This window comes from Labrus bergylta, chromosome 3, assembly GCF_963930695.1.
Source record: "Labrus bergylta chromosome 3, fLabBer1.1, whole genome shotgun sequence".
Taxonomy (NCBI): domain Eukaryota; kingdom Metazoa; phylum Chordata; class Actinopteri; order Labriformes; family Labridae; genus Labrus; species Labrus bergylta.
This window is the reverse complement of record NC_089197.1, coordinates 8,162,829-8,449,499: the sequence shown is the minus strand read 5'-3', so window position 1 is coordinate 8,449,499 and position 286,671 is coordinate 8,162,829. Positions and strand designations below refer to the sequence as shown.

The 286,671-nt window shown below is 42.8% G+C and overlaps 12 protein-coding genes, 1 long non-coding RNA gene and 1 other non-coding gene across 17 annotated transcripts in view; 8 read left to right on the top strand and 6 right to left on the bottom strand.

Moving 5' to 3' along the window:
- Positions 1 to 48,038, top strand: part of plekhg4 (pleckstrin homology domain containing, family G (with RhoGef domain) member 4) — a 49,549-nt gene extending 1,511 nt beyond the window's left edge. Inside the window, exons 2-24 of one of the 2 annotated variants that reach the window (XM_065952603.1) lie at positions 19,303 to 19,500; positions 20,383 to 21,529; positions 24,770 to 24,985; positions 25,507 to 25,630; positions 25,735 to 25,828; positions 26,626 to 26,712; positions 26,816 to 26,932; positions 27,550 to 27,648; positions 27,767 to 28,054; positions 28,137 to 28,259; positions 28,490 to 28,681; positions 42,028 to 42,947; positions 43,032 to 43,281; positions 43,892 to 43,981; positions 44,614 to 44,838; positions 44,935 to 45,105; positions 45,602 to 45,782; positions 45,960 to 46,076; positions 46,274 to 46,421; positions 46,511 to 46,611; positions 47,034 to 47,212; positions 47,303 to 47,366; positions 47,654 to 48,038. In XM_065952603.1, the coding sequence (XP_065808675.1) occupies positions 19,303 to 19,500; positions 20,383 to 21,529; positions 24,770 to 24,985; positions 25,507 to 25,630; positions 25,735 to 25,828; positions 26,626 to 26,712; positions 26,816 to 26,932; positions 27,550 to 27,648; positions 27,767 to 28,054; positions 28,137 to 28,259; positions 28,490 to 28,681; positions 42,028 to 42,947; positions 43,032 to 43,281; positions 43,892 to 43,981; positions 44,614 to 44,838; positions 44,935 to 45,105; positions 45,602 to 45,782; positions 45,960 to 46,076; positions 46,274 to 46,421; positions 46,511 to 46,611; positions 47,034 to 47,212; positions 47,303 to 47,341 (5,106 nt within the window). In that variant the 3' untranslated portion in view covers positions 47,342 to 47,366; positions 47,654 to 48,038. Of the gene's footprint in view, positions 1 to 19,302; positions 19,501 to 20,382; positions 22,778 to 24,769; positions 24,986 to 25,506; positions 25,631 to 25,734; positions 25,829 to 26,625; positions 26,713 to 26,815; positions 26,933 to 27,549; positions 27,649 to 27,766; positions 28,055 to 28,136; positions 28,260 to 28,489; positions 28,682 to 42,027; positions 42,948 to 43,031; positions 43,282 to 43,891; positions 43,982 to 44,613; positions 44,839 to 44,934; positions 45,106 to 45,601; positions 45,783 to 45,959; positions 46,077 to 46,273; positions 46,422 to 46,510; positions 46,612 to 47,033; positions 47,213 to 47,302; positions 47,367 to 47,653 lie in introns of both variants that reach the window. The other variant, XM_020654511.3, reaches the window with a different exon arrangement.
- A 2,073-nt stretch (positions 48,039 to 50,111) lies between these two features.
- LOC109999456 (ras-related protein Rab-8B) lies at positions 50,112 to 64,082 on the bottom strand. Its single transcript, XM_020654512.3, has 8 exons — positions 63,782 to 64,082; positions 57,051 to 57,111; positions 56,762 to 56,822; positions 56,442 to 56,519; positions 55,615 to 55,704; positions 55,252 to 55,317; positions 55,128 to 55,178; positions 50,112 to 54,951 (listed from the first exon to the last, which is right to left on the bottom strand). Exons 1-8 carry the CDS (start codon positions 63,903 to 63,905, stop codon positions 54,862 to 54,864), a joined length of 621 nt encoding a protein of 206 aa, XP_020510168.1. The 5' UTR covers positions 63,906 to 64,082; the 3' UTR covers positions 50,112 to 54,861.
- A 2,614-nt stretch (positions 64,083 to 66,696) lies between these two features.
- On the bottom strand, positions 66,697 to 76,463 carry LOC109999463 (isocitrate dehydrogenase [NAD] subunit alpha, mitochondrial). The gene is made up of 11 exons (XM_020654518.3): positions 76,369 to 76,463; positions 75,381 to 75,446; positions 74,629 to 74,712; positions 74,431 to 74,545; positions 74,169 to 74,356; positions 71,656 to 71,789; positions 70,143 to 70,245; positions 68,605 to 68,669; positions 68,427 to 68,511; positions 68,166 to 68,318; positions 66,697 to 67,341 (listed from the first exon to the last, which is right to left on the bottom strand). The coding sequence occupies exons 1-11, from the start codon at positions 76,393 to 76,395 to the stop codon at positions 67,258 to 67,260; spliced, it is 1,104 nt and encodes a 367-aa protein (XP_020510174.1). The 5' UTR covers positions 76,396 to 76,463; the 3' UTR covers positions 66,697 to 67,257.
- Positions 76,464 to 78,194: 1,731 nt separating this feature from the next.
- On the top strand, positions 78,195 to 85,276 carry LOC109999459 (calcium and integrin-binding family member 2). Its single transcript, XM_020654515.3, has 6 exons — positions 78,195 to 78,482; positions 78,806 to 78,840; positions 80,457 to 80,568; positions 81,669 to 81,816; positions 82,093 to 82,288; positions 84,457 to 85,276. The coding sequence occupies exons 1-6, from the start codon at positions 78,432 to 78,434 to the stop codon at positions 84,476 to 84,478; spliced, it is 564 nt and encodes a 187-aa protein (XP_020510171.1). The 5' UTR covers positions 78,195 to 78,431; the 3' UTR covers positions 84,479 to 85,276.
- A 4,687-nt stretch (positions 85,277 to 89,963) lies between these two features.
- trnaq-cug (transfer RNA glutamine (anticodon CUG)) lies at positions 89,964 to 90,035 on the top strand. The gene has a single exon. It is a non-coding gene; the product is annotated as a tRNA-Gln (tRNA).
- A 50,091-nt stretch (positions 90,036 to 140,126) lies between these two features.
- hsd11b2 (hydroxysteroid (11-beta) dehydrogenase 2) lies at positions 140,127 to 165,181 on the top strand. The gene is made up of 5 exons (XM_020654516.3): positions 140,127 to 140,705; positions 153,809 to 154,021; positions 157,573 to 157,758; positions 159,449 to 159,586; positions 162,665 to 165,181. The coding sequence occupies exons 1-5, from the start codon at positions 140,423 to 140,425 to the stop codon at positions 163,066 to 163,068; spliced, it is 1,224 nt and encodes a 407-aa protein (XP_020510172.2). The 5' UTR covers positions 140,127 to 140,422; the 3' UTR covers positions 163,069 to 165,181.
- Positions 141,564 to 142,622, top strand: LOC136178573 (uncharacterized). The gene is made up of 2 exons (XR_010665949.1): positions 141,564 to 141,879; positions 141,991 to 142,622. It is a non-coding gene; the product is annotated as an uncharacterized lncRNA (long non-coding RNA).
- Positions 165,182 to 166,005: 824 nt separating the features above from the next.
- On the top strand, positions 166,006 to 169,805 carry LOC136178572 (uncharacterized). Its single transcript, XM_065952602.1, has 6 exons — positions 166,006 to 166,563; positions 167,354 to 167,482; positions 167,569 to 167,762; positions 168,611 to 168,758; positions 169,153 to 169,357; positions 169,480 to 169,805. Exons 1-6 carry the CDS (start codon positions 166,348 to 166,350, stop codon positions 169,785 to 169,787), a joined length of 1,200 nt encoding a protein of 399 aa, XP_065808674.1. The 5' UTR covers positions 166,006 to 166,347; the 3' UTR covers positions 169,788 to 169,805.
- Positions 169,806 to 184,595: 14,790 nt separating this feature from the next.
- On the top strand, positions 184,596 to 197,683 carry zdhhc1 (zinc finger DHHC-type containing 1). 2 transcript variants are annotated; one of them, XM_020656480.3, is made up of 11 exons: positions 184,596 to 185,261; positions 186,709 to 186,928; positions 188,587 to 188,762; positions 191,778 to 191,879; positions 192,578 to 192,702; positions 192,853 to 193,008; positions 193,145 to 193,266; positions 193,948 to 194,036; positions 195,223 to 195,337; positions 196,381 to 196,456; positions 196,962 to 197,683. In XM_020656480.3, exons 2-11 carry the CDS (start codon positions 186,710 to 186,712, stop codon positions 197,465 to 197,467), a joined length of 1,686 nt encoding a protein of 561 aa, XP_020512136.1. In that variant the 5' UTR covers positions 184,596 to 185,261; position 186,709; the 3' UTR covers positions 197,468 to 197,683. The 2 variants fall into 2 exon arrangements, with proteins under 2 accessions (XP_020512136.1, XP_020512135.1); XM_020656479.3 differs by having other exon boundaries at positions 184,597 to 185,261; positions 196,959 to 197,683.
- A 5,969-nt stretch (positions 197,684 to 203,652) lies between these two features.
- tppp3 (tubulin polymerization-promoting protein family member 3) lies at positions 203,653 to 213,849 on the top strand. Of its 2 annotated transcripts, XM_020656478.3 has the most exons (5): positions 203,715 to 203,805; positions 204,021 to 204,089; positions 208,342 to 208,542; positions 208,705 to 208,858; positions 212,078 to 213,849. In XM_020656478.3, the coding sequence occupies exons 3-5, from the start codon at positions 208,355 to 208,357 to the stop codon at positions 212,270 to 212,272; spliced, it is 537 nt and encodes a 178-aa protein (XP_020512134.1). In that variant the 5' UTR covers positions 203,715 to 203,805; positions 204,021 to 204,089; positions 208,342 to 208,354; the 3' UTR covers positions 212,273 to 213,849. The 2 variants fall into 2 exon arrangements, with proteins under 2 accessions (XP_020512133.1, XP_020512134.1); XM_020656477.3 differs by lacking the exon at positions 204,021 to 204,089 and having other exon boundaries at positions 203,653 to 203,805.
- Positions 213,850 to 216,705: 2,856 nt separating this feature from the next.
- LOC110001060 (transient receptor potential cation channel subfamily M member 1) lies at positions 216,706 to 231,290 on the bottom strand. The gene is made up of 20 exons (XM_065953253.1): positions 231,279 to 231,290; positions 231,132 to 231,204; positions 230,606 to 230,706; positions 228,585 to 228,719; positions 227,556 to 227,606; positions 226,623 to 226,763; positions 225,673 to 225,702; positions 225,278 to 225,570; positions 224,810 to 225,038; positions 224,425 to 224,556; positions 224,198 to 224,338; positions 223,962 to 224,090; positions 223,150 to 223,401; positions 222,822 to 222,996; positions 220,083 to 220,103; positions 219,572 to 219,716; positions 219,057 to 219,259; positions 218,804 to 218,936; positions 217,636 to 218,012; positions 216,706 to 217,451 (listed from the first exon to the last, which is right to left on the bottom strand). Exons 1-20 carry the CDS (start codon positions 231,288 to 231,290, stop codon positions 216,706 to 216,708), a joined length of 3,519 nt encoding a protein of 1,172 aa, XP_065809325.1.
- A 2,901-nt stretch (positions 231,291 to 234,191) lies between these two features.
- On the bottom strand, positions 234,192 to 246,715 carry LOC136178571 (transient receptor potential cation channel subfamily M member 1-like). The gene is made up of 8 exons (XM_065952601.1): positions 245,782 to 246,715; positions 237,858 to 237,934; positions 237,457 to 237,649; positions 237,148 to 237,361; positions 236,856 to 236,980; positions 236,036 to 236,207; positions 234,835 to 235,009; positions 234,192 to 234,434 (listed from the first exon to the last, which is right to left on the bottom strand). Exons 1-8 carry the CDS (start codon positions 245,863 to 245,865, stop codon positions 234,305 to 234,307), a joined length of 1,170 nt encoding a protein of 389 aa, XP_065808673.1. The 5' UTR covers positions 245,866 to 246,715; the 3' UTR covers positions 234,192 to 234,304.
- A 1,534-nt stretch (positions 246,716 to 248,249) lies between these two features.
- On the bottom strand, positions 248,250 to 265,935 carry LOC110001059 (ATP-binding cassette sub-family C member 12-like). Its single transcript, XM_065952600.1, has 24 exons — positions 265,213 to 265,935; positions 263,979 to 264,127; positions 263,405 to 263,512; positions 263,054 to 263,260; positions 262,558 to 262,629; positions 261,947 to 262,071; positions 261,805 to 261,877; positions 260,743 to 260,946; positions 260,412 to 260,540; positions 259,710 to 259,782; positions 259,230 to 259,280; positions 258,330 to 258,416; positions 257,554 to 257,657; positions 257,011 to 257,193; positions 255,984 to 256,210; positions 254,661 to 254,798; positions 253,958 to 254,147; positions 253,612 to 253,701; positions 252,560 to 252,749; positions 251,845 to 252,004; positions 251,480 to 251,558; positions 251,229 to 251,342; positions 250,803 to 250,967; positions 248,250 to 250,157 (listed from the first exon to the last, which is right to left on the bottom strand). Exons 1-24 carry the CDS (start codon positions 265,313 to 265,315, stop codon positions 250,065 to 250,067), a joined length of 3,114 nt encoding a protein of 1,037 aa, XP_065808672.1. The 5' UTR covers positions 265,316 to 265,935; the 3' UTR covers positions 248,250 to 250,064.
- A 6,444-nt stretch (positions 265,936 to 272,379) lies between these two features.
- On the bottom strand, positions 272,380 to 281,048 carry galr1b (galanin receptor 1b). Its single transcript, XM_020656484.3, is given in 4 exon segments — positions 272,380 to 274,355; positions 274,357 to 274,386; positions 279,540 to 279,605; positions 280,193 to 281,048. Coding segments are annotated over 4 exon segments (1,098 nt in total). The 5' UTR covers positions 280,895 to 281,048; the 3' UTR covers positions 272,380 to 274,055.
- Positions 281,049 to 286,671: the final 5,623 nt, after the last annotated feature.

The following is a 286,671-nucleotide window of genomic DNA, read 5'->3' as shown; positions in this document are numbered from 1 at the left end:
CCTAATAGAGACACAAATGGAGAAATGTTGTTTTAGACCTGCTGTGGATGATCAGCATGTGAAGGACTCCTGTAGAGTCACTGAGAACTGAAGTGTCCCTGTTTTGTCCCTGTGCTCTTCCCGTAGTCGGTCTGTTAGATTCTGGATTCATGTTTTATTCTTCACTCCTCGTGATAACAGCTCAGGATGTTTTGTTGCTATAATCACCTCGCTGAGAGCAGGAGGACTCACTTCTGCAGTCTACACAAATCATTCCTAAAACATAAATGTTTAGGAGCTTATGGTGTCATTTCAAGTTGACTTACTCATTTAGTGAAAGAAGCAGAACTCAAGATGTTTGATGTGTGCAAACTTTGTCTGCAGGGCGACATGTTTGGAGAGAATTTCCTCTTTAGACAAACAGTCAGTCACGAGCAGACAGACGGGTTTCAACCTTGTCTGTCTCAAGTTTATCGAGTTCGTCCCAAACATTTCAGGCATTCTCTTAAATGCCACAGTTCTTGAAAAATGTTTCCTTCAAGGACAGAAACTGACAATTTAGACCAAAGAGCAACAACTGAGTCTTTGTTTTGAATGTTTCATTACGATTACTGATGAAATCATATGTTCTTTATTCAAGGCTAGATTTTGAAGTAAAATGGGATCAGCAACATAAAAACAGTGTTTTAAAGATTTCCTTGCTGCTTACTTGAACATTGAAGCCCTATATCTGAACACTATCGTAAAGAGTCAGTTTTTTTCAGAGTCAATTTTTTTGTTTACCAACCAGGTTTACAGAAACTAGGAATTTGTCTGGGTAAATATTGATAGTCAAATATTCATCAAACTCTACCTGCTCTTGATAACATTTACTTTAAACTTTTGTCTTTCTGTCAACGGTTTCTTCTTCAGAGTTCATCCTGAGAAACACCTGCAGCTAAAATCTATAACAATCCTCCTCAGTCTAAAACACTTCAATAATTATAATATAGTTTAATTTCCAGCCTCTGTTCCTGCATCTGATCTTTATATTTCAATCTGCATTCTTTAAAGGGTTTGAAGAGTTTCAGCTTCAAACTTCTTTTTGTATCAGAAGACTTTGACAGAAGGAATAAAGAGACCCGAGGCGGCTGTTTCTCTTATGTCACTTATTCTCTGTGTGTCATCACACACCTTAGCAGGGATGTTGTGTTTCCATGGAGACATTGAGTGTGATTGTACACACTCCCGGGGTGTGTTTTCAGGGCTTGCGTCATTTCACTTAAAGGTGGAATATCAGTAAAAAAAATATAATGTCAGACATGTTCAAGCACTAGATCGCAGCGGTGCTTTCAGTCAGATGCAAACCAGTTAACAGCTATCAAACACCCTGATGATTTATTTAGACTTTTATAGTGCCAAGAATAATTGATAAATTGATTTGTCGGTTGTGTAAATCAGTCTTTGGTCCGCTTTGTGAGGATTTAAAAGCTTCTTTTTCAGACCATGATATGTTAAACATCTGCGTGTATTAGGAACAAAGGTTGGATAACCCCAAAAAAACTTTTTCAATTTCAATATTTTCAATTCTTCGCTGATATATTCATCTATTATTTCTTTGATAAACTGTTTAATGTTTCTTTTCTAGATATAGAAAACTGTCTATGAACAATTCTAGACCTAGTCCAAAGAAGTTCATGATTCATAAAACTAGCTCTTCCGCTGGAGAAGGCAGGTACATGCACATTTATGGACTTTTTTAAAAGTGATTCTTATCATTGATTCACAAAAAAGTTGACCTATTTGGTCATGAGATTTAAGGAAGGTGCTTGTTTGAGGTTGCCGCTCTGTCGTAAGCTGCCGTCTTTGTTGTCTGAGGATAAAATGTGCACAATTGACCATAAACAAAGTGAAAGTGTCTGCATAGTTTAACTCTGGGTAAATACCTTAATCGTTACAAATGTGTTGACTAACCACGATGCTGCTGAAGTCAACAGAACAGAAATGAGTTGTTGTTTTATTTGAAGACATCTCTCTTGGTTTTGGTCGGAGGTGACCTGTGACTCAGACTTTGCCATGTTATGCCATCATGTTAATGATGTCGGACCCTGATGTCACTGAGGTTTGACCGCGTTTATTGCCTTTTAACCCTTCAGTGACTTCTAACCGCTGTCACTGATTAAACAATTGATCCCTGCAGGGTATGACTAAATCAATGTTAAGACCCATGTCTGGAAAATGTAAGATCCCATCATCAGAGAAGAAGCTTAGAACTTAGAAGTGGTTCCTAACAATAATTAAACCGTGTTGCCACGGTGGACACATCTGTGATTTGTAGACAGTCCTGCAAAAATGGCCGTCCCAAAAAGAAGGGATTGTTGTGGAAACATTAAAATGATTAAGCAATTGAATTGATTGATTCTTTTTAACTAGATGGACACTTTTGTGTGATGTCGTGTTCTGGAGGCCTTTCAGCGTAAAGATGAACTCCATACAAAAGTGTGTTTGATTGTCTCACCTGATGGATGTTCCAAACAAAAGAGTGGATTCAGTGCGTTTTCAAATCTGCTTCATGATGTAGTTCCTTTTAACATATTTTTTACTTATTTAATGGAATTTGACAACAGCAACATCTGTTTATTTGTGGTTCTTTCAGCTCCAGTAAGACAGATTTCAGTTTATGTGTCACCTGCTTGATACAGGGCTGGTGCAGTGGTTAGCGCTGTTGCCTCACAGCGAGAAGGTTCCTGGTTCGAATCTCTAACGGCCACGGCCTTTCTGCATGATCTCCATGTGCATGCTTGGACTCTCTCCTGCTTCCTCCCATAGTCCGAAGACATGATCGTTCGGTTAATTGGTGACTCTAAATTGCCCGTAGGTGTGAATGTGAGTGTGGCTGCTTGTCTGTCTCTATATGTTTGACCCCGAACAGCAAAAATGATATTGATAATGGATGGATGAATGCTTGATACAGACAGAAGCTCCAGAGAAAAAAGCATGCATGGTATCCACCTGAGAAAAATAAATACAGAATACTGCAAAGAGGTCACCTAACTGGGAAATTGGTAAACTTCAAGTACCTGGAAGCAGCACTAATGAAAATTCATTGCTGGATTCATTTTACTGCCGGTTTTTGGAAGAGGGAGATGATCAGCCTTTGTGCACCTCTGGATGTTTTGAACTCAGACTTGTTGGCATTTAGTTTTGCAGCGCCGTTTTCGGAGGTTTAATGTTGCTAAACCAGCAGGACGATAATGAATCATAAACACAAAACAAAAATACACTTCCTACTTCGTCTGAACACAGCTTCATGGTTTCATAACCAACAAAGGCATCATTGTAGATATAAGATGAACAGAATGGGATGTAACATTTACTGATAGTGAGTCAAATCACCTGGATGTTCACAGTGAAATAGTTGGACCTGGTTAGGCCTTGCTGCAACATAATCCCTCAGCACACGTGTTGTGTTGGCCAATCAAATGGTTACAGGTGCACATTCCTAATGGATGAGTTTTTCATGGGATGGTGTATTCATAGTGTTTATTTAGTGATAAAACTATCGTTGCTACATATATAAAGACTAACAGATCTTTTACTCATGCAAATCTTTCTGAATCTCTATGAATCTTCCCACCTCATCTGTACCTGTAGGGATAGGACCTTAGCATTTCGTCAACCTGGCACTGGTAGAATAACTGATTGCATACAGATTGTAAACAAGTTCGTCAATGACGCAAATACAAACAAATCAGGCCCGTACTACCTGCCCATCAGAGTCCACGTGCTTGTAAGAGGAAGTGGCAGTTTTTTAGATATTTTTTACCAAAATGCTGCAGCTGATGGAGGAGAAAGTGCCTCTTTCTGTTAAAAACAGCCAGAAGGATTGTCTCAATAAAGACTTCATCAGTCTTTGTATAATCTGATGTAGAGTCAGGATGCTGATGCCTGGCAGCGCAGCACTCTGCTCTGGTTGAAACAGACAGACAAAGATAAGAAAAGTGCAGAGGAGAGAAAAGGAGACATGTTCAGGCTCTTCTTTACAGACTCTAAATCAGAGATGTTAGGACTTGTCTAGGGACTGCTGGGTAAAAAGATGGAGGGGAGGGTTGGGGGGGGGGGAGTCATGAGAAGCTACAGGAATGTTTGGAGCATTTGGATAATGGACTCGTACTGATGGATGGAGGTTGTTGGGGTTTGCACAGGAAACAACATGCTGTTATCACCGGGGTGTGTTATAGTGTATTCATGATCTGTCACCACTTCAGCTGCATCTTAAATCAAGTACATTTGATTTTTTACTGATCAATAATGTTAAATAACTAGCTAGTATGATTTATTCTAGAGCCCGGCAGAATTTTAAAAGCTGCAGTTCATTGAGAAAATTCACTTCAATATGAATTTTCCTGATAAATTCTAAACGAAAAGCTAATTCTATTTCTAAAAAAAAAATACAACTGAAAATTAAAGTCACAAGTCTTAAAAAACACAACTTCTTCTTGGGTCTTTTCTTTATAGAGGGGGAAGTGAGGCTCTTTAGTCTGAGTTTAAATCAACTTTCAAAATGCACCAAACATTCAACGGCAATGATACAAAACCAATTTCCCCCCTCACCTTGGGGACGAACCATTCCTAACTTCTCGTTCCAAGAACTCTGCACACTTCACAACAAACTGTTAATGGAAATTCAAAAGGAGTCATATCTATGTGAGTCTATAAAATATCCTATTCATTTTTTATCTTGGTCTGCTCAATGTAAAATGATGATCGTTCGCTTTAAAGGCTCTCTTCTCTTGGCGCCTTGTGTAAACAGAGCTGTAGCTCTTTTTAAAGGAATCTATTCACTGTCAAATGTATCCCTTCCTTATTGAAAATCTTCACTGTGGAAAATGTAAAAAAAAAAAAATATCAGTTCACCTGACACCTACCTGGTGGCAGCAGTTCCAGGCATAAACAAGAACTTAATAGAAATGGACAATTTTTATGCGGATGTTTTAGCTTATAGAAAGGCATCAATATTCATTTCAGTCTGATTCATAACCAGCCAAAGAATTTGAGTCAATTTGAAAAGCTTCAATAATTAGGTACGTGTGGAGCGATGGGAAGTGTGACCTTAGTTTAAAAAATACATGAATCTAATGCAAATTTTATTTACATCACGCTTTCCACATCACTTATCGTTCCTGTCCCTTTGCAGATAAGTTGTTAATAACTCATAGTTAATCAGTTTAACTAGGAGGTCAGAGCCTTAAATCAAAGTGCTACAATGCTAGTAGTGCTACAGACATTGTAATTGTAATTGCGCTCCAGTTATGATGCTGTTCTTGCCTGACATCCAAAATACTACAACCAATCCATCTGTTGTGTGTGTATCTGTTGTATAAAAATATCCAACAGAGTTTGGAAAATAGAGTTTGAAATATCAGATAAACGTAGGAGGTGCCAGAGGAGCCATCAGGATACATTACAAACATAAGGAGAAATGCAATTGACCGGGCTTCTTGGCCTGCTTTGGTACTCCCTGTATGCCTCTCTGTTTTGATCAAATCCATCTCCCTATGCAGATATTTAAAATTCTAGACAGTTGTCAGAAGATATTGGTCTTTAGGGTGAGAAGGTAAAACCAAAGCTAAGATTGATGAAGATTCAGAATAAACAAAACACAAAGATGAGACTATTACACTGAATTTATTGTGTTAATTCATGCTAAAGAACCATATAATGTTTATTGCTAGAAAGGCCAATTGGAAATGGATAAAAAATTATGGAAAAGATACCAAGTGCAGAGTCTCCCTTCTTAGCAAAATAGTTGCCTATTACGGTACTTGAGACCAGACGAAGACTTGTCAGGACTTAGATGAGTTAAGACCAGGGTTTAAGATAGAGACAAGATCTCTAAACCAAGTAAAAGTCAGGAGAAGGATCAGAGTGTATCGAGGCTGAGACAAGACCAAGACATGTCAAGACTGAGAAGAGTTAAGACCAGGGTTTGTCGGGTGTGACAAGAGACCAAGACTTTAAGGGATTGAGACAAGTCAAGACCAAGTCATGGAGAAAAAAAAGGTCAAGAACCAAAGCTTAAGTAATTTAAGATAAAACCAAGACTTTCAACATAGAAACCAAGAAAAGACAAAGACTTAGAGGGATTTAGGCCCAATCAAGACTAAACCAGAAGGTATTGACATGACAAAAGACCCAGGATTATGGCACAGAAAGACAACGTTAAGACCAAGACCAGAGAGTATCAAGACTTTGAAGGATTGACACCAAGACAGGGCGAAGACTTTAAGGGTTTTAGACCCAAGACTCAAGACCAGAGTTTTCCCATTTCACAATAAAGACAGGTTAGGATTTGTCTTTATGGCAATTTTGTTTTTCATACCCCTGCACTCATGTCTCAGATTTGTATTTTTGCAGCATTTAACTGAATTCATTTTGATGCAGTTGAACAACACAATGACATGTAAACTTTAGACCAATGCAATCAGCTGATTTGAGCATGAAACACTTTGAAAATGTCAGATCTGAAGGAGTGAACGTTTCTGGGCTGGAGATGATTAGGCTCAGTCTGTGGATACAAAGAGGTTTCCATGTGTGGGGCCACTTTAGGTCTCTGGATCACGTTTAACACTGACCCACTGGGCACCACTTCAGGTCCTGATGGAAGCTGTTTTCACGCTTCCTCTCCGAGGGTCAAATGTCAGGGAAAGGAGTTGAACTTTTGGAGCTGCAGGCTACAACTCAACCGGAAAGGCTTTTATATCTCAGGACTTGTCAGTGACAGGAAGTGTCCATTGTCCTCTGTGGGAAAGGACCGTCCCGGGGCGGTGGACTACAAAGTCCCCATCTCGGACTCTAGAATACATTGCACAATGAGGCAGTGTTCTTGCAGATCCAGAAGATTCATCTTCAGGGCTCTTGTCGTCTTCCTGCTCAAACCTGCCTGAAACCCGAAGCCCCCCCACCCCACATCTTCTGGGAAAACAGCCCGCCACCGAAAGACACACCGCTCCCACCACCTGAACCCGACACCCATCAAAAGAAGATTCCCATTGGACCATTAAATTCTGACCTACTTCAGAGAGACAGGTGAAAGCTGCCTGACATGCACAGGCAGTTTAATGATCCATAGATATTTACAGAAACCATTATTGATTATTTTAGATTTACATTTATGGCCTTTAATTAATTTATGAATATCAGTGTACATTTCATTTTTTCTAAACATTGATGTCCACCTTTTACCTTCAAATACAAAATAACAATAAAAAAAGTGAGATTAAGGGCGCACTAACCAGGCCTGAGCACGGTTACCTTTTGTAAAGTCACAATACAACACATGCATGGCTTTGTTATTATGAAGCGTGCTTAGTTCACAAGACAGACACGATTGAATTTTTTTTAAAAACACTCAAACGAACTGGACATTAAGGGTCAAGGGTGCTTAGGCACGGTACAGATTGCCTAGTGTGAGTGCGCCCTAACAAGAGATGTGCTTTTGCTAACACACCTCAAGATTGAAACCTGCTCGGATGAACAAAATTGCTTCGCTAACTTCTCTCACAGACCCCTCAAGAACAAGAGAAAGCAGCTTTAACTGGACACCAGAAACCAGGTGATGTGGTGGGAATTGAACACTTTTTAGTCTTTTTGGAGTGTTTATCAGATTATCACTGGTCTCTCCCTGGACATCAGCTGAAACATTTTGCCCTCAACGCTGGCAGGTAAACTGGCTGACATCTCACTCTTTATCCCGGAGATTATGATTTCTACCTTTGCAGTAAAGAATTGTAGATTTCTCCCCTTGTATTTTTGGAGTGTTCCTGCAGCTCCTTTGAGTCTGTCTGTGGTTGGAGATTAGCTCAGTGCTTAAATCACAACAGGTCCCAGAGGGGCCGAAGCATTACCTCTTTATTTCTACAAAGGAGCTCAGTGGAGTGGCCTTGAAGTCTGCACAGCTGGGCTCCGCTTATTGGGCAGCGTTGAGAATCGTTCAGTGTTTGAGAAACGCTCAAATCTAATCTCCTGTTTGAGGAACTCGCTGTGTGTCAAGGTCATCACTCCGCACTATCAGTCTCAGCTCTGTGGCGCCTGCTTTAAAACAGCCGGAGAGGTATGGACGTCTTTGTCCTGCTCTCATGGTGAGAGGTTTGTGTTTGTGTGGGATGGATGGACCTCCCCCCTCCTCCCACCAGCAGCCTCAGCTGCTCCCCGCTCTCATGAAGGTGTGAACTCCTGTGAAAACAGAGGAGGCAGACACAAAGACAACAGACAGTGAGGGCTGGTTGTGAAGGGTGTTTGGTTTGGAGAGCCATGCTGAGTCGATACCAGCAGCCAAAGTGAATATTGAATTGGTTAAGGCATCTTTTTCTCTCTGTTTCAAACTAAAACTCTTGTCCTCCAAATTGGAGCTATACCAAAAATGGCTTCAGACCACATAAATCATAGTGCTTGGGATTTGTATTTCATTGTATGTGGAGAAACTGAAACTATGTGAAATGATTAATTATATTGCTCAGTTAAGGTCCAAGCTGAGGGGCTCTAAAGTCTATAAACATATTCTTAACAAATCGCTGCGCTCAGTTGAAAACAGATACAGCGGATGGAAAACCCAGAATAAAAAGTGAACACACAACAAAGCAACAGCAGATCTTGTATCATTTTTGTTTTGCCCACAGTGGGTGTTGATTGTCAAAAGTTTTGTTTCTAACTTACACAAGCTAATGTTACCTCGGGACCTTTACTAAATAAGTACTTACACACAATGTGGGACATTTAGAGAACATTTAAGAGAGGAAATGTAAAGCTAAGGATGCATGAAGACACTGACATCTCATCTGTATCACCAGATAAAGCCTAAAAATTAAATCTGAGTAATCCCCAAAATATTTTCTGCCCACATGATAGGCTGATAAGACAAAGCTTAAATTACTCAGACAGTGGGAGCCATTTTTCAATGATGAAGATGCTTTGGCATGTTTTGCATGAAACAAACGTTTAAATTGTTTTTTTTTGTTCCACACAGTAAATGTGCATATTTTAAAAAGCATGTACTTTTGTGTCTGCATCAAGCTGCAACCTCCGGTGTTGAAAAGTGAAGCCAATGCATCAGTGCAAAAACTTGCAGTTCACAGAGTGTCCACCTGAGGCAGGCTGCAGAATCCCAGAAATCAATTAAAAAATCCCAGTTTTTGCAGCATAAATTAAAATGTTTAAAGACTGGTCCAAAAAAACAAAAAATTGGTCTGATTAGCTTATGTCTTTGGCGCACACTGTATGGAGGGTGAATCTTTTTTATAACTCGTCCTTTTTTATTTTATGCAGGATAAGAACTGATCATAATAAGGGCTTACATGACTGACTGCCGGGGTGCGATGTAGCTGTTGGTCAGGAGGCTTAAGACCTGCCTTGGCTCCTGCTCTTAGCCTGGTGTTAGGTTGGCGATGGCCAACGGTGGGCTTCCAAAGTCCCTTCAGTAACCAATGGGTGAAATCACTCAGACTTCTTACACTATTATTTACATTCTATTGTCTGCTTATGCCAATTTGTAATTCCCCTTCCTGAGGAGCTTGATGCTTTCTGCAGCAAGAGGACAAAATCTGTGCATACATTGCCATCAGTTGGGTAAGGGTTGTATAACAGGTTGCACGATAGATAGATAGATCTTTCGAAGTAAAAGCCAAAACATCAGATCATTTTTTCACTTTTGGACAAAATTCAAATAACATAGCTTAATGCATCTGAGGAGAGAAGAAAAAGAAGCTGCATACCTGTGTTCATTTTTTCTCTGGACACACATCTCTACTGAAACATCTGCAGATTTAGCGCTAACTTTGATGCTGTAGCAATGCTGTGGTTTTGTTTACATGCTGCTCTATCTTCAGTTGACTTGCAGTATGGATGACTGTGGATGTGTTCTGACACATTTTCTGTTATCAGTTGAAAAATGGCAGCCCGGTCTCATCTCACACCTCATGTTTTTAGCCCGGAGCTCCAACTGTTGCTGCACACTGTGATCACTTTACTACTTTCACAGTAATCTCATTCTGTATCTGTTCAGCATTCATTCCAGCCCGTCATTCAAGGAGCCAGATACAATCTGACAGATGAAACTTGGATGCAGTTCGTCTTTAAGCAAGCTGCAGCACGTTCCAGCAGACAGAAACAGACGGGAAAGCAAGAATGAGAACAAAGGAAAGTCATTATAAGAGGAAATGTAGGAATGAAGAAAGAATTACAGCAAGTCAAATAGATGTAAAACTACACCAGAGGAACTTGATGAGAAGAAAGTCCTTCTCACACGGGACTCACATTACCTGTGGGCCGCCTTACTTTTATAATAATTAAGAAAACAGAGGTCGTCTGTGTTGCTATCCCTGTGTGTAATCTATAAAGTGAAATTCCTCCGATAATTAAAGCTAATTCGCCCAAGGTCATCTGATAATATTAGTCCCATGTGAAGCAGTTTCTTACAGAGGCTGCAGAGGAAACATGACGAGTGAAAGATTATACCAATGTCAAATCCAGCAAAATGAGAACATCAGTCCAGTGTATGGCTGGGAATCTTCGGGTGTCTCAGAACTTGATTCGATTTAGATTCTTGGGGGTCACGATTCGATTCTGATCCATGGATTCATGGATTCAAAGTCTATTTTTGAATTACAGTAGTATACTTCAGGATCTACTCCAGTCTTCTGCGAGCCTGGCTGAATTTCTTGCTGCTCCATTTGACATTCTACTGAGTTAAAGAGTTAGCCTTAGCACTCAGCAGGGAGTGACTGATTAGCCCCCTAAAAATCTATTTTTTAAAGTTATGAATCCATTTAAAATCTCAGAAGATAAGAATCTAGATTTTTACATAAAACTATTTTTTCCCCACCTCTAATCCTGTTTGTCCGTTAACTATAGATTGTATCAGCCAGCGAAGAGTTTTCTTAGTTTTATAATTTGAGTTGAAGGTTGTGATTAAATGGTTTAGGATTTTAGAGATGATCACCTGCTCAGAAAGGTGGGAGTTTTTTTTTAAATATATTTTCTTCTTGAAACCGATTTCAAACCTAGATTTGTTTTAACCAATACTGAGCTCCCTTCCAAACTATTGGATAAAATATCAATACAATTATTGAAGGAAACCCCCTATTTTTGACATTTGTGACTGATATAACACTCTGTTAGTATTGCACTATAACTTTTGTAATGATAACTTTATACCTGAAACTCGATGATTTTTGTGGGTTTTCAGACCAATGCATTAATTGGCATACTCGCTGATACCATATATAAAATGTTTGACCCTATAGGAGGTCAGAACTGATACTAGTTTGCAGCAGTCCTGCACAACAGGTAGTACTTTACAAACGTCCATATCTGCAGACCTGTGGACTTGAACGGTCCGTCTGTAAATACTTTGCTGACACTGCACTATTATGCATCCACTGACAATGCACTGATTGTACTTGCAGCGAACTCTCTTGAAATCAAGTCCAGTCATGTTGTGCATATTTTCATTTTTAAAGTTTGACAGTTGGACACAAAATATCTTCTACTTCACTGTAAAGTGTTTGTGACCTGCAGGCTTCAGGTTTCCTTATCAAACGTGTGTAAAGTGCATTTAAAAAAAACAAGCGTCAGCGCTTCAGACAGACTTGAATGAAGCTGCTCTGACACTCTCAGACTACATAGTGGTTAGTTGTTTTGAGGTTTTGGGTCATTAAGAGACTTTATAAGGTTTACAGCCTGTCATGATGCTGCCCCTGCATCGTCCACCGGTAGTTATTGCTTAACTCTATATGTATCCGTTTGCATTTCAAACAAACAAATCTAATTGATGGCGAACAGCATCATGTTGACATTTATTAAACAATTGTGTTGGAGTTAAAGTTAGAAAAGGTCACAAGTTTTATGAAGTCATATTGTTGTAGTCTTGCATCACGGGTAGGTTTGTCACAATAACTATATTTTATTACTAGTAAAAATCTAACAATACCTAAGTCTAAAAAATTAGACTCGAACACCCAATAGTGGGTAAATTCCTGATTTTTATTACCAAACACTGCAGTCAAACTCCTGCCAACATTGTTTAAATTACAAAAACACATTGTCAACATTTCGGTGCCAAAATATTGTTAATGTTTTAAAGTAATCTAAACAGTGCCACTCCCTTTTTTCTGTCTATTTTTAAGTGACATCTATATAGCTTTGCCATCTTTATAAGACACCTAAAGGACTTGTCAGTAAGGAAATGTCAGTATTGTAAATTTCAACAGATATCTTGCTCTCTCTATCTCTCTCTGCTCTGGGTAAAATATGACTGAAGATTTTAATTTTTTATATTCTAGGCTTTGGTACTTAAAAATCCAAGATTGTGTAATTTTAAAACACGTGGTATCGAACATTTTGACAACCTTAGCTGTATGTGCTCCTGACAACCTCCACCACAACACGACAGCTGGCCTGGTCTGTCACTGTGTTCACTTGTAAGGGGTCAGAGATCATGTCTCCTGGGGGTCCCTTGCATTGAGAGCTCCTCCCTCCCCGTGCCGTGTCACCATGATTGGATACTAAAAAAAGGTCATGACTTTTGCTTTTTGGATCTCCTGACCCCTCTTATGGGTCTGGTTGTTTAAACACATGAGCGGCAGAGACAGGGTTAAAGACGTTTATTAGATATCAGCCATATGTCACAATAAATCTTCCGAAGGATGCTGAAAATGGCCATGATATATTTGTAGCTTGAGTTCAGCACAATCAGCCTGCAGGATCCCGGACTCTTGACAGTGACCCTGTTATTTGCTGCACCCTCATCCTCCACACCCAACAGGAACTGGTTTTTCCATCAGCAGTCAGCTGTGCAGTTGTGTGGCAGATGAATCATGACCCTCCAGGGAGAGAGAGGCTGCCACTGACTATTCATTAAAACAAGAATAACCTGAGAGATTGGATTAGTTTATCCTAAAGGCTCCATCTGGATGATTAAACAACAGCCTGTTGTCTGTGATCAAAATCCTGGAATTCAAAAACATGTGATGGATTTTTTTAGGTCCTGATGGAGTTGTTCCCTGAAATGTTGTCTCTGGACTCTCCTGGACTGTGTCACCAGAATGCAGATTCCTGACACTAGATTGACCACCTTTGGTCTGTTGTTAAAACTACAATATCCATGAGCCTTAGCTGCTCGTGCGATAATGAAGAAGTTTTGCAAACATAACCAACTCGATCCAAAACGGAATCAAATCTCACAGTGAACTGATTCAAACCATTCAGTCCTCCATGTTCAAAAAAGTGATCCTTTGTAATCTTAAATTTGTCAGTAAAATGCACCATGGGACTTGTAGTTTTTTTTTGCTGCTTTGAGTTCTGTCAACAGGCTTCTTGAAAATAGCAAATCAATCAGATATCACTTGCAAAACCAGGAGGGAAACCGAGATGGGTGCTTCCATTTTGGTGCCAATCTAACCATGGCAACAGATGTTTAAAGCACCATCCTGACACAATAAACGTGTTTCTTGTGTTGCTGAGCACGCCTCGCTTTATTTAGCTGTCTTGTTACATGGCTTTTTTTACATCATCTGCCGATGACACATGAGGATCAGGTCCGTCTGGTCTCTCCTGTCCTTTTTACTAAAGTAATGAACACTGAATGAGACCATAATCAATATTTCTGTACCTGTTGGTGCCTTGGCATTTTACTGTGGCCTGACAACAAGCTGGATGTTCAGACCAAGAATGAAGCTGATTTAACTCCAAGACCTGTAAGTATTTTCCTTTTCCAAATGTGTCGGAAAAAACAAAATAGTTGTTTTTGTGTTCGATTATTTATTTGAATGTCTTTTGGATCTTTGTCTGGATTATTTTTACCGGCAGTTAAGGCAGCTTGACATTGACCAAGGCCCAGTTTGATGACCTGTTAGCTTGTTTTGGTACCAGGGTTTCTCCAAATACAGCCTCTCTGTTTACACTGTGTAGTACCTGTCCATCTGTCTCTTGTGAGTCACATGTCCGCTGAATCTGGTTTACTACAGTGGTATGATCCCGAAAAACACAGATTTTTCCATGATAAGAAATAATTCACTGGTTCAAAAATAAGTAAATATTAAAGAGATTAGTTAAAGGTCAGAGTTATTTGGGTCAGTCAGCTATGAATTCAAGAAGAAACAACCAACCAGCTTTGAAAAACTGAATTTGGACACCATTCCTGAATGACTGACAGGAGAATCCAGACACTGATAGACTTTGCAGGATCATGTTAATATGCCCCACAGCAGGGGTTCGTGTCCTCATATAGCCTCCAGGAAACTCGCATCTATTCATTTAGACTTGCATCTTTTCATTGACCTAATTTGTAATCCTGCTGCATGAATAACTAAACATGATCTTTACACACCTTAAGTTAAAGGCAATGTCTCAGTTATTGTTTTATTATTATTTAGCTAAAAGCATATCTAATATTTCAATATAACTTCATCATTCTGGTAGCAAATGGAATACATTTCAGTCTGCTGTGACAAAATAGTTTGAGATAGCTCAAATGCAACCAGTCAAACAAGTTCAGTATCACCCATGGATTCCATATTTGAGAGAATCTGGGTTTTCCTCTTCCTGACCTCCCCCTATAAAACTAAAGTCACAGCTCTTCTGAGGGCTCTGCACAGGAAGGACCCTTATATCCACTGCTTTGACCTCTGATCTTTGCCCTCCTGCTAATTGTCTGTTTGTTTTGTCAATGATCTCTGAAGTGAAGCCTCTTCTGCTTTTTTGTATGATTCAGTAAGAGCTCGAGATGAATGAAAGGTTCAAAAAAAGAATACAAACTTATCAAAGAAGTCTGCTCAGTGGAGGATAATGAAGTTATTATTCAGCAGGCTCTGTGAGTGGGTGGCCTGTTTCAGTCTCATGGGAACCTCACTTAGCTTGCTTTGATGTCCCGCCTCCTCACCCCTCCTCACCCTCCTTCACAAGGCAAAGCTGCAGTCCTAATACCATAATCCTCACATTTATATACTCTGTATTCCTACAGTTGGATTAACATTTTGTGTGTGCTGTAGTTAACCCTCATTTCCCCTTTTTTCTGCACCATAGATCTGGTGCTTATTGTTGTTTAAATCACATAGTTTAACACTGAGTTTGTGCTAACGTGCTTTACAAGCCTCTAAATCACACACATGCACACACAGTTTGTTCAAGGACACTCCAACATGTGCTGAGAGGTTGAGCCTCCATTTCTGGGATTGGTGGAGGACTGTGCGTCCCATGCTCGGTTAAACAGAAGTTGTACTTTTAATTAAACATAATTCTAAAGAAAAGGGCGCTCTGATTCTGATGGCAAGGTAAACCCCATTAGATAGTGTCCAATTCAATTGTTATTGATTTATTTTAGTCAAGCAGTTTTAGGTGACTGGGGCAGATTTTGGTGCAGACCATGTCTACAACAATACATAGCTTAGTGTTTATGTCCGAACTCCATCTTGCTTTCTAAACACTGGCCGGGCTACCTGCAATCTGCTTAGCTGAAATACAGACTTTGGATAAGTACCTAACAGGGTTGAACATTTACTTTTGGAGTCAAAAATCTGACAGTCACAAGTTTTTTTACCGTCCACTTTATTTTAATCGACAGCAAAATGTAATATATTATAATTAAGGCTTACAGTATTCAAGTGAAAGGCTATTAAAGAAAATACTGACATTAGGAGTAAGTGCGGACGGTGCAGCTTGATTTGCGTTGTTTCTTGTCACAAATCACTCTGTTACATTACTTTTATTTACCAGCCACGGTGGCAGGTAGGTTGAGCAAATTCACCCATCACTGCAAAAAAAAACAAAAAAACACTTGTATTTGGCTGGTGCCTAATACAACCCGCCAATAAAAATGTAAATGATCCCTTTCATACACTGACTTTACTTGTGCTAAAGAAGCTTTCATTTATATGTGCAGGAGCCCCAGTTTAGCCTAGTGGTTGCAGCGGTTGTAGTCCTAACAGTTGTTCTCGGTTCTCCCGACATTACACTGTCCTTTCAAAATAAAGGCAAAAAGTGGCCTAAAAATATCTTTAAAATTCAAAACATGGTTTACAAAGAAAATGAAGTGCTCCGTACATCCAAGAATAATTTACAACCTTTTCCCTCATAGAGAAGGCATCTTACTTAAAAAAAAAAAAAAAAAATCAAGTCCAATATCATTATTCATAAAAGTAAATTAAGTTTTTACAACATTTTACAAAATACTGAAAATAAAGAGGAACAAGGTAACCATGAGAGCTGATAAATGAACCCACCTCTTCAGGAGTATATATGAAACTCTTTAGCTCAGGGTTGTAGTTAGAGTGTGCCGCAGGCCAAAACACACCTACAGAAACCTTTTAACTGCTGAGTGACGAGTCGTAAACTCATGAAGTTATTATCTTTAAAGGCTAACAATGATTTAGCTGCTGCAGACGAGCTGACAATTTATTTTCTGTGAAAAGTTTGTGTCTGTTTTTTTTTTAATCCTTTTAGAATTTTTGGACGAAGCGTGTTTATGGCGCTGTGTGAAATTGTGTTGACTTTAGTTCCCGCTCTGATCCAAAAGAGTTTCTGTCTTTGCTTGCGTCAACGGTTTGCAACTCATGATCTGTAATCGGTCATCGTGCCTTTCAGCAGGACAAAAATCCCCCCCACTCTCACACACACACGCACACCCCCTTCAGCCCCGTGCCACCCTCCACCCAGTGTCATCTGATATCCTGCTGCTAATATTGGCCTCAGAACTGCATTTGGCTGCCAGTTGTTGTGTATGAATCTCGGCCAGCTGAGTCACATCCAGAATATTCAATGCAGCAGAGACTGACGGAGAACGTTACATGTGTTGCTGGGTGAAAACAATGATTGATAACTGGAAGCAGTGGGAATCTACCTTCTGCTTTACATGTTGTACGTTATTAGCTCACCAGGTACTCATCAGACCCCTCTGTTATAAGCTTGTTAATGGTACGTTCCATTTACCTCGTAGTTGGGAATGAGGTCACACCCGAGTTAACCGCGTTCCTGATGCGTTGTCAACAAGTCGAACAAGCAACATGTCCGCCTCCTGGATTACCTTTATTTTTTTTTAGCTAATACCAGGTGATACAACACACGATGTGATAGTTAGTGCGCGAAAAAATAACATGACAACATGTCCACAGATAGAACTTGCACGATACTATCAGTGTGATTGACACAGGTAGGATGTGTCAAAAGGAAGGAGTGTGGCTCTCTTTGTTAATCGCTCTTGTACAGGTGCAGCCGAGGGCGAGGCATGACTCGTCATATTTCCTTGTCTTTGTTTCAGGAGTTGTAGTTTCTGTGACGTCTGGTGTAGATTCATTGTCAACCTTACATTGACCTGGATGTCCCCTCACTAAGTTTGCCATGCTTTGCTGTCTGCAGAATGGTGTGCATTGTTTTCATTAAGCCTTGCTGTGCCCCCCCCATCCGTCGTAACCCTGGACCCCCCTGGAGGCCCCACTTTGGGGATCACTAGTTTAGTTAGAGAAGTAGTCTGAAAGTCAGTAAGCAGAAACGGTATAACGGTATGCAGAGGTCACAGTATAGTACAAGTTTGGTACAACAGGAAGAAAAGCAACCGGAAGTCCTGATGCAGAGCTTTCTTTCATTTCTTTAATTTATTGAGAACCGATAGTAGTACAAGTTACAGATTACAGGTTTTGACTGAGGAAGACGCAGTGTGTTGAAACCTTAGTCCTCTGCACCTAAATGAATTTTCCTTTAGCATTTTGTGTGCTCCAGTACTCTCTTTGGATCATTTCTGAGAGGAGTCCAAAATAAAGAAATATAAGATGTAAGACTAAATTAGAGATATTCATTAGCATGTTGACGTGTTTAAAAGGACATGACATGAGCCTGAAATCTCAGCATACAAAAAGGTCTTCTAGCTCTTCCATGTAGTTTTGCTTTATTACCCTTCTTCTCCCTCCTGACTTTTGCTTTTGCCTGTTTAATTGACGGACAAGATATAACTTAAGGTCCATAATAACAGCTGAGAAATTGTGCATGTAGTCAGAAGTTATGTAGTTTATCACCTTAAAATGATGCTGCAGAATAATAGCAGGACCAATAGTACTTTATTCAGTAGATGTTGCCAGGTGCACAACTCCAGGGTCACACACTGGAGCATGCTCTGTTGTAAGATGCAGACTAAGTAAGGGAATCAATAATCAACATAGTTTGACTCCCTATAATGGTGCACTGAACAGAGTAGTTTATAAAAGCTGTGGGAAGCTCCCAGTGTGAATGATAGAATTCTATATGTATGTGCGTCGTCCACCTTCAAGTGTGGGGTTTTGGAGTGATATATCTGTGAGAGACACGCTGGAGGATGAAATTAAAATTAGGACGAAGAGGGAACCTGGAGTCATATTCTCTCATGCAAACAGAAGGAGCGAGTGAAGATTAAACAGAAATAAACTTCTGCACATGAACTGTGAGAGCCACTGAAGTCAGCATTTAAATGTATGTCGGTCACAGAAAGCTGGAGCCAGACGTCGTGTGCCGGCTGATATTTTTACCTGCAGCTTCCAGACCAGTGGATCCAGTTACTGCCCTGTTCCTGTTCTCCCCACGGCAGACGGGGCCTCCCAGCCAGGCCTTCAGGGCCCGCTGGGCACTCCCAGGGCGTTTAACCCGAAATGTTGAACTTGTTTTTGTCTGTGAGCTCAAAGATTGAACACGTGCTAATATAAGGCGTGTTGGCAGTGGGAGAGCAGCTACAGAGCTGGGTATAGAGGAAAAACAGCTCACTAAACACTTATGTACAGCACAGAGGCATACATGTATAGAAGAAGCTGTGGTTGGTGTAAATGGCCAGTGGTCTGGTCTGGTAAATTCACCTGAAGAGCAGAGTAAACAAAGGATCAGATTATGTCCAGGTCTGACTGTTTCTCTGCGGGCAGGTCGCTGTGTCTCAGTGGTCAAAGAAAAACAGAAGACATGTTTGAAATGTGGAAGGCGTTCAATGACTCTCTGTTCTCTGTGTGACAGGAATGTGATGCAGAGGTGTGGTGTTTTTAAAGACAGCAGCTGTATCTCTTGTAAACACAAGCACATGCTCACAACTGTTGGTTTAGCTTTTATGATTTAACCTTGGAGCAACACTCGAGAAACATAATCCAGAGCTGAATGACTTAAATGTTCTTATCTTCAACTGTTTCATTCTATCCTCTGTAAAATATGGTTTGGAATATATTCTAGTGCTGAGATCATGCCAGGCGCTAAGTGTAGCGTACAAACAATTGTAAACTAAATTAAGAGCGCAGTGAAGTTAAAAGCGGTTAAAGTCTGACCTTCAGCTTAATTGTTCTTTTTCAGGACTCTGAATCTCTGGACCGCTGCATCCAGAGTGCTCTCTCAGCCCTCTACCCGCCTTTCCAGGCCACATCTCCGACCGTCCTCTGTCAGGTCCTCAACGTGGTCGAGAGCTGCTACAGAGGAGACGGTCTTCGCTACCTGATCCACTTCCTGCTGCCTGCAAAGCAATTCTTAGCAAACCTCCAGCAAGATGCCTGTGTGAGTATCACACGATGTGTCTGTCGTACATTCTGTGGGTGCTGTCTCCCTGAAGCCCCAGGAGGCTTGGCCACTTTTCAGTCAGTTGAAACCATTGATAAGTCGCAACCATTAGGCCTGAAGAGACTATTATTACATCTATGGGGGCTACCTGTCAGTGTGTTGTTTCTTCTGTTCAGGCTGTAGTGGATACTGATGATCTCAATGGGCTACCAGTCTGTTAGTTGTGCATAGCTCTGTAAGTGTTATCACAATTAGTGGAGGACCTAAGTGATTCACTGCTACAAAATGCTGCAATGTTTGTGTGGTATGTTGTATCGTATTCCATATCTTCAAATAACTTTTTGTCTCTGGACAATAAGTCACAGTGTATCATATCCTCAGTTGACTAAATGAACTGTGAACATCACAGTGAGTCAGGACTAAACTCTGTGAGGAACTTACTCTCACTCACTGATGACTCAATCCGACCGCTTTCTCTCCGATCCTGTCTGTTCTTGCCTGTTTTTAGCTGCTCGCGTGATTGGCTTATGTGTCATGTTTGGTTAAGGTGACTCTGCAGGTTTGTCACTCACCTTGCGGCTGCTGGGTGGTGCCCCACTTAATCACAGAGGGCAGGAAGTCACTAAGTGTTTGTGGGAGAGTTATGAAGACGTTTTACAGCTCAGGTTCAGACACAGCTTTATAATGTATGAATCTGACTTTAAAACACTCTCTGAGTGATTTATTCTTTATTTAAACTTTTCAGAACAAGACAAAAATACTCACATCAAAGTCGATGTTAAAGAAGCCTTTTAAGGTTTTAAGGGAGAAAAAATTAACCTCTCCTCTCCTCTCCTCTCCTCTCCTCTCCTCTCCTCTCCTCTCCTCTCCTCTCCTTAGGTGAAGTACTGTGGTCTGTTGTTCCGCCATGAAGGCTGGCCTCTGTGCGTCCATGAGAAGGTAGTCGTTCAGCTCTGTCCTCTGGACCCGTGCCTTCTCCTTCCAGGAGACTTCTACCTGCTGGTTTCTCCTCCTGCTGCTGTCCCCCCACCACCTCGAGCACGAGGCGCCTCCTGCAGGAGCACTGTCGCCGCCTCCCCTCGTCTGCTCCTGTGCAGCTTGTCAGCCAGCAGCCATCATGTGGAGCAGCGCGAGGTGTCGGAGATAGCCCTGAGATCTCTCTTCAGCATGGCCTGGCTGGACTCGGTCAACAGAGAGAGGGAGCACCAAGGAGCGTCCAGGTTGGAGCGCTGCCTCCTCTCTGCCAATGGAGATGTCTTCAGGGTCCCCTGGGAGGACCTTGTTTACCCACAATTCATCAGCCAGCCCCGGACCTCACTGAAGGAAGATCAGGAATCATCAGTTAAGGATGGAGATTTGCTAATAAATACATCAACCAATCAGTGCAGAGATACTGATACCTCAAGACAGGATGTTAAGCTCCTCCCATCTTCAACTAAAACTGAGAAATCACAAGCAAGCAGCGACGACTCGGACTCAGAGGGCGAATATGTGGAGCTGTCGGAGCTCCCACTGCCTCGCTTCTCCCCTCAGAAAGGCTCCTTAACGCAGTCCATCAGCCTGCAGCACAGAGCCCGCACCAGCACACTCACCGCTGCACACACACCTCAAAACACTCCCACAACCACTGACACACCAGCTGCTATGAGCACAAACACGTCCCAAAACACTCCCACAACCACTAACACACACTCCTCTGTCAACACACAACCGCAAAACACTCACAAATGCATCAATACACACACTGTGAGCACAAACACACCTCAAAACATTCAACCACTGACTGCTGCTATAACACACACTCCCAGAACTGCTCACACAAACACCACACACTCGTCCTGGGCCTACGAGAAGGTCAGTTCTGCCACTGTCCTGTGCTCCAGGCTCATCGAGGAGATCCCCAACCAGGACTTCAATGAACCGGTCATCCTCACCCCAATCTCCAGCACCTCCCCCCCCTCCTCCTCTGCTGCTCCTCCTGAAGTTGTGAAAACCTCCAGCTGGATGCCACTGGAGCAAATAGAAGGTACTGATCCAGAGGGGAGTCTGAAGACACACACTAAATCTGCAAACTGCACAGAACAGACAGAGAAGCATGATTTGAAAGAGATCAAGGAGGAGTTTGAAGAGGAGAAGCAAGGGAAAGAGGAGACAGAGGGGGAGGGGGAGCTGATGGGACAGGAAGAGAGGCATGAAATGTTAGAGAATGAGGGTGAAGAGAAGGAAGAAGAACAGGTGGAGGACAGAGAGAGTAGAAGGCACACATACAAAGCTGAAGAGAGAGGAGAAATTAAGGAGTATGAAAGTGAGACAGAGGAAGAGTTTGATGAGGAGGAAGAGGATGAGTCAGAGGAGGATGGAGCAGAGGAGGTGGAGGTAGAAGAGGAGGTTCAAGTTACAATTGTGCAGCAAAGTCAAGAAAGACGAGAGGAGGAGCAGCAGGTGATGAAAGAAGAAGAGGAGAGAGAAGGAGGAGAAGAGAGAGGAGGTGAACAAAAACACAAAGATCAGGAAGTTTACACACAAGCTGAGAGCTCTTGTTCTGCAAACGATGCACAACACACACATTCTGAAGACTCTTACTGTGAAAATAATACACAACACACAAACTCCTGTTCTGAAAATAACGCAAGTCACACACACTCTGAGGTCTCTTATTGTGAAAACAGAAGGCAATTTAAGGAGTCCATCACACCTCACGAACTCTCTGAGGGCTCTTTTTCTGAAAGTACCATAACACACACAGACTATAAAGACTCTTATTCTAAAAAGGATGAACAACACACACACTCCGAGGACTCTTTTTGTCAGAAAAACACACGTGTAGAAAAGTCTCAAACGCACCACGAACAGCCTGAGGATTCTTATTATGAAACGAACACTCTCCAAACTCACTCAGAAGACTCTAAATGTGAAAAGAGCACACAAGAAACCCAATCTGAGGGCTCTGATTCTGTAGGGAACATAACACAGATCAAGGCTGAAGACATGCACACTGACAATAACACACTTCAAAATCAGTCTGAAGACTCGTATACAGAAGTAAACACACTCAAAGCCCTTGCCGAAGACTCTTGTTCTGAAAAGAACACATTTCAAACACACCCTGAGGAGTCTAACACACCAGCGCTGCATCCGGACTCAACTGGGAGTCTATGTGAGGAGTCTGAAAATGCACAGGAGAAGCTGACGGAGGAGAAGGAGGAAGAGGAGGAGGCAGCGTGCTGCTGTGAGGAGGTTGGTGGAGGAAGAGCTGCCGAGCTTCCAACTGAAGGTACAGAAACCTGTTTCTCCTCATCGCTCCTTATTTCCTTTTCCTGCTTTCCATCCCACAAACTGTCCTCATGTATCACCACCTCCTCCTTCTCCTCCCATTCCTCCTCTGATTGGCTGTAACAGTCCTCCTCCTCCTCCTCCTCCTCCCTTTTACCTTCCTCTTAATCCATCTCTTTAGGAAGAACTTTGTAATTTCTTTTAAGGTTTATTTTTGGGCCCCTTATGCCTCCATATAGAGACAGGGCAGGGGTTGAAGTCAGAAATTGGGGTGCAAAAGTCGGGGATGACATGAGGGAAGGGAGCCTCAGGTCGAACTGTCAACCCGGGCCGCCCAGAGCAGCACCACAGCCTCTGTACATGCAGCATGCACACGAACCACTAGGCCACCGGCACACCAAGAGAGAACTTAGTTAAGAAGATACTCACTATGAAATAATAAAGGCCTGATTCTCCCCTTTCAGATTTTCTTGTGGTGAGAAGTTTGTAGAGAGTGATTAAACACAATTAATATATCTGATATTCTGTATTGTGGGGGGAACCCCATGGACAGCACGCACGCACTCTGTGGATTGTCATGTGTACGAAGCGACGGCCAAAGGGGAAGTGAGCTGACTGAATTAGGAAGAACAACAACTGCAGCAAATCAATTTTTGCTCACCTCCAGCTCACACTGTATCATGTACAGACCATGCTCATGCTGTCTTCTTTACTTTGTGATTTTTGATTGAAACTGCGTCCATCGTCAGACATGTCCATGGCTCTAAAGTCCTGTTTGACCGTTAGAGATTTAGTGAGATTTCCAGTTGTTAGAGTCAGCACTCTCTCTCATGAATGAATCTGTTGGTGTGCTGTTTTGGTCACGTCACTGCTCTCCACGCTGTATAGGAACAAAACTGCTGAATTTGTCGTCGTGTGTGGGGTCTCTCACATTTTCAACATCTGTTTTTTATTTTATTTTTTATTGTGGGCAGGACTTTAGTGGAGCACTGGTCAGCTGGTTAGTGGACTAGTTAATTCCCCTGGTTTTATAACTGAAGGTTTGATTATATAAAGATAAAGACTCATTCTTTCTCTGTAGTCGAACAAACACAGTGAACAGAGCACTGACTCCAGGCTTCAACACAACGTCTGCAGATTGCCCCGGCTGTTAAATGAAAAGAACTGAACGTCTCCTCCCCGAGGCTGTTTGATCAAAAACATTTGACAACTTCAAATACCCCAAAAAAGTCTGCGTATGTGGACTAATCGCTGCCGTGTGTGTTGTTGGCCACAGACGTTTCTTCACTTTTGTTCACAAACAGTATTTTAGAAACCTTTTTAAATCAATAAGTGTTTGTCCCCTTCAGATCTGACGGAGATGTGATTGATTAATTTGATGGATTAAACTCGACATTGAGCAGCCTTTCATGTGTATGATATTGATGATGGGTTACTCTCCAAAGCTGTACCTTTTTAACTTTCTAATTCATTAAAAGGAAACAGACTAGTGTGGTGACATAAGAAATCATAGTTATGGTTATAAAATATGAAGAGTTCTAGCACAGACATTATATTTCTTTTGGCAGGTTAGGACAACAGAGAAGTATTTTCCATGTGAAGTGGAGTGTAGAAATATGAACTTGCACAAAATCACACAAGTTAACATTTTTCAAAGTTGCTGCAAAGACAAGAATAGATACTAAATTAAACCAGTTTACGCTGGTCCGGCTTGTACTCATTTTCCTCCTCAATCCTCCCGTCAGCTGTTGGAGGGTAAACAGGTGGTCTAATTGAGGTATTAGACATAGTGTAATGTTACAATCACTGTATATGTGTGACAAAGATACTTAATAATCCTTTGCGGAAAATGACACTGTTACAGCAGCTGCAGTCACAGTTGAGACCTCCACAATGAATACGATTTAAAATAAGACTTTTAAAAAACATATCCAGTTTGCAGAATGTTGGTAATATACAGGTAAGTTAAGTGTTTGTGTGTGTTCTTCCACAGGCTCCGTCAGTGAGTTGCCTCCTGCACAGCCACATCTCATTCAGTCTGCTGGTCCCAGCACAACAAAACCAGCACCACCTCCACCTGCTCCACATCAGGAGCAGTCAGCTGTGCCCACAGTCCCAGTGCGCTTTACCCAGTCCTCCAAGTCCTCCCAGTCCAAGTGGTCCAGCTTCTACAACGTGCTGCTCAGCTCTGCAGCTCTCTGTCTGCCTGGTGAGAAAAAAAACGGAAGACTAAAGAGCTCATGTGAGGAGTGATTAGAGAAAACAGACTGAGATGGATACTGATGACTTTACATTAGAGGTGACACAATACCAGAGTTTTACATTTCAGTACGATTCTAGTAAATCAAACAATATCCATACCTGTTCCTGTACCACGGCAAAAAAAAAAAAAATAGAAGTCCTAGTAGGCATCCTCTAATTGGTAATATCTTGTTTTAAAAGGCTGAACAATGCAGGAAAACTTCTGCACACTCTTTAATGTAAACATATCTGGGAAATTAAGTCGGTGCCCTAAAAGTAGAAGTAGTAGTTGACAACCTTACTATATACAGTATGACCTGAGAAACTCTACCTACACGTGCAGGACAAAATCAGGAAGAAATAGATGCAACACGTTGTCAACAGGGGTTTCCAAGATAGAGAAAATATGAAAGTTCCTCACAGGAGTTTTAAGTTTGGTAAAGACAAAAGAGTTAATGTCCTGAGTGTCTCTTCTGCATCTCTCTGCAGGAACCAGAGATCGTAGCGGTCGGGCTCTGCTGACCGTCTGCCCTAGCAACACAGTGTGGTCAAATCCCGACTGTGACAGCGCAGAGCTGCTCCGCCTCCTGCTCTACTACACATCCACCCTCAGGTAAGAACATCCCCCCTCCCCCCTTTTCTGGCACACAGCTGACACTACAGAGTCGCTTCACTATGTTGTGACATCACTGTGACATCACTAACTGTGGCAAACAGGAAGGATGTGGCAGCGTTGGGAATGACTGTGCTGGTGGACGCCCGTAGAGCTGCTCCTGCTCCCGCCCTGTTCTCCTCCCTCAGGTCCTTACAGGTGAGTCTTACAGGAGGCAGGTGGAGTGATTACAGGAGGAGTCACATGATTTACTTTATAACCTTATTTGATTTAATGTGGGTCAAATAGTAAAGCAAGTTGTCCTTAATAAAGGTAACTGCTGTGGTACTAAACACGGCTCCAGGCCTCATGGACATTTATCATCTGTATATGTTTATATGCATGTTTTAGGGTTGAGATTTAGGAATCTGAAAATGTTGTGAACATATTTGTGCAGCTTAGGTTTGGTCCTGGGTCTTTCACACTGCGTTCTGATTGGTCACTAACCAGCAGAGGGCGACAGTCGCACAATGCCAAAGGCCTCCTCAACCATTTGGCCAGAGTTCATCCATAAACAATCTGCCTCCTCTTTCTAATAAATCAAATGAAACCATCCACACTTACACTCTTATTCTGAAGGGAAACTCAAAGTGCAACTTGTCTGACTGGCAGACAAAATCCACCTCGAGGCAGTGATTCTAGTTTAGTAATAAAGCGTGCACAAAGTCAGACAGGTTGTGATGTTTGGCACACAGACCGACACACCACGCTGACACAGTGAGAGCCATTATTATCTCACAGAAAGAAGCCAATAATGTGTCAGCCCAAACTTCACATTCAAAAAAATAAATAATAATAATAATTATATCTGATTCTCGTTGAAGAAGATCTTCCTCTGCAGCTGATGTCTGAAATTGACCCTAGCTTCTCTTCAGTCAGAGTTAGATAACGACAGATTACCTGCTGTCACCTTTACTAAAGTACTTCTGTATTGTTGTGTGTGTGTCTGTGTTTAGGAGAACATACCAGGCTCAATCCACTCCGTGCTGCTGCTGGTCAACAAGGACTCGTCTCTGCGTCCGGACAAGCCTGCAGCACTACAGGTAACAGCTGACACCTGATCACACCCCGTTCATTCACCTGACCTTGTTGCTTTTCTTATTGACGTGAAGTTTTTTTCTGAACCTGTGTGTGTCTGTGTTGCAGGTGGAGGTGTTGAGCTCTCTCAAGTCTGTTCAGAAACACGTGGAGCTCCGTCAGCTTCCTGCTGAGTTTGGAGGATCGTTCAGCTTCAGTCAGAGCAGCTGGCTCTGCTACAGATCGGTCAGTGCCCTGCACATAGCACACAAACAATAGAGGATGTATTGTTTTATGAACAGTTGTTATTCACTATTATGACCCCTGTTATGGATGGAGTGATGTAATTTTCCGCTGATTGGTCCCAACACATGAGCTAATCCAACATTGGAAACAAAATGATGAAAAGGGTGTTTTCAATGTTTAAAAAACATATTTTAAATATTTAACAATGTGAGAAAGATCCGCTATGCGTGATAGCAATACTCAATATTGCAATGACAATATGATACACATTTAAAACCACCACCATCGGACTGTGACAAACCTGGAGGTAGTTGTTTTTCAAATGATCTTTTTCAGCCACTTTTTCTTCAATTCTCTCCTCAGCTTTTATCTCACCATCACACTAAAATAGATCATTGTGAGTGTGGCTGCAATTAGCTGGGACTTCTTCTCATTTGCCAAATGGTGTGAAAGCATAGCCTGTGTTTTTTATTCATTATTTCTATCCATGCAGTGACAGTCCAGGATCAGATTTTTAACCCTGAACCATATCTCTTTTTTGTACATCTTTTTGATCTGAATGTCTAACAAGACAAGGTAGTCTTCATACATACCTGTGTGTGTGTGTTGCCCATCAGAGAGTGGAGCAGCTGACCAATCAGTGTGAAGATGTCATCAACCTGCTGCAGAAAACTATCAACATCCTGCAGTCCACTCCTCTACCTGCTGCCGCTCAGGTAACACACATACAATCACACCCACTGAAATACAGTGGCAAACATCATCATAGCTTTGCTGGTTAATTCTTACCATCCTCTCTCTCTCTCTCTCTCTCTCTCTCTCTCTCTTTCCCAGGATGCCGAGCTGCTGCTGTCCAGGTACAAGGCTGTGATGCGCAGCATTCTCGAAGACAGCCGATTGGTGCAGCTGCAGCAGGAGGGCGGAGCCTTGCTGTCGCGACTCCGCAGAGAGGAGAGCAGCCTCAGCGAGACTGAAGATTATCGGGCGGCGGTGGAGACGGTGTCGACTCTGTACGACGAGGTGGACGAGCTGCTCCACCGCCTGGTGACGCTCTCCAACTCCAGGACTCAGGAGCTCAATTTCATCCTGGAGTTCAGCCGACTGGAGCAAGGTTTCACAGAGGTCCGTATCAAGACAACACGTGTCTGTAAAGTGTGTTTGCATTTTTATTCATAAGTCAAATATGTGTTTTTGTGTGTATCAGGTGAGGTCGTGGCTGGAGCAGGTCGGGGAGGTTAATCTGAAGAGTCTGAATGAACCGGACGAATCTTTGGAGCTTCTGAACAAAAAACAACAAGACTTCAAAGCTTTCCACATCACAGCATACGTACGACACACACACACACACACACACACACACACACACACACACACACACACACACACACACACACACACACACACACACACACACACACACACACACACACACACACACACACACACACACACACACACACACACTGCTCAGATGAATCATTTTTTGTTTTGTGTTGACCAGTTTCCTCTCTCTCTCTCTCTCTCTCTCTCTCTCTCTCTCTCTCTCTCTCTCTGCAGGAGCGATGCAGTCGAGGCGAGGCATTATTGAGTCATGTCGAGCGTTGGGGCGACATGTCATCAGCTGACCTCCACGTCTACGAGGATAAAATTCATTCTTTCTTTGCTCAGCTTCAGGATTTCTCTCAGCGGGTCAAAACCACAGGCAGGAACATCGAGCAGGCCGTCTGCCTCTATCGCTTCTTAGACCAGGTATTGTTACTGTTTGGGAACCAGCTGATGGTGTTACAGTATTGCATACAAAAAGCCACACATTCCTGGGGAGCCTTTGTCGGACCCTCTACATTTCAATAAATGTCTGTGAAGCACTGCTAAGACAGATTTTGCAGCCTTGAGACAAACCATAAACCCTCTATACTCAACTTTAACTCTTGAAATATAATTTAAACTTCATCAGAGCTCGCTATTTCTGGAGTGATCCACTTAATAATGCTCAATCTTTGACACTTTAAAACTCACTTTAAACTCTTGGGCACGTAGTACCAAAGTTTTGGAAATAAGCAATTTCACTGTTTCTATGGGCCTGCAGCTATACTGACTTTCTGCTTTCATCTATCCTCCAGTGTCTCTTGTTAACCTGCTTTGAATCAGACTTCATATTTAAAGTTAGCTTCTCCTCTTTCCTACTAGTTTTGGCTTTCCAACCTCGCCACTGTGGTTGAATTTTAGGAACACTAATGTAATGTATAATGTATTTCAGATATGAAAAAACAGTCGACCGTTGATTTGGATGTTTCAGCAGCTCTGTGATTTATTTTTTCTCCTTCTGTGCCTGCGTCATACTTTGATCCCAGTGCTTGTCAGTGAGCTGGAGACAAAGAACCACATTATTTCACGGCCTTTTCACTATTTCAAGTAAATGTATTTGGGTTTTTTTTTTCCCCAAAGATTTCTACTTCATTAATTTCATATTCATATCTTCTGCCCACCATCTAGTTAGCATTTTTTTTTTCTTCCAGATTTTGAAATCAGCTCTGAAAGTTAAATAATCTGACACAATAACACTTTCATATAAACCTTCAAAAACAAGTAAATGCGGCTGTGGCTCAGTTGGTAGAGTCGGTCGTCTCTCAACCGAAAGGTCGGGGGTTCAACCCAAATCGCTCCCGCTGTTTCGTCGGCAGAGTCTGAATGCGTATGAACGGATTAGTTACTTCTGATGGTCACTTTACACAGCAGCATCTACCATCAGTGTTTGAATGTGAAGGTGTGACATGCAGTGTAAAAGAACTTTGAGTAGTCCAAAGACTAGAAAATCGCTTTACAAACGCAAATCCATTTACCATTTACTATTTAGAATCTATCATAGACCTTTGTAGTCCTGGAGTCAAGTACAGATCATTTGTTCTCTTAACCTTCACTGACTCATGAACACAATGAGAACAGACTTTTTAGGTTTTTCATTCTCAAGATCTTGAGTTAGGAACCGTTAAGTCGTCCTGATAGCCTCCCCCTCCTTTCTCTGTGTTTCATGTCTGCCTGATGTAGCTTTGACACATCACCTCCTCCTCCTTCTCCTCACATCGTCCTCCTGCAGGGAAACTGACAGCTTGTATTGAGGCCAGGGGGGAGGTTTGGGTGAGGAGGGGGGAGAGAGTGTCAATATTGTTTTGTATACTGGACCCTGCCTTTTGTAAAGGGGTGTGTAGGGGGTGGTGGTCTTTGTCCACATGACCCTGTACTGTAGGAGGGATGATGTGTGTGTGTGTGTGTGTGTGTGTGTGTGTGTGTGTCTGTGTGTGTCTTTGAGTCTTGTGTATTAATATCAGGATTTGTACATTTTCAGAAGTGATATGATTGTTTTCTAAATTAAATATTTAAGTTGATTTCAAAGCTTCATCGACATCTTGGTGAATTTGACTGCCTTCTCCAAGATGTGTGTATTTATCTTCTAACATTTCTCATGCTCTGTTTATCCCGTACCGGCGAGCGTTTTAATACCAATAAACGGTTCAAACGGATGCACTGGATACCAAAGTCATTTAAAATTAATTTGACAAGTTTATTCAAAACTTAAGAAGCTTTAAATGTCCTGCCATCGGAATATGTGAGTGAGCTTTTACTGCCCAAAAAGGCCTCATTGATGTGCGAGCTAACGGTGCCTGAGTCAGCGTTGGGGTCAAACGGGGCTTTGATGGCAGCTCAGCTCTTGACACGTCTTTCAGTTAGTATTCGGTGTGCGGACCTTGTATCAGCTTTTAATATTTTTGTCTTAAGACACATTTTTACAGACTTGACTTTATATCTGACAGCTGATTTTATTAGAGCTTTGATGTCCACTATTTAACTTTTTTTGTTCTTATTTTGGGGCCATTTTTGCCTTTTATTGGAAAAGACAGCTGGGGAGGGAAAGGAAATGTTCGGAGGAGAGAGTGGGGGACGATATGTAGCAATTGGCGAGATGGGATCCAAACCCCCAAGGCTTCTGCGACGAGGACCGTAGCCTCTGTACATGGGGTACGTGATGTAACAGCTAGGCTTTGCGGCGCCTGCGTTTTAACTTTTACAATCTTTTTATCGTTTAAATCTATAATCCTGACTGTCTCTTTAAATTAGTTTCTAGAAAGCACTTTGTGATCCTGGTTTTAAAAGTGCTCTACAAATAATTATTATTATTATGCAGAAACAACAATCAGTAACATAATTCATGCAGACATCTTTTGGCGTCTCAAGAAAAATATTAAAATGATTTCCTGCTTGAGCCGAAAAAAAATTCAACTCACTTAAAGATGCAAATTCATAATATATGTGTAACCATGACACCCAGAAAAAGAGAAAGGACTTTCTGTTGGTCGTTACTCATCTTTAGTCTTTTGAATTCTCTGCAGCAGTCTTCAATATGTGTCCTCATATGAACTTTATTTACTGCTTTATTAATGTGTGTGTGTGTGTTTGTGTGTGTGTGTGTGTGTGTGCAGTGAAGTGACTGTAGTTTATTGTGAAGTTTCCACTCTGATACGCTGACGGGCTGATGTATTGACCTGACACACACACACACACACACACACACTCTTACAGTCACAGCAGGAAAGTCTTCTCTCAGCTGGAGACCTCGTATCTCCACATCGTGGATTTGTCAAGTCAGAAAGCTTCAGTTCAAACATTCGTGTGTGTTTTAGTGTGTGCGTGTGTTTGTGTGCGTCTGTGAAGTCCAGGTATCACTCCAGTGCCAAGTTTTCCCTCCTTCCTCCTTTCACTCCTTTCACAAAGTCTTTGTTGCCGTGGTGACCCACCCTCCCCCTGCCCAGTCCTCCTCCTGGGACCGCCCATCTGCCATTCAGCCCGTGAATGAGATGGTGGGGGGGTGGTCTGTGTGTGTGAGTGTGTAAGTGTGTGTGTGTGGTCAGGCTGCCGCTCTCTGCTCCCTTCAGTCAGGCTGCAGCGCTCCAACAGAACACAACAAGGTAGGAAACACACATTTATCCACACGTTGACACCCACATTCCTCCTTAAATTGTGTTGGGAAGTAGTACAGAGTTATTAATGTGTAGTTGTGTAGTTAGTGTGTGGGTGTGTTTGTGTGTGTGTTGCAGTGATTCACTTGGATATTAAGTTGGCGTCAGGTTGACTCCAGATTCTTTGATTCGAAAGCCACTCTACTCCTCTCGCTCTCTTTTTCTCTCTTTCTCCCTCAACCTCTCTACCTCCTTCACTATGTTAGTGTGTGTGTGGTTGTGTGTGTGTGTTTTTCTTTAGGTTAACTTTGCTACAACAAAATGTTCAGTGGACCTGAGCATGCTAACAGATGCTAGCATCTTGTGTTTTTGTGTCACTTGTTGTTTGAACCCTGTGTTCAGGTTAGATTCCTGTTTGAGTTTCAACTTGTCCAGTTTGTGACCCCTCTAATCAGTGAAGTGTCGACTTGTTTTCCATCACATGTTTAAATTCTGACAGGTTAGATTTCAGCCAATCAATTGAAAGTAAAAACTAACTACAAGAACACCCGGCATCTGAAAAAGAATTGATTGACATTTGAACCCTTCTGTGAACCCTCACACAAGCTGCATTTCCACTGCAGGAACTTTCCCCTGGGGGGAACCAGGAACCTTTGTGGAATCTCAAAGCTTTTACCACAGGGACCAGAATCTAGATTAAAACCTGGGGAAGTTATTTAACCCTCAAAAAGTTTCACTGCAAAGGGTTAGCTCTTCAAAACTACAGAGACTTTAGAGAAGAGGCTTCTAATAAGCCAAGGCTGCAGCATTTTAAGTCAGCCATTACGCCTCGAGTCAGCGTGTTTGTTTTTTTGTTCGTCATGCATTGATAATCTGATGAAGTGACACAATGGATGACCGACAACAAAGTCTTGACCCTTTTGAGTGTTCATGCTGAGAAGGAAATCCATCATCTGAGGCAATCAGAAGACTTCATTGCTGGCTGTTTTGATAAGTGTGAAAAACACAGACAACAATAGGCTAAAATAACCATTAAAGCTCATTAAAAACTAGTTCCTGGTTCTTAAAGTTAAAGTAACTCAATGTGACTTTTGATCTTGTCTCTTTCATGGGGTCGCAGCTCTCACGCTTGGAATCCGGGGTCGTCTGTGCATTCATCTTTTCTGTTATTACAAAGAGCTGAGTTTGACAAACAATAACCTCTGAGTTTTTTTTTTTTACTTCAAATCTGACAGTGACAGAAAAGAAGATATGTAAGCAAACTGTTCAGCCTGCGTCACTCTGACTCACAGTTTAATCTACTACCTTATATCTCATTAAAGGAATTCCTTGTACTCACAGGTTCTGCAGATACTCAACAGTGCAGAGGCAGACTGAAAATCAGTAAATCACAAAGCAAGCTGCTCGGGAGTCATCTTGGAAAAATGTGTGAAAACTTTAAGCAACAAGGTTTTCCCGTTAGTGACATAGAAAGTAGCATTACCGTAAGAGGTCCTCATAAGAATAGAAGAACAAACATTTTCTTTGTGTGTGTGTTAAACCTCGTTCCCCTCCGTATGGCTCCCAGCTGACGGCACCACCTAACTGTGCATCATGTCTTCCTGCTCTCTGATTGGTCCATTATATTCTTCATTTAAGATGATTGGTGATGTTTCCAGATATTTTTCATGACTAATAACATCAATGAAAAGACAGTGAGCACGTTCACACGCACACTTAAGTGGAGCTGCTGTAGAGCTCCATTAGGACATTTAATTGGAATCCTGTTGTTGTCCCAGAAAACAAGAATATTTGTATAAACAGAAGTATGTCTGACTCCGCTACAGTAGGTGGTGATGTGGTCCTTCAGCAAGCGGCACACTGGTTATATGTCCAACAGTGTAAACACAAAGACACCTTTATAGCTCTGTACATTTTATACATCAGAATCAGAATCGGGTTTTATTACCAAGTACATTTACACATACAAGGAATTTGACTTGGTGTATTGGTGCTAAACAATTAACAAGGAAATCATGCAGAACTAGCAACAACTAACTAGTAAACAACTTACACATGCTCTACGCTTTGCTTTTGGAAAGCAAACCGATGCACGTTATCCCTGTAGCTCATGGTGATATTTGAAGGGGGACGACAACACAAATTCTGTTGTGCTATGCATTTATGCAGCTCCACGTCTTGGTCAAAGCCCGGAGCCAAAACTGTGGAGCATTTGCAGAACGCCTCGGCCAGTTTGGGTCTGATTGAGGCGTATACATGCAAGAGTTACCGCAACCGCATGCTGTAGATGTGTCCAGTCTGACTTTGAGAAATTAAACGATTTCAGTCGGACTCAAACATCCTGACTGTCACACTGTGTACTGAGTCATGTTCTCTGAGTGACAGTGTGTCCTCGGTGTGTGTAGGAGTGATAATTTTTTGAGGCTCAGCTGATCTACGAGCTGCTCTCACAGGAGTTCTCTCCGTCCCGCTGCGTATCGTTCTGTTTGTAATGACTGCTGACCGGAGATGTTTCTCAGAGAAGTTCAGTTGTTTATGTTCTAGGAGAACACCGAGTCAGTTTCTCTCTTGTGAGCTCAGATAGTGGAGAACAGTTTGTGTGGTGATGAAGTCACTGAAGCTGTGACTCAACTTCCTGTGTGATATTCGTGAACAGTGCTTTATCACATCATTAGAGTCTTTTATTAGAGGGGGAGTTTGAGCCTTAAAGTCTGAGTCCCTCTTTTTACCCTGTTTTGTGGTCTAAATGACAAATAGGTACCAACAGTTTTGGATGTGCTCCAGGAGATTTATTTGGTTAGCAGAGGTGGAACATGATGTGACGGCTGCAGAGTAAAACTTCAGCCAAGCAAAGTACATCGACTAAATGTTCTTGTTTTCCATCACTGACAGGCACAGATTGTTAACCTCAGATTCTTACAACATTACAGAGATAGATCTTTATTTTAAGAGGAAGATGCTTTTTTTCAAAACAAAAAATGGTCTAGAAAAGCAGTTACAGTTGTCTTTTTAAAGCCTCTAGAAGAAGAAGAAGAAGATATACTTTATTAATCTCACGAGGGGAAATTCCCTTTTACACTCTGTTGATGAACATGCTACACACATACACAGGCTGAAACACACACACATGATGGAGAGATGTCAGAGTGAGGGGGCTGCACACAGCGAGCGCTCCTCAGCTGTTTGGTGTGGTTCAGTGCCTTGCTCAAGGGCACCTTGGCAGTGCTGAGGAAGAGATCTGGCACCTCTCCAGCTACCAAACCAATTTCCAGACTTGGTCCGCGCCGGAACTTGAACCGGCGACCCTCCAGTTCCCAACCCAGGTCCCTCAGGACTGAGCTACTGCCGCCCCCATTTAGAACCCATTAATAAAAAAAAACTAATTATTACATAGACATCAGAGTTGCTTTTCTCCTGCTGCTGTATTCAATTTCTTTTTTTTGGTTAATGTGTGATCTTAAGTGTTTTAAATGCATAATATTCTTTAAACTACAACCCAAAAAAAACAAGCAGTAATAGAAAATACATTCTGATGTTCTGCAAGGTCAAGTTACTGTTTATATGAATGGAGTCTGGTGGTTTTAGTGTGAGCAACTTGAAAGCCTAAAAGGTCCTTTCTGTGATGTTTTCAGACTGTTTTTAAAAACTCACTGAGCCTGTCAAGAGCCAGAACTTTTTTTGGTCGTATTTTAATCAGACCCATTTGCATCAAAGCGTGTCATAACCGCAGTTCCATCCCCTTTTAGATCGGCAGGCTGAAGAAATGGACCGAAGCTTTTCCATAGCTTTGAACCCTCTAGTCAATTAAGATCCTAAATATTAAATTGAGGGCCCAGGGGCCATTAAATACAAGGTTTCACCTTTTCTTTCCCCACTGAAAATCTTTGTAAAGTTCTCTTAGGGTTTTAGAGCGGATCACCTCCAGACCTTCAGTACAAATCTGAACTCACCTGTATCTTTTCTCTGCAGTTCATATCTGTTCTGACGAGCTGCTGTGATCAGATCACTGCAGACCCGTTTTCAGTGTGAACAGAGAAAAGAGCAGAAACAAGAGCAGTGAATGCAGTTTATCTGCTACAAACTGAGTGTTGAAAGGAGTTTCAACCTTTAAAGAACTGACAGACTCAGTAAATATGTCGCTGTGTAAACTGTTTGAAGTCGGTCCACCCCCCCTCCCATGAAGGTGGAGGGAAGAGGCCCTTCCTCCTTTCATCTGGTTTTTGGAGGGTTGCGGCCTCCTCCCTCCCTCCTCCTCCTCGACGTCCTCCTCCTCCACTTTGGTTCTTTGGTTGACTGCGTCCTGGCCTGGAGTCCTGCAGGGCCACTGTCCCCAAAAACCATAGCCCGTCTAGTCGTGGTCCATACTCCCTCCTCCTCCTCCTCTCCCTCCTCTCCCTCTGTCTCTGCAGCACAATAACTACCACATGTTATTTTAATTAGTGTGTAGCAGTCGGTTCTTCTCCCCCCTTTTGTTTTGGTGCCTCTTCCTTTTTTTGATGGCTGTTCTTCTTCTCCTCTCCTCTCATCAGTCTCGCTTCCAGACATCCAGACATCCAGATAGAGCTGAATGTTTGGTCAATCGACAGAAATGTCATCACCCGTTATCCGCAATTTCTATAATCAATGAGTCATTAGAGAGGGCCGCTGTGTCAAATGAGTATCATCATGTAATAACAGAAGTCCATATCTGAGCTGCTAACTTTACAACACACTAAATCCTTATTTCTCTTTAAACTTCTATGCCTAGAGGTTTTTTATTTGAGCCTGGTAAACATCCACATCTTGGAGCTGTGGTTAAATATCACACAACTTATTTTAGATGCAGTTCTTGTCTTATTGGTGGAAATCTTTTCACATCCCATTAGCAATCAAAATAATAAACGGTATCAGAGTAAGAGGGGAAAATCCTTTATCTTTGGCGTGTTATATTTCAAAGCAAACCCACATCAGCTATAATCATTATATTCAAAGCTGCACATAAAGGTAGTCTGACAGGTTTACACAAGAACGATCCTCCAAAAACTGAAAAGTTTTTTGTTTTAAAAAAAGAAGTTTTGCGCTGTGCACACAGATCTGCAAAATTGTGCTCTAGTTTACCTCCCGACTAGTAGTTGGCGGTGTGACTTTCTAATGAAATAACACACACATGCGAACATATTCTTTCTTCCCTCAGAGAGGTGAGGTGTAAACATTCAGAAATGGATGACACACAAACGTTTGTGTGGACGGACGATGAGGTCGGGTTCACTACTCCAAATTACCCTAAACTAACAAGCCAGTAAAGTTCAAGAAAATGTCAAATGGGAGTCATGCCAGTAGACTTTTTCTCAATCAGAATATGAGATACAACTTTTAATAGTAATAACCTTAATAGATTTTATTTAAATCGCCTGTGAGGACACTCAAGGTCACCTTACAGGTACAACCACAATACAAACCTTTGTCTCTGAATGCAGACCTGAGATTTTAGGGACGATTTAACAGAACAGGAGAGTTGATGGAGCATCTTTGGGTATATCATACAGCTTTCAGACACTTAATAACGGGCTTGATAATGACATTAAATGGTTAGCTTTTTTGAGGGGGATGTCGTGGTGTTGTTGATTTTGACTGAAAAAGCTTCATTGTGTTCATGTAATTGTTGAGTTTCAAGAGGAATACAGCCATCTGGGTTATCTGGGTTCGGATGAGTATCTACTTATTGATTTATTTTCTTGTCATTGTTTCTTTGAAGCCGGTCGTATGTGTGCATAATTTGATTCTGAGACAGATTTCCCCACACACAAAAGAATATAAATCCTTTTGGAACATTGCATAACTGATACTTCCTCAGCCGTATTTTTAACACACATATAAAAGTTTACCCTGGTTACCAGATCTAAAAGGATAATGGACACGTGTACCCGTGCGGACAGACGCCCTCTTCTGCCCTGTTCACACACGCACTACACTCCTGAAAATGTTCAGATTTTCCAGAAAGGGGAATGCTCAAATCCGTTAACCCTGACTTTGATAACCTGATGAGATAGCCAGAGTCCGCGCCCCCCCCCCCCCCTCCCCCCTTCAACTATTTCAAATTTGAGTCTTTCAAGTTTTGAGAGCTGTTGAGGTCATGTGTCAAAGGGCTATTCCGGGAAATTTCGTCTCAACACCTAAATGTTCTGATTTGTCTGGAAAATGTCGGGAGTTTTTGTGTGAAAGGAGCTTAAGATTCTTTTGGAGAGGCTAAGCCTTATCAGTTCTGCAAGCACAGAGGTCGTATCCAAACAAAACAACAGTAATAGTTTATGGTATGTTTGTCATGGTTCAAATGTTTGCGTGTAAGTCTGACTTACATTTCACCTCCTGGTACGAGTGTGGGAGTTCAGAGACGTTGTGTAGATAAATGTTTGAGGAATGTCGAGGATTTAACTGAAAGTCAGAGACTGGTGCAGCATAGCAAAGCCAAACACTGGGAGACTCCGGGGGGAAACTACTGGCCAAAGTCCTCCTTCTGAAGTGGTCCAATTTCAGTGTTTTAGATTTTTTTTGGTGTCTTTTTTAAAAATAGTGTTTAGTCTCTTTTCTCCACCAACCCCGCTCATGTTCCTGAGGGCGGAGGATCAGACTACATGAATGTGTGCGTGTGTGTTTGTGTGGGAACCGAGCGGCTGCTGTGATCAGGACACATCAGCCAGCTAATCAGTTTTGAGAGCACTCAGCCGACACACACACACACACACACACACACACACAGCTGACCCAGTGTCCTACTGTAGGAGGGTGTGATGGTCCGTATGGTTTCATTGTTAGACAGCTGACCTCCTGTTATGACAAACAAGCACTGAGAAGACACAGAGCGGAAGTCACAACAATAGTATCCTCCTTAAATGGTTTAGATGATAATTAACTGCGTTTAGTTTTTTGTTGCTTTTTATTTTTTTTTGTGCGTCATCCCATGAATGTCCAAAACATTCTCCACTCAAGGTCCTCCAATACAAACACTTTGATATCCCTAATTCCCCTTTCCCATCTCACAAACACATCCACACACACACACAAGTAAGTGTCTGATTTAAGGTACTCTGCTTTTTCCATTAAGGTGCCCTTTAACAGCTGTTTCAAGGCACCATTCAGGGTCTGGTTTAAGGTACTGTGTACATGTTGGGGGACCATTTAGGGTTTGTTCAGGCACAAAATCTACTTGGTGAGGTCTTCAGTGAGAGTCATTGTTTGACTCCTCCTTTGCCCTCCTCTGCAAACCCAAACAGACCACATCGTGCTGCTGCAGCTGCTGCCTGCCCTCATAATGGACAGATAGAGCAGGTGCACTAAGCATGTGATGTTACTGCAGAGGGTAAATAGATTCTGTGAACATCTTCATACTTTCTTCATCTTAACATCAAGCGGCAGTGTTGCTTCTGTCAGGTCAGGATTAAACAGATCCTCTCAAGGCCTGGGAAATGTTTCTGTTAGTGCAGCTGATCTGGGATAAGTTGTGTCCAAAATTGGGAGAAATCTAGTGTTGTGGGTTGGATGCGTCTCCAGGAAGTGAATGGAAGTCTGTGTAAATATCCCAAAGTGACCTGAGTAAACATGAGTGTGTGTGTGTGTGTGTGTGTGTGTGTGTGCGCGTGTGTGTGTGTGTGTGTGTGTGTGTGTGTGTGTGTGTGTGTGTGTGTGTGTGTGTGTGTTGTGCTGTTTTAGTGGTGAGGTAATGTGTTGGTTGTCTGTGAGGAGGGTAAAGACTCTTTCAGTCCATCAGTGCAGAAAAGGAGGAGGAGGCCTCTCCTCTTTCATTTAAACCCCCACCACACACATTCCTCCCCCTCCAACCGCGACAAAAAAGAGGTCGGTGGTCGGCTCCTTTGTGGCGCTCAAACGCACACGCACACACATCAAAGGTTTCTCCACACCAACGTGGAGGGTGATGTCATTACTCTCTCTCTCTCTCTCTCTCTCTCTCTCTCTCTCTCTCTCTCTCTCTCTCTCTCTCTCTCTCTCTCTCTCTCACTGGTTGTTTGTAACACAGACAGAACCACAGACACCTCCGGCCATCATCCCCCCCTGTGCCTAAAACTTAGAGCTGAGTATCTCTGAGTTGTTCTGAGTTTCGTGCCTGAACAGGATCTTTGTCTAAACAACACAAGCAGTATAAATGAGGCGTGTCAGGAAAAGTTCCTCACAGGTATTGGAGCGGATGTTTGTCGTGATCAAAGAGTCTTTTGAGGAAACTAAAACCTGCGTTTTGACCTGAACAAAAACTAGTCCAAAGGCAAGCTTACTGATGGTTTAAGCTCGATTTGCAAAATCTGTGATTGGCCGCAGCGCTGGCACTGAAACCGTGTGGGCGCTGTGCTTGATGCTAGCCTTTGGCCGGCTGCTACAACCTGAAGGAGAAGGACACAGATGTCTGTATTGTCATAGCACATTACACTGCATGACATTTCGAAAACAAAAACATTCACAACATACACACATGTAGTCACACAAATACACATCCCTAACAGTTTCAAAAAAATATACATAAATACTACATGAGAACGTATAAAAGGAGGACCTTTGGATATTGTAGCATCTTTTAAAGATATTAATGGACCTTAAATGTCTTTGCACCATTGACCTCTTCATGAAGCTGAAATGGTGATACTCATTGACACTGAAGAGAATCAGGGACAGAAATTAGTAAAGTAAATTAGTAAAGTGATGACTGGAGCGTTTTTAATTTTATTTTTGCACCTCAAGATTTTCAGATTAAAGGCTTTATATGCGATTTTTTTAATCCATCAGATGTCGCCCTTGATCACCAGCATGAAACCAAAACAACTCGCGGTGCATTGTGGGTTAGCATGCTAATGCTAGCGATCTTTATTTTGCTCGTATCTTCACACTGCATGTAAATTTACCTGAAATGAGCGTGATCTAGAAACACAGTTAAGCAGTGAGTACAGTATGTTATTCTTCTTTTCTCTAGTCCCTCAATTAAACAACTTTTATACACGAGGGGAGGAGTCAGCCGTCGTCCCGGCGATGTAAACAAACTGAAGATAGGACTCTGAAAACATCACAGACAGTGGGACTCGGGTGTTACACCCATTGTAGACAGTCATGACTCACAGAGTTATTTAAGTGTGAAAAATCACATATAAAGCCTTTAAACCTTATTTTAACAAAATTTCAACATTTGTTTTTAACCATGCTGACTCAATATCTCCCCTTGGGTTTACAACATTTCCAATCATGTTCAGCATCAGTTTGACTTCTCAACATTGTTAGTTTACTTTAAACATTTTGCCTGCACAAGGGACATTAGCACTTTTATATGTTCAACATTTTTATTGATTTTACAAACCGAGGACAACAATTACCCCAATTACTATGACCGAAATCTTATTAATGTTATCTCTACATACGAGTGCAAGGCGGGGCGCCGGTAGCCTGCTGGTTAGTGCTTGCGCCCCATGTACAAAGGCTTTTGTCCCAGGGGACGGCCCGGGTTAGAATCCGGCCTGGGGCTCCTCTCCCGCATGTCAATCCCCACTCTCCTTCTCTCCCTGATTTCCGACTCTATCCACTGTCCTATCTCTCCAATAAAAGCAAAAAAGAATATCAGGAGATCTTCAAACCAACAACGTTTCTATGTTAAAAAAAATTGACCTCTAAGTTAGAGTCGCAGATAGCCAGGCAGCATAAAGTCCCTACTGAGCATGCACTGATCCAGCTTATCCAACAGAGAGTATGTCACTCTCTCACAGGCTGCTAGTTGAGCCATAGTTGTAGCTCATTCTTCATAATGAGGTGAGTCTTTTCTCCTCCAATGAAATATCCGTTTAGCAGTTGTGAAAGCCAAAATAATCCAACGATTTCAAAGGAGGACAAGTCACAGTCTTAACTTCTGTGGTTGAGCTCAGAAAAACCAGCTTAGCAGATATTTGGAATTTCTTTTTCATGACTTCATAAATAAGCTGTTTGGTGTTGTTCCAGCAGTCTACGTGCAGAACATGTCCAGACTCCAGAGAATATAAAGATGGAGGCACCAGACCTCTCTGTTGGTTATATTTTCCACTTATTCTTGAGAGGTTCAATGCTGTGTTACCAGAGGCCACACCCCCTTATTATGAGGTCATGATCTGAGCCTGGCTCTCTCTCTCTCTGTGTCTGCAGGCCTATGGCTGGGCTTTGGAGGGTATGCGTCACCTAGCTGGAGTCAGTATGGAGGAGTGCACGCTGCCAGACAAACGGCAGGCGGTGATCGACTGCCTGGAGGACTACCAGCGCCAGCACCCACCTATCCCAGACGGCCGTTTTCAGGAGATGAAGGCGTTGGCAGAGGAGCTGCGGGGCGAGCGAGGCCTCCGTCAGTGGAGCTTCGCCTGGTCAAAATGTCAGGAGACCAAGAAGATGTTTGACAGGAAGATGGAGGCAGCGCTCAGGACACGAGACTCCGCCCACAGACAGAGATCTGACTCTGCCGTCAGCAGGAGCTCCATCTCCTCCAGGAAATCACTGTCAGGACTTTTGGGGGTCTTTGATAAGTCCTTAACTTTCTCATCTTGCCCCCCTGAGGAGAGCAACTCCTCGCCTCCTCGCAGCACTTCCTACTCCCATCTCTCCAACACTCCTCAACACACCCCACTCCTCCAGCGTCTGTTCCGCAGCCCCTCCTCCTCCTCCGAGTCGTCAGATCTGGTGGATATCTGTTCCTCCAGTCCCAGTCTACCCCGCCTCGGCTCCTGTCACAGCTTCACACCCTCCTTCGCCTCGTCCCCCTCCTCAACCTCCTCATCCTTCTCCTCCAGCAGGCGGCAGCAGTTAAGAAAGACTCAGAGCTTCGACTGTCCCTCCACCCCCGAGTCGTCACGGTACGGGCCCAACCCCCGCACCCTCAGCGAGCCGGTGCGCAGAGGAAACACGGGCGTGTTCATCCGCGGCCTGGAGGTCAGCAGCTCTGAGGCAGCTGACCACACGCTCTGCCCCAGGACACCTGCTCACAGCTGGGCAGTGCAGGGACTGAGCAACCCTGGGACACCCGGAACCCCAAGAACCAATGGCAGCCCGGCAACAGAGTCCAGGCCCAGGGGGAGGTAGGTATCAAGAACTCCATGGAGGTCTGAAATAGAGTTTATCGTCCTTTGTACTGAGTGAGTGTACATGTTTTGTATCTGCAGTAAGCTCCGGCACGTCGTCGAGGAGATGGTGACCACGGAGAGGGAGTACGTCCGCTCTCTGAGTTACATCATCCGTCACTACTTCCCCATGATGGACCGGGCCGACCTTCCTCAGGACCTGCGGGGGAAACGCTCAGTCGTGTTCGGAAACCTGGAGAAACTTCTGGACTTCCACAGTCAGTTCTTCCTGAACGAGCTGGAGGCGTGCTGGAAACACCCGCTCAGAGTGCCACACTGCTTCCTCAGACATGTACGACACGCAAACACAAAAACACTGATGATGAACTTTACTCTGGTGCCACAGAGAATCACAGCATGCTGATATTTAATATCACTACTTTGAGTGTGATTTATATAAAAATATATTCAAGGGGAAAATAGTAGTAAAATTCAACAACAGTTTATTATTGGCTGCACCAACTCAGTAAGTGTGTATCCGTGGTTACCCCAAAAACAGCAGATTTAAGTGAATTGAAATTTTGGAATATAAGTCGCACTGGTATGTAAGACGGTTTTGGGGGGGTCTCTCAGGGGTAACAAGGTTTAAACTGTCTTCCTGCTTCATGTAGTCCACATTGTGCAGTTTCTGTTCCTCTGTGTAACTCCGCTGGTCCCTCATTGACTTAAATCGAGACGTCTATCTAAAGAAACCAGCACTCCTCAAGCTTTATGAACTGAACAGTAAACTACTGTTTTCTTTAAATGCATGTCAGATCGCTTGCTATTGGTTATTTAATTAAAACGAGGCATTTAAATCTAGTAATTTTGCTCAGTTGCTCTAAAATGTTTTAGAAAATGTAAATTATTTTTTTTTTTAAGGAGATGCACATTTTGATGTAATGTGTTTTTGTGTATTGCAGCAGGAGCAGTTCAGTCTGTACGCTCTCTACAGCAAAAACAAACCAAAATCTGACACTCTGCTCGCTCTGCACGGACACTCCTTCTTCAGGGTGAGAACTCCTCATCATCACATTATTATTCACATTTTAGATCTCACACTCAGCTGGTACCCTCATTGTGTACATTTCTGATGAGAGTACAATGAACTGACTCTGATCCTCCTCCTTTTTCTCCTTACTTCTTCCCTCTGTCTCTCATTCCGCCTCCTCCGCCTCTCCTTCCCCCTCCTGTATGCTCCTCCTCCTTCTCTATGTCCTTACAACCTCTTCATCTTTCTCTGCTTACACTTCCTCTTCCTTCTGTCTTTTTTTTTGCCTCCTCCTTCACTCTCTCTCCTCTTCTCTTGTTCTTTCCTTATCTCAAACTCCTCCCTGTCTCTCCCTTGACTTTCCTCCTTCTACCCCTACCTTTTCTCTTCTTTGATTCCCCTCCTATTCTGCTTCTTCCACCTCCTTTCTCATCTGCCATATCTCCCTCTTTCTTCTCTCTCACCTCCCATTCCTCCTGCTCTCTACCTCCTCATTTTCTCTCCTACTTGTCTCTACTTCTCCACTTTCTCCTTTCTTCCTTGTATCTCCTCCTTCTCTCTCTCTCTCTCCTGCACATCTATCCTTCATCCTTCTCTTCTTACTCTCTTTCCTCTCTTCTTTCCACCCTCCTTGATTCCTCCCCCCTCGTGCAGAGGAAGCAGGTGGAGTTGGGGGATAAGATGGACCTCTCCTCCTACCTGTTGAAGCCTGTCCAGAGGATGAGTAAATATGCTCTGCTCCTCACTGACCTCATGAAGGAGGTGGGCGCGGCTCAGGAGGCGGAGCATGTCGCCCTGCAAGCCGCCACCAACATGGTCAAGTTCCAGCTTCGTCATGGCAACGACTTGTTGGCAATGGACGCCATCCGAGACTGTGATGTAAGTTTGACTATCTCAGTGTGGTCCTCCTCGTCCTCCTCTTCCTCTTGTCCTTCAGAGACACATGACTCTACCTCTCTCGCTCCCTCCCTCCAGGTAAATCTGAAGGAGCAGGGTCAGCTGATCCGTCAGGACGAGTTCACTGTCTGGACGGGGAGGAGGAAATGTCAGCGCCACGTCTTCCTGTTTGAGGAGCTCGTTCTCTTCAGTAAACCCAAGAAGATGGAGGGAGGGCTGGACGTCTTCATCTACAAACACTCCTTCAAGGTAAAACCATTTAATTAGTAAAAGGATGGACGACTCGACAACTCCCTAAACTTGAAGCCAAAACGTTGAGAGCTCCCCCTGCTGACTGGCAGTAGTACTGTTTATAAGCTCCACCTCACCCATGTTAACAGATTAGACATGGATCAAACTTTGAAATCAAAATACAGGACATGGTATCGGTCATTATAGGTAATTCTTATCATGCTGATTCATGTCCAAGTGTTCCTTTGTCTGTGAAGGTCAGTTTTCATTTGTAATGTGATGCTAAAAAAAAGGGCTATAACAACATGATTGACAGCTGTGTTGACAAATGAGGCTCCTGTAGCGCTGTGTGCACCAGGTTATCAGAGTAGAAGAGCCGTTGAACTTTCCATAACCATGAGTGTCTGCTTCAAACCGACACAAGAATCTGTTCTGCTGTGGAGAAGTGTGATGCGAGAACTCTTCGACGCTCGATTGAGGTCAGACTCAGACTGAGCTCCTCTGTCTCTTTCAGACAGCAGATGTGGGTCTGACCGAGTCGGCAGGAGACAACGGGCTCCGCTTTGAGATCTGGTTCAGAAGGAGGACGTCTAAGAACCAGACCTTCATTCTGCAGCCCGCCACAGCTGAGGTCAAACACGCCTGGACGACCGGCATCGCCCGAATCCTGTGGACGCAGGCCACCAAGAACAAAGGTATAGGCACACAATAATTTGGACCTCTCCAACCGCCTTCTGAACCCCCTCCTCGGCTCTCTTGCACTCTGCATGGAGGGTCTGCAGTTTGAAGTGCTGGGGCCTCTCTGTCTGCTGACACCGCTCCCTCTCCTCTCTTCACCCGGACATCATTTCCTTTCCTATTCTGTGTTTCAGAGAGTCGTCTGAAGGAGATGGTGTCGATGGGAGTGGGGAGTAAACCTTTTCTGGACATCCAGCCGAGTGATGCGGCCATCAGTGACCGAGCCGTTCACTACATCATGAAGAGCAGAGGTCAAACACTTTAAAATAAACGTCTCATTTTAGAATGCAGTACTCTGTATCTACTCACTTAGATGAGGACTAAGAGAAGATGTATTGTTCGACTTTTATTAATGATAATAAATGAATATGTTTTAAGTTTGATTCATTAGCTTGCTATTAACTAGATCTTATCGGCTCATGACTGAAATGTCCATGTGTTTGTTTAGGTGCCAGAACGCGAGCGTCCATCGCCGTCTCTGTCTTCGATCACTCGAACCCTTTCAAACGAGGATCGGGGACCTCTGAAGCTGCGGCCTCAGGACCCTCTTCATCCGGCCTGCTCGGACCGCTCAACCTGCACATGCACATGTACAGGTACAACACACACCTGTCCCACCTGTTCTAGGTTCACTCTGTTTATCCAGCATCATGTTTAAACCGTTCTTGTCCTCCTCCTCCTCCAGTCAAACCCTCTCCTCGTCTCCTGCTGCAGAGAGCTCCTTCATCACTTCCTGTATCGAGGAAGACGAGCAGGAGCACGAGACCAGCAGCCAGCCCTCCATGAGTACGTAAACACGCACGCAATAAATCCTGCAGCCAATGCAGGAGCCATAATGTGTGTTTTTTTATGGGCTTGAGATCATTTTTGGGAGGTTGCACTGTGGTGCTGTTCATCTTATTTCACCTGTTCAGTTGTGTGGCGGGCGGGAGGGAGACCGAGAGGCTGAGTGGGTTATAAACCTTCAATTCTTATTTCAACAAGGATGTGATTTGTTTAAAGTTAGTTACAAGACTATTTACACTCTCTGATGCTTTTTACAACCTTTTAGTCGTTACAGTTATAACTATTAAAATGAAATACAAACTGGAAACAGAAATGGGGAGATAATTGATCTTTGTTCCTTCAAAACCCTATCCTACATTTCCCATAATGCACCAGGACAGTCTGCAAAATCCTCTGAAATCTTTCTCTTCTCCTCTCCTCAGCCACAGAGAGTTCAGGCTCGTCGTCTCGCTGTCTCTCGGGCTCCACCGGCTCAGACAGCGGTTGCGTCTCCTCCAACCTCCAGGAGGCGCTGCAGGAGGAGCCGAGCCCCCCCAGCCAACCCTCCTCCTACTGCTCCTCCTCAAACAAACAGCATCTCAACAGCCCGTACATTTCACCTGTGAGTGCAGAGATGTCTTAAAGATCGTCGTCCTTGTTTCTGATGTGTCCACATGTTAACTGTTCTGTCCGTCTGTCTGTCTGCGTGCAGAAAACGGCTCCGGTCATCAGCCCGGCCACCATCGTGTGAGTCTGCTGACCTGACGGACTCGTAGGTAAGGAAGCAATATTGATCGGTAACATCACCCCCAGCCAGAAAAGCACAGGAACCAATTTTTCAGATATCAGATTCTGTCACATAGCGGACTCTTCCTTCTCTCCTCGTCCTTCAGAGTCGTTCTTATTATGTCATGTCTTGCCTCAGGAGACAGGGGCCGTCTCCCGCTGTAAGATGCATTCATGAACAACCAGATCAGGGAGTGCATATGTGAAAAACGGCTAATGTTAGCTTAAAATATGTCATGTAATACACCTGTCTCTATGTCTCTCTCCCTCTCTTCAGGTCCGTCTGCTTCGTGCTGAAGTTTGGAGTTTCCTCACAGATTTGAATCAGCGATGTTTGATTGTCAGATGTTTGTTTCATTGTGTTCATGTTGTTGAGCTCCGGTAGAGTTTGTTTTTGTAAATAATGACTGTTAGAGTTTAATAAATCTCCTCTCTGTAGTTCGACTCCTCACAGCTGCAGTGTGATGTCTCTTGATTGTGCTGATGAGGCGACTGGTCTGTCAGGAGCACGCGCGTCCCAGCTGTGAGGAGTTCAGGTTTGTGTCTGAGCTGGTCCAGGATCAGCTGGACTTAACTGTACATGTGTGTAAATAAAACCACAGCTGAGTGTCTGCTGTCACTTTTCTTACTTGAATAATAAACATGAGTTTGTTTCAAACTGATGGAGTCTGAAGTTTGTTTGTCAAGCGTTAGCTACGATGCTAAAACTACACTATCTTTATGTGTCTGCTTCTACGCTGACATACAACCGGTAAATCAAATCAGGAGTTGTTTACTCCTTTTATGGAGCGACGGTAGCCGTTCCCTCCTCATTCCAGTCTTTATGCTTGGCTAAACCTCTAAAATGAAACCATCTGAGATGTGATAAGCTTTTTGTGCTTTACGTCCTTAACCATATGACCTGTGTGTTTTACTGGTCTGTGCTCAGCAGGAGCTTCAAAGGAGACTTTGTTTATTTCAGTCGGTACTTTTCCTTCAGCTTTCATACCAGCTGCCACTTCAGTGCTACAGACTGCAAGTCACTGCCATGATTCAGTTCCAGGTACGAGGAGCTGTTGTTTATAAATACATCAACCATCTATTCATGTTTTTAAAAAAATAGACTGAGGCATTTTGGCTTTTGGCCTCTTTGTTCTAAAAGTGTTGCTGGAGCTTTTTGACCTCTTCAAGCTGTTCCCGCTCCTTGCACCTTTTGTAATTAATTAAATTGTACCAGGTAACCCTACCCTGCTTCTCTGGTGTCTTATCAATGGGCCAGAACTGGGAGAGAGGATCTAACGGGTCTAGTTTCTGTTTTCACAAACATACCGTCCGTATTTTTGTCTTGGGGTAGCGGTGAGGACTAGGGCCAAGACTGAGCCACAACAGAATCATGACAAAGTTCAGATTTAGACCAGAGCGGAGACAGAGAAGTTAGGAATGGACCGAGGTAACAGGTCCAGGTTGTGTGTGAGTTCCTCTGGAGAAAAAATGATTTCATAGTGGACTACAAAATTCATGCAAATCCAAAAGGGTCCAAAATCTCAGGTCAGAAAGAATACTTAATTAAAGGTCATGTTGGTGTTGTCTTAAGGTGAGTAGAAAAATGCAGGTGTGACGAGAGCAGGACATCTCTGCTCTTTGTTTAATAGAGGACATAGCAGGGACTCGGGTCCAGGTGTCTGACCAGGTGTGGCCCTAAGATGATGGACAGCAGAAACACACCCACTCCATGAAGAGGAAGAGAGGGGAGTTTACTTCAACAATGCTGCCACCTGCTGGTGAGTCTGTTTACAACCTTGAGGTCAGGTCACAGAAAACAGAAAGATTGAGACATTAACAAACATCCACACAATGCTGCCCTAAATGAAACCCCAAAATTAAATCTTCAGATCATCAGATCAGTGTTCTGCAGCTGTCTGACAGGAGTGATGTCTATTAAGGGGACAGGAGCTTTTTGTTTTTCTCACTGGGCAATGGGTTTACACAGAAAAAACAACTGTGTGAAGAGCAACAAAAGTGTATAGAATAAATGCTAGATAAGGAAAGGAAAGAGTTGGAGGAAAAGCAGGATGTGAGGAAGTAGAGAAGGAATTAAGGAGGTACAGTAGGAAAGGAAGAAAAAAGAAAGAAGGAAGTGGAGGAGAATAGGAGTAAATCTGTCTGCTCAGCTAAGAATAAGTTTTACAGCCCTACAAAGGTCAGTCCTTATGTGGAACTACCAAAATGTTGCCACTTCGCAAAAATGTCCTCACTTCCTGGACTACAAATGTATGTTGGTCCTCACAGAGATAGTTGTACAAGTACACACACACACTTGCTCTAATTACTTTTTTTGTGCAGAATTGTTTTTTTTTCTTCTATAATTTTTCCCATAAATAATTTGTTTTTTATTTTATTAAATATGCGATGCTAAAATACTTCTTCCTGTTGGGTTACAGGTGATTAGGACCGCAGCTTCACCTGGCCCTAATCCTGGACCAGAACCATGAAGGAGCAGGAGACACTCCATTGGTCAACTAAACACTGGACGCATCATTTGAGTGAGTTAAGATTATGATTTTAATGACTGAACTTTATTTTCTAAACAGTTTTGTGTTTCTTTTGTTACTTTTGGGGAATCGGAAACTCTGCCGCCCACTACAGGCAGAGAGCAGAAACTGCAGGCTCAATATACAAAAAGGGTGAAAACACAGCCAGGAATTCAACAACAACAAAAGTAACTATAGGACCAATGAAACCACTCCGACAAGTGATTAAAAAAAAGTTGTTTATTGGATGATCAGCTGATACTGCCATGACATCACAGAGCAGGAAATGGAAGACAGGCAATAAGGCAAAGTGGATGCAGCGGGGCAACCAGAGTGACTTTCAACATTTATTTCCAGGGATCAAAGACAGAAGGGACAGCATAAACTCTTCTGGGAGTCCATGTTGTTTATTTTCTACAAATGATTGTAAACATCTGGCTTTTAAATTTAGAGCCTTCATTTGTCTTTATTCACTTCTCTGTCCCTGTTTTTTGTTTTTTTCAAACTCAACAAAATGGCACAAATGTAATCAGTTGGTTTTTAACCAGCCATGCTGCAAAAACATCTCACTAACTTAGGACTGCCATTTTTCTTTACTGAGGATTTTGGATGTCTTCCTGCAGCTCCCTATGCGGCGTATCAACACATCAGATAACAATTCAGACACATCAAATTATAATAATAATCATTGTATATTTGCATAGCGATGTTTTTATCAAAGTTACAAAGTGCTGGAAAAAATCAAAATATAGCAATTTACAATAAACAAATGATGTAAAGTTCAGAGGCCTCAGAAACACAGATGAACACTGTTTACTTAATGATCTGCTGATTAAAGACACTTTTTGTTTAATTCCTATTTGGGTGTGAAACGGTAAAAATGTTAAAAAGTGAAGCAACTGAATGTGATAAGAGCATAAACATCAACAGCCTTCATTTGGAGTGATCGATCAAATTCATAGCTTTCAGTCACGACTTGTGCTCAGGGCTTGAGGGGAAAAAAAGCTTTTTGGCGGCCACCATTGAACACTGTGACGCTGCAGCACAGGATTTTTAGTTTTCTATCTCTTCATCCACAATGCATGTTTACATCACCTGACAACCACAGAAACTGAAATATTAAGATAAACTGCACATTTGTAGGGCCTTGTGACGTTATTTCAAATACTAAAGAGTAAAATCCTTGCCAGAACTTCGCTTCAGTGATGTTTACTTTCCCCTGACATAGTCACCACGATAAAAACCTCCAAAAGTACAGACAGCTTTATGTATTTTCGCTGTGGCTGGGTCAGTGATACTGCTGCCGTTTGGGAAGTGAAGCATCAACGCATCAGTGAGTGCTAATTGGCTAACATTAGCTAGTTAATGTTGGCTAACGACCACATCAGGATCACTGTCAGTCAGTGTTCTGCAGTAAAGTTAGTTAAAAGGCAGGAATATTTTGATCAAGTGAACAATACTTTACGGCAGGATGAGGGGAAGTCTGTTTCTTAATCTCTCGAGGGAGATCTTGTAACATTAATCCACAATCTCCTCCTCTCTGAGTTTTCTTCCTCAGGTTTTCTGTCGTACAACCTGGGAGAGTCTCGTCCTCCGTTTGTGCAACAGCAACTTTCTCCATTTCAATAACAACAAATCAAGCTGCTTAAAAATACTAGGTGGCAACTGAGGCCGGTATCTTCTCCGTAGCGTGCAGCAGTATGAAGCCCTTTTTTGTCTGCTATGAAAACTATGAATTGATTGATCAGTCAGGATGTCAAAAAATTATATTTAAAGAACAAAGTCAAACAAGGGACGAATAAAAACTAACAGATCAACAATGTTTCCATTCAGCTCAGGTAAGAAAAGCGAGTACAGACCGTTATTAATCGGCGGGTTATGTCTGAAACGTTTCGACATTACTGTATGTTAAAGCACCTTGGTTTAAAAACACACAGAACATAAAGTGCAGCAGGAGGCGAGATTGATAATGATACAAAAGAATAATTCTAGTAATACTGCTGCAGTGAGCCTGTAAAGAAAACACACAGTTGAAAGAAGTTTCCTATGAAGACGTCCGACTCCACAGTTTGTGTAAATATCGACCGCCATGCCCTGATCAAAACCAGAAAACACAATTTATCCATGCTTTGCAAGAAGGTGGCTACTTCCTGTTAGACGATGACTTTAAGTTCTGTAGTAGTAGTTTTTACTATTTATGAAACAGAAGATTCAATTTTTCCTAAAAGTCTTATTGATGGTGGAGGGGGTTAACGCTGAGTCATTTTTAAAACACAAAATAACCATAATTATTCATCTCATGAATAATCTGTTTAAAGTCTTCAGAAATGACGAGAAAGTAATCTGTACTGTGGGAAGACGGCTTTCCTGTAACGCTACAAACAGATTGAAGTGTGAGAGAAACTAGAAGCGCTGTCACACATGTGTAAACAAATTTGAGTTTTTTTGTACAGCAAACTGTATTTAACAAGTTTTACAAACACAACGATGAACTTAACACCAAAGTTTCTGATCATTTCTTTAAAAAGGAATCACTACTGAGACTCAATTAAAACAATTAACACACTCATTGGTTTCATACATTTGCGTTAATAACTCAAAATACAGTAATTCACCAGTGAGTCAAACAAATGTAACTATTAAGATCAGAAAACAGAACTGAGAGTCTGGACGGACTGAAGCTGCACACGGGTCAAACATAAATACTTAAGATTTCTATTATTTAAACTAACTTGTGATAAAAATCCCTTGTTAAATGTTAAAAAGTAAATTATCAGAGGGCTGCTGTTTAAGATAGTCGAGTGGTTGAAGCTACATGAAATATAAAAATGAAGAAAAGGCATCAATAACTTTATCTGCAAACCAGAGTCCGTCTGCTGCAGCTGATCCCGACACAAACGAGAGACAGATTCATGTTTCTGCTTTCCGAGTCCTCAGAGTTCTCATGAGTCTTACTATATATATGTCAGTGTAAAGATTTAAACATATTTCACAATAAGAAATAGAGCCCGACCAATGAATCGGCCGATATTAGTTAATATATCGTTTACATGCACAGTGAAGTCGAGCTATGATTACAGCTCCATTAGGTTATTTCTTTGGACTTCTGTTCTTGTCCCAGTATTCATGCACCGGGGGGAGAATCGATTTATTGAAGGAAGTATGTCTGACTCCACTACAGTAGGTGGCAGTAAGCCCCTTTTTAGCTCGTTAGTCCAGGTGATCTTGTTACAGGTAAAAAGGCGAAGGGGTGGTGGGATGTCGAACTAACAATTCATACCGACTACTCTTTACTGTTCTTAAAAAATGTGATGCACATGATCCCTAAAGCTTATGATGATATCCAAAGGGAGAAATCAACATGACTTCTGATATGCTACGCATTTTAACTGTTCGACTTCTGGCTCGTATGCTGCATTCATGTGGTGTCGGACACATCGCGAAAAAGAACGAGTTTCCGAGTTCTAAAAAGCACACTAACACCTGCTCAAGTCGGAACAACAACTCGGAAACTCAGGAAAGATTAAGGTGCCCGACTTCCCGACTTGATGTCAGAATCGTCATCAAATGGGGGACAATTTCCTTTTTTTTTTAACGTTAACATACTTTTTTATTAATTCAGGTATTGCACATCAACGTTTTGCTCAAATATAACTTTTTACTGTAACGCTTTTTGTTACAACATTCCGACTTTCCAAACTTAAATCACCTGAACACACTAAAGTCGGAAGAACGACTTCCCAACTCGTAAACTTGGACCACCCGAGCAGCACATGAATGCAGCATGCGACCAGCGTGGAGCATGCTCAGAACGTCCAGTTTGGCTGGAGCTCCTGATCCTGCACCACAGAAGAAGACAGAATAATGAAACCTGTTGGAGGTATGAAGTTTGAAAGCTGACAGCAGAAAGACTCTGACGAGGAGAACGAACTGCAGAGACGATTTAACAAACAAAACGCAGCAGCCGTCACATTAATAATATTTATATCTGTTTAGATAAAATAAGATCTGAAATATAATATGTCATATACTTTATATATCCTGTATAGTTTATAATATATCGGGAGTTTCTGCCAACATATTTATTTCAGTGCTCGCTGATTGAAGACTTCAGGTTGATACTTTCAGAAAGATTCATAAAGTGAATGCTGCATTGAAATGATAGAATCATAAAAAACTAAATATATTTGTAAAAATCTTAATGACTAAAAGTTTTGATAATAAAGTTGTAAACGGTAAAAGAGGACACACGTTAATGTCACATGAAATGAGTTGTTAAATAATTTGTCGATTGTTTGAAATGTGTCATATTCTTAATTTAACGTCCCGATATGTGAGGTTATTATAGACTCGATTCGATGTAGAATAACCCGATCTTTGTCTTTGTTAACACAAATATAAACGTGTTAGTGATGATTGTGACCGTCTAAAGTCCTCTCTGAAGATTCATCGTTAATGATTATCACTTATCTGATCAGGTCCTCGGCAGGCTCCAGTCTTTCTTCCTCCAGCCTGCAGATAACAAAACTCTGCAGAGCTGCTGCGACACTTAGCGGAACAAAAACAGTCAAACACAGACGTCCACTCAGAGAAAAATGTTCTCCTCGGATTAAGATGTCCTCAAAGAGGGAGGATGCATCGACTGAGAGCCGTCGTCCTCTTAGAGTAAGACGTCAAATCGAAGGGGGAGGGGGAGGGGGAGGGGGAGGGGGAGGGGGGAGGGGAGGCGTCCTCTCAGGATGCAAATTAAAAACACAAACAGGAGGAGGCGTGCAGGAGGTGAGCATTGAGCTCTGAGCTGATTAAAAAGCAGAGACGCTCCTGAGGGAGCAGATTCAACATGAAGACGTCTTCATGATTTCCACAGGTTTGATTCTCGGCTGACGTCCTCCTGCAGTGGGAGGTTCAGTTCTGCAGCAGCCAGAGGAGGAGGAGGAGGAGGAGGAGGAGGAGGAGGCGAGAGTGGGAGCTCCTCCTACAACAGTGTACACCTGAAGAAGCTCTTTTTAGATCGAGACTCTGTGATTTTAACCGGCCCGCCTCCTCCTGGCGGGTTGTTGTCGTTCTGCAGGAAAAAAAACAAAGAGTTGAGTCTTCAGCCACATCAACACACCTGAGGATCAAACAGCTTGACTTCTTACTATTCTGGATGTTTTGATTTTCAGACCATCTCTGTTCATCAATTCGCTCATTACGTGAGCAGACATGTTGCTTTGTGATGTGTGTGTGACATTAACTCACCATCTTTCTGTTGAGTCTCGTCATGATGTCTCTGCCGAGTGTGAAAAAGGCCTGAGGAGCAGAGAAAACGGGATTATTATCGCTTCCATAAAGTAGCGACGTGAAATCTCCGACCAGGACTCACCTCCTCCACGTTGATACTGGACTTTGCGCTGGTTTCCAAAAACTTGATCCCGTAATCGATGGCCAGCTGAAAGACGAGAGGAGACGACGCAGATTCAACACAGATGAAGAGTGAACATCAGATCTAAAGAACTCGTTAACAAAACCTTTCAGAGGCTTTAGTTTCAGTTTCACTGATTCAACAGCTTCATGTTTCATTTGTCTAATTTAAAGAAAGGTTGTCAAACATTTTCAACACTTTTTTTTAAATGATACAATGTTGTCCCGATGTGAGCAGAGGTGTTAATGGGAGTAATGGTTTCACTGGTTTAGACACCCTGACACCATTTGTAACCAGAACTCCCGGTAAGAAACAGGAACAGACCTTCTCTCCTCTCTCTTTGGACACTTGTCTCTTGTCGTTCATGTCACATTTGTTTCCCAGAACCATCCTCTCCACGTCTGAAGACGCATGCTGAAAAAAAAAAAAGACACAAACATTTCTGTAAACTTTTCTGTGTTCTAACCTCTCTCCATTTTTCAAAAGCATCTCCAATATTGATCCTAGTTTGAGCACGTTTCTGCTCGTGGAGCTTATTAGAAACATGCAGAGGCTTTTTAGGTCGGGTACAATCACTTCTATCTGAACCACTTCTCTTGACCGCTTCCATCACTGCAACACCTGTTGACCTGATAACTGCTCTCATATCTGACAAACTGAGGGGCGTCCAAAACGACTGTGTGGGGGTGCCTTAAAACCGCCTACCTTCTCTGGTCCAAACAAATCCAGATTATTATATTGATTATTATTGTTACTATCTATTGTGATTACAATAAAGCTTTTTGGATTGAATTGGAAAGTCTGTTGTGTTGCAAAGGTTATCAGCAATGGAAATGATGGCGTGCTCCTTTAAATAAAATAAAAAACTGAATATTTGGGGTTCACATGTTTCAGTCTGGTTAAATAAAAGCATTCAGAAGAAGCAGCTTCAGTCCTCACAGGTTAGTTTTTTCAACTCATGTCTTACACATGTTGGCCACTAGATGGCAGCTCTGAACCAGATTCATAGAAATGAACAGTCACTCAAATGTTCAACTTTAAAGTTATTTTTCTGCTCGACGACATTAAATCAAACTCTATCCCCAAAGACAGCTACGCCGTCGTTCAGTGATGTCATGTGGCGGGATGTCATTTGGGGGTTGGGGGTTTACCTCCTCGATGTTGCGTATCCAGTTCCTGATGTTGTCGAAGGACTTCTCGTTGGTGATGTCATACACCAGCATGATGCCCTGAAACACAAAGGACAGGAAGTGACATCAGAACAGGAAGTGCCCTGAGAGTTGGTGACATTTAGCTCCGGATGTGTAAAGAAAACACACACACACACACACGCACACACACAGAAAACCTTTATGCGTATCAATATGAAGTATTGTACACGTTTCTTTCACAGCACTAAGCTCAAAACAACTGGGTGTGCATGATGGACACCTGCTCCGTCCAATCAGCAGGAAGGAGGGGCGTGTCTTACCATGGCTCCTCTGTAATAGGCCGTTGTGATGGTCCTGAACCGCTCCTGACCCGCCGTGTCCCTGCAGGAACAGGAAGCACACTGTGTTTAAAGACGCATGGCGCTGACCTCTGACCTGTTAGTGACCTCTCAACAAATAAACCAGCTCTGATCTGTTTAAAGTCGTTTTATAAAGTGAGAAGGACGGGCGTCTGCAGAACATCTCAGCGCACTCTTCATGCAGAACGAGACAGGATTCTCATTTTTTTCATCGATTTGAGGTGTGTTTATTAAACGAGTCCAAACTCACCAAATCTGAAGTTTGATCTTCTTTCCATCGAGCTCGACCGTCCTGATCTTAAAGTCGATGCCTGAAACACGAGACAGAGAGAGAGAGAGAGAGAGAGAGAGAGAGGGGAACACAAAGTCAGGACCCAAAACCCTTCACAGCGCCACCATCAGGACAAACCCACCTCATTTGATCTCATGAATGCGTGTCCTCTTTCTGTCTACATCTAAAATGGCTGCGCAGATAATTTAAACACTGCGGATAAACACATCACAAAGATTTGAATTTATCCCAAAAGAAATGAGAAGATATTTCCTGAGAACCTTCGATGTTTTCTCACATCTGACTCAAATTAATCAGTGCCAATTTAGTGTTGGAAAAAAGCTTTTTGGATGTCTTTTTTTAAAATGATGATTCATATAATACTTTGTTTTCAGCAAAGTAAGACAGCAAGACATTTTCAGCACATAATACAACTATGACACTAACAGACACAAAAACCACACGTCATGTCATGGACAAAATAAAATACTTTAAAGCCTCAACAAGCAAGAGGCAAAGAACGTGGTAACGCCTTGACATCACCAAGCAGAGAGACTTTTACATATTAACCCATGTGTGTGGCCTGTGTATAGTATACTCCTGTGTATTGACACTAAAGTTCCCAGCCCCAACCGCCCGGTCAGTGAGGTGCGTTTGTATCTCGGCCCTGGATGTTAAATCTGTCAGCTGACTGAGTGTGACTCCTACCTTAAAAAAGGAAGTCAGAGATATTTTTAACAAACAAATGTGAGCGACCGTCGTTTCCTGCTTCAGCAGAGAGAAAATCTTTTTCCAAGAAGCCTGACAGCTGCTCCGTTTCCTGCAGCGTTTCCTGCTCACAGCGCAGAGGAGCCCTTAGTGATGCTGGTTCAAAATCCCCCCCCCTGTCCTCCGTCTCTACACCCTCACGCCGACCCTCCTCAGCTCACACACACACAGTCCCACCTGCCTCAGTGTCCTGGAGCAGCATGTTTAACCAGCAGAGGACCATGGACAAATCTGCGCCCCCCTTTAAAGCATCAACACAGAAAAAAGCTGTGACAGGTAACAACAGATATCACTGTTTGTTTGTTTGTTTGAGTTTATTAAAGTAAGGAATAACTAGAATTATACACTGAGAGTGTTCTGCTGATGTTTATCTTTCTTCGCTGAGGGGCGGTGGAGGCGTTTTCAGGAGGAGGAAAAGAAGAAGTCAAAACAAAAGGAGGACTATGAATGACACACAGGAGGGTGGATCAGCAGCTCAGAATAATAATGTGTGTGTGTCAAATATGAATTAGTAGAGACAAGACTCAGAGAATGTGTGAACTTCATCCAGACACTTTAAAGAAGTCTGTTATTGTTTTTTATAAAGTGCAGGAGATTTAAATCACAGCCAATCACAGGGCTGACAACCAGCCACAGTCACATTCACACCTACGGACACTTTAGAGTCAGCAGTTAACCTAACGAGCACGTCTTTGGACTGTGGGAGGAAGACGGAGTACCCGGAGAGGACATGTAGACTCGGAGAGGCTCCTGTACAACGAGACTGGAACCTCCTGGTTGTTAGGCAACAGTCCTAACCACTGCACCATAGTGAAGCCCCACTTAGTATACAGTGGAGATTTATTTCTTCATAATTTACAGCAGCCGTCTGCAGAAATGAAGCGATGCCTGCGAGCTAGCTCAGGCAGACAACTCGCCCTGCTTCATCATCATCATTATCCTCAATCACCTGACCACACCTCCTTCCAACTAGTGGTCTATTTACGCTATCTTTCTCATTTCCAGCTCTGACCTGCACCAGTGCCCCACCACCTCCACCACCTCCACCACCACCTCCACCACAGCAGCATACACCTGTGGGCTCTGACTGGGGGGGGTTTAAGATATCATCCCATCACTCCTCAAATGTCTGCATGTAAAATCAAACTGTGAGGAGGGAGATGAGGTCAGAGCCTCGACGCCAAACACAGACGATGTTCTGCTGCTGCACAAAATCAAACGCGAGTTGTCTGACTGGAATGCATTTTGAGGAACGGCTCAAAAAGTGCCAATCTGTCGGATGTGTTATGAGTGTTCTTAGTTTCATCTTTAGGTGGACGCTGCGTCCTCAGCTCATCGTGCTATTTGAGAAGTTTGGGTTATTTTCATGCATCAGCCCGATAGAAAAACATCAACATACGTGTGTCTGTCAATAAGGTCCATGATCATGTTTATAAAAGATTAAACATGTAAAAAAGTCTCTCGATCAACAGCAGGAGAGAGAATTCAGATCTGACTGAGTGCTGATCTAAACTTTCATTCTTCTCCTCCTCCCTTCATTCTTCTCCGTCACCAGGAAGTGAAACCGAGTTATTGCTGGTTGTTACGGAAACGTGCAGCAGACCTCCTTCCTCCTCTGCTCTCCTCTTCCCCTCCTCAACAGAAGATTTTCGTTTTCACTCCAAATCTGATTTCATTAAAAAAAAAAAAAAAGTTCTCGATGGGAAATTTAAATCTGCAGATGTTTTCATGCAGTCACACAAACACGGACAAAGAGAAGACACATTTTGTGATTTCTTTGAGCTGGATTCATCGTCTTCTGACACTTCTTAGACCAAACGATCGATCCGAGTCATCACGAGTCATGATCAACAAATGAAGAAAGAAATAAAAGTGAGCTGACATATCGGACAGATCTGTGTCACATCTCTCACATACAACAGGCCTGTTCCCACACACACACACACACACACACACACACACACACACACACACACACACACACACACACACACACACACACACACACACACACACACACACACACACACACACACACACACACACACACACACACACACACACACACACACACACACACAGTCAGAGGTCAGCTGACTCTCACGAGACCCCAGCAGCGTGGTGACAGTGCATCCTCTGTCCGACCACAGCAGCAAAGGATTGTGGGAGCATATTTAAAATTCGTCAAGTATCAGCAGCTGAACCGAGAGAATAAAAAGTAGCAGACACACATGGCCGGTTCACTTCTGATGACATCACGACTATGCAGCAGGGGGGGGGGGGGGTGTCCCAAAGAGGTACAGACGTGACATCAATAAGGGGGTAATACAGGTGAGGACTGAGGACAGGTGGAGATATTCAGACAGCTTCCTGTCATCCAGGGCTGAAGGATTCTAGAAGAAAGAGTCATTGATTTAATGAGCAGCCCTCCAGTCAACTCATCATCACACACAAAGTATGTAAAGCCACACACTTTAAAGGCAGAATGTGACTTTTTGATCCAGCAGATGTCGCCCTTGAGCACCAGCATGAAACCAAAACAACTCACGCTGCATTGTTGTGTTAGCATGCTAATGCTAGTGATCTTCATTATGCTTGTATCTTCACACTGCATGTAAATGTACCTGAAATGAGCGTGATCTAGAAACACAGTTAAGCAGTGAGTACAGTATGTTATTCTTCTTTTCTCTAGTCCCTCAATTAAACAACTTTTATACGTGAGGGGAGGAGTCGGCCTGCTGTCCTGGCGATGTAAACAAAGTGAAGATAGGACTCTGAAAACATCACAGACAGTGGGACTCGGGTGTTACACCCATTGTAGACAGTCATTACTGAGTTACAGAGTTATTTTCAGAGGATATACTTGATTTATATTATATTTAAGTGTGAAAGCATATAAAGCCTTTAATGAAACGTGGTCACTTTTATTTTGAAGTTAAGAAAATCAGTATTCTGCTGTTTCATGCAGCCCCAAAAATAAGTCGACCAAATGGTTAGTCGATGAGTAAACGCAAAGCAGAGCAAGTCTTCAACGAGAAGCCCTCAAACTCCATCGTTGAGCTACTGTCTGTGTTTTCAGACCAGAAGTTAAGATCATTTTTTACAAGTTCAAACCCTGCTAAGCAGTGTCCACTCGAGGAATCCTGGTACTGATCCTCGCTGACAGGCCGTCAATCTTGGCTCTGCTCAGACTCAAGTACCTGAAAGCATCCAAACAGAGTCCCTCTGGCTGATGCAGTGAACCCTGACACGAGAGTTTTCAAATAACTCTGTGTCTTGAGAATAAACACAAACGATCCTGGGTCAAAGTAAAGTAAGTAAAACAAGGGGGGGAATAAGGTTAAAGGTGACCTCATTTTAAAACTCTCCATTAGTGTCACAATGCTGGACAAATGTGGGCAAAGTTTCAGATCGTTAGGTAAACGTATGTCGGAGTACTAGGAGTGCATGTAAGTGAGGGGGCGTGGCTTTAGAGGGAGCACAGAGGGGAGGGGGCGTGGCTTTAGAGGGAGCACAGAGGGAAGGGGGCGTGACTTTAGAGGGAGCACAGAGGGGGGGAGGGGCGTGGCTTTAGAGGGAGCACAGAGGGGAGGGGGCGTGGCTTTAGAGGGAGCACAGAGGGAAGGGGGCGTGACTTTAGAGGGTGCACAGAGGGGAGGGGGCGTGGCTTTAGAGGGAGCACAGAGGGGGGAGGGGCGTGGCACTGAGGGAATGCTACTTTCAAAATCATGCTAGTTTTTGAAAATGACCGACCCTGCCTTTACCTTTTGGTCGGATTCATCTGAGAACCTAATACACATAAAGTTTAACGTCTTGTGTTTGCGTCCGAGTGAAGAACGTGTCATAACTTGGTGCTGCTCTTGTCCTCATTTCAAACTGCGACAGAGAAACGGCTCCAAATACAGTGAAGCAGGTGGATCACACACACACACACACACACACACACACACACACACACACACACACACACACACACACACACACACACACACACACACACACACACACACACACACACACACACACACACACACACACACACACACACACACAGAGAAGAAGACAGTCTCACTTCCTGTCTCGACCAGGCAGACACACTCGGCTCTGCTAGCTCTGACGAACAGGAAGCACACAGAGGAAGACGTGTGTGTGTGCGTGTGTGTGTGTGTGTGTGTGTGGTGGGAAGTTTGCAGCTACATAAGGGTTAAATGTTGTGTGTTCAGTGGGACAGCTCTCGTGTGCCTTGTGACCTCTGACCTGCTGGTACAGGATGAACTTAAGCAGTGACAGAAAGCACTTTTAGTCACACTGAATGGAGGAAGAATAGATCGTTGTGTTCTGCACACATGCTCACTAGAAAACAAGATGGAGATCTCCTGACAGAAAAGAAGAGCTCTTTTGTTTGTCCTATTGTTAAAAAAAAACATGAAAATCACCAAACAGGAATGTGCAGACGGTTTGAGAATAGACTACAGATTTTCTTGGGTTCATTTGCAGGACCAGGAATCACATGTCACTCACAGTCTGATGATCTTGATTGATTGATTGAAAGCTGTGCTGATATTCAGAACATCAGAACTGTCTGGACAAGAGGAAGTCGTTCCGTGTGTTTACATGGACTTGAGTATTCTGGTTATCAGCCTTATCCAGGTTTAGATCATATTCAGAATTCAACGATTAGCCTGAGTGATGTCACGCATGGCTCATCAGCAGCAGCCGCCGCCATGCCGGAAATCCTGTCTCACTCTAACTTTCAGTCGACCTGACGACAGGCTGAGAGCTGGAGCTGAGGTGGGTTTTAAGCCTCCAGACGAACTGTTACATCCCGCCCACCTGCCAATCATGTCAGCTACGCGCTCTGTGGTTTGGTTAGCAATGAGAAACCGCTAAGCAACTTTGAAAGCTGGAATGGCAACTCGCCACAGATGAGCTGTTAAATGAATGTTGTCAACTCTGTCAGACGTCAGCGTGTGATTGTTTTTTATAAACACAAATTTGATTTGTTCTTAATTGTTGCAAATTGTTTGTTTTTGTATCTCGACGTCTTTGAAAATGAGGGAAACCTCAAAGATTTTCAAGTCTTCAAGTCTTAAATAAAGGTTGATGATGATGATGATGATGATGATGATGATCTCGGTCAGATTTTCCATCCGACAGCTGTGACGTAACTCCATCTCCTTTATTAATTGAATACTTTTTTTTTCTAAATGTGTTTATTTCATTATTTCCTTTGTTAAATTAACACATTAAGTTATTTTAATGCCATTACTACATAAATCACTTCATTTAATGGATGCAAATGACGTAGTCTGAAGTCTTGACATGATGTCCAGGTGTCACAGACGGATTTATTTGTTGAATAAAAAGAAACCAAACTTTTTGATTGCACAGCTGATTGAATAACCTTGTTTTTAATAAATAAAATAAACACATTAAAATTGTCCTTAAGGTTTTATTCTAAAATACTGTGACTTTTTGTTTGTCTAAAGCCCGTTACAGGGTTTAATAGCCAAGACTGATATTTTAAAATATATTTTTATTTATTTATTTATATTTTTATTTATTTATTTATTTATATATATTTTTATTTATTTATTTATTTATATATATTTTTATTTATTTATTTATTTATATATATTTATTTATTTATTTATATATTTATTTAAAACAATTTTGAACAGAATTTTTTTTTTTTTTTTTCAATTCTCAAGAAAGGGTGAAAGGTATACTGACTTCTTTTTTTTACAGGTGATCAAAGAGCCACTGATGATCTCCTCTCTGAAGATAACATCTGGACTGTGAGCCCCCCCCCCCCCCCCCCCTCCTCCCCCTCCTCCCCCCCCCCCCCGCCTGTAAGCTCCGGGACGTTACGTTACCTAACACCTGAGTTAACCGTCCGTCAAACCGGGAGGGAGGGGGGAGAGAGGGGGTGTTGGACTCACCGATGGTGGAGATGAAGGTGGTGTTAAAGGCGTCTTCACTGAACCGGAACAGCAGGCAGGTTTTACCGACGCCGCTGTCTCCGATCAGCAGCAGCTTGAACAGATAGTCGTACGTTTTCGCCATTCTCAGTCCCGCCCTTCCTCCCGGTGCTCCCGGTGCTTTAACGGAAACCTGCCGTCCTCCTCGCACTCCCGTCGTCACACCGTCTCTCCGCTGGGTTTACTGGGAACAGTGGTCCTGACCTGTGGTGGGCTTTACTGAAACAAGACCGAAACGGGGAGCAGGAAACGATCGAGCTTCAAGTTACCTTGACTACAGCGCAACACACATCCGGTGAGGCCTCTTCAAAATAAAAGAAGAACGGAAGCACGAGAAAACGAGTTTTTGTTTTCATTTTCGTTTTGACTTTTTGTTTTCTTTTTCAGTTTAGTTTGAATTAGTTTTTAATTCTGGTTAAGTTTTTATTATGTGGAAATGCTGAGTATTAGTAACGTTTATATTAGTTTTAGTTTTTGTGTCTCTGTATCGTAAAAAAAGCAACTTCATTAAAAAATACCCTAAAAAACATTTTAAGTAAGGGAAAAAACTGTAAGGACAGGCTATGTGTTACTCGGTATGCTTGTGTCAAAGACGAACACTTATGTAATATTATTTTATCTTTAGTAGTTTTGTAGGCACACAATGGCTTATTTTCTTGTTTCTTATTAAAGCCACATTTTTATTTTAGCTTCAGTTATCAAACATGTTGTTTAAGTTTAAGTTCAGTGTGTTTACGTGTGTGTTTTGTTGTTTTGAACTTTTTTTCTTAATATATTTTTATATAACATTTTTTTTAAATAAAGTATGGGCTTTTATTCTGAAGGTTTATCTCCTGTGTTTTTCCGACTGTACCGCGCAGCTTGTCACAGCCAGGAAACAGGGGGCGTTTTTTTTCTGTGACGTCATGCTCAGGGAGGCGTGTCCGGGGCGCGCCCTCGGGGGGGGTGGGCTGCCAGTTTGAGAGAAGTTTGCCGGTACTTTAAGGATTTAAAACTCAAGAGTCTTTGCTGCTCTGCTGAAAACAAAAGGAAAGTAACTTCACTTCTTGAAACAATGGCTGCTGCTGGCACGTGGTATCTCCTCTCACAGCTGGACTGCCAGATGACTCTGACGTCCAGCTGACGTTTATAAACATTAGTGAGGTCATTATCTGACCTCGGAGGGTGGAGGAGGACACTTCCCTAAATCCTCTGTGGAAGTTACACCCTGTTCATAAACACGGGAGGCCAGCGGGGCACACGTTCTTTAAACCAATTAAAGCTTTATGAACGTGAGAAGCATCCCTTCCTTTAAAGGTCTTTATTTTGGAAGACATCACACTTTGCAGGAGCTTTTTATGTTGTTTCATCCTGCTCTAACAAAAATGTGTGGAATGGACACAGCTGTGGACCTGATAGAGCTCCAGCTAAGGGGAGGGAGATGGAAACCTGTATAAGCTTCACCAGGTTCAAGGACACTCTCCCCTGATGCAGGGTGACAACACAAGACGGGATGACCACCCCTCATGTGCTGGCCCAGGTATCCCAAGCACCACCGCACAAACACTGTGGTATGCCAGGTACAGTGCTTCGTCCTAAATGAGAATAATTTGATATGCGACAAAACAAGAATAAGGCTCAGGATGGAAATAATATTGGCCCATCACAGGTGTCACAACACTTCTGATAATACCTGATGACTGCATGTTATGAAAATGTTTAGAAACTATTCTCTGTATCAATTGACTTTGATTTTGAAAAACTGACCTATTGAGATCTGGTGTCTGCATCTCCCCATAGAGCTGCATGTACGTCCCATACACAGCCTGCAGCACACAGGGCTTTATTTGTATGAGGGGCAAACATTGTATCATGTTTCAGCAGAAGGAGTGAGTTTACCCCCTGCTCCCCTTCCTCTCAAAGTTGATACATTGACCTCTTAAAGGCTTTTAATTTTTAAATTCCAGAGTAGAGCAGTACAGCAGAAAATCTGTGTTTTAGTTACCTTTAAGTTATTCAAGATGTTTTATTTATTTAGAATATATTTCTGAGATCTTCTTTCTCTAGGTATCAGTTCAGTAAATTTAGTTTTGCATAATTAGTATTTATGATTTGTTTGGTATTTAGGTAACACAGTGGGCACCTGAGGATTTCTATGCAAGATGGACAGGCAGGTAGAGGACCAGCATGCACCTGGGTGAGCGTGTGGTGTCTTACCAGCGGTGACCACGCCCCCTCTCTGGAAGAGCTCGGGTGTCTCGGTGCTTTCTCGCTCCATGTCCTATTGTTTACGGTGAGAAGGCAGACTCAGAGGGCAGAACAAACACCTAGCTGTGGGAGTGTCACCCACCTTGGGGAGGGGTTACTGCCCTTTGTGATGTCATGAAGGGAAAATCTCCAAACGGCCTGTTTGAGCACACATTTTCTAAAAAGTGGAGCAGGCAAAAGACGGAGAGGATGGACTTTTCTCATCTTTGGGGGGTTTGAAGACGGACTAGGGACACATATTAGTGTTAGACCTTTAAAGCAGTCGTCTTTAGTATGTAGTCTGAGAGACAAAAAGCAGGGCAGAAATGCAGCAGTGGCACTTGGGAAGTGAAACAAGCACACATTGGAATAAGAAAATGTGAGGGAGCAGATATTTTAACATTCTTACAGCATGTTGGCTTCATTACTGTATGAAGTATTAATCCTAATGATGCCTTGTTTTATGCTGAAAAAGCCGTGTGGGATTTATTCTCATATTTAAGGTAATACTTGTCAAAAGAAGAGCCTGAAAACTCTTTTTCAAAAAGCCCTTTTTAATGAGTTTTGAATGTATTTAAAGCAGTCAGTAAGAAGCAGCATAGTTGTACCTAAGATGATGTGAATGTGTAAAGACAGCAGAGAGACCGGAGCAGTGTGTTCTCTTTCTTTATATAGACGTTTATATATTGGTGGATCTCTGAAACTGAAGAAAGCAGCATGAGATGGTAACAGGAAACAATAAATAAGAAGACATTTCAGGTACGGCTACACTGCATCACTGTTAAAAAAATAGCAAATATCCTGAAGCGGAGTGCAGATACTATTGATATTATTAAGATGATCCTTTCAGTAAGACACACTCCTGAACTTATTTCATTCAAACTTGGTCATGAGACATTTGTGCGCATGTTTGCTGTGAATGTTTCATCATGATAACTAAATCAAGGTAGCTGCTACCGAAGCCCCGCCCCCTCCACATCCATCATGTCATTACAGAAAGAACAGATTTTTTTCTTCATGTAATTATTAATTACAGTAGAATGCAAAAAACAAAAGACTGAAGCTGCAGCAGGCCTCCCAGCTGACTGTGTCTCTGCAGCTTCAGAGATGTAAAACCAGTCAGCAGAAGAGGAGGCAGGAGGAGGAGGAGGAGGAGGCGTGGCTCTTTGTGTGGGGGCGGAGACTCCCACAGCTGTTCCCTCACTGCAGACTCAGTCCATGTCCTGGATGCGACGGCAGATTTCAGCTGTAAACTCTGAACACTTGGAGTTTCCACCGAGGTCCTTAGTCAGCACCTGAGACACGAGGACGACGACAACAACACACCTCATCAGACAAGACTGTTTCCATGGTAACAGCTTCAAAAGGAGTTTTGGATCACCGCACAGCAATAATACCGCCACAGCACGACAAAAAGGAACATGATACGTCGCCTCGATGGGAATCAAAGAGGGCAGAGGAAGAATGAATAGCAGCATCTACTCGCCCTTACAGAGAGAGTGTAAAGAAGAACGTACCGATGATGTAAGGTTACATGCAGTTAAATTAACCTGTGTGATGTGGTCAGAGGTACACACAATCAGTCAAGGGGAATTTTGCTTTTGAAGAAGCAACACGCTCTCTTATGTTCCTTTACTTGGTCTTCACGATGTGTCCTAAAGCATAGATTTTAAAATGGTATTTCTTCTTCGTTTTGTGTTTTTAAAGTTTTTTATTTTTTGACCACTTTTCCTCGATATGACAGGACAGAGAGACAGGAGGCGTTGGGAGGAGAGAGTAGGGGACGACATGCAGCAAAGGGTCGAGGGCGGATTCAAACCCACAGTCGCTGCAACGAGGACTACAGCGACATAACTGCTTGGCTATTGGCGCTCCCTCATTACTTATTTTTTAACTCACTAAACGGTCTCAGGTCTAAATACCTTTCAGACCTACTCACACCGTTATGAGGCACCCAGTGAAATAACTGCCTGTCTTGTTTAGACTGGCAGACCTATCATACTAACAATTGTAATAATATAAAGATCAATATAGTAAAATGTCGTTTAGATACTTTTCAGCTTTAGTTTCTCCTGCATTGAGTCTTCACCTGAGAAGTCTGAACCCTCAAGAGTCTCACCTTCTTGTCTCTGATGGTGTCGAAACACGCCACCTGGATCTTGTTGCCATGGCTGTGGAGTCCCATGTGACGCAGCATCATGACAGCACTGAGCAGCAGGGCGGTGGGGTTCGCCATGTCTAGGCCGGCGATGTCTGGGGCCGTGCCGTGAACCTGCGGGAGGGAAAAAACAAAAACTCTCTGTCAGGAGGAGAACGTCTCATTCAAAGGAGATTTTTAAATTAAATTTAAAAAAACATGTGAAGGTAAAGAGGAACAAACCGATTCAAAGATGGCGACTCCGTTAGCTCCGATGTTTCCACTGGGGGTGACACCGAGTCCTCCGATCAGACCGGCACACAGATCACTGAAAGACAGACGGACACACACAATGTTTCTGCTCTGTCCTCCCTGTCGAGACGAGTGGATAAGATTTCAAACGGAAGAGATCCAAACTAACCTGAGAATGTCTCCGTACAGGTTGGGCATGACCAGTACGTCAAATTGGGTTGGATCCTGAACCATCTGAAAGTCCAGAAGAGCAGAACGGGTCAGAAATCAGCTCCAGTGAGAACATGGTGAACCAAAGGTGCATTCAGACAGAAAGGGAGGCTAACGCAGGATCATCGGTAATTTGTGCTTTAAAAAAATAAATCTACCTGCAACCTTCCCCTCTTTAGATGCGTCATGAAACTAAAAGCTGTGTTCAGGTTCATAAATGTTTCCTGAGGCACAGACAGCTTTGTCAAAACTCCTCCCTCTGCGTGATCTGGGTCTACATTTACTTTTTCCTGCTGCCTTGTTTGGCCTTGTTAATGAGCGTCCCAAAGCTCTTGTAACTGAAAGGAGGAGGGAGGAGTATTTGTGTAGACATAAACAGCTGTTGAAGCCGACTAACAGCTGAACAAGATCAGCTGATGTCATCATCACAAACGGACGTCGCTTCATGTGACGCTGTAGAGGAAAGGATGACAGCATTTCCATATTTCCTTCTCACCTCTGCTTCGTTTCCTTGCATCTCTTAACGCTTCTCTGGTGGGAGGGACTACGACGCAAGTGGAGGACGCTTGGATGCAATTAGGGGAACTGAGACGTACCCCTTGTCCCCTCTGCGTCCATTAAATATTTCCTTTTTTGTTCCTCCTTGCAAAAAAGTTTGACATGTTGTGCTTTTATTTTGAAGGCGGACAAACTGAAGTGTGGAGCTTTGTATCGACGAGCTGTTGACTCAAATCTCAGCACTCAGAGGCTCGTGAGAGAGCTGAGCCAAGATTTTCTCCTGTGTTGACATAAGTCAAAGATCAACATTTCAATCACTTGTGTGTACATTATTTCTGCAGCACCATCTCCACTTTGTACAACAAGCTAATAAGCTGTGCTGAGTTAGAAAAGTGAGTATCAGTGCCTTGTAGAGCGGCCTCTTTTCTCCTTCCTCGTCTGTCTACACGAGTGACTGAGAGCAAAATAGAAAAGGGGAACTGGGGTGAAAATGGCACATCATGCAAACTTGAGTTAATTTGTAACCAATTAGAGGGCAGTTAGGTCACTCCAGTAGGAAACAATAGAATCAAGCTGATTATGCCGCTAACACTCGCCTGCATCCCCTCGATGTAACAAGTCACAAGTGGGACGGAAATCTGGCATACCACAGCGCCAACAACCCAAAATAACCAGAGTTTGCTGTGACTTGCATGTGAAAAACAGAGGAAACCTAAATAACTGCGGCAATGCAGATAAAAGAAAATACTGATTCTCAGGTCAGTCTGCAAAATAATACCTAACAACTTATGAAAGGAGCCTGGATGAATATTTCTCATGCAGCAGCCGGACCTCAGGAAAATCTGATTTCTAAAAGACTGTAATCCCGTCAAACAAAAATCTGCTTTGTCTTAACTAAACTTGAGGTAATGTGTAGCCAATAAGAAGTACTTCCTGTTGAACTGAATCTGAAAAGACTTTGGACAGGGGAGTCCGTGTGTATGGTGATTTTTAACTCACATTGAGGCACACGGTGTCGAGGTACATCTCAGTAAACTTGATGTCTTTGAAGTTCTCGGCCACCTCCCGACATTTCCTCAAGAACAGCCCGTCTGACATCCGCCTGGAGAGACGGACGGAGAGAGAGACGGTTTGTTACACAGCGCTCGGGAGTCAGCTGGCGTTGAATCTCTTCACATTATATCGTACACTTTATGGATTGAATCAGAAAGCAAATAGAAACAAAGTCTGTCACTGACACTTGAGACACAACACAACCGCTACTTTGTTCAGACTGTGTGTAGGTGGATGTATCGGGGGTGGGGGTGGGGGTGGGGGGGGGGGGTGCGCCTGTGTAGGTAGTGGTTTCATGTTTTTGTTTAGGCTGCATTTCTGAAAGCAGCTGCTTCTTAAAATGAAAGCTGCAAACACCTTCTGCTGAGTCACTTCAACACAAACATGTGATTAGAGGGATTTACATGTTCAGAAGAAGGCACTGACATTTTCCAAAACATCACCGGGATGCTGCTTTAGTTGGATTCATTTTTTAAAACTCATCTTAGAAATACCTCAGACTCTTCATTAACGGGTCGCCGTCTTTCAAGCTTCTTATTCAGCAACTTGTAGAAGCTGAGGTAGTGACTGGGTTCTTATTTCAGAAATAAGACTTTTTTCTTCTTATGCAAAAACCATTTGTTGCTGCCCCTGATTGGTTTTGGTGATGTTTTATACATGCATGCATCTTCTCGATGCCTTAAATCTTTGGATACTGTAAATCATGGTGCATTAACATTCAAAACAAATCTTAGGGCTCTGACTCATCACTGTACTCTGCATTGTCTATGTGTAGAAAAAAATCACTGTCATATCATTATCTATAAGACTAAACTGAGCCAAAAACACATTTATGTATAGCTAGTTGTAGTCCATTTGTATTTTTCTTATGTTGTGTCATTTTATTTATCTTGTGTATTTTATGTATTGTGTAATTTTAATTTAAATAAACATTTGATCACAAAAAAACAGACTAAACTGAGCCTGCTTCCCTCATACTTGTGTAACTGTGTTTATGTGAGAAATGCTGGAAGCTTCAGTTCACAGTTTTTGTTTTATGTTCCCAGAGTGCGTCTTGAAACGGGGGGAAAGGAGTATCGTGTGTTCTTCTCCTGCAGGATGATCTGTGTCTGGGGGAGTGGGTCTCTTTAAATCATATTAAAAGTAGGTTGACATGTTGGAGGAAGATGCTTCAGGTTGTAGATGCTTTGAAAAATGACTTGTCTGCTCTGTGACTTCAGGATATGCTGATCTGTGACTTGTTTGTGGTGCAGCTGCCCGTCTCTGCCAGGACTCTCTGAGAATGAGATTCTTATTCTCTGTGAGTTTCTCCTGATTAAATCAATTTTAAATGAAATAAACAACAACAAAACTAAACACCTGGGGCTTCTGAAGATGCTCCAGGCTTGACTGTAGATGTCAATAACATCGTAGAACACTAAAGGAGGTCCATGTTTAAATCAGCTGCTTGGTCACTCACATGATGTTGGCTTTGTGGACAGCCACCACGCTGTTTCTTTGGTTGTTTCTGGCGTATTCGAAGGCGTACTCAGCGATGCGTCTGCTGGCGTTCTCTGTGATCAGTTTGATGCTCTGAACGACGCCGTCGACAATCTACAACAACAACAAACACACAGCAGCAGCAGCAGCGTGAGAGCAGAAACACACAAACACTGAGAGGAAAGATTCTACAGAGACACAGAGGAGAGGCCTGAGGTTTGACCAAAAGTCTTCAAATAGAACTCTGTGGGTAAACTTTGAATGAGTCTGAATCACGTTTCATGAGTCAGGGCCCGGATCAGAGTACGCTTGACCCCAAAGTCTGGTTCATTTGATCAGTGTGAACACAAACGTTCTGCGCTCAGGTACCATGCCCGAGTCCGCTTGTAGAGGTGGACTGAGGCATGATTCATGTGTCCTCGATGGGAACACAACCGTGCTAAAACATGGAAGTGGACCGCTATATGACGTAATTCAAAACGGCTTCTGTCGCTTATAAAACCATCGTGTCCGCACTCTATGGGCACATTTTGTCCTCTGAGAAAGTAGATGTGAAAGCTAGAAGAGGGTCGTTGTTGGCATCTCAGAAATAACAAAAAACATGCAGTTAGCAGGATGGAAGTGGTTGTCATGGTTACTTCTCCTTTCAGCTTCTTCGTGGATTTACAAACCAGCTTTGTGCATACTGCCCCCTGCTGTATTAACTGTGTACATACTTAGGTGTACTTTTGTTTTGTGAATGCAGACCAGCAGGGGAGGGGGGGGGCAAACAATCGCGCCTAATGTGTTGCAGCGCGCTTAATCGGGCGCTCTTCTCTGCTGCTGGGTGACGTGTTTTTCCTGCTGTTTTTGGGAGTGTACAAGAGTTAAAACATTTTCTACTTTTCAGCTCAAGTCACCACCATCGCCAATTTGACTTTTGGTCGAAACAGCCGATCAAATCATTTGGAGCGGCCGAGCTCAGCGAGACGAGTCTCTGCAGGATCGGACTCTAAAAGAGGTGAAGAGGCAAGAAGTGGAAGGAAAGAACGATGAGGTAAGATACACAAATTTAGGAGAAGTTCATCAGGGACCATGTGAGTGGAAAATCATTCACAGGAAGTGACATCACACATAACTGGGACATCCACGGCCAGCTTACAGATCCGTACTGATGGTCTTTAGTTCATAAATTAAAAATGTCAAATCAGCCAGGGTCAGAATCCAGATGGTTTGTTTTTGTTTTAAAATAGCTAGGCTAACAGTTTCCCTCTGCTTGCAGTCGTTATGCTAAGCTAGGCTAAAGTAACACAGAGGTGAAATGGTCTTCAGATCTGAGCTGACAGCGTGAACACAGACTGATCCACATCAGGACTGTGCAGGTGAAAACAGGTGATGGGTTCAGGAAGCTTCAGTGCTTTTCAAAAATAAATAAAACTGAACCGCTTCCTCGTTCTTACCCTGGAGACGAAAAGGAGACGAGAGTGCAGCAGCTAGCGGATCTACAGGAAGACAGGTGATGATCGTCATCAGTTTCCCAGCTGTTTCTGCTTAAACGCTTTTTAATCAATGAAACCGTTACAGTCTGCATCACAAGAGCTAACGTTAGCTAACAATGATGTCAGGACTCTGTTACTGAACTTTAAGAAGAGACTGTTCAGTTTGAGAAAGTTAAAAAGATTCACCTCTCCTGCTCCAGAACTGAAGAACTGACTGAGAAATGTCTTGGTCTGGGAGCACTCTGGTCTCGCACATGTCTTGGTCTTGACTCGGTCTGGATCCCTAAATGTCTTGGCCTTGACTCGGTCTGGATCCCTAAATGTCTTGGTCTTGACTCGGTCTGGATCCCTAAATGTCTTGGTCTTGACTCGGTCTGGATCCCTAAATGTCTTGGCCTTGACTCGGTCTGGATCCCTAAATGTCTTGGTCTTGACTCGGTCTGGATCCCTAAATGTCTTGGTCTTGACTCGGTCTGGATCGCTAAATGTCTTGGCCTTGACTCGGTCTGGATCGCTAAATGTCTTGGCCTTGACTCGGTCTGGATCCCTAAATGTCTTGGTCTTGACTCGGTCTGGATCGCTAAATGTCTTGGCCTTGACTCGGTCTGGATCGCTAAATGTCTTGGCCTTGACTCGGTCTGGATCCCTAAATGTCTTGGTCTTGACTCGGTCTGGATCCCTAAATGTCTTGGCCTTGACTCGGTCTGGATCCCTAAATGTCTTGGCCTTGACTCGGTCTGGATCCCTAAATGTCTTGGTCTTGACTCGGTCTGGATCCCTAAATGTCTTGGCCTTGACTCGGTCTGGATCCCTAAATGTCTTGGCCTTGACTCGGTCTGGGAGCACTCTGGTCTAAACTAACCAGAGCTTTTCCAAAACGTTTTCTAGTAATTAACATCATAAAACCTGTAAATCCAGGACTCAGGTTTAAAAGTGTTTTTGTTGCTCTGTCGAGACCAGAAGGCGCTCGTCTGCATCACGTGTTGAATATAATATCTTTGGTGAATCCACTCACCACGTGTTCGATGCCGCTGTACTCGCCCTCTGTGTTCTCCCGGATGGTGACCAGGTCGACGTCGGTGTACGGAGTCTTGTAGCCCTCGATGGAGACGCAGGGTCGCACGTTGGCGTAAAGGTCGAAGGTCTTCCTCAGCAGCAGGTTCATGGAGGGGTGACCTGCAGCGATTGGCGTCTTCAGGGGTCCTGGAACAAGACCGGATGGTTAACTTAAGAACGCAACAATGTGAAACATAGTTCAGTTCTCGATGTGTGCAGACCTTTCAGTCCGATCTTGCTCTTGTCCATGGAGTCTTTGGCGTCAGGAGGAATCATCCATTTTCCACCAGGTCCCTTTATCGCCGTCACGTTCCTCTCCTCCCAACTGATCGGAGCCTGCAGGGGAGAATAAACACTTTTTAAAAAACAGCTACTAAAAGGATGCTTTGTTTTTTAAGGCAGTCTCTGATTAAACTCACATTTGCAGCTTCAAAGATCTTCATGACAGCAGTGGAGATCTCCGGACCAATCCCGTCGCCAGGAATCAGTGTGACTGTCTGCATCTGTAGAGACAACGCAGGCAGACGTCACTTACAGGAAACGACTTAAAAGGCACGGCAGAGTGAAGCTCCTTTAGAGCTGTAGCATCACAGTCGTTCGGCTAATATGTCCTCGTTCTTTGGGCGGCAGTAGCCTGTAGGGACTTTGGTTTGGTATAGAGACCAAAGTATGGAAATGTGTCTGGTTTAATGACTGTCACACAAATTAATAATAAACTGAATGTATATGGCGCCTTTCAAGGGACTCAAGGACGTTTTACTGTGCGTGGTGGAGGGACCAAAAGAAAAAGAAACTGAGACAGGTAGCAAAGGACGGGAGACCGATGGAGAGGCGGAGGTTGGAGGATGTGTTGCAGATTTCTGAGGGGAGGGTGTAACAAAGGGTGGGGGGGTGGGGGGGGGGCTGTGACACTGAAGGGCTCGTCTCCACTTTTGACATTTCATTCACTAAAATGACTCAATCAATTGTGAAATTAATCAACACAATTAAACTATACAGAATATCAGCCCTTTGTCAAAGTATCACTCATAGTTCAATGTGTGTGTGTGAGTGTGTGTGTGTGTGTGTGTGTGTGTGTGTGTGTGTCACTGTGTGAGTGTGTGTCACTGTGTGTGTGTGTGTGTAAGTAGATCTTGGTGTCGGGTTAAGTATTCAACCCTGAACTACTCACCCCCCTGGAAAAGGAAGCCGAAGAGAGAGCGGGTCTCCTCACCGCCCCCACCACCACCTGGGTCAGCTGGAGGAGGAGACAACATGAAGGTCACAAACAGAACGGCAAGAAACACTCAAATTCAAACAACATTACTATCAGCCGAACAATATTCTGTCTCTGTATTGTTTATCAGCAGAAGTAGGTCCAATCAGAGACATTTAAACTGCATTTCACAAGTACCTTGAATAACTGCATTTATCCCTCTCTGTCTAATGCATTTTAAATTATAATTAGGCACAAAACTGTAACTGAGTAGACATTATATTTATGTTATTTATATTAATTTCCCTGTTTTTTCTTATTGTACATCCATGCTCCATGATGGACTAAAACTGGATGCTGGGTTTTCACAGGAGTGGTGGTGCGTATCCACAGCAGAATAACTGCAGATAAACGTCAATTCAAGAGGTAAACAATTATCAAATGGTGGATTTCAATACGCCGAATTTATCATCCTTTAATAAGCTTGTTTCTAAGTTCACCAGAAGTTTTTTCAGCTGTATGGTTTCAGCTCAAAACTCAGGTTAACCTTAGATTGGTAGATTTTTAGACACAGTTTGGTGAGGGTCTCTTAATGTGGGAACCTGAGCTGATAGCATCTAGCAGGGTGTTTTTTTTTTTTTTTTTTAAAAAGCGGAATTGCCTTTAAATAAACTTGTGATGATTAAGTTTCACTGTAGACTGTTTGACAAACACACAGGAGAAAAGTCGTGACAACATCTCCTTCGTTAGCAACGCTAGCTACAGCATCTGTCATCACGCTGAAGGACACTCGCAGGGAGCTAACATGCTAACATGCTAAATGTAGCACGTAAAGTCACGTTTTAGAGACAATACGAAACAGGACATTGATAACCACGCATCGGCTCACACGTGAAACAAAACTCCAAGTAGTTTGAATCATCCTCGGTGATTTTATTCACTCGATAAATCGGCATTTTCTTACCATTGACCTCCACACGCTGCCTGCCATTCTGCCGAGGAAGAAGGTTCAAACTCTGATCCGCTGCGGGAGGCGAGAGAGAGAGAAGCCGGGACAAAGATCGTCTGAGAGGAAGATGACTCACTCTGACAGCTTCTCTTCTCCCACGCATGCGCAGATACATAGAGGGATTTAACGCTGATAGTTAAATAAATAACTGTAAATACACACTACTCATTATCTCTGCATTTAGCTGTACAAACACAAGGACCATAGAGCTGTAAATATCATTTTTAACTACAAAAAAACATTACATTCTCTTTACATTTTAATTTTACATTTTTGTAATTATCTGTATATATTTTTTACAGCAAAGCTAAATTTAAAATGTGAACGTTATGAGTTAAAGACAAACAGTTTTTATGTTTATACACTTTATAATACTGACTTTAATATTTATATTTTGTTATTCTTTAATTGTACTTACTAATGTTTTAATTTTAGCTTTGGAAATGTAAAAGTATGTTTCCCATGCTAATAAAGCCCGTTTGAATCTAACTGAATTGAATGCCTTTTATACTTAATCAACACACAGTTCTTTGGGGAGTGAATCATCATGAAATCACAAGACGATCTTTGGCCCAGCATTAGAAATCAAAACTGCCCAGCGTCCCAGTTGGCGTGGTGACGTCAGCGCAAGCTCTGTAATCAGGGTTGTCAGATTAGTGTCCATTTTCACCACATTATTTTCACGACTACAGTCAGATCAATCTAAAAAAAAAAAAAAACAGTCAGTTTCAAGTAGCAGACATTCTGCTCGATGACTGTATTTTAGAGGTACTTTAAATAAAATGTACTACTTTATTTTTTTATTAGTAAAAAAGCAACATTAAAATGATGAACATGAGTGCATCAGAAATGTATTCATTATGGCCCGATATAACTAAACTCAGATATAAGGCCTGAAAAATAAAAAATCAGCTGTTTTTGGTCCAAATATATTAAATTAAATGTTATCATCATAAGGTCAAGAAATTGGCAGGAACACTCTGACATCCCTTTCTGTCCCCAGATTTGGCATTATTGACATTCCCATCTTGTTTAAGTTAGTTAGTTAGTTTTTTGTGCAAAAGCCTATTCGGACAAATGTCTAGGACTGGAAAGAAGTGAGGGTTGGAAATCGTTAAGTTATCTGCCAATGCTAGCGTTAACCTGATTAGCAAGATAGTAGTAACTCAGACGTTTATTGGCTTGCTTTAGTTAAACACACTTTTAACTAAATGTGCTATTGAAAAAAAAATGAACTGCACACACATATAGTCTTTTTGTCTCACAGAACACTAAACAAGATATTTTCAGGTTGCCCTTGTTCCAAAAGCTTTTTTCTTACATGTCCTACTTTACCCTCTATTTCAATATAAATGAGGCCAAAGTTTTCAAAAACAATATGTTGTGTTGCAGAAGATGGTGATTTAGACCCTGAACTCTTTAGAAAAAATAAATGTAAAAAGTAAAATGTTGTCTAATTGTCCCATAGACCTCTATAGATGCAGACTTCTGTCTCCAAACATTTGGAGTTTCCTCCTGCTGGCCAATGGTGAGAATGCAGGATTAAGGCGCTTGGGCATTGGCTTCACATTTTACACCTGCAGGCTACGTCTAAACCTCGAAGATAAAGTCTTAAATCTTATAAATAGCGTTAAGTGTTCAAGGTACTTTTCCTTTATCATGTGTTTTTGTACCCAAGCATATTCTATTTATATATTTTTTCAAGATAAATCTTCATTCCCACTCAGTAGATCTTCACTCGTTCCCTCATAAAGAGCTTGTGTGTACGAGCAGCACCTGAAGGCAGCACTCTGGTGCCCGCACCGCTGAGGCGTCAAAATCACATTTGTTCTCTGCGCTGAAACGGCAGATGAGAGCTGCGCTGCGACCAGGACACGAAGCGGAATTAAATCCGGACCAGTACCTTGAATGTTGGACCACCTGTCGGACCGAGACATGTCGTTATAAATTGATTTAAACAGATCTGGGGAGCAGCGGGGACTGATGCAGCTGTGTGATGGGAAAGTCAGCCGAGCAGGATGGGCAACAAGCAGACAACCTTCACCGATGAGCAGCTGGAGGCGTATCAGGTGATGTGTTTACACCGCGCTGACAACCGGTTATTACCGTAAATACAAACTCAGATCTTAGCAGTGGTGTTTCTTTCATGATCCTCCACTTTTATTCAGGTGACCATGCGGTGTTTTATGATTCAATTTAATACAAAAGAGTGGAATAAAGAAGAGCGGGCAGGGCAGGGTGTCTCTCCTGTTGCTGATTGGCTAAACTCCAGCCTCCCTCTGCATCCTGCTGCATGTGATGATGCTGCTGTGAGGCTGACTGACTGTGTGAAAGCAGATCCTCCCAGAGGAGCAGCATCTCTGTGACTCACTGTGACTCTGTCTGTTTACAGGACTGCACCTTCTTCACCAGGAAAGAGGTCCTGCGGTGAGTTTGCTGTCAAAGGTCTCAACACACACACACACACACCAAAAAAAAAAAACCTTCAGGTGAGGTGCATGACGGTCCGCTGAGTGTGAGGAGAACTGTTACATAACAGCCACGCCTGTCTGTTCGTTAAACCCACTGACACCCAACAGAGATCAGTTCAGACATAGGATCTGTCATTTTACCCTCAGTACAGCTGCCATCGTGTAGCCAAACTGTCTTTCTACCTTGAGGATGTTTTATTTCATCAATTAAACTTACTGCCAGTACTTTTTAAGCTGGTTATGAAACACATTCAGTTGAATCCTGCCGCCTCTTTAAGGACTACAAAAGCAAACCAGACTGAATGTCAGTCGGCTGATTCTGACAAAGTCCTTTACAACACACAGACCAATAAAAACCTTTGTTTACAATTCTCCCAGTCAAGAATTGCAGTGAAGGGTTAAAAGAAAGCAGGAGAAGACAATTCTCCAGAAGTCAAACATATTCAGGGCAAGATTAAAAAAAAAAGAACACATATTGCTTTAATGAAAGATCAGTGTAGCTGCTGTACGAGTGGCGTTGTTCACTTTGAGAGCATGAATTACTTACCGTTTATGTTATCACCCAAGAAAAAAAACCACCCCCGCTTGCGATTGTGTTTCCTCTGCTTGTGCTCAAACCATACATCCTTGCACTCAGGATATTGACACTTGTACAGATTGCACACAACTTTTAGACAAGAGAAGAAGTCTGAAGCTTTAGTGGAGGAAAACTGTGAAAGCAACAATATCTCTTGAGTCCAAGCAGAGAAATCGAAGCACAAGCAGGGGCGTCGTGAGTGTCAGGGAAGAGTTTTTAGGTTAGCATTACACAATTTGAGCATGGAATCTCTAAGATATGCCCTCAAATTTAGATACTATGCTGCTGATAAAAGGCTTATATGTTTAGACTTTCAGAGCAGATTTTCATATCAAAACCAAAACTCTCTAACAAGCTCCTCCCTCCCCTCCTGTCTCCACACCATCCCGCCCTGTTTCACCAGCAGGGCCGTAGACAGCAGCAGACGAGTGCTCAAAAACATCCCAAAAACAAAAATCAAGTTATGCATCTCAAAGTCGATTTGGTTGTTCTTATGCAACTAGTGGGCGGGGCTGTCTCTCTTACCCCACGTTGTGTGGCAGGGATAATGGTCGGACAGGGAGGTGTTCACTGAAAAGGCAGACTCCTCCCCTTGTGAACAAAAAGCTGTTTGAGTCAAGGACTGCAGAAAAGAGGAGTAACATCGCTGCTTATCATACTCACTACCAGCTAACACAGGCAATCATCTCGAGCCAAGGACAATTTCGTCTGCGAGGGGAGCGAGCTGCAGGTGTGTCGCTGGAAGTTAGCGGAGGCTCAGTATGACACATACAGCCAAACAGCAGTTTGTTTTGGTTTCTTGCTGGTGCTCAAGGGCGACATCTACTGGGTCAAAAAGTCGCACATTCTTCCTTTAAAACCTTTCCAGGCTTTGAAACTATCCAACACTGCACCTCGTATTCAGTTACAATGTAACTTGGCTTTGAGAGGTGGGTAGAGAAGGTTCCCCTGCTCTAACACCTGAGGTGTGACCCATGTGTTTGTTGTGTTTGCAGGTTACATGGCAGATTTCGAGAGCTGGCTCCACATTTAGTGCCGCTGGATTATACCAACAACCCGGACATCCGCGTTCCTCTGACGCTCATCGTCAGCATGCCTGAGCTGAAGGTAGAGAGCTGGTAACACGCCTGCACAGGTTGTCCACGATACATCTTATCATGTCAGAGCGGGGTTTGGACAGTAAAACAGAAAATCAATTAAAAATGACGACCCGAGCTCTGTCCATGCTGCTTCAGTCAAATATGTAAATGTTCTTTAAACACTCTTCAATACATTTCAGGGCAGTAAACTCTGCACTACAGAGAGCAGGTGCGTGTCCAGACTTGCCGGACTTGGGTGGCCCAACTGGGGCGCTGACTTGTGCAGGGGTGGCCTGAAGTTTGTGCACACACACACTAATAAATTGGGATAAGGGCTTTTGGGTATCCTGCACCCTCAGCCTGGAATCTGTCACAGAACGACTTAAAACTCAAGGAGCTGGTGTCCTTAAAGGTTTTGAAATCTCAAATCAAAGACATGGAAGCAGATTGTATTGGATGCTGATGTTTTAGCTCGACTGCTTGAACTTCTGACTCACAGATTTGACTCATAGATGATTCTATTCTTTATGCAAAATGTAATGTTTTGTGAATTGCACTTTGTCTGTATTTGTGTCTCTGTCTATAACTTTGTGTTTTTGCTGCTGCCTGTCTTTGCCAGGTGTAAGGTTAAATAAAATAAAAAATACAAATAAATAAAATAAAGAGCGTTTATTCACCCCTGCTGTCTGCACTAATCACATCGACTTTAAAGTAACACAAGATCAGGGCAACATACATCTTCTAAGTTTAATTCTTCAAAGACTCGTCACAAAGTCACAATTTAAAGTATTTTAAAAAATGCAGTAAATCATCTGCACACCTAAAACTATGAGCTGCTTGTTGCAAGAAATCCAGAATGGAGCATTTCAACATAAGTCCCACCTCTGGCAAGGCAATTACCAATCATTAAGTAATAAGAAAGAAATCTTGGGGTGGCAAATAAGAATTCAAGGTGGGCCCTTTGGAAACGCCCCTGACGGAGAGACCTCGGTTCAAAATGGTTATCTTGTTAGCTGTGAAATGTTTGTCTCCTTTAGTTACATTAAGTAACGTATAAATGAAACATTGTATAAATACTTCATTGTGTTTGTTGTTAAAGTTGCTGTGTGTGCGTGTTTGTGCTGACAGGAGAACCCGTTCAGAGACAGAATCGTGGAGACGTTCTCAGAGGACAGGCAGGGGAACCTCAGCTTCAACGACTTTGTCGACATGTTTTCTGCTCTCTGTGAAACTTCACCCAGAGAGCTAAAGACCATTTACGCCTTCAAGATCTACGGTGAGACCCTCAGAGCTGAACAGTCTAAACCGGATCCTTTTGATGCTGGGTCACTGTGACGGCATTTCTTTACAACATTAACATTTGGTTTTACAAAAAATGCATGAAAAATAACAACATAACGATGGAAAAGATAACATTAGATACAGTATTTTAGCTATACTGTGTTCCTAAACTTAACATAAAGGGCAATGATTAAATCTTACCAATTTAATTTCAACAGTTTTTGTTACTCATTCATGTTTACTGAACTGTGATCTTCTGCTTGTGCTCCAGACTATAACAGGGACAACTTCATCTGCAAGGAAGACCTGACAAAGACTCTGAACAAGCTGACCAAAGGAGAGCTGACCCCGGAGGAGGTCACGCTGGTGTGCGATAAAGCCATCGAGGAGGCCGACCTCGACGGAGACAGCAAGCTCTCCTTCTCAGACTTTGAGAACATGATCTCAAAGGCTCCCGACTTCCTGAGGTATGTCTATGGTTTCTCTCAAAATCAGGACTCAAACATTGCGTGAAACAACTCAGCAGTCACCGGCTGTATAGCCACAATGGTCGCCAAATCAACAAGACTGAAATCTCAGGGATTAAACCAAAAGATAAGACTGTAGGACACTCATGGTTTCCCTGCTTGTACTTTGATTCACTCTGCCTGTGCTTTAACTTTAGAGCTCAACAGTGTGGTTCTGAAAGTAAAAATCCCATTAATTTTCTCCATAGTGGATTTGACTATTAGCCATAATGTCACAACCATCCAAGGTAGACTGACCGCGAGCCACCTGAGTCTGAAACGATGGTTCATGCTCCTGCAGAAGACAGAAGTTTGTATGACATCAACCTCGTTTTAGAAAAAAAAGGTTAATTTGCAGAACTACAGAACTACAGTACGAACGATCACAGAGTGTCACAGCAGATGTCTCCGATTGGTGGAGCTTGCTGTTACCATGGCAATGTTTCCCGCCTCTCTGCACCCTGCGTGAAATGATCGCTTAGCTAGCAGGCCAGCAAGTAAGTAAGCTAACACAACATGTACGAATAACCTTGCTATGCCGCAGTGAATGTAGCCTAACTTACATATTCACACAACACAAACTACAAGTTACAACAACCAAAGTTTCATTTAAGAAGAAGAGGTATCGAGGCACAGCAGCTGGTGCGCTCGCCCAATGTACGGAGGCTGTGATCCTTCAGGCGGGCGGCCCGGGTTCTTTCCCCACTCTCTCTCTCTCCCTGATATCTGACTCTATCCACTGTCCTATCTCTACAATAAAGGCACACACACAAAAAAAAGAAAAAAGAAGAGGTATCATTCGCAATGGATTGTGGGATTGGTAGTTCCTGGACTTATAGTAATGAGTAGGCTATTGGGGTAGCGGGTTGTCTTGGTAACAGGCTTTAAACTCTTGATATAAGGATTTTGTTAAATGTCATCGGAGGATCTGAATGTGGAAATGGAAAAATTGTTGCTTGCACAGGAAATGAACAGAAAACAAACAGCCTGAGCGCAGTTCCAGTAACAGTTTGAGTATAGCAGTGAGAATCTAAGCACAAGCAGGGACTATTTGAGTGCATGGGCAGGGTTTTTAGAGAAAACATTTCAGAGTTTGAAGGTGAAATGAAGAAGTCGTGTTTCATACCCTCTTGGAAAAAAAAGGGAAACACATACTCCCCCTAGTCCTGCACGCTTTGTTGTGGTTGTGTGTTCTCACGTCTTCATTTAGTCAGGATGATGAAGGAGAACAGGAAGAGGACAGGATTTATCCAGTCATTGATTCCAGTCATAAATCTGGTGACAGATTAGCTGGAAAAGAGGCCTCTGTGTTCTCGTTACCATGGCGCCCAGACAGATAACTGTAATGAAGCTGTGTTCGAGTGTTTGCTGATAGAGAGGAGCTGTTACATTTAGAAAGAGAGCTCTGTATTCTGATGCACCTTTATGAAAGGTCAGCTCAGTCACTCAATACGGACTGACACACGTCTTTTTTACTGGGGGACCAAAGAATCCAACAAGTTGATCAGTTGGTGCAACGTCTGTCCTCAGGTAGCTTTAAAAAGAAGGAAACAACATGAAACACTGTGCGCTCAAAGCCTTTTTCCTCTGCTTGTGCTCAAACTGTGTAAGTTCCTCCACTCTTGCATCACAAGGAGCCAGTTGAGGAGGGTCAGGCATCTGGTTAGGGTACCTATCTTTTGGAGGTCTTTTGTCACATCCTATTTGGGAAAAGACCCAGAACAAGTCTGGTTCTGCTCGACGTTTCTGCCTGTTAAAAGGTTTTTCATTGTCCTCTCGTGGTGGATTAATGTGGGGCCTCTTTGTTCAGCTGCTGAGTTAAGGTGGGACATGTGCTAAGCAAATTGGAGGGACACTCAGAGCTTGAAGGACACCCTGGGGAGCTGGAAACTGTTGCTGCTGGGACGGAGATCAGGGCTAACTAGCTTAGCTTGATGCCCCTAGAACCTGACCCTGGATATGTGGAAGAAAATGGATGTATGGATGGGTGGCTGACACAACACCTTTCATGGAAAAGATGATAATGATGAATGAATGGACTATGCTTTTTTAAGTGAAGCTGCATGAATCTTTCCTATCGGTTGTCTCTACTGTTTTAAAGCTCATCGTCATGTTTTTGTGTTTTGCAGTAACTTCCACATACGAATATGAGACAATGCTGAGATCCTGCAGAGGACAGACATCTCACTCTGACTGTTTTCCTGCTTCCACCGGTCTTCACCCTCCACCAGAACTCCACCTCCACCTGAACCTCAGACACCACCTCGACTCAGTGCCTGTCCTTTCTATCGCCGGTGGAGAGTCTTTCTTCTCCAGCAGAACCCGAGACCTGACACAGAGTCCGGCCCGGACTCAGAGAAGCACAGGCTATTTTCTTGCCAACTCGCGTCCTACAGAGAGACGTGGAAGTTTGAAAAAAGTTGTTACTGCATGAAACTCTTTTCTTGTTCATTTATTTATAAACTCATGAGAAGGACTGACAACCAAGATGGGGCTAATTTTATACCTTCTCTGCAGCTCGGACGTCTCCTATGGACGGGTTTGCTCCCCTCAGACACGTGGAGACACTGCAGAGTAAAGGGAACAGGGCTTTTTTGACTTCAGTGCTTTGCAGAGAGGCCAGATCCACTGACTGGATTCTTTTAGACAAGCACAGATTTAAAGGGCAAAACAGTGAAGAGCTATGCAATCTTTCTTTGTGAAGTGCATGTTGTAAAGGCTTCTAGCTGTGGTTAATTTGTACACCTGGTCTAGTTTAACGTTTTCTGGTGCCTAATGACAATCATAGTAAACTGTAGTTCAGTTGATGGAAGGGCTCTCTGTCGTCTCACTTGTAAACTTCGGCTTTGATAAATCTTTTCCTGCTGCCAACCGACTTTATAGTAGAGCTTTCAGTCATTTAAGAGAAAAGGTTTTGTGGCTTGAAATCAAATAAAAGATTTTTCTGTTGCTCGATGCTCCGTCAAGATTTTTTTCTGTAGAGTTTCAGGTTCAGGATCGAGAGATGTGATGGGCAAACTGCTACTCGGTCTCTGTTTCGTCTCACCTGTAATTTACGTCGCCTTTATCTTGGCCCAAAAGTTGCACTAGAACAGAATGAATCAAGCACCAGAGGAGGTTTGTGACCCTGTATAAACCAGCTCTCTCAGAACGCTCCGTTTTGGTGTGTGTGTCTCTTTAAATGTAATGAGCCCCCCCTGAGTTTTCCCCGTAGACATCACTCCTTTGTAGCAAGAACAAAAATGGCAGACCTGTGCAAAAGTTTTGTTCTAGGCTGGGGGTGGAGTCCATGGGTGGAGGGGATTTTTTTTTTTTTTTTTTTACCAGAATCCCACTGTGACATCACAAGGAGAGCAAATTTGAAACAGGGCATTTTTCTCTGTGTTGTAAGACTTTTACAGACCACAAGCAAAGGACATTTTGTGGGTCAGTAGACACTCAGGTTTCCCAAATATATGTTCAAAAACACTGTGAAACATCAAAACCTCAAAACTCTACAGCAATGATGTAAATTAGTCAAATAATACAGAGGACTCAAAGGTGTAGCTGCTACATGGTCATGTAGCACGTACCGTCATGCTGTAATGTCTCAGAGCGGGCAGAGCACTGCGGGAAGGTTATTTATTGAAAACACTGAAAATGAACCAGATAAATGAGAGTCATCTGTTCTGTCCTTTTATAGGAAATAAGATGAATGCGAGTTGACACAGACAGAGGAAGGGGCCTTTTGAATGAGCTGTCAAGCCTCCTGCTGCAGCAGCAGCTGGTGGTCTCAGGTTTCAGGCTGCTGTTCAGAGGTTGTTCAGTTCAGGTGGAGGCTTGTCCCTGCAGCACTGAAACACCACCAGGACATTTATTCTGATTATCGTGAGCAGCCAACTGTGGTTATATCACCGTGTTCCTGCTGCAGCAGCACATCGGCTTTTTAACTGCCGGCTACCGCGCGGCCCCCGCTGCCTGCTGGACCTGCTGTGTTCACCTGAGGATGGTATCATTTTACTGATCGCCACATTCAGAGGGTCACTGGTGCAGCAAAGTATGGAGATCAATCAACACTTTAATGTTTCACTGACGAGGACTGAGCTGACTTACAGGTAGAGAGAACACTACATTCAGGGTTACATTGAGCTGTGGACAAGTGCAAGGATTTTTAAGTTAATTTGTCTAATTGAACCAATGATGGAAGTGTGCCTAAAACAACAGGAAGTATAAATGTCCATTTCCCCTCCTATCATCACTAGAGACTGTATAAAAGAAGATCTGGACTCCAGCTGTAGGTTTGGGCTCCCCATTACCTTACCAGCTTGTTTTTTTTCAAACTAGAGGTGTCAATATTGGCCTCTGAGGAGGATATGCATTCTTGTGCTTCCTACCTGGTAGCGAACTGTTAAAAAACACAGGTATACACGCCCTAAAGCAGTGGTTCTCAAATGGTGGGTCGGGACCCAAAAGCCATTTTCAGTGGGTCGCAAACATGTGACTGGAAAAAATAATGTGTCAAAAAAGTCTATGAAGCGCACTTAAAACATGTTGGCTTTTCCCTTCTCTTTGTTTCGTCATTCATTTCATTCCATCTGAGGTCCAAACTGCACTATTTCTCAATCAATAAATCTGATTAGTTGAAAAAACATCAGAAACTTGGGTCCCGATTTTCATAAAGGAGGTGGTTGTGGGTCCTTAGACTAGACCAGTTCAGAACCACTGCCCTAAAGCATATACGCTACTTTATCATCAATTTTACAGAATGGAAAGAAAACACTCTAAGCTCTTAACTGGGACTGAAAATGTTCTCTGAGGTTATAAATCAACTTGGAAGTAAGTTAATTTCCATGTCTGATTTGAAATATTTAGACGTCTTCTTGCAACCATCGACTGTATAAAACATGGACGTCGTCTCAGTGATGTCACTCGTTGCTTTCTGAAGAGGTCTTTTTGAAGCAGAACAATGGAGTCAGCTGCAACACGCTCACCTATCAGTCGAATCAGCCTCGCTCCAAAACACTCTCATCCTTCATATGAACAACATGGACACTTGATGAACTGAATCACGTCCTGAGAGATGAACTATAGAGCCAGCCACTCCACAGGAGGTCGGTGCTCTCAGAGAAGTGCTAAAGACTTACAAAAATGAATCTTGTCTTAAACTAGTCTTTCAATCAATGATTCAAACATCTGTTTTGTCCTTGTTGAGCTTCAGACACTATGTCACATGTTTGTGTGGCGTCATCAGATAGATAATATCTGTGGATAACGTAATGTGCTTTCCATCACAGGTGTACAGGTGACATTGGTAGTTGTGCATGTTTGACCCTCAGCTTCGATGTCTGAGCCGCAGAGTCGACGCCTGTTAATGCTGCTGCTTTCCCCCAAAACAAAGTCTCATGTTTCCATCTTTTCAGGCGGATCGATCTCATTTCTGTCTGCAGGATTTTCACTCTGCAGTTTCCTCCTGCGGACACGTCCATAGAGCCACAGCTTCAGCTTACACATGAATCTAATATCACCCACTTTACGCTGCTCGCTCGCTCTCTCTCTCTCTCTCTCTGAATATGAAACATACAGGAAGTCTGAGTGCTCTCTGATTCTCCGACAGACACATTTGTTGTAGTGCTTTTTGAACAACACTCATTAACAGGATCAATACTGACTGAATGAACTTGCAGCACACTCACAACATTAACAAAGAACACGTGTGTGAGCTATCACTGTTTGACTTACAAATGACAAACCACTGCCCTATCTTCCTCACAGTGCTGTTCGGCTTGTCCAGGTGAGTGTAGGAGCAGCAGGATCCTGAGAGTCGAGGACGCCATCCCTTTCTTGCTGATCCGAGTCTACACTCACCTGAACATGCCGAACAGCACTGTGAGAATCATGTTTCCTGACTTCTCCTGAGCGTGTGACACTATTAGACCGGCTCTACTGGGTGAGAAGATGACAACGGTGCAGGTTGAGGCTCCTCTTGAGTCCTTGATTGTTGACTTCCTGACTGGCAGACCACAGTATGTGCGCGCTTACGACACTGTGAGTCAGACAGATTGTTCAGGAACACCGGGGCCACACAGGGGACGGTCCTGTCTCCCTTCCTCTACACCACAGACTTTATCTACATCACCGAGTCCTGACACCTTCAGAAGTTTTCTGACGACTTTGCTGTAGTTGGACGTATCAGCAAGGGTGAGGAGGCTGAGAACAGGGCCGTGGGCGACCAAAGAGCTGGTAGTGGATCTGCTTCTTACTATTTTATCTTTAGTCCTTTGCGTTTTGTTTTTGCACCAAAACAAGGAGTCAAATTCCTTATATGTGTAAATGCATTTGGCATTAAACCGTTTTTGATTCCTATATCCTGCTAGACCTGGAGCACCTGGGCCCATGGCTCCCCTCAGGATATAAAAGCCCAGCTTCCTGTACCAATCTCTCTCTCTCTCTCTCTCTCTCTCTGCCAGACCAACACTAAACTTGCACATTTATTGCTTTAGTTATTTGTGTGAGTGCACTCTTCCACACCTCACACCACATAATGCTTTCACACTCACCCAAACATTCACGACTGATGATACAGATTAAACACACATCATAACTTGTTATTGACCACACATTTATTTACCTAGTTTTGTAATCAATTATTCGTTTTCTTTGATAAATTGTGATGTGAGGGTATGATCTAATATATATATATTCCTTATTGAACCTGCCTGCAGTATGCTACCTGAGCTTCTAAGGTACAGAATCAGTCTCCTCTCAGGTCATCTGTTGTGTTACACTGACACCTGGTGGTGGGAGGAGGGACTGCAAACTGAGAGAGCGAATCATTTATATTAATCACTCAAACAACACCAATAATAAAAAAAAGGAAATGAAAAAAAAAAGGAATGATCATCCCAATTTCATAAAAATAAGATTAATAAATCAGTGAGCGATTAAATGGGTTAAACTAAGCAGGCTAAAACTAAAAAATCTAGGAATTATGACCTTATTCAGATATATTTTTATTTAAAATGTATTTTTCTGTTCTGTTTCTTGTGTTTAAAGAGCTTTTTCTCCAGGATAAATCCACAATAAATGTGTTTTTTAGGCTCTAAGACACTATAAAGATACACTTTTTTTCTGTTTTCCGTTTAGTATTTAGGCTATAGTGATTCAAAAGTTTGTTTCTTGCAAAAAGTAAATAGCCTAATAGAGTTTTTAAGAGTTAAAAATGTAGTTTGGCAATGGCAGTATCTGTTTAATACACACTAAACGTTAATTTTCACCTTAGGCTACTCTCAAGTAAATAAATATTCTACAGAAAATCTGAGGTCAAAAATAACTTTTGCACATTATCGGCTAACGTGCTAATAAATATAACCTAATTGTCTGATTCTTACCTGGTTTCTCAGAAAGGTGAAGTAAATCTGGTTTGGTTCATTCTCAGATCGTAAGCAGCCTTTTTTTTACGTTTCAAGGAAGGGGGAGGAAGGAAGTGACGTAAGAGAGCCACAAATCACAAACCCACTCGCAGATATAAATCAAATGCATAATGCTTAAGTACAAAACAACATCTCGTGTTCTAAGACGTTAAACTACAACGACTAAAAAAATTAAATCAAGTTAAAAGCTAGTTGAAAATATTAAGTAGTGTGTGCGCAGGACACACGGTTCCATGGTGTAATGGTTAGCACTCTGGACTCTGAATCCAGCGATCCGAGTTCAAATCTCGGTGGAACCTGACTTTTACTTTCTTTGAAAAATCATCATGAGGGGAAAGACGTGTTTAAACATCAGATATTCGCCAGCTAAAATGAAAGATGAATGTTGTACATGAACGATTGAATTAACAAACGTTACAACCCTCTTTTCTTTACTATTTTTTTAACAATAACTATTAACCAATCAAACTCAAATCTTTCTTTTGTATTATACCTTTCAGTCTGTTTACATTATTAAAAGTCGGTGAGGTATGATGGCGGTCCTCTCCTTACTGGGTATCTACGAACAGGTGGCTGTGACCCTGGGGGGGTCAGGGGCTAAGGATGGGTTCTGGAGTTTGTTCAGGATGGACTTCAGTCCATGACATCTTGTTTTAAAGTCTTAAAGTGGGATGAGTTTCTGGTGATGACATGGTTGTCGTGTTTGGCTGTCACCGTACACCGTATGCTGGCTAAAACATTTGTCAACGACTTACACCAACGAGAACAATTGTGATACTGACAGTGGCGATTCTAGAGTCTGCTGGGGCCCCTCCGACCAGCGTTCTTTCTTTTTTCACTCCCAGACGCATCACTCATTTTCATTTTCCTTCGCTGACTTTTATTGACAAATGTTGATTTGCAAAGCAATAATGCATTGTAGTGCTGGGAGAGGGAGTGCTGTTAGATGGGGCCACCTTAGGGAGGTTTCCTTCTGTCATTGCAGAATTTGCAAATTTTGAGCACCTGCTGCTGTTTAAAGTTTCTCAGCCCTTGGGGTCCCCCGACTGGCCTGGGGCCCCAAGCAGTTGCCTGCCTTTGCCTGTTTACAAACAACACCTCTGGATACAGAAAACAGTGTCATCTGCATACAGATTCTGTATTCTGATGCAGAATCTAAAAATAGAGTTTCTGTTTGAAAGAATCTTAAATCAGAATTATAACAGTCAGAGTTTTCATCCTTTTTTTTGTCCAAAAATCTCAGGCTACCCATGTTGAAAACATGGAAATTGAAGAAATGCATTACATTTTGAGAGATTTTTTAAAATTTCAAGTCAGGCCTCCAGGGTCTTTAAAGCCTACAGGGAACAGTAGGAACTTCATTCATCATATTTCAGTTCTTAAGAACACATTTCTTTGTATGTTGTTCCTGTTTCTTCTACCTTCTCCACAGCTGTAATCCTCATCTGCTCACGTGTTGAGTTGTTCCTGGCTCAGTCTGAACCACTCTTTCTCTTGTTGGCCCTGAGCTATGATCTAACCAGCTCATGACCCCTCAGATTTATTCCTCCAACTCTCTGCTGATGATATAACTGATCAGGGACCTGAATTGTCTGCCAGCCTGTGAGTGACCCTCATCACACACTCAAGTGTCCTCATTAAAGAGCCTTCATTAGTGGAGACAAAGCAGCCATGAAACCGTGTGCTGCAGGCCTGCCAGACAGGACGGACCAGGTTCTGTCCCAGCAGGTCAACCTGTCCTGGACTCGACCCTCGAGTCACAAACACACTGAGACTGATAAGTTCTGCTCCACATGTGATACCAACTGAACAAAAACATGAGTCAAAACAAGGGACACAAACAAGTTTCTATCAATTAAAATCCACTCAGGAGAGCTTTACTGTTCAGGAAAGTGACTGAGAACATGCACTTCAGTACAAAGTGGACGTACTTGTTCTTTAACTCTTCAGGATTCCGAGGACAGGCAGCCTTCTCCGCTGTCCAGATTGTACAGCCTCCTGAGGCTCAGATATTGAGCTATATAAACAAAACTTGATTTTTACGTTTTCGCAGAAAATCTAAAACACATGTGGTGGAAAATTTCCAGAGAAACACGAAAAGACAATTAGGGAAAACAACTCATGCTCCTCAGTCTTATGATATCAACGCAAGAACTCAACTCTTATTGAATAATCACACATAAATGACATCCCCAGAGAGGACAGATTACAAAAGACTGTTTTCTCACAGTAATTCACTCCTCCTCCTTTGCCAGCACACATCACAGCGCTCAGCGGAGTTATGGCTTCTTCATCTTTAAACTTTGGATCATCAGGAAAACTCAACAATCAGAACAAAATATGAACAGCTGTGGTCGAAAGAGCTGCTGCTTTGATTCAGAGTAAAAGCTTTGACTCCCAGGATGCATATAAAACTCAATACAATCAAGTTCATGTTACATGCACATTCACTGTACGCATGAGGTTAAATACACTGTTTATGAAGCATATATTGTATTTCCCTTTAAGCCAATAATAGCGCCTCGCTTTCTGTGATCAGGGAAACATTTAATCCATGGGCTTTTGTGGTTGATTCTGCTCACTGGTTTCTCTGAGCTTTACAAGACCAGACCCAGTTTTATTGTTTTGATATTTTTGCTCTAAGTAACAGGTATACTATGCTCACCCCTCTTGGCTTGTTAGCTCACTCAGTGTTTATGTTACATTCTTTGTCGTCCAGTGCATATAGGAGTCAGGAGTGTTGTCGGCTTTTCCCCGGAGAGATTATGATAGATGGTAGAAGGGCGGGGCGATATGACCACAAATCAATATCACGCTTAATTGAACATTTTACCTCAATTTTGAAGTTGGTGTCTTATTGACCGAGAAAAGGCGGATGGTGTCTTTTTGGCTCATGTGGATGAAAGACAACAACTCCCAGAATGCACAGCACTGCAGGACACTCCCACTGAAGCTGGGGTGCTCTATTTACAGACATTTACTACAACACATAGGGCCGTTTCCTCAACTGATTCCAAGATTAATAAACGATTATTTGTTTTTTTGCCCTCATAGTTCACTGACATGCTCTCTACTGTTAATATGCTCAAATATTAAAGCTGTAATGTGTTTTCTAATGAAATATTTCATATCTGATTAACTATTTTGAGGTTATTTATTGAATATTTAGAACTGAAATCAAAGCGTCGCTTGAAATGAAAATGACACATTTTAATTTTTCTCTAAACTTCTCCAAAACAGAAAATAAATAACATGCATTTCTTGCAAACAATTTTTCCGCAGTGTTTACATTTGACTTCATTTTGTTCTGTGTCGTCTTCCCTAAAGACAAAATGTGTCCAAACAATGGACATTGCTTCCATGTTGCGGATTGGACGTGTCATCGGGTGACTCTGTCCTTAAAATAATCAAAATAATCAACATGGGCAAGATTATATCGGTTAGAGATTCTGAACGTCGGGTTTCTGTCGGATTAATTTTTGATTAATTTCCCAGCCCTAGATGGTAGTGACCAAAAAACCATGATTCCCCTGAAGGTTTTGATCTTTTTGTTAATAGAAAGCTGATCGGTCTTCATGGATCAAACAGCTGCACAGTGTCAGAGATTACCGTCAGCATGTGGTCCATCCCTGAGCGGAGGCGCTACTTGTCAACAGGCAAGGCAGGCAACTGCTTAGGGCCCCAGACCAGTAAGGGGCCCCACAGCATCTGCCCAAAATGTGCAAATTTTGCAATGACAGTAGGAAACCTCTCTATGGTGGGGCCTCACCTGACAGTCACTTTCTCTGCCTTGATAAGTGTTGCATGCAATATTGCTGTGAAATCCAAAGTTTGTCAATGAAAGTCAACAAAGGCAAATGTAACAGGAAGAAAGAGGAAGCAGAGGAAGCGTTGGGACAATGGCAGACATAATGGTAATAAATGCAGGTTGTAGGGCGGCCCCCCAAATTTGTCTTGCCTGGGGCCCCAACAGACTCTAGAATCGCCACTGGCCCTGAGAATATGTAAGAGGGAATCAAACCATCACTTAGTTGTCCTCAAAATGACTCCCACGTTTCAAGGAGTCAGGAGAAACCCCCGCGAGGCATCAGTTTAATAACCCCCCCCTGCACAGCCTGCAGACATTAAGTAGATGTTGTCCTACATGCTTCAGCCCGCCAGTCATTCAGAGCGAGGACCACAGCAAGTGTTCTGCTAAGAGATGAAATGATTTATTCTATATATTAACAACTAAATAAAACCAGAGTGTAAACTGCAAAAAACACGGCACATGCAAAGCAGGCGTTCCTGCTTATCAACGGGAGTTTCATGATGGCACAAATTTGAACGAATGAGACTAACAGCGATGTTGGACATGGCTTGGAGGAGAAACATCCACAACAGATGGAAGGACTGCATACGTGGATGCACCACGTGATGTATGGACGAGATCATTTAAAACAGATTGAGGCCTCATGTCAGTTAAACAGTCATGTCAGTGTGAGTTGGTGATTTAACCCTCCAGAACTCAGTCTTCCACATTTGTTTCCCCTTAAGTAGCCCAACAGTTGCAGACCATAAACTCCATGTGTTTTTTTAAGGCAGCATCATTCCATAATGTAAATATTTTGGTCCCTATAAGAGGAGTGAGGGTCTCACTTCTGTTTGTATTTTGAAAGTGCAAACGGGGATAATAGCTGACTTCGTCTTTACGTAGCATAACTGCGTTTTATTTAGCTCTAACAGGGCAATGAGAACGTAACAAACTTATGTAGCAACAATATTTAGAATTATGGACGCCCAACAAAAGTCAACTGGACTGTCAGTGCTGATAGTATAGACTGTAAATATTAATAGATGAAGCCTGAGTGATGACACCCATCTGTTCCTGCAGGGGGCTCTGGAGGCTCATCAGCATTAGCCGCCATGTTGGAAATTCTCACCCTAACTTTAAGCTAACCTAAAGACAGGCTGAGAGCTGGAGCTGACCTGTCAATCTTGTCAGCTACACACAGGTATCTTTCATAAAATCAAAACAGAGCCGTTCAAAAAAAAATCATCCCCCGTACAGTGTGTGCCCATGATGACAATAATCAGACCTATTTTGTTTTTTGTACCAGACAGTAAAAGTCTTAATCTCTGCTGCAAAAACTGTCTTTTTTGAATGGGTGTGTATGTGACTTCTGGTGTTCCTGGAGCCTGCCTCAAGTGGACGCTCAATGAACTGCAGGATTTTGCACTTTCACATCAGCTTCATTTTTCAACCCGGGAGTTGCCGCTTGATCTATACCCGGCCAATCGCCCAGATGACTGACGTTTCTTGTAGTTTCTTGTAGTTTCTTGTAGTCTTGTAGCTGCTTGGGGGGAATTTAGTCATGCACACACAAGGAGATTGATCAAAAGTATGAGTCATTTTCAGTATTGCATTAAAAGTCTTAATAAGTGTGGGAGCAACCCCATTTAGCTGGAATGAAATGATCCTTCTTTCATAAGCAGGTGTTTGACTGTGAGAAAATATCTGCAGAAATAAAGATCACCAGCGATCCAACTCTGTAGTTCTTTTTATTCCCTACATTATTCCACATGCAGATGTGTGTTTCTGCTTTTCTACATCCTGTTTTCCTTGAGCCTTTCATTGAACTTTTGGCTTGGTGGGACACGTCTTTAAAGAAATTGTCTCTATCAAGATTTAGGACAAAGTGGATATAAAATTCAACATTTTTGAATGTTGGACCCACACTGTGATTTAGTTCAATTTAATAAGATTAAATAGACACATGAAACAGCTGTTCTGTAGCATCACAAACATTAAATTTAACTCTATAATCGATTTCAGCTGTTCACTCTCTCCTCTTTTGCAGCCACAAGGACATACACATATTATGACTGGCTCAAACTCTGTTAACTGTTATTCTGTTTCCTGGAAGAACAATTAAGATAAATCTGTGGACGTCGGGCTGAACCTCAACCAGAACCAGAACATGAACCACTGGGTTTGTCTCTGCAGGAGGTTTCTCCCTGAAGTCTCCCATGCTGTTTCTGAGTAAACCCAACAAAAACAACCCGGAGATGAGGCCGTCTGTCTCTAAGGCAGTCCTGATCCAGAACCATCAGGTTAGAAATCACAGTCCTGGAGGAGCATGTGGGATCATTTCAGTCCAGGAAGAGAGAAAACAGAGGCTGTGAAGCTAGAAATTATCCAGGACTTCTTCTGATCCTTCACAGCACGTTCAGCATGGAACATCAAGTTCTCCACGTGAGCTTTGGTCTTTGGTAAGAGACATGTTTTCAGTTGAGCCAGTATCTTTTCTACTTTTTCTCTGTCCTCTTTGTGCTCCTTCACCTCTCTCCCCCTGACTTTAAAGGGAACATATTGTAAAAATCCACTTTCACAGTGTTTTGAACATTTATTTGGGTAACCTGAGTGTCTACGGACCCACAAAATGTGGGTTAGCAGTCCTTTGTTTGTGGTCTGCATAAGTCTTACAACACAGAGACAAATGCTCCATTTCAAATTTGCTCTCCTTGTGACATCACAGTGGGATTCTGGTAAAAAAAAAAAATCCCCTCTCCTCCCCTGGTATCTCCACCCATGGACTCCACCCCCAGCCAAGAACAAAACTATTGCACAGATCCGCAAGTTTACTGCAAGCTACCTGAGAATATTACGTACCGAAATGGAAAAGGCAATAATTTAGCAAGCAAGCAAAAGCTAACCGCTGGTGTTTGGCACCTGCCTGTCCAACTCCATGTCGGGGAAAGCCAACACAAGGTTCACACTTGTTATAGATCAAGCTTTATGGGAGATATATTTTCCCCTTTTTGCCCGCTACATCTGTGTCCGTCATATTCACCGGTTTGAATTGCTCTCGATTGATGAATTCTGTCCACTGCCCAGAAATATCCATATTCAACCAAAACATGAAAATCCAGTCAGAGGACAGGGTCTCTGCAGAGACTGTCACCACCACACATGTACGGAGGCCCATAAGGGATGACTGAGCTGCATTACCTTTCTTTATGTCTGACTCTATCTTTAATGACAGAGTCCTGGTTTGGGTCAACCGGAAGAAGGTCCAATAGGAACCACCTGAGGGGGGGGGGGGGGGGCACATCACCACATACTGTACCATAGCAGAATCAATAAATCGATTCTCCCTCAGTGCTTTCATGCTGGAACAGGGACATTATTCCAGTGTGAAGCTTGCAGTGACTAAATGCAGTGACAGAATTTATTGACACAAGTACCAAAACTTAACTTGAATCACCTTTGAAGTTCCAGTTTCCTTCAGGATGAGCTGAGCTGCGTCAGTCTGAAGCCTCATGTTGCTGCATGCTGACTGAACCCCCACCCCCTGTTTCTGTCAGAGTCACTGTGACCTCAGTAAGTGGCTCGAACACTCATCTGCTTTCACGGCAGACAAACTTCCCATCACACTGAAGCCTCTCTCTCCCTCTGTTTGGGTCGACGTCTGATGAATCGTTAAGTGAGCTGAGAGTCACGATCAGCGGCTGAGGTTTGTTTTTTCTCACGCACCAGGAAAACTTTGGTCAAGTTTGCAGGACTCAGAGGTTGTTTCTCTCAAACTGAAAGATTTCTATTTCATGATTAAAGACATTTACACTCTCCCCAACAATACAATGAATAACACCGTTTTTTTTTTCTGTCAAGGAGCACAGAAAAAAACTGCTTCTCTGCTCTCAGACCAGCTGGGATGACAGCAGACATGTTTGAAAGGTGTCAAGTGGATTCAGATCACTGAAGTGAGTGTTTTTTTCTTATGCACCATCCATGTTCTGATCATGCACAAACTATTTCTGAATTTTTGGGTTTCATCCAAGCGGCAACCTCCGGTCTTGAAACGCGATGCAACGGTTCCTCAAGAGGCTTCAAACCCGCCTCAGCTCCAACTCTCAGCCTGTCGTTAGGTTGACTGAAAGTTAGGCTGAGACAGGATTTCCAACATGGGCCTTTAGAGAGACTAAGATGGGGTGCTGGTGGGGCAGTGGTCAGAGCATTTACATTCTCCTTGGAGAATATTACATTTGCTGTAATGGCAAAGCGGATAATTTAGCGGCCCAGTTTCGAATCCGACCTGTGGCTCTTTTCTTTCATGTCATTCCCCAATCTCTCTCTCTCTCCTGATTTCAGACTCCACTGTCCTGCCTCTCCAACAAAGGCACAAGAGAGACAAAGAAGTCTGCAGGTGAGGGGAAACCTGGATGTAGTTGAAGAAACTTGAGAACAGAAAATCGTTCATAAAGTGTGCTTCACGCTTGCACTTTAACTTTCAAAGTTCAATCATTTAACTGACGGAGGTGTTTATTAGATCTGTTCAGGGATCAGCTGCTCTTCCTCCTGCTACAACAGAGTTTTATTACAGGTTTTTTACGACGTGTGAAAATGAAGGATGGATGAGCTGACCCCACTTTAGAACAGCACGCTATGACATCACATTTCTGCCTTCCAGTGAAATAACTACAGCAGTTTGCTCAGTGACGATAATGTCGGGAATGACCCTGTGACAGTTTACACGTCGACCATTAAATAAACTGAAGATGACATTTTCAGCTCTACACAGTGACACAACCCAACAAGTTACTTGTGTTCATGTTTTTCCCTTTAGTTCATTTGTGTTAGTATTTTGCCATTTCTTGTTTTACGTTGTACTTGTAACTTGTACCGTAGACTGTAAATATTAATGTTTGAAGCCTGAGTGACGTCAGCCATCTGTTCCTGCAGGGGGCTCCGGAGGCTCATCAGCAGCAGCCGCCATGTTGGAAATCCTGTCTCAGCCTACCTTCCAGTCAACCTAACGACAGGTGTTAAGTCTCTAGACGAGTCACTGTACAGTGTTCTTGAAAATATATTTGGGTAACCTGAGTGTCTACCGACCCACAAAATATGAAATAAACCCGTCCAGTCCTTTGTTTGTGGTCTGCATAAGTCTTACAACACAGAGAAAAATGCTCCGTTTCAAAATTGCTCTCTTTGTGATGTCACAGTGGGATTCTGGTAAAAAAAAAATCCCCTCCTCTGGTATCTCCACTCATGGACTCCACCCCCAGACTAGAACAAAACTTTTGCACAGTTCTGCCATTTTTATTCTCGCTACAGAGGAGTGACGTCTACCAGGAAAACTCAGGGGGGGCTCATTACATTTAAAGAGACACACACACCAAAACGGAGCGTTCTGAGAGAGCTGGTGTATACAGGGTCACAAACCTCCTCTGGTGCTTGAGTCATGTTATCCTCATGAAGTGTAATTGCAAACATTGTTGACATTTTACCCTGGGAGAGCTAGACGTTTCCAAGGCGATAACTAATAAGGATCCCTATAAAACAAACATTACTGTTCATTAAATCTGCAGGTGGTCCGCACTAAAAAAAACATGCAGGAAAACCAAGATGCACATGGCAAATAACAAATAATCCCGCTTCATGCTTGTTCTATAAAATGTTATCCAGGACACAGAACGTGTGATGGTCCTGGCAGACGTGTTTGTTTACAGCCTGCTGGTTGGGAAGCTCCTGGGTGTTCCTGAATCTGAGGATTTCATCAGGACATCTGGTGCTGACATGACAAACTCCTGTAAAGCAGGCTTCATTAGATCAGAACAGATCCCTGTTTTATGAGAATAAACATGTTTACACATTTGGTTTTCAGACTTCACTCTTTACAAAGTCTTCACGCAGTCAACAGAGGTAAGTGTGGACTGACGTGTGCAGAACGTTTTAAAAAATATTATGAAGCTTTGGTTTCCGGAAGTAAATTTCCCCATTCAAATCCTCCATTGATTTTTCACAAAATCCTAAAACCATATCAGGAGATTGGCGCCTAGAACCAAGACAGCCAGCTACCCCAATACTCCTGACTTCAGTACATTTAATTCTGAACCAAAACGGCATTTAAAAAAAACAGAAATAAAAAAGGCAAAGGGGCGGAGATGGACCGACCGCGCATCTGGTGGAATTCAAACTTCATATAAAGTTTTTTGTGTCTGGCTAATTCTGACATAAAGATATTAACATCGGGGGCGCTGGTGGCGAAGTGGTTAGAGCGTGCGCCCCATGTATAGAAGCTGTAGTCCTACAAGCGAGCGGCCCAGGTTCGAATCCGACCTCTGGCTCCTTTCCCGCATGTCATTCCCCCACTCTCTCTTTCTCCCTGATTTCTGACTCTTTCCACAGTCCTATCTCTCTAATAAAGGCACAAAATGCCCAAGAATAAATCTTTAAAAAAAAAGAAAAAGATTTTAACATGGGGCTCTATGGGGATTGACTCACTTTTGGAGCCAGCCTAGTGGTCATTTGTGGAACTGCAGTTTTTAAACAATTTCTCCTCCAGGTTGGTTTCCACTTATGTATGTGTACGGAGGCGAGTCAACCAGAAGCCGATGCATTCTTTTGTGAATGTGTGTGATATTTATTTTATTTCATTTATTTATTAAATACAAAGTAGATGCATACAGGTTTCCAGCCGTGGTTAATTTGCAACCCCTGTCTCTGGCTTTTAGGATTATCTGATATAATTACTTATATCTGATATGCCTGCAAAACGCCGTACGATCTCGGTCAAGAATTTGCCTCAAATACTTTCAGTACTTTGTCTTTTATTAGTTTAAGATTAAATACAGTCAGATTATTTTGGCCGAAGGTAGTTCACGGCAGTTTTCTATCCATCCGTAGAGAAATGCACTTCCTTGCGTTGGACACTACGAAGCATCATGCGTTGATTTACGGATTGATGGACACCATTCACATAAGTAGTTGGAAATGAGGCATTATTGTTTATTTTCCTGTTGTTTGTTTCTATTTCTAAACATTACATTTTGCATTCTTCTTGCATTGAAACACACAGTGTGAAAGGATTTACTCCCCCTCCAAAAAAACAACAATAATCACAGCTGGAACAAATCATAAGAAGAACAAAATTATACTCAAAGTTACGACACTAGGAGGCGCTCTTTACTAACGAAGGCACATAAATAAACATACAAAGTCCTGGACAAGTGCGGTCAAAAATTATGAAATAGCAACAGTAACAGAGAACGTCACAGTGAATTACATCATTCTTCTGCATGAATAAACGTGTGCCTGTTCCTTTAACAGTTATGAAACAATCAGCTCATCAGTGTTCCCCCTCTGCCCCTCGTTTACTGCCCACACACACACACACACACACACACACACACACACACACACACACACACACACACACACACACACACACACACACACACACACACACACACACACACACTGTTGTGCCCTCCGAGGTTAAGGTTTAGTGCTGGAGCTGGTTCTTGGTAACACTTCACCCATCAGACCTGCAGAGGACTGAGAGCAGCCAGAGGACACACATCTGCTCACACTTAGCTCTCAGCGTGTGTGTGTGTGTGTGTGTGTGTGTGTGTGTGTGTGTGTGTGTGTGTGGACACTATGAATGAAAGCAGCCGAGTGTGACTGGAACATGTGAATGTGGAAAACAGGCCAAACACATGAAACCCGCCTTAAACACACGGATGATCCAGAGGGGAATGTGTGGAAATTAAGAGCGTGTAGGGGCGCGCTTAAAGGGTCGTGAAAACGAGCTAAAACCAACATTCTCTTTTCAAAACACATGTTCAAGTATGTGTGTGTACAGCACTACAACTGACCGTCGCTCCTCGTCTTAACAGGTCGGTTTATCGCAGATATATACAAGCTGGGGGAGTAATCCAGTTTACAGAGCCTGGCAGTTTTTCTGTTTTTTTTTGTGTTGTATAACTTATACATATATAGAAATAATCATTGAAACCTTTAACTTCAAATAAATTTGGTTTACTTTGGTTTCTGTGAACATCCAAATCCCGCTCTTACATGGTGAGATGGATCACGGACAACCTGTTCTTTCGAGAGCTTATTGGATAATGATCCAATAATGTGCTTTTTTAATTTTTTAAGATTTATTTTTGGATGTTTTGTGGCCTTTATTGGAGAGACGGGACAGTGGATAGAGTTGGAAATCAGGAAGAGGGAGTGGGGAATGAAATGCGGAGAGGAGCCACTGGTGGGGTTTGAACCTAGGCCGCCCGATTGGGGACCACAGACTCCATACATGGGGTGCGCACACTAAGCACTGCACCACCAGTGCCCCTGATGACACGCTTTTATTGTGAAATTCAGCTTGACCGACTGTGCTTACTGTCTTACCCCAGTGTCCACATACTCCGTGCACGCCACGGTCCGTCAGCACCACAGTTTTGCTCCGTTGGACTGCTCGCCCAACCCCACTGTTTCCTCTTTTGACCTTACGTTGATAAATTGATGGAAAAATACGATCGCAAGTCCGTATATTGTGTTTAATTTTGAAATTGACCGCATGCTCTGTGCATTTCCTTGCCTGACTTTCCTGTCCGGGTCATTCTATTCTGTCCAGGTTGATGCGTGCTTGACTCGCAGTGTATTTGAAACGGAGCAGTGCGTAGTGGCGCTGGTGGCACGCTCTGCAGATGGATCTCGTCGCTCGCTGTGGAAACACAATCATTGACTACAGTGGCAGCGAACGGCAGCTTAGCGCGCGGCGCACACAAAGTATGAGGAAATTGGGGGTCAGGTGTGTTCCACTAAACATCCAAAACATAATTCAATCACCATGAACTCAGTGTTATACATTTCCCGCCTTATTTCCACAAAAACAAAATATTTAACCGCTCACTTCCTGGTCCCTTTCTAGATTCTGTCCTTTACACTTTTGTTTCAGGACTGGTCAAACTTTTCTGCTTCTTGTAAATTTGTCTCAAGCTTTGCCAAAGTGTTTCACACTCAGTCATTTTGTTTTGCACTCCCCAGCCACCGTACCTGCAGCTGGTTCTCCAGACTGTTTTAAACAAAGGTCGTCAAAGGCGTTTTCTAACCCTTTTTCTTTCAGGAAGACGTTTTCTCTCTCCAGTGTTTCCAGGTCTGATATCTGTTCGTCAAGCGCGCTCACTTTGTGTTCAAGCTCTGAAAGTTGCTCTCCAAGTGATGACATCGACCCGTTTGTGAGTCAACGCAGGGAAAGCATATCGACTTCAAACTGCTTGTAAGGCGTTCCAGATGGTTTGATCGGAGATCCGTGGGACAAGGCGTTTTGATGTCAGATAAATAACAGACGCAGAGAACTTTTACAGCTAAAAACATTACACCCTAAATTAGGAATAACAGCCAGAGGTGACCGCATCAAAATATTCAAATCCTTAAAGACCAGAAAAAAAGCTGACTGGATGTTCATCTGCATAATCAAGAGCTTCAGGCTGCAGTCCAAGCTGCTGTTTTTAATAAGTTGGATGTGAGAATGAAGGACAAACACACACACACACACACACACACACACACACACACACACACAAACACACACCTGTATGCTATGAGACATCAGGGTCTGACCCCCCTCCCTCCCTCAGAGCCTCACATGTGGTTGTCCAGGTTGTTGGCGAGTTCCCTCTTTGATTTTCTCTTACTGGAAGTGTTTCTAAATTGTTCTCAGGAGATTTCCCTGTTCCCGTAACATGCTGATAATCATCTACACACCGCAGACAAAAAGGGGAAATACGTGTCGATACACCTGATGTGAAGAATCATTGTGTCATTATGAGTCCTAATTATTTCTTGAGAAAAACCAAGTAAGAGGAGTAATAGTCATCAGGAAACTTTAATCAACGCAAAGGCCATTTTAGGATCACAGTATCTCCGTCACAGACTTTTATTAAAGCATTGGCATGGGGTCAGCTTAAATTCTGACACTCCAGGTAACGCGTCAGCTGCACATGAGAAAACCCAACATGGAGGAGAGCCTCGCTATAATCTGTTTTTTGTCTTTCTATCATACTATGTGTAATTCAACGTATCCACAGGAGACATTAATGAATGCTTGAGAGCAGCTTTATATTCTGTTAACGTCATCACCCCTGCCTGCTCGCTAAGAGAGCCCATATTATGCCCTTTTTGGGGTTCATATATTTAATAATGTATCTACTAAAGTATGTTCACAATAGCTTAAAGTTCTTAAAAAGTGTCTGTTTTCATGTACTGCCGCTCCATGCACCGGCTCACTTCTGACTGTCTCTCTAAGGCTCTGAAGTGCTCACGTTCAGAGTCCCCACATGTGCCAAGTCTGATCTGATTGGTCGGCCTGTCGGCTCTGCCATAATTGGTCAGTCGCTCAGCACGGTTCTCGGAAATGTCACGCCCCTTTTACCATATTGGGAATGCAGCCACTGGCTCCGTCCGAGGGTAGCAAAAACATTAGCACCTTAGCACTACTGTGCTACCGCTGGCTACGACATATCGTGGGCGTGCTACAGAAGTTAACGAGCCAATGGGCTTAGATCAGTGATCTCACACTGACAATGACGTCGGACTGACACATTTTTATTGAGGGGGGCTAGAACCGAGCGTTACATGCGGCTAATACTACAGCTAACAGGAGAAGCCGCCTTTCTGCGGACTTTGAATTTTTGCACATAGATGTGCCTAAACATGCACAGGACACTTGGAAAACACACTAAAGAGCATATAAAACCAGAAAAAGCATAATATGGGCCCTTTAAGGTGAAGTTTCCCGAATTAGACAATGTCATGTCTTTGTGTAAAAGGATGATTTAGGAAGATTACAGGTGCAGGCTTGTACGTTGTTTTGAGTGAAAGAACAGCTGAAGCTTGCCATATTGTTTTGGCTTTTTATGCCTTTATTTTAGAGATAGGAGAGGGGATAGAGTCAGACTTTTGGAAGAGAGAGAGCTGCTCCTGCAGCAACATGTCCGATGTGTCCTTGGGGATGACACTTAACCCCAAGTTGTTCCGGCTGCTTTGTCAGCTGCGTTTGAATGTGTATGACAGGGATTAGTTTCTACTGATGGTCACTTTTAGAGACCTCTACCATCAGTGTGTGAATGAGTAGGTGTGACTTGCGGTGTAAAAGCGCTTTGAGTAGTCAGAAGACGAGAAATTCTATTTACCATTCACTTGTAGGACTATAGCCTTCGTACATGGGGGTGCAGGAACTAACCACTGGACTACTGGTGCCCCCTGCTTGTCATATTTTAAAGCATGTGGCATGTTGATCAATCAGCAGTTTTTGCTGAATTGGGAGTGATTTGGGTATCTAACCTACAAGTTTGGTACCACGCCTGAAACAGAACGTTCACATTGACGCGTCTTTCAGTCACTTTGGTTTGTTTTCTTTGTACCCTCATGAGTCGACAGATCTGATCCAGCGCTCATTTTATCCGATAATCAGGTTTGATAATCTGCTGCTGGGAAACTTGCAGCATAAAAATAGAAACTTATCGCCTCATCTCGGATCTTGTTTTTGCTTCCCGGGAACAAGTTTGGGCTTCTTCTGGTTGTGAAACAGGCCCTCATGAAACCGCAAAAACTGAACGGCTCACTTGACCTCTGGACTTTCAGTCATTAGTCGCCGTTGCTATTTTTAAGACCGAAGGCTTACGGTTGATTACAGTTCACAGAAACAGCTTTCATTCATTATCTATGAGAGGTGGAATCCAGCTCAAATAAATGACCTGGAAAATCATGGTAACCACCACTTACACTGCGGATTTCATCTAATAGGCTTTCTGCTTGGACGGGATTTTCAACATTTTCACATCAAAACTAACACCGAGCATGAGATTATGAAACCTGGCGGTCATTGTTTCTCTGCTTCTCATTAGCTGTCCTCTAAATTCTGGCGATTTGTAAACCTTTGTAAACATTTGGCTCTTTCCATTTGGGGTTGTTTATTAAAGGGGATGTTGCTAAATTTTGAACACAGATTATGACTTCTTTGTCATTGCACCAAGTACAAGGGGATTTAATATCCCAGGCTGGGCGTACACCGTGGCTTCAGGACGTTATTGACCCCAATATTAAATAGTACGACTGAATTAAGAGTAACTAAACTGTTGTAACAATGAGTAATGTGACACATTTATTTAAAGGAAGAATGTGAAACATGTTACACATAAATATATCAGAAATCAAGTCTATCCTGTGTAAATGTGTCTCTGAGTCATGACTGTCTACAATGAGGGAGAAGCTCGAGTCCCGCTGGCTGTGTTGTTGTTAGAGCCGTGTTTACATGGACGGGACGGCCGGCTCCTCCCCTTGTGTAGCTGTTTCAGTTAAGGACTAGAGAAGAAGAAGAACATACTCACTGATTATTTAGATGTTAGGTAAGTGTCTTTAGATCACACTCATTCTGTGTCAATTTATGTGCAATATGAAGCTACGAACTAAAGAGCGCTAACATTAGCATGCTAACACAGCAATGCAGGACACAGGTGATTTCAAAGAACAATTTTGTCTGCCGCTTGCTCTAAAGTTCTTTGTGTGAACTCAAGTGGAGAGGGGTCGGAGGTGTGTCTCTGGAGGAGAGCGAAGGCTTCAGTGTTTGGAGGAGGTGTGGCCAAACAGCAGTTTGTTTTGGTTTCATGCTGGTGCTAAAGGGCGACATCTACTGGATCAAAAAGTCACACATTCTTCCCTTAAGTGTTTTCATCGACTTGCAGAAATCTTATAAACATCAGGTTGAAATTATAACATTAAAAAAAAGAAAGAAATGCCATCAAATATGTAGGTTTTTATCTCATACTGAAGAGTCTGCCTTGCGTATATTAACGAGTAATATCGTGGTCATTTAAAGCCCCTGCTTCCACTTGAGTGAGGGGAGTTCGTCTCAAACCTTGCTGCTGTATTTATCAACCCCGAGTGCTGGAGTGTGAGAGCGGTGTGAGAAAGGCCCAAACTCTGTGTAGTTGTGAATTATTTTAAAGTCACAAATATGTCACTCTTAGCCGCTCAGCATTACACAGACTTGTGTTCCTGTTTGTTTTTGTGGTCGGGGGGGGGGGGGGGGGGGGATGGGGGGGTTGAGGCCTCATGCAAGACCGAGGACTTGTGCTCATGTTTGTATTTTTCCGGTCATGTGATGCTTTTGTTTTGAACGGTTGAACAACGTGCTTACACTGTGTTGTGATGCATGTTTGGGTCACGTCTCTGCTTCATTAGTACACTTCCTCCTCCTCACTCAGCTGAACATTTAGGAACAATTAGCACATTATGATCAGGATTAGAGTCCATAATACTGGATCCCGTGCAAACTCCTGATGTGTTATGCAGGTCAGAACATTTAGTTATTCGTGGCGTCTGATCGCTGACGGAAAAGTGATGCAAGAATATGTGGAGAGACTGAAAACAACTTCTTCAATGGTTTATTTTGTGTTTTGTTACATTCTTGAGTTCTCTGTCTTCAGTGTTTCCTGATGTATTTGATAGTTGTCCTCAGTGTTTCTTGTCTTTATTCCTGCCTCTGTGTGTTTCCCTCCGTGTTGATTGCCCTCATTGTCTTCACCTGTGTTATTAGTCTCACCTGTGTTTGATTATCCCTGTGTCTATTTAGTCTCTGTGTTCCGTCCCTGGTGTTGTCAGATCAATGTTGTAAGTTGAGTGTAGTTTGTCGGGCGATGTTGGGTTTCCAGTGTTTCCTTGTTTTCACCTTTAGCATTTTTGTTGAACATTTTGAATTACTGAGTTTTGTTTACCCTTGGCTTTTTTTGTTTAATGAATATAGTTTTCTTTTTATCTAAAATTGGGTCCACCTCCTTTGTTTCTTTCCCACACCTGTGACAAGGATGGTGGAGTCAGAAGTCAGAGTGAGAAAGTGGGAAATGGCGGGAAAGGAACGACAGGTTGGATTCAAACCTGGATGGCCCACCAGGAGGACCATATCCGGAGCGCGCCACCACCTCTACTACGATCTACTGCATTTCAAACATGCGGCGAGTCTATTTTCGACGAGTACGCTGCATGCACGAGTCAAGCTGGACAGAATAGAACGACCCGGACAGGAAGTCAGACAAGGAAACGCACAGAGCGTCCGCTCAATTTCAAAATAAAACACAATATACGGACTTGTGATCGTATTTTCCATCACTTTATCAACATCACGACAAAAAAAAAAGAATGAACACCAAATCATCCTCAGGAAGACAAAGCGCTCACGTTCCAGAAACAGGATCCAGTGGGGCAGGGCGCCGTCCGACGGAGTAAAGCCTGTTTTAATAAAAAGTTAAAAAGGTTTCTTTATAGCCATTTTTACGTTGCCCCTGTTCGAGTTGGGATCTTGGTTTTATTCCCGTCATGCCTCGCCATCAGTGTCGAAGTCCCAATGGTGAATATATATGGTAATATATAAAATAGGATAAAAATGGAGGAGTTGCGCAGTGGACTATGAAAAAAACAAAAGCTGAGCAGCTGGACTCGTCGGTTCATGAGATCACAGGAGGAGCTCTGCATATTTGAAGCAGAGCAGAGAGGGCGCTGCTGGCACGCTGCAGGGACGAGCGTGACTCCAGCAGTGGAAACACCAGCATGCACTAGAGAGGGGGAATAAAGACAATGATTTATTACAAAGGATAACATGTGACTTGACAGAAAGACTTTGGTGCTTTGACTATCAGGATGGTTTATGTGTTTTGAGAAAGTCAATTCTGAGCATCAACAGAATAACCCCCCCCCCATCAAGTTCAGACCCGGGTGGTGGTGAAGCTGCTGACGATTCTGTGAAGACGGGCGGTGATTGGGAGGTGGAGGGGCGTACAAAACATCGGCATGAAGGAGCTAAAGCCAGAGAAAGAATCATTTGCAAAAGAGAAGAGAGGAACGACGATAGGCTGAGAGTGAGGGAGGAACGCCATGCAATTGGTTAGATGAGTACCTGCTGACAACTGATTATGTGATGACAGACCCAGAAAATGACTGAGCGTGTGTAAGAGAGATGACCCTACCGTGAAGGCAAACATCTTTCTCCCTGACTGAATATTACGCTTTATTTAAGAGACGTTGCATGAGGAGGCAAAACGTTGAAACCTGCAGGGTGCAGCTGTGTGGAGTGTGTGTGTGTCCATTTCTGTGTGTGTGACGCTTGCAGCGTTTGTCTCACTGTCACAAAACACAATGAATAAATCACACCCTGGGACATCAATATTCCACCATTGTGGGGCTAAATGTAAAAGTAGAAAGAAGTATAGTGAAGGCAGAACTTCATGAATAAAGGAGCTGATTTTTTTAAAATGTTTTTTTAGTTATAAAATAAGTTGAGGAAAAAGTCTGAGATCTAAGAGAGAGAGCGTCAGGGAGACGTTTAAACACTCAAACTAAATGACTTATTTTGTGTTTTTTTGCTGCTGAGTGTTGAAGTGAGAAAGAAAACTAGACGTGAGGAGAAACAGTTCCACGGGTCAGGTCCAAACTTTTCACAAGAGGCCGCTGCGTTCTCGCTTCCTGAACCTCCAAAATCTGTGAAAACGTTTCCTCACACACAATCGTCTTTCTCTTTCAAATCTGATGCCACATTTACATTTCCATTGTGTATCGCAAACAATGTGTCTTTTCTTTTCAGTCTTTTCAACCTTTTTTTTCTCCTTCAACTTGAATACTTTTAATGCGTCTCCAAGTTAACAGGAGTTTGTTTTGAAGAATTGCAACGCCGTCACAGTTAGATTTCAAGAAGTTCATCCTGTCACCAGCGTCGCTCCACTTCCTGTTTAAGACCCTCCAGCATCAGCTGTATGTGCACTGACAACAGGTGTCTGGTCCCGGCAGTATCCTCCCCCTCCACGCTCTGCTCCGGGACAAAGGCTGGATTTGTTTGGGTCAGCGCTCCACCCAAGCAGCCGCGGTGGGGACTAACGGGGGGGGATACAGTTCGCCCAGGACACGGTGTTCTGGAAATCTGTGTCACATTCTCTGCTGCCGTGTAAATAATGGACTGCTGCCAAGAGAGCCGACACCTCTGAACAGCACGAGGAAGGAAAACACAGCCGAGCCGGTTCTGAACGGCGGAGAAATAGAAAATATCAGACGCACCACATTCCCTCATTTAACATCCTTTAAGTTCACAGGAGTGTGTCTCAAATATTTGTAATGCTCTCCTGTATATTTACAGCTTCTAATGAAAGCTTTATTCATGCAGAAAGACACAAACTAGACATCCTCTTAAGCAGTAAGTATAAACTTTCATGTTTCCTTAAGTACATAAAATCATGTTAAAGTGGGTGGATAAAAAAAATGAGTTATTCGCCGTCTGCTTGGTGTGTCAGGGCCTTTAAACGCACAGTATGAAAAAGTCGGCCACCAGGGGGCACAAAAGATGACGTCATGGCTGGCTGGGAATCAGTTGAGTGATTGTCTCTACCACTCCCCCCCCCCCGACCTCAGATGAAAATGAGCTCTGCGTTGACCTTACTCGAGACAAACGGGCGAAACCGACCTGAAGAAGAGAATTTGATGAGCTAATGTATCCGAGTATAATTTACGTTATGACGTTTTTATCACAGCAGCACAAACAGAGACAGCGACAGTACGGCAGCAGAGTCCGTGTCCATCGCGCTGTTCAGCTGACTCATGCTGAAAACAGACGAGATGCAGAGTACAGCCAGTAAAATATGGGCCATGATGACCAAAAGTGGAGCCGCCACCGTCACTCACTGCAAGCGACCGCGATGTGGCTGCTTCTCTGTGCAAAGCATGCTGGGATACGGAGCGAATAAGACCATAAAGTAACTCGTATTTCAAAGCAGTGGCCGTGAGATTGAGGACGGCACTGTCAGGTGTCCACTTTGGAGACATCATGTTAAAGTTTAGGAAGAAAAGTGAAACAATTCAAAATGTGCCGATCAATAAAATGAAACAGAAATTAGCAGACAGAAATAACAATCTTTGTTTTTACAAAGACTCAGGGCATAAATCCAGCACATTCGCTTTAGATTATATCAGGTTCTCACTTAGGAGGATCACACACACACACACACACACACACACACACACACACACACACACACACACACACACACACACACACACACAAACACTCACACACACTAGCACATATGCTCAGAGGAATGTAAACACTATCGTAACAGCTGTGTTCTGCAACACTCACAAACTTCTCTTTAAATTCCTTCACACTGTTCAGTGTTCATGTTACTCTCTCCTTTCTTCGCTCTGTTCCTCTAATACGCTCCCCTTCCCCCCCACATGAGCGGCTGAAGCGAGTAGAGAACACACACCATGACAGGAGGTTGGCTCCGGTTCCAGCAGTGTGTGTGTGTGTGTGTGTGTGTGTGTGTGTGTGTGTGTGTGTGTGTGTGTGTGTGTGTGTGTGTGTGTGTGTGTGAACAGACTGTTCTGCTCCAGATTCCTGCTGATGCTGTCACACTATGTGTTGTTTGTATACATAAAACAGAGTGCTAAATTCAACATGTTTGTTACCTGTCTGTTTGTGTTTGTTACCTGTCTGTCTGTTTATGTTTGTTACCTGTCTGTCTGTTTATGTTTGTTACCTGTCTGTTTGTGTTTGTTACCTGTCTGTCTGTTTATGTTTGTTACCTGTCTGTTTGTGTTTGTTACCTGTCTGTCTGTTTATGTTTGTTACCTGTCCGTCTGTTTATGTTTGTTACCTGTCTGTCTGTTTATGTTTGTTACCTGTCTGTTTGTGTTTGTTACCTGTCTGTCTGTTTATGTTTGTTACCTGTCTGTCTGTTTATGTTTGTTACCTGTCTGTCTGTTTATGTTTGTTACCTGTCTGTCTGTTTATGTTTGTTACCTGTCCGTCTGTTTATGTTTGTTACCTGTCTGTTTGTGTTTGTTACCTGTCTGTCTGTTTATGTTTGTTACCTGTCTGTTTGTGTTTGTTACCTGTCTGTCTGTTTATGTTTGTTACCTGTCTGTTTGTGTTTGTTACCTGTCTGTCTGTTTATGTTTGTTACCTGTGTGTTACCTGTCTGTTTATGTTTGTTACCTGTCTGTCTGTTTATGTTTGTTACCTGTGTGTTACCTGTCTGTCTGTTTATGTTTGTTACCTGTGTGTTACCTGTCTGTCTGTTTATGTTTGTTACCTGTCTGTCTGTTTATGTTTGTTACCTGTGTGTTACCTGTCTGTCTGTTTATGTTTGTTACCTGTGTGTTACCTGTCTGTTTATGTTTGTTACCTGTCTGTCTGTTTATGTTTGTTACCTGTCTGTCTGTTTGTATTTGTTACCTGTGTGTTACCTGTCTGTTTATGTTTGTTACCTGTCTGTTTATGTGTGTTACCTGTCTGTTTATGTTTGTTACCTGTGTGTTACCTGTCTGTCTGTTTATGTTTGTTACCTGTGTGTTCCCTGTCTGTTTATGTTTGTTACCTGTCTGTCTGTTTATGTTTGTTACCTGTCTGTCTGTTTGTATTTGTTACCTGTGTGTTACCTGTCTGTTTATGTTTGTTACTTGTCTATCTGTCTGTTTGTGTTTGTTACCTGTCTGTCTGTCTGTTTATGTTTGTTACCTGTCTGTCTGTCTGTTTGTGTTTGTTACCTGTCTGTCTGTCTGTTTATGTTTGTTACCTGTCTGTTTATTTGGGAGGGATGTTCGGGTGTTATGTCTGGGTTTTCAGGATTATGAATGTGGTCCACTTCTTTCTGAGGTAGATCTCCATGGCAACTTATGCCAAACACCTTATCTACTTGGGAGCAGGTCATGTTCAGGATAAGAGATTAAACTCCGCCTACTGACCAATCAGATGTTTTGATCATAGAGGACTGAGCAGATCGTGAGAGGGGAGGAGGGAGAAAGATAAAAAAAAGTCATTTATTGTGCTTTACTGATATTTACTGATAGTTTGTGTGTGTGTGCCTGTTCCAAACCTTCTGTTTACCCAAAATGCATCACTTCCTTAGTCTCCAAATTAGTGTTTAAATCGTTATGAGCCTTATTTGCACAAGATTTAGTTGTGTATCGAGACATTCGGGAACAGGCAACAATAGACTTAGAAGGCTGAGCTTCAGCGAGGTGATCTGGCACTACAACCACCCGACGTCTCTGACACCCAGCCATCACCATCGGACTGTGTCGTCCCCACAACCACCGCCATCCTCATTCATCCGACCTCCACCTCAGCAGGAAGGAAGTGTGGACAACAGGAATGCGAGAAATATAAAGGAGAAATCCTTCCTGCGTATTATCCCATATGCACTTGTAATGAATTGGCGCTTTACAAATAATGATTGGTTATTGATAGATTTGACCAAATGTAGCAGACTTGTGGCGTCGCCTCACGTCTTGTCCAAAAAGTTGCACTTGAACACAAGACTACAGCCGACGGCCAACCACCTTGTATGTTCTGCGCATGTGAGAGGAAATAACTTTCCATGCCAGCAGGCGGCAGTAGTCTGTTGTTATGACACGAGAAGACCATTTTCACACAGCTATTGGTCACCACTTGTATTATAGGTAGCGTACTAATGGAGAATAATGTCTGATAAAAAGTTGAAAATGGCGCTGGCGTTGTCAGCCCTTCGTCTTTTAGTGGAAAAAGAAAAGAAGAGGCGGAGGAGACAAATAAGGAGAAACCGCACTAATGGGTGAAAGTATGGATACTACAGCTCAAGGGGTTTTCCTGAACCTGTGACGAGAGGTGGAGAGAACTGAAACCTCAGAACAGCCAATCAGAGAGATTCCTCTCTCCGATGCTGATTCAAACGTGTCGAATCGGCCAAAAAAAGGCCGATGGGGGCTGACTGGAAGCGACTGACTCTACCTGAGACAGCTCTCTCTATAATGTTTTGTAATCGGACTGCAGTACCCATTTTAAACACTAGGTGTCAGAGTTACATATTGCTGTTTTTGGTTTTCTTAAAATTTGTACTTCAGGGCTACAGAAGTCATATCAGAACAGCCAATCAGAAAGATTCCTTGATCAGGGACAGGTCGATGTCTTCCTGCACCAGACCGCTGAGATCGACCACCTCCTGTAACTTTACACAGCATGCAGACTGCGTCCACAAGAAAGCCCAACAACACATGTGTCTCCTGAGGAGGCTGACACAGTTTAACATCAGACAGGCCATTCTAACAACTCATTGAATCAGTCCTCACATTTAACATTGTTTCCTGGTGCAACATTCTCACTAAAAAAATGAAATGAAAAACTCACTGGAATCATCAAACATGCAGCTAAAATCACCGGCAACACCCAAATCTAACAGTCAGAACTCTACATGCGAACCGCAGAAAGGAAAGCATTCTGCATCACTGAGGACCCTCAACACCCCCTTCACCACTTGTTTCAACTGCTCCCCTCAGGCAGCTGTTTCAGAGGACCAATTAGCTAAAAAGAAAACGTACATAAACTCTTTTATTTCCACAGCATTATGCATTTGAAAACACTTCTTTTTACTTCTACTTATGGACCTTTCAGTATTATTTTATGCAAGTCTAACGGGTCTGAATGTTTTTATGTTATTTTTGTTGCTGGCCAACATGATAAGACGATGAAGTTTTTAAAAAAAATCTTAACTCCAAAAAGATCTCAGACAAGCTCCGTCTTGTACCTGTCGACCATCAGCAGCAGCTGCAGCTACATATTGAACTTCCACACTGTTAACAGCTCAGGGAGCAGCTTCATGATCAGCGCTCGGTCGACTCACATTGAGAAGCGCCAGAGATGAATGATGGGACATGTGGTCCAGTTGTAGAGTTTGCTTTATTGTGTTTCTCTCTGGAGATCTGGGACAAAGTTCTGCCCTATAAAACAAACTTTATGACTCACGCAGCAGAGTCGTAAAGAGAGCGAGTAGAGTCTCTTCAGCAGAAACAGAACCTGCTGCTGCTCGCCTCTTTAATAACCTTTCTTTGTGACTCAGATGAAGGTCAGTGATTCAGACTGCAGGGGTCTTACTTTAAAGGAACAAGAACAACAAAAAAAACTCCTTTCACACATGTACTGCACTTGTGGTATTTTCCCGACATTGTCTGGGTGGGCTGCACGTGTGATCACAAACGACTGAGTCTGTGTGGAAATGGGAGAGACGCCGCTGTCCCCTGGTGAAAGTTATTGTACTACTAGATCAACTTTGAAACTAATATTTGAAGGTGGAAAAGTTACACATGCACCTCACAGCGGGAGATGATCCCTGTCAGACGGGAGACGGGGGGGGGGGGGGAGAATCTGAGGTAAGACGTCAGGTTAAAAGCAACAGAGTCCGCTATACAACGCTATAATGAGAATATTTGTCTTTATATCAATGCTACGTTTTAAAAAGATGCTAGTGCTCAAAAAAAAAATACTAGGTGGAATAAAAAGTTCAGAAAGAAGCCGGAGGAAGATCAGCAGAGTGGCTAAAAAATGAATTAATCATATTGAAAGAGGACATATTATCACCCTCTTCCACCTTCTCAAACAGTCCCCCTGTGGTCTAAATGAAACATTTGTGCTGTGCTTTGGTCAAAATATAACATGAATCAAGCACCAGAGGAGGTTTGTGACCCTGTATAAACCAGCTCTCTCAGAACGCTCCGTTTTGGTGTGTGTGTCTCTTTAAATGCAATGAGCCCCCCCTGAGTTTTCCCCGAAGACATCACTCCTCTGTAGGAAGAATAAAAATGGCGGACCTGCGCAAAAGTTTTGCTCTAGGCTGGGGGTGGAGTCCATGGGTGGAGATACCAGGGGAGGGGAGGGTTTTATTTTCCAGAATCCCACTGTGACATCACAAGGAGAGCACATTTGAAATGAAGCATTTTACTCTGTGTTGTAAGACTTATGCAGACCACAAACAAAGGACTGGATGGGTTTATTTCACATTTTGTGGGTCAGTAGACACTCAGGTTACCCAAATATATGTTCAAAAAACACTGTACTAGTTGGTTTTTCATAATATGTCCCCTTTAAGATTTGTGTTATGAATAGCCTCCCTGATTCAGGACTACAGATTAAATTTAGCTATTGAGCTAATTTCATCATATTAACATTAGCAATGCAGATTGCTTATATGATTAATGTGCACGGTCCGAATTCAATACTATCAATACATAGATTAAATAAAATGAAATGAACATGACATCAATTAACTGAGCCGATCAAATCACCTGCTTTTTTCATTTCTATTTTAAAATTTTAAAATTTTGGACATTGGACAGAGAATTAAAAAGAAAGATTCAAAATAAATAAAAATGTACCAAATCGAAACCTCACTTTATCTCCCAAAAAAACCTTCTTTTTTTTGGAGCGTCAGATCTGGATGCTTCCTCTCCAGGTTCTTAGGGGTTCCGGCTCAGATGGGGGTGAGTGAGGGGGGGCGAGGAGGATTATCCGTGCTGGTTTTTTCAGGCCAGGAGGACACGATGTTCCTGTTCCACACACTCTCCTTCACACTCACACAAACACACAAACTTACTATAATCCCGTGCTTCCTGGCAGCCCAAACACGTTGGTCACATTCTCAGAGTTCTTTGTAATTAATGAGAGAACAGCAGCATGTTCCCACTGATTTGATTATCAGGTTATTTACTCGTGTGTGTGTGTGTGTTTGTGTGTGTGTGTGTGTGTGTGTGTGTGTGTGTGTGTGTGTATTGGTGTTTGAATTAGGTTTCCCCCTTTGTGCAGAGAATCAGGGTCACACACGAGAAATATGAAGCAGAGGATATTTGTTTTTGAAATTTGGCATTTCAAGAATAAAATCTAAAATTTAAAACGTTCAAGTCTAGAGAAAAACTACTCTGACTTTTTTTTTTTTTTTAATCTCCTGTTATTTTGTCCCTTTAGGCTCACCGTAGATAGTGGTCCTCAGTGTCTCCCTGTAGTCTCAGTGATGTAAAAGAAGGACACTGCTGCATCTTTGAATGTCTCATTTCACTCTCTGACAGCTCAGCTGACGTAATATCCACCTTATGACATCACACATTGACCAATGACATCACACATTAACCTATGACATCACACATTGACCTTTGTTACCGTTCCTTTGAGCTGTTTGACGTCAGTTTGGGATCCCTAATCCACTTCCTGTTTCTGTGCTTAACTTCCTGTCCTCACCTTCCATCCACCAGAAAGGCCTTATTTTTTTCAAAATAAAAAATGATGGTTGAATTCAAACAGCAAGTAAAGTACTGTCAGCTTAAGACAGTACGAAATTTCAAAATAAATTTAAACATGCGATTAAATTTAAAGATTAATCTTGATTAACTGTTGAAACTCTCGGACTCATTCTCGACATGATGACATATTTCTTGACACTTATTTTGAAGGACAGTGGATAGAGAGAGTCGGAAATCGGGGTGAGAGAGAGTGGGGAATGACATGCCAGAAAAGAGCCCCAGGTGGGGTTCAAACCTGGGCCGCCCATATGGAGGACTCTAGCCTCCGCCCATGGACTGCACGCACATACACACTAACCAATTTAGGCTACCAGCGTCCCTTATCTTGACATTTCAACTTGATTCTCAATTTGCCATCTTTATGCTTACTCTGTGTTTTTCCTCAACATTTCAACATTAAATTCAACATCATATAAACTTTGTTATCAACATTGCAGCTTTATTTCAAACACTTCTAAATAAGTCTCCAAATGAAAGAGGCGCAGTGTGCCCCCCTTTTCAACGCTGAGCAACACCAGCAAAACTCCAGTCACCTCCATTACACCCGAGGGCAGAGAGACATCTTCAAACGTGAATGAAAGAAGGCGGCATGCTTTCAAAGTCAACGAACACCACGCAGACTCCCGGTCAAAATAAGGAACGCACCCACAGACTGTAAACCGCCATCTGAACAGAACGTCCCGACCTGCAGGAGCGACAGCAGCTGTTTGTTGAGCAGGTTTGTGCTTTTAAAGCTGCAGGCAGGGACAGTGTGAGCTGTACCACCTGTTAGAAACAGAGGGATGTGATTGTGCAGTTTGATGAGGAACTTCGAGGTTCATAAAGCTGCAAAAGTATTGAGAGAAATCCAGCGTGCTGCAACGCAGGCTGCGTGTTGCCGGCTCACACAACAAGCAGCCACTTTGTTGTCCTCGGTGGGTTTATCCAAGGTTTAGGTCAGCTTGTCTTTTGGAAAGGCGCTGGTGAATCCTACTAAAGCTGTCTACTACTAAATTTGTTGCTACTACTGCAAATCAGCTTATCAGCTCGCCATGCCCCCCCATCAGGAACATTACGTTTAGAGTAGTAACGCTAAGTAGTATTTTCTGCTTCTTAAGCAGTTGTTAAACAACAACACAACATCTCAGCAAGCGCAGCCTGGTGTGTTACGAGCGTGTCGTCTACGGTCTTTAATCCAACACATTCTGTTTTGGAATACTCAGATTATCCAAAACTTTAGCTCTGAAAGTCTTGGCTCGTACAGTTTATATAAAACGGTGGTGAGCATGCTTCTTTTAGTGGAAAAACAAAAGAAGAGGCGGAGGAGATAAATAAGGAAATCGATTTAGTCCCAGGATCGATGGTTTGAAGAGTTTCACTTTAAACCAATTTTGCCAAAAAGATCCTGCAGAGCTCAAAAAAGATGAAAATAAGGTTTCCAAACCCGAACATTTTCATCCATACTAGCCCTTTAGTGCTCCATTTAATCTATTTAACATCAATCCATTAAATCATGTTTAGACTCAGCATGCTGTTGAAGGGCTGACCAGGGGTCACTTCAGGCTGATTGTGATTTTATCACTCTCAGATCAAGAAGCCTTACGTTTCCATGGTTTCAGCATCACGTGTTTCCCTTTTCTTTAATGTCATTACTCGTAAACATTGCTACAACAGTTCACATCGGGCCCTTCAGTCCGACACAAGCTGTGTTTGCGCTTCACAACATATGTGTTGACTAGGATCTCCCTTCATTCCACACACACCAGGAATGTGCAAATGTGATGGAACCGGTTTACAGCTTAAAGTATGTCTGTAAAAGACAAAGAAAACACACTGACTGTAGTTGTTCACTCTTATGTCGCTTCTGCCAGACTTTTATTAAACAAATGTTTAAATACCAAAACATACAAAATATGCTACTTCTCTAAGACACTCTGATTAATTCACTAAATACAAAATCTCATTTTACTGTTCAAATTAACATCCATGTAAACACAAGCTCATTATGGTTTAATTACCTAAAAACAGCTTCAAAATAACTTTAACCAAAACACAGATACGTTTGTTTAATATTCATACAAAATAACCAAATACAATAACAAAATGTGACAACACATTTCGGTGTGTCACACAAACAAGGATTATAATCCAATAAAGCTGTTGACACACACTCGAGCAAGCTGTTAGCTTTGTGCTAACGTATTACTCACATATTGCAAAAGAACAACAAAAAGGGAAACCCGTGCTTGGAGGTTGTTTTTGAGATTAGCTCAGATGTCACCTGATGTGTTTAGCTCTGAGTCTCAGGACTCTGGTGTTGATGTCTTTTTGTTTTGCAGGAAAACTGAAGTTCACATAAGCTAATAAACACATTCTGTTTATTAGCTTACATGGGCAAAAGTAGTAAACAAATTCTTATTCTGACCAACCGAAATACGTTTAAAATAGATATAAAGGTACACATGAAGAAATAATATTCTATAAATCAAGCCATCCATTCAGCACGAGTGGAGAGTGTTGTAGTACTCCTGATCGGTCTTTTTCGAGGTCTCAGTCTCGTCCCGGAATTGAAGGCATCTTGTCTTGTCTCGGTCTCAGATTTTGCCGACTACAGATTTTAAATCAAGACCGGTCAAGACCACCACTGATGAGCTATTTTTCACGATTAGAATGAAAACACCCCCCCCCCCCCCCACCCACCCTCAGTTACGGCCACAGCCTTCCCGATGTTACTAATCAAAAATAAATATAACCATAAATGAATCCTAAGGAGCAAACAAATTGAGTGAGTATTCATGGGAAGTTAAGTAATTAGAAGAATAAAAGAAGTATAATAGGCTAAAAGATAAAGAGAAGATGAAATAAGGAGATAAGAAGACGACATCAAGACTATAAAAGTGGGTTTAAAGGAAGATTTAAAGGAAGTCACTGCTCGCATTATCACCTCGGACAGGTCGTTCCAAAGTTGAGGAGCCCTAACGGAAAAAGCCCGGTCACCTTTAGATTTAAGTCTCGACATTGCATCCATCCATCCATCCACAGTGTACAAATGCAGAGTTTCATAAGAAAACTTACTGTTGATGATCAAACCCAGGTTTTCTTTTGGCACCGGTATATGTAACAGTTGTGTAATGGAAAGTTTTTTGTTGAACTAAAAGCGAACAGGTTAAACCCTGCGGGACCTCGACCTTTCAATCACCAAAAGACAAAAACAGACAAGAGGGGAACACATGAGGTGTTCCACCAACGCGGTAAATAGGAAGCCGGTCCAAGAACAGGATTTGAGTTTGGGACAGGTATTAGTGCCTCAGTCATGGACACTAATGGCCTGAGGATCAGAGGCTTTGAGGCCTAGCTGGTGCCAGCAGGTCCGAGACCGTTGAGATTAACTGTTGAGTAACGCTGTGAGTCGAGACCGCCCGTTAACCGTCCAGGTGGTTTCAGTTTGTACCTTCAGTTTGGTCTGAGTGGGTGGCCTCTGAAAGGTGTTGACTATAGGGGTCAGAGAGGTCAGAGGGACACCCGCGTCTAGTCCCTCAGTGGACACTATAAGAGAAAAGATAAATCCACATGATGTTTACTGAGCGCTCACTTAACCCTCGTTAACTCATTATCTCCTAATGGGATGATCGTGCAGCCACACTGCCGCAGGAAGGATTCTCCTGGTGATCAAATAAATCCAATCCAATCCAAATGTATTTATATTCAAGAAACCACCAATCAGAACTCATGCAAAACTTCACTGTATAACAACTAAGGGTGTTAGTCTGTGGAACAACTGTAATGATGAGCTGAAAAGTGCAACACTATATTTAAACAAAAAAAACTCTTCAGGAATAAAATATTGAATAGATATGAGCTGGAGCATGTGACTTTCTGTTTTTCTGTTTGGTTATTTCTTGTCTGATGGTTTTGGTTATTTTAGTCATTTATTTGTTGCTATGGATCCTGAGCATCCAGTTGTTTTCCTTTTTTGTGTTTGTATTATCTTAACATGTTCAATAAATTGACTAACACACAAAATAAAAAAAGCACATTTCAAAGTGCTGCACAATCAAACAGTGCTTAGAAAGTGTTCTAAATGCTGTCTTAGGAATGAAATTCAGAATGTGCACAAGTGCAAAAAATTCTGAATTTATCAAACATGGGGTCGTGTGAACTTCGGAATAAAGGTACTGACAGATGAGGTTGAATCAAACCAAAAATGTATTGTTTGGGTCACTAAATGCGGGAGTGATGAAAGAAACCATGGGAGATTTTAACGGCAGCTGTAAATGCTGTCGGCTCAGAGGAGAGAAAACACTTCCTAAAATAAAAAAAGAAGTGGTTTGATGTCAAGCTCTGTGCAGAAGAAACACGTCAGGTAGCACAAGAGGGAAATGTCTGCAACTAGAGGAGCAAATAGTGGCACACAACGTTCCCCACTCGACTCCCCAACAGCCAGCATCATCGTTGAAACGACACTCTCTGGGATAGTTGTACAAAGAGACGGGGACACTCTGCTGGCGACACAGGCCATCCAACATCCAAACAGGAGTAAAAGGCTAGGACTACTGTGTTTGAAAACTTTTATTGCGATGTAGAAGAAAATATTTTTGGAATGACCATGTCCCTTGGTCATTCAGGAGGAGCCAAAGGACCTGAATGTTCGTCATCTTGGGCCTGGAGTGCCGATGGACGGCGTACTGAAAGACAACACAAGCTATATTGGACATCAAGGACCGATTGACAAAAATATCAAATGTATTGCATCAAATAAACCGCTGAAGTAGATTGCTTCAGCTGTAAAGACGATGTTAATAAACCTTAAAATTACTTGAATTTTCCAGATGGTAAGGGCTCCGGGTCAGGTCTGGTGTGGGGGGTTCCTGCATAGGGGCGCCTTGTCTGATGGCCAGGGTGTGCCTCACATCATCACAGCAAGCCGTGATGATGTGGCTCACTTTTTCTGGCCGAAATCCCTTTCTTTCTGTTAACATGGATACATTCATTGTTTGAAGGTGCTTTTTATTGCTTTGTTTTTGAAATACCGTATCCAAGTCTCCCACCTCACGCTGGAATGTACCGGTTGCCAAAAATCCCAGGGTGGACAGGAGATGGATGTGCACAGGGACGTCTTTAGTGTGTTTTGGTTCTCGCTCCAATAGAGTTCTTAATTCAAGACATAAATCCAACTATATGTGTTTTTTGAAAGGGGTACCTGCTGAGAAGCCGTTCTGTGCTCTTGCCAAACAGATTGACACACTCTCTGAAAACACGCTTCCTGTTGAGCGCATGGTTTGCCAAGTCTTCTAATAAAGCAAGGACGCCATGATGATCAGAGACACCAAGGTCCAGGCACTGTAGATGTAGGCGAGTAGTGCCGGTGTAACAGAAAAGGTCCAGTGTGTGACCTTTGCTGAGTGTTGATAAAGCTGTCCAGTAGGGATAGGAATTGATTATATCTTCATTGTCAAACTCTTTGGTACTGTCTGAGTTTTGGGCATCTCAGAAATCACAGGGCCCTTAAATAACAAATTCGAACCTCAAGTATTTTCGAGTCATTAGGCTCAAGTCCAAGTCACGAGTCATTGGTGTTAAAGTCCAAGTCGAGTTGCAAGTCTTTCATGATTTTGTCAGAACAAAAGAGTCCAAAGTCATTAAATCTGTGATTCGAGTCTGACTCGAGTCCAAATCATGTGACTCAGTCCACACCTCTGATTACAGCCAAACTACTAAAATCCAGACCCCCCCCCTGTCTCTGCTCTATTGGGTTTTAAAAAAAAATCTTGTAAGTTTACAGTGGAGGCAGAATTGGAAACTTTCTCAGCAGGAATGTCGTTGTAGCCTTGAAAAAGTGAACCTGCCCAATGCACAACAAGCTCATAGTCTGTAAATGAAATTCCAGATGTGAGGAGATGTCTGACCTTAAACTGACTGAAACAAAAACGGAACTCGTTGAGGGTGACAATCCTCTTTGCCGTTTTCAGGTGTCTGCTGTGATTAAGAACTGGAAATGTATACGGCAGCAAAAAGCGTCCACATACCAGGTCAACCTTTGTTAATCTGGTGCTAAGAAAAAAGATGGTGGTCCAAAAATAACCAAGCTCATACCTTGTGTTTCATAATGGAACTCTCTGAGTATTTACTATCTTTGGTTTAAACTGTCTGATGATGTAATTGTTGACACATAGTGACCTTACTCGCTGACTTTGTTGTCACTTGGCCTCTTAGTTAATGAGTCTAATTGCTTAAACCGTCCTGTGAAATGTGTCAAAGACTCATTTACATTTCCCAGAATCAGCTGAACCTGAGCTAAGATGACATAAGAAGAGCGCGGCTCACACACACACAATATGTTGTTTACCGCTGAAGCAGTAATTGCTAAATGAAGCGTGCACGGCGTGCCATTGTTTCTGTTCCTGTTTACTGTGGACGTGCAGTGTTTTGACAGCGTCTGAATTGGGCTGGTGTCCACGCTGGAGGTCCTCGTGTCACGCCATCCTCTAATGAGATTCTATAAACACAGACTGATCCCCAAAGCAGCACTTCCACCTGCACAAAGAGAGCATTCTTCAGTCCGAGCTGGAAGTCGACTACGCATTGTGACCGAGAGCAGACTGTTCGGATAGTCCCCCCGCTCACACGTTCACCCGAATTATCTCTGGATCCTGCAGGAGGAACCAGGTCAGAGTGTTCAGGAGAGACTCAATGAGCTCATGAGACAATTTCATAATAAACACAAAGAAAAAGGTCTGTCCATTAAAGCTCATTTCGCTAAAACAATTCCCCTCTTCAGGATAGTTGACACTACATGACAAACCTTTGAGCACAAAGCACAGAGCCACTGAGATGATGACCAAGTGAGCCACATAACTTCATTAGTAGTTTGAAGTGTTTACCTCGACACCACACGGCAGCTTACAATCAGTTTGAAGATTTGACCAACGAGGTCCAATGTTAACCAGCTTGACCTTTTTTCTTCCATAAATAAGAAGCTCTTCCCATGCTCCTTTCGCCTCATTCCATCTTTGTGTTTAACATTTTCCCTTTGTCAGTCTTAATCTGATTTGCTCTCTGGTTTTCTCCACATTCCTCGAAAATTTCCCAAAGCAGACAAAGACAACCAGCGAAAAATCAGACCCAGCACGTGTAGCTCGAGTACACAACAGCATGTGTGTTCCAAAATATTCAATTTGTTCTCTAATTCAATCGTGTGCACATGAAATTAATCCAACAAAAATCTATTTGAGGTAGATGACTTTTGGCCTAGCAGCAGCAGCACATGCAACCATTTTGGAAATAATGTGCTGTTTCATTTGTGAGTTATGACACTTGAATGTCTTTAACCCAATAACTTTTCTATTTGTCGATAAAATGTCAAGTTGTTCAAAGATGTTTTCCCCGGTTTATAAAACATTATTTTTCAACAAACTTTAAAAAAACTGAGAAATAAAGTTGACCAATTCTGGGGCGCTGGTGGTGCAGTGGTTAGTGTGCGCACCCCGTGTATGGAGGCTATGGTCCTCCAAGCGGGCGGCCCAGGTTCAAATCCCACCTGTGGCTCCTTTCCCGCATGTCATTCCCTACTCTCTCTCTCCCTGATTTCCAACTCTATCCACTGTCGCATCTCTCCGTTAAAGGCACAAAAAGCACAAAAATAAATCTTAAAAAAAACCAAAAGGTGACAAATTCTGCTTATTTCCTGTTTTAAAACTCACATATGGTGTTACAATACTGGATACTCATACTCAAAGTGGGCATACTGGATACTCATACTCAAAGTGGGCATACAGGATACTCATACTCAAAGTGGGCATACTGGATACTCATACTCAAAGTGGGCAAAGAGTTAGACCATGAGGTTAATGTCGGAGTAATCCCAGCATAAATCTGCAGAGGGTGCTAAACGGCCTTTTCTGCAAATCACGCGATGTGAATCCAAGGATTTCAAGAGACGGCTTCAAGCCTCTACATAGGCTGGTGAAACCTCTTACATATAGACTCTCTTCTCCCAGCACTCGAGAGCTGCCCTCCCCTGGCAACCCTGCAGCGTTCTGCTTCACTGAAGGCTTCCAAAGAACTGACCAATCAGAAGAAAGCAGGCACGTGGTGAGGAGGGCCTTAAAGAGACAGCAGCTGACATGAACCGTTTTTTTTTTTTTCTGACGCCTTCAGTTAGGCCCTGTGTTTACCTAGCGTGGGCAGAAAAGTGCTGGCTGTGCGCTCCGTTTACAAGAAGCGTTTGTCCAAAAATAAACCACAAATATGATTATTAAATATGCACTATAATGTTAACAAAATAACAGAGTTGTCATGGTTCAACTTAGAGACTTTTTGAGAGTCCTTTGCAGCCACAGGAACCAGGTCTAAGACCTCATTTGACTCATGTTTATTTCTGCTTTGAGCTTGTTAAGGAAAGCATAATGAATCACAATGAAACTACATCGATGTTTGGTTCAGTTGTACATTTCTTACACAGCTTCCAGGATGAAACACTGAGCCGGGGGAAGCACAGGACTGAATGGATAATAGGAGCATGCGAGGACGACGCTGGTCTCGGGGGGAAAAGGTGAAACCAGGCCAAACTATGAGTCCACAGTGTGGGAAACTGAGGTGAGAAATAGTCCAGGGCAGAGAAGGACAGGTTGTAAGAGAGAGGAACGGAACAGATCAGACAGAGCTGCCACGAGAGAATAAACAGGATTAGTGTTAGTGTAAGTTGACAATGATTGACAATTGAAGTAGTAAGCCAGCGATACAGACTGACTGAATGGTACCAGCTGAGTCTTTTTCAGAAGTCTTCTTCACGTGATGGGATGCAGCTGCTTGCAGCTTTTCTCAACAAACCTGAATGAACTGGAGTCACAGTGAAAGAGTGGGGGAGGCTACAGTCCACAGCAAAGGTGGAGCTCATGACACAACTTTTGATTTAATAATAAGATGAATCAGAGCGGTTAAGGTCCAGTAATGATTTGAATTTGCATACCTTTCCGGCCAGAAAAGCGCTGGCTGTACGATCTGGAGTGTTTGCATGAAGTGTTAGTGCGCTGAGAAGAAAAGCACTGCACGTCCCTCTCGTCTCTATGACAACAGTCTGTTGACAATGGCCGCTGTATGACCGACACTGCTCCGTTATTTTATACTGCATGTTTTATATTTTAGATCGTTTATTTCCAGATCAGACACGGAGCGAGGAGGATGTGGGGATAAGACACGATCAGTAGGCGGCAAAACTAGGGGGAATATCATACATTTTGAGCTGTGGTCAACAGCGCCTTTCTGAAAAGTTTTTCAACTTGAGCGCTCGGAGCGGCCGTACAAAGAAGGTGGAGCGCTCAGAAGAAAAGATGATGCTCTTTTTCTCCAGGCAGACACTTTCTGCTCTCTACTCATTCGAAACAATTGAATTTTTGGACCAATCATATTTATTTACTGAAAGATTGTGCAGTTTGGAGCTTAGTCGGTACTCAAAAGTGTAACTGAGGCAAGAAACTGAATAAAGAAACATGTTTTTTTTCATGCCACACATTAGCGACCCCCCTTGACCCACTTCTGGGTCCCAACCAGTTGAGAACCACTGAATTAGTGGATAATCTCCCCTCGCTTTTTAAAATAAATTGCTTATTCCACTGCGTGGTTTGTGTCACCTGAGTTTGTGATGATCCGCCTGGTCTCACTCTTCCCTGAAGTGCATAAAAAGTAATAAAGTGTGTGTCCTGTGTGCATCAGATGAGTATGAATGCTGTGCTTGTGTTTGTGTCAGTGATGGATGTTTCCCTCTGAGCTTCGACCCCATGACATGAACAAATACAGAAGGCGGCTCATCGCTTCTTTATGTAACTCTGGAAAAAGTGAAAGACTTTGTCTGTCACAGGGTTGTGGAAAAATCTCTTTCCCTTTTTTAACATTTGTATTATGTGATTCACTTCTTCGATTTAAAAGAAAAAAAAAACATCCTGGAAGAGTTCTTCCTTTGACATTTCTCCACATCTTCGGCCTAGTCCACATGTAGGGCGGTATTTTTGAAAACAGTTTTTTTTAAAAGGCAGGGTTGTTAACTTTCTAAAACTAGCAGGATTTTGAAAATAGCATTCCCTCAGTGCACCATCTGCAGTAGTAGTTTGTTAGTACATTCCTTGTTAGCTTACTAACTAGCTAGCTAGCCTGCTAGTGAAACTATCCATTTGCATTCGGCACCGTGGGGCGGGAAAAATTGCCCTGTCGACAGTGAGCTCCACCAATCAACATCACTCTGATTGTGGGTAATGTAGTCATTTCCCCTGATATTGTGAATAAACCATGTTGGTCTTCAAAGGAGGTTGATATTATACAGACTTCTTTCTCCTACAGGAGCATACACCAGCGTTTCACACTCAGGTAGCTCGTGGTCCGTCTATCTCGGATGGTTACGACATTATGGCAAATAATGGAGAGCCAGAACTCCCATCTCTACTGTGTTGCTGATCAAACACCTTTTTGAGGTTTGGAGAAAATAAAAATCCACACCCCATGTTGCACAGAAAACCTTTTTTAGAGCAACTCAACAGGTGTTTCTCCGACACTCTCAGCAGGTCATTAAATTGAATTGACTTGTTTCCATGGTGACCAGCCGAGGTGAGACCTGAGCTGTGCAGTGGAAATCTGTGACACACTGACCTAAATCTGCAGCTCCTTTGTTCACTGTGTCGTGTTAAGTAGACCGGGGGGAGGGGGGGCTCTGAGGGCTCCGAGCAGCTCTGGGGGCTCCGAGCAGCTCTGACCTTTGTGTTCATGGTCCAGAGAAGCCCCATCCCAAACCCCTCTGCAGGGTCAGGACTGTCGGATCTGTCTTCAACATTTCTACTCCATCCAAAACATTTCTTCTTTATTCTCAGAATTCAAGTTTTTTTCTGAACTCTGAACACCTCAGCGTCTGTACTTTTATTCTTCTGCATGTTTCGATGAGTTAGTGTCGTTCTTAAATCTGCAGTATTTTCAGATGATTCAGGAATTCTCCATCAGTAGACTCGGGTCTTCACAATGCTTGCCCTTGTCAGCCAACGTAGTCAAATGTTCACATCTTGTGGTTAAGAGGACATGAAGAATCTCCATGTGATGTGTGTTAAAGATGGTTTCAGTTAAATGATAATGAACTCATCGTGTCTCTGCAGATGTTGTTTTTTGGTTTGAAACTAGAACAAGAACAAGAGCGTCTGAAGAAAACCAGAAGAGCCTAAACATGCTGCAGTCTGTACAAACAGATGTTTAGATGTCAGATCTTAATGAAGAACGTCTGTTGTTGGTGAACATTTTACTGACATGTAGCGATTGATATGTTCATCAACATTTCTTCATAGTGAACACGACACCTTAATTGGCTTCTTTTCTTCAGAATGTTTTTGCTGTTGTGAATTAGTTGAACATTAAACACCATTTTATAAAACTGCTAGAAGTGTTTGAGGGTTGAGCCAGTATTTTCCAAACCTGGACAGGGTACAGGAGGTAGGGGTGCTGAGGGTGCTGCAGCACCCCCTAAAATAATGCACAATTAAAACCATCAGCTCATAAAAAACATCTGAACGTATGTTTGACCCGTTTTATGGGATATAGCTGTAGTACACCGATGTGTGGGATCGCTTTATTGTCCGTTTACGAAAGCCATCTTTAACCTGCTCATAATAGACTTCCTGCAGAGTGAAATCCCTCCCAGCAGGTCTGACCTCTATCTCTGCGCACACACTGAGGCGAAAGAATCCAAAGACGCTTGATCATCATTGGTGCGTCCAGACTTTTTTAACTGGGGTGGCTGGCCCACCTGGAACATTGACTTATGCAAATGAATTTCAATTTTTTTTACCCTTTCCATCCTCACAAATGGTATGCACCTTTAAGTAACACAATTTGGTACTAAAAAAATAGCATGCACACGCTTGTAGGCTGTCTAACTGGCTAAAAAACCTTTATTAACATAGAGTATGACATCAACTGACCCTACTTTGAATATGTTGGGGTCTCTCTTGGGGTCTCTCACATCCAAAAAGTTTTTGGATTGCACCAGAGGACAGGGAAAATATGCCAAATCAAAGTTTGTCAACTGACCTTTTTCTACATACATTGGTAACAGCAATTACCACGCTGCACTTTTATCCATTAGACAATAATGGCAGTGTTCAACCAGCGAATCCCTTGTTTTGCAGGATCAAATTATAGATTTTAACAAATGAGTTTGGTGGCTTTCAAGAGAACTGTAACTCAGTGGCAGCGGTTCAGTTGTCGCCCTCTATAGTCCGAAGCAGGTAGCTCTCTGCCTCAGCCGCCCTCTGACTGAGTCTGTGAGTTCTGAAAGTGTTCATCTGCCAACGTGCACAAACACAAACAGCCAATAGTGTCACAGTCTGTTTTCGGCAGTTCTCAGAAAGGCTGCACACTGGATTCTTGGAGCGGGCCGGCTGACTGAAGATGGGACGCTTTCTGCCGCTGCCAGCCTGCTCTTGGCTCATGCGCAGCGGGCGGTAATAGGCTGCTTTCAATCCGAGCGGGTTGGAGGCATGTTTGGCACAACGAGCTGCAATCAGAGCCGGCTCGGCTGGGCAGCGGAGAGTGGGAGGAAAAAATGTTTTCTGGACGTGAGAGGTCCTCTGTGGGAAGAGTTTGTCCTGGGGATGACACAGAGACGCTGCATAACACATTTCTCTCTAATTACCATCTGAGGTCTCATGTTGTCCAGACATTGTTCAAATACACAGAACTTTGATTCAAACTGTTCAAATGTCACCAAAAATCCTGCATGTGGTAAGATGATGCAGCAGACATATGAAATATTTCCATGTGATGGGGCGATGCAGAGTTCAGCGTGGAAGAGGAGAAAGACAGTTTTAACCAATTTAAAGATGCAAGAACGTGCATTATCTGGAAAAATAAATTCTTCCAAAAGAATTAAGAGACTTGAACGTTAAGAGTAAATTCTGTGAGTTAATGTCTGACCTCACTGTGACACACATGACAGATGCAGGGTTCAAGATCACATCAGATCCTTTTCATTAGTCAAGTTCTGTAAGTTCCACCTTGAAAAAGTCACGTCTATGAAAATCTAAGATATGATTTCTTATTCACCTCGTCCCTGAACACAGCTGCTGCGAGGACGTCATGGAAGACAGATTAAACTTATTTCATGTTGCATATGTGTGCAAAGAGGAGATCCTGATTCTTAGTCCTTTAACACCTTTTAACCTCTGAAGGACTTCTCTACTGGATGTTTCTGATAAACTGAAATCATTCTACTGTAACATAAACAAAAGAAAAACAATATTCTGTAAATTACATATGTTTTTCTTGATGTTCATGTCAGGTAGACAGGGAATTCTAGCTGCTCTGACTTTGCTCCAATGTCAACTGCAACTTCAGAAAACACATTTTAATGGATTATAATCTATCCATTTAGGTTTAAAGTAGTTTTAAGGTCCAATCAGTAAGATATCTTCTGACTGAAATTATAAAGTGACCTTACTATATGATCAGACATTAAGGAAACATGCTATGTTGAAGTGCTTCTCTGACAACGATGCAGCAGCCAGTATGTCCTCCTTCTAACTTTAGATTCTGGTCCTGAATGCTCTGGATTTGTTTGGACCAGAGAAGGTAGACTGTTTTAAGACACCCCCACACGGCTGTTTTGGACGCCCCTCGGTTTGCCAGATATGAGAGCAGTTATCAGGTCAAACCAACAGGTGTTGCAGCAATGGAAGCGGGCAAGAGAAGTGGTTCAGATAGAAGTGATTGTACCCGACCTAAAAAGCCTCTGCATGTTTCTAATAAGCTCCACGAGCAGAAACGTGCTCAGACTAGGATCAATATTGGAGATGCTTTTGAAAAATTGAGAGAGGTTAGTACGCAGAAAGTTTTACTGACCTTTGCAGAGCTGGCTAAACACTGAAGCTTCCTGGACGTGCATGCACATCAACTCTAGGAAGGAAGGAAGGAGACAGTGCTGTCCAATGTTTTGTATTTGAACTGCAGTACCCATTTTAAACACTAGGTGGCTGAATACATATTTTTCCTTTAATGTTTGGAAGGCAGTGCACGATGTTGCATCAACAATCCCTTTAAATCAATCAAGCTAAGTAACCAGCCTGTTTTAGATATGTGTGATTAAGACAGTAAATATATTTATGTTAAAAAAGAAGAAAATTACATTGATTTATTTGAGTCCTGGGCCCGACAGCAGCATCAAAGTTTCAGACATGGAACAGTAGATGGACAATAAACAAATGTAACATTGACGTTAAGCAGAGAAACATGTGCATACTGTGACTCTGCAGCTCAGACCAAGATGATGGAGCAAACACACTAAAAGCACAGAGTTTGTGGAATAACATTCATGATGAGTCCTTGAGATCAAAGGCTACAGCTGCTGACAGCTTTAGGACTCGGCAGAGAACATACTGTAAATAAGGAAGGTGGTTTATGTAGTTTGGCCTTATAAAGAAAAATGTATCAATGCTCCATCCAAGGACAACAAACCTACTCTCTCACACAAGTTAAAATGATGTGTACGAGAAAAACCCAAACCAGAGACAAATTGCTATGCAAGCATGGTACACTGAGTCCAACATTGATGATGCGGTAACATGCAGAATATCACTAATAGGAATGTTGCTTAGATGAGTTTCTTCCTAGTAACAAATGAAAAACAGCTTTTGTCTCTGGAGAAGGAACCCAATTTCACCCTCAGTTTTTTCATTAGAAACTCAATGTGGTGACTAATTGGGGTTTCAACCTTGCAGAACACTCCTCAAAAAATCCTGATAATTCCAGGAGGAGCTGTATGTGTGAACGCAAAGAGCAACATTTTTAACTTTGACTTCACTCTGAGTTTTTCCTGACAGACCCCTAGTATTTTTTCTGCAGCAATATGGGAGGGAGTGGTGACGTTTATATAGTGTGACTGCTACAATCTCTGTGCTCGTAATGAAACGGCTGCATTATGTTTTTTGTTCTCTAGTATGTTCTTCTCCGCTTCTGTAGTTCATATTGTGTTTCTGTTGGACTACAAGTAGCATTGACGTAAAGGCAAATATTCTCATTATAGCATCATGTAGCGCACTCTGTTGCTTCGTCCGCTACTTCTGCGTCTTACCTCACAAGATCTCTGCCCCCCCTCCCGTCTGACAGGGATAGTCTCCAGCTGTGAGGTTTATATGTGAACAGCCAGGTCAGGAGAATCTCCGGAGCAGTCCTCCTGAAATTATCTAGATTTTAAGAGTGCATTGAGTGAAAACGGCTTATAAGACCAATTTTCTTCAAGTTAAAAACCCTGGTATTCATATGTCAGAACACACCACTTCATTGTTTATGGTAACAATCTAATAAGCATCTGCAACTGTTCTCTTGGACCTCGAGAAGGTCATAATTTTTGTGTTGTTTGCAAGTACAAATCTTAAATTTAAATAAACAGAGATTTCTCTGGACAACATTTAATGCAGTGGGTAGAGTGTTAATTGCACACTCAAAGGAAGACGAAGAAGTATATAATTATATCGTCAACATAAAAATGGAACTTAGCATCAATTATGTTTTTTACATAAACTACTCATATTTAAATGATGAACAAAATAGGACCCAATACGGATCCTTGTGGGACACCGTTTTTGGGGTATTCAGAAATGCAGAAGACAGACCATCAACTTGGACATATTGCTTTCTGCCATTGAAATTATTTTCAAACCATTCAGCAGTTTTATGGAAGCTAGCCAGAGTGTAGCAAGGACAGAGTGATTCACTGCGTCAAAGGCTTTAGATAAGTCTGTGACGAGGGCAACACAATGTTCTTCACAGTCAACAGCATTTGTAATGTAATTACGACCTTCGCTGTATCAGTAATTGTACCATGTTTTTTTTTCTCAAGCCAGACTGCAGGTCATTAAGAATGAAATGCTGTGATACGAAATCTATTAACTGATTACTTATCAGCCCTTCCAGTACCTTGGCTAACACGCAGAGTTTAGATATGGGTCTGTAATTGTTTGGGGTAGATGGATCTCCACCATTTGATACACGAGTTACATCACCTCAGGAATTTTATTACATTTTAAAGTCAGGTTAAAAATGCAAGTTAATGACTCAGCAATTATCTCAGCAGTAATTTGCAAAAAGAATGAATCTAAGCCATCAGGACCAGCCGATGTTTCAGTGTTTATCTTTAAAAAATTAGTTAGTCCTTATGGCTTAGATCCCTTCTTCAAATACATTTTTTTAAAGGTTTATTTTGAGAGACAGGACAGTGGATAGAGTCAGATAGCGGGGAGAGAGATATTGGGAAATGACATGCAGGAAAGGAGCCACAGGTCGGATTACTGCATGTCGCTATCTATAAATCTTAGTTACTAACCACATATTTTTCTGTGAGCTCCTGAGCTCTTGTATGTTACTCGCTCCGTGCCAGAAGCCCAGGAGGCCTTGTCCCGGCAGCAGAAGCCATGCTCTTGAGTAGATGGAGCTCCCCCAACCTTCAGCGAGGTGATCTGGCACTACTACCACCCGACATCCCGGACGCCCGGCCTCCACCATAGGACTGTGTCGTCCCCACAACCACCTCCATCCTCTTTTGGCCTGCTCCGACCTCCACCTCAGTGGCAAAGAGGTGTGGACAACAGGAACGCCAGGAATACAAAGGAGAAATCCTTCCTTCATTATTCAAGATTCAAGATTTAAGATTTATGTTATTGATCCCACAAGGGCTATACAATTGGCGCTATACAAATAATGATTGATTGATTGAACCTGGCCCGCTCGCCTAACCACATCTCTTTTGATCTGTGCTTCTTGTCCTGAATGTCAATGTCTGCAACAAGTGTCCATTTACTATTTCAGACTTTAAATGTTTTTGAACATCCTGCTGCATTAGTCGCAGACCAGAAGGGATTTGTTTGCAGAGAATCAAAGAGCAGCTATTTCAAGGTGACCGTGCAGCCTCGAGTAACTCTGGTCCTCTGCGTGTCGGCACCCCCTCTGTTCCTTCTGTTGCCTAATCTGCAGGTTGTGATCGCTAAAGCTGATCTGTGACACGTGGGGAGCATCTCCTCCCTCGCTGCTGGACCTGATGTGTGTTGAACGCCGCTCAGATTAAGGGAAAGGGGTTAGAGCGGCTCAGCAGGAGTGTTCCCAGCGGCAGGTAATCATGTCAGACAGGTTCGGAGGCTCGCTGTGTGCCACTGACCTAATCCTGATCGCTGCTCAGCTCAGGGTGACGGGGGAAGTTCAAGGCTACAACATGACCGGTGTGTGCACCAACAGAATCATAAAGCCGGTAGGGAACACCTTGATAGGTCATAGGACATTCATCTAAAGGGAGTGGGAGGGAGGGCTGATGACATCCATGTTGAGTTTCACAGCGTTATATGTGAACTCCTTAACCCCCAATTTCCACACAATCCACATACTTGGTTTTGTGCTTGTTTTGACATAATGTTGATTAAGTCCTGTTGGTTCTATTCTGTCCAGCTTGACGCGTGTCTGCAGCATTCTCCGTCGAAATAGACATGAGCTTATTCGAAAAGGATCAGACAAGCGCTCGCTTGGGGAACACAATCATTGACTAGAGTGGGAGCAAACGACTGCGTAGTGCGCAGCTCTGATGGACCTCGACGCACACTTAGTATGGAGAAATTGGGTGTAAGAGTGCTTAATACTATTCTAACGAAGCCTTTAAATCAATGTTTTTGTCCCACATGCATTCCTGAAAATTTTCAAGCTAATCTCAGGAAAGGCTGCCGCAAAAATCTTCCTGACCTGCATGTTCACACTCGCACCTCAGCAAGAGGACCACAGACTTCAGGACAGCTTCAACAGATTTTATTGTAATCCTCCAAAACGCACAAAACCTGACTATTCGGCCAGGGGACGAGGCCACGCAGAGACAAGAGATCTCACAGAAACTCACTGTGTTTCATCAAACACGACTTCAGTAGAAAAACAAACATGGAGGACAATCGTTGTCATCAGCCTGCAGTCCTGTTGTGCGTTCTGTTTTGCAGTGAGAAAAAGATAAAGAATGTCAGTGAAATCCTGGCTGAGAAAACATCGCTTTATGTACACTGCAATGCTTGTAAGCTGTAAAAGTACACAACAACCTGTTGGTGATGCCTCCTGGTCTGCTCGCTCTCATTGGCTATTGTGAGTAATCCTTCAGAGGCAGCCTGATCTAGAATCTTAAATATCAATTTACGATTTACCGCCATAATTTGGCTTTATATTGTACACTAGCTGCATCTTAAATAAGCAATGCACTACTAACGCACCCAACCAAGCTTCATTTTAAAACCAGCAGGCCCACGAGCTCACAGAAAAGCTGCAGGTATACATGCCTTCTTACGCAACAGGGACTCTACAATGACATTTGCTCTGCGCTGTGCACGGCTTTGTGCCAGGTGTAAGATAGAACCTGTAGTCCTAAAGACAACCAAAGCCGATACAACTAGAATCCCTTGTAGGTTAAATAGGACATATTATCCCCCCTTTTCCACCTTTTCAAACAGTCCCCCTGTGGTCTAAATGAAACACCTGTGCTGTGCTTTGGTCAAAATATAACATGAATCAAGCACCAGAGGAGGTTTGTGACCCTGTATAAAGCAGCTCTCTCAGAACTTGGTGTGTGTGTCTCTTTGAATGCAATGAGCCCCCCTGAGTTTTCCCCGTAGACATCACTCCTTTGCTAGCGAGAATAAAAATGACGGACCTGTGAAATAGCTTTGTTCTAGGCTGGGGGTGGAGTCCATGGGTGGAGATACCAAGGGAGGGGAGGGTATTTTTTTTTTTTACCAGAATCCCACTGTGATGTCACAAGGAGAGCACATTTGAAACGGAGCATTTTTCTCTGTGTTGTAAGACTTATGCAGACCACAAACAAAGGACTGGATGGGTTTATTTCACATTTTGTTGGTCGGAATACACTCAGGTTACCCAAAAATATGTTCAACAACACAGTAAAAGTGGATTATTCAGAATATGTCCCCTTTAATTGGGCCTTGATTTGCCCTGTGTGCCGTAATGTGAAGCAGAAAAATTGTTATGTGGATTTAAACCTGATGTAATGAAGATGAACAAGTAAGAATCTGTATGTATGAAGTGAGCGAGGGTTCAGTCCACCGATCCAGAAGGTTGACCTTTGACTTCTTCCCAAAGGAGCCTCCATGTGCGTACTCATTCTTACTTATTGGAGCATGCTCATCAGAGTCCCTCTTCACCTGTGAGCATGCTCAGATGAGGCTTTTCTTTTAGCTTCCTGATAAAAAAAAAAAGTGTGTTTATGATGCTCAGAAAAGTTTAGTCCAAGCTCTGCAGCTCATTTTCTAATAATTGTGTGTGACAGTCTGTGTCATGTGACATATAGTGAAGTTTACATTTCCCATGGCACCCCATGTCTGGTGTGTGTATTTCCATGATGCAACACCAGGTACCTGAGACCCCCCTAACAGGACTGATCAGAGCTCAGTGAGACTCTGCTGCTTCCTTGAATTTTTCTGGAAACGTCATCAAAGAATTTGTAAAGTCCACAAACACTGTGTGCCGTCGGCCTTTTATTGTCTTCTGATTTCTTTTGTAGTCTTCTAGTAAATGCCGAGGCTGCCGAGAAACAGAGACCTGAATCTGCAACGTCACAGTTACTGGAAAACCGGAGGAAACATCTGAACACAACGTGCGAAACAATATTAAATTCAGTACATTCGGAAACAAGCAGGAACAATCGTACCATGCACCCTGTCTGTCTTTTTAATTAGAGAAAACCATTTAAAACATTTTCATTTTATATTATATTTTACAAAACTTTTTTTTTGTTTCATGCATGTTATTATTCTCCAAAGCTCCCTGCAAGAACAGATGGGTGACGTAACTCACTCCTCATTTCCACACTCTGTGCGCACCGCGGTCCGTCAGCGCCCGGCCCGGCTTTGCTGCGTCGGACCTCACACGCCCCTGACCCACTGGCTCTGTTTCTGGAGCGTGAGCGCAGCCATGAGCAGCTGCACACACTCCACAGGAGAACTACAAGATCACGCGGGAATAAAGAGAAAAACCTGCAAACAACATGTTGCTTTGTCTTTCTGAGGATGATTTATTACTCATTCAGTGCCTGTTTTGACATCTTGTTTATGAAGTGAAGAAAAATACAATTGTCTGTATGTTGTGTTTTATTTTGAAATTGACCGGACGCTCTGTGCGTTTCCTTGTCTCACTTCCTGTCCGGGTCGTTCTATTCTGTCCAGCTTGATGCATGCTTTCAGCGTACGCCGTTGAAAATAGATTCGCCGTGTATTCAGAGGCGCTGTTTGTCAACAGGCAACTGGGGCCCCAGGCCAGTAAGGGGCCCCCAAGGGCTGACAAACTTTAAACCACATAAGTGGTTCAAAATGTGCAAATTTTGCAATGACAGTGGGATACCTCCTTAAAGGGGGCCCCACCTGACAGCACTCCCTCTCCTTTGAATACAAACATTTGTCAATAAAGGTCACCAAACGAAAATGGAGGGGAATTATCCATCTGGGAGTAAAAAGAAAGAAAGAGCAGAAGCGTCAGGACACTGGCAGACATAATGGTGATGAATGCGGGTTGGAGGGGCCCCCGATGAATATTTGCCTAGGGCCCCAACAGACTCTAGAATCGCCACTGAATGTATTTGAAACAGAGCAGTGCGTAGTGCCGCTGCTGGCACGCTCCGAAGACAAACCGCGGTGCTCGCTGTGGAAACACAATCATTTACTAGAGTTTCAGCAAACTGCGTGTTAGTGCGCGGCGCTGCTGATGGACATAAAGCATAACACACTTTGATGTGCAGGTCTTTGCACTGTGTTACACCCTGCTACATCATAGAGAAAGATAACATAGACTAACGTCTTCCAGCCAACATCAGACGGCTTTCCTGCACAGACTAAATGCTTATATGATAAAGAGGGTTTCCTGTCATGGAAAAATCAATTATTTACATACGTGACAAAGTTCATCTTCTTGGAAATGTGACAAACAATCTCATCTCAAAGTCCACTTACTACCTTTTGTTTTTCAATCAGCTACAGGAGCTCTGGGTCCTTTTTTTCTCTCAGAGTTCTCATGAGTTAGTTTATGTTTCACTTTAACTCTGAGTCTGTTGTTATGGAAACACTCTGTGAGCCTCACCTGCAACTGGTTTTAATGGTTCTGATGTTCCTCATAGTTGTGACGCTTGTTATGATCCTGTTACTTTTGCCCGTCTTTGTCGTTATGTTTTCATGTCTTGTGTTGGTCACTTTGAATCACCTGATTGCTGCCTTGCCTTGATACTTCTAATGTTTCTCCTCGAGTTCCTCCTGCTTCTAACGACGTTCACACATGCACTCCTGAACATGTCTACAGAGTTTTTTGGACAGGCTGCCCATGGAATCTTCCAGAGTTATACTGATGAAGACATTTACAAAGATTTCAAACTCAGTCTTGCGAGTCTTGCGAGTTTACTGACATAGTTTCTTCTTTTCTAGATCCTCGCTTGTGTTTACTCTCTAATGTAAGTCACTATGGATAAAAGCGTGAAGTCTTCTTTTTTGTATTTTTGCAAAGTCTTCTGTAGGGTGAAGAAGGCACAAGTTGCTCACATAGAGTATGACCCTCATGGATGAAGCCAAAATGGCTGGAAGAAGCAACAGAGTCCGATGCTGTAATGATAGTTTTTTGCCTTCATATCATAGCTATGTGTAATAAGACGTTTTCACAGTATAAACCAATGAGTGGGGAAAAAGTATATAGCTTCACTACCTGCAAAACTTCATCACTTCATAACTCACATGCTGTGAATTGTCCTGATAATTTCCTGCTGCGTTCACCCGTCGGCTCTTGCCAACTTCCTGTTCATGAGGCAGCAGAGGGGAAGAAACTGTTGTTGTGGCGAGAGGTTTTGGTGTTGATGGACCGCAGCCTCTTACCAGAGGGGAGGGTCTCGAACAGTCCATGTGCAGGGTGAGAGGGGTCGGCCACAATCTTACCTGCACGCCTCAGGGTCCTGGAGGTGTACAGGTCGTGTAGAGATGGCAGGTTGCAGCCAATCACCTTCTCTGCAGGGCGGATGATGCACTGCAGCGTACCTGACTGTGATGGAGGAGGAGAGGATGGACTCGGTGATGTCAGTGTAGAAGTGAACCATCGTGGTCTTTGGCAGGTTGAACTTCTTCAGCTGCCGCAGGAAGTACATCCTCTGCTGTCCTATCTTGATGAGGTCCTGGGTGATTACAAACACAAAGCAGTTTAAAACCTGACGATCTCTACCAATGGGAGTGGTCGTGCAATTCACCGATTGGTGGTTTATTCTTCTTCTTATCGTGCTTTGACTTCACTTGATTGATGGTGTGATTTTCCCCAAGCATGGCAGACAAGCGGCTTTCTAAATCTCGCTCTACAGCTGCTGACGATTCATTTTTCAGAGTACCGATGTGAATCTTGACACCTTTGAATCAGTTTATCACTATTTTACGATTTTACATCCTTAATTACTTATTTTACTTACTTAATTTCTACATAAAAAAGGTTAACAATAATTTAAACAGTTACAGATGGTATAGTTTTTTTTTTTTCGTCTTAATCTTACTGATGGGTTACTTAACTTAATTTTTATTTTACATACTTTATTAATCCCAGATCCCAGAGGGGAAATTCTGGTTTACACTCATTAATGAATTACACACATGCACAAACAGGACCTGAGGCAGTGCTAGGTAAGTGATCTGGCACCTCTCCAGCCTCCATATTTTGGTCCGCACCGGGACTTGAACCGGCGACCCTCCGGTTCCTAACCGAGGTCCCTACAGACTGAGATACTGTCGCCTCCTCTTGTTTTTACTAAGAGCTATTCACAAGTGTTTTAAAGTTCCCTAACTTTACTTTAATGGTTTTCATGTTTCCTTTTTTCTCTGGGTTTACTTCGTCTAATTTTCCTGAATTTTATGTTGGCTTTCTGTTTTTCTGATGTTGTCAATGTTCCTCACAGTGTTTGTGTGTTTGGATGTTTCTGACCTCTCCGTCTTATTGAGACTTTAAAAACCGAAACATGCGAGAGAAAAAAAGTTGTGAAGATTCAAAGTTCTCGACTCTGTGACAGAGCTAGATTAATTTATCCTGCAATTAATTAATCATCCAATAATCAATTAATAATAATAATAATCAATACCAAAGTCTGTGTGTGTGTGTGTGTGTGTCTGTGTGTGTGTGAGTTTGTGTGCATGTGATTGTGTGTGTGTCTATGTGTCTTTGTGTGTGTGTGTGTGTGTGTGTGGGTGCGTGTGTTTGAGTGTGTGTGTGTGTTTACATGTGTGCGTGTGTGTGTGTGTGTGGGTGCGTGTGTGCATGTGTTTGTGTGTGTGCACATGTGTTTGTGTGTGTGTGCATTTGATTGTGTGTGTTTGTGTGTGTATGTGTGCATGTGTGTGTGTGTGTGTGTGTGGGCTGCAGATTAGATGCAGGGCTGCAGCCTGTAGTCCCTCCTCCCCCTGCAGCTCTCCTCTATATATACACTGAGCGAGCCGGAGAGAGAGAGGCAGGGGACGAGCTCTGCACCGGCTCCACCGACACACTCAAAGTGTGAGAGGGAGAGAGAGACTGTGTGTGTGTGTGTGTGTGCAGCATAGAGCGAGAGAGGCAGAGAGACACACACACTGACTGAGGGGACAGAAGAGATACAAACGTTTGAGCAGATTATTCCTCTTTTGGAATAAGTTTTGTTTTCATCTGAAGAAAAGGACAGTAAGAGAGAATATTTGACAGACAGGTGAATCAGACAGACAGGTAAAACCAGGTGACCCTCCTCTAGACTCTCCTCTAATGATGGACGACTACAATCTCCCCTTCTGGATCTACACCGGGGTCCTGACTGTGTTCATCTGTGGGGCCATGAAGAAGATTTTGGCGTCCCACCTGAGCACCACCCCCACCCTGGTGGCCTGGCTGGGGGCCACCGTGCTGGTGGAACGTTTGTGGGCATTCTGCCTTCCGGCCGTGCTGCTGCTGGCGCTGCTCGTCCTCGCCTGCTGCATTTACTTTGCCACCAGGACTGGCTCTCCGCCCGCCACACTACCAGCCCACGGCAAAGCTGTACTCATCACAGGTAAGAGGAGGCTCCTCCCACTCCGTCAGGTGTATGTCTTTGCTCTTTTATTGTAAGTTAAAGGGTTGGCTTTTACAACTTTCAAGGGGAAGTCAAATGGTGCTTTTTATTAGTTACAGGCTGCAAAACATGCACTCTTTCTCAGAAAAACAGCCTCTGTTGAGCTCCATATTTCATGCATTTGAAAACTGATTTCATGTTCCTGCAGAGGATTAAACTAAGTGTGACACCTGAATTAGAATTGAGTGCGTATTTTGAAGAGAAAAAACGGTCGAATCAGCAAATTTCCTGAAAACTGAATCATCAAAAAAGCTTCTGAGACTGAAACTCATTTTAAAAATCTATCTCCAAACCCTTCAAACCTCTTACTCAGTCCTAACCTCAACTTTCAACTTTGATAACTTTGGATTGAATGCAACAAAGATCCAAAAGATTCCAAAAACTTTCTGGGGAAATGTTTATGAACTTAGAAGTATAGACAGAAAGGTTGTGCAAGTGAAGCTGCAGGCATCACAGTTAATGTTCAGTCAGCTCTGTGTGTGTGTATGTGCGTGTGTGTGCGCGCGTGTGTGTGTGTGTGTGTGTGTGTGTGAATAGAGCAGGCTGTAAGAGGTTAAAAGGAGTTTTTGATAATCTTTTGTGCGAGTGTAAATGATCAGTCGAGGTCACATTGTAAAGAACACTTAAAAAAAACCCACTTTGTGTTGCTGAGATCAGATCAGCGAGGTGATCTGATCCCCCTGAGTCTCTGTGTGTGTGTGTGTGTGTGTGTGTGTGTGTGTGTGTGTGTGTGTTTGGGGGGTGGGTAAACTTCATGAACAATAACTGTCCGGGTGGGGGGGGGGGGGGAGGGGGGGATTCCCCTTCATTATAAAAAGTCAATGAGTGTGACATCAGAAGCAACAGGTCTGTGGGTTCACCGGCTATTGTTGAGTGTTTTTGTCCCAATTTCCGCTATCAGAGAGCCGAGGAAGTGAGCCTGATAAGAGGGCTGATTAGTTTATGGATCAGTGTGTGTGTGTGTGTGTCTGTGTGTGTGTGTGTGTGTGTGTGCTCGCTTTGACATGTGAAGCCTTCAGCAGTCGCTCCGTGTTTGGAACAGCCCTCTGTTGCAGACTTAATCACATTTCTTGTTGCCAGCTGGCCTGGGGCTCTCGGTGTGGTAGTTAACGAGGTAATCAGATCTGCAGATTAATACGGCTGTTTAATAACACCACGCTTTGCCTTTGTGTTCCCCTGCGCTCCATGTAATCAAGAGACTTAAAGCGGAAACTTTCCCTAACAGGTCCTCAGCTAACCTGGAAGGTCAGAGCGTCACCATGGAGGCGAGCCGACGCTCTGCTCACTCTGCTGCTGTTCTACCCACTGCTTAATGAATCCACATGATACACTCTGTAATCTGTTTTTAATTGAAGCTATTTGAGATAACAGTTTCATGGGAACAATCTGTCAATAACACAATAAGGTTGTGTGAAAATCGAACACAAAATATTTGTAGATGAGCTTTTTCTTTAAAATATCACCAGGCTGTAAAGACTTTTATTTCTGTTGTAAAAATTGTCAGTTTAAATTTGGGACCTGATGGGGATCCCTCAGTTTGTGCAGCAAGCATCTAGTGGACGCTTGAGGAAGTGTTGTTTTTTGCACTTCCTCCTTGGCTTCATTTTTTTCGCAACAGAAGTTGCTGCTTGCTTTCAAGAAATGTTTTTTAAATGTTCGGTTTCTGTGGATATTTGGCGCCCTCTGTGGACAAACTATGTAGTATATAATCCCATTTAGAGCCCTTGTCATATGGATGCAGTAACCCTTAAAGGAGACATATTATGAATAATCCACTTTCACAGTGTTTGTGAACATATATTTGGGTAACCTGAGTGTCTACTGACCCACAAAATGTGAAATAAACTCATCCAGTCCTTTGTTTGTGGTCTGCATAAGTCTTACAACACAGAGAAAAATGCTCTGTTTCAAATGTGCTCTCCTTGTGATGTCACAGTGGGATTCTGGTAAAAAAAAAAAAAAAAAAAAAGGGTGGTATCTCCATCCCCAGCCTAGAACAAAACATTTGCACAGGTCCGTCATTTTTAGTCTTGCTACAGAGGAGACACACACACCAAACGGAGCGTTCTGAGAGAGCTGGTTTCTACAGGGTCACAAACCTCCTCTGGTGCTTGATTCATGCTGGCGAAAAAAATAGCTCCAAAACGGTGGTCGTACTTCAAGATTAGTTTTGGTGTTTCTGCACAGTTAAATATAACCTGTTAACGTCATTAATTTAGCAAATACTTTGCGTCTGTTTGGCTGCCTTCCTGTGGTTATAAAGCTGCAAATAACACAAACATTCACAGTCACAATAACCTGCAACTTGATAGAAGATTACAACTTTCCAACCTGCTAAAGCTAGCTCCTTTGTTGCTCCTGTTGAACCGAACAATAACATTTTACATCCATTTTAATGATACCAATAATCCATCCTGGTTAACATCTCACAGCTACATCCCCCATGTAAGTCACACATTAGGCTTTGTTTGTTTGAGTCTTTCCTCCTCTTTAAACCTTCTCCAGTAGTGTCCACATGCTAAACTGTATGCATGCACACATTTTAGACTTTGAACAAAGGTGTGCTCCACGTCTCCAGCAGTCAGTCTGCTTTGATCAGGAGGAAAGAAATCTAGGTTACACAAACATCAGATGGACGTTACTGAACTGTTCTCACTCACTCAACAAACCCAGAGAAGTGACCTCCGCAGGGCAAGCCTTTTTAAGCCTTTTTTTGGGGGGCCTCCATCTGAATCTTAACTCCTACCTTCTCTGTGTGGAGTCACGTATGCAGAGAAGCTACTCTCACCTCTGTAAATCAGAGCTCTGATGATGTAGGTGGTCAGGAACTTTGGTGCTTTGTGGGCTACTGTGAGCACCCACGGTGCCATGGTGGAAAAATACACCAAACATACAGAAGAGTGGACACGGTGGAAGTAGAGACTTTAAATTCTCCCAGTAGTACTGGAGGTTTCATGCACTGACTATAAAGCAACAATATGCAAAACTCCTCTAATAGAATAAAACTTTCAACGGGGAGAACATTGTCTTCCCCATTTCCACAAGTAACAGGTTGAATTTGAAATCCCACTCATATCTGAGAAATTTTAAGACAGTTTCATGACACTTATGTTGTTGAAAAGTCAGTGAACTGAACCGTGTAAAGGACGTTTTCAGGTCAATTTAGACCCTGATTTTTGAGTCGTACGACTGATTTTGAAGTCAGCCCAATCGTGTGGAATCAGAAATTTATATATTTGCTTCATCCGACGGCACGTCTTTTGCCCAACTGGCTCGCTCTCCGGAGCGTGAACGCAGCCCTGTGCGGCCGTAAACATCGGATCACTGGAGAACTACAAGATCACGCTGGGAAAAAAGAGAACTCAGTGCGTGAAGCTGAGCAGAGTGGAGTGTGGCGCTACTGGCACGCTCCAGAAACAGGCCGCAGCACGTGACTAAAGAGAGAGAGAGAGGGAGAAAACGGCGTCATGCACACAGACTATTTTGAAATAGTCACGGCCCAATCAGCTGCTCTGCACTGGCCGGTTGCAGTTGGAAACTTTGGTCGTACGACTGCACACACTTGCACAGTGAGAGCAGAGTCACAAGCCGTTCCTCTAACTTCAGCACTTTTGTTTTCCTGCTTGTGCCCGCACAAACTGACAGCAGACGTCAAAAATCACTGTGACAACAGCAGGCATGCCTGTTTAATCTGTCTTTCCTAACACATAAATCGGAAGTCGGATATAAATACAGAACACATAAACCAGGAGGAAATCAGGGTGTCAGTCCAGACTCTTCATGATTTCTGATCTTGAACGTCGGTCTCATGTTGAACCGTTGTTGTTTCCAAATCAGATCAACATGTTGTGAGGACTAAGCTGTATGTCACCCCTTCATGTGACCTAAACAAGATAGAGACGGAAATCTTTACATGTATGCAAACACAAGGAGCCATGACGTAAAGGTTCTTATGGATTAATTTGTCCGCTCTTTTAGAACATAAGCTCTGTTCTGGTCTTATTACAGTTTGAAAGCTGCCCTGCGAGTACTAGAAATGGGATATCCAGGAACAGATTTTAACCTGGTCAAGGGCTGAGATCTTAATCAACAGCTCGTTCTTAATTGGCTCTGCTGAAAGCTTGTAAAGGTCAGTGCGGGGTCATTCTGGGAATAAGAGCAGAGGGTGGAAAAAAAAAAAAAAAACACTCAGTAAACCTCTTAGAAAGCTAATGAACTGCTCCACAAAGAGGCACATTCTTCAAAGGATGAGGGTTGAAGTCACAGGGCTCACTGACCGGGCAGCGCTACAGGCTGGCACCCTGCCGGCGTATGGAGGACACCTCTCAGAGCCCTTTTAGACCCTCCATCAGGGAGGGAAGGGAAAGCTCTGTGGAGAGAAGATCGATCTGTTCCAGACCTCTGAATCTCTTCCTGCATTCTCAAACTTTTCAGAGCTTCTAAAGGTCTTTTATTCATCATAGATTTGAGTTACACTAAATAATAGTTTTACAATCTTCAATCATGGTTTATGGAAAACTGAAAATTTTCCTTCCTTACAGATTTTGCAAATCAATATGTAAGTGATGCAATTGACAGGAGGATTCTTTGGCACATGTTCAAACAAGCAGCCACCTCTGGAGTTGAAAAATTAAGCCAATGTGGTAGTGCAAAATCCTGCAGTTCCTTGAGTGTCCACTTGAGGCTGGCTCCAAGAGACCTGGAAGTCACATACACACTCCTTGTAAAAAAGTCAGTTTTGACAGGAGAAATTAGCATGTTTACAGCCTGTTACAAACAAACAGTAACCTCCAGTGTTGAAAAATGAAGCCAATGCAGAAGTGCAAAGTCCTGCAGTTCTTGCAGTGTCCACTAGAGGCTGGCTCCAAGAGACCTGGAAGTCACATACACACAACAGGCTAAAAAAGCAGTTTTTAAAGCATAAATGAACATGTTTACAGCCTGGTAAAAAAACAAAATAGGTCTGATTAGTTATTGTCCTCATGGGCACACACTATACGTGGGTTAATTGTACTATAACGCATCCGTTTTGATTTAATGAACGATACGTGTTATCCACAGTTAGGCTTGTAGATGACCTGATTGACAGGTCGGTGCGGGGTAACGGTTTGTCAAGAGGCTTAAAACCCACCTCAGCTCCAGCTCTCAGCCTGTCGTTAGGCTGACTAAAAGTTAGGCTGAGACAGGATTTCCAACATGGCGGCTGCTGCCGATGAGCCATCATGAGCCGCCTGCAGGAACAGATCGGTGACGTCACTCAGGCTTCATCCATTAATATTTACAGTCTGTGGTTACAAAAAACTGTTATTGAGTTTATGAAAATCTGACAGTCAGCATTTCCAATATGGCAACCGTCATGGTTGGACTTCCCTACTTGGCCTTCAGAAACCAATGGGTGACATAACACAGACTTTGTCCACTCTTATTTACTGTCAATGGGCGGCTCACGCTTGTTGCTGCTTTTTTGGGATGTAGTATATCGATCGGCTGTCTGTGTTTTGTCCTGTGAGTGGAACAGACAGATCACATTGACAAAGGTTAGAGTGCATTCCTTTTCATCTTTTCATGATGCTGACTGCTAACTTCTAACAAAGCTGTAAAATGAATCTTCAGAGAAACACATTTCATATTTCAACCTTGCTTACAGTGGGAGGCCTGGTTTAAGATAGAGCGCTCATGTCTTTCCACGGCTGCTCTTCACATCAGGAATCTGTCGGCCGTTTTCCCCCTCCTGAGATGATCTGTGGCTGGTGTTCTCAGGAGACTCTTGACTCCGGGTCCAAAGGTTCCAGTTACACAGCTGCAGTCAAACCGATCCAACAGAAACAAGAACAGAAATACAAACTGCTCCTCTCTCTAAAAGTTACTCTTCAATTCTCATCTGTAATTTCGGGGAATCTGTCTTTGTGGAATTGTCCTTCTTTTGAATCTTTACTGGCCTGTTTTCTTTTTCATCTCATTTGATGCAAAATGTATTTTATTCCCTCAGTTTTCCCTTTATTCTTTTCACGTCGAACGTTTTCCTTTTTGTCTCCCTTCTTTACACTTCTTTAATCTTCACTTCCACCTTCTCATTTAGCCTTCAATCTCCTCTTGTGCTTCATGCCTTGCACCTTCTTTTCTCCACTTTACTTCCTAAACGTCGGCCTCTTTCCTCTCCTCCTCCTCCTCCTTCTGTTTCTTCAACTTAATCCATCAAGTTCATCAAAAGTTTATCTTAATACAAAGCAAGCCGATCAGCGGAGATGACTTCTCTGAATGGATAAAGATTTCAGAAGAAGAGAGAGAGAGTGAGACGCTTGTCTGTGATAAGAACCATCAGGCCTCTCCTCAGTCAGAGCGAGTTACATAACAGAACGTGTTTACAGGAGGTGATTGTCGTCAGTTATTTTAAGGTTTGACTCTTTGTTCCTCGTCCTGTCACAAGACCTCTGCTCACAGTTGGATGACGGCTTGTTACGACAGAGTTTTCCGACCGATGAAGCAACGATGACCTCCTTGCTGTTTTTCATACGGAGAGAACAAACACCATGCAGGAACGTTTTAGGAGACATTGCTCAACATTCAGGCCCGCCATGTGAACACGAGCATGTGGTCGCAATCTGTGTTCTGATTTCAGAACGAGGCACCTCACAGACAGAAATGTTGCATCAGTGAGTTCTGCTTCATGTCGTCGAAGAACCCCTTCTTGAGGACTGTTACAACCGATTAAACCTTTCCAAAGTCCCTGGAACTCTATTTATGACCCTACAACCCCAAAAAGAACCATCAGAACAGAGTCACTTCCTCAATGACTCTGTGACCTTTCATAAGTATCCCTTAAAGAACCTTCTCAGTGCTGTGATGTGGAGCATGATGAGGTCAAACATTTGAAGATTTTGAGACTTTATGAGCCGCTCTTTGAGGCTAAAGATTTGTGCTCTATAAGGAAGACCGAGTCCACACACCAGAAGCCACTCCAAGTCTATCACCACATGTGACGTTTGGGGCCCTAGCCATTCATCAGACAGGGATGATGGTTGATTAAAACTGACCTGTTTCTTGAATTGTAGACTGATTGTGAAGTCGGGCCAAATTTCAGAAATGTTCCTGATTGAGCTGCTGCTTCAACCATCATAGGTTGATTTTCTGACATGTTGGTCATGCACTCTTGCACAGTGAGAGCTGAGCTCAAGCGGACACCTCCGGTCTTGAAAAATGAAGCCAATGCGGAAGTGGAAAATCCTGCAGTTCATTGATTGTCCACTAGAGGCTGGCTCCGGGAACACCGGACGATACATTCATACCACACATACATACCACATACTCGTTTTTACAGAATAAATAAACATGTTTACAGCCTGGTTCAAAAAACGAAATAGGTCTGATTAGTTGTTGTCATCGCTGGCACACACTGGACGGGGGGTGATTTTTTGAAAACGATACCATATTATCCATATTTAGGCGCGTAACTGACATGATTGACAGGTGGGCGCTTAAAAACCACCTCCGCTGCAGCTCTCAGCCTCTTGTTAGGGTTGACTGAAAGTTAGGCTGAGACAGCATTTCTAGCATGGCGGCTGCTGCTGATGAACCTCCAGCGCCCCCTGCAGGAACAGACGGGTGACGTCACTCAGGCTTCAAACATTAATATTTACAGTCTATGGCTGAGCCCCGAGCTGATTCTCCAACTTCTGATTGTGCCTGCATGAACTGGTAGACAGCGTCTGAAATCACCACAACACCAGCAGGCGAAAGACGGAGAGGATGGACTTTTCTCATCATTTGGGGGTTTGCAGACGGACCAGGGACACATATTAGTGTTAGAGAAACATGGTGAAGTGTCTCCTGCATAACATAAGTAAAGACAAAAACAAAGCCCTGTGAGGTGAAACACTGTGATTTGAAAGGAGAGTGGCTGTGTGACCTCTCGGTGACCCTTCATCAGTCAATGTCATGGTAACATTCCTCTGTATGTTTTTATGTCCGTGATGATGTTCTCATTCTCAGCCATCACCATTCTGTGATGACTTCCAGGTGCATCTCTCTGCTGGATAATAAGACAGATCTAAACGGACCAATGAGTGACGACTGAAAATACCATGCAGAACAAAGAGAGATTCTCCTGACTGTACTTTAAACTTTTCATCAGACAACTGTTCACCATTTCCCACATGTGCTTTAAATCTCTGAGGATAAAGAATCTGAGGGTCAGATGGGTTTTTTTATTTACCGTGAAACCAAATTTCTTTCAGGTAAAGACGGAAAAAATGAGAACTCATACAAAAATGTGTAATTAATAACTTAGTTTTATGACATATCACATCAACATTTGGGCATTTTCTGTTATAATGTATTAATTTATCAGCCTTCTTGAATTAAATCAATATTATAAATTGGTGTCTCTGACCTGATTGAGCTAGTAACGATCCCTCCTGCCAATAACCTGCCTCTAATCTGTGTGTGAGGGTGGAGCCGCTGTGCGCAGATGTGGAGGCCTCCTCCCAGAGACAGATGTGTGTTTGACCTCCGATGTTGCTCCGTGCTCGTCCGACTCTGCACAGAATCACGTTTATTTCTTCATGTGAGGGGGCCCCTCGGAGCCCCGGCCCCCCTTTACATAACGCCGCTCCTCCCTGTGAGCAGAGATAACACGAACTGGAGGTTCAGCTGCAACCCCGAGCCGTCTGCTTCACGGAGTTAAATCTTCTGTTTTGTTTTGATGCTCCTGTGAGCTCGGGTTTTAAGAGAGGAACAACGCGGCCGTCCCGACAGCGGCCTGACTCTTCTTCTGTCGGCCCTCTTTGACGATCTCCTCGTCCCACACCCTATGTGCGGCCCTATGAGCAAATATGGCGCTGTGCTGTGAGAGGTCGGCAGTGCAGGGGATGAAGAATGTAGGACAGTATGCGGTCTTAACAGAAACCTGAGAACAGAGGTCACATACAGTTCACCACCAAATTAGCTCTTTTATTCAAACCAAATTAGCTGCAGAATTTAGTGTCTAAATGACTATAAGGTTACAAAATTTAACACAAAAATCATACTTGGGCTATGAAACAATCATGCCTAATGCTGGTCTTACATCTACTGGCTTTTCAAGTCACAGACAAATTTCTCAAAATCCCAAGAGTCTTGGTGGAGTTGGGGCGCACTCCTGTGATCTCAGTCGTTTGTTTGGCGTGCGGTGGTCTTAATGTGAAAACGCCATAAGTATGTGGTGTGCTGTTTGGTTCACCTCTCTGCTCTCCACACACTACAGGATCAAGTTGTCAGTGTTGCCGGATGTATGATAACTATCGTATTTGTACCATCATTTTGCCCTCTGAACGATGTACGCTCAATAATTGCAGAAAAGGCCAAATGTACAATAATTAGGCAATTTCAACTAAACATTGTATGTGATTTGAGAGCAGCTAATCACATCAGCATGACCAATTACATTTCATGTTTTCATGGCAGATTTTGTCATGTTTTCTTCACGTTTCCAATTAATTGATGTGTAAAAATTGACTTGAGGGCCACGCTGAGGGTTGATGGGGGCTGCATGTGGCCCGCTAGTTGCCCACCCCTGCTTTAGGTGCATTTGTCACAACATTACACTGCAGCAATTACCGCCTGTTTCATGGCTACGAGCTGAAGAAATCTACTGGAACAATTCAGCAACACTTAACGTCTTTTATAGCCCTAAATATAACATATAGTTTCCAAAGTTAAAATAGACTGGAGAGACCCTTTAAGAGGAGAGTGGGGAGTAAAAATAGTGTTGTTTGTTTTATGATTACATCGATTAAATTCTTAACACATGTGTACACGCACACACACACGCGCACACACGTGCACACACAGACACACACACACACACACACACACACACAGACACACACACACACACACACACACTACTATTATTATCATCTGTCAAACTGTCGCAACTACCACCCATAGCTCATGGGTGTATCAGACGAGTTGGCAGGGAAAGTCAAATATTTGTGTGTGTGTGTGTGTGTGTGTGTGTGTGTGAATCAGGTGTACTCTGTGTTTCGGTTACGTGGAGTAGAGTGCTGGTATTTATCTCCGGAGCCAGCATTCACTCTATTCCTCTCCTCGGGGACGTGACTCTGGAACTCCTCCAAGGACACGGAGTCAAGCAGCGTGCCAACGCCTCGCCAGCAGAGCTCTTTCAGACACCCGCCGCACAAAAGAACAAACAGAGCAGCGAGTTCTGCAGCAGATCAGGTTGTAGGTGCTGGGACTTCTGGGAAACTGGGGAGTGGAGGGGTACGTGACAGATCCCGTCGGGGGGGGGTGGGGGGACTTCATTTTTGGAAACAAATGTGCACGCGTTGAGACGAGGACTTCTTCTCTTTAATTATCCAGCAGAAGTCAGACTCCACTTCTCTGAGAATGATTCAAGTTTTGTTGTGAACCGTGCCACCATGTAAAAAGGAAGAACCAGGAACTGAGACCCTAACCCGGCATGTAACCGTCTGCACTGACTAATAAGAAACTTCAACTACATTTTCATCCATTTCTGATGAATTAAATCCAATAAAGCTGCCCTTGAAATGTTGCCTGCTCTTACCTTTGTTTTTAAACACCTTTTCCCCTGAAACCTAGTCTCATTTGTTTCTTAAATACATCTCTATTCCTGCAGCCGTCTGCTGAAGTCCTCCTAATAGTTTGAACTTTTTAGATCCCAGTTTGAATATTGCTGTTTAGATTCTAAGATGTTTTTTCTACCTTCCTCATCATCCCCACCCGCGGCTTTCTCAGATATCTATTTCTGTTTGTTTTCATGTTGGTCTTTGGAAAGGACTTTGTGCTACTAGTTAGAAAACGTCTTTTCCATTATTTTAATATTTCTATAATGTGAAATGCCGTTATGGGTGCGTGACCTGTAACACAAGCGAGGATCTAGAGAGGAGGAGACAACGTCAGGAAGAGAAAGTCCGGTCAGACACACAGGTGTGGACAGGAAGTGACTAGAGGCAAAGCACAACATCGACAGCTGTTCTTAAGAGTTCTAATCAGCATCAAAAACGTCCTTAAATCGCCATCAATAATATCACTAAGGTCGTAGGTATTCATAAAGAGCTTAGCTTTGTCTTAAAGGTGCAGAGGGACTCTGCCGATCGAATGTAGTTTGGAAGTTCGTTACACCACCGGGGAGCGACAGAGGAGTAAAGAGTCTTAGGACCCTTTTGTGAAGTAAGAATTTGTTCAGTCCAGATTTAGCTATTGTGCTAATTCCGACATGTTGTGTTGACATGACATGTGCTGGCATGTTGATTGATGTGCACAATGTGTCCTTTTTCAGAAAATTAATAAATAAGAATTGAAATAAAGAGGGCCATAAAAATCTACTTTGTGACTCATCAATTAAAAACTTAACTGAAGAACGCCGACTTCAAAGTTGCTTTTCGGTGACTAAACCTTTTGAACTGTATTTCTTTATTCCGCTGCGGGCATGAACTGGCAGAGTAATTCACATTTTGGATCACAACACACATAGTTATGGTTTTCCACTTTGTGCTGAGAAGCATCGGCTCGTTGAAGCTCTCTGTCCAAACTTGCAGCTGTCGAGCACGTCTGCTATCCGACGATAGTCAGGTCTGCAGCAGGAAGTTCATGATGATGTCACCGCCATGTCTGCACTGTTGGACGCGGTGCAGGTGGAAGTCGATTGTCATGGTTTCAACATCGGATTTAATTTAAACACACTGTTTAGATCTTATTTCTCCTTCACTGCCAGCACTGCAGGAAGCCACTCGTTACTCGCTCCGATGGGATCTAATCCTTAGAGAGAGTTTATGGATCCCTTTCTTCTGTTTGTTTGTCACAAAGTGCACCAGATCAGGACCGCTGCAGCATATTAAGCTGTTGTCACACCATAAATTCAGTCTATACCCTGCTGCTGTGACACTCCAAAAGCAAGCCATGACACTGTTCAAGCAGACAATAATCTACTCTAGTAACTGAGTAAACCCAGACGATATCCTTCTGCTGCGACGCTATGAAAACAGATAAACAGACACTTCAATATTACACAATATCCTGCTGCGGTTATAGACTATGTCCATGTTTACACAACAATGATTTCAGCTGAAAACGCTACACCTGTTCATTAACACGGCAAGAGCGTTTTGAAAACAGCACAGTCTCATGTAGTTCCTCTGAAAACAGACATTTTTTCATGACATCACAAAGGGCAGTAACCCCTCCCCCGGGTGGGTGACACTCCCACAGCTAGGTGTTTGTTCTGCCTTCTCACCGTAAACAATAGGACATGGAGCGAGAAAGCCCGAGTACACCCAAGTCCTTCCAGAGAGGGGGCGTGGTCAGACACAGCTCATTTACATTTAAAGGTACAGACACAGAAACCGCCTGTTCTGAGCAGGGCTGAAATAGAGGAGTTTATAGGCATGATCAAATACAGGATCAGAGTGGATTTAGAACAAGAAACTTCACACACATGTTTTGAGGAGCTCTGAGACTTATTTACGCTGGTTGAAAAGGAGGAGAATATGTGACCTTTATTTTTTTGATTGGTCTCCTACGCACCTGACCAGGGGAGAGATGAAAATAAAGATTTTTAGTTATAACGCCTGCCCATAAAGTCTCTTAACACTCGTCGGTTATTTCTGTCTTTTACAGTAGTTTGCTGTTTGGAGAGAAAAGTCATCACTTTTTGTTGTTGGCTCCCATCGTGTTTGCTCTTCCTTAATGTTCACAGTAGGTATGCTAAGTGCCTGTGTGTTAACCAGGAACACTGTGTGTTGGATACACATCTGTGAGGAACATATTTCCTGCCCCCTCCCGTGTTTTATTTATTCTGGAGCTACATCTAATGATTTTTTTTTAAACTTCAAAATCCCCTCATTTCTTCCTGTAAGAAGAGTCGATGCTGCCGTCACAAACAGTGTGAGCCTCACAGTTTCTGCAGGAGGTCACATCAACATCAGAGAGTTTAGTCTTCTTAAATCGAGTGATGATTGGTACGCTATTGAGTTTTCTTGTTGTAGAAAATTGAAGATTAAAAAGTCTCCCCGTGTCCCCTGCAGGTTGTGATTCTGGTTTCGGGAACGCGACTGCAAAGCGTCTGGACGCTCTGGGCTTCGAGGTGTTTGCGACGGTGTTGGACCTGTCAGGAGACGGAGCCAGAGAGCTGCAGAGGACCTGCTCCCCACACCTCACCCTCCTCCAGGTGGACATCACCCAGCCGCAGCAGGTCCAACAGGCGCTGCTCGACACCAAAGCCAAACTGGGCCTCAAAGGTAGAGACAAACAAATGTTTTTGTTTGATACTGTGTCTCATGAGCATGCATGTTTTCCCTGAGATGTATCTGGGCAGTATGAGGAGTGTTTGAGCGATACCTTATGTTGGCTTCACAATAAACAATTTTCAAATCTTAACCGATTTTTAAAAAATTGCTAAAATAAAAAACTTGGGAGACCACAGACATGAGGACAGATTCAGCTGGTTTGAATATTATAATTCTCCCAACATATGGGGGCTGGTGCATTATTTTCCAGGTGGAGGCGCAAATAATCACAGATATTAGCTTGATGCTAGCACATAATGGAAATAGCTATTAACCGGCTAACAGAATTAGCATTGCCATCGAGGTAATTTGAAGTTAAACAATCTTTTTTCTCAACATTACAATGTTCCATCGAGTCTGTAACTCCACTGTTGCATCATTGGTTGAAGGGCCGTAGCCTGATCAGCAAATCATGTTGGTGATGTTGGTGGTCTCACGTTTCACACACACACACACACACACACACACACACACACACACACACACACACACACACACACACACACACACACACACACACATATCAGAGTACACACAGAGTCTCTGTGGTCTCTGATTGGCTGGGACCTGCAGCTCCCACCGGCTTTGTAGTTAGACAGTACTGGCCACAGGCTTTATCTCAGAGTCATCTAAGGACAGTGTGTGTGTGTGTGTGTGTGTGTGTGTGTGTGTGTGTGTGTGTGTGTGTGTGTGTGTGAAAGAGATTGAGTGGGCGGTGCATGTAATAAAAGAACAAGAGGGAAAGGTCACTAAACTCACTCCCATGCACTTAATCTGGAACTGTACTTGGATGTGTTTATTTATTTGTGTGTGTATATGTGTGTGTGTGTGTGTATGTGTGTGTGTGTGTGTGTGTGTGTGTGTGTGTGTGTGTGTGTGTGTGTGTGTGTGTGTGTGTGTGTGTGTGTGTGTGTGTGTCTTAAATGAAACTAAGTGAAACTAAAATGACGGCAGGTTTGCCGGTGTTTTTCTCTGCAACAGTCAAACTAACGCGAGCCAAACTTTTTGAATGCACAGATTTATATGGAGAGAAAAATAATATTTGCAATTTTCCTCTTTAAAAAAACCCCATTTCATTTCATTTATCAAGAAGTTCCTCATTAATACACGTAGATACAGAAAAGATAAATGTATCATGCATTCAGTGTTCACTCGCATATCATTTATTTTCGAGACATGAGCTAATCAGACCTATTTGGTTTTTTGAACCAGGCTGTAAACATGTTAATGTCTGCTGTAAAAACAGGCTTTTTAGAATGGGTGTGTATGTGACTTCCTGTGCTTCTGCAGCCGGCCTCTAGTGGACACTTGAGGAACTGCAGGATTTTGCACTTCTGCTTGGGCTTCTTTTAAAACTCTGGAGGTTGCATGCTTCTTGGCTCGGTGTGCTCCTCTCATTTAGATCCTTACCCATAACAAAATGAGTTTATTGAAGAATAGTTTTTTATTGTTTATGATTTTATGAAAAGAGTTGATTGTTTTTCTCAGACTTTAATTTCCTTTAAGACAATATAACTTCCTTTAACCTTTAAAATCCTGATTCTTGAAAACCTAACCATCCTAAAGACCTACAGAAGAAATAAACCAGGCAGCCATTTCCTCTATGAATTATCCTTTTCTCTAAATGAAATACACTCTGTCAGTCACCTGTTGATCTGCTGCCTCGCTGTGAATGACCAGAGTTCACTCTGGTGCACACAGGAAGTCACCTGGGCGGGTCGTTCAGTGTTTTTGACTGTCTGCCAGCTTGGATGTTCTTTTCCTGGTTATCATTCATCGGCTCGGGAACAGTTCAGCCTAAACAAAGCTGCTTCAGCCGCTCGTTAAACAAAGCGTGGGATTCTGGGTCAGCCGCGCTTGGATGAGGGCGAGCGAGGCTTGTTTACACTTGCAGAGAGAGAGAGAGAGAGAAGGAGGTTGACCTCATGGTGTAGTACAGGCGAACATTTTGACTGTGATTACAGTCTTATCTGTACAGAGGGGACTGCAGGGCACAGAGAGAGAGAGAGAGAGCACCACTTACATAAACAGAAACATGATCTGTATCACATGTTCACAGTTTGAACTTCATCCTCCAGCTTTCAGAAATCACTTTCCATAACTTGATTCGACTTGATTTGTTCACAGTGTCGTGCTTTATAATAATCCCCGTCCAAAAACAGACTTAAAGGGCGCCATTGTTTTCATGAATAAGCGGAGAAACTTAAAGACAGACGTACAGTTCAAATCACGTTGAAGAGATAAATCATCCTGACATTTTGTTCCAAGCTCCAGAGATAACAATTGGCAAACTAACCGGCGTTTCAGTTAAACAGGTGTTGCCTGAAAAACGGCACTCAAACATTTAAGGGTTCAGAACATGTTTTATTTATTATACACGTTTTCACTCATGACAGACATGACATGACTCGGCATGTGGCGTTCATCAGGGTCGGCTGAAAGACGTCGATCTTATAAGTTAATAAAGTTGATCTTCATACTAAAAGTGTTGAGTGTTGCTGGAGCTTTTTGACCTCTTCAAGCCTTTCCCTCTCCATGCACCTTGGTAGTTTGTGAAGTTGTGCCAGAAAATAAAAGATGAGCTAGCGATACAAGAAGGCTACCTCTCTCAGTCTCCTGCATGATTAAGACTGAAGAAACATAAACCTCAGTGAAATTATGAAATCCCCGGGTCACTCCGGCTTCCTCCCACAGTCCAAACACGTGCTCGTTAGGTTAACTGCTGACTCTAAATTGCCCGCAGGTGTGAATGTGAATGTGGCTGGTTGTCTGTCTCTATATGTCAGCCCTGTGAACTGGTGAACAGTCCAGATGTAACCACATCTCTCGCCCAATGACAGCTGGGATCGGCTCCAGCCTCCAGTGACCCAGAACTGGAAATGCGGTTAAGATAATGGATGGATGTATAACAAAAACATTTTCCATCTGCACTGTGAAATGTAAACACTGGATCATTAGCTTTAAACAGCTAAAGACATTCTGGTTTGTTTGCACAGCCCTTCAAGTGATTATATTAAGAGGGGTCTCTCCAACTGGCTTGGCTGTCCAACAAAAGCAAGATCAAATTAGTGATTTGAAGATGTAATTTGTTGACTCGTGTCCTCATATTAGGCACAGTCAAATATTATTTCTGGTGTGGATCTTGACTGTGCACGAGCTGTGTTTGAGATGCTGTTCGCCTGTCCCGAACGAAGGCAGGGTCGTTTCATACGCTGAAGAAGATAAAAAGTCTGAACTAAGTTTTTGCAATATTCTAATTCAGCTTTGCAACCCTTTTAGACACCAAATCATCTTACTTATTACATAAAAGATTCAATAAAGATGAATGTTTGTTTGTTTGTGAAGAGCGTCTGAAGTATTCCAGATTAAAAAATGCACATTGTGTGCTCCGACTTGCTTCCACACGTCTTTTCCGACTGCAAACAGCTTTGTTATCTGCAGTGCAAACACACCTCTAATCATCGTTTTGTGTGTGTGTGTGTGTGTGTGTATTTGTGTGGCAGGTCTGTGGGGTCTGGTGAACAACGCCGGCGTGTGTGTAAACATCGGAGACGCCGAGCTGTCCCTGATGTCCAACTTCCGCGGCTGCATGGAGGTCAACTTCTTCGGCACCCTGAGCGTCACCAAGAGCTTCCTGCCGCTGCTGAGACACGCCAGAGGTCGCATCGTCACCATCTCCAGCCCTGCCGGTGTGTGCCCAACACACACACACACACACACACACACACACACACACACACACACACACACACACACACACACACACACACACACACACACACACACACACACAGAGGTGCTGTAATAAATGGTAATTGAATGTTCCAGGAGAAGTGAACCACAGATGAACTGACTGCTGCCTTCAAACGGCCAAACCAAACAAACAGAGCTGCTGCTCGTCTCCTCCGACTGTTTATCCAACTGAGCACAACCAAATCAATCACCGGCGTTCACCTCCTCCGCAGACATATTTATGCGTCTGCAGGTTCTTAGATTTCGCAAATGTTGTGTGTGCACGGGCCCGATTGTATTTTTTTTACATAAAAGCGGTCAGAGTTCATCCGCTGAAAAACGTATCAGTGATCGAATAATCCAGCCTCATAAAGGGATCATAAAGGATCCGTCATGTAACCAATGGGGATATCTAATCAGTCACAGGACCTTACGATGAAAGGATTTCTATTATTACACCTCAGATAAAGACTGATATATCCTGCAGATTGCAGATCCTGTAAGTGGTGCCTGCGTGCAGAGACAGATCAAAAGAAAAGTGATTTTATCGTTTCCCCTCATCCTGAGTGCTGATTTACTGATCTGAAAAGATGTTAGAAAAGCTGTAAAACTTTCCTGTTATGCAAAAGGAAACAATGTTTGTGCACTTTTAAGTGATGCCAACTTGATCTGTCAGCTACAGTCCGTAGCACACTGAAAATAACTGTAAATAAATAAATGTGTGAACAACGTTTCGCCTGCAGCTTATTATATTATCCCCCTTTTCCACCAAACTGTCCCCTGTGGTCTAAATGAAATTGTTACACATTTAGCTAAAAAAAAAAAAAAAAAAATAGCACATCAAAGATGCACTTAATATGTGAAAAGATGAGAAAACAAGGGATACTGATTTTGGATTTTTAAGGTCTATTTTTAGAGTTATTTAAAGAAAAGGTGTGATGGGAGATCTATCGTCTTTATCTCCACCTTGCAGAGTATTTTAGATATATGTGCATTTATTTCTGCGGGGAGATGGATCTGTTGCTTAACAATCTCACAAAAAAACACTTAAGAAAGTAAGTTATGCCGAGTGATTAACTGATAACGTTTGCTGCCGTTTAGTCACTTAATAAATCCCTGGTGTGCGATGTTTGTTTCTGGTAATGTGACCGTGCAGGTGAGAGCGTGTTCCTGGAACGCCTCGCTGTTCACAGCAACATGTCCTCCTCACAAAGACTCCTTTATCTCAGAGCCGGAGGGGAAACCACAGATTAAAACAGCCTGTGATCTGAACCCGCAACCTATAATTACACGCATGATTATCCTCCGCCTCTTCCTCCTTTTTTTTCTCGTCCTCGAGCGTTCTTTGAGCATTTCCCGGCTGCGAGTGGATCAAAACCCTGCAAAGTTTGCTTTTGTAGATCGGCTGTCTGACGATGAGATGAGGTATCCTCGGTGACTCGGGGAACAGTCTGCATGATTCTGCTTACACTGTGAATGAAGCAGATGCATAAAGGCAGCGGTCAGCAGAGAACCAACAAACACAAAACTGACAGGACGAAAAACAATGCATCATCAAACATGTAAAACACAAAAGAATAACATCAAAGAAACAGTAAAAAGCACTCCAGGAAAACTATTTTTTTTTGATCGTTCTTGTGTTTTCAGGTGACCAGCCGTTCCCCTGCCTGGCTGCATACGGAGCCTCTAAAGCAGCTCTTAACCTCCTCACCAACACTCTGCGACACGAGCTCGAGCCGTGGGGGGTCCAAGTGTCCACCATCCTGCCCTCCGCATACAAGACCGGTAAGAGCACACCTCCACACCTCCACCCAGCAGCTCCAAGTTTGTTCAGTCCTCCTGTTTTTATGCACTTTTTTTTAAAGCTCTGCATTGAAATATATTTTGTATAAATGCTGGGGGGAAAAAAAGAGCTTCCTGTTGCATGTTGCAAAGTAAACATTAACAGACAGAAAACATAGAAAAAGGGATTTAAGGTTCAAGTTACTCATGCGTACAAAAATGTGAAACACAGTGAAAAGAAGCAGGCAGCTCAGACTGATTAAGAGTTACAACTTTGACCAAAATAATCTATAATTAATCTTTTTGTTTGTGGCTCAGCGTAAGGAGTTTAGCTTGGGTAAACTGGTCCACAATTGTACATATCTTGTGTCTAAATGACTAAGAGGGACAAAAGGGGCACGAGGTAGCCTAGTGGTTAATGATGGATGTAGATCATGACTCCCCAATAGGCATTTATGACCCTAAATATGTAAAAAAAAGTAAATAGGGTCTAAACTGTTGGGCATGCCCTTAAAAGCGTAGGGGCTTCCTGTCAGTGAGAGAGGGAGAGGAGGTGAACAGAGAGCGAGGGGAAGTGGGAACAGAAATAATTTAAACTTTATTATAACAAAACAAACATATGAAGGAGTCCACACATTGGATTTCATTTCCAGATGTGATATAAAAGGTAACAGGAGATGTTGGAGGGAGTAACAGAGAAACTGATCGATCAGGACTGAACCAAACTCCTCGTCCTGATGGTTTGGCCCCATGGCAGGCTGAACATGATGACAGGTCTCCCTATGAAGACAACACTGTTTTAATGAGGACCACATGTGGGACGGATCGTCTGTTTTTCCACACACTAAGACAGTACAAAGAATAAATAACTGACATCACATTTTGAAACTCCTGCAGAATGGAGGGATGTGATTTGAGAGCCAGACTGTTGGCCAACAGTTTCTTCTTCTTACTTGTTTTCTTTGAGCTCTAATTCTCTGTGGTTGAAAAAATAAAATCCCTGTGCACTGTTGGTTGTTGTGTTCAGGGGACTTTACCAGTAGAAAATATAGCGCAGCTGTGAAGGCCAGTGGGCGAAGTAGTATTTAGATAATGATCTGGTGAGTCATTGGACGCAGCTCGGCACACTTTATCCTCCTGTTCTCACTTTAATCCTGAAGGAACAGGTTTGTGTTCAAACTCGTAATCCTGCCGTTACTCTTGGGGGGGTTTCGGAGCTGCTCCTTTTGGCCGTCGGCCGACCGAGTCGATGAACTTTATTCAGAATTTGTGTTGACATCCTGCTTGCTGCGTCCACTCTCCACTTTTACACGTAACACTGTTTGCAATCGGTTGTGCTGAGTCACGCAGCACAGCGTTAAGTTGTAACTCATTGTGTTACAACATGCGGTTTGTGTATCTGCTCCAACTCAGGCTGCTGGGGTCTTAGAGGAAAACTCTTTGCATACATGTCTTGAAGTTAAACTGCAGAATAAACTGCTGTCTCTCTCTACCTGCCGATTGTAAAAGCTGGAAGGTCCAGGTTGCAGACTGCATAACATCGTGTAGCTTAATTCAGAAAGACTGCTACAATAATTCAACATTTGAGGGGACTCCATTTGAATTCCATTTAACCCCATATGGGCTCTGGACCCCAAGGCTGGGAGAGCCTGACACATTGGATCTCACGGCCCCGCCATGTGTCTTTATCTGGACTGTACATCTGACGTCCTCCTTCCTCTACTCGCTGCAGATTAAATGAGCTGAAGAAATACGATCACCAAACTAAAGCTCAACACATGTTTAGAGTCAGAGTCCTAAACTGCACCTTCATCACGGTTCACTGTGTTCTCATGAAACCACCTGGACGCAATCAAGTCCAGCCACCGCTTGGCCCTCTCATTCCAAACATTCACAACCTGCCAAGAACCTGCGTCACCTTCGATAACAAGCTCACCTTTTGCCAAAACATGATGAAAAATGTTACTATCATGTTTGGAGCAAGTCAGGAATAAATCAAAGAAAAGAGAAATTTATTTTTCCCAACTGTCCCAACAGACTGAGCTACTGCCGGCCCACTGCACTGGTTACTGATTTTTTTCAGCCTCCGTATCAAAATCTAATGAACTACTATTGCGGTTTTGCTCGGCTGACACTACAGTACAACTTTAAACCCTTAATGTCCAAAGAGATCTCTTAGGTCAGCTTGGTTTGGTCTGTTGGCTGCACCATGGTCCGAGTAAAGGACCAGAAACTGTCATTCTGGATCATTCTCTCTCATCCAGGTCTACATTACGCTCTGCCAATGAGAGGCGTCTGATCCACAACAGGGTCCTAAGACGCTGACTAGACTCTTCTCCTCTGTTGAATGAACTTCCAAACTCCATTCGATCTGCAGAGTCCCTCTGCACCTTTAAGAAAAAGCTAAAGACCCAGCTCTTTCATGAATACATAATAACCTAATGATAATAGTCTCGATATTATTGATGATGATGATGACGGTAATGACGATGGTTTTTGTTTGATAACGACGACTTATAAGATGGTTTCTATACTGATTAGAGCTCTCAAGAACTGCCCTCAATGTTGTGCTTTGCCTCTGGTCACTTCCCGTCAGCAGCTGTGTGTCCAATCAGACTCAAAGCTGATCGTTTGCTCTTACTGACATTGTTCCCTTTTTTCTAGATCCTTGCTTGTGTTGTGCTTACTCTCTGATGTACGTCTGCTAGGTGAATTGTAGAATTGTAGAATCTTCAGGTTTCGTTCAGTTAGTGTTCAATATGCCGACAAAGTTTCTGCTTTTAAATCCCGACCAACCAAATGACCAGCTGTGCTTTCCAAAAGCCTAAAAAACGTTTGTGCTCGTCATTTGGTGCAACCTCCTGATTTTGAGTTTTTTTGAATGTTTGTTTGAATGTTTTTCACCTCAACACGGTCCCCTTCTTGACTTAAATTCTCAACTTTCCTAATCAGGGTTGTTCACTGAATTTTTTGCCTTAACTATCTAATGAATGAGATAAATAGATCCAACCTAACTTCTGCGTTATGTTGTATTTTCTCTTTGTGTTGCTATGGTAACACTGAGCTCCGCTGTCCCTGCAGGTCAGTCCAGTAACCACGCCTACTGGGAGCAGCAGCACAAACAGCTCCTGCAGGGAATGTCTCCGGCGCTGCTGGAGGAGTACGGCGAGGACTACGTGACTGAGACCAAGGAGCTGTTCCAGAGCCACGCCAGCCAGTCCAACCCCGACCTCAGCCCCGTCGTCGACACCATCGTCCAGGCGCTGCTGTCGCCGCAGCCGCAGGCGAGTTACTACGCGGGGCCCGGCATTGGCCTCATGTACTTCATCTACAGCTACTGCCCCTTCAGCATCAGCAACCGCTTCCTCCAGAACCTGTTTGTGAAGAAGAAGGTGATGCCGCGTGCTCTGAGGAAGCAGTCGGGCTACAACCTGAACCTCAGCCTCCACAACAACAACAACAACAATGAGGGGAAGTTAAAATAACTGTGAGACTGTAGAAACCTCCTGCAGCCATAGAGGACCACTTCTGTATCGCACTCATAGAGCTGTTTCCTTTTCTTTTTTTTTGTATTTCAAACTGTTGAAGGGATCATAGTGATGCACCAAAATGGTTTCTGATTGTTTCTGGCCTGGCCTCAAAACGCCCCCGGAGAGGACAGGAATGGAGACCAAGGACACACCTGCAGGGTCGTTGGGTGGGGTGGGGGTAATGGTAGAGGTAGCGGTAGCTGTGCAGCTGCAGTTGGAGCAGCGAGATGAGCTGTACTGTACACACACACCGAGAGTCGCTCTGACTTCATGTGCCTTCATCACAGCAACACACAAGATGGAAAAGGGGGGGGACATACAAGTCTGAATCGAGCACTACAGCAGCTTATTTTAAACAGGTTGAACTTAAATTGAATGAAAAACTGCCAAAAATGTGGACGCAGGCCAATTCCAGGGGCTGCAGATAAATCAAACTGGGTCTTTTTGTCATCAGTATGTCCTCCTTCTAACTTTAGATTCTGGTCCTGAATGCTCTGGATTTGTTTGGACCAGAGAAGTTATGCGCTTTTAAGGCGACCCCACATGGCTGTTTTGGACGCCCCTCGGTTTGCCAGATATGAGAGCAGTTATCAGGTCAAACCAACAGGTGTTGCAGCGATAGAAGCGGGCAAGAGAACTGGTTTAGATAGAAGTGATTGTACCCGACCTAAAAAGCCTCTGCATGTCTCTAATAAGCTCCACGAGCAGAAACGTGCTCAAACTAGGATCAATATTGGAGATGATTTTGAAAAATGGAGAGAGGTTAGAACGCAGAAAGGTTTACAGACCGATGCAGAGCTGGATAAACACTGAAGCTACAGTGTCCACCACATGGCAACCTGCGTGAGCATCGACTCTAGAGAGGAGGGGGCGGGAGGAGACAGCTCTCTATAATGTTTAGAATTTGGACTGCAGTACCCATTTGAAACACTAGGTGTCAGAGTTACATGCTGCTCCTTTAAATTCTTAGGTAATAAACAACAAGAGGATAGTTGATTTTTTTCTCTAAAGCAACAAAACTCTGACTCCACTCATGTGGTACATCAGGAGCTTTTAAACATACCCACTCAATAAGACAAGCTGCTGTAGTGACACCTCCGATCATCAGCCCACATATTGATAACTCTCTGTTTGAAAGTTATCCACGTTGAAATGGAAGAACATATCTCCACCTGTAATCTCTGAGTCTGTGCACCTTTTCACCGATACTTCTGCATGCAAGCAGCAGAAAAACTGACACTGAATCCTCTAGACTAAAGCCCTTTTCAGACTGCTGCGATATTTACAACATTACGATATTCACCTTCAGTCAAAATAAAAGCACAAACACTTCAATGGATCTAGGTTTTAAAACTTAATTTCATTGCTCTATAACAGCATTTTAACATGGTCAGATTTGGACTGATTTTCATGATAGATCAGATACTTCCGCATATTTATCAGAAAATAAAACTAAATAAGTGTGCTTTAATTAAAATGTGGAACAAACAACGTTTTCTTCTCAGAAACATCTCTTATTCTCCCAGCTGGAGGTGTATGAATTTTCTTTCTCCACAAATAATTTAATTTTGATTTGATGAGTTCAAACCACAGAAACACAGACGAGTTTATCGATTCAGACACTGAGTGTATCTCCACATCGAGGCTCTTATAACGTCATCTTTGTGTTTTTTCATCATTAAATATGTGAACATTTTAAAACACCGTCCTTATTCCAAACAGGTCTTGTATTGCGGTGCGGATGGAAGTGTGAGAGAGGGAATATTTTTGATAACTATATATATATACTGTATATACAGTATATATTTGCACTTCTACGTTCTTTGAGTGTGTTGTTCTCTGTGGGAAACCGTCCGTCTCTCAGCAGATCCTCAGACATTTATTTTTATTTTCAGCCCACGTTTTGTTTTTTTGGAATCAAACTATTTATGACTTGTTTCTCTTTTATCAGCACTTAAACTGTGAATTTTGTATTTAAAGAAGTTTTTTTTTAAAACAACAAAAAAATATGATGTAAAATGTTCTTTTGGTTCATTCTTTGATAGAAAATAAAGTTGACTTTTTCAGACTTTGGCCTCGTTTGCTCTTCTTTTATAGGAGTGGAGGTCGTTGGGTTTTAAGATTTGTTAAACATCCCCAGAGTGAAACAAGAAGAGATCGGCTTTATTAAGTCATTTGGATGTTGCAAATGTGCGATTACAGTTGAGATAAGGCGGTTGTTCAGTGGGTCGCAGTGGTGTAGTGGTGGCTGAAGAAATGGGCCTACTCTTAGTTTTTCCCCAAGTGTCCCGTCCAGCGGAGGATAAACTGCCTCTGTTACTAACAGTGACATAAGACTCCTCTTGCATATTAATTTAGTGCATACTAGCCAATTAGAGACAGAGTAGGGAGGGTCATCCCTTCAACATCCTATTGAATATTTTGTCAATCAGTTAATGGTGTGAATTAGAGGAGATTTAGAAGTGGGTATGGAGACTGAAAATAGGTAGGTACACTCTGTATACCTGCAAAATACCCTGCACTACACCATTGGTGGGTCCTTTTTTTTCTGAGCGCCAGCTTCTTCTTTCAGCCCTTCTCAGGGGGCAGCTCCGCCTCCACGGAAGAGTTCAAATCAGATGGCATATAAACATCCATGCGCAGGGCCATATGACACACCATTGTAATCCTTAAAAGCTCAGCTAACTAGCAAGCAAGAACAATTCCACCAAAACAAAACACAACTCAAACCCCAAGCAGCAGCCTGAAGAAATATCAAAAAGCATTTTTCGTCTAAACACAGTTATTGTCTAAAACACAACAACCTAACTATCTTACACTACATGCCAGATGCACAAATGACCACTTGAATGAGAGCTGAGACGGTCCGTGTACCTTCCGTTCATTCTATTTCCAATGCTGAAACGCAAATCGGAAAACAAAAAAACTGGCATTTTTCTTTTTCAATATATGTAGCAGATTTTAAAACAAACAAACAAGAGCCGTTTTCCATTAAAATATAGCCATAAAATTGGATTTTGTGTTGTTTTCCTATTATGGATTTTTATATTCCCAGATAAACACGAAGAATCCAATCTATGTTGATCCAAAATGCAAAAATGCGGGGATATCTGTATTATTACCGGTATTATAAGGAGAACCGGAAGCAGTATTTTAGCTTTTTTTCCCGCGATTAGCACGTCTTTAGCACAACAATAGCAGATTCAGTTGGCAGGAGTCTGAAGACTGGACGAGATGGTGTCACTCGAGCCCTATGGACATTTAATTAGAGAAATGATTGCTCAAAATCTCTCGCACGCGGACATTTCCACGAATTTATTACAATTAGGTGTGCAGCAAGGATGTTCTGAAATGAGTGTCAGGAGATTTTGTGCACATCACAACATTTCCAGGAGGGGACATGTATCCAACACACAATTAGAGGTTGCTATCAGCAGGGCAATAAATCAGGTAGGCCTAAGTTATTTTGGATTTCTTTGAGTAACAGAGGTGTGTAGTAACAAGTTACATTTGCTACGTTACATTTACCTGATTAAGTTTTTGGATGAATTGTACTTCTAAGATAGTTTTACATCATCTCCATACTTTTTACTTTTACTTGAGTAGATTTGTGAAGAAGAATGTACTCTTACTACACTCCATTAGGCTACACTGAGCTAGTTACTTTTTTCTTTACCCATTCACTATTCTACGCATTATTATTATTATTATTATTATCCCCCCGACGCATCAATTTAATGTTTTATTTTGTCAGACAGAGGGACTTCCGCCATAGGCTCTACCACTTGACTGTGTTTCACCAATCACATTTGGAAATGTGTGTTTCTTGTGCTATAATTTGTTATTTTGTAAATATTTAATTTATTTTTCATTTTTATTTATTCTATTATTTTATTGATTGGAAGTACTCAAATTTACCTGAAGATTAGTATTTTGTATTTTTGTCTGATTAAATGCATGTCTTCACAAATTAATCAGATGTTACTCAACAGTTGCTCAGTACTTCAGTAGTTCCCCCCCCCAGTACTTTTTTACTCTAACTCAAATATTATTTGGATGACTACTTTTTACTTCTACTTGAGTCATATTATGCTGAAGTAACAATACTCTTGCTTAAGTATAATTTTTGGCTCCTCTACCCACCTCTGTTGATTTATTTCTAGACTATGTATATTTCATGAAATATAAATCCATGAAGACTAGGCCTACATGTTACAGCTTACTTATGTTGATTCATCAGACAGGGTCAACATATGGTCGAAAGATGATGACCGGGTACCTGTCTGCAATGGGAGTGGTTGCTGGTGAACGCCGGGTGGGGAAGATTTTGAGAACAACTCATTGTCCCTATCACGAAATGCGCAAACGTGTAAGTATCTTTTGCAAGCCTTTAATGTTGTGGTATATTGTATAATGTATTTTACTAGCTAACTTTTACTTACTTTTCCCCCAAAGGGTGCATGTAACCTTAACCCCGTCCCCTACAGTGCTGCATACATGGGACACAAAATCCACATCGACCAGAATGAAAAATTGGTCATGTTTGGAGTGACACATGTTCTCGCAATAGATGGGTACAGCAGTAAGGTCGTTGCCCACGCAACCATGCCAGTCAAGAATAATCTCACGATATATGAAGAAGTTTACAGGTTAGTCCAGTACTTCTTAACTTTTCTCAACCTTTCTCTGATTTCAGAATCCAGGTCAAAAATTCAGGCAGGCGTAATTTTTTGTGAAAAAGTCCATGGAAAAGTTAGTCTTTATACATATGTACTTTTTTTTTTACTTTGTATGTAATATAAAGACTAACTTTTCTCACAACTTCACTTTTCTGCAAGTTTTTTTGTGACTTTGTGACTTTTTTCAATTTTTTTGACATTTTTTAAAACTGTTTGTGACTTTTTAGAAAAACGGTCGAATCCATATAACAAACTATTATACGTTATATGGATTCTAACGTTTTTTTTGTCTTTTTTATTTGTGATAGGCATACTGACCCATTATTTCTCAAATGGGGGTCCGTGTACCCCAAGGGGTACTCTGAGGTACAACAGGGGGTACATTTTGGATTGACCAAAAGCACTGTAGTTGTTAAATAATAAAATGAATCCTGAAAAATACAGTGCTTTCGGTCAATCCAAAATGTTAATAAACCTCAAACCTGAAAGTAAAAGTAAGGTTTTGGCTTTCTTAGAATCTGTGTGCACAATTATTAGGCAACTATAAGTGTGTAGAACTATTATGCAACTGAATGAAAAATGAAAATGTTCCCATCTCACCTGTTTACATTCTTCTGTTAAAGTGAGAATAATAAACAAACAACTCAAAATTTCCAAATAAACATTTCTGACAGTAAAAAAAAAAAATCTGTGACCAATATAGCCACCCTTCTTTTCAATAAGTCACAAAAACGGTGCACTAGTAGATTGCAATATTGTTGGTCTATCCTACATTGCGGACTCAACATTTGATTGAGTCATGTTTCACTATTTTACAGATCAGCAGTTCTTGAATATGGGATGTGGGACCAGGTCAGGGTGGACCATGGCCGGGAATTTTACTTGTCCCTCTACATGCAGGAGATGCTGTCTAACCACAGACACAACTTGCAAAGGCAACCATATTGCCAAACTCAGTCAACAAAGGTGAGGTAACGGTCTCCTTAATGTACAAAATGTGGGGGGGGGGGGGGGGCGCTACGAGGACATCTGGCAAAAAAACACTGTGGTGAGTTGAATATCTATAGCATATCACCCGATAGGACACAACTTTGTGCAAACCGAAATATCACTTTAACCAGATGCACCCTTGAGTGGGGGTGCTTGTAGGTACCCATACGCATCAATGGTCCTGCTCCTTGGACTCCTAATCAAACCTCTTCATACTGTCTGTAAACTTTTTACATCTGATATAATCCTGTTTCCTCTCACCATGTTGATTTTGCAGACTAAATGTAGTGGGGATTCTTTTAATTGAGTATTGTTTTTATATTATCTACCTTTTAGTTTAAAAAAAAATCTACCCTTTTCTTGTCTACAGAATCATACGGTAGAGCGAATGTGGGTAGAGATAAATAACCGGGTAAATTACCCAGTGAAGGAGGCCCTCATACAGCTGCAGGATCAGGAAGTCCTCAACATGGATGACAACGTGACTAGATACTGTACATCTAACCTTACTGCTGAGCTTTGCAAGATTGGCATAACAAGAGCTGTACATGCATGGAATGCACACAGAATCCCAGGTGAGTTAAATAAAAAAAACATGTATCACACAATCCAGTCCTTTTTTGTGAACTTCTTATTTTAAAGTTGACAGTGAATTTTAACCATAATCACATTTTGTGACCTATGCTTTGCTTCACAGGCAAAGGAACACCCAATTGTTCAGCAGCAGGAGGATGTCCAAAAAAACTGGGAGAGGAGTTGTTGCCCCATGCCTCCCAATCAGCAGACATGTACCAGCAGGATGTTGGCTCTTCACTGACTAGAGTCTCCTGCTTTGGAACTGACCCCTTCTCAACTGAGGAGGACAAAATATCAGCAGAACAACTTTTTGCAGTAGAGTACCCTGATATTTCAGTTTTATTAGATAATGTGGTAAACTATAACTTTGTACCTTTTCAAGATGCATTGCTGTATCTGATAAACATTACGCAGAAATATGTCAAATAAAGACAAGTTGGTTCTGGATATACTGTATATTTTGTCACTTTCCTTTAACAAATAAAATCAAACACTTGCTAAAATTGCAACAATAGCAATGTTAAACATTACACAATATTTGTCTTAAGTGCAACATGAAATACAAAAAATGTATAAAAATAAAACTATTCTGTATCCTCTACAGCTGTTGAACAAGTGCAAAATTACAACTGACTTTAGAACAAGGCAATTAGCTAGATGTAACAGAGGTAATCAAGCTTAAAGCATAGAATGTGATACAATCACACTTAAAGGGTTAATCCATCTTAATTACACCAGCCAATATGGAGAGAACACTGTCAAGACTGGTCAGCCTGTGTACATTGACAGAGAACTCATCTGCCCTGCATTTGAGGAACTGGTCAGATGTCAGCGTCCACTGGTCAACGCAGTTTTTGCAACCAACAAAGCTTTTGCAGCATACGGCAATCACAGGCTCTTCCATTAGCCCTGTTTGATGAAAAAAATAAAAAGGACAATACATATGCAATATTAGAGTTCAATATATTATCTTGTCTTTACTTAAAAGAACAGTTCACCCAAAAATGAACATTCTGTCATCATCTACTCACCCTCATGCCAGTTAAAACACAGGTGTAGTTTGTCCATATAACACACAAGGAGGTTGCAGCACTACTGGAGAGCAAGTGGGTCTCCATTGACCTTAACACAGTGCATAGAAAGTCAATGGAGACCCACTTGCTACTTGTGTTTTAACTGGCATGAGGGTGAGTAGATGATGACAGAATTTTAATTTTTGGGTGAACTGTTCCTTTAATCTACATATTACATATGTGTAAAAGCTTGGCAAGGGACAGTTTCACTATAACATGGAAAAGCAAAAATTAATGATTGATTCACTTGAACATTCAACTAGATCCTGCTTAAAAGGTAGATTTTAATATAGATCAAACAACAAATTATGTTACAGACCTTTGCATACAATACAACCAAAGGCATCCTTCATGTGTGTTATCATGGTGTTGGTCAGGACCAGCATGGTGCCCCTGGTGCTGCTGACATGTCATGTGTTGACAGGTCTTTTATGACTGTGGTGACTTCACTCAGTCCTTGAGCAGCCAAGATCACTTCTTCTATTTTATCATGGACCCCCTGAAGACCTGTGGAGTCCATATCTTTATTACTACAAGGAGGGTTAAAAACAAAACCAAAAAACAAATGTATTATACAAAAATAATATATAAGTATAATTATATAACTCTTTCTTGTTCTTTTTTTAAGAGAGATGTTATTTAAAACAATATAAAGACAAATATTGATAGGCAGTAACTCAAATGTTTACCTCAGTTTCTTTCCCTTTGTCCCTTGCTGGAACTCATGGAAGATCTGCTCTGGGACAGCAAGAAACTTTTTTGCATTTTGCTTCCAATACTTGGATCCTAGCAAGAGAGGAAGACAAATCATGTAACAGATATAATGTAAACACATTTACAGCTGAACAGAATACTTTGTAGGTCCAAAAAATTAAGAGATAAAGAGAGCATAGTATTGAAGTAGATGGGGCATGTAGTTTATCAAACAAAGCATTTTCATTTATTTTTATGCAATTATTCATTTTTTCAATTAGTACCTCTTGTCCCTTCGGAGTCCACAATCTCATTTCCCTGGGCATCAGTCAGGATGAGAGGGTCATCACTCTGCAGGGCATCATGTATTTTTGCAAGGATACCTGTGGTTGTGGCTTCAAACTCAAACAGTCTGAGTACAACCATACGGGCAGGCTTCAGTTTCCCCTGGCTGAGCTCAGCAATGAAAACAGACCTAGAAAGATTGTTGTGGGAGTGGTTTACATCAAGTCAAATCAATTAATTCCATCTCAAACACATAGCCTACATTACAATTGATCCAATTACAACTGATTCAAGTTTTAAAATTATCTTGGTTACAAAGGATCACAAAAACAAATACAATGATGTTGATGTATTCTTATGTAGCTAGCCTTGGCCCAAACAAACCCCCTTTTTAATATGTAGCTTGCTAGTCAAGGGTAGGGGCTCTGAAGTGATGGAACTGGGGGTACCTTTGGAAGGTGTTACTCATGCTTGCTCGCGGGGTAGTGGGAGCAATGGTCTGAGCAGGTGATCCTAGAGCAGCAGTGGGCTGTGCTATACGATGGAACTGGAAACGGTTCTGGCCTGACAATGGAGGAGTCTGCTCGGCGACTAGTAGAGCAATATCATCCCCATGAACCTCATAGTGGCCACGAGGTCTAAGGTCCAAGCAGCTGAAATGTCCAGCCGATCCCGGGAATATCGCCACATTGTCATCATCAGTTATGTACAGGCTAGGAGCATATACCTTTGAAAGAAAACATTGAGAAGCCTTAATCAGTCGGCTATTCGTGTGCTATGCATTGCATCCTTTGATTTTCGCATGTTCTCCAAGCAAACGAAAAAAGTGTTACCTACCTGGAATATTCTGGCGATTTTGTCTCCAATCATGTCGTCCTCCTTAAGCGTTAGCCTTTTGTTTCCTTTAAAAAGGATATAACTAGTTGAGTCCATTGCGCACGAGGAATTGTTACCGTACCGACACCAAGTTGAAATTAAACTGGACGAGCACCGCGACCTTCCTGACCCTTCCTGACAAGCGGACCAATCCGCGCGATTATTTATTTATTTCCGGGCCACAGACTGAAAAGCGTAAAAATTGAAAATTGAAAATGGAAAAACAGAAATTTAAGGCTTTTCCCCGAAAACTAAAATTTGAGTCAGAAAATGCAATAGTTTTTTTTAAAAAGGGTAATGAAATAGTTGTCCGATTTTTGTTTCAGAAATGGAAATAGAAAAAATGGCCCTAAATTAGTTGTTTGATTTGCGTTTCAGAATTGGAAATAGAATGAACGGAAGGTACACGGACCTGAGACTCCACAGATTCTAACAGTATCTTGTTTTCACTCAGAAACCAAATCTCACTGAGTAAACAGCAAAAAAAACAGAAAAAGCTAAATTCACTTTTTTCCGGTTTCAACCAAAATTTCTGTCTTACCTTTGTTGTTTTTGCAATCAAACGTTTTCCTGGTCCAATGTCTCGTGGTAAATCTGAGACTATTCAAGCCTCGCTACCTCGATTTGTCACGGCATAAGGGAGGAATTGCTGCATAGCTACATGCGCTCTCTTGGAAAAGGCGCTCTCCATCTAGTGGTTCAATAGTTGTAATGACATGTATTTTCCTCTTATATATTTATTTTAATATCTTGTTGCTTTTATATGTCGTATTTTATTTTATTGTATTTTATTTTTAATTTCTTATTGGTGTGCATTGGTCTCTCAATGATTTTATAAACTACTTTTTGTCAATAACTTTTCTGCACTCTTGTTAAGCACTTTGAACTGCAATTTAATTTGTCTGAAAGGTGCTATATAAATAAAGTTTGATTGATTGATTGATTGATTTACTCAGTTGCATTCGCATTATACAAGTCGGGTATGGCTGCATCCTGGCGCTCTCTCATCTGTGTGCTCTCGTCTCATGTGCTCTGGTGCCCCGCTCCTCCAGAAATTAACAACGGCAAGTGCGCTGGGTCAAGAAGCAGTTTACGAACTCGCGCATTAATTAATATTTACAGTCTATGATTAATTCAAACATTACCACGGCGCCAAAAGAAGATAAGAGTGTAGAAGATGGTGAAAAAGATGGAGTCATGTGCCCGAGGTTTGCAAGAAGCCCAAATTAATGAATGAACGAAAAGACGTTCAAATGAGTCACGCAGAGGGGAGAGTTAGAGCGCCGTTTGATTGAGCTGTGTGTTTATACATAACTCAAAAAGCACATACACGTATAGAATGGCGAAATTGGTTATTTTTTATTTAGTCTCGAATGTATAAGTACGATGGAGGACTAGGGCCACGTTACATTTGTTTTTTTTTATTTCGAGATTAAAGTTGTAAATTTATGAGTTTAATCTCAAATCTCTTTTAACATGGCCCTAGTCCTCCATCGTATATAAGCACCTAGTATGTCTGTAATATATCACATGTACACTACATATATTTTTATTTCCGGAGCTTTATGTTGAAAATTAGAAGCTCAGGGGGCTCGGCTTCAGGCACACAGACGAGTGCACACAGAGGAGAGTAGACAGGCTGCAGACTTATGTCGTGTTCACACTTGACTTCTTTTTTCAACTGCAAGCGCCTTTTTTACATAGAAGCCTATGGAAAATGGAAAAAGGATGACGCCTTTTCAAAAAGCGCTGCGCCCGACGCCTTTTTCAGTTGAATTATTTCAACTTTTCAGAAAAGCGCTGGGTGACGTCAAGCGCTTTTCTGACAGCTGACCAATCAGGACGAGTAGTAACCTACGTCCCTAGTTACCTGTGCCCAACAACAGCAAACTTCCACCAGATATGTGTGCATTGCGTGTCTGCTCCGGTCCGTGCCTCCTCATCCGTCAACACCCACCGGCTGCGTTCTCAGTCTGCAGCACGGAGAGCACAGCCGGATAGCTGGAGTATGAAGACAAAGCAATTTCCGCGGTAATTTAACAGATTCACTCATGACAGCACGAGATAATACGATGTACGTGGTATAAAACTCAATACAAACCTTATAAACACTTACAAACACACAAACGATCACCCGGCAGGGTGTTATTCTGAAAATAAACGTTGTTTTAATGTTGTATCGGTGTCTGACTTCCCGTCCCGCTTGTTCTTTTCTGTGCTAAATTGATGCGTTGCGCTCCGGTCGGCTCCGGCGCTGTTGCACCGCAGACTAGATCCTGTTGTTAAGGTTACAGAACACTTGCACGTAAGCGATCAAAAGGCGCTGAAGGCAGCGCTTTTTTCGGAAAAAAGAAGTCAAGTGTGAACACGGCCTTTGAGTCTAGAATTCTACAGTGCTGGAGCTTTCCATAGGGGGGCTGGGCTTCTGAATTGACTAATAGGATGCAGAGATAACATTTTGCGTATCGGTTCTGTTGCTAAGGCTCACAGGCAGATTATCACACTCTAGAACGCATAGCGCACGGCAGCTACAGCCAATATAGCACACACAGCAAACTTTGAGCAACATTCTTTTAAAAATCAACAATGTCCGGCCAGAGAGGAAGGAAAAAATATTATTATGTACCAGAGATACTGAAATTGCTAACATCTGACAGCGGAACTGCAAAATTTCCAGTGGAAATATATATATATATATATATATATATAAATTCCACCTGAACATTCTTGTACTTAAACCTCTGTAATTCTGCTCTACTTCACTTTATTTAGCTCAAACTTTGCACTGGTAATGTCAGGATGTTTATTTATGGATTCCAATAGAGCTACAGAGGCTACTGCAGCATTCAACAGGTAATATTTACTCATAAAATTAAAAATAAATTTAGGCGGACATAAAATCTTACATTTATGCTATGTTCCATCTGTATTTACTCTGTCACAGTAACAGATATACATTCGATCTTACACTTTCTAGGTAAATCTCTAAAGAGTTATCTTTATTATGATACCAAGTTTATTCTTATAGACCTTGTGGCTGCTGAGATATACTCTGTTAAGTTTGGGTATGTATTTTTCGAGAATGAACCTAAGAAAAGGGCCTATATAGGGAACAAGAGGTTAAAGGGCTAAAGGGGAATGTTGAACAGTAAGAACAAAAACTTTATTTTACTTCAGACTTAATTCCTTCCAGAATGATTTAGAGAGGCAGCAGCTACACCGTGTTTATGAAATCTTTCTACAGCTATATTAAAATATTTGACTAAAGATCCTCCAGGACTCCTTAAACTGAGAAGTCAGGTCTTTGTGTTACGAGCGATTCCTCCAAGAACCATCCTCAGCAAGCAGTTCCTTGAATGTCTCAGACTTTTAATTTAATGAGTGTGCTTAAATATTTACCCACTGGGGAAATAAACTCGGAGATCAGATTATCTCATTTATCAAATTCCATTTTCTGTCGTCCCTCTGCAGAGAGAAGTATCTAATGACAGCAAGAAAACAACAAAACGGCAGGAAAGAAACCACAACACATGTCCTGTTTTATAGTTGAAAATAAACTTGTGTCTGCCTACAATAACAGCAGCGGGTGGTTCATTGATGGAAGGGATCGGTGTTTATTCTTCACAGAGCTGTACTTATCTTCTCCCTCTCTCTGTTGAGTTCTTTAGAAGTTCATCTGATTTCCAGGCAGCATTGAGCTTTTCTGACCATCATCAACCGAACACAAAAGAAAACATGCAGGAGACAGGAGGCTTTTACTGAGGGATAGACCACGTGGTGGTGATCTTTGACCCTTTGTGTGTTTCATTTCCATCAGCAGGCCTCCTGAGCCTCTCCACACCTCATCAGAGAACAAGTAGACGCAAGATTTCTTCATATGGGTGGTGTTAGTCAGAGGAGATGGCGAAATATCCGACAGATGGAGACTGTAGACACAGTCAAATTGATATCACACTGCTGGTTCGAGACTTATGAACCTTTACACACATTTACAAACATAAAGGAAGAATGTGCAACATTTAACACATCAAAAGATCAGAAATGAAGCATATCCTGTGTAAATGTCTCTCTGAGTCATGACTGTCTACAATGAGGGAGTTTTTTGTTTATTTTAGTTGATTGTTTGTTCAGTTGATGGCTTCAGTTGTGTCCCTTTTTGGTCGGTAGGGTGTTTGGTCAATGGTTCAGTAAGTTGATTGGTTAGTTGGTTGTTTTCAGTCTTTTTGTTGTCTTTTGGTTGATTGTTTGGTCTGTTAGTTGGTCGGTTGATTGTTTGATCAACGGGTCGGTTGGCTGATTGGTTTGTTGGTTGATTGTTTGGTTAGTTAGTTGGTCGGTTGAGTGTTTGAATTGTGTTTTCTTTTGGTTGGTTGGGTGTTTGGTCAATGTGTCTGTTAGTCAGTTGGTTGTTGTTTTTGTTTATTTGGTTGATTGTATGGTCAGTAAGATGGTCGGTCGGTTGATTGAAATATGAGAACTAACAACTGTGAAATGTCCTGATGCTTACTACAAATCATTTTTCATGTCACATATAACATAACTAATCAGCAACAACAACAATTATCTTGGAATTGTAGTCTTATTTTCATTTTTATAACCGCATACTTTTCCCCCTGATTTTATTATTTTGTCATATTCACCTGTCTTTACTCTTTTAAATGGAGCAAACCTGCAAATGCTTTTCACACATTTGTACCCAAATTCGGAATGAGATTTCACATCTTGAATCTGTTAGTAGTAGGTAGGTAGGTGGGGAGAAGAAAGGTGAAAAGGTTTTTTGGTTGGTGGGTTGGACAGTTGATTGGTTTGTTGGTTTATCCGTCAGTTAGTTTGTTAGTTGGTTGGTAAATTGGTTATATAGCAGTAGTAGTAGTCAAAGGGTTTTTTGAGACTAGGAGATAGTGAAACATATGACAGATAGAAATTGCATCTTGAATTGGTTGGTTAGAAGGTAGGTACAAGGAAGGTGAAAGAGGTTGTTTGGTTGGACAGTAAATTGGTGTCTCGGTCAGTTGGCTGGTTGATTGGGTGGTTAAATGGTTGGTTGGTAGGTAGGAAGGTTAGTTGATTGATTGGTTGGTTGGTTGGTTGGTTTGTCGGTCAGTTGGCTGGTTGGTTTGTTAGAAAGAAGGTAGGTAGGAAGGTTGGTTGGTTTATTGGTTGGTTGGCTGGTAGGTTGGTTTATTGGTTGGTTGGCTGGTAGGTTGGTTTATTGGTTGGTTGGCTGGTAGGTTGGTTTATTGGCTGGTTAGTTGGTTGGTTGGTAAGTGGCAACTGGGAAATTGCAGTGGACAGTCAAATTAATATCATGCTGCAGTTATATAATTTTTTAATCTTTAAACACATGTAGAAATTTAAAATGACATGTTTAAAAAGGCTCAGCAATTTAAATGTTTTACTAAGTTCTTAAGGAAAGTACACAGTGTGTGTTCACGGTAATGAAGGAACATGTTACTAAGTGAAGCAACAGGTTCATTGATGTGTTTTTAATACTTTTTGGACGACATTAGAGATCTATTGCACAGTGGAAGAATAAATGTTTGGCTGTAATACACACATAACTCATTAGGTGATACATCTTCTATTGGTTTTACTCTGAAAATGAAGAAAACTTCAACCCCTACTATGTGTACGGGTTTTTTTTGTGTTTTTTTTTTAAATCTATCTGTCCTGTTGGCTTCTAGTAAAACACTTTCTTGGAAAAAAACAGGTGTGTGTCCTCAGTTAGTCCTCGGTGGATCTGGTCCAACAGCAGTTGGGTTAGTGGAGCTGTTGGCAGCTTCCTGCGAGCTCTCAAGGGTCTATGTTTGCACTGTCATGGGCTGAGCAAGTAATTGGCAACCACAGGACAAACCCAGAGCTAACTGCGGGTGAGTACTGACGTTTATCTCCAGCTCAGCTGCTATGTGTGTGATATTTATTCTGGAAAAACAGCAGCTGAGGAAATCCGGCTCGCTTCCATCGGGATGGAGGGGAGAAGTGTCCAAATGTTCCCCTCGGTTAACATGTGTAGTTTGTGTTGGAGCCCAGACCCCCCCTTTCCTCTGCAGCAGCTCTGAGCCAAGTGATGGAAATAACTCACATTGTTTAAAGCTCTGTGGGATACCAGCTGGCTGCACTAGCAAGTCAACGAGTTTAGCTCTCACTTAACAAGAAGCACACGAATCCCCACAGAGCACTTTGATTTATTATTCTAAAAACACAAACCCCCCCCCCCCCCTCTCCTTATTTGACCTGTTTCTGCTCCAGCTGAGAACAAACCTCTGTGGGCACTGAGCCTTTCCACAGAAACACACTGATGACATTAAAAGGTTTATGTAAAACACTGATCCATTGTATTGACAGTTAAAGAAATTTTGGTTGTAACCAATTTCCAGAAAAAAACTTTTATTCAATAACAGCTGCATTTATTTAAAGGAATCATATTTTTTTTACTGGATGCCATTTTTAAATAATTTCTGGTCTAATTGATTAAAAAAATAATATGTTTTGGAATTGCTCCAGTTGATTACTTCAGTCATCAAAAACACAAAACAGACTATAATGCCTGCAAAGTAATCAAAGGGTGTAAACACTAATGCCACTCATAGGCTCAGATTGTTATTTTAAATGTCTTACTGCAAAAGGAAAATCCCTAAGATAGACCTTTTTAATAGTACAATATTTTTATTTAAATTAGAAACGGCTGTTACTTTGCCATAGCTTCACAGCCTTCGGACTCCATTACCAAAAAACATCCGACTTCCATTTACTCTGGAAGTCGGATGTTGGAGCACCAAAGTTGATGCTGTTCCAGTTACGAATTAGTAACAGGTTACCAGGTAACCACTGTTTCCAGCCCTTGTGCTAACACTAATCAAATTGAACTCATATCATCTTTTCTGCAGACCTGAACCACAAGAAAATCGCGATTTATTTCAACTTTAACTGCAAGTGACAGCTTAATGAGTTCAGCAGAGCATCTTTTTGGTTCACTCAGTTCTGCTGTAACCATCATGAGTCAAAGTCACTTCATTTCTCTGTGTGTTGGCAGAGAAAGTTTGGCTGCAGATGTCCTGAACGCTCTGCTCTGTATGAATGTAGGCCAGCAGAGTCTCTGCTCATTTCTGAACTTTATTACATCAACTGCTCTTCTCCTCTTACCCTTAAAAAACACACACATGGGAGGAGATCGTCCAGAGGACACACAAGTGGCCCCGCTGTGAAACTTTCTCCTTAGAAAGGTTTACTGAAATTAAACATTTTAAAGACATCTTGCGACCCCCCTCTTGGTGGCTCACAACCAAGAGGCCAAAAAATGAAATTGAAAAATGAAGCCAATGTGGAAGTGCAAAAAAAGCCCAGGAGGTCTTGTCCCGGCAGCAGAAACCACAGTCTCTCGAATAGACGGAGCTCCCTCAACCTACAGTGAGGTGATCGTGCTCTACTACCTTGCGACATCCCTGACTCCCAGCCACCGCCATCGGACTGTGTCGTCCCCATAACCACCGGCGTCCTTATTCATGCATGGCCTGCTCCGACCTTCACCTCAACGGCAAGGAGAAATCCTTCCTGCATATTATCCCAGAATAAAGTCTATAACCAGCTCTTTGTAAAGCATCTCGAGATAACATTTGTTAGGAATTAGCGCTATACAAAAAATGAAAAGTCAAGGAGCAAAATATTGAACTCATTCAATAATAAAGGCCTGAATAAGAGAAAACAACGAGCTGGCTAAAAATGGTGTTTCTAATACTTTGCATGTTAGAAAGTGACCTCAGGAGAAGAATAGGCCCAACAACCAGGGTGTTGTTTTGCATTCAACAAATTAAAGGTGGTAAAATCAATTTTTGTTGACCTTAAATGTTTTTTGTATTGAGTGTCTTCTTCTGTTTAAAATGCTCTGATTTCAACTGTGTAAAGCTCTTTGAGTATGAAAGTTTGAAAAACGATCTTGACATCTCAAGTTTATTATCGTACCGTCAGCTGATTTTATTTAATAATATGAACTGGTCTTTGTTTAATCCTCCCACTTGTCTGTTTTTCTGTATTTCTTGCAGATTTACCATTATTTTCCAACTAATCTCTTAGACTCTAAGATCTTTTTTTCTTTTCTTTTTCTTTTAAACATTTTATGGCTTTTAACTGATATTTATGAAGTTGAACTCATATGACCAGAGTTTGTTTCCTCCGTGAAGCACGTGCAGCAGTTTACAGGTCAAACGCTGAGCCTGATTTACTCTGCCGCTCTCCCAGACTTACTGGGAATAAAAGGAACACGCTGGTTCTATTTGTTTTATTTGGATGAGCCTGAGGTGAAGCACAGCTGAGAGCTTCAAAGAGTGTGAGGGCTGCAGGATGAGCTCTGCAGTCAGAGCGTGGTTCCCCGTCAGGACTCCCTCCAGCTTGGCTCTCCTCCCTCTGGACTCTGTTATGTAACCCGCAGACCGGCCACATCTTCCCGCTCTGATTCAGAGAAAACTCAGGCTCTTGTTTGCGGTCGGGCCCAGCAGGAGGACCCTGTGGGACCCACATCTGTCAGCTGACTCAGGGTCTTTTACAGCCAAAAGTTAACAGCAGAACAAATCTTGGCTTCCTGCATGTTTCTCATTCAGAGCTCCACGTGGGAGTCGTCCCATTTTCACAGTAATTAAGATTCAGAAAACTAATTTTCTGCTGAAGCAATGGAAGTGCCGTTTCACCGCCCCTTCACCCCGAAGGAAGTTTTTATGGTGATGAGAACGTTAACCTCTTCAACTCTGCTAAAGGAGAGAAAGGGGATCATTAAGAGAAACATAACTGTGATTTAACGCGTGGAAAACACATGTTCAAGACGTCAGCAACACATTTCACAGTCACAGGCTTGTCGTGTTTTCTTCACTGTAGTTTATGGACATGTTCTGATTTCATACAGATACAGAGACTCAACAATTCTCTACGCCCCAACGAAAGGCAGCCCTATGTCACTAACAACAACCCACAAATAGAGCACATAAAACAATGTAACAAAGTCAAAACCAAGGGATTCTAATAAGACACAAAATAACTAAATAGTAAACAAAGGACTAAATCAACAAGACAACCTACAGTCCCGGCCTGAGGGCCAAAGCTTTCTCTACTCCAAAAGCCTTCCTGGCTTTATTGCACATAAATTGGCATTGAATAACCGTGATCTAAAGACACTTACAGGACATCCAAATAATCAGTGAGTATGTTCTTCTTCTCTCTAGTTCTTGACTAAAACAGCTTTTATACATGAGAGGAGCCGGCTGTAAACACGGCTCTAAAAACAACACAGCCAGCGGGACTCGAGCTTCTCACTCACTGTAGACAGTCATGACTCAGAGACACATTTACACAGGATAGACTGGATTTATGATTCATTTATGTGTAAAATTTCCCACATTCTTCCTTTTAGAGCTGAGGCCAGGTGCACTTCGTCAGGCAATCAGTATAACTTCAATGGCTTCAAATGACTAAAGAGAAACAATAAAAACAAATGAAATAACACAATAAAATCATGATTATTAAGAGTAGAATATCGCTGCATAATAAAAATTTTGAGCTCAACTTGAATTAAAAGCCACACAGAGAGGTGTGTCTTGAGCACCAGTGATCAAGTATTCTGCTAATAAAGAAGTTAAGTTGAGAAAATATTCTCACATGCAGAGAAAAGTCTCATGAGAGGGATCATATAACACTAAAAATATTAACACAGAGTTGAATCAACACATGCTAAACATTTAAAAAGCTTCATGGAGGATGATTGATTACAGCGCCGAGGGATCACGATTAATTTGAGCAGCTGTTCCAAATTAAACAGATTATGAGTGTGGTCTTTGTTCTCCAGGTTTCCCTCTAGTGGTCTAACATATGTACAAGCTATTTGCCTATTTAACTTTAAAAAAAAAAAAAAGGAAGGAAGGACGGACGGACGGACGGACAGAGGGAAATCAAACACACATGTAAAAAGGAATATTTTAACCTGCCTCCAACCCTCCTTTTGCCTCTAGTTACAAATATTTATAAAATGGTTTAACCTTTAAATATAACCTTTAATTTGATCCTTTTAGGACATTAAAGCGTTTTGTCCATTGCTCTCTTGATCAATTATGTTTTAAGCACATGTGTGACCGTAGGAACTTTTTTATTGTTCTGGGAACTGTTCCACGTTTGGGACGTTTCCACCTTTTTTATTGATTCCGCACCGCAAGAACAATGAGAACTTTTAGCTCCTAGAACCCCGTTTACAGGAATCTTTTCAGCTCCTGCTTCAGAGTATGTATCATGGCGGTGCAAATGTAGACAGAAGAAAAAAAATCCCCATGATGAGAAGTTCTCAGGAATCGCCGAGTGGATAGATCCTCTTCAATAAAGCCCCAGAACTGTTGGATCCGAGAACACACAATGAAAAAAAAACAAGAGTTAGGTCCCATAAAACATCCATCACACAATAACACACACACACACACACACACACACACACACACACACACACACACACACACACACACACACACACACACACATTAGCTGATAGAAGGCACAGTGTTCATGTGTATGGCAAGGTAAAATTATTATTATGGATGGGTCAAAACTTCCTACAATTAAACAGTTAAAAAACCGAGGCCTTCCTCGTCGGCACACCTCACCAAGTTCAGTTATCTCCCATAACTATTATCCTTCTCTGGCCAAGACATCCATCTCTCACCACATGTCACCAAGCTATAGGTGTAAAAATGGACCCTCATCTTACCTTTGAATCAAACATAAAACACATCTCACCCCCCAAGACGCTGAGAAACTCGTCCACGCCTTTGTCTCCTCCAGGCTCAACTACTGCAAAGCACTTCTCATCGGGATCCCTGGCAAGAGCGTACAGAATCTCCAGTACAGCGCGGCCAGGATCCTGATGAGAGTGCGGAAACAGAGCACATCACACCCATCCTGCATTCACTACACATGGCTTCCCGTCTCACTCAGGATCTCATATAGAATCTGATTACTCGGCAGGCAGCCGATTGGGGCCCCAGGCCAGTATAGGGGGCCCCCCAGGTCGAACAGAGTTTAAACCAAAGCAGTGGCTCAAAATGTGCAAAGTTTTTAATGACAGTAGGAAACCCCCCTAAGGTGGCCCGATCTCACAGGACTCACTCCTGTTGCACTGTCAAGCGCTGCATGCATTATTGCTGTGAAAACCAAAGTTTGTGAATGAAAGTCATCAGGGGAAAATGAAGGATTTTACTGTCCTCTGTAGCTATGTTTTGAAAAGAATGCTAATGTATGAAATCTGTTGAAGAAAAGTTCACATTTCGCTTTTGTTTTTATTGTTGTCAGATCATTTATGACATAATAGTGATGCACCCTGGTTGGCGGGGCCCCCTGTGAAGGCCCCAACAGACTACCCATCAATGCATACACAGCAATGCCCCTCCATATCTTAAAGACCTGCTCAGCCCACAAACCCCCGCCTGGCCGATCTGCCGCCACCAACTGCCTCCAAACCCCCAGGACTAAGATCTGCTCTATGGGGGACAGAGCCTTCTCTTCTGCTGCCCCACGTCTATGGAGGGCTCTTCCTGATAATCTGAGGGCCCCACAGACAGTGGACTCCTTTAAAAATGACCTGAAAAAGAGACTTTCCTTAAAAAACATTCCCTAAAACCACTTTTAGATCTCAGCGTGATTTTACCTATTTTTTTTTTTTTAAAGATTTATTTTGGGCTTTTCGTGCCTTTAATTCAGAGGGAGGACAGTGGATAGAGTCGGAAACCAGAGAGAGAGAGAGCGGGGAATGACATGCGGAAAGGGGCCACGGGTGGAGGCGGGCCCGGGCCTACCGCTCGAGACGAGGGTCTCAATACATGGGACGCACGCCCTAACCATTGCGCCACCAGCGCGCCCCGATTTTACCTATCTGACTATTGTTTTCATGGTTTTATTCTAATTGTAGCACTTTGAGATTTTCGTTCAAATGTAAAGTGCATTGTAAATAAAATATATTATTATTATTAGTAGTATTATTGACAGTGAACAAAAATTAAAACGACCAATAGTCTGCATAAATATAAATTAAGAAAACGATAAAACAGTAAATACATATAATTACCTATTATAAATATGTATTCGTTATGAATAATTAATTGTGGATGTGAACTGAACTGTTATGTTTACATATCAACGCAGCTGCTGCCCCCTGCTGGTCGCTACGCGTTCACACAGCGGTCTGTTTCTAACCGCTGCTCTCAGATCAGTTGGCATTTTGAGCAAGGTGTGGGCGGGGCAAGCTCCATTGACCAATGACAGCTGACCTGGAGCGTAACCAAGGAGACGGCGTACTGCTTGGAGACGGTGGGAGGACAGCAGCAACCAGGCTAACGGGCTAAATGGCTAACTGGCTCGTTAGCGCACCGTTGAATCATCATAGGCTGTTCAATTCGTAAAACGATGTTTTTATTTTAAACGTTTTGAGTCACGACATTACGTCTGACTCCATCTGTCACCGCGGCGTTGTCTTAGACGTAAGTGAACTTGCATGGCAGCAGTCGTGTCCCCGCTAACGAGGCTAGCTCTTCTCGGTGTGGGGATGTCGAGCTGGTCGTGATTAGCTAACGAGTGAAACTAACGCGCTTATCTAAATATTATCCCAACACACTGACTACCAAACAAGGGGATGTAGCCACCTAGCACGGATAGTGTGGGATAGCCGGGATGGATGTGAGTTAACAGCTGGACTGGGACGGTCTGGCCCGGGTTAGTGGTTCTCTAGAGCGGATCTGAGTGTCGAGTCGAGCCGAGCCGATCCGAGCCGAGCCGAGCCGAGCCCTTCAAGTAACAGCAGCAGCAGCAGCAGCAACATCAGCCTGGTCCCCCCGCGCCGGAGTACGGCAGGCAGAGCTCCACACCGCCGGTCAGGCCCGGTCTCCCGGGTGAGATGAGATGCAGCGGATCGGAGGGCCGATCAGCATCCCGAGTCCCGGTAACACCTGCTAACCAGGTGAGCCGATTCTCATACATTGTGTTTGTTTCAGGGTACAGAAACATCCTATGCTGTAGCCCCCTTACTTAATTACTCTTTTGTTTAGGAAATATGCATAATAAACACATTTATATATTCAAACATTACGATTTATTACTCTCAGTTTGAATCTGGTTTTCTCTTAATCTCTCACTTCTCTGGGTTAAAAAGGAAACACTGAATCCATTTATGTGCAATGAAAATAGGAGGTATTTGTGTTTATTCTGTACATCTATGATGTGATTTCATCTTTTCCAAAGATTTGATCTTTTCCTTTGTTTATTTTATTACTCTTCATCCTTTTATCACGCACTCCTTCTTCTGCACTCCTGCTCTAACCTTCATTTATTGTCCTTTATTTACCTGTACTAATGTATCTTTTTCCACATCTGTTTTGACCTATATTTTGTTTAATTTATTTCCCGTGATGTCATCCTCTTTTAATCGTCATCCTCATTTTTTTCTGCTTTTATTCACTGCTTCATTTGTGTTGCTTTGACTTTACTGCCTTTTCAGACCTGCTGTTTCCACTTGAATTCTTCATTTGCATTTATTCTTGTTGATCTTTTGCTTTGACATTTTGTAATTGCTTTTCGTTTGTAATTTTGTAGACACTCTCTGTTGAGCTCCTGCCTTTGCTTTGTGTGTCAAAGCACTTTGTTAACATCCGTTTTCAAAGGTGACGTATAAATGAAGACATTATTATTGTCATCATCACATAGCTTATGGAACATTTAATGAAATTGTCAAAATACAGAGAGGTGGACTTAACCTTATTTTTCTATTCTACTAATTTGATAATTGTTGAATTGATGAATTTTTATTCCAGCGCAGATTCCCATTCAAATGTCTAGAGTCAGGTTTTCAGATGGCCCGATTGAGTTTCTCTCTGTTTTGTGTATTTTAGACCCGTAAGAAAAAGTCATCTCATACCCTCTGTGAATGGGACAGACATGTGTTGTGAAACAGAGAAAAAGGCACATGATCTGAAGTTGCAGCTGATTAACACGATATTTGCAGAATAACGCCTCAAGATTTGTGTGTGTGTGTGTGTGTGTGTGTGTGTGTGTGTGTGTGTGTGTGTGTGTGTGTGTGTGTGTGTGTGTGTGTGTGTGTGTGTGTGTGTGTGTGTGTGTGTGTGTGTGTGTGTGTGTGTGTGTGTGTGTGTGTGTGTGTGTGTGTGTGTGTGTGTGTGTGTGTGTGTGTGTGCTTATAACCCTCCTCAGCCTGTTGCTGGGTTACATCATTGTTTGTTGTGCCATAATATAAACAGATCTTGTGCCCCCTCTGACCTGAGTGCTTGCTGGTCATACTCTCTGTTGGTTAAATGCTCACAAAGCAGCTCTTTATGCAGCCTCTCCCTGCAGCTAATTTGCTGGTAATGAGATGAAGACCAATTAAACTTTGATGTTGAATCTGTGCGCAGGATGGATGTGTGCAGTAAGAACCCAAACCGCACGGCGCCGGTTGGTGAGGATGACCCACATCAGGCCGATGTGCCTCTCTGCTCTCGGACAAACGGTTGGAGCTGGCCGCCACATCCTTTCCAGCTGCTGGCCTGGCTGCTCTACAGCTATTTTGCCGTCACAGGCTTCGGCGTGTTTGTCCCCCTGCTGCCTTCACACTGGATCCCTGCGGGCTACATTGTATCCTTACAGTGAATGCACTCAGTCACTTTGTCAGGAAACATTTGAGAGACAAAAAAGGCTAAACATTTTGAGAAAAAGGTCAAAACATCACAATATTTTAAGACTCTTATCAACCTCAATGTGTCAAATGAGTAACCATGATGACCTGAAGTTTCACCAGTCGGCTTTGGACTGACAGGAAAGACCAAAACATTCATATTTATTCCAATTAATCAAATATAAGCCAATAGCAAGTTGCCGCTGTAAGGAATACCTTCGCAAATCACAACTTTTATTTCTCAATGAAACCTTTTTTCTTTTACAGCAAAATTATATAATTTTTTCATCAATGCAAATTTTTCCTCCAAATATGACGACTTTAAAGGAAGAATGTGCAACCTTTAGATCCAGTAGATGTCACCTTTGAGCACCATCATGAAACCAAAACAAACTTCTGTTTGGCCACACCTCTGCTATTATGAATCCTCCGCTCTCCTCCAGAAACACACCTCCAACCCCCCTACACTCGAGTTCACATGAAGGAGTTATGAATTACATGTAAACACGGCTCTGACAACAACACAGCCAGTGGGACTCAAGCTTCTCACTCATTATAGACAGTCAAGACTCAGAGAGACATTTACACAGGATAGACTGGATTTCTGATATATTTATGTGTAAATTATCACACATTCTTCCCTTAAAGTTTTTAGGGTTGCCTCCTTAAAATCCTTAATTCTAATCTTAAACTGATTCAAATTTGTCGTTCAAATCTCAGCTTTTTTTAAATTAAACTTTGTAAACAGTGCCATAAAGGAGCCCCAACATGGCAGGATGTAGATTAGACTCATACCTCAGTTTCAGCCTTGAGACAAAGCCCCCCCCCCCCCCCCCCCCCTTCTCTCCAAAACAAACAGACCAGGTGATTAAAAAGGTAAAAACTCCCTTTAGAGACATTAGATGTTAAAGTCGGTGCCTCCCTGATGCTCTTCAGTGGGAATTCAGCTGCTTGTGAATGTCACCTCTGTGGGTAATTAAGATCCTTCAAAGAGTCTAATGATGAAGTTAGAAGTAATGACAAAAGGACTTGGAAAAAGTTGTCAGATTGAAATGTTTCAGTGCCAGTCTAACAGACAGTCTGTGCTTCAGGAGAACTCTGCTCAACACAAGTCTGAAGCTGAGACTTGAGACTCAGGCAGACTGGTTTGATTAGTTAGCCTTAGCCCTTAGCCTTCATACTCAACATCTGAATTATGTCAGAATAACCTGACAGAACTCTGAGTCTGGACCTACCCTAAAAGGTTCCCTTGGGAGGTTGAGACCTCTGTGGAGTGAGTCCCAGTTTCATTAGTCATGCTTGAGGTTGTGATAAAATTAAACTGTCACCAGGTGTATCAGGATGATGTGACACACTTAGATGTGTCTGTTTACCAGAATGTGTTTGTAAGAAGTCTGTGAGCTGGTATACAAACAAGGATGGAATTAAAATATTTAAAAACATTTATAAATAATGAATGAGGAGGCCAGACGTAGAGCCTGATATTTAGATAGCTGAAGCCAAAGCTGATATTACAGTTCAAAACATCAGTATCAAAAAAACACGTTTTTGATAAACGTGTGATCTTGTTGGTGATTCAATGATGATCTACGTTATGTGAGTCCTGACCTGTGATCAGTGTACGGGCATCATGTTCGTCTCTCACCTGTGTGTCCACATCATGGCCGTGTCCATCGACCCAGCCGACTACAACGTCAGAACAAAGAGCGACAAAGGTCCGGTGCCCGTGTTCGACCGCTCGAAGCACGCTCACGTCATCGAGAACTGCCACTGCTACCTCTGCCAGGTGGACGTGTGAGTATCAAACTTAGTTTTTCTTTCATTCTACAAATCTGCTGCATCACATCAGAGACGTTTGCTCTAAATTCAGTCTGACAGATCGAGGTTAAAAAATAAATAAAAATCCTCAGATCCCCTCAGAGCTGACTGAGTACGGTGTTTTGTTTCTATGCCTGTGAGCCGTGCACATGCTCAATTACTCACGCAGAATAATCTGATTTGGAGACATGCACGAACCAACCGGGCAGAGGATATTAATAATGAAGTATTCCATAAAAATTTAGTTTATTATATTTGTTATTTCACCATGAAGCAACAGTCATGTTACATGAGCGTAAAGAGCTGATGAAGTTTATCTTTCTATGTAAAATTATGATGGGTATTTCATATATGTTGTGACTCTGGCATCCTAACATTTAAGTGTCTAAATCAGCCTAATCTGAAAGTCAAATCATGACTTTTCAATGTACGCTGTCCAAAGAGTTCCCCCGAGTCATTTGTGTTTATCCTCTGGAGAACATCAATATCTGCTGAAAATCTCAGGACTGTTTGAGATCCTGCAGTCTGGATGAAAGTGTTGTTTCATGTCGAGCTAACATGGTTAAGAAGTGAAGAGGTATTTTACCTGAGCAGGTGTTAACAGTGGATGTCATGAGTGTCTCTACAGGCTGCAGCTCGTCACCGTGGAGACAGTATCATGATCATCATTAGTAACAGGCTAATCCCCATCTCCAGTCCCCGGGCGTTCTCACCTCATCTCCATTAGGATGGTTGTTTTGTCAATGGAAAAAAAACAATCTGATCAGAACTAAAAGGTTTTTCCAACAGTTTTTAAAAGCAGAGCATACGTCAGATATACCCACCAGCCTCTGATTCATAATTTGGATTTGTGGGGGGTGTTTTTGTGTGTCTTTCAGTGATTCTACATCCTGGTGAAAACATCCAAAGACATGTCGACAAACTGTTGGTAGATTTTCTGCAGATGCTTCCTCTCTGACAGTCACATCCAAAAACAAACACATCAATATGCTGTAATGACCATGGAAACTGAACAGAGTTTGTCAAACAGGGGACTCCCTCTGCCCCCCAAAAAAGTATTCTCTGAATCAGTTGTAAGGTGTACACTACATGCCAGCATTAAATTGGTATGACACCACAGAAAAACATCGGCTACTGACATCGGATCATTCCACATTATTTGTCGATGTGAGGATGTCTGTCAACAGGACTGATAGCGACAGATATCGATGTTAAACCGATGCATCTGTGTGTCCCTAAAAAATTGACAATGAAGCCGAGAACGCTTCAGGGCATGGGTACCTTGAGATGGAAAAGTCACTAGATATCATAAAACTGTCTTGTTTAGAGAAGGTTATTTTATGAGGCAATCTGAGTCTCCAGCTGCTCACTGTTTCGGTAAGTGAATTAGATTTAAAGCATCTCAATAGAGCCAAATGAATGAAAGATGCATCTGGCTATCCTAGCCATAGTTATCTGATGCACTAAGTGTAATAACCTCTTGCTTCTCTCCAGCCTAACCATCTTGTCAAAATATAGTCACTTCCAAGATGCCAAACCTGAGCCTTCACCATGGTAGTCAAGAATGGATGGGTGATGTGATGGTGTTGTTATTTGCAGCACTGAGGCTTACCATCTTGGGCACGCGAACATGTTAACTTATGCAGACAAAAATATTTGAGTTTTTTCCTGTTCTTAACGTGCTGCAGACACAGTGTGTGAATGCAACTTAAAAAGTAAAGGAAGTTCATTATTTAGAAGGGGGACCAGGATTGTCTCACACTTCAAAAGACAAAACACTAACATCAAAAACACTTCATCTCTGGTGACTGTAACTCATTCAAATCTATAAACACAGAAGTGAAACACACAGATGAAAGTTTAAGTTTGATTGACTTTATAGAGATTTTACTTCTATATTCTACAGATAGTATCACCCCTGTGCTACAGAGAAGGGGGGGGGTGCATCTTTTATTGTTAACTGCCATTAAAAGTGTTCTTCTGTGCACTCCTGCTTCTCAGTGGTCTTAATGTTTAATGCAGCACAGTTCTTCATCGTGCTGTAAATAATGAAAGTGCTCACTGGGGGCCAGGAGGTCTGATGTGCACTAAAAGCTTCAGAAAAACCAGGTCAGTGTGCCTGTTTCTCCCAGGAGGTTCAGGAGAACTGGGTCACAGAGAGGAGCTGTTACACACCAGACTGACACTCGTGAACCTGTCGCCTGCTCTCCACCTGAGTCCTGTTCCTCTGTGCTGTGGAGGAGTTCATTAAAAGATAGAAACAAAAGCTCCTCACTCTGAATGAGTTTTAAAGAAATCAGGAGTCAGATTCTCAAAACATCTTCAGGCTAGAAGAAACACCTGACAGTCTAAGTCGAGGGGCAACTCCTGAAAATCATGCTCTGGTCTCCAAGTGGTTCACAGAGTGTTAGAAGTTTGTAAGTATCAGGTCTGAATGTGTTATAATAACTATATTGGACCCTGTTTGAGCTTCACACGTCTCAGTTTTATAAAAAAGTTACATTTTCAATTAATTAACGTCAATAAAAGTCACAAGTTTTAAGTTTGATCATGCCTATAAACCCCTCTATTTCAGCCCTGCTCAGAACAGGCTGTGTCTGTACCTTTAAATATGTAAATGAGCGGTGTCTGACCACGCCCCCTCTCTGGAAGGGCTCGGGTGTGCTCGGGCTTTCTCGCTCCATGTCTTATTGTTTACGGTGAGAAGTCAGACTCAGAGGGCAGAACAAACACCTATCTGTGGGAGTGTCACCCACCTGGGGGAGGGGTTACTGCCCTTTGTGATGTCATGAAGGGAAAATCTCTGAACGGCCTGTTTGAGCACACATTTTCTGAAAAGTAGAGCAGGCAAAAGACGGAGAGGATGGACTTTTCTCATCATTGGGTGGTTTGTAGACGGGCTAGGGTCACATATTAGTGTTAGAGAAACATGGGGAAGTGTATTTTGCATAATATGTCCCCCTTATGTTTGTGTTTCCTGTGTTATTTCAGGGGTCCTAAGTCAAAGCACTGCAGTGCCTGTAATAAGTGTGTTGCCAACTTTGACCATCACTGTCGGTGGCTCAACAACTGTGTGGGGAGCAGAAACTACAAGTGAGTCGGCATATCATCTTCTACTGTTCTGACGTCGTCATGCTGAATCTGGGAGACTTGTGTAGAAGACATAGTAACAACAATTAGTGTGTAACTGCCTCTCATTTCTGTGGATCTCTTAAATTTAACCCCCAAGTTGATGTGATTTTTGGGTGCTAAAATTATCGCTCTGGGTCTTCAATTGACTCTCATTGTAAGTTACACATATGCATTTGCTCGTCTTCAATACAAGAGATATGAGCTTGAGAGGTTGGAGAAAATGCGCTCAAGAACACATTACACATCACCACCCTAAAGTAGGCACCAGAGGAACACATCCCATGAACTGAGACATAAAGAGCGAGTCATGCAGTGTCACTGGATCAGAGCATTGATTGTTTATTAAGATGCATCAGAGCAGCAGATCAGACTAGCATAAGTCAGCATATTTTTTTTATCTTAACAGAGTTTAGGAAACATATGCCTGTAAGTACGAATGCATATGGCTTTGTTTGTTGAGTATGTTAAGTAAATAGTTGCGATGCTAATTCTGTTAGCCAGCAGATGTTATTTTCCAGTATGTACTAGCATCAAGCTAATGAACTATACATCCTGGTCCTCCAGCTGCCACTGGTTGTGTGTATATTCAATAGTTTGATGTGTGTACTCAGTAGTTTGTGTGTGTGTGTGTACTCAGTAGCTGTGTGTGTGTCCTGCAGGTTGTTCCTCCATAGTGTGATCTCAGCTCTGTTGGGGGTTGTGCTGGTTCTGATTGTTGCCTCCTACGTCTTAATTGAGTTCTTTGTGGACCCATCCAAACTCCGAACCGACAAACACTTTCTTGGTAAGATGTGATCTCTAGTCTAAGACAGACTTTATAACAGTGAAGGATCGCAGTGCAAAGTTGAGATTCTGAAGGCAGATTTGAATATAAATACAGAACAAAACACGGTGTGGTCTGTATAACTGTTGATGTATGTGTGTCTCCCTGCAGTGAGGAATGAGACAGGTGTGTGGTACGTGTTCCTGCCGGTGGCTCCGATCAGGTCAACGGCAGGAGCCATTCCCGGGCTGGCTGCTGTCACCATCACTCTGGGTCTGCTGTCGTTTATGCTGCTCTCTCACCTGCTCTGCTTCCACATCTACCTGAGTAAGAGACAGCAAGCATACATGTGTGTCTGTCTGTCCCCACTGATAGTAACAGAAAGAGGCACCAGTAGATGGCAGCAGAGAGGCTGAAGGTAAAACCACTAATTGTGTGTGTGTGTGTGTTTGTGTGCGTGCAGTGTGGAACAGACTCAGCACCTATGAGTTCATTGTGCGTCAGCGTCACCGTCAGGACGGCAGAGACTCGAGGAAACCCAGAGCAGTGAAGGAGACAGCAGCTCCGACGGTAAACGTCATCAAGGTAACTGAGGCTCCACTGGCGGCCTTGTTGGCTCTTATTTAATGGGGTAGTGTTTGTTCTTTTCCCTGGCTGAAGATGTTCGAGTTTGAAGTTTGTAATTCATGTGTGAAGAGCAGCTCTTCTCCAGTACATCACTCTGCTGCCAGGGTGTGTGCAGACTAATCATCTGAGCCATACATCTCCATAGAAACATCCTCATATCATATTTATGTTGTATGTGTAAGTCAATCTACTTTCCTACCAACCAGCAGCTCTGACGTACATTAAAAGATATGTTTCACACTTGATCAGGCGGTCCCTGCACGCCATCATGGGATGACTTTGCCCCTGAGGTCCCCCCCTTTCTCTGCAAAACTCTCCATTAGTGAACCTCCCCAATCTGATTCAGTGCCACCCATTTAATAAAAAAAAGGCTTTTAACATTATTCTGCTGCAAATACATTAGTTTACCTTCACACATCATAGATGTCCAATAGGAGGCAGATCATTCTGTCTTTTCTCTACGTTCAGACAACAATTTAAAAACAATAAACATATCAAATCAGCTCATTTTAATGGTGGAGCTCTCACTGTGTGTGATGTCAATGGAAGAAATTAAAGATGAGCTCTAAAACAGTACATACACATGTTGAATCTATATAGCTGTGTTTTGAGTGTGTGTGTCCCTCCTCCCCTCCTCAGGATGTGAACTACTCAGGGACTCTGGGTTACACCAACCCACAGCTGGACATGAGGGAACCTACCACTGTGGCTGTGCGGGGGGAGTCAGAGTAAGTCTCAAAGTCGCTCCTGTTCTGGTCGCGATGGCCTGATTCTGTTAAACACACCCCTAGAACTGAACGTAATCCAGTCCTCCGGATCACTCTCTGTGGTGGTCCAGGTTCAGCCCACGACCTGCTGTGATTGGCTGAGGCTGACCCACCGGCTCCCGTCATGTCTCAGTAAACAGCCGGCAACAGTCATTTCATAACACAATGAGGCTGGAGCGCAGTCGCCATGGACACCGTTTTCTTTGCAGAAAACAAAGTGTGCAAAATGAAATTCTTTGGCCCTGACTTCTAGGAGGCAAACAAAGTGTGTATTGTGTGTGTGTGTGTGTTTGAAGTGTGGGTGGAGGGAGCTGTGTGTATTAGTCCAACAGAAGGGCTTCATAAATAACTTCACTAACCGTGGCTGTTTGCCCTGAAGCTGGACTCCTGCGAGTGACGGAGGAAACTTTATTTTTACTGCAGCTCTCACAGCCGCTAGGACGACAGGAGAATGGGGGGAGGCCAGTGTGGACAACACAAAGAAGTTCACAGCTTCTGAGTGTCATTTGTAAAGGGCCTGTGTAAACATTAAACATGCATCTCTTTTTTTTTAAGATTTATTTTTGGGCTTTTTGTGCCTTTAATGGAGAGATAGGACAGTGGATGGAGCTGGAAATCAGGGAGTGAGAGTGGGGAATGACATGCAGTGAAAGAGTCACAGATGAGATTCAATCCTGGGCCGCCCGCTTGGAGGACTTCAGCCTCCATACATGGGGCGGGCACACTAACCACTGCACCACCAGCACTACAACATGCATCTTTCTATTTGATACATTTCACCAGGGTTAGTTTTAAGCACGTTTTAATCTGCAGTCCCTTTGTAAGGCCCGATTCAAACATCACATGGTTATCAAACAGCACGGAATAGAGTCGAAGACAACATAAGTCACATGACACGGAGGGACAGAATTTTTTTGTCATGTTAAAAGAAGCGACATAAAACTTCCATTGTTGGTCTATTTGTAGAGCTGTGTTTGCTGCTCATTTAGTTTATGTTTTATAATTGTATGAACTTGTAAAAGAATCTGAGCCAATCAGACGGCCTCATTCAGGGGTGGCTCTGTGTTCCTTAAGCTGTACAGGTGTGTTAACCTCAGTGTGTGTGTGTGTGTGTGTGTGTGTCTGTCTGTGTCTGTGTGTGTTTCAGATTCCTGGCTAACGGCAGAGTGAGGACCGTGTCCAGTCCTGTCATGGAGGAAGAATCTCTGCCCAACGTGTCAACAGAGCTGAAAGCAGCAGCACACACACACCGACGCACGCAGGTAAACAAAACACACATACACGCACACACACACACACATACACTCTCACAGTGTGGATTAGAGTTCAGTGGTTGATGGAGTCAAACATCAATGAGCTTATTCCTGTAAACTGCTGAAGAAATGAGGACATGAGGAGATGAGCTCATTAAAATCTTCAGACAGGATTTTCTAACAGTTGAGTCATCTCAAAGTTCATACAGCGACCCTCACCTTAACTGAGTTAGAGCCCACAGAAAACTTGAGCTTAAAGATCTTATCCGGGTCTTTTCTCAACAAAAGACCCGGCAAAGCATGAAATCTGACCATTATGTTGTGACTAAATCATCATCAAAATATTATTATGGTTTATACCCCTGTAGTATAAAGGTAGTAGTATAGAGGTAGTAACAGTTGCACTACAGGGGTGAGACGGGATTGGCCGAGCCATCAGTGGAGAACAGCTCTGTGTGTGTGTGTGTGTGTGTGTGTGTGTGTGTGTGTGTGTGTGTGTGTGTGTGTGTGTGTGTGTGTGTGTGTGTGTGTGTGTGTGTGTGTGTGTGTGTGTGTGTGTGTGTGTGTGTGTGTGTGTGTGTGTGTGTGTGTGTGTGTGTGTGTGTGTGTGTGTGTGTGTGTGTTTGGAGCTCCCGCTGTGTAATCACAAGCCGTTCTCTTTGCATGTCCATCTGTATGTAATCAACTTCCATTATCTGTAACGCAATGGGGAATTCACAGACTGGGACACCTGGTAGCTGTGGTCCATGAAGAGAAACTGATCCCACCTAACAGGTCATCAAACATCACTGCTCAGCCTCAGGTTTCGAACAGAGACAGTTCCTGAAAAAGGAGGGGGAAAACGAAATGTCAAAAATTGGTTTCCCAGTATGTTTGGAAAAACACATATGCATGTGGTTAACCCAATTAACTGATCGTCTTCTGGTTATGCAAGGCAAACAAAATGCCCTGTTTTTGTTTCTTGAGTCCAGCAGAAATTCAACAAATCTTCTGTGTGATGGAACAAAGTTTGAACAGTTTTTAATCGTGTTTATTTTTTTTTGTTTTCACAGAAAAAGAAGAAGAAAGTTCGTAAAGTTCCTGCAGAGGTGACCAGAGAGCGCTGCCCGAGTACAGCCCCGCCCCCTGGTATAAACACACACACACACACACACACACACACACACACACACAATGTTGACCCTCATTGGCATAATGTCTACACATATTTCTTCTTCGAACATGCACTAAAACGACACAGCTGTTTCAGTAGCTCTTGTTTGCAGCAGTTTGTAGTGAACACTCGGTGAGATACTGTATTCCTCAATCAGCCACGAGTACAACAACACAGGAAACAAGTCTGAAGAAGATTACTCAATCACAATCTCAGTCACGTGAAACCACCATCATGGTGTTTTTTTTTTTGTTTTTTTTCTTAAGACAAAAAGACATTTCATTGAGGCCTCCTCTAAAGGTTGCAAAACACACCAGTTTCTACACGACTTTCTAGTTTTCTAATTCATTTAGTTTGGATTAGACTTTGACTCTCAAACTTAACCTTTAACAATCCATCTTAACCGTCAGAACTTGAAATGTTATCAACAAAGACGAGAATATTCTCCTCACTGTGTTTTGGTGTTTTGTCCTCCAGCAGAGCCCAGCAGCATGTCTGCTGTGTCCCTGGGTCAGCGACTTCCCTTCCCAGCGTTCCCTCTGAGGGCCACCTTGCCCCCCCTTGCCCTACCTGTGGGCCCCGTGCAGGCGGCCGCCCCTCCAGCTGAGTACCACTCGGACTCTGCAGAGTCTCTGGAGGAGATCCCGGTGGCCTTGGCCAAACTGGGCTCCTCGTCTTCTGCTGCTGCAGCCTCCGGAGGAGACGCCTCCACGTCTTTGCATAGAGCTGTCCCCTCCTTCCCGCTGCCCTCCCCCCAACCCAGGACTAAGAGGAAGACCACTTCCTCCCGCACAAATAAGAACATCGCAGAGCTGAGGTTTGAGATGGCCTCCACCCAGCCTCCGATGGTGTTTGTTAGCCGAGCTAGCGGAGACGTCTCTGGGCCTCGTGAGGAGGCCTTTAATCTCAGCAGGAAGCAGACCGGCTCCAGACCTGGGTCCAGGCCGGCTTCTCGGACCTCGCTGGCCTCCTGGATGGAGGTTTAACCTGAGCAGAGTCTGAACTGAAACTGTTCTCACTCTTTATCTTTTTACTATCACTGGCGCTCTGCAGCCTTGCACAACAATCTGTGTGTTTTTGTTTTGTATGTTTTGTATCTCTGATTATGTGATTATTTATTGATTACTAAGAAATCGCTTTTATGTTGAATGCCAAAGTTGAAACTTATTTGTGCACAATCTTTATAAATGAAGGAAAACTTTCATCTGAGTTTTGTTTGTGTGTGTGTGTGTGTGTGTGTGTGTGTGTGTGTGTGTGTGTGTGTGTGTGTGTGTGTGTGTGTGTGTGTGTGTGTGTGTGTGTGTGTGTGTGTGTGTGTGTGTGTGTGTGTGTGTGTGTGTGTGTGTGTGTGTGTGTGTGTGTGTGTGTGTGTGTGTGTGTGTGTGTGTGTGTGTGTGTGTGTGTGTGTGTGTGTGTGATGCCGTCCCACCCAGAGGTCCTCCATCTCTCTAAACTGTTTTCACTGTTTCCCAGTCAACGGCTCCTCTGCTGTGTACGCATGTCTCCATGGTAACCCAGCTCTAGAGGGACAAGATGATATCACATCCTGTCCAGCTTCTGTTCCACAGCTGCACATTACTGCTCCAGCTAATGCTAACGCTAACGCTAGCAACCAGCCAGTTACACACGTCGTGTTTAGAGTGATGTGATGTGCAGGCTGACATCTGTAGAACTACAGAAGGACACATACTGACTACAAAAACATCTGGCTTCACTAAGTTTACAGTCACTTTTATAATGTACCACTCCTTCTAACACATGTTTATTCAAATTCATGATTTTAAAATCTCTATAGAAGTCCTTTCACTGTTTTTCTGACATTATGGTAGGGATTGAACTTTTCATCCAATCACAGGCCTCCGTTCGCTCTGCTTTGTTTGTGTGATGCTCCTTTAAACTCCAGCGTTGAAGGAGTAGCACGACATCTCTCTCTGAGTTGGAAGCACAGAACGACACCACTCTCCGGTCTGTCCAAGCTAGCCTGGTTCATGGCCAGTAAATAGTCCGGGACGATCCCTAAAAGAGCGTCAAATCGATTTTTCTTCGGTGGATTTGTTGAACTTTTGAGGAAGCCAAGTTGGCTGTCTCGGGTGTCAGCTGTCCACATGTTCGGAAGTGAATACAACTTTCACAGCTTCAAAATAGCCTCTATCAGAGATATCAGAGTGGTCCTAGACTTCACTTATAAAGGATCATATCTGGTTATATTGATGCTTCTATTTGAGCTGAAAAAAACAAACGAGATTGCAGCAGAAAGATCGACAGTTATATATAATTATTTTAAAAAACCTGGAAGACTTTTTAACCTCTTCTGCAGGGCAGTTGTCAGACAGTGATACATCCTGACTTCTAAAAATAAGCAGGGTGAGAGATTTCTTTCTTTTAAGTCACTCCTCACTGTCACATGCACAGGACAAAGATCAGTGACGATAATAGAGGTGCTGCTCGGTCCACAGGGGGCGCTAAAATCCACACAAACCGAAAGCACTTCACCGAAGATTTGCATTTTAAAGGGTTAGCAGGACAAGTAAGTACACAACGTTTGAGTCTAGCTCCTCTAGCTCAGCTGGACGTCCTGAAACAGGCTGCAAAGTAATCCTTGGAAGCAACTGATCCATGCACGTCTACTCAAAGAGCTTGATTTGCTGTTGCAGGCTCAGATTGTTCTACGTCGATGTCTGACAACATTATTAAAAGGACAGTTGTAGATGAAAGACTGCAAAAACACATTTGGCGGCATTATCTCATTAGACTTCTAATAAGCCACATTCAACAGACATGTACAGATAAACATCTTAGCTTAAGATATAAAAGGTGAAAACGAGGCCTGATTTGTTTACGGGTGAAGCAAATGTACATTTATCTATGTCCCTACTTTTGTACGTGCACAATAGCTAAAGTCTGAAAAAAGTGTCTGTTTTCATGTACTGCTCCTCTTTGCTCCCTCTCCGCTCTGAGTCCGTCAGCTACACTCTGTTGAGCCCACACTGTTAGACCCCACGTGGGCCAAGTCTGCTCTGATTGGTCTGCCGATCCGCTATTCGTCGTTATTGGTCAGTTGCTCAGCACGCGTCTCGGAAATTTCAACATGAGCTGCAGGGCTTGCCACAACGAGCCAATGGGCTTAGATCAGTGATCTCACACTGACACATTTTTATTGAGGGGGGCTAGAACCGAGCGTTACATGCAGCTAATGCTACAGCTAACAGGAGGACGTAGGAGAAGCCGCGTTTCAGCAGACTTTGAATTTTTGCACATAGATGTGCTTAATCATGCACAGGACACATGGAAAACACACTAAAGAGCATATAAAACCAGAAAAAGCAGAATATGGGACCTTTAATTCACACGTTAAGAGTCTTGAAATTAGATGATTTACCAAATGTATTTAGGACATCTCATCCGAAGCCTACAGAGCACGCCATCTTTCCCGAGAGTAATGGTAAATGGACTTGAGCTTGTATAGTGCAGTGTGTGTCACCCATTCACACACTGATGGCAGGCTGCAATGAGGTGAGCTGGGGATTGAACCCTTGACCTTCCGTGTTGAGAGACGGCCGGCTCTACCAACTGAACCACAGCCGCCCCAGTACACCTCACAATGAGTCAGATGTTTACAGTTTGTTATGAATCTCAAAGATGCATGGTAGGCTGTATCAAGCATGTGGAGACACTGAGCAGTACAGTCTCAAGCATTGATTTGGGTTTTTGTGCTGCATGAGCTACTACTGTTTAGTTTTTGTGTTCAGCTGGTGTGCGTTATATGATTCAAGTCTTGGCTCAAAGCTTACCATTCAAGAGCAAAACAAGGTCACACCGGGTCAACATGGAGGAGATCTGTGCTGCTGCATGTGGAGTCATACTCCGAACATTACATCACATTTATTAACAGCAACAGGTCAGGCCTTTTTAAACTATCGTATTGTGTGTGTGTGTGTGTGTGTGTGTGTGTGTGTGTGTGTGTGTGTGTGTGTGTGTAAATGTATGGGTGCGTGCCATTATTTATCTGGGATGTGAGGAGTAGTTACCTCGGCAACAGGTCACGACAACATCATAACAACGTCAATCAAAAAGCAACGTCTCTCTCTCTCACTCACATACACACGCACACACACACACACACACACACACACACATACTTCACACACACACGCTCTGGAGGGTGTTTCTATAAGGAAGGTGAGAGAGCTCTATTTCAGTGTCAGTGCTGATGTGTGCGGCTGTGGCTATTTCCTGGATACGGCACTAAACATGATGATGTTCTGGTGTTTTATAACCGACCCGCGGCTCACTGGTGCTTCTGACCGTCACGTGACCGTGTCTCCTCGGAGACGCGCACACCCTGAACAACATGATGTCATCCTGAAGTCCTCCCACACTGACAGCTGCTTCCTGTTTACAGAAGCGCTGACATGAGGTCACATCCTGCCCAGTCCTCTGAGAGAGGGTGAGTTTTGAAACAATCACTTATCCACAATCAATGATTCAGCTCGTGACCACTGACCTCAAATCTATGTGTTTATTAAATTAAAGCAAACAATTTATATGCCCCGAAATACAGCACATTTTATATTCCACATTCTTCTTGTGCTGTAACTTGACCTTTACGGGATAGCTCAAAAACAATAAAATCTATGCCCTAGGAAAGGAAAGGAGACCAGAGGAGAGGAAAGGAAAGGAAAGGAGAGGAGACCAGAGGAGAGGAAAGGAAAGGAACAAAAAGGAAAGGAGAGGAGACCAGAGGAGAGGAAAGGAAAGGAACAAAAAGGAAAGGAGAGGAGACCAGAGGAGAGGAAAGGAAAGGAACAAAAAGGAAAGGAGAGGAGACCAGAGGAACGGAGACCAGAGGAGAGGAGAACAAAGGCAAAGGAAAGGAAAGGAAAGGAAAGGAAAGGAGAACAAACCTATCCAAACCTATCCATTTTTATAAACCTTGTTTTACACAGAAAGAAAATGTCCTTGTGGAGCTATATCTCCTCTCTTATTCACCATGATCAAACCAGATATGAACACCAGTTCAGTCAAAATGACCTCCCAATCAAGTCAGTGAAATACTTTTAGTTCTAACATCAGACCATAAAAATCTATATAAAGGACGACCCTCTTTTTCTGAGGTTGTAAACACCTTTATAAATCTCCAGGACCTGCAGTGTTAAAAAATGAAGCTGGTGTGGAAGTGCAGTTCCCAGTGTGTCCACTAGAGGCTGGCTGCAGAAGCACCGTCGCATACACACCCATTCAAAAAAGCCACCATTAATAAATCTCCAGGACCCGCCTCCTGTCAAAATGCATGTCATATTTTCTTAAACCCAGTTTTTTGTTATGATTGTTAATTAACTACAATGCCATTTTCTGTTCAAGTCATCCTTATTTGAAGCTATAAAACGGTGTAATCATGCCGTGATTGACAGCTCTGTTGATGAATGCAACTCCAGCGACGCAACGTGCGACAGAACCAGCGAGACAAAATGTGCCCAAGACAAGAGTCATGGAATTTACATAACTGAGTCTGCTTCAAACCGTCACAGCAATCTGTTCCATTCAAGCGGAAACCTCTGGTGTTGAAAACTGAAGCCAACCTGGAAGTGCAAAATCCTGCAGTTCATTGAATGTCCACTAGAGGCTGACTGCAGAAGCACAGAAGGACACATACACACCCATTCAAAAAAGGCTCTTTTTACAGCAGAGATGAACATGTTTACAGCCTGGTTCAAAAAACCAAATAGGTGTGATTAGCTCATGTCTCGATCGACACACACTGTACGGGGGTGAATGTTTTGATGACTCATCCGTTTTGATTTGATGAAGGATAAGAGTTATTCACAATAAGGCGTGTAGCTGACATGATTGACAGGTGGTCGCGATGTAACGGTTTGTCAAGAGCAGGGCCCGGAATTGTTTATCAGGCGGCTTAAAACCCGCCTCAGCTCCAACTCTTGGTCTGTTGTTCGGCATATTGAAAGACAGGTTGAGACTTCCTCTCCAGCAAGGTCACCGCCATCCACGGGCTTCAAGCGCCCACTTCAGTAACCAATGGGTAGGGTTTAGTCACTGAGGCTTTGGCCATTTTGATTTACAGTCTATGACTAACAGGCATCCCAGACGCCCCTTAAAGTCAATGAATCCAGTGAGTGTGGAGATTGGGATTGGGTTGCTGTCGTCTTCCCGTCTGCCTCGTCCAAACACAGAAGAGTACTTCCTGTCAGTCACGCGTCCTCTCCCCTCAGACTTGGTTCAGTTAAAGCCGATCACATTGTTTTTTTTGTTTTTTTAAAGGATTTATTTTTGGGCTTTTTGTGCCTTTAATGGAGAGACAAGACAGTGGATAGAGTTGGAAATCAGGGGGAGAGCGAAAGGGGAATGACATGCTGGAAAGGAGCCACAGGTGGGATTTGAACCTGGGCCGCCCACTTGGAGGACCATAGCCTCCATACATGGGGCACGCACACTAACCACTGCACCACTGCACCACCAGCTCCTCAGGCAATCACATTGTTCAACATGTTGTCACTGTTTTTATCTCCGTTGTCCTGGAGACCATCCCGAATTGCAAAAAGATCCCGTCAGACCGGGTCAGCGGGTGAAAATGTGACAAGGCGATAAGTCTCGTTGAGTTCAGTCACTTTGTTGTTTGACCTTATCCTTAAGTCTTTGTTTAACTTCGTATTGCATGTATTATCCATTTCTCTCAGTACTTTTGTTATGACTCTTTGTGTTCAGTGTACGTCTCTGTGATTGGTTCATGTCTCTGTTTGTTTGGTGAACATCTCTTTGAGGTCATATCAAAGTGGGGAAATCCCTTTCTCTTGTCGTGATTTCCTGTCTGATTTGTCTCGTTGTTGCTCAAAAGAGCAGGTACAAAGACCTTACTCTTCGCTATATTACAAGATTTAAGGTTCAAGGTTCAAAGTCTCTTTATTAGTACCGAAAGGTAAATTTGATTTAGATTCAACTTCTGTCCTTTGACCTCCTGTTCAGGTGATCGACAGGAGTCTGCATACACCCACAGTTCTCTGGTCTCCTCTCCTCTCCTTTCTTTTCCTTTCCTTTCCTTTCCTTTCCTCTCCTCTCCTCTCCTCTCCTCTCCTCTCCTCTCCTCTCCTCTCCTCTGCTCTCCTCTCCTCTGCTCCCTGTTCTTTTTTTTTTTTTTTTACCGCCCTCCCCTGTTGTGGGACAGGACGTGGTCATGGCGACAGAATAAACAGATGATAACAAGCCCTCAGCGCTGCAGAGCTCATTTGAATGCTGTGACCGCTGCTGAGGGCCAGAAGAGGGAGAGGAGAGACGGAGGTGAAGCAGACTGAGGAGTACAGAGGACGCACAGGTAAGACTGCAGGACTCTTTGCGACTGAGTGTTTTGAGAATATTAAATTTTTGTAGAAAGTAGAGCAATGCAATAACTATTCATGCTGCATTGTAATTGGTCCCTGAAATCTGTAAAATCAAAATGTAAGTGTTTTCATTTTTTCTGCAGTTGAGTCAAACTTCTGTAACACTCAAACATTTAGTCATTATGTGATTCTGTGTAAATGCTTGCAGGTAGAAAAAAGGAGGAGAACCAGGCGATTACACATTTGTGTTTAAGCGTTATCAAGACTTTAAAACACTGTGAGTACTTTTTTAAAAAGGCTGCAGCACATGTGTAATTATGACCAGGTACAAACACACAACATGCACACTTTACATGAGATTTAACATCAAATACTGTGAAAGGAAACCAACAAAGTATTTTCTAGCGGTCATGCAGTAAAATAAGTTTACTCATTTATACTTTTGTTAATGTTTGTTTCGTCTTCAAAATCCTCAGAGGTAGACAGGAGTTCATCTTTATGTTTGTGAGTCATATCTATACATCTTTATCTTTATCTATACTTTATCTGCATCGAAGACATCTCTTTATCTGCATCGTGTATCTATATCTATACATCTATATCTGTATCTGTGTCTGTGAGAATCATGATCTTAACTGTTGACCAGACTGAACGATTCCGCTCTAAACTGTTCATTGCACATTCTTCCACAAGTTAAAGTCCACAAGAGTGGACGGCCCGGGTTCAAATCCGACCTGTGGCTCCTTTTCCTGCACGTCGTTCCTCACATTCTATCTCTCTCTCTCCAGTCTCTGACTCTATCTACAGTCCTGTCTTTAAATTAAAGGCCTGAGAAGCCCCAAAATAAAACTGTTGTACCCAATAATCTAAAATAGAATACAGAACGGGATTACTGTGAGGCATTATCTACTCTGAAGAAAGAAAAGAAGCAAAACTACAGATAAACACAAAAGAAAAAGATTCACTTTGAAAACAGAACATGAGAGAGAGCGATGTCCGCACATTCTTATGACTACATACTACAGCCCGACCGATTTATCAGCCAGACGATAATATCGACCGATATCAGCAAATCCAGTGACTATCGGTATTGACTAATTTTATCACAGCTATTGCGCCAATATTTCTAGATTTATTAACAAGTCAAATATAATTTTATGAGTTTCATAGTATTACACTAGTAATTCTCTTTCACCAGCAGAGGGTGCTATATGGATTACAATAAGCATCATCACTGCAGTGTCGAGTGGTGATGCAGCTACATGTGCTGTTACTTTCCAGTTGACCATCTTGTGTTCATTAAATATCCTGTTTGATAACTGCATTTGAGGGATCAACACAATGGATATTGTGATATTGATATGGATAAGAAAGATATCGGCCGATATATCGGTATTAGATTTTTTTCTCTTCCCAATATCGATCTCGGTATCGGCCCCAAATAATCCATATTGGTCGCGCCCTACTACATAGCTGAAAGCTCACGATCAAACTATTCCTCCAATCTGCCTCTGAAGTCGCTTTCTGTGATTTTTAGAGCACTGTTGTAAAGCTGCAGCTTTCCACTTTCAAAGACAGAGTTAGCAAGTCAACCTTTAGGGAAAAGAGACTTGTGAATGTGACTTATGAAAGCAGCAAACTATGATTGGATTGAATCTCGTACACGTTTCAGGTGTAGTCGGTTTGTGTTTCTTGTTTCATGCAGAAGTGTTGTAAAGAATATCCCACTGCTGGTGAGACGTGAATTATTGAAGGCTGCACACACAGATAGTTATGTAAGGGTGTGTGGAGATGTGTGGGAGCATCTGGACACACACACACACACACACACACACACACACACACACACACACACACACACACACACACACTGACACACCCATACAGCACAAAGAGCATGATACACTCGCACATTTAAGTCCAAAGCAAAGTCCTGTAGACTTTAAAAACACCTACTCATGTTTTTTCTTTAAAGTTGCTGACTATGTTGATATTATTTGCAGATAAATGAGGAAATGAAGTGAAGCCTGAATAACTCTTTTCATCGCTGTTTAAATAAACCCACAACAAACCACAGTGAATACGGAGTGGCAGCAAGTGGCACGGACTATCCTGAATCATTTCATTAGATTCTACAGAGCGGTGAACTCAGGTGTACGTGCTTGTTGTTTATGGGGCGGGGGGTGTGGCTACTGAAGTCCAAAAACTCTTCTACCTGTGTTGGAGATCAAGATATTCTATTCATTGATTTATCAGGAACACATCCAATGAGCATCGCTTTGAATGTAAAATACAAAGTAGACTTTGAGGAGTGAGTAGTCAGGGTGAGGCAGGGCATGGCCGTCCATTTTTTATTAGATTACCACAATACTCAAAGAAAAACAAGTTTCAACAAAAAGCTACCTGAGCTGCTGATCAATTCAGAAAATCCTTGTGTACTTAGAAGAAAGGGGAAGCAGGGGATTATTAAGATACACCCACAGCCCACAGTGCAGAATAATAGTGCCACAATTCTTCACTCATATGTGGTCTTATGAAAAGAAACTTGAGATGATAATGAAATGTGGAAGGAGAGAAGGAGAGGACTGTGTCTCAGTTGGTAGAGTCGATCGTCTCTCGGCCTGAAGGTCAGGGGTTCGATCCCCAGCTCCTGCAGCCACATGTCCGATGTGTTCTTAGGCAAGACACTTAACCCCAAGTTGTCTGTGGAAACGCCATTTTGTACTTCAAACATCGTTCGTGAAGTCTCCCGGTCTGGCCGAGTCGTCTAGAGTGTAATCAGTAATCAGCTGACATGGCGTCTAACAAGGCGTCCAGGCCGGCGTGCCAGCTATAAAATTGAGCCCAGCATTTCAGCCATTACAGCCTGTTTCACGGCTCAGGCTGGAGAGGACTCATTTTGGACTCTCAATTTCCTTACTTCAGTTTAATTTTAGACGCTCGTGTTAAAATGCTGAGTCACAGTCAGCGGCTTCATAAATTAGTCGTTTTAAGGCAGAACAGGGAAGACACACTTCACATAATGGGGATGAGTGAGAAACTTTGTCTTCACAGAAACAGTTTGTACGTCCTGTATCTGACTATGTGAAGCTTCATAGAAGTAGAGATACGTCTGGTTTTACTCCACGCTTTAGTTATCTTTCAAAGTATGTCAAAGAGTCAGTCGGCTTTGAAAACAAGCTGCAGTTTAACGTTCAAACTCTGCAGACCTTAAATGTTTCAGTTTACAGATGAAACTCACTGAACTGCAAACTGTTAACGTCTCGACTGTCCGGAATCTGACACCTTCACACCTCTGTTAACACACGCACATACTCACGCACAGCGCTCCTCTTTTACTACACACGCTCCCTCTCTCCCTCTTTTCTCTCTGATCGTAACATAACTAACTTAAGTCTCGCCCACCACGCCTTAGACCATCCCTGATTGGTCGGGCTTCTTGGCAGAGACACCTGATAGTCACACACACGTCACATGTTTTTTAGCAGCAGCGGGGCGGCTTATAAATCTTACAGGGGCGCAGAGACTTGGTTACTGTGACAACCACTGTTAGGGATTGCATCAATGTGTGTGTAATCACACAAGAGTGAGAACCAGAGTGAGGTCATGTCCCACACCCCGAGACACACACACACACACACACACACACACACGCACACACACACACACACACACACACACACACACACACACACACACACACACACACACACACACACACACACACACACACTCTACAGGAGCTGCTGCTGCCTGCTCCTGTGGTGCAAGTCTCTTTTTGTTCAGTCGTCCTATTTTGTCCACTTCTTAAGTGTTTTTGAACATATATTTGGGTAACCCGAGTGTCTACTGACCCAGAAAATATGAAATAAACCCATCCAGTCCATCCAGTGCATTTAAAGAGACACACACACCAAAACGGAGCGTTCTGAGAGAGCTGGTTTATCCAGGGTCACAAACCTCCTCTGGTGCTTGATTCATGTTATATTTTGACCAAAGCACAGCACAGATGTTTCATTTAGACCACAGGGGACTGTTTGAGAAGGTGGAGAAGGGGGACAATATGTCCTTCTGCGAACGCTAAGGTTTGAAACTCTCAGAGCCCAATCCAAACAATCCAACAAAAGGTCTGAAGTGCATGGGGCACACACATTTAGGGCGTGTCCATCCATCTCTAAGTTAAAGGTGTAGTCATTAGCATTGTTCGTTGCAGCTTGTTAACACAACATTCAAACTGGGCACCTCCTCCTGGGATCAGTGCCACTAATAGCGCATGTCCACTGCGGGGTTAGGGTGTATTTTGACTGCTTGGACCTACCCTGCACGCTACCTGAGAATGTTAGATTAGTTGTAATGGAAAGCCAATGTCCATTTGTTATATATTATTATATAGAAAAGATTGCCTGACTTTTGAGGAACATTTCTTTTGAAGAGTTCTTCAGTTTGTTTTGTGTTGCATTTTATGAAATTAGGCGATTTAGTCGATGTCATTCGTTTTGTGATATTTCTTTGTTGTCTCACTCCTGCAGATATTTTCCCATCATGGCGGAGAGCGCAGACATGGAGCAGCTCCTGGTGTCTTTCAAGAAGTTCGCCATCCATGGAGACACAAAGGCCACGGGGAAGGAGCTGAACGGGAAGAACTGGGCCAAACTGTGCAAAGACTGCAAGATCATCGACGGCAAAGGTGTCACCAGCACCGACGTGGACATCGTCTTCTCCAAAGTCAAGTGAGCATTAGAGCGACCGCTGAGGAGCTACTGATAACACACAGGCAGCTCACTTTCAGATGTTTGTTTGTAACTATTAAAATGCTTTTCTGATGTTCATACTGTTTTGAGTCCTTGAAGAATTATGCTAATTAGATGTCAATTCTCTGTTTGTGGTTAAAGACAGAAGACGTCTCGCGTCATCACCTACGAGGAGTTTAGAAGAGCTCTGGAGGATTTGGCTCCGAAGAGATTTAAAGGTCAAAGTAAAGAGGAGGCGGTGGAGTCCATCTTCAAACTGGTTGAAGGAAAAGAGCCCAACAACGTTGGAGTGACGGTAAGACGAGAAGTTTTGATCTGTGATCTGTGTGTTTTAAACCAGAGTTTTGTGCACATGTCGATGAGCATAATGTTACTGTCACTGTGTGAGCCAAGTGTCATTAGATACACCTGAACACATTGTATAACCAAAACAAGTCAGGATGTGTAAACCTGATAGAGTTCTGTTGCAGTTGGGTTGTCAACCAAAACAAACATGTTGTCAGTAGATGTGTCACTATAGCGATCTGACACTGTGGTATAATCTGGTTTAGATCTATGATAGACATCTGAAGCCATGTTTGTCTTGGAATTAAGTCGCAGCAATATGTGTTTATTTTTCAGTCATACTGATATCCTAAGCCAGATTTTGGACAACAAAATACTTTCAAAATAGCGTGCAACTGTAACTTACTGAAAAAAAAAAGACGACCAGATGTTTGAAAGCTGAAACAAGACGACTGATCAGCAACAAGTAGCTGGAAGCAGCAGTAAATATATCAACACACAGAACCTGGAGAAAGCAGTGAAGGAAACATAGTTAGAGGGCCTTCATTTTTCAAATGATTTTTTTTAACCGTCAGCGCTGTACACTATGCTGCCGTTTGCTACCACTCTAGTCAATGATTGTGTTTCCAGAACAAACAACGTGGTCCATCTCTGGAGCGTGCCAGCAGCCCCACTACACTCTGCTCTGTTTCAAATACGCTGCGAGTCTATTTTGGATGGAGTACGCTGCAAGCACGCTTCAAACTGGAGAGAATAGAACAACCCGGAGAGGAAGCCAGACAAAGAAAGGCACAGAGCGTCCTGTCAATTTAAAAATAAAACACAATATATGGACTCACAATTAAATTTTCAATCACTTTATCAACATGACATCTACACAGGCGCTGAATGAACAACAAATCATCCTCAGAAAGACAAAGAAACATGTTGTTTGCAGGTTTTTCTCTTGATTCTCGCGTGATCTTGTAGTTCTCCTGGGATGTTTGTACAGCTGCTCAAGGCTGCACTCAGCTCGGTCAAGTTCCAGAAACAGATTCAGTGGTGCAAGGCGTGTGCTGTCCGACGAAGCACAATCGTGGTGCTGACGTAGGATGTTGAAATTGGTGGCCAGGTTTGTGGCGAACCGAAGTCAATAAACACAAATGATCAGATGGCTCAATGATCTGAACTCAGATCTGAAAACAGCTTCATGCTGCTTTTACGTGTTTGAAAGTGTTTATCTTTTCCAAACATTTAGATTGGGATTTAATCAGCAATGCACATGTTTATCATCAGAGTCTTAAGGTGTGTTCAGACAAACAGTGAATTTATTATGTCGTGCGGCAGGATTATACAGAAAGTAAAATGCAGGACGCATATTTACTGCAGGGGGTGCAATTTGTGACATGCAACCTGAAGATGCAACATCTGCAGAGTATATAGAAAAATATATCAATTAACTGAGAAATTAAATAGGTGTGCCCCAGGGATCTATTTTGGGGCCTCTGATGTTGAGCTGAACAATTTACCACCTGGCTGCCTGGATGGGTTGTAAGGTCAACATGTTTGCAGACGATACTGTAATTTATGTCTCTACAAAAATGGTCCTCTGCCGCCCTCTTGAATTTCACAGTAAAAGCAAGCAAGCCTGTTTATCCCATTCAACACACACAAATAAAAACAGACTTTGAATCCACCAAACAAACTGCAGTGGTGATTAGGGATCAGTAAATGTGGTCTGCTCATCTTCTAAATTGATTGGATGCTTCCGGTTTAGATTTGCTGTCTATGAATGGGTGGAATCAATTTTCAGAAGTCTGGTGGGGCATATTTAAGTTCAGAAACAAAACAAATGTTTACCCTTTTGGTTGTTTTTCCCCTTTAAACTTAAACTTAGGGACCTATTTTTAGATTGAAGTTTGATCTGAGTCGTGAGACAACAGTGGGTCTCTGTGTGAATAGCATCAGCAGCTTCATTAAAACATGATCCCACATAATGGACGATCTCTGATTTATCTTTGAAATTCGACAGCTCAGTGTTACATCAGCTCCGTTTCATCTCTCAGCTGCAGAAAACAAGTCCAGAGCTGCAACACCGAAACACTGAGAGGGCTTTGTAAATGTTTGGACACTCATCACAGAGGTTTATTATTCTAGTGATGAAGTCATCCGAAGTTTGTGCCAGGAGGTGAGGCAACTTAGATCATCATCTGATGATTAAACTGTCAAAGTCCGAGAAGATCAAGTAAACACCAATCTGACTGAAATATATACACTTCAAATGAAAATAATGAAGTACAGACAACAAGTTTAAGATCGTGAATGAGGGAGGGAAACTGTTTATTGTGAGTCCACGTGTAAGGTCATCCATCCTCTCTTTACCACTACATTCAGACAAGATGGTGCCAGATGGCCTGAAGTCGTCACCACAGCCCCAAAATTATGAAAGTGTGTTTAGACCAAAACCGAGCAAAGTTTGTGGGGATTACAAACAAATTACATGCAAAAATGTTTCCTGAAAGCCATCAGCGTTGAGATTCTCCTGACTTCTGCACGTTGGCATCAGCAATAATAATCCAACAGCACTACATACAAACATAAGGATTTATAAAAGTTGTTTCTCATTTTGCAGATGAGCCTGAGAAAGCACTTGATATAGACATTAGTGTTGTAGTCTAGTCCACCCTAACAGAGACCAAGACATACCCAAGACCAGATTGCTCTGAGACCGAGACAAGACTTTAAGGGATTGAGACTGACACAAGACCAATTTAGGGATCAAGACCAAGATAAGACCAAGACCAAGGCAGGTAAGACTGAGACAAGACCAAGACCAAGGCAGGCAACACCAGGACCATAAATATCACTGAAAAATCATCATCTTGTGTGCGGTGGTCATGTCACTCACTTAGACCGTAACACCGGGAAGGTTGTGGGCATAACCGGGGGATAAAAATCTAATTATGAATGATTTGAAGTTATTTGCTTTTTTTAGAATCTAAGAGATATTCATGAATTTGCATAAAAGGGGCGTGTCTGATTTGACTGACAGGTGGGCTTAATGAAGTGGTTTGCAAGGAGGATTAATGCGCGCCTCTTTACCTGATATTAGAATGATTGAAAGTTAAGGTTGGGACAGTGTTTCCGATATGGTGACCGCCATCAACTCATTAATCAGTGGTTGAGGTCACTGAGACTTCAGGGCAGAACATTTGATCTGAACTGTGTTTCTGTCCCGTGTTTCCATCAGAAAGTGGCAAAGAAGGGGGCTGTGGACCGTCTTACGGACGCGTCCAAATACACTGGATCACACAAGGAGCGCTTCGACGAGACCGGCAAGGGAAAAGGTCGCGAGGGGCGCGAGGAGCTGGTGGAGAACACGGGCTACGTGGGCTCATACAGGAACGCCGGGACGTACGATACAAAGGTGAAGGCTGATAAATAAGGAGGCAGGAAGAACAGCGACAGCACTTAGTCTGGACCAAACCTTGAACTTTGATCTCTCTGTGTATGAATATCTGTGTGTGTGTGTGTGTGTGTGTGTGTGTGTGTGTGTGTGTGTGTGAGTGTGTGTGGCTTGGGCAGACTGACGGACTTTACAGTCTGTAAACTCGTAAACACGTGGATGTGACAGACGTACTTCAGCTCCATCAGGAGTGTGTGTGTCTGTGGGGGAGGGGGGCTCATCCTCACATGAAATGCTCAGTTGATATTTTACATCCCTCCAAAATATATCTAGCTTTTCTGTGATTGTTGTGGCCTAAAATGCCGGATGCTTTTTCCAAAACTTGTTCTGCACATGGCAATGTCTCAAGACCTTTTTGAGCAACACATTAAATATAAATCAGTGTGGACAAACTCTCCTCTGAAGCATTCTGTTGACTGAATTACAGCTGCTTGTCTTCTGATGTCACTTCAGGTTAACTTTTGGGTCAGAAAGCCAAAATGAAATTAAAGGTATTTGTCATGAAATACATATATTTTTTGTAAACCACCGCAAAGCGACAGGTGTATAACTCTCTATGTACAACAAACTATTTGAGAACAGTTTGAGATGGAGGTTCAATTCCCCAATAACGATTCTCTGTTCAGTGCTTAGTCTCAAAAAATGTAAAGTGGGCGACCGGGGTTCAAATCAGACTGTGGCTCCCTTCCCGCATTTCTTCCCCCAAATTCTCTCCCTGATTTCAGACTCTACCCACTCTCCTGTCCGTCAAATAAAGGCATAAAAAGCCCCAAAAATAAAAAGAAGAGGCTGATTGGTCAAATTTGTGGACATGTTGCAGGGATTGGCCAATTGCAAGGTTGCTTAAAAGATGTAGAGATTGTTTTACTTTATGTGAAATTACCTTTTTGCACCATCACAACGTCCTGCAGAGACTGAAAGCCGATTTGCTTCAAAAGCCGACTCAGTTTTGACCCCAGGAGTCAGTTTGAGCACATTTGCTATTGATTCACTTCCTGTGTATCGATGTCTCTCCTCCAGGGAGACTTTAAACGTCTCCCTTTTATAAGTCCCTGTCTGTTACAGAGCAGATCCTGTCGTGTCCTGAGGGTTAAAATGTCCTCCTCAACATTTAAAATCTCACTCCCCACCTCCTCCTATTACATCCACCCTGTCTGAACGGAGCTTTAATGTGTTTGTAAAGTTTAACATGTTGGTCTACTGAGGAACGTTATGACCATTTAATCTTTCATTATAGTGTAGTTTACTTTAAGCATCCTCTCAGCTCTCTGTTTCTGAGGTTTCCGATATTTAATCATCAGCAGAAGCTTTCAGATTCACGTTGAATGTGACTGAAACTAAATCTGCAGAATCCTGAAACCTGATGTCGTGTTGGGTTTGTTTTCATTGTTTTCTAATATATATTTTGCAGCCTTGTTCTTCTTCTGCAGTATCGTTATTTACAACATGTTATGTCTGAAACTCTCTCGGTGTGTGCAGTGGATGCAGGTGCAGAAACTGGATTTTACCTGAAGTGGACATTTCTTTATTGAACAAATAAAGACAAAAAAAAGTTTTCTCAGCTCTCTTGTATTATTTTCTTCCCCTATTTTGGTGTTAATTTTCTTCTGCTCTAGCTTCTCTGGTCTCCTCTGGTGGTTTGTGAGCATGTCTTATTCATCCTGTTGTGACAAACATCAGATCAGGGTTCAAACCGGGTTCAAGGTCCAGGTCAGGTGAAGGGGGGGAGGGGGGGGGGGCTGAGTTTGAATTGATGCAACGTCTCCATTAGAGATGAAAACAAACGTATGTGTGTGTGTGTGTGTGTATGTGTGTGTGTGAGAGAGTTCTCTGCAGAAGAATCAGGAAGCAGATGCGGCTCCTCCTTGTTGCCATGGCAGCGACAGTGTAAACAACACAACAGTGCTGGAGCAGCTCTGTGTGCATCTGTTTAAATCCTGTTTTTATCAGATCCAGATCTGCTGGTTCAGCAGAGTTCACATCAGATCGTCGTCCACCTGCAGAGCTGTAATGACTTTCACATTTTACAGGACGACTGCACAGAGTCCACGTTCACATCTTACTCACTGAATGTTTTACAAATAGTTTTCAGATTATTAACTTTTATTTGTTACATTTTGCCAGTTTCATTCTTCAGAGATTTACATGATCCGAGGAAACAATCCAAGCTAAGATAACATGAAGACAGTTTGAGGGATGAGACTCTGTTCAGATTCTGTCCTTTATTTTGAGAAGAAATGATTCAGAGGTAGATTCAATTCCCTTTAATCTCCGTCAGTGTGCAGAGTTTGTCTAAAAGATCCTAATTAAATACAGGGCCGTGTCCAAAGGGGTGGCAATGCCCACCTTCAAATCTGATTGACCACCCCAGGTACCATCACAAAATCCATATCTACGATTGGCCTTTGCCTTATCAGGGGCGGGACAGATCAACTATCCTGGCTGTTTTCAACAGAGTAGAACTTAAAGTTGTAAATATTTACTTTGCAATTTCCATAAATATGTCCAAGCAGACACTCATTTATACCGTCTGAGGTCCAAAATGCAAAGTTTTCATTAAATAAATCTGACTGGTTGAAAAAAATGAGGTCCCCTTTTTGGTGGGCCCTGACGCGAGACCAGTTGAGAACCATTGCTCTATAAAATTTACAGATACATCTTTTCATTCAAATTTTTTACTCAGCTGGAGCGTCTTAAACAGCTGCTTCACATCGAACAATAGGAACTCCATAAACTCTGTGATCTGAATATTTACATTCTTTTAAAGACACTTTACATCAAAAAGTTAAAACATGATATCACATAGACTGCAGAAATAGACTGCAGAAGACGTCTGTATACACTGACAATCAAAGGTAGGGGTTGGGATTTATTTGGGGAGGGGATGGAGAGTGTGGGCATGACATCAGAGAAGGGGGTACCTTCGTTAAAATGAGGCTCTGAAATAATAATCTGCAAACGAATGCAAATTATACAACTATAAGTATCCTCACATGAAACATTAAATGGCTGCTTTTTGTGTCTTCAAACAGCCTTCATTTTCAGGTTCCAGGCTGCATGTCCTGACCTTCCTGCAGAGGAGCAATAACCCCGGACAGAAAGAGACACTCAAGGAACTACGACTGTGTTGCATTCTTTGTAGTCTCTTTACTTTTTTTGTGCTATTTTGCATCAATTTGTAGTTTTTTACAAATCTATTAGAAGACATTTGCATCCCTTAACAGACAATTATTTCCAGTTATTTCGCATCAATTTGTAGTTTTTGATTTAACATCTATTAAAAGACATTTTTCATCCCTTTGTTGCCCTTTTAAATCACTATGTAGATATTGTGCAAGTCTGTAGTTGTTTGGCATCCCTTTGTATTTTTCTTTCATCTCTATGAAGTCATTTTGTTTCCCTTTGTACTTATTTGTATTCTATACACATTTTGCATCCCTTTGTTGTCAGTTATGCCTCTGTAGCCATCTTGCATCATCTTGGCAGGTATTACATATTAATATAATATTAGGTGTTTTGCATGCATTTAGAGGTTATTTGTATCTCTTTAAAGTAACTTTGTCATTCTGCGTCTCTATGTAGATAAATTACAGGTTTTTGTAGACATTTTACATCCCTTGACATTTAATTATTTATCTCGTAGGCATTTTGCATCCATATTGAAGTTTTTTATCTCCTTGAGGTAATTTTGCATCCCTTTTCTTCGGTTCTATGTAAACCTTTTTCATCTCTGCCATTTTTATGTTTTATAGGCATTTTGTCTTCCTTTCTTTGTCATTGTGGCATTCATCTATTTCTAGTTATTTCCCATCCATTTGCAGGTTTTTAAATCTCTTACCATTTTGCATCTCTGTCATTAGTTTTGTTATAGGCAGTCGTTCTATTTATTTAGTTTAAGTTATTTTTATTTTTCCTTTGTATTTGTTTTGTAGCTCATGGAAGACATTTTGCATCCCTAATTTGTCATTCTGCTTCTCTTTGTATATATTGTTCAACTTTTTGTAGTCTCTGTGCATTGTTCTGAAGTTTGTATGTATTGTAGTTTTCTCAGACATTTTGTAGTCTTTTAGGCTTGCAATACCTTGGCAGAAACCTTGATTGAACATGTTTGTTATCTCTCTCATTTTATGGTATTTTGGTTATATGAAGCGTTTTCCTTTTTCCTGCCAAATTTAGTTGTATACATATTTACTGTTTTCTGAAAGTCTGCCTGTGGAGTGTGGACAAACAGCTTAATGATCACATGAAACCCAGAATAAAGCTCCATAAAGAGGTCAGCGGCAGATTCACCCTACGATTGTCTTTATGTTCACCACTTCCAGAAACAGCCAAAATTCATTCTTTTAGTCCGCTGTCTTTGGAAACATGGAAGTATAAACACAGTGTTAAAAGTCCAGAGTCCCCTCAGTTCTTTAGGTTAACCTATCTTTGGACCTGCTCCTGACCCGAACCCCCTCCGTCTCACCGCTGAACGCAGACACCAGTTCTTCGACGCTGCTGGCCGAGCGGGGCATCTCCTCCACCTCCTTCGTCTTCGTCCTCTTCTTCTTCGGGTTTATGTTCAGACTCTTGGAGCGAAGCGTCGGGTACAACCTGTCCTCCCCCAACAGCAGCTCCTCCTCCTCCTCCGTCCCCTCCTCCTCCCCTCCCTCACCATGGTTACTGTCACCTGTCTCCCCCTCCTGAACACCATCAGGAGGCCCAGATGAACTGGCCTCCACTTTCTGTTCGGTCTCACTGCCTCCACTCTTCTCCTCCGTCACTCTGGGAGAAGGTTTGGCGCCCCCGTGAGGCATGCTTTTAGATCTGGAGGCAGGTTTTGAGCCATGGGTGGTTAAACTGTTAACCCCCTCTTGATCTCTGTGTGTGGGGCTGTCACCTAATCCAGACTTCAAGCTAGGGGAGGGGGAGGTGCTAAGTGGTGGAGATGATAAATACTGAGTGAACTTTGACGTATCCAAAGGGAAGGATACAGTCGCTTCCAGTCGAGTTTTCTCTGCTGGTTTCTCCACACTAGCAGCTGTGGAGTAAGGTTTAGGAGAACCTGGACTGCTGCCGGGGTCACAGAGGGAGATCAGGATGTCCACATTGGACAGAGACTGAGCCCTCCCTTTACGTCCCACCACTTCAAGAGTTGACCCGAACTCCTTCACTTCACCTAAAAACAGAAAGGAAGAGTATGCATCATAATTCTTCTCATGTAGAAACAGAGCAGGGCTGAAATAGAGGGGTTTAATCACATCTGCAGTGATCCATAATTTAACAACTTTTCAAACGTTGCCATGTAAATATAAATACTTGTCACAGGGACCCTTGTTTTGTCTCATTTTTACTGGTCCTACCTGCCGTGTTTCTGCCCTCTGTGTGTCCCTCTCGTCTCTCTGGACTCTGCTGAACCCTCCTGTCGTGTCCCTCCAAGTCTCCGGTCACAGAGACCCTGTCGTCATGGTCCAGCTGGTATCTGTACAGACTGTAGCCGTCTGTGCTGTTGATGCTGCCGTGTCGAAGCAGAGCAGCCGGCTCGCACACGGACGATCCTCTGGAGCGCGTGCGGATGAGCTCGGACCGGTCGACGCCCGCCAGCTTCTCGAGAGCGTTCATCATGCGACTGGAGAACTCCTCCAGCTGAGCCAGACGAAGGTCCACCGTCTGCAGGGACGCCTTCATCGAGTGCTCCCTCTCGTTGACCTCCTCCAGACGCATGAACATGTTCTCCACCCTGAGCAGAGAACAGAATACACAGACTCAGAGCAGCTTCGGCTTGGTTTCACTTTAAACATGATCCTTTTGACGAAGAAGACTAGAAAAGTCCATTTACCATGTAAAAAAACATGGGTTACAAAAGCAGCAGCTGCTACTCTTCTCAGCTAGTTAGCATTAGCATTAGTTTTTATCTTAGATTTTTCATGATTCCATTTAGTTTCAATAACACTAAAATGAAATTAATCAGTTAATGAGAAAAACGTTTTAGCTTCAGCTGAGACCAGACTAACATTGAGTGTGAGGCAAGAATCTGGAAGCCAGTCTGCAATCTTAGACAATGCTGAAGTCTATTTGGCTTCTTGCCTGTCTTAACATGTGTGTAAATGACAGTGTCATCTGCATACATTTGGATTTCAACTTCTGGGCATACAAGTGGCAGATCATTGACATATAAACTGAATAAAAGAGGTCCTAGGATTGAGCCTTGAGGAACACCAACAAAACAATCAACAAATTAAATCCTCTCTCCAACTTGTGTACATTGCCTCCTCTTTGTTAGGTACGACTCGATCCATTTGATTGCATTTAGGGAAAAGTTAAAATTGGATAGCTCTTAGAGGAGAACATTATGATTTACTGTGTCAAATGCTTTTCTCAAGTCCAAGATTTCAGCTTAAGACAATCTCTTCTCGACTTCAGCTGAAAACAAGGCACCCTAACGGTGCATTGACTTGTACTAATAAGGCAAATAAAAGTTTCTGTAGCTGGTATTTTTCAATCAGTATGATATGAGTGTCTCTTGCCGACCTCTCTGATGTGACTCTGATCCTCTCGTTGTTGGAGGATTGTTTCTCGTCGTCTTTCTCTCTGAAATATTCCTCCACACACTGCTCCTCGAACTCGTGCAGACTCTTCAGCTCATCGGCATTCAGCACCAGCTCTGCGGAAACAAAGAGGATTCAACATCTCAGGAGGGGGACTGTTTTCATCTTTTTAGAAAAAAAACAGTCCTCAATCCCCTCGTTCTGATCTCAGACTCTCTCAGTGAATCAGATCTTACGGAGTCGTCTCTCCCGGTCGTCGTGCTCTCCCTCCGTCCTCCATCTGCAGCGGCAGCACAGCCTCTTCAGGACAATGCAGATGTGGGGGATGATGATGAGGGGGGGAGGCAGGATGGGGCGGTCGTGGAAGGTCATGATCAGCTGATACCTCTGGAACTTCCACACCTGGTTGGAGATGGACTTCACCTCGAAGAACGTGTTGCTGTGGAGAGAGAAGAGGGGAGTGATTTCCTGGTGGTGAGTGGTGGTGAGAAGATACTGAACATCAGATGTTTATCAGATTGGGTTTAAGACCTTCATAAATCATGGCTGAAGGTTGAAATTAGGCCTGTATGTATGCCAGTATATTATAAATAAGGAGTTCTTTGGTTTCACAGACTAAGACAAAGACGAGACAAAGAAAAAGATGTTTGTTAGTAAAAAATGTTCCATGTTTGTGAGGCGGGTCTGAGGTCTTTTTGTGTGTTTGATATTAAAGTGTCAGCAGCAGGAGGATCGGGTGGTGAACACTGACTTGAACACGGCGATGAGCAGGTTGACCAGCAGGATGTTGGCGACCAGCAGGTAACAGGCCATGATGGCCGGAGTGAGCCAGGCTCCGGGGATACAGGGAGGAAGTTTCTTCCCGTCTTCATCGTACAGGTTGTCTCCACATGGAGCTGGAAAAAAACAATCCCCAAACTTCATTGGTTAATAAACAACGTGTGTGAAACTGCTGGTATGATCCTGGACCTTTGAAGGAGACTGCACATTAAATCCTGTAACACTAACAGCTCTCTTCAATGTTTAAAATTTTGGGCTGCAGTTCCCATTTTAAACACTAGGTGTCAGAGTTACTTATTGCTCCTTTAACGATAAGACATTTTACTTGGACCAATTTTGAATTGTTTAATTGTGAAGCAGTCACAGGAAACACACTTCCTGTTTGTGCACCAAAACTTCCTGTTTGCCTTTTACAACTAGAAATACATAACTACACAAATCATGATTTTCACTTCAGAGAAAATTGAATCCGAGATACTTACGATTGATTTCCATCGCATAAACTGTCAGTCAAAAGTGAAAGTAAAAGAGACAGAAAGTGATCCGTTACTGAAGAGAAACATCATGTTCATGAATGTCAGTGAGAGAGAAGAAGATTAACAACAGTATGAAAATATATTATTTTGGTCTCTTATTTGTTAGCAGAACTTCTCAGGATTTTTAAAGACTTAGCCATTTTTTACTCCTCCGTGTACACTTAATATAGCTTCTAACACATGAACTTCAAGAAGATTTAAAATAACAGTGGGTGGAAACAGCAGGTAAAGACAGAGAGTGAAGACAGCCTGTGAGGACAGAGGGTGGTCAAGGACAAGAGGTGAGTATAAAGGCAATGCGTTAGGACAATGATGAGGACGAAAGGTTGAGTTAGAGGAAGAGGGCAACTGGTTAGTTGAGTCGGGGGAAGGAGTAGTAGAGGGTGAGACCAGTGAATGAGAAAAGCGGTGAGGACAGTGGGAGAGGAGACAATGGGTGAACTGAGGGTGCAGATGTGGACATCAGGAGACAACAGAGGGTGAGGACAGGGGTTAAGTACATTGATGAGAAAAGTGGATGGGATCAGGGGTTAACAAGAATACATGAGGTTAGTGGGTGAGGATAGTAAAAGAGGACAGGACGTAGAGTTAGTTTAGAGGTTCAGTGATAGGGGAAAGACAAAGGGTGAGGACAGGGGGTGAGGACGTGGAGTTAGTTTAGAGGTTCTGTGATTAGATGAGGACAAAGGGTGAGGACAGGGGGTGAGGACATAGATTAAGTTAGAGGTTCAGTAATAGGGGGAGGACAAAGGGTGAGGACAGGGGGTGAGGATGTAGAGTAAGTTAGAGGTTCAGTAATAGGAGGAGGACAAAGGGTGAGGACAGTGGGTGAGGATTTAGAGTAAGGTTAGGGGTTCAGTAGAAGGGGGAGGACAAAGGGTGAGGACAAAGCGTGAGGACAGAGGGTGAGGTTGTAGACTGCGGTTAGTTCTTTAGTGATTGGGTGAGGACAAAGGGTGAGGACAGTGGGTGAGGACATAGAGTAAGTTAGAGGTTCAGTGATTGGGTGAGGACAGAGTGTGAGAACAGTGAGTGAGGATGTAGACTGTGGTTAGTTCTTTAGTGATTCGGTGAGGACAAAGGGTGAGGACAGTGGGTGAGGACAAAGAGTTAGTTTAGAAGTTCAGTGATTGGGTGAGGACAGAGTGTGAGAACAGTGGGTGAGGTTGTAGACTGCGGTTAGTTCTTTAGTGATTAGGTGAGGACAAAAGGTGAGGACAGTGGGTGAGGACATAGAGTTAGTTTAGAGGTTCTGTGATTAGATGAGGACAAAGGGTGAGGACAGGGGGTGAGGACATAGATTAAGTTAGCGGTTCAGTAATAGGGGGAGAACAAAGGGTGAGGACATTGGGTGAGGACATAGATTAGGTTAGAGGTTCAGTAATAGGGGAAAGACAAAGGGTAAGGACATAGGGTGATAACGTGGAGTTAGTTTAAAGGTTCAGTGATTAGATGACGACAAAGGGTGAGGACAGTGGATGAGGATGTAGAGTAAGTTAGAGGTTCAGTAATAGGGGGAGGACAAAGGGTGAGGACAGGGGGGGATGTAGAGTTTGTTTAGAGGTTCAGTAATAGGGGGAGGACAAAGGGTGAGGAAAGACGGTGACGATGTAGACTAAGTTAGAGGTTCAGTAATAGGGGGCGGACAAAGGGTGAGGAAAGACGGTGACGATGTAGAGTAAGTTAGAGGTTCAGTAATAGGGGGAGGACAAAGGGTGAAGACAGGGGGTGAGGCTGTAGAGTAAGTTAGAGGTTCAGTAATAGGGGAAGGACAAAGGGTGAGGACAGTGGGTGAGGACGTAGAGTTAGTTTAGAGGTTCAGTGATTAGATGAGGACAAAGGGTGAGGACAGTGGGTGAGGACGTAGAGTAAGGTTATGGGTTCAGTAATAGGGGGAGGACAAAGGGTGAGGAAAGATGGTGAGGATGTAGAGTAAGTTAGAGGTTCAGTAATAGGGGGAGGACAAATGGTGAGGACAGTGGGTGAGGACGTAGAGTAAGGTTATGGGTTCAGTAATAGGGGGAGGACAAAGGGTGAGGACAGTGGGTGAGGACGTAGAGTAAGGTTATGGGTTCAGTAATAGGGGGAGGATTTAGAGTAAGGTTAGGGGTTCAGTAATAGGGGGAGGACAAAGGGTGAGGAAAGATGGTGAGGATGTAGAGTAAGTTAGAGGTTCAGTAATAGGGGGAGGACAAAGGGTGAGGACAGTGGGTGAGGAATTAGAGTAAGGTTATGGGTTCAGTAATAGGGTGAGGATTTAGAGTAAGGTTAGGGGTTCAGTAGAAGGGGGAGGACAAAGGGTGAGGACAAAGCGTGAGGACAGAGGGTGAGGTTGTAGACTGCGGTTAGTTCTTTAATGATTGGGTGAGGACAAAGGGTGAGGACAGTGGGTGAGGACGAAGAGTTAGTTTAGAGGTTCAGTGATTGGGTGAGGACAGAGTGTGAGAACAGTGGGTGAGATTGTAGACTGCGGTTAGTTCTTTAGTGATTAGGTGAGGACAAAAGGTGAGGACAGTGGGTGAGGACATAGAGTTAGTTTAGAGGTTCAGTGATTGGGTGAGGACAGAGTGTGAGAACAGTGGGTGAGGACATAGAGTAAATTAGAGGTTCATTAATTGGGTGAGGACAGAGTGTTAGAACTCACAGGCGGCTGACTGTAACTCTTACTATGAACTCTAGTCTTACGGTCTATGGAGTCTGCAAACACCTCCCCGTAAATCATCCAGTACGGCATGTAGAAGATGTTTCGGGCCAGACGCCAGGTGGGCTCCTCGTCCGGGTGGAGGATGGCCTGCCGAGCTACACCGAAGCTCATCAACACCACCAGCATGATGACCACAAAGTACAGCATGTCCACCATCTAGATAAAGCCATGACCATTTACCATAAAATGACTTTTTCTCTATGGACATGTAGAATATCTGAGATGTCAATGTAACTTTTGGCCAACAAGTTATTTTATAAAACAAAGTGAAAAATTAAGTCAAATTGCACTAAAGCTATGATGTCGCACCATTTTGCCGATCATCATGACGTATGGTCCCAGGTACTTGTTGACTCCGAAGATGTCGAGGACTCGGATGTACCAGAAGATGATGTCGACGCAGTAGATGACTCGCCCGTAGCCCATGGAGGGCTCGCTCTGCAGCCGCAGCAGTAAACCAAGCAGGAAGACGGAGATGGCCGCCAGATCTGTGATGTTCCAGTAATCCTCCAGCCAAACGTTAATCTTCTGCTTCAGCTTCCCCGGCTCCGACATCAGGATCTGAAGAGAGACGGGATGGTTAAATTTACTGACAGAATCTCCAGTCATTGTGATCTCTCAGGTCATGCCCAACCAACGCAAACAGACACAATTTTTATTTTCAGACCCTGAAAATGGAAACATCTGGGTCTATCAGGGGCACAGACAAGCATTTTTATTGGAAACTTTTTGATTTGCACCTGAGTATTGTACTGTACCCGTAACAGTTTGTTTTAGGGCTGCTGGAAGAAGCCATCTTCGAAGCAATTATCAAAACTTAAGTGACTCACTGAGTCATTTAGACACCAATCTATATTCAAATAGAGCCGTGATTGAATGATTGATCCGACTTTATTGTCAGATAAAGTCTGAAATGTGTCTTGTATCACAGCAGTTCAATTAGCAACATAAAAATTAAAAAGGCAAGATACAAAGATACAAAGATTTCCCACCACATTCACACATCAAACTAATATTTAGAGGCCTTCAACGCACTTTGATCTGGCATTAAACTCAACATTTGGAAACAAATGGATTCCTCCTCAGAATCCCGACACCGTACAGAGCCCTGAAACATTCACCTGCCGGACTTTCTCCAGCCCCAGAGTGATGATGTAAGAGATGACGATCCACTCCTGCAGAGACGGCCATCGCTCCATCTTCACCAGGATGATGTAGTTATACAACATCAGGTACACCAGGTAGGAGATCTGAAAAAGGTGAGGTACAGTACGGAGTAAAAAGCCTGACTGCATCTGTTGTATAAACATCAAATTAATCGTTACTGATGTGACTGACTATACGTTTCAAAACTTGCCGTGTTAAACCAGAACTTGGTGAAGGGAGTGTTGTAAAACTCGTAAATCTTCCTCCCGATGGGCGTCCTCTTTTTCGGGTTCTTCTGCTCTTCCTCGTCGTCTCCTTTCTTGGACGTTGCGTCCACGTTTGAGACGGCGTCCTGAAACAAAAAACTTGTCAGCAATCATGCTGCTGTAATAAATGTACGCTGTGAGGAATACTGAGGCTGCTCTGCTTCTTGGATACCTTGCTGGATTTGTTGTCGTCCTCTTTGGTTTTTCCCTCCTCGTTGTCTCTTGAGGAATGAAAAGAAGTTTCATCTCCGAGACGAAACTCCAGGAGGAGAATGGCCGGAGGGAAAACGATCCCTAAAATCACCTGGAAATACAAAATCTCTTCTTTAACACGTCTACACTGACCAACACTGGAAACCGCCAGCTATTGCAGCTACATAAGTATTACACACATGTATGTATGTGTGTGTGTGTGTAGATCATGTGTTATAATGAATCATGTGAAAACTATAAATGTGGCATTTCTTTTATCATTCAAGATTCATTTTGATTTCTATGTGTCTAAACCTCCTGCAGAGACCAGTGAGCCCCTCTCCCGGTGCTGGTTTTGTCGGTACCTTGAGGCTGTTGCTCTTGCCCATCCTCAGACAGCCCATCCACATGTCGGTCAGCAGCATCTGGCTGCAGGTGTGCGCGATGAAGTCTCTGTGTTTGGCGGCGACGGCCAGCTTCAGACAGGTGGAGTTACTCCAGTTCTTCAGCTCGTATGTCAGCAGCTTCATGGCCACCTGCTCGTCGTGTTTGTACGACTGATCGAGCAGCTCGTAGGCCAGCTGACCGAACTCCCTGCACACAGAAACACACTCGGTCTAAAGACATGTTTACAGAAACTCCTTCACATACTGGCTGCTGCATTATTGTCTGAGAAGCCAGCACTTCAACATAGCATGTTGTCACATGCCTGATGATATCATAAGGTTATCTTATCATTTCATTCAGTAGTTATCCTACACATTGGTCCTTTAACAGCAGCAAAGCGATGACCTTGTAGTAAAAGAAGTATAATCATTAGAGTTTGGACTGACTTGGAGTTGTTCTCCAGGTCCTGGTAGATGTCGTCCACCAGCTCGCTCTGTGACGACTCGTGAGCCATGGCCTTGTAGAGCTTACAGGCCACCAGGGCTTTGGCCATGGCTTCCTCCCCTCGCTGCCACAGGAACAGCGCCATCTTCTGGCGCTTCATCAGCACGGCCCACACCATCAGCTCGTGGAACGGGTACTGGAACCTGCTTACCTCGGGGTCGTCCACGTCAATGTCCACCTCCTCCTCTTTCTTCTTGTTCTTCTTTCCTTTCCCCTTCGCACGAGGCTCGTCGTCCTGCAGGAGGAACATGACCACATGTAAGTCACTGAATCCACCATCAGCCGAGGCCGTCTCCACACTCAGAGGAATATTACAAGATACTTAAAATGAACAAACCTCCATCCCAAGAAGCTTCAGAGCTTTAGGCTGTGAAAGATAAGAAAACAGGATCAGTTGATTATCATTTTTAAGGAAGGCTCTTTTATTAGAGCCCACAAATCTGTAACCTTTATTTTGAAAGACGTGTTTGCAGGACCAGCTGGTATTATACATGGTCAATTGGGTCTCATGGTTTTGAAGTTAGGGATGTAGAAACACTTGAAAAAGGGAAAAAAAGATGTGGAATACATTGTTTGAAAATAAAAGTGTGTTTTAATATCACTCTTAAAAAGGCACGTGTGATCAGTGCTGCACCTCTGTGCTGCCATCTAGTGGATCTTGTAAATACCACATTCTGCTAAACAGACATTTAAAGAGGGCATTTTATACCCCTTTTCCACCTTTTCAAACAGTCCCCTGTGGTCTAAATGAAACATCTGTGCTGTGCTTTGGTCAAAATATAACATGAATCAAGCACCAGAGGAGGTTTGTGACCCTGTATAAACCAGCTCTCTCAGAACGCTCCGTTTTGGTGCGTGTGTCTTTAAATGCAATGAGCCCCCCCTGAGTTTTCCCGCTAGACATCACTCCTTCCCTAGTGAGAATAAAATCCACTGGGGGTGGAGTCCATGGGTGGAGATATCAGGGGAGGGGTGGGGATTTTTTTCTTTACCAGAATCCCACTGTGACATCACAAGGGGAGCACATTTGAAAGGGAGCATTTTTCTCTGCGTTGTAAGACTTTTACAGACCACAAACAAAGGACTGATGGGTTTATTTCACCTTTTGTGGGTCGGTAGACACTCAGGTTACCCAAATATATGTTCAAAAACGCTGTCAAAGTTGATTTTCCACAATATGTCCTCTTTAAATCGGCTGTTTCCATGTAAAGATGAGATAAAGTTTATTTTATTTAGCACCATTTGTGAAGTGACCACCCTGTCGTGTCCACTCTGAGTATGACTCACTCTCTTGAGGCCGTACAGGTTGTTGTACAGTGTCCTGAAGCTCTTCCTGGTGTATTTGCAGCGATAAGCTCCGCCCATCAAGAGCTCCAGCACCAGGCCGATATCGATCAATGTGATCTGATAGTCTGGAGGAAGATTCCCCTGAAACACAAAATCAATGTTTAAAAAGTACTACTGAGACCATCAGCAGTAAATAATAACATTCATAAACCTTTATACTCTGCAGATGAAGCTGCGGGAGCAACTTGGGGTTAGGTGTCTTGGTCAAGGACACACTGGACATGTAGCTGCAGGAGCTGGGGATCAAACCCCCGACCTTCCATTTGAGAGATGATGACTCTACCCACTGAGCTACAGCCGCCCTGCTCTATTGATCCCTCTAACTGACAACAAATCAAATATTACTGATAGCTGTATCAAATAAACAAAACAAAAGAAAACAAGACATTATGTGGAATTCATTATTTTGAACATAAAAATGTGTGTTAATGTCACTCTTAAATGCACCTCTGTGCTGCCATCTAGTGGAACTTAACTGTAAATACCACATTCTCCTGAACATTGAAATAATTGACTGTTTCAGTGGGTTCTCTCGGGATACTCCAGCTTCCCCCCACAGTCCAAAGACATGCTCATTAACTGATTGGTTAACTGGTGACTCTAAATTGCACGTAGGTGTGAATGTGAAGTAGCTGGTTGTCTGTCTCGACTGCCGACCAGTCTAGCGTGTAACCCCGCCTCTCGCCCGGCGACAGCTGGGATTCACACCCGCCATCAACCACCTCGTGGTTTACATAATGGATGGATGGATGGAGTAGTGATCAAATGTACGATGGCATTAAAAGGACGTCAAACCTCAGAATAAGTCAAACCAGGGCAACATCTTGTGTTTCTGTCTAATCTGAGCCTGTTTCTTTAAAACACAACACTTACTTTTTTAACGTCTCGGACCACAAAGTGCAGCGTGTTGGCCGGTCCCAGCTTCTACAACAGCAAAGGAACAAACAGGAAACTTAAGAAAAGTAAAAAAACATCAATCACACTAATGTCAGGCACAGACTGATTCATGTCTTTGAAAGATGTCAGGCCACATTGGCACAATTAAATCATCTTGTTACAGGATCATGACAGAATCTATGTTAATGATTTTACAACTGTGATGGCCACACAGGAGCAGAATGGCTGTGAAGCTGACAGACGGCAGCACAGAGCTTCACTTTGATCTGAGAATAATGGGACTCACATGAGCACCACATGTTGTGTTAAGAGCCTTTTTTTTTTCTAAGTGAAGCAGATGAAGATTAAAGACAGCCGTGATATAACAAAAGATGAAGGGGATCACTGATGGATGTTAAGCTGCGGATCAACATGTCAATGAGAATATGGAGGTTAAAGCAGAAAGCTTTTGTTTAATGACTCGTCGTAGGAAAGAGGAGAGAAATGCTGTTTGTAATAATAAACCATGTTTTCATCCTGGCCCCCCAAACACAAGGGCACCTTTTTCTGCAAACTCTTACAGCTCAAAGGACTTATTTTATGAACTGTTACTCAACAAACAAGGGAATTTGTAAAATATAAATCATAAGCATGAGTAATGAAGTGATATTAGACCCTTATATCACTGAGAATAGAGTCAGTCAGCAGATTTAGGGCTCAGCCACGGCGCAGATCTGCAGAAAAATATTCATCTTTATTACAAAATAATCGATTTTTGGCTGTTTTTGGGGGTCGATGGAAACGAGCTGTAGAAGCAAAACTACAAAATAAGAATATAGAAATTGCTTTCCCTGCGTTACAGCCAGGATTTAAGTGTCCCCATGGACACTGGGACATATTTTAAATGGTATAGACTTCTCTATGCTCTTAAACTGTTGCTGCCACAGTTAAAATACAGGAAGGGGATTTATTGATTCTTGACACAGACGTTGAGTTGTGTTGTATTGAGCTCAGGTGTTTTCTTACCGTGTTGTACAGCTCCTCCAGACGAGGAATAGTCAGGAAGTGATGGATGTTCACTCCGTTCTCAATCAGCAGCTTCACAAAGTCCACCCTGTCCAACACCAGAGCGTCCATCATGGCCTGTTCCAGAGAGTTCACCTGTGGCAATATCATCATCATAGTCAGCACCTGCCGATAGCGTCACCTGACCAAGGTCATCACTAACTAAGCTTACACCGTTTTGAAAAACAAATTCACCCACTGACCAGTTGGTGAATAAATACAGAGTTTGTTTTTCCTCCAAAATAAGAGAAAAATGTCCACTTAAGCTTAACAGCTCACTTGGGGTTTTAAGATTGCAATGGAAATATTTAACCTTAAGATTCCTTTCATTAAATTTTATAAGGTTATATATCTGTGTTGTTTCTACACTGTTTAGCTAACGGTTAATTTTAGTGTTTAGTCTGCTTAGCTAGCTCGCTGTTGGGTTCTGTTTCAACACTGTTAAGCTAACTGTTTGTTGTTGTCTGCTGTTAAAGCTGTAGCTAACAGTTGAGCTCTTCATCTTCACTGTTTAGCAAGAGTTAATTTGTTTTATTGTATTATGTTAAGATAACGGTTGGGTAGTAATAGCTGCACTGTCTTTGATTAGGGCTATGTTTTCTCATGTTTAGCTAACAGAGCTGTTAGAATCATTTATGTGAGAGAGTAGTTATCTTTTGTGTTCGGCAGCGTTTTATCTACTCAGGCCAATGTAGCATGCCTAATTGAAGACAACTAAGACTGCAGTCAACTCTTACTGCTGATTGACAAAAGGCCACACCGTGCTTTACATTTAGCAGGCTACTTTGTAACTGTTGTTTCCATCTCTACTGACAAGAACAACGTAAACTATTGAAACAAACTTTTTCAGCTCTGCAGTTTGTGTGCACATTTTTTGGATAAAGGACGGAGCCACACTTACAGTCGGGTTCACTGTTTATTTAACAGTTCATTTTAAAAGCTAAGTTAAAAGTTTTGGTGTAAAACTGTTTAACAGTTGGGTTTGCATCTTCACTGTTTAGCTAAAAGTTTTATGTCTTAACTGTTAACTATGGTTCAGTAAGGCTATGTAAAAACTATTGCTAATGGTTATTTTTTCTGAAACAGGTAAGCTGGTTCAGTTTTTATTTGAAGTAGTTGGGTTTTATTACATAGGCTTCTTTGTTTAGCTAATGGTTGTTAATATGATTAGATTATGGCTGATTCTAGTTTGAGCAGAGTCGTAACTGTGTTCATCATATTCAGATGTGTATTTTAAACTGATAAGCTAATTTCATTTAGTCTGAAACTGCCTAGCTAGGTTTACTATACTATTTACATAATGATTCACTAATATAAACTTGGTATCTTCCAGTATAACTTAAAAGTTGTTAAGAGAAGTTCTATAGGCTGAATGTTCAACTTTGCTTTGAAGTGATTAAACTAGACTTCAGTTTCTTAGCGTATATTTTTAGCTCAATAACCATTTTGGCAAACTATTTAAGATCAAACTTATATCAGTTCAGTTCCAGGTCGTGATTCAAGCTAACTAAACAAAAATACGACTTTATCTATAAAATGTGGGTTATTTTTGAAAGTCAAACATATTGGTGATCAAGTTTGCTCTAATTTCTCACCCAGTTACGCAGCTCCAGTTTCCTGGGGTCAGTTTCCTCAGGTGGTTCAGGTTTGGCTTTGGCTCCTTTTCCTTTCTTCCCTCTGGCTTTCCCTTTCCCCCCTCCTCCTCCTGCTGGTGCTCGCTGCGGCGCAGGACTTCTAGGCCGGTCATTCACAGCAGCAGATACAGGCTGCAGAAACACCATCAAACAAAACTTCATTAAGAGATAAAGGTTGGATTGACATTATCTTTTGGTACCATTGAATGCCGATCAACATTTAAAACAACAAAAACATATATTTTGTGTCTGCAAAGTTAACTTTGAGGAACAGTTTGCAATTTGACTACACCTAAAACAGGATTATAAAAGACACACAGGCACATGGAGCTGAACCAGTAAACTCACAGGCCAGTGGAGTCCGTACACAAAGATCTGACTGCGAGCGATGTCCACTCTGTTCCAGGCCAGAGCCAAGCTCAGCTGATCAGACGCTGATGCATTGGTACCTAAATTACATATCAACAAAGAAAGCAGGTGTTACTTTACCTTAGATTGATACACCCAACCTGCACCGGGTTCGGTGCCCTTGCTTAATGGTACCTCGGGAGTACTCGACACTTGGCACCTCTACAGGAACCCGACCGACTTCCATACTTTGGGATTGGCAAGTTTTGTAAACTACATTATATTCTACTTCCTTTTGTCTTTTGTTTTTCTTCATTATCAAAACAACATCGATGTGATATAAAAGTTGCTTAGTGCTTCATGAGGGATTAATGTTGGGTTTTTGCAAATAACATAACATAATAATACAATCATTTAAAAAAGAGCACAGTCTAAAGCTGCCCTTTTAGTAAAGTGTCTTGAGAGAGCATCTATCTATTGGTGCTATACCAATACAGATTGATTGTTTGATATGTATGTTGTTTACCTTTAAGCAGAGCGGTCAGGATGGACATCTCAATATCCTGCTGTCCCTCTGAGCCCATCCTAAACACTGTGATCTGCAAACAAAACAAACAACAATGAGAGCTAATAATGCCAATGCTTTCATGCTTTTGTTTGAAGGAATGTTTACCTTGTCCATCATTTTTGTTTAGCATGTTAGCTTATATTAGCATTTAGCACAAAGTACAGCTGAGGCTGATGGGAGCTCTGAACATCTTGGGAGATTGACAAGTGGCAATCTTATTTTGTTTGACATAAACAAAATAGTCCATCATAAATTTGTCAATACTGCAGTTCCTCGAGCAGCCACATGAGGCTGGCTCTAAAGTGAGTCAATCTCCATAGAGCACCATGTTACAAAGCCCATCTTAAAACAATTTTCCCCATTCATAAAAACAATATCCGGGATGATTGTATTTAAATGAACCACCTGCTTTAGATATAAACAAATCTTAAATGTATGGTTATAGTTACATGCACGGCCATTTTGTTTGACACATGGCTGCTTCTTGCTCTTTTCACCCCAGAGATCTGGCTGATTGCCAGACCGGTTCTTTAAGGATCATGGTTGTTTCCTTTCCTACCTCTACCACTAAAGATGTAGGCAGGTGAGTGGCAGGTTGGCAATGTTCAAAAGGCTCTCTCTGCTTATGTTAGTGGTTGTTAATTAACACGGCTATGTAAAATACAAAATTTTGCAAAAGTAGCATTTTAATTTTTGCGTGAATGTGTTTCCTGAAAGCCTTCAGCGTTTAGATTCTCCGGCTTTCTGCATGTTGCATCAGCGATAATAATCCAACAGAACTACATACAAACATAAGGATTTATAAAAGTTGTTTCTTATTTTGCAGACGAGCCTGAGAAAGCATTGGATATAGACACTAGTGTGTTAGTCCAGACCAAACTAATCAAGACCAAGACATACCCGAGACCAGAGTGCTCCGAGACCGAGGCGATAGACTCCAGCGTCCTGGGCTTCCATTGACATCATTGTAAGTTGCACATGCACATTTGTTCCTCTTCAACACACGAGATAGGTGCTTCGATAGAAGCAGGAAAAATACACTCATAAACGCATTGCACACCATCACCCAAAGGGAGGCAGCAGAGGGAGTTGTCCCATAAACTGAGACATAAAGAGCAAGTCATGCAGTGTCACTGGATCAGAGCTTTGCCTGTTCATGAAGATTTAGGGTCAGCAGTTTTTAGGTTTGTCTCCACAGGGTTTAGGAAACATATGCATGTGGTGTTGTTTGTGAAGTATGTTTAAAGTTAGAATAATTGTGATGCTCATTCTCTTAGCCAGTAGATAGCATTGTCCAGTATGTGTTAGCTTCAAGCTAAAAAACTAAAATAAACAACCTGCTCCATTGATGAGAAGTCGTGCCCACCCTTGTAAACAATGCCACACTGCTAAACAGTTGTCTACAAACCAGTGGGGGATTTTATAGTGGCTACACACATGTACACTGAAGCATCAGTAGGTCACTATGACTACATTTCATCCTGTGGGGAATGTTAATGTATGAGCAACAGTTGATCCAATTATTTAAATGTGACACTGTGAACCAATGAGGAGGCCACAATAACTTAAACCATGCAGCGTATACAGATGATTTGCTATAAAGAGAAGTTCACTGACATAAACTTGTTGGGCTGCTGTGTCAGAGCTGGTTTAATCCTTTTTCATCTTATTTTATATCTTAGGAGAAACATCTAAACCTGCATCATTTTAATCTGAAAACAAATCATTTAAGTGAATTGCTGTGATTTTATTTAAATTCATGGCCAGTCTGCTGCAGCTGTTCTTAGGGAGAAGCAGAGGATTGTGGGATTAAATAAATGGTGGAGGGTCACAGAACAATCTCCATTAAGCTGTGCTGGTTTGGGTCAGAGGTAAAACCTTTATCATTATATTAATGTTTCAACTGCTGAGGTCACAGTAAGCAGGTTTTATACCTCAGAAGAGAAATGCACATTTCCGAGGAGTCACATTTATTGCAGTGGTCGGACCATTGCTGACTTCTCTAAGATTCAGCGAAATGTAAAAGTTAGTTAACCGGGGTGTCATACTTTACTCAATCCAATTTCAGACAGCTTTATTTTTCGGAATTTACCTCAAGATGCAGTTTTTTAAGGGTGGTGAGGTAGTGTAATAGGACATCAAAATCAAAAGCAACAAAATGATTTCAATTCTGACGCTTAAAAATATCAATATTGCATCGTTGTTTTTCTTAAATGACTATGAAATCAAATAAAGATACTTAAGGTTTTTTTTTGTTTTGACATATGTGTCACTTATTTTAATCAGCTGCACGAGTGGCCCAACAATGAAATCGGTGTCCTGATGTTGATGTCAGCGTGAGTGAAGTGTGCAGCCTAACCCGACGGGTTTGTGCTCAATGGCTTAAAAAGGCTTCTCACCCTGGCTCTGCCTTCCCTGTTCTCTTTCTAACATCTCTCTGCAGATTTTCTTTTACATTTCCCCACGTTTCTCTTTTCCTGGTTGGGATGGAGGGTTTCTTTACTGGGTGCTTGTCCTTTTGTTGGGCATTGGTGTCTTGTGTTTATTTTAAATACCTGTTTATTATTTTGAGATTTGTGTTTGTGCTTTTATCAGTTTTTATTTGTTCTATAAAAATAAAGTTGTTATTTTGCATCCAGCCCTAAGTGGCCACTCCCACAGTGGCTTCATTTTTCAACTACAGAGGTTCCACTTGGTCACAACCATGAAGGTTAAGAGGGTATACATTTAAGGGCAAAGTTTTTTTGTTGTCTAAAGCACAGACAGAAAGTGATATAATCTCTGCACTCTTGTGTTACAGTCACTTTGTCAGTGCACTGAGGCCTGACATGATGCATAAATGTGCCATATGACTTTTTTAAAGTGTTTCTTTTATCATTACAGACAGATAATATGTTTAAGCATTAAGTAACTGAGAAAATGAGTAAAAACAACAATGAATTTCAAGACAGGATTCACTAATGGTGATGAATAGTGAGCATGAAATCAATGACGGATGAATTATGACACACAGATGACAGGACAAGTTATGAATGAGCAGTTTTATTTTGGCACTGATGGAAAACATAATAAAATGAGTATGTACATGTAGACAGGAGCTCAGTATCAGGTGTCATCATATCAGCGTCATGTCATACCAGTGCTCTCTTCTTCATACACTCCATCACCATGAGGAGGATTTGCTGCGCCTGACTGCGGCTGTAGTTGAAGGTTTTCTGGATGGTGACCAGCAGCTGATCTTTGACGCTTTCATTCACCAACCTGTGCGGGAGAAACGTCAAACATCTGTTATTTGATCGTATTGATATGAAGGGCTAAACAAAGCGAGTACAGCTCATACATTTTTTATGTACATGGAGAATTAAACGGGACCTATAGTAGTACCCTGAGGAGCTCCTCAAGCCTAAATTGGATAGTCCGATTCTTTGCAGGCATTGATTGAAGTTACCATTTTCTAAATAAAAGGAAAATTGTAAGTGATATTCAAGATAGCCCAACCCATTCTTCAGATGATGAAATGGGTGGCCACTCTTTTGTATCCAATATAAGGTTGATACCAAGCTAAACTAAAAAGCAGCTTTCACCGGAATTAAAAAGTAAAAATATAATGTGCATGACTAATAATGATCTTGCTGGAGTACAATCTGTGAGTGTTACTCACCCGTCATCCTCACTGTATCTGTGTGCAAAGGAAAGGATGTCAGAGGCGCGGCCACTCCCGTCACAGATGACAACTGGAACCGGAGGCTCCTCTTTCAGACTCTCCAACACGATAGAGATGACGTTTGGACCCCCCTCCAGTATTAGACACACCACAGGGACACCCTGACCCAGACCTGACACACACAGAAAACACAATAAGTATTTCCAAACAGGAGACTACTTTTCCTGCAGAGCATAGATGCTATTTCCATTTGTGTTGTCAAACATGGTATGAACTATCTTGCTTGCTAGTTTGAAACATAGTCCAAGTAATATCATGTGTTTGGTGATTTTCAGTGTTATCCGTCAGCACTCATTGGTTCCTTTGTGGTTGAAGTGAGAGGTGACAGCTGAGCATCCCTTTGCTGTCCCTGCCTTACAGACAGCTCCAGGCATAGGATGACAAAGGGAAACCCACAGGTCACATGATTTGTTGAATCCTGGAGTTTGACATAGTTACAGAAATGATGAACTATGGAGACTAAAACAGCACAAGAAAGTTTACAAAAGTGATATTTTGTATGGGAGACAGACAAAACCCCAATTCACAATATTCAAACTGTTAATTTTACAGGTGTCATCCTCAGGTTGGTAAGTTTAAATCCTAAAATAAAAGCCAGGAAGTAAAATTAAATCTTAATGTTAGAAGGGTCAAATGGTACCCTGTGATCCCTTTACGTTGGAATATGAGAAGTGGTCTCTCTGGATTTTCACTAGTCATTGTCTTTTTAATTGCAATACAATTGTGGCACAGTTTTGTTTGACATTTATAACAATTGAGCTTCCCATCCCTTAGGTTAGGTTAGTGGAAAATGACGGCCAAGAAAATATAGCGAATGAAAAACTACGACTGAATTTTTTTCTGCATTTTACTGAACTAGAAGTGTTTATCTGTGAGGAGTGTGCATGGCACTTCTGCTTAAGCAGGTATTCTCAAGGTATTCTCCAGGTACTCAAGTCCTTCTCCAAATTGCCCATCAGTGTGAGTGTTAATGGTTGTAATTTACATGTGTAAGCCCTGTGCTGGAATCCTCTCCTGCCACCCTGTGACCCTTAGTAGGATAGAGGTATAGATAAAGAATGGATGGATGGATAGACTAAAACTGATGAAAGGAGAGATTCATTGTGAATAGTATTTCTGTCTCAGGTGCTTCACTCACGTGTGTTGATCTTCTGCAGAGCAATGTGTTTCTCCAGCTGCCGGCGAAGTCGGACCTCGGCTCCATACTTCCCGTTTGTTCCGTTATCTGACAGAATGAAGTGGGAGTGGCTGCTGTTCAGGACTGACAGCTTGCTGAGTGGGTTCGACATGGTCTGATAGGGCCGTGTTACCTAAAATAAATGGACATATTTGGTGCAATCAGAGGTTTGAGGAGACATAACTAAGTCAGGGAAATAACATGTCTTTATATTCATATGGGGATGATTTATGACACAACAAATACTGTAAATCTGGATTGGCAGATTTGGACTGATTATGTTCAGTGTGGTTGGGCTTGGTAAGATCTGGTTTGGGTTAGTGTGGTTTTGTGTGGCTTAGTTCGTACTGATTTTGGTTTTGACTGAGTCTGGCTCGGTCTGGTTTGGTCAAGTTTGGTCTGTCAAGATGTTTTTTTGGTCTTGTTTGGTGAGATTGCACCAGTTCAGTCTGGTTTGTTCTGATTGGGTTAGGGTTAGGGTTAGGGTTATAACCCTAACCCCAACCCTTATGTTCTGTTTTGTTCTGATTTTGGTTGAATGTACTCTGGTGCTTTCTGGAATTGTCAGGTTTTCGCATGTTTTGTTTTGTTAAGTTCAGTCTGGTTTGCTCTTGTGCTGTTCAGATTGGTCCAGTTGAGTCTGGATCAGCCTGGTTGGTCAGACTTGGTCTTGATCAGTTGTATTTGGTCTGCTGCAGTTAGGGTAGTACTTTCAGCCTGGTTCAGTCTTGGTAAATCTGGTCTGATTGAGATTGGTGTGGTTCACCCTGGATTGACTTACGTCTCTTCCGATGAGGTCTTCTTTGTTTTCGACGATGCCCCATGGTGCAATGCCAATGGCGCAGACTTTCCCTCTGGACTTTGATGAGTGATCTTTGAGAGCATCTCCAACATGACGAATCACTCCTGAAACATGGCAGGAGGTTTCACCATAAAGTTAAGAACTGCAGCCTGAAACTTCACAAGTCTGGTCCCAAGTATTTTAAATTCATTGCCTGCTATCTTAGTTATAACATAAAATGTCACTTCTACAGGTCCCTAATCTGAACATATAGAGTGTCTGACTTTCGTACCAGTGCTGACTCCTCCGGTAAAGATCCAGGCTCCGGTGGTCACAGCCGCTTTGATCAGTCCTTTCCCAAAAACCTGCTTCAGTTTGGGCTGCAGCTCGAAGTTTTGTAAACCCCCATGGACAGAAATGAGCAGAGTGGGAAGCTCCAGCTGCCAGTCCTTCACCATCAGGTGTAGCAGGTTGTCAGGTTTAGAGTCGTTGGAGACCCGTATATACTGCAGGGACAGGAGAGGGAAGAGGAGCTGTTGATGATCCACTGACGCATCAAGAAAAACATACATTTTATCTAATATTGAAGTATATGAAGCACCATGGACTTGTTGACATGCCCTCCTCCCTGGAACTCGATGACTCCGTAGGCGTCAGTTGGGTAGGTCTGGGTGTGCTTGAGGGTGCTCCATCTCTCTGTAGGTTGGGTCTCCAGCTGAACCAGGGGGGCACCCTCCTCTTTGGCCACCTGAGGGACGGCGCTGTGCTGCGCCACCAGCTGACCACAACTGCACCTAAAGAACAACAACAGATTATGTTTGGTCCACAGCAGAGAGACAGCAGAGAGACCTAAGAGATCTTATTGATTGCACTCAAACTGTTGAAGTCTCTTTAACTTCTCTTAAACTTTAGAAATATAATTTTATAAACAATAAGACAGATTGGTGCATGCATAAGTACAAAAATAAACTTTCCATTATCTGAATGCAAATCTCAGTTTACCTGCTGGCGTCTTTGCTGGGAATAATCTGGATACATTCCCTCTTCTGGAAGGTTCTCTCAATCCATGCTCTCTGATTCTGCAAACGGAAAGTCAGTACTTTAATCAGACAGAAAATCATTCACAATATCTCAGTGAAAACGCTGATTAACACAACTTCCACTGGACTCCAGTGGCAAAAACAGTAATTTTATCTTTCAGAAGATGGGAGTTGCTGGTCTACCTTTGCCTCGATCGGTTAGTATATAGTTTAACAAAATATTATTTTAAACACAATAACTAATGTAATCCAACAAATGGAGCCACAGATTTAAACCAGCAACTCCAACAGTCCCCTGTGGTGTAAATGAAACATCTGTTTCTGTGCTTTGGTCAAAATATAACATGAATCAAGCACCAGAGGAGGTTTGAGACCCTGTATAATCCAGCTCTCTCAGAACGCTCCTTTTGTTGTCACAAGGAGAGCACATTTGAAACGGAGCATTTTTCTCTGTGTTGTAAGATTTATGCAGACCACAAACAAAGGACTGGATGGGTTTATTTCACATTTTGTGGGTCGGTAGACACTCAGGTTAACCAAATATATGTTCAAAAAATAGTGTCTGGTGGCCTTAAAGGGAGGAAAACAATATCACACTGTACAACAAACTTCCTAAAACCAACAGACATTTTTTAGTGAAGAGAAATATGTCGGGCTGACTCTTTCACAGGCTGCAGATATCATGAAGAAAAAGATGGAGGATTATTCTTCCCTTTGAATGTAAACCATTGAGATTTAAAATCATACAGATAGTTCATATAAAAATAATCTTTGCACACATTTCTGCGTACTCACACACAGAGCTTTAATGAAGAATGTTAAAGCACCTTAATTGAATCATGGACATTAAATTAAACTGCGGCTCGACATTTATAAAGCACAAATGGCTGAAATATCAGACTGTTCACGTCCGAATGAATCCGGCTAATTACTGGGAGGGTGGAGCTTTCCATTTCTTTATGCATCCAATCCTCTTATTCTGCACGTCCTAATCCTGCTGCTGCTGCTGCACACAGAACACACACGAGTGCCCTTTAAATCTGTGTTTAAATCCATACAGCACTAATGACACTGTGTGTAACTGTGTGTATGTCTGTGTGTGTGTAACTGTGTGTGTGTGTGTGTGTGTGTGTGTGTGTGTGTGTGTGTGTGTGTGTGTGTGTGTGTGTGTGTGTGTGTGTGTGTGTGTGTGTGTGTGTAACTGTGTGTTATATCGTCTGTGAGTCATTGAAGCACTTTGTGAAATTCATGCACTCTGGCTGATGGAGGATTACGGTCTGACTGTCACATGAGCGGCAGTTTTTATTGTCTTTTTCACGTGCACGATGAGACACAATCTTCAACATCATCATCATCACGTCCTGCCATCAGGAAATGAATGAATGAAACCCTGACTGATAATTCATCACCTCAGCTGGACTGATGTTTAAACATGGCCGACTGCACGTTTTTGTTCAATAAGAGAAAAATTAGACCTCTGGTAGAAACGTTGCAATCAATTCAAACTTTTTGTGGCATTTGAGCGGGCCTGTGCCGGCCTATCTTCATCAGTTTGCTGATTTGATGACATGTGTATATCTACCTCCTTTTTCAATAAGAGACAAACCAATGAGATTTTTGGTGCATTAAGTAAAGTCGGAGTCTGAATGGACTGAAAAGTTTTTGTGTTAAACATCTGAAAACCAACAAGCTACTCCTGCGTGAGAGAAATCAGGAAGTGGAGTGACATTATAAAAACTCCCTGTGTCCTGGTTTTACCTCCCCACTCTCCCTCACAACACACACAAACACACAGACTGAATACTCACAGCAGAAATACAGCTAAAGTACAGCAGAGTGAAGTTCGACTGGAGCAGTAGTACTGTAGTGAAATATATACTTTTTATAAGAACAATTCAGTTGGAGAAACTCTGCAGGAGTAGCACATTATTATTATAAGTAGAAGAAAAGTGGTATGAGTCAAGTAGTGCTTTAAGGGTACACATGCACTACGCAAGAGATCAGAGATACTGCTGTAGAAGAAATATTAGAGTAATAGAAATAATAGAAATACGGATGCTGAAGGAGTACAAATTTAGCAATACTACAAGATGAAGACTATTGCAAGAAGAAGGTTGCATTGAATTCCGTTACGCACACACTCACACACAAGAATAAGTTGAATTGAAATAACTGTTAAAGTAAAAATACTGAGCACATATGTGGATAATACGGAGCACAACAGGAGATGAAACACTGCAGGGTTACAACAAAAACAACAGAAGTAATGTGAGAAAATGCAGCTAGAGAAGAAATTTTGCAGTGAACTAAACACTGAGTTAGTAGAAATACTGGAGTAGGACTGCAGAGATTCAGGTACTGTTAAGATGAAACACTGCAAGATAGACGAGATACTGCTGCTGCAAGAACTTTTTGAGGAATAACTGTGAAAGTAGAAATACCACAGTGGTCGGGATGAGACTTCTTGGGGAGTCTACATTCTGGGTGTGATGATCATAAACAAACTTAAATAAAGGAAGGATGCTTTTCAGCCTTATTCTGGATATTTGTAGGACTCAATAATAACCCAAACATAATTTCTGTCCAGTTTTTCTGAAAAGATTCCGCCTCAAGTATTTTGGATATTAGAAGACGAAGCTCTCTGGGTGAAGTTTCTGATAGAGAACAACCAATGAAATGTCTCCTCTCTGGGAGGCTTTAGTCAAATCTTTCCGACACATCGAACTCAGATTGAAGAAACATTGAGGTCAAGAACTGACTGATTTAAACTGAAATAAATGAGAGTTTTTTGACTATTTCCAACCTGTTTTCTAACAGTTTTCAAACTCAGACATTCTGGGTATCAAACGAGAAAATGTTGAAACTCCCAACAAACCTCAGCGTCTTCAGATTCCTCGATCTCTGTGGACGTCTGGTCCTGCAGCTGCGGTACTTCTCGTCTCGACCTGAACTTGCAAAGGTCTTGTTTCTTCCCAAACGGGTCTGGACAAAGACAGGCAGCTGTTTGAGGCTGCTGTGGCTCGGAGGAGCGACATGATCTACTTCTTAAGGAACCGGGACGGCGGCTCTGTAAAGACCAGTGAAGCTCTGAGAGGACTCTTGTGGCTCTGTGAGAACGAGGACCCTGCAGCTCTGCGAGGACGTCTTGTTCTGCGGCTCGATGTGCAGCCTCAGTGCAGCTAAGGAGAAAAGTCAGGAGTTGACTTTATGCAGCTGAGCGGGTTCATATGACGAGCATGTGAGGCAGCAGGGCTCTTTGTTGGAGCCGGTCTCATGACTCGGGTCCGAGGTAATCCTTCTGGGAGTCTCATGACCCGTGGAGCTTCAGCACGAGCATTTTCTTCATGCGCTCAACAAATCTGCTTTGAGAAATCCGCACAAACACCTAAACATCCAGCTGATGAACATTTTATTCATTTACAGAAAACTGAGTCCAACTTCCTTCTCAAATTTGTGTTTCCCTCTAATCCACATAAATCACCATTTTTCATAGAGAATCCAGGCCTTCACAACAACCAGCGTCACATCAGGGGTTTGAGAAACTCGGATCTTGTGAGTCCACAAAGCCTCAGCACGACAAAACTGTCACTTTGGACACGATACCAAAACCAAAAATGTTTCAACAAATCCCACAACTCAGGCGAGTGTCCACTGTCTTGTGTTTTCTGCATGAAAGTTGTGAATCTGTTCCACTATAAGTCAACACAACATGAGAGAAATGTGAGATTTTGCGATTAAATTGTTCACATTTTTTTTTTACAAGATGTGAGTTAATAAAGTAAACACCCAAAGTTCACCAACAACTCATCAGTTTTCTTTATCTGTGAAACGTCTGTAAAATATCAATTTAGAAAGTTAAAGAGTACGATGTCTGGGGCTCTGGTGGGGCAGTGGTTAGTGCGAGCGCCTCATGTATGGAGACAATAGTCCTCCAAGTGGGACCTGTGGCTCCTTTCTCGTGTGTCACTCCCCCGCTCTCTCTCTCCCTGACAGTGGCGATTCTACAGTCTATTGGGGCCTGAGGCAAAAATTCATTGGGGGGCCCTCCAACCAGCGTTTATCACCACCAGTGTTCCAACACTTACTCCTCTTCCTTTTAGTTACTCTTTCTTTGGTCTTTGGCTTTCAAAACAGCAATGCTATGCTTAGCAGGGCAACAAGTGAGTGCTGTAAGATGGGGCCTCCTTAGGGAGGTTCCTACTTCCTACTGTCATTGGAAAATTTGCACATTTTGAGCCACTGCTGTGGTGTAAAGTTTGTCAGCCCTTCGAGGGCCCCCCTGGCCTAGGGCCCCAAGTAGTTGCCGGCCTTGCCTGTTGACAATCAGCACCTCTGCTCCCTGATTTCCGACTTTTCCGCTGTCCTATCTCTACAATACAGCCCCAAAAAGGCCCAAAAATATATCTTGTACATCATGCTCATGCTGAAATGTCGTGTAGGTAAAGTATGAATGTCCTGAAAAATACTCAAGACTTTTGTGAAACTGTCTTTAAACACTGAAGTCAAACTTTGTTCCTGACTGTCCAAAAAACATATGAACACAAGAAATATTACATTTCAGTGAATAGAGTTCGCACTTCAGGCAGCTGTCACTTTAACTCGCAGCATGAACCGGTGGACCTGAATGTGTTTGAATGAGCGAGCGGCTGAATGAAAACTGTGTTGACGGATTAACAGCAGCTGAGACTCACGACAATGAACAGAGAGTGTGAGCGCGGCCAGCAGGATCTGGATTATCAGGCTTTAAATGAGATTAATGTTGTTCACAGGAGAAACTGGTTTGCATAATGAGCTCTTTATTCAGAGGCTCTTTTTTTTTTTTTTAAATGTTACACAAACCGGAAGTGTGCCTGCAGAGGGTGCTTTAATTATTATTTTTCTTGCTTACTTAGTTCCTCCTAATCTGGCCCTGCTGTGCTGTGATTGACTGGCACTCGCATCCTTAAAGCTTGCCTTCAGAGATTTCTTCTAGGAAGATTACCAAGGTTCAAGGTTTCTTTATTAATTAGAACCTAAAAAGGCACATTTGTGTGGCAGACCAGAGATTCAGCGCTCCAGAGATACATACGACACATAACAATACAAACACAAGGTTAAAAAGTCAGACAGAATACATCGAGACTTTGGGTCTCAAAGTTCAGGTTGACTTGTTTCATTAACCCAACACATTTTTTGGGGGTGGGGGTGGGTGGGTAGTTGTGGTGGAATGTCAGCTCACAAAGAACCACTGAATGGTTTACGACACACGAACAGAACTCAAGATTATTGTGCTCACTCTGTATGAGTCAGATCTGTGTATTTAAGTTTTCTCACATGTACGGCTCAGATACACACACCGGCAAAAACGCTCTCACTTTCTATCTCACACATTCATTATTTTCATCACCAATAAACACGAGCTAACTAAGAGCTTAATCACAAGACATATTTCCTGTCAGCTTGACCAACGTTTCTTTCGTGAAGGGGGGGGGGGGGGCAGATTAAACAGCCGTGCCTGCTGTTGCCATGGTTTTCAGTCACAATTCATACGCATTCCAGTAATGCAACAATCAGTGCGGGGATTTATTGTCACTCGACAAAAAAAATTAAGTATGATGTAAACTGCAAGAGCGATGATGGCCTAGTGGTTAGTTTGCACGCCTGATGTTCAGAGGTAGTAGTGTAGTTCTGGAAGCGGGCGTTCTGGGTTCAATCCGTTCAAGTCCGTCCCCCACTCACTCTGTTGCCCCCTAATTTCCGACTCTATCCACTGTAATCTCTCTCAAATAAAACCCACATATGTTGAAAACGAAAGGCAGTTGAAGCGACAAAGCAATACAATTTAAAGGAATTAAAAGATAAACCGACGATGAGAGCAAAATAAAAGTCGTCAAATAACGTATTTTTTTTAATCATTAAAATGGGTCTAGATTTGTGCAGACATACAGATGATGTCATGTTTTATGTGAATTAACAGCTCTTATTAAAACTGTAATTCAAGCTAATGTTCCTCTTTTTATTTTGATGTCCTGCTGTTTGTACATCGGTCTTTGTGCAGCACTTTTGTCGTTTTCTTAAAGTTTCTTTATTAATACATTTGGATTGGAGGCAAAAGTTCCTCAGGGCTGAAAAGTTTCACGGTCACAGGCGGAGGTTAAATGTGTCTGATTTGAGTCACATGTCGGGCTGAGAGAAGAAACAGTTGATTGTGTTTATGGAGAAAAAAAATAAAATCACATGAAGTCAATTAAACCCGAACTGATCAGGTCACATGACACAAAGGGTCGTGTTTGTTTCTGTGTTAAATCATCGTCCTCATCCGGACCAATAGTGTCTGTTTCTAGAGTGTGTGTGTGTGTGTGTGTGTGTGTGTGTGTGTGTGTGTGTGTGTGTGTGTGTGTGTGTGTGTGTGTGTGTGTGTAACAAGGTTTTATTTTCACGTGTATCCTCCATTTATTTTTGGGCTTTTTGTGCCGGAGCCTCTGGACTGGAGCCGCCGTATGTGACGCGTGCACTAACCACTGTGCCACCAGCGCCCCTATCTCCCATTTTTTTGTCATAATTAAACAGCATTACCAAGAAATGGTTGGTTTCATGGTTGACTGAAAGGAAGTCAAGTCTAGACTCCACAATGTTCGGCGCCTCCTTTGTCTGTTTTCTTCTTCTGTGGTTATTTTGTAACTTATTTTTCTCCTCCTCCATTTAGTCTGTTGTTTTGCTTAAGTTTTGATCTCAATCGCTGCTCTTATCTATTGAGTTCTTTCATGTATTTTTCTGAATGAGAGAATAAAACATTGTCTACGCAGAAGTCCACGGGTCCCATGCTCCATGCTGCATGTTTCTACTTTCGACTTAGTTTGTTTTGTTTCCTCTGCAGATTTTATTTGGACGTTTCGGTGGGCTTTGTGTTTGGTTTGAGGAAAAAATAGGGTCAATCTGTTTTTAATGCCCGGGCTTTTTGTTTTATCCTGATCCATTTTGTGTTTGCAGCTTCTTACATCAGTCGTGCAGCTCAACCATCAAATAATCCGCAGAAAATCTTAATTCTCCAAAACACAGAGTCATTGATGAATTTATTATGACCTTTAGGTTAATAGACTTTAATTTTTACATATCAGCTTCATTGTTTTTTTGTTTTTTTTTTACTTTGGGATCAAAAAAGTCCATTCATCCATGCAACCATCCATCGTCCATCCATCCATCCATGCATCTATTTACTTATCCATCCATCCATCCATCCATCCATCCATCCATCCATCAATCCATCTATCAATGCATCCATCCATCCATCCATCCATCCATCCATCCATCCACCCATCCATCCATCCATCCATCAATGCATCTATTTACTTATCCATCCATCCATCCATCCATCCATCCATCCATCCATCAATCCATCTATCAATGCATCCATCCATCCATCCACCCATCCATCCACCCATCCATCCATCCATCCATCCACCCATCCATCCATCCATCCATCCACCCATCCATCCATCCACCCATCCATCCATCCATCCATCCATCATAACTTAGGATAATTCTGTATTCTGTTTCCCAGCTTTTTTGACCAAACTCTGAGCCTTTGTCTGACACCGTTTTTATTAAAAAATGAAGATAGACTACATGAGTGGTGTGGAGTGAACATGTTTCACTATTTATGAAAAAAAGAGGACAATAAAGGAAAACAAAGATATGATCCAACAATGGAAAACTGTTTGCGAAACCTAAAGGAAAGTTATCCTTAAAAAGACTATTCAAATCTAAAAAATCTAGTTCTTTGGAAATATTACCAATTTCCTTCCAAATTTATCCAACAAATACTTTTTGTTTTTGGTATTTCGGGACATATGGAGTAACCATGAATCAAGCGAGTGAGTTTGAACAACAAGAAGTGTCAGTCTTACCCTCTGTGATCCAGAAGAAGCGCTGCGTTTGATGGACGAGCGTTTCACCGATCCGTTAGTTCCTCTCCTCCCTCGGCTGTCCATGTTGTCCAGTTCACCTGTCCAACGCGTACATCATCCCGTGCTCGCTGTCTCCTCTGTCTCTTGTAGTCTCCTTGTCTCCTGTCTACTCCACTCTGGAATCAACTTGTTTCCTAATAATTTGTACACTCTTGTTTTATCTTCCTTATATCTCGTCTCCTTGAGCCACTTCTATCTCTTGTGTCTATCGTCTCCTGTAGTCTCCTTCTGGATGCTCAGTCTCTGGTCTCCTCTGTGTCTTTCCTACTCTATCTCTTGTCTTCTGGTGTCATGTGTCTCCTTTGTTTCCTGTCAACTACTTTTCTTGTCTCTTTTGTATCTTTGCAGAAATCTCCCTCCTCTCTCTGTCTCTAGTCTCCCGTTATCGTCTTCTTCTGTCTCTTCTTCTTCTTCTGCTTCCTCCTTCTTTTGGTTCCTCTTGTCTCGTGTGTCTTTCCTCCTTTTGTCTCTTCTAATGTCCTTTGTCTTTAGCTTTTGTCTGCTATTGCCCCTTATTTTTTTCCTTTTCTTAAATCTCTTACCCCCTCTTGTTTCCTTGTATCTTTTTGTCTCCTCTGCCTCTTTACTTTCCTTGTCTCCTTAGCCTCTTACCTCACCTTGTCTCCAGTATCTGCCACTAGTATTTGAATGCAGTCTCCTCAATGTCTTGCTTCCTCTTGTCACCTTCTTTCTCCTCTTGCCTCTTTAATTCATAGTTTCCTGCCTCTTCTTGTCTCTCCCTGTTCTAGTGTCTTCTATCTCTTGTCTCTCCTTGTTGTCACTTGTCTCCTTTTGCTTCCCCTGCCTGCCTCTATATCTTGTCTGTCTCCTGTCTCCTCAGCGTCAGCCAGCTGTCCTCCAGCCTTGAGCTCGTGATGTGTTCAGGCGTCCGTGGTGGTTATATGACAGGCGGAGACCCTGTCCTTTCCTCTCTGCCTCTGTAATCAGGATTAGTGGATGCTGCTGAGAATGAAGGGTGGTGCTCTTTAATGGATGGAGATTTAATAAATGGTGATTGAAGGTAAATCTACTTTAGGATGACTCTGCCTCCCTAACCACTCTGAACGTAGAGCAGAGCTAGCAGAGAGCTCGTTATTTATGACTTTCTGTTGCTCGATGAGTCCAACGCACTGAAAGATTCACTGAAACAAATCTGCAGTATAGTTGATATGAATTCGGGTGTGCATAGGTCTGATATCTTTATTGAAAAAAAGAGAACAGTTTGACTGCTTTCCCTGCAACAGCTTGTTACAGGGAACTGCAATGCCTTCTGTTTTTGTGACTTGTTTGCCCCAAGAGAAGTTCAGGTATCTCATGGTCTTGCTCACCAGTGAGGGCAAAATTTATCCTGAGATGGAACGGCAGGTTGGTGCAGGACCTGCAGCACTACAGATGTTGTACCAGACTGTCCTGGTGGAGAGAGAGCTGAGCATGAAGATACAACTTTTGATTTACTTTAGGTAGTGACTGAAAGAATGAGATCACAGATACAAGTGGATGAAATGAGTTTCCTCTGAAGGGTGTCTGGACTCAGCCTTAGAGAGAGAGGGTGAGGAGCTGCTTCTTCTTCGCATCAAAAAAGGAGCCAGTTGAAGTGGTTCAGATCATCGGATCAGGATGCTGCGCGGTCCAACTGGGAGGACAGTAGAGCTGGCTGGAGGGATTATTATTATATATTCCAGAGCAAAGGGCATCTCTTTGCGTTTCAACCCCTCAGCTTCGTGTTGCTGTGCACTTTTGGCTAACCTACTCCAACGCTCTCCAAAACGTGAAGCATGGACCCAAACCGTTACATACGTAATACTAAGATATTCAGATTTTCAACTACTTGTAATGCTGGAAAAACAACAGCGGACCAGCTTACCTCCGGTTGGTAGTACATCGGTCTCTGAAGCGGTTACAGGCACACTTGAGTGGGTTCAGAGGTGAAGGTGGAAAAGTAGGAAAAAGAGTTTCAGCCTCCGTCAGGTTGTTAAGAGTATACTGCACAGGTGTGCTGGAAAAGAAAATAGGTAAGAGCTTCCTTGTGGTGATGGATCACTATTTGTTACCATTCCACCTCAACCTCTCTCACACGTGTGCCTGTAAGCGCGCCAGAAACGACTCCACTACCAACCCCAGGTAAGCTGGTCCACTGTTTTCCAGTGATTTGTCCGTGTTACAGCGCACCTGTTCTACAATTCTACAATTCACTTAGCAGACGCTTTTATCCAAAGCGACGTACATCAGAGAGTAAGTACAACACAAGCAAGGATCTAGAAAAAGGGGAACAGTGTCAGTAAGAGTAAACGATCAGCTTTGAGTCTGATTGGACACACAGGTGCTGACAGGAATTGCAAAGTCAAAAGAAATGTAACATATTTGAAATTCATACATGTAAAAGTAACAAAAAGAGGTTTTCCCGGATGTGAGGCAGTGATTGGTAAAGCATTTTATTGACAGCGATCAATAACTAGTTACAAAGAGCAGCACGTCATTATAAGTCACTGTTAAACTGTCGCTGAATTTGTATTAAATACCCCAGGAGGAATAGCTTCTCGCTAAGCTGCAGCTAATGGGGATCCAAACAAACAAACAAACAAACAAACAAAGAGAAATGCCTCTAAATCAAACTCTGACTCTAAAGAAGCAGCTGCAGCTTCACAGTGGTTTATTAAGTTAAACATTTCTGTACACTATTCAGCATTCATGCTCTATTACTTTGGAGTTTCATCACTGTCCCTGTAAATATCTATCTGATGCCTGCATGTTGTTTGAAATAAAAGTGATTGAATGTTTGACGTCTGCTCGTGAATGAAGCTGAAACCCTTCAGGATTAAAGTGATATTCTGCTGTAATCCAGCGAACACACGACACTGTTTGACGAGTCACAATACAGAGAGTCGGGATTATTGTTCTGCTGTCACACAGGAACACTTTGCTCAGTGTGGCTGTGTTATCTCTTTTATACCTCTGGGACCAATTCAACTGAAGGGCGGCTGAGGCTAAGTGGTAGAGTCGGTCGTCTCTCAACCGGAAGGTCGGGGGTTCAATTCCCAGCTCCCGAATCAATGTGAGCAACTTGAGGTTAAGTGTCGTGCACAGTGATGGAAATGTGGATGTGCTGCCACATCAGACATGCGGCTGCAGGATGTCCACATTTCCATCCCTGTGCACGACACTTAACCTCAAGTTGCTCACATTGATTCGTCGACAGCGTATGAATGGGATTAATTAAAAGGCAGAGTTGTTAATTTTCTCCAGATACACTTTTTAAGATTTTGGTTGAAATTGTCTTTAGGTCCTGACAGAAATTAATAACTCATGTGCTCTGAAACAGGAACGAAGAAAATCCGTCATCTGTAGCAGTTGTAAGCCTGTAAAAACTTCAACCAGTGTCTGCCACGAGGTACCAATCTGATGAACCAATCAGGCGCCTCCCTGTCTCCCTGCTCGCTCTCTACCCTTTGCGTGCACGAGCCCACACTCAAAGCAATGAGCTGAGGTCCGCTTCTGGAGAAACGGCGATTGTGCATGTAAGTGAGGGGGCGTGGCTTATGAGGGAGCACAGAGGGGAGGGGGGTGGGTGCAGACGCAGCACTGAGGGAATGCTACTTTCAAAATCATGCTAGTTTTAGAAAATTACCAACCCTGCCTTAAATGCTGATGGTCACTTTACACAGCAGCCTCGACCATCAGTGTGTGAGTAGTAGTCAGAAGACTAGAAAAGAAATAAACAAGGTGAAAGTTTGAAAACAAAACAACTGTGCCAACATACTCACATAATTAAAATATATTTACAAGTAAACAATCTTAAAAAGTCATGATTCAAAGATGCTTTTACAAGAGATGTTTAAAGTCTGTAGTTTTCACATCGCAGCCTTTGTTGTCCAGACAGGGCGGGCTGCGGGTCGGTTGGATGGCACAGTGTGTGTTTGAAGAGTCCACAGTCGGCCTGCTACAGGTCTTAAAGACATCCCCTTATCGGTGTGTGTTTGAGGACTTCAGGACATCACAGTGTCTGCGTGTTGGAGATCTTCTTGATTTCACATTCTGCGTTTGATGCCCAGGAGGATTTCAGGACACCGTGTTTTGAGGACTCAGTGTCGATGGTGTGTTTGAGGTCCCTGGGACATCACATTGTTGGTAGAGTGGAGGATGTCAGGACCTCATAACGTCTGTTTAAGGACTTCCGGTGTGTTTGAGGACCACAGGAACTCACAGAGTCCGTGTCTTTGAGGCCTTCAGGATGGCCCGGTATTCGCTGCACTGAGTAGATGTGAGAAAAGCGATTCTGGTTTTTGTCTCAACACATCTGGATGATCGAACTCGACCACCTGCAGGACAGCAACAGAGTTTTTCACACAAAACGCCTGAAACATTACTAGTTTAATCTGTTTAAAGCCGGGCGTACACTAGACGATTGTCTAAAAGTTGTGGTTAAATGTCGGCTCTCAATGTACGACTGAATCATTTCCACCACACGACCAAGCCTTTCTCTGGTGATAGAAGGGGGGAAGACACATGACACATGCCTGCTGTTGCCATGGTGATTTTAAATGCTGTCTAATAATTTGCGCACTAGCAATCAGGAAAAAGCAGATGAGGAAACGGCTGGTGGTGCTGTTCTATCTGTGGGAATATGCAGTCGTGCAACCTAAATATCAAACATGCCAAAATGTCCTCTGACCTGTCAGGAGCAGCTGATCAGGTGTCATGACCCCCGTACACTGACAGCAAACAACGGGGGATCGGGCTGAAAATCAGCTGACTTCATAATCAACCATGTGACTCAAAAATCCTGTCTACATCGGTCTTAAATAGTTCATTGCATGCCCAGCTTAACTTTTCTTTATGAAAATATTTATGACTAAACTAAGGATGTGTTGGTCATGTTGATCTCATTAGTAAGTATAAACAGAACAAAACCTGACCTGTACACCTGTGTGACACCTGAACTAACTGCAGACTGTGTGAGTTACCTCTCCATGGTCCAGGACCAGGATGCGGTCGGCCTGCAGGACCGTATTGATGCGGTGAGTGAAGGTGAGCACCGTGCAGCACCTGAACGCCTCACTGATGGTGATCTGGATCTGAGTGTCGGTCGCCGCATCCACAGACGCCGTCGCCTGGTCCAATAAGACGATCTGTGACAGAGACAATCATAATGAATGGAACACTGAAAGACAGACAGATGACAGACAGACAGGTGGATAGACTTACGGGAATAAATTGAGATATTCAGAGCGATAAAAACATGGACAGACAGACAGTAAGCCAGAGATACAGAGAAAAGCAAACACCCACTGAGTGACAGGAGAGATCAGACAGACAGACAGACAGACAGGTAGGGAGTGAGACAGACAGAAAGTAAGACATGCAGCAGAGAGTGAGACAGACAGACAGACCTTAGAGTCTCGTAGCAGTGCTCTGCTCAGACACATCAGCTGCCTCTGTCCTACAGAGAGTTTCCCTCCGTTGTCCGTCAGCTCAGTCTGCAGCTTTTTGTCCAGCTTGGAAATCTGATTTAAACAAAAAAATGAGTAGAAGAAGAAAAAAAAAACATCCAATCAGAGTCAAGCTCCAGGCCTGTGATGTGCACTAACAGTGGTCCTATTTGAGAGACTTTAAGTGAAAACAAATGAAACCTGAAACTGACCGTGTCTTTCATGTAGGTCTTCTCCAGAGCGGCCCAGATCTCCTCATCACTGTAGCTGCTGAAAGGGTCCAGGTTGTACCTGCACACAAACACAAACACTGACACACCTGTTGATCAAAGATAGTCCCCCTGCAGTCGTTTCCATAGAGACACCAACGCCATCTGAGCTACTGCCGCACCTAACATTATTCTCTTTAAAGCAGAATTTTGTGTTTTTGCTGCTGCCTTTCTTGGCAAGGTCTCCCTTAGAAAAGAGGTTCTTAATGTCAATGGGACAAACCTGGTTAAATAAAGGTTAAAACAGGACCATATAGGACCAAAATGATCAGGAACAGGAGGTTGACCAGGCTCAGAGACCAAGTTACCTGACAGTACCGGTGAACAGCACAGGCTCCTGGGGGATGATTGACAGTTTAGAGCGCAGGTCAGACAGGCGGATCGACGTGATGTCCACTCCGTCTATCAGAATTCTTCCTCCGGTCGGTTCAACCAACCGGAAAAGAGCCACGGCAAGAGAGGACTTTCCTGGAGACACATGGATGCTTTCACACTGCAGGATTTCATCATTGCTAACCACAGAATGCCCGATCCATCCTTCTTAGACGGTTATATCTACCATTCAGTACTTTCAGCCAACATCAGTGAGAATAACTCAGGATTTAGTTTCTCCAATTCAGTGCTTAGTCTCAAAATGTCCGTTGACCTTCAGGTTGTATTACATTAACTGCCTTCCTTAATAAAGCCTGTGCATCTTCAGAGACTTGAACACGCATTGTTACATCTCTATCAGAGTTAACATCTTGTAGAAACTTGTGCAATAAAAGGGAGCCATGCCCTAAAGTATAGACTTATTTTGTGACTCTAAATGGGACCAAAATGACAAAATGAACCTCATGCAGTGTTTAAGAAAACTTGAAACTGGAGATTGAGACCATAAAAACTTGCAGGAACATGTTTAATGAAGTAAGACGCATGCTCATTTTCTCCAGGGCTTCCATACCATCTCACTTTTATTTTTTTGCAACCAGCGCAGTCGCCCCCTGCTGTTTAGAAAGGTTTATCCTGCAGGCATGTTCTCACCTGAACCGGCCCTTCCCACAATGCCGAGCTTCTCCCCCGCTCTGATGTGGAGCTGCAGCTCGTTGAGCACCACAGGGGAGTTTTTCCTGTACCTCATTTTATAATCCAGGAAGGTGATGGCTCCATGCTGAGGCCAGTCCTCTGACGCCTGATCCACATGTAGCTGCCCTGAGGTCTCGGACTCACAGCCCTGAAAGAAAAACCAAGATCAGAGAGCAGACCAGCAGGGAGCAGCGTTCATCTCTCAGTCTGACTATCAGCCTGGGAGAGTTTGGGGGGGGGGGGGGGGGCCTCCAACCAGCGTTCAGCAGGGCAATGAGAGTGAGTTATGTCAGATGGGAACCGCTTACCATCATTGCAAAATTTTCGGCCGCTGTTCTGGGGCCCCCTACTGGTCTGGGGGCCCCTACTGGTCTGCCTGCCTTGCCTGTTGACAAGCAGCGCCTCTGTGTGGACGGACCTCGTTGTGTTTTTTTTTTTTCAAGAAGTGAATGAATCTCAAAATCATCTCCACTGCTTGATCACTCTGCGTGATGAGTACGAGACTGTCTCGAACCGCAAATGTTCGCGATCAATAGAAAAATAAACGCAGCAGACTCAGTGTGTAAGGTTTATGTGAGTAAAGTTTTTTTTTTTTCGGATTATGGAAAAAAATGGAGTCAGTGTCCAAAGGCCTTAAGACTCTGCTCTGAAAAATAAAGGGAAACATCAGATTCAACTAATAAACTTATTATCCCATTGTTGTTGTTTTTTCCACTCAAGCTGTCTATCAGCCTACACCATGTGTTGTGGGGGCCATGCAGTAGGGAAGGTACTATCAGCATTTTCATACCTGGAGCTCATATCAACAAAGCCTCGGTCTGTTGAAAGTGGCAATGCTGTAACTTATAGGACACAGGGGCACAACTGGATTTCATTAGGGCACAAGTACTTTGTGTTTATTTCAAATGTGCATTTTATGTCTCTATTGGGTGTTTACTGTAAATTATCAACATCCAAGTGTTGCAAAAAGTTCAACCTTTTTCCCTTCATCTTCAAATTCAAACACCGACCTGGATGTACTCGAGCTGCCGCTCCACAGAGAGGAACCGGATCTCCACCTCGAGCAGGGACTGGATCATCGTCTGAGAGTTAGTCGTCAGCTTTTTTTAAACAGAAAAGAAAAACACACATCAGAGACATACAGTCCACTTCAAACAGATTACAGAACATGTGTTCACACATTTAATATACGGAGCTTTTAGAAAAACCTGCAGCCACTTGTGGAAAGGTTTTCTTCTCCTAACAAGTTCCTGATGTTTTTAAAGTAAAACCACCTCCTTTAAGTAGGATAACATTTTAATCCTGGCACTTGAGTGTGTGTGTGTGTGTGTGTGTTGAGTCAGGCGAGAGGTTCACCTGTATGATGAAGCACAGAGCGAGGGCTTTCACAGGCGGGCTGCTGACATCATTGGAGACGAAGACAACCAGCAGAGCGACCGGCAGCGTCATGACCGCACACAGAGAGTCGGCCAGGAAGGCCAGCCATCGCATCCCGTAGTGGAACAACAAGAGGTGGTTAGCGTTGGCGTCCAACAGCTTCTTCAACCTGAAACACAAACAGGATGAGCCGGTTATCTCTGGTGAACAACGTCCAACCTCTGACAGGAGGAACTTCAAAACTGAAAAGTGAAACACAGTAAACACACGACGACGGCTTCTCTGATCTTTGATTCTCCAGGTTTCCATCCACTCAGAGGTCTTCAGAGAAGTTGTGTTATGGTCGAAAGCAGCAGAAGCAGCAAAGATCCAATAATATAACCAGTGTCTGTGACAAACAAATGGGCAGACCCCAAAACTTGACCTCCTTGGCAGAGGTTATGATTTAACTTGCAGGTGATAAAAAACTTAAGAAGTTACATGGTTCAGTCAGTTTAGAGTTATTCAGATGTGTTCCACATAACGAGTTAAGATCACATCTAGAACTGGGTTGCAGTGGGTGTACAAATTCATGAGACAGCATTTTGTTGTGATTTGTTTGTGTATTGCATTATATATAAAGCAGAAGTGATTGACTATTGGAGATGTTTTGAAGAGTCAGAACGGTGGAGTGCCGTCTCACCGCTTGGTGAAGTTGTGCGTCTTGTGGTAGGATTGGATGGTGCTGAGGCCCTGAGCGATGGAGGTGCACAGAGAGACGCAGGGAGAGCGGCTGATGCTCTCCGTCATCTTTAACTGAATGATGTTTCCCCGGAACATCCTGCAGAGAGACACAGTCAGCGTTTACCATCACACATCAGTTTCACAATCAGAATCAGCTTTGGTTTTTCTGGGTTATTTCTCGCTCTCATATACTTACACAGAAATAAGACAACAGATAATAGAGAAAGAAGATAGGCCCACTTGCTCAATTGCCTCAAAAAAAAAGGGGTGTTTTATTGATCACTACGTTTCGACCAGAGGTCTTCTTCAGGTGATAAACAGATAATAGAAACAAATAATGCAAATAAAGGCAAAAATAAAAAATTTGAAGAAGGAGAAGATAGACTTAAAATAGTTAAATAAAAAAGAAAATGATGACACTTTTGATTATATATATCAACCTGTGAGATTGTGCAAACTTTCCACAGAAAGGCCACGGCCCATCAGGGACTTCAGACCAGGAACCTTTTTGCTGAGACAGCAGTGATAACGCCTTGGGTAAACTTGCTTTGAACTACTCATACCTGAACACATGACATCAGCCTTTGCATATCCTGTGGTGGTTTGAGCGTTGGTTGAGCATATAACCACTAGGAGACCGGCTGTGACAACATCAGAGACACCAGAGAGCTGCTACAATAATGGCGGAGCCTGAATCCCCCAGTAACACGTGTTGTATATAGGCAAGTATGTGAACATTTACATCCAAGACGAAGCCGGTTGTTTATGAGAATGCGTTTCAAAAGCAAGTATGAAGCGGGCAAGAGAAGTGGTTCAAATAGAAGTGATTGTACCCGACCTAAAAAGCCTCTGCATGTTTCTAATAAGCTCCACGAGCAGAAACGCTTTTGAGATGCTTTTGAAAAATGGAGAGAGGTTAGAACACAGAAAGGTTTACAGACCGATGCAGAGCTGGATAAACACTGAAGCTTCAGTGTCCACCACATGGTGACCTGTGTGAACATCGACTCTAGAGAGGAGGGAGGCGAGGGGAGACAGCTCTATACAATGTTTAGAATTTGAACTGCAGTACCCATTTTAAACACTAGGTGTCAGAGTTACATATTGCTCCTTTAAACATGTTTGACGTCTAAATGACATCTACAAGAGTATTTCACTTGATCTGTTTTCTGTTTTGTTTTCCTACTCTTACTCTGTACTTGCGGCTGCCCTGATATGTGAGAGTGATTACAGATGAAATGAAGGTTGGATAAACGAGCTGCGCCGATGAGCGTTGACCCACCAGAGGAGGAGAGACAGGACTGTCACCAGGATGAACACGGGCAGCACCATGATGGGGAAGATGATGGAGTTGATGATGCAGATGCAGACGGTGATCATACACAAGGAGAGCAGGACGTTGAGATGATGAGGCATCAGAGAGTCGATCTCATCCTGACACCTGGAGAAACAGCTGAGGATGCGGCTGGTCGGAGTCGTGTCGAAGAAACTCATTGGGCTCGATATGACCTGAGTAAGATCAGACAAGAGAGTCCTTTATCGGTTCTCAGAAAGTCTCAAGTGTTGCAGCAGTAAAAAGACATGATTTAAAATTTGCAATTGGAGTTAAAAGAAGAATATACATCCATCCATCCATTCATTATCTATACCACTTTTCCAGTTCGGGGTCGCGGGGGTGTATGAGCCGATCCCAGCTGTCATTGGGCGAGAGGCGGGGTTACACCCTGGACTGTTCACCAGCCAATCACAGAGGTGACATATAGAGACAGACAACCAGCCACACCTCAGACAATTTAGAGTCACCAGTTAACCTAACGAGCATGTCTTTGGACTGTGGGAGGAAGCAGGAGCACCCGAAGAGAACCCACACATGCACGGGGGAGAACATGCAAACTCCACACAGAGAGGCTCCTGTCAGACGGGGATTCAAACCAGGAACCTCCTTGCTGTGAGGCAACAGCGCTAACCACTGCAGCACCGTGCAGCCCACACCAATTAATTGCCAACAGAAAACTATACAGGACATTCGGACACTGTGCAGTAACTAGGAAGTTAAAGTGACATGGTATGATAAGCAGAAGCTGAGTAATGTAAACAGCAGCGTGCATAAGAAGTGACATTTATTAAAGAGTAGGAGCTGCTGCAACAGGCTGCCGACTCTCAGCGCTCACATGCAGGACAAGAACCAATCAGCTGAGAGCAGTGGCATCGGTCTTCTGTCCCCTCAGAGCGAGGACATGCACTTAAACTGTGCTGCTGAGTGTGGTTGATTCTCACCAGTTAGTAAAGTGAGCTCGAGGCTTTTTTACCTTCTCCAGCAGGCTGTTGTGCAGCGAGGTGGAGGCGTGCAGCGTGACCTTGATGTAGCAGAAACATTTGATCATGCAGACGGTCAGCAGGACGGCGATCATCACACCAAACCACAGCTGATAGAAGGAGAGGTCGGGGTTCAGAGAGAGGTTTCCTCGCTCTGCAGACGACACGTTGGCTGACTGAGGAAAGAAACAACAACACAATCAGGCTGTTGTCTCGATGTTTCATGTACTCAGATGTGGAAGGAAACAAAGAAGAAAAACTTAGTTACTATACTTAAGAAGAGTTTATGGAGATGTACTTAAGAACTTATTTCTCTGACAACTTTTTAACCTTTAACCCTTAGACTTGAACACAAATATCTAATTACTATTGTTTCCAATGTGCCCGGCCGGAGTTTGACTCTGACCTTTGGCTCCTTTCCCCTCTCTGTCTGTGTCACTGATTTCAGACTCTATCCACTGTCCTGTGTGTGTGTGTGTGTGTGTGTGTGTGTGTGTGTGTGTGTGTGTGTGTGTGTGTGTGTGTGTGTGTCTCACCCCGTGTCCATGCCTCAGCCAGAAACTGAGCCACCAGTAGCACATGGCTGTATTCGTCATCAGCAGGATGAAGATGAGGAGGATGAAGAGGCTCACGCAGTACCCTGCAGGAAGAGAGGAGCATTTCATATCAGGTTTTCATGATTTCAGGAATTTAGTTTGAAGAGCACAGGCTAAAACATCTGAAATGATTCTTTGTTTGGATGTTTTTTCATTTTGAATTGTTTGTTTTATTGATTTCTACACACGTCACATGGTTCTCTGTGTGGGCCGGTCTTGTTGATTGTTGTTGTTTGCTGCCGGGGGCTTGGCCACACTCCCCCTGTTTCCATTGTTTTTTTTTTAGTTGACCTCATGTAATTCCCGTCTGACAGGAGCCTCTCTGTGTGGAGTCTACATGTTCTCCTCGTGCATGTGTGGGTTCTCTCCGGGTACTCCGGCTTCCTCTCACAGTCCGAAGACATGCTCGTTAGGTTAACTGCTGACTCTAAATTGCCCGTAGGTGTGAATGTGAGCGTGTCTGGTTGTCTGTCTCTACATGTCAGCGCTGTGATTGGCTGGTGACCAGTCCAGGGTTTAACCCCGCCTCCCGCCCAATGACAGCTGGGACCGACTCCAGCCCCCCGTGACCCCAAACGGGAAAAGCAGTATAGATAATGGATGGATGGATCTCGTGATAATTCTTTTGGTGATTATGATGATGGTTTTTTTCTCTCTCTCTTTCCCTCTCTTTTTCTCCACTCTTATCACCCATCCATGTGTCTCCATGTGTCTACCTCCAGCTGCTCGGCAGTACTCCTGAAACGTCCTCCAGGTGACCAAACTGTTCCTGCTGTTCTCCGGATCCATCAGCTGATCAGCAGCTTCACCGACAACACAAACAGAGACATTGCTTATGGATCCACAATACATGCTGTGAGAACATTCAAACTATAAGAATAAATCACAGTAACTCAGTGAGTAGATTCAAGTTTACAGCAGGACTGGGCCGTTCATCAGTACTAAATATTTACAGATTTATTCAAACCAATCTTGAGGTTGAGTTTATCCTCACAATAACAGAAACAAAGACATTTATTATTGTTTTATTTTATCTGAGTATAAATGAATGAAATCCGTTATCAGTTATTATCTAGTGTTGTAACCAGACTGAGACCTTTAGGGATCGAGACCAAGTCAAGACCAAGACCAAGACCAAGGCAGGGCGAGACCGAGACAAGTCCCAGACCATAAATATCACTGAAAAATCTTCATCTTGTGTTTAGGGGGGGTGTAACTCTCTTAAACCGTAACCCTGGGAAGGCTGCGGCCATAACTGGGGAATAAAAATCAAACTACAAATTAAATGAAGTTATTTGTTCTTTTAGAAAGAGGCGTTTTCCTTTTAATCACTATCAGTGGTGGTCTTGACTGGTCTTGATTTAAACTGCCCAGTCTGTGACCGAGACAAGACCGAGTAAAAATGCTTTTTTTCGATTCTGAGACGGGACCAAGACCTTCAGAAAGTGGTCTGGAGTACTACAACACTTTTTGTCTACTTCTCTACTTATTATCCGCTCATCACACACTTGCTTGTGTAAAGATAACTTCCCTCTCTTGTTAACATTAAGATATTTATCTTCAAGGATACTGAAGCTGTTCTCTCTGAAACAACAGGTCTGTATTGATAGACTTACATGTGCAGAAGGTCGAAGGTGTGCCCGTGTTCTCGTCTGACATGTGGAAGGCTGCAAGGAAATGGAAATTCATTTTTAAGGGTCATTTATACATCAAAGTGTAATAATCACTCCGTCTACTCATGCACAACATCAGAATCAGAATCAGCATGCTTTATTAAAGGAGTAATATGTAACTCTGACACCTAGTGTTTAAAATGGGTACTGCAGTCCAAATTAAGAACAGAGCGTTGCCTCCCCGCGCCCCTCCTGCGTCACTTTTATTTTTTAAATTTAGTTCTGGCTGTATCCGACTAAAATGTAGAGGTTACCGTGCTCAGGCCCGCGATCACTTGCCAGTGTGATCGCGCCCTAAATCTGTACCTGTTCTGTTACCACACAAGGGTCTGCTATGAAATATAAATGCAATGTCCTCAGAGTGATTGAAAAAGCAAAAAGAAAGTGAGGAGTTTGGATTCTGTCTCTAAAACTAAACTGTACCTGGATTGTTTATCCCTCCGTTGATTGGTTCATTCAGCTCTACCTTCTTCTTCTTCTTCTCTTCTCTAAGAGGCTGTAAGCAGAACACAAGGCAAAGAGACAAATTCATGTAATGCAGATAAACAAGACGAGACACTGCTCTTGCTTTTTGCACTGAACCTGGTCTCAGACTGAACCTGGTCTCAGACTGAACCTGGTCTCAGACTGAAGCTGGTCTCAGATTGAACCTGGTCTCAGATTGAATCTGGTCTCAGACTGAAACTGGTCTCAGACTGAACCTGGTCTCAGACTGAACCTGGTCTCAGATTGAACCTGGTCTCAGACTGAAACTGGTCTCAGACTGAACCTGGCCCTCGTGGAGAAAGAAAATATCTGTACACATGTTAGAGCCAATCAGAGGGCAGCTTTTAAGATTGAGAAACGTCTGTTCCCTTGACGTTCTTTACAGCGTGATGTATTTCTATGTCAGAGTGTTTTAAAGCTTCATTAGAAACAGGAGGTGTTTTTTTAATAATGTACAATATGTAAACAGAGATGATCACAGTCCTCACTGAATCAGATGTTAGCATACAGGTATGAAAACATACTGTAGGGGAAGTGTTCGTGTGACTTCTCATGTGTCTATCTAGAATAAACGTCTATTAATCCTTTTTTGGATTGATTGTGGATTATGTAATAGCAGTGATAGCTGTCTGTAAATACCTGCTCTCTCAGGTGTTTGGTGATGAGCTCAGCGTAGTGTCCCTCTGCCCTCATCAGATCCAGGTGACCTCCTGCTTCAAGGACTGTCCCGTCCTTCAGGACAAGCACCTCATCACAGAGCTCCATGTACTGTCAGGACACAGACAGAAAGACAAACCACACACACAGTGGTGACCACCAGCGCCCAAAACAAACTAGCAAATATATGTGTCAAAACTGTAGTTCCTTAAATGACCACTTGAGGCTGGCTTCATGAGTGAGTAAATCCCCATGGAGTCCTGTGTTAAAAAGTCAAATTTGCAGTGGACGTAAACATGTTTACAGAGCAAACCTGCAGCTGGTGAGTGACCAGTAAGATGGATTTCCCCTTCAGCTGTTTTATGATGCACTCCTCAAAGATCTGTTTTCCTACATGAGCGTCGAAGGAAGACAGCGGGTCGTCCAGCAGGTACACGTCTCTGTTTGAGTAGACAGCTCGGGCTAAACTGATCCTCTGCTTCTGTCCCTCTGACAGGTTCACACCCTGCTCTCCTAACTGAAACACACACACACACATTATACTGTACCTGTGAGGACACTCAGTCATCAGCTAATAGTGTTTCTTAGAGATCAATTTTAAAGTTTAAGGTCACATATTATTTAAAATCCACTTCACCATGTTCCTCTAACACTAATATGTGTCTCTACTCTGTCTACAAACCCCCCAATGATGAGAAAAGTCCATTCTCTCCATCTTTTGCTTGCTACACTTTTTAGAAAATGTGTTCTCAAACAGGCCGTTTGGAGATTTTCCCTTCATGACATCACAAAGGGCAGTAACCCCTCCCCCATGTGGGTGACACTCCCACAGCTAGGTGTTTGTTCTGCCCTCTGAGTCTGCCTTCTCACCGTAAGCCATAGGACATGAAGCGAGAAAGCCTGAGACACCCAAGCCCTTCCAGAGAGGGGGCGTGGTCAAACACAGCTCATTTACATTTAAAGGTACAGACACAGAAACAGCCTGTTCTGAGCAGGGCTGAAATAGAGGGGTTTATAGGCATGATCCAATACAGGATCAGAGTGGATTTAGAGCAAGATACTTCACACACATGTTTTGAGGAGCTCTGAGACTTGTTTAAACTGGTTGAAGAGGAGGAGAATATGTGACCTTTAAATGTTTACAGGTCAAAATGAGACTCTGAGCACAAGTGTATTGCATTCACACAAAAAATCTGCTCTGTTGGGGCTCGACTGACTACATGGTGACTCGAGAGACAAAAATGTGACTGCTGAAAAAAACCGGATCCCCATGGTGCGCAACTGAGAAGCCGGTGACAAGAAAAGCAAACACTTTGCAGATAATATCTCGCTAATTTGACTCTCAGGGGTCAAAGAGTTTCTCAGAGTTTCTCACCATCGTCTGATCACCGTGGGGCAGGATGCGGAGGTCAGCCTCCAGGCTGCAGCTGCTGATGACTCGGTTGTACCTGAGGAGGTTCCGTATGTCACTTCATATATCAGCAGGCAGCTTTCACACAGGAGGACAGTGTATCTACCTGGACCGGTCTAACGGCTCCCCCATCAGGATGTTGTCCTGGACCGTCCCGTAGAATATCCAGGCCTGCCGGGACAGGTAGGCTATTGAGCCGTCCACAGAGACCGATCCCTGCTGCAGGTGCATCTGAACCACACGGCCAACAACACAAAGAGGTTTTACAGATCATCAGTACATCGAACAAGACTTCAGGAGACCCTCAGTTGACAGAGGAACTGACATCATCCACTGGTTTCATAGCTCCCATTCAAACCTTGAGTCAGACCGATGCAGCAGCAACTCGTCAATCACACACACGTCCTAAAGCAGGTATCACTTTAATGAGCTCTAAATGGGACATTCATTTGCTAAATGAAATGAACATCATGCTGTAATGGAGAAGACTTGAAACTAACAATCAAAACCATAAACTGATGAAGAAAATGTTACTCAGGTAGTGAGTCTAGTGACATTAGGATGAGCTGCCACCTGCTGGCCATTAGAAAGAAAGCAGCTTTAAGGAACTTCTGCATTGGTTTCTTTTTCTTTTTTTTTAATTCAGAGGCTGCATCCTCTAATCGTACACCATCTGTGAGACAGTGAGTTGAGCATCAGACACACAGGTGAACTCACCTGTTCTAAAAGGCTGCAGATCAGAGACGTCTTCCCGCTGCCAACATTCCCACACACACCCAGCAGTCGACCCTGCAGGAGAAACACACATCATCATCATTAACACACAGTGCTGATCCATATGAAGAGTATGCTATTCTCATGCCAGCTTAAATTAAATTGATCAAAGCTGTGTACCACTCAAATCAAAAATGTCACAAAGCATGTGAGTTATAGTTGTGTTTCGACCCTGTCCAGTTCATGCAAGTATCCATTATAACATGAATGTAAACAAACAGGCTCAATGTTCAGGCCACGCTTCACTTGACAACCGTGAGCAAAAAACTGTGTGTGTGCCTCCCAAGGTAGTCTGCTCACCTGCCAATGATCAGCCTACCTCTCCCTCTACTTGCACCTGCATCTCACTGAGAGCAACTGATGTTCAGCAGAAGTTAAGAAAAGCAGAATAAAGTACTAAAACGTGACCATGATGTAAACGCGGCGTCATCGGTCTGACCTTCTGCAGGGTGAAGGAGACGTTTCTCAGGGCGGGCAGCACTTCAGTGTGTCTGGTTTTGGACACCAGGTCGTCCCTGTCTTCTGTGTCGGCGGGGTGGAGAGGTGTGGTCCAGGACAGCGTAGCCTTTTCCATGATGATGGCTGCGGATCTGTTTTCTGTCTTCTTCAGGATGTATGGCTCTGGGTTCTCTATCAGCAGTAACTTCTACAACACAAACACACATGTCCCCTCGTGGTTATGTAGTCCTGAACAGTTTGATATTAAACAATGGAAATCTTACAGGTAACTGTTGGTTTGTTTGATCTCTAATCTCTTTGTTACTCCCTCTGTTTGTTCATGTTCAGTTACTTTGAGGCGCTTCACCGACACGGCAGCTTCAGCCAGGAGGTTGACGGCAGCGGGCAACATGGCCAGAATAAATCTCATGCAGTTGAAGATGGTGAGGACGGGATAAGCCTGGTGAAGAAACAGAGAACTCTACAGTGACATCATCGTGGGTTTATTCAGGCTGAGAGTTAAAAGTGAGAGGCAGGACACAGAGAGTCTCTTACTAATAGATACATAGGATAGAGTTTTAATGTTGGGATATTAGTTGAAAATAACCATAAGAATCACTCTGAGGGACTGATTAATAAATGCATTGTGAGGCTCTTGCTCCTGCTAAACCTGTGCAAATGAATCACTAAGAAAACCTTCTAATTCAAAAAACATTTCAGGTGGTTAAGCGCTCCCCTAACCGTGCTGCAGAGCAAACAGCGTCTCTGTGCGTCGGCGCTGGTTGTCTGTTTTTAAATGAAGGACCAAAAAAATGTCTGTTGAGACCAGGTAAGTTTCTGGCTTGGTTAAAGTGATTTCCTGCTTCGACTTTGTCTTAATACAGACTCTGCTGCTGCTGTAGTAGAAGTTGTGTTGTTGTACTCACTGTGGAGGTGTCTATAGGTAAACCCAGCCAGGTGTGGACTACAAAGGTGCACATGACGGCGATGATGGGGGCGAGGGGACTGATGGTCACACTGAGGTTCTGGATGAGAGCAGCTTTCTCTAACATCCTCCTCTCTGACGTCCTGATGTCTGCCACGCACGCACGCACACACACGCACGCACACACACACACACACACACACACACACACACACACACACACACACACACACACACACACACACACACACACACACACACACAGCTTTTGTTTGTTCAGAGGGTTTATTGTATTTGTCTTTGGCTTTTGTTACCTGGCCAATAAGAAAAGACTCAGAAGTCTTGCCAAAATGGCCGGTAATGTCTCAGGGAGGCGTCTGGTTAGACTCGTGGCCGTGGTGTTTATAACAGGCCGGTCCTTACCGGACGTATTCTATACTGGACCACCAGAATCATCCACGTAGGAATGAGTTTGAGCACTGGCCATAGTTTGATGGCACTGTTACAGAAGACTAAAAGACTCCAGGTTCCCTTTATCTCAAGTGGAATTCAAATGCTCAATGCTAATTAGCATCCAGGTTCCTTTTCCTGCACTACTGTTGCACATGTGTACACCTCCATATTTCCACTCTGTAGAAATGAGTTCTGATTATAATGATTTTTAATGTTGATGTCGGCCTTTTCTGTTGTGTCACTTCTATTGTTTGTTTTTAAAGTCTGATTTTAATTGGGTGTGAATTCACAGTGACGTTGTCTTTATGTGCTCTGTCATCCTGTGTCCTCCTGCTGAACAATATATTTCACATGTGGTACAAGTACCTGAATCTGATTGCAGGAAAACAGTCAGTGTGGGTCTGCTGAAAAGGAAACCTGGATCCCATCAACTCTCATCTGACCAAAGTTTAGCTTTTTATCAAACATTTTAAAGAGACATCAGCCTGAAAGAGCAGCTAACAATCCATTCTCAGACATCGCTTCTGATCCCACACTCTATTCTTGCTTCTCAAGTTAGGAAAACAGAAAAGGAAGTCTAAGTCTGAAATACTTTATGGTTAACCTGGCTACACACAAAGGGCTGTTGCTCTCAGAGGCAATGTGGTCATCAGACTAACAGGTTCCAGGGTCGCTCTTACAGTGACATCCATGTGGCTCCTCTGTTAGACACGGTGATGTGTTTTCGCTGTGACCCTACTGAAAGTGTGACTCTTCTGTGTCTCCAACGTCACTCTTCATACCTGTGATCCTGCTGCTAAAGGCCCGCTCCCACACATACATCTTGATGAGTTTGATGTAGATGAGGAGCTCGTTCACGGTGCGGACTCGACCGGCTGTGATCATCGCTGCTCTCTGCTGGAAGTGATTAATGAGCCTGGCAAACACAAACTGACACACACACAAAGACAAGACATTATTATTATAATAATCACTGTTGTTATTGTTATGATGAATTGTGCTACGAGATACAGCAAAAAAAAAGAAAAAAATCCTGACAGTATTATCATCTCTGCATCATGTTGAACTGTACAATATATGAGATGGGCTTATTGCAGGAGCCTGGACTCTGGTAGTGAATGTTTATAGCGCCCTCTGCTGGACCAAAAGGCAAAGTACTACAAATCCATCAGTCAGTCAGTCAAGCACAAAGTGATGTTGCTGTGATTGTCAAATTGTGTACATAGGCTATCTCTCAGCTGCGGATTGAAGACGCTTTGGTGACATTTAGAGGATATTTCACAGATGGTCATTGATGGAGCCCAGAGGTAAGACAGGAGAGGTGAGACAAGTTACTACAGTTTTGAGTTACTCCCTACTGTATCTTTGTCCTTGTTTTTCTCTGAGGCCAAGTTAAGAAAATAATTGAATAAATTAAATGCAAATAAAAGTCTGTCAAATCCTTGGGCATTTTCAATTGTTTAAAAATGGGAAGGAGCGCAGCGGGAGAGGGCGGGGCTTAACAAAGGGTCAATTGATGTTTGACCTTGGCTCACAGGCCGGAGAGAGTAAGGATGGGGGACTGCATGATGCCCCCCCTTCTTTAGAGGTTCTTGGAGGAGAAAACCCAAGACTAGTGATTTCCCTTGTCTACAGTGTTTGTGCTAAGCTAAACTAACCATGTCCTATCACTTTTATCTGCATTATCGCAGCGTTATCTGCGTGTAGTGTGTAAGTGTTGGAACAGACCTGCAGAACGATGAAGATGAGGAAAATGAAGAAGCCGATGAGAGCGGTGTAGTCGAGGATGTAGCAGGTGTACATGGAGCAGATGACGAGCAGGAGGGGGAAGGGCAGCACCAGAGGGCCCAACAGGACCGCACCGAACACCTTATTACTGTCGCTGGTTAAAACATTCACCATCTGATCCACAGGCAGGCAGAAAAACACAGGCAGGCTGTCATCACACATATCAGAGTAAATATCTCTGCTATAAAAGTTAAATGGGATGTACTGAATAAGTGCAGATCCAACATAGCTACTATATATACTTTGTAAGACAGAGTTTATGTTACCTAAAGAAGGCCAGCAGTTTCTCATGACTTCAGTTGTCCGTGTTAAGCTACGCTAACAGTTTCCGCAGGCAGCTTCCAGGGTTTTGTGTTACGCTCAGAGTTTTCCCTCTTCAAGCAGAGTTTAAGATTAGCTTGGTTTACTTTTTTCATATGTGTTTGAGGTAAGCTAGGCTGACAGTTGCTCACTGCTGCCAGATCGTTTGCTAAACCAAGAGTTCAGTTAAGCTAAGCTTATCCCCTACAGGACGTTCAGCCTTAAGGTAAGGGACGGTAACATTATTTATTCCCGGACCCCAAAACTTGGGCTAAGCTAGCCAAACATTTTCCAACGGCTGCTGGTTTTTGTGATAAGCTTGGCTAACAGTTTTATCCATGCTAACACTTTCACACCTACACTTAACAAAAAGTTTCAGTATGCAGCTTAGACGACTAGCGGTTTCCCCCCTGCTTCCAGTCTTTGTGCTAAGCTAGTCAAACAATTTCTTTATTCTTCCTTGAGTCATGCTAGCCTTACAGTTTTAGCTTTGCTTCCAGTGTTTGGGATATTCTCAGCTAACAGGTAGGAGTTATTAATGTATTTATTTCAAACACAGAAATACAAATATAATGCTTTAATGAGAATTGAAGAAAGGGATGTTTTTAACAACGGAAGATTACGATTTTTAGCTCGTCCAGTTGAAAAGCCAAGTGGTAACAACACACAGAGATGAAACCAAAGCATCTGATACACCTGAACCCTGGAGGAGAGGAGAACCTTTCCTGGATGTATTAATCCTCACCTGCCCCACAGAGACTCTGCTGTGTGTCCTCAGAGAGATGATCTTGCTGAAGCCCAGCATGCAGAAACCTGCCTTCAGTCTGATTCCTGTTCTCAGGTTAATGGCCCAGCTCAGAGTGAGGCAGCAAACCCTGAAGAGCTCCACAGAGACCAGACCAAAACACAGAGCCATGCCATCCCAGTATGAAGATGACTCCAGGTGGAGGATGTGGCTGAGGATCCCGAAGACCAGGACGCCCTGATAGATACAGAAACATAATGAGGACCTGACTCTGAGTAATAAGAAGGACTGGAGAAGACGCTTACAGACATTAATAAGCCATGAGAGGACACATATTATGAGGACCTGACAACACAGACGTCCTACATCTATTATAGTTCATGGTCTGTGTTGTCGACTGTATGCACTCAAAATGAGACTCACTGAGCCGACGAACAGAGACAACATGAAGAGGACGTTGATGCAGAGGACCAGCAGAAGTCTATCTCTCTGAAAGCGAAGCAGCACTCGAGTCAGAGACGCTTTCTGCAGACCGACGGCACACACTTCCTCTTCCCACAGCGTCCTCAACCTGCACACACACACAAACAAACAAAAAAACACTCATCAAAGGCTTTAAGAATTACTTTCTGAAGTATGTTTTTTATAAAAATAAACTTTAATGTGTATTGTTATCTAGCAGGGTCTCGCCTGTCTCCGTTGGCGTCTGCTCCGTCCAGAGGAGACAGACTGAGCGAGCCGAAGTCCAGCTGTTTCCTGGACATGGACCACATCATAGGAGTCATCCAAGACATGGTGCTGAGGGACAGGAGGCCTGCTTCGTCCAGAGGGCTCCATCTTAACGTTGAACAACCAGCAGATGGTTCAAAAACTCACACAATCCCGAGATCCGACACAGACTATCTAAAGCTAAGACCAGTTTAATTAATCAAAGTGCTGAATCAAAGGTCAACAAGAACTATTTCATCTACAAAATGGGACCTTGAAATCCTGATAAAAAATTATGTCATTCTGAGAAAATAAGTACTATCTTTAAAAATTGATATTTGAGTGTCTACCACTTTCTGAAATCTATTTTCTAAACATGTCATTTGAAAGAAATTAAAGGAGCAATCTTTAACTCTGGCATCTAGTGTTTAAAATAGGTACTGCAGTTCAAATTCAAAACATTGTAGAGAGCTGTCTCCCCCCGCCCCCTCCTCTCTAGAGTCGATGCTCACGCAGGTCACCATGTGGTGGACACTGAAGCTTCAGTGTTTATCCAGCTCTGTATCGGTCTGTAAACCTTTCTGTGTTCTAACCTCTCTCCATTTTTCAAAAAGCATCTCCAATATTGATCCTAGTTTGAGCACGTTTCTGCTCGTGGAGCTTATTAGAAACATGCAGAGGCTTTTTAGGTCGGGTACAATCACTTCTATCTGAACCAGTTCTCTTGCCCGCTTCCATCGCTGCAACACCTGTTGGTTTGACCTGATAACTGCTCTCATATCTGGGAAACCGAGGGGCGGCCAAAACGGCCGTGTGGGGGGGTCTTAAAACCGCCTACCTTCTCTGGTCCAAACCAATCCAGATCATTCAGGACCAGAATCTAAAGTTAGAAGGAGGACATACTGGCTGCTGCATTGTTGTCAGAGAAGTCAGCACTTCAACATAGCATGTTTCCTTAATGTCTGATCATATAGTAAGGTCACTTTATAATTTCATTCTGTAGATATCTTACTGATTGGACCTTTAAGATGAGATGTGTAAACTGAATTGACAATAACAGAGGACAATGGAGTTGGTTTGTCTATCCGAGAGGTTTTAACGCTAATTTTCTGCATTTTACATTTTCCAAACACACAATCTGAACATAAAGACCATCATCACTGAGAGTGCATGAAACGGCCCTGCGCTTACCTTAACCCTTTCTCTGCCTCTGATTGGCTGGAGGGGAAGGTGGGATGGACTTGGGGTTTCCTCCAATCAGCACCCTGGCCTCCCTTACCGTCCATTGTTCTGAGACAGAAACAGATTACTGATCAGTCTATGGATAGGTCGGTGCACACTGTAGGGTGAATTTTCTTATAATCATCAGTTTTGTTTTAATGCAGGAGAAGAGTTATTGATAGTAAGAGGTGTGGCTGATCTGACTGACAGGTGGCATTGTGGCCATGAGGCTTAAGACCAGCCTCAGCTCCAGCTCTTTGCCTAGTTTGAAGTAGCATTTCCAATATGGTGACTGCCATCGCTGGGCTTCAGAAGTCAGCTTTACAAACTAATGGGTGACATCATTGAGAAGACATCCATGTTTAGAGAGTCTATGGGCTGCAGGTATTCCTCCTGGAGGCTGCCGACGCTCCCGCCAGCCTCCAGTAGAGGACAGAGGAATGTCTGACTCCCAGGGAGAAGAGTCTAGAAATGTTCACAGCTCATCTCCATGACTCTGAAGCATCGTCAACAAAAAAAGCAGTTTTAAGAATATCTAACACAAACACTCAAATCCAGAGGTTTGAAAGTTCACAGGTTACAAAGAATTTAACAAACATGGATACTTTAACGTCAGCAGACTGAGAGAGGAACAGGTAAATGGACTCACCTGAAAATATTCAGCTCCACATGGACGCCTCTTTCTGCTGCTGCAACTTTTCAGGAGAACTGGATGTAAACTGGAAACAACCGGAAACTCATCCGACAACAAACACGTCTGTTAGCACACCTGCCTGAGGCCCCCTCCTCAACGGCCGACCTCTCAGCCCAGCCCACCTCGTCCCATCCATTCATGTGATTGGAGAGTAAAGTTGACACAGGTGAAATGATCATAACTGTTAATAATGTGATTTTATTTTGAAAATGTTTTGAATTGTTATTTGACTTTGTCTTGTTTCCCTTCTTGTTTGATTTTTGCAACATGCTTTTTGTTAAAGTTTAATTTAAAATCCATGCAAATAGAGACAATCTACATCAATTTGACAAAAAATAAATATTGTTTATTATTACAATATTAGAATATTGTTTAATATTGTTTATAATATTGTTTACAATATTATAATATTGTTTACTCTTTTTTTAACCAGCTGAGGGCGCTATCTGTTTTTGACTTCTCTTGTTTGACAGCTGCAGCTCTGTTCATTTGAAGATATGTTCCCATGTGTGCTTCACATGTTTTTATTTTATTAAGTGTTTGTTTTAAAATCTCAAAAGGTCGTTTTGTCAGATATTATGGCTGGATGGACGAAAACAGGCAGATACACACACTCCACATCAGGGATACTTATAAAATATGCCAAGTTACATTCTTTAAGGATTAGGGGAAAGCTTTCTGGGGCCCAGTCACATGGGGAGGGTCCAAAAAAAACATAGTCCATCCTAATATTAAGCAACAATAAACACATTTTATTTGACACCTAAATACTCACCATGACCTCTTAAAGGAAGAATGTGCGACTTTTTGATTAAGTAGATGTCGCCCTTGAGCTCCAGCATTAAACCAAAACAAACTGATGTTTGGCCACACCTCCTCCATACTGAAGCCTCCGCTCTCCTCCAGCCAGACACCTCCAACCCCTCTCCACTTGAGTTATGAATTACAACGCACCATAATTAAGCACCATTAAGCGGAAGAGGCAGATAAAATTGTCCTTTGCTTGAGGTTCAATCACCTGTGTCCTGCATTGTTGTGTTAGCATGCTAATGTTAGCGCTCTTTAGTTAGCTCGTAGCTTCATATTGCATGTAAATTGACACAGAATGATCGTGATCTATAAACTCTTAAGTGACATCCAAATAATCAGTGAGTATGTTCTTCTTCTTCTCTCTAGTTCTTGACTAAAACAGCTTTTAAACACAAGGGGAGGAGCCGCCCGTCCCGTCCATGTAAACACGTTTCTCACAACAACACAGCCAGCGGGACTCGAGCTTCTCCCTCATTGTAGACAGTCATGACTCAGAGACACATTTACACAGGATAGACTTGATTTCTGATATATTTATGTGCCTTTAATGCACTAAAACACACTTTTTATTGATTGTTGCTGAAGTAAAATGTGCCCTGTTTCAAAATATAAACACCCTCGCCTTAAAATGATACGAACCTTTTATTTGTAACGTTACCGACGTAAGCTAGCCCAGTGAACTTTACTGTTATACCAGTTATGTAGGCCAGTATAGCCATTTGAGGAGTTAGGATACCAGACAAAAGTAAGAAGAAGAAAAGGAGGCAGCTGGCTCGGGCGTTTGACCCCAACGAGAGCTTGTTAACAAACGTATTTCAGTCGGCTCGGAAGGCTGATGGGAGCCAGGCAGAGGGAGCTTATGTTAGCCAGGAGGCTATAGCGCTAACAGTACTGATCTAATGTGCATACGTTGAGTTAAATCATATCCTGGGTGGGCCCATTCAGCGGGCTTCTCAGGGGCCCAGGTATTTCTGTGGATGGCCCTGAGTGGTGTCATGGGAATAAATCAGTCGACATCCGACAAACAAGACTTCATGTAGTTTTTGAAGGTCCAACATTCACATTTAAAAAAAAAAACTTCTTTTGCTTGTCATTGTGAATTTATGTAAATTTGTATATGTGTGAACCACCAACCTGCCGAGGGACTACAGATGGAAATGAGCGTAAGGCTTCAATCTGCCATATTTACATGTTTATGTTCATAAAGTGCACTGCCTCTATTTTAAATAAATTAATAAAAACATTTGTCTCTATGTTGATCCTGTCCTCTAACCGTTTAAGTAATGTTTTAGACAGCGACACAAAAGATCATCATTCCTAATTCTAATGTTTAACTTGCATGTATGTATGTATGTGTGTGTGTATTTCTCGGCCTATGTTTGTGTAGCATGTTTACTAGACACAGTGTAAAAACGAATTTCCCCTCACAGGATTAATAAATTAGGCCGACGGGTAGTGACGGAGCTGGACACAATGTAAAAACTAGGGCGACGATCGCTCACCAACAATCTCCTTGGTGTGTCAGGGCCTTTAGACATCCAAATCTTTGAATGGATAAATGAAAGTTGTGTTTGCAGTTTGCTGTTGAACGTATCATCTGACACCTAGGAGTGAAAAACATGTAAAATACCTTTATATAGAAATAATGCATCTTCTCACTGATAGACTGAAGAGACATCGGTGTTAAGTTCAGTCTGTTTAATTAGCAGCTAAAAACTCCTCACAGAAGCGTAAATATGTACAATTCATTAATTTATCTTTAGTAATCAGTCTGTTACATTTCTAAATAGTCACTTAAATATATAAACTCAGGCCGGTTCATTGAGACGGCTTTAAAACAATCTATACATTTCATATAAACAGGAAAAATGATGCACTCACAAGTCAAGACATCTGACTTCTTTGTGTCTCTGATGAGTGGGTTGGAGAGGAATGTGGATAAAACTTATTTAACTGTAATTATTCTGGAAACATGGCTGATGTCTTTGAGCTCATCACGTTTTGATTAATCCTTCAGTTTTCTGTTCAGTTAGAAGCACAGACTTTTCACAGATACAGTTAGCAGCTACATAAATGTCCTGATGTCAAGTGATACACATCATGCCATAAAACCTTCAATCTTGGAACCCATCGGCTATCGTCTTACAATGTCTCCAGGTGGACTGGAGGGACTTCTTGGCCAAGACTATAGATGGACGTAGTCTCAGTGATGTCATCCATTGGTTTCTGAAGAGGCGTTTTGAAGCCTAACAAGGACCATTTTAGAAATCATACTCCACCTAACGCGGGGTACACACTACAAGATAATCGAGCAGATTTCTGGCCTGATTCCCTCTTCCTACAAAAGTCTGCAAAGGCCAGATTATCTGATGGTTCCAAATGTTTCCTCGTCAGGTTCTCATGTGGTGTGACGTGCGTTAAGAGTGATTTTACCCTCCCTAATCTGCTCAGAAGACGATCAGGGCTGTCCTGATTTGAAATCTTGAATAATAATTTACTTGTTACTTATTAATTGTCACGTGGAACGGAACAATAGCCAATCAGGAAGCAAGCTGACTAAAGCAGGAAGCACAACAAATGTAACCATGGCAACGAAAGCAATCGCAAAGCATAAAGTTAGGTGGAAGTCAGAAATGGTTCAACTGGTTGATTTGTGGCAACAATATGAGTGTTTATACAACAAACCTCAATCCAACTGACAAGGAAATGAGTTTGTATAATTTGTATGACCAGGTATCTAACAGCTAGCCACATTTAGCTTGACCATCATGTTTGTTTACGCTTAAGCGACCGCGCAAGATTACATGTTTTGAGAGTGGAGACTCTGGTTGTTGGTAAATGAGTCTGAGTGTGAGGTGTGCTGAGATGGTCGCCTCGTTGCTGACCACACACTATAAAAACTGAACCGTTAAATCTGTCATGATTTGTCGTCATGTGTGGACTCTAACATTTTCAAAAATATTTGAGATTTTGAAACTGTATGGTACCAGGCTTAATATTCAGTTGATCTAGTAACAGACAAAGAGGCGGAACCTGCTTTCAGGATATCTGTTTCAAGACGTTAGTTAAAGCTGCCGATGGGTTCCAGGATTGCTTTATGCCAGATGCGTTCTGTCCCTTTTTGTTGTTAGTGACTGTTTCTCTTCACAGTCAAAGCTCACTGAAACATGACACTGCTCACACTGCTCACGCTACAGACAGAACCCAGAAGTGTTCTGATACTAACATCCATCCTGTGCCCACAGATATCAGTAAGTACAGTCAGCCAATGATCACGTCAAACACAGCTCTCCTGCTCGTTTTCACCAGAAAAAAACAATCGTGCTCTCGTCATAAATCTGTTTATCCTCCTCCATCCTTCAAATGTTGGAGGTGGAGTGTGTGGTAGAGTGTGTTGTCGAGAAGTTCTCCGTGCGGAAGCGAACCACCTTGCTGTTGGGGGGCGTCGAGTACAGAAAGCGGCAGGTGAAGACTTGACGGCAGGCCTTGCGGAAGTTCTCGGACAGGAAGGCGTAGAGGACGGGGTTGACGCAGGAGTTTCCATAAGACAGGCAGTGGGAGACGATGCGAAAGGCGAAGGAGGCGTCATTCAGGGGAAAGCGGCCAAACTCCACCCACATGGCGATGATGTGATGGGGCATCCAGCAGATGGTGAAGGCGGGTGACGACCAGGAGAACTGTCTGAGCCGTCTGAAAGAAAAAACAGAGGAAATATCAGACTGAATGTGACCTGAGTGTTGTTTTTGATAAATACTTAAACTGAAAAAAAAAACCCTCAAATGCTGCCGAAATATCCCACAAATACTGATAAGATATGCCCCAAAAATGTCCTGATTCTCAACCAAATATTGCACAGGTTCAGAGCTGTGCACAAGTCTGATAATCCAATTGTTAGTTATTACAAAGGTTCATTTTTTTTTTACCATTTTTAATGCGGGCGTCAATTTGAAAAACGATTATTAAAACCTTTAAATATTATGCAAAATCCACTTCACCATGTTTCTCTAACACTAATATGTGTCTCTAGTCTGTCTACAAACCCCCCAATGATGAGAGAAGTCCATCCTCTCCGTCTTTTGCTTGCTCCACTTTTTAGAAAATGTGTGCTCGAACAGGCCGTTTGGAGATTTTCCCTTCATGACATCACAAAGGGCAGTAACCCCTCCCACAGCTAGGTGTTTGTTCTGCCCTCTGAGTCTGCCTTCTCACCGTAAACAATAGGGCATGGAGCGAGAAACACTGAGACACCCAAGCCCTTCCAGAGAGGGGGCGTGGTCAGACACAGCTCATTTACATATTTAAAGGTACAGACACAGAAACAGCCTGTTCTGAACAGGGCTGAAATAGAGGAGTTTATAGGCATGAGCAAATACAGGATCAGAGTGGATTTAGAACAAGACACTTTACACACATGTTTTGGGCAGCTCTGAGACTTATCTAAACTTGTTGGAAATGAGACCTTTAACATTCACATTAAGAATGGCTATGTTAACTGGTGATTTTGTTTAACCTGAAATGCAGAGGTACTAATTAAAAAAACTGTAAAGACGCTCCTCATACTGACCAGGTTCTCCTGAGTACTGTACAGGTTCTCTCCAAACACTGTGTAAGCACAGATACTGATTAGTTTGCTCTTACAATACCCGCCTCAGAAAGCACTCTCCAAATATTTGCAAGATTTGCTCACCAAACACTCTATAAACAGCCTCATAAATATTCCACCAATGGCTCATAAATGCTCTAGAATCCACACTCCCAGGAAAGTAGAAGAGATTGTGTTTGTGCGGCCCTGTTCTCTCTGTTTCTACCTCTACCTGCTGCACACCTGTTCTCTCTCTCTCTCTCTCTCTCTCCCTCTCTCTCTCCTTGATTCTCCCTCCTCTTTCCCCTGTTGCACACCTGAGTTCAATCTGTGCTCACGGAGGAGGAGGGGTATTTAAAGGACCCAGGAATGGCAGCTCTCTGGCACACGCACACTCTGGGCAGGAATGTGGTGAGGAGCTTTTGTTCCCAATTTCTACTGTTTTCCCCCATGCCTGTAAAGATGGTTTTTGTAAATTTAGTTTGTTCTGGAGATCACTGGTGGTCTTGTTTTTGGTCTTTTGGTTTCTTTTCTTCTTAGGTAGTTTTAGGGCAGGTGTCGAAAGCGATGGAACCTTCCATCTTTGTTCTTTTTGGCCGGGTCTCCATCCCCTATTTTTTTCTTTTAATCTTTGATAACTTTGTGGCAGTATTCACATTGAATAAATCTTGGGGTGGAACTTTAAATCTGTGTGGCTTCCTTGTATGTTTTCGGTCTCCATGTTTTGAGCCTTGGTTTGATTATTTTGCTCCAAAAGGTCCTAACAGCCCAATAAACTTTGTCATCCGCCTCCTGTTGTCCATCAGGAATAAAACGACCTGCCAAAAGAAACGTTTCATCCTGTCTGCAGAAGCCCATAAACAAGATCCAGATGCAGCTCCCCCCCTTCTCCAACAACCCCCTGATGTACAAAAATAGTGTCATGACACTCCACAGACACTCTACAAAAATGAGATTGTAAAAAAAGCCATGACACTCCACATACATTACATGTGCTCAAGGTTTAAGTGCAGGTGGATGTGTGGACTGATGGATGAAGTGAGAGCTTCATAAACCAAACAGAGAGAAGGGGACAGGAGGTGGACGAGAGTCTGTCCACTTCAGATGAGCAAACATCGAGCTGACGGAGACGTGTTCACTGACAACCCCCTTTAGGTTTTTATAACTGATGTTTAAGTTCAGAAAGAATGTGTTCCTGCCATGTGATGAACATCGCTACAAGTCTATATGATAACAGAGTGAAACTTTTACTTGTTTTCTTACACAGATTAGGGAGACCCTTTCTCTTAATCAATCTTTCATCTCTTTCTCAGGCTGTAAACGAAGGGGATGTGTTGCAACTTGAAGCAACTTTGTAAGTGCCTTAAACCTGCATTCTTTGTAATCGCCACCAGGGGAGTCTCTGAAGATGAATCCACATCCTCAGCCAGGCTCAGTTATGTAATACGCCTGGCTGAGGATGTTGTACCTTTGGCTCACCTTCTTCATTTTTTCATGTTTTATTTTATTTCACTGCTAAAAAAAGGATTGCACTGTCTTAACACAACCATTAAACACCTTGGACATGATTTACTGCGAGGAGGGGGATGTGTAAACACTGAAACAAAACGCCAGTGTCATACAGTGAAAATGTCTGATTGTCTCCACGGAGAGCTCGGACTGTTTCTGCTGACTGAACTTCAGTCGCTGTATCTCAGAGTCAGACTGCGAGGGGAATCTCCTCTATTCTTAGTCCCGCTGTCTAAATATTTACCCAGCAGCCTTTGTTCCTGCTCCACTGACCTGAGGAGCGGCAGATACCTGCTGTAAACTGTCTCCTGCTAACTGATCTGATCTGCCGTAACAGGACGTCTGCACACTGTCGCCCGTCAACAAGGGTGGCCTCTCCAACGCCATGCTCTCAGTCCGAGGCTCGGCCTGCTGATTTCGCCCGCCGGCTGTGACAGGAACGAGCCGACATGTTGAAAATTCGGAATGGATCGGCTGGAAGAGCCAAGGTATTGACGTCACACCGCTTCCGCTAACGAATGCATGCATTTAACCAACAGATAAAACCGATAAAATCCCTCAAGTGGGTACAGTCCTCAGTGGAGGCTTGAAGCAGACATTCATGGTTATGAAGGTTCAATGACTCGCTGTGTCTGTTGTACTCTGCTAATTCAGTGCACACAGCACTGCACAGCGGGGCCTCATTTGTCAACAGAGCTGTCAATCATGGCATTTTATTTCGTTTATAGCACATATTACTAAAAAGAAGAAACGTCTCAGGAAAAAGATGACTTGAACACAAAATTGTTGAATATTAACACTGGGTTTGAGAAAAATCGATCTGAAGTGTTAACAAAGAGGAGGCGGGGCTTATGACTTCTACTGCAGCCAGTCAGCAGAGGGAGCTCTAAATCTTTTGACTTCACTCCAAGGCGGACCATTCTTCATCCATCTTTATATACAGTCCGTTGTCTGTGCTCACCATACCTGGCTCATTGGCTCAATTTGTGTTTGTTGAGGCACTGGAGTCAGAATTGTTGTCAGCTAATGAATGAGCCACAGCTGCAGACTGTAAGGCTTTGATAACTTGTCTTTTTTGATCACCACTCGCTCCTTTCAGTACAAACCTCTTGTTCAAATTTGGTCCAACATGGCCATGACCAAAATCCCAAACTCCAGTTGTTATTTACACATTAATTTAATATATTCCATTATTTTACATTATATTCCAAAAAACTGATTCTTTTTATGACTTCAAGTAGACCTCAATGCCTCTTCTTTGCATTTTAACTCAGCGTCTTCTTCCTGTTTCCCTGTCCTGATTGGAAAATAGAGAACTTCATTTCCAGATCGCTGGTATGGTTTCCGACTTGTGATTGGGTTGGCAGATTACATCCAGCATGCAACAGAGTCACAGATCAGCAGGATGATTAAATGATAAAAGCCCACTGACAGTCAACGTGACTCCACGCTTCCATCATCATTTTCATCATTATCTCTTTCATCATTGGATGACCACAGACTCGGACGGAACGCTGCAGGCTGGATCTGTAATGACATTAATTTGAGGGCTGTCTTTGGATAATTGAAGAATACCATCTGGTACACTTTAGGAGCCACTATTCAGTCCCTCCAGGAAGTTGCGATGTTGCGATCCCAACAATTAACGCAAATTCAACCAATCCCGGCGAATTCTGTGCGACCTTGCAATTTTGTCCAATCACCGCAATTTGGTTCGGTGACCAATTTGACTAAACTCACTTCCCTGTTTACATATGCAGATGCAGACATGTCCAACACAAACATCACATATTTACCTACAAAAACTACAGCTAAGGACCGTGCAAGGCTTTTTTTGCACCCCGTGCAACGTTGTGGTGGAACACAAACGAAACAACATACAAGACATAGCACAGTGACAGAGGCTGTTGCATCCGGTCCGATTGCAAGTGCTGAAAGAAGCAAGGCGAGTTAAATAAATAAGTATGGATAGAGCTTGTATGATTGCGAAACAAACAGTGTGTGTGTGTGCGTGCTCGTGTGTGTGTGTGTGTGTGTGTGTGTGTGTGTGTTCGTGTATTCATGGAAGAAGTTAGGAATACAAAGTCGTAAAATGTTTAAAGTGGTTTAAAAGCTTACGGCAAAATATTAATTTGGATGTGTAATGAAATCAGATGAAGAGTGTGTGTGTGTGTGTGTGTGTGTGTGTGTGTGTGTGTGTGTGTGTGTGTGTGTGTGTGTTTGTGTGTGTGTGTGTGTGTGTGTGTGTGTGTGTGTGTGTGTGCAAAATCAGGCATTTTTGGCCACAACAATCCCCAAAAAAGTCTGTGAAATCCTGGAGGGACCGACTATTCCACCGTGCACAGGCGCTCACCCGACCTGTAAGAAGCAGCAAAGTGGCCGTTTCAGCCGAGACAGCCAAACCAAACCCTAAGCCTTCAGCATCTTCTCTAGCTCACCTGCCCAGAGCTACCTGTCTCCATCAACTCCACCTGACTCCAGCAACCTCATCAGACTCAAGCTCATAACCAACTCAGCCACCTCACAAGTACATCAACCTTACACCAGCCTACCTCTCACCTGACATCGGTAACCCCACCCTGCTCCACTAACCTTATCTACCTTGGGCTCACCTGTGCTAAGCAACTTAACCTTCCTCAAGCAACTGCAACTTCAACTGAAAAAAGTATCCTTACCCCGCTCTAGCAACCTCGCCCAACATAAGTAGCCAGAGCAGAAACCGATAAACGATCGATAAACCGATAACAGATACCTTTCTTTTGGAGCGTTCAGACTTCTTGGACATGTTCTTCATCTTTTTATGAAGATGAAACAAAACCTGAAAAGAACAAATATCACACTGTGAATTAATGAAAGGTCAGTGACAATCATTTAAAAGTTACAGGAATATGAACATGACTGACAGCAACAGTGACGTTAAAGTGACAGTAATTGACAGTACCTGACATTAACTCACGCTTGCTGCTGCTTAACTTAGTGAAAACGAAGGTGACCTTAAAGTCTTTCGTCTTTAAAGTGACAGGTGCTTCTGTGCTGCTGATGAGGGGAGGACATACTGCCCACTATTTGGATATAAGGTTTGACTGTTTTCACGCAAACCCAAGAGGTAAATGAAAAAAAAAACATATTTTACATGACCATTTAACTTCAACTTAAGAGTCACTGTATTGTTATTTCATGTTTAATGTTTTTTTTTTACCAAGTTTAATGTCAACCTTTACCTCTTATTTTGAAACTTCTCACCGGTAGTCCTATTTGTCTGTCTCCATGCGCTTGTTTTTTACGCACAGATTTTATGACCAGCAGGACTTTGAGTGCGCCCTTTGGTCCCCTGTTATTAGTCTGCAATCTACTGCAGCAGGGAGTCAAACATTATCCTGTTAATTTAGCACTTTATCAACTCACCTTGGCGTAGCAGCAGCTAATGAGCAGCAGCGGCAGCAGGTACCCGATCACCAGGATGGTCACCTTGTAGGCGGGCTTGGAGGCTCCGGACCACCTCTCCCAGCAGAAGGTACTGTTGGGGGCTTTGGGGTGATTCGTGAGGATCTGGTGCTGCGCCACAGGCACCGAGCACACCAGAGACAGTGTCCAAATTACGCACACTCCAGCCAGCGCGTTTCTGCGGCTCCTGACGCACGCAGACTTGTTGGAGAGCACCACGGCGATGTAGCGGTCCACGGACATGGCCACCAGAGTGAAGATGCTCACCAGCATGCTGACGGTGAAGAAGTAGTGCCCAAACTTACAGATGAAGGCTCCGAACACCCACTCCGGCAGGGAGTAGATGGTGGCCTGGAAGGGGACGCAGAAGAGGAGGAAGCTGAGGTCCGCTACACTCAGGTTCAGGATGAAGATGTTGGTGGGGCTGCTGGAGGGCTTCAACCCTCCTCCTCCCCCGCCGCCCGTGTACCTCACCTTCCCGATCACCACCATCACCAATGAGTTCCCCACGACCCCAACCACGAAGATCAGCCCGAAAACCACCGGCACGATCACCGCCTCCGGCCCGGCCCCGCCGCTCTCCGCCGCGCTGCCCGCGACCTCGGACCGGTTCAACTCTGAAAGTTCAGCCCAGCCGGAGGAGTCGTTTCCCGGCGGCAGCATGTTGGAGCTCCGCGGCTGGAGCTGGAGGTTAGAGCAGAAGGTGGAGGTACCCGCGACAGAATGAGCCCATGATCCGGATCAGACACGTCCAGTCACAGAGTCCGGACTTTACAGACTGCTGGAGACTCAGGAGAGTTATTGGAGACATGCAATACTGCTTCCTGTCAGGTGCTTTCAAAATAAAACCCCATTAATGACTGCAACAACCATGATGACCTCAACTTTTTCATAGAATCTGGGTCATGCCCCTGTTGATTGACACTGAGCTTCTTATATTCATTTTAAAATAACTTTATTTATATATCAAAAGACGAGCTGAGAAAAACAAGTTCAATATATTCTGAGCTTTCCAAAAGCACGTTTATTATTCATGGTCAACTAAAAGTCTTTGAATGTTTTTTCTTCTTCAGCGTCTCCTTAATATTTCACAGAGTGTGTCATTTTTGTACCGTGTGTAGCACATTTAGGATTTTTGTTTTATTTTGCTGCTCTTTTCTCTTTTAAAGCTGACTCTGGGAGCAACACACACAAACCCCCACCTGTACTGTCCTGTGCAAATATTAAACATCCTGTTTGATATTAGAGCATTTTTATCAACTCAGAAAAGTTCCACCATTAAAGAAAGGTCGTATTGCACAAGAGGGAGTGATGTTGTTTGCTAAACATCAACACTGCTGTTGTTCAGTTGTAGGTGTGCAGCCTTTAAGTCTCCTGACGAACAGCTGCAACGCGGCGGCCATTTGCGTTTAGATCTGTCACGATCCTAATCCTGCATAACTCATATCCTGCATAAATCAAAAATAAAATTCACCTGAGCTGATTTTTTTGGCTTGTACACATGTTAATTTCTGCTGTCAAAACAGACGTGTTACTATGGGAGTGTATGGGACTTCTGGGTGTTTTGGACCAAAGTCAAGTGGACGCTCGAGGAACTGCAGCTTTTTCACTTCATTTTTCAGCACCGGCGGCTGCAGCTCGGTCGTGTCCTACATCACACTCATTCCCTAATCCCTACATAGGGAGCTCTCTGTAGTCGACTATCTAGTCAACTTATTCAGCTCAATAAAACAAAACACATTTTTGAAAAATATTTGCTGTCTCGCCAGCTGCCGACAATGACATCATTGCTGTCGCACGACAGGAACGTGCAGCTGAGCACCGGCCCAGGATCAAAAATAACAGTAGATAACGGCATGCATTCCAGTGATAACTAAAGGTCTGCATTTCTGACATATATTTAAAGACATTTGTGATCCAATACACATTTTTTTTGTGTGCTAACAGACTCTGGTCTCATGCCTGTCATCGTCATTAGGAAACACTGACGTCCTTCTTTTGAAAATCAGATTCTTCATTTCAGTAAAAATGTCTCCAAATATGAACTTTTTGTGTTTCTGCATCGTGTGTTCATGCTGGTCGCTCTTCTGTCGTGCGTCTGAGATCAGTCAGAAGATACTTTCCGCTCGTAAAAAGCTTTGACCCGCAATGCATGCTGGTATTTATTGCTTGGGTTTGTGATCATTAGTTGTGTAAGATGATTTAACGTAATGAGATTTCAGTCTTACAGCCTGTTTTATGATGACATTAAAGAGATTTTGCACAGTAGGTGTGTGATAGAGGAGGAGGTGGTCAGACGACGTGTTGACAGACCACAGAGTTCATTTCCTCTCTCATCATTTATTATATCCGGGATATAATAACGTTTTTATGACTGTGTGTGTGTATGTGTGTGTGTGTATGTTGTAATTGCAACTGTTCATATTAAAGATTTGAGCCATGTTGTGGACTATTACAGTTTTTCTCAGTCGCTTTGGTACATTTGTCAGATCAGAATTGAAATTCTCAAAACTACTTGTTCAATCTTCACACCATTGTGTCACTTGTGCACATCAAAAATGCAGTTTCTCATTTCTTTGAACAAGTTGCAAATGCTTTGGTACATCCATGCATATGATTATGTAAAATTCTCTGCAGTTTCCTACATTATCTATTGCTTATGTCATGTTGATCAAAATGTATTATAATAATGGGTCTCTGTTTAATAGTCTCCCCCCTCACAACATTTAGGCATTAGTTCATTGCATAAGTCTTTACATGCAAAATGGTTGAACAAGTTGTCATAATATGTCAAACATATTTCTATACAGTTCCATTAGACTTTTTTTCTAAATCTGTCCTGAATTGGTAAATTGCTCCCAGGTGAATCTTGACTTTCTCTAACGAAGGGAAATGTGTGAAGCATTAGCTTTCTGTATCGCAATGACATGGTCTGTCAACAAATTACAGTACAAACAGTGAAAGCGTAAATGTGAATCTTGTCCAGTCTCTTGCAATCAATCTCCCACATACACTGAGGTGTAACTTACAATTTACAATAATTGTCATCAGAACTTTAGCCATAGTTTATATCAGAACAGCCCTCCAGAGTACACTGTTATATTGACAACATGACTTAGCAATTTGACTGTCTTATCCGAACACAATGACACAAGGACTTGTCATTCTGATGGCACTGACATGTTCATTGACACAGATATTTACTTTTGAGAGATGAACTAAGGATTTTGAGCAAGAGACTGGCTTTTGCAGGTAATCCATGGTGTTCTGCTATTTGTACGAATTGTTTTGAGAAATGCACTTACTGTTTTGCAAATGTCGAGGATGATTCGAGAAATGTACCAAAGCGACTGAGAAAAACTGTAGTGGACATGACGCTCGATAAGTCCTGAAGTGAAGCTGAAAGCATCACACCTGAAGAGGGCTGTGATTGACAGGTTGACCAGAGAAGACAGACAGATCAACAGACAGACAGACAGACAGAGAGACAGACAGACAGACAGAGAGACAGAGACAGACAGAGAGACAGACAGACAGACAGACAGACAGAGAGACAGACAGAGAGACAGATTGACTATCTCAGAGCAGAAGAAGAAGATGAAGTGATGAACAGGTGTGATCTGTCATCTCAAAGGCGTCTGATTCATGTCCTTATCAGTAGCTAGAGACATGCCGGTTACCATGGAGACGGATCAGGGTGACGACGTGCTAGTTTTGTGTAAGACTGACTCAAGGTCATATCTGCTTGTTTTTGTACAAAAACTGCATGATGAGTAATCAATGAAGTTTATTTAAAGCCGGTTACAGTGACCGTCATCCAGTGAACACCCTCCTGAATCTGTGTGTGAAATCTGGGGTTTCAAATGTGGATTTAAAGTTGTTCTGGTGATTTATTTTTTGCAATAAAAACACATAGATGTCTATATAATTGATGCATTAAAGTTTCTTCATGCAGATAACTCCCTAACGGATATAAAGCGACTTGTTAAATGTGAACTTTCCGCTCTGTTGTTAGGCGTTTTCATCCTGTTAAAAAGACGTCGACTCCTTTAATCCGATTTGTCTTCAAACAAGACGAAGAAACGCGTCAGAGAAGTGAAACTCTCATCACTTCTTTCCAACACTAATGAGCTCTCGGTGTCGTTTATTCCTCCCCTTCTTCATTTCCACACTTCCTGAAACGGAGAAAATGTAATGAATAAAAAAACTAATGAGGATGTTTAAACGAGCGGCTGGAACCAAACTCAGACGCACCAGCTGGAAAGTTTTATGAGTTTTTTTTTTAAATTCCTCTTTCCAGTGGGAGAAAACCAGCTAGCAGCAAGTTAAACAAATATTGACATGTTTTTGGTCATTTGGGGTTTTTCAATGTCCGCATTAGGACTCTTTCGTCTTAAAAACACAAATAGATGCACATACTCTGCCTCAGAAACTGTTTTATAAAGAAGTTGAGCTTTAAATGTAGTTAGTCTGTGACGTTTCTCTGCAGGATTTAACCCTTAAACTACTTAAGATTCACAATTTCATGTATCCTTCTTTTCCCTAATCAACAATAAAGAAGTTTGAAAGAGTTATTGAAAGTGAACCGTTTTCCTGATTGGAAAGGTTTCCTAAAAGAAACTCTCAAAGAACCCAGTACATGTTTGAGTGTTGTGGATTTTATGCTTCATGTTCTGTCTGATCCAGACCAAGTTAAGACCAAGGCAGGGCGAGACTGAGACAAAAGCATATAGCAATGAAAAATCAGATGTGCAGCGGGCATGTCACTTACTTAACGGTAACACCAGGATGAACATAATCAGGGGATAAAAATCAAAGTATAAATGAAATGTTCTTGTTCTTTTGGAAAAGGGGCATTTTTCTTCTAATCAGAGTCAGTGGTGGTCTCGACCGGTCTTGATTTAAGATCAGGAGTCTGCCCACTCTGAGATCGAGACAAGACCGAGTAAAAATGCTCTCGATCCTAAAACTAGAACCTTTGTTTTCTAAACTAGAAAACGGAAGGACACCTTTGAAAAGTGGTCTTGAGACCGGTCTGGAGTACTACAACATAAGCTCCATGTGCTTTACACTGAGTTCCAGAGAGAAGGAGTAACTAAAGACCCCCGCTCCAGACTTTGATCTGATGCTGGTTATGGCTAAAAGACCTCCTGATGAGCTGAGGAGCTGGGTCGGGTTGTAGTTTGTGAGCAGGTCAGAACTTTACTTGAAAGCTGAACCATTGAGAGATTCATGGATTGTAGGATTCTAATCATTAAACATGTCTTTAAATTGAACTAATCTGTCAGTAGAAGAAGTGGTTTCTCAGTTTTTTGATTTCTCTGATTGAATCCAGTGGACAAACATGAGCTTGAATCCCCAGAAAACCTTCCTATAATTGAGACCAACCGGCCAATCACAGAGCTCCTCCACTTGACCCCCCCCCGGCCAATCATTAACCAGCTGCACATGGAACATGGAGCGCCTCAGCTGCTGATAAATCCAACTTTCCCAGACGTCGTCACGATTAAAACTTAAAACCGTCATTAATGTTTGTTTTTCTGTGTGATGTGTGTCAGACTAATCTCACGCTTTAGTGTTTAACATGATGTGTTTTAATTCAATATAAAGCAGGTGGACACGTTTTGCTCCTCTATGACACAGAGTACATCTGATTAAGTCGACTTATTCACAACATTGCATGAAGAAGGGATACATAAGACATCCCGAGGTCCGAGTCGGTTACAAAGAAAAGAAAGAAAATGGTCAAAATGTCAACATCTGTATGCATCTGTAAGCATTACAGATTATAAGAACGAAAATGTACAGAATTAACAGTCTGCTATGATAATAGACAGACTTAGACTGTTTCGTCCCCACAACCATCGCCGTCCTCATTCATGCACGGCCTGCTCCGACCTCCACCTCAGCAGCGAGGAAGTGTGGACAACAGGAACGAGAGGAATACAAAGGAGCAATCCTTCCTGCATATTATCCAATATGTTCTTTTGTGAAGTGTCTCGAGATAAAACTTATGAATTGAACATTTATGAATTGGCGCTTCGCAATAGAGGTGGATGTCGGAGCAGGCCGTGCATGAATGAGGACGGAGGTGGTTGTTGGGACGACACAGTCCGATGGTGGAGGCTGGGCGTCAGGGAGGTCGGGTGGTAGTAGTGCCAGATCACCTCACTGAAGGTTGTGGGAGCTCTGTCTACTCGAGAGCCCAGCTTCTGCTGCCACGGCCTACTGGGATTCTAGCACGGATGGGGGTGGGGAGTCTGAGAGGGAGACCTCACCAACATTACAAACACTGACTCTTTAATTATATCGGTTAAATACGGTATTCTTGAAAATGTGTTTATGTACTAAACCTCTGAATGTGGTGCCAATTTGTCTTCAGTAGACGCTATGGTCGACGCCTATGAGGACTTTGGGACTCTTTCCGCAAAATTCTTGTT

Coding starts and splice junctions, on each gene's coding strand:
- zdhhc1 (XM_020656479.3), top strand. CDS start 186,710: ATGGATGTGTGCAGTAAGAACCCAAACCGCACGGCGCCGGTTGGTGAG. Junction 193,267..193,947: donor CGACGGTAAACGTCATCAAG/GTAACTGAGGCT, acceptor TCCCCTCCTCAG/GATGTGAACTACTCAGGGAC. Junction 196,457..196,958: donor GAGTACAGCCCCGCCCCCTG/GTATAAACACAC, acceptor TTTGTCCTCCAG/CAGAGCCCAGCAGCATGTCT.
- hsd11b2 (XM_020654516.3), top strand. CDS start 140,423: ATGATGGACGACTACAATCTCCCCTTCTGGATCTACACCGGGGTCCTG. Junction 140,706..153,808: donor CAAAGCTGTACTCATCACAG/GTAAGAGGAGGC, acceptor TGTCCCCTGCAG/GTTGTGATTCTGGTTTCGGG. Junction 159,587..162,664: donor GCCCTCCGCATACAAGACCG/GTAAGAGCACAC, acceptor CTGTCCCTGCAG/GTCAGTCCAGTAACCACGCC.
- LOC136178571 (XM_065952601.1), bottom strand. CDS start 245,865: ATGGACAGCCGAGGGAGGAGAGGAACTAACGGATCGGTGAAACGCTCG. Junction 237,362..237,456: donor GGCATGTCAACAAGTCCATG/GTGCTTCATATA, acceptor CTGTCCCTGCAG/TATATACGGGTCTCCAACGA. Junction 236,208..236,855: donor AAGACCTCATCGGAAGAGAC/GTAAGTCAATCC, acceptor CATTTATTTTAG/GTAACACGGCCCTATCAGAC.
- LOC136178572 (XM_065952602.1), top strand. CDS start 166,348: ATGGTGTCACTCGAGCCCTATGGACATTTAATTAGAGAAATGATTGCT. Junction 167,763..168,610: donor ATATATGAAGAAGTTTACAG/GTTAGTCCAGTA, acceptor ACTATTTTACAG/ATCAGCAGTTCTTGAATATG. Junction 168,759..169,152: donor GCCAAACTCAGTCAACAAAG/GTGAGGTAACGG, acceptor TCTTGTCTACAG/AATCATACGGTAGAGCGAAT.
- LOC109999456 (XM_020654512.3), bottom strand. CDS start 63,905: ATGGCGAAAACGTACGACTATCTGTTCAAGCTGCTGCTGATCGGAGAC. Junction 57,112..63,781: donor CACCTTCATCTCCACCATCG/GTGAGTCCAACA, acceptor CTCGTGTTTCAG/GCATCGACTTTAAGATCAGG. Junction 54,952..55,127: donor CGAGACTCAACAGAAAGATG/GTGAGTTAATGT, acceptor TTTTTCCTGCAG/AACGACAACAACCCGCCAGG.
- tppp3 (XM_020656477.3), top strand. CDS start 208,355: ATGGCGGAGAGCGCAGACATGGAGCAGCTCCTGGTGTCTTTCAAGAAG. Junction 208,543..208,704: donor ATCGTCTTCTCCAAAGTCAA/GTGAGCATTAGA, acceptor TTGTGGTTAAAG/ACAGAAGACGTCTCGCGTCA. Junction 208,859..212,077: donor CCAACAACGTTGGAGTGACG/GTAAGACGAGAA, acceptor TGTTTCCATCAG/AAAGTGGCAAAGAAGGGGGC.
- LOC109999459 (XM_020654515.3), top strand. CDS start 78,432: ATGGGCAACAAGCAGACAACCTTCACCGATGAGCAGCTGGAGGCGTAT. Junction 78,483..78,805: donor AGCAGCTGGAGGCGTATCAG/GTGATGTGTTTA, acceptor GTCTGTTTACAG/GACTGCACCTTCTTCACCAG. Junction 78,841..80,456: donor ACCAGGAAAGAGGTCCTGCG/GTGAGTTTGCTG, acceptor TTGTGTTTGCAG/GTTACATGGCAGATTTCGAG.
- LOC109999463 (XM_020654518.3), bottom strand. CDS start 76,395: ATGGCAGGCAGCGTGTGGAGGTCAATG. Junction 74,713..75,380: donor CGGCTTCCTTTTCCAGGGGG/GTGAGTAGTTCA, acceptor TTGTCTCTACAG/ATGCAGACAGTCACACTGAT. Junction 68,319..68,426: donor GAGTCGCCATCTTTGAATCG/GTTTGTTCCTCT, acceptor TCCCTCCCGCAG/GTTCACGGCACGGCCCCAGA.
- LOC110001060 (XM_065953253.1), bottom strand. Junction 225,571..225,672: donor TGAAGCTTCTTGGGATGGAG/GTTTGTTCATTT, acceptor TTCCTCCTGCAG/GACGACGAGCCTCGTGCGAA. Junction 219,717..220,082: donor TTATGCGATGGAAATCAATC/GTAAGTATCTCG, acceptor GTTTTTTTCCAG/CTCCATGTGGAGACAACCTG.
- LOC110001059 (XM_065952600.1), bottom strand. CDS start 265,315: ATGATCACAGCCGGTCGAGTCCGCACCGTGAACGAGCTCCTCATCTAC. Junction 257,658..258,329: donor GTACTGCCGAGCAGCTGGAG/GTAGACACATGG, acceptor CTCTTCCTGCAG/GGTACTGCGTGAGCCTCTTC. Junction 254,799..255,983: donor GTCCTGTCTCTCCTCCTCTG/GTGGGTCAACGC, acceptor GTCTCTCTGCAG/GATGTTCCGGGGAAACATCA.